The sequence below is a fragment of the Poeciliopsis prolifica genome, unplaced genomic scaffold, assembly GCF_027474105.1.
Source record: "Poeciliopsis prolifica strain line A6 unplaced genomic scaffold, Auburn_PproV2 SCAFFOLD114, whole genome shotgun sequence".
Classification (NCBI taxonomy): Eukaryota; Metazoa; Chordata; class Actinopteri; order Cyprinodontiformes; family Poeciliidae; genus Poeciliopsis; species Poeciliopsis prolifica.
In genome coordinates, this window is record NW_026562489.1 from 627,470 (window position 1) to 893,373 (window position 265,904).

Genomic DNA, 265,904 nt, shown 5'->3' on the forward strand with positions numbered 1-265,904 from the left:
ATACAAATCAAGTTGCTTATACAATTAAGAATGTTTTTCATTTCTCTTTCATTTTCTAGTAAAGTAGAAACACTTCTGGCCAGAGATTTTTACTCAAACTCCGACTTTCGTGCATTTAAATCTGCTTTTAGTAATTTATTGTATAAATACAGGAAACCATGCAAAATCTTTTTTTAAGTTGTGCTTCAAAGACCCCTTACAACTAAAATAATATGACAATTTCATTTGCTTAATTACTGTGACATGCTCAGTTTATTTCATGGTTAGTCTATTTCAGGGTAGCCTACCTTTGCTGCCAGGAGGTTTGCTGCCAACATCTTTAAAAGCAGAATGTCCAGTAACAGTTAGAGGCTGACAGCTCAAAACGCAGGCTCCTCTTGCTCCGAAGTGCAGCTGTTGTCCTTCCTTTCACTGGTATTTTCAAAAGCTTTGCTCTGACCAGAAAAAGTTGATTGTTCTGGTAACAAACTGAAATCTGTTGCTAACTTTATGCAACTTCTGGGTCAGTAAAGGGATGTTTGTGCATCTTTCAAGTTGATTTCAGTTGCGTCCTGCAGGTTACAAAACAGCCAGGAGGTCTGAAATAAGTAAATAGATTCCCTTTTTTATCGAGTTCTTCTGTTTCCATTGTTCACTCAAAGGAAAAGATGCTTCACCATCAGCATGGTGTAAGTTTGGTTAAGTTTAGGATCAGATGACCGCTTGTCTTCGTGAGGTTTTATGTAACTCAAAAATAGAAAGAAGTCATTAGTGTATGGAGCAATGCCTTGACTCTTTTCTGTTACAGCCGTCATGATTCTCTGTGTGTTTCTGTCACATTGATTGTAGAATAACTTTTGTGCTTAACTCAGTAGCTGCAAACTGCTCTGGTTATTCTGGTCCTGTGTTGTTTGTGCTGTTTTGACTGAACTGATGTTCTGACTGAACACACTCGCTGTCCTACAAATCGTTCTTTTCAAAACTTGTTTCTAAGTGTTTTTTTCTTGAACTTTAACATTCAAGAACTGAAACTCTTAAATGTTTACCATTTAAGAAAAAATATATGTTATATTTCAAACCTCAATGCTCCAGTGTTAATAAAGCATATCTAATTAACGGGACCATATTCCTTCCTAAACCCAATGAACCTCTTGCTGAGGCGTACTTGATGTGTATTCATCACAAACGATTGCGTCAGGCATTTTAGGAACTAATTCAACAGTTGTGTTGCAGTCAGCAGACACCTTCCACATGGCTAACATGCTGAGTGACTTATCCATTCATCTTGCAACAGCTTTTGTTTGAAACCAGAGAACCTATTTTCACTGCATGAATTACTACCAGATGTGTCATATTATATGTATAGATTTCCACTCTTAGCACAATGATAGTGTATGAATAAATCAACCTAATGTTTTGATTCTGCTTCCCAAAGGAACATCAAACAAAATGATATGTGATGTTGAAGGATGGAATGTAATTGGAGGATCAATGACTCTGGACTTCACTTTTTTGATTGCTGTATTAAAATTAAATTAATTAAAATACTGAGAATGGACTGAGCTACCCAGACCAAACAATAACTAAGGAAAAAAAGAAATGACAAAACTACAAATTTGGACTCTGACATGAATTGTATTTCTATCTCACAAGAAAATTTTAAACAATGCAAAATCTTAAAAGTAATATCATCTTTTCCTGGCTGAATAGGTTAACTATCTCAAATTATAAAGACATTAAGCTCATTATGCAAACAGAATTTCTTAAATGAAAAAACATACATGAAGTCATCTTAATAATAATCTGCTGGTGGTGTGAAGAATGGCCAGTGGAGCAGAACAAATGGATGTGAAACAAGGTTTAAAAAGTGAAATCTGTAATTAACCGAGTGGTTAAATTTATAAATGGTTTGGAATATTTCCACGGAGGTGCAGGTTTTGTTCAAATAAATGGAGCTCTTTTTCTGATCTAGTGTGGTTCATTTATCCCAGTCTGAGATCTGCGACCTGGTGGGAGTTCAATCGTTTGTTTGGGTGACTTTCTAATATGTCTTTTCTGTGATTTGGTTAACAGGTCATTTAGTAACAAAATGATATTTCTTACAGGAACATCCCTGACTTGGACTAAAAGAAAAACACTGGCAGTAGAAACTCAAAGCCTGAGACTGCCTCCACTTTGACTGGCAGATGGTTCCTGGTAAAGGCAGACCAATGACAGCAGGCCGAACCTGTAATGAGCACTTAACAGCACAAGGCAAGAACACACACCCCACCTCCTTAAAAAATGGACAAAAAAGAATTCTGGGAGATAATCACTTTCAAGGTTTCCAGTCCAGCTTCCAGATTTGGACTCTCTCAGGAGCAGGGCTCATTAAAACATGCCAGCTGCTGTCATAGGAGAAAATACCTGATATAAACCTCACCCTGTGACCCACTTCCTTACACATGCCTTCTGTGGATGGAAAAATTCCCATATTCACATCTGTCATGGAAGTGACACAAACACATCAGTATGTGCACAACTTTTGTCCTTTCAACTCTTCCATGAACAAACAGTGACAACATATTTTTACCTTAATTCTCTTCTCTTTGTTGCTCTTACTGTCCCAGACATAAACACACACATGTACATTGTGTAGACAGTTTTTGCTAAGATTCAGAAGAGGCCTGGTAGCTGTCATAGAACAGTACGACTGGATGATTCGTTGTCGCACAGAAGTGTGACTGGCTGACGGATCGATTGACAGATTTATGACAAGCCTGCAAGACATCCTGGGAGAGAAAGAGAAGAAGTGACAGAAAGAAAGAGACTGGGGTGATGGAAGACAAAAAAGAAATGAGCCGAGGAAAGGAAACTGTTGGGTTAGCAAAATAATGTTTCAGAAAAGAAATAAAGATAGAAAAAGAGAGGAAGACTGAGAAACAAATGACTGAAAAGAAAGAGGGAAGTCTTTGAACAAAGTTTAAAGAAGCATCTTCTGATTAAATTTGCTTTATTACATCCGTCTGTGCTAATTTCAGTATCGTTAGAATTGGCCATTAAAAGCTCATTTTTGAGCACACTGAAGAACTAATTATCTCAAATGGATGTTGACAACTTTAGATCATTCGTTAAGCTCTTCAAATCAATGGTCCATTTAAAATGACACCAGTTACTGTTGTTGTTATCCTGATTGCTCTTCCACTTGCATCAGTACCTCCAGATAATTGATTTGAAATAAGTTGATCTAAATTTAATGCTTCTTATCTTTTTTCTTTTCTTTTGCATTTTAAAACCATTAGTTTGTGAAAATAAACAGAAAGACCTTATTCTTGACTTAAATGTCTAAAAAACATGTTTTTAATGAACTGATCACATTTAATAGCAGTTACTATTGGGAGTGTATGTTTGCATGGTCGTCTGTCTTGTGTCAGATTCTAAATAATTTGTAGAGATTGTTCTTTTATTATAGTACATCAGGGTTAAATCCATGCATTTCTAGTAAAATTATCTTTATTGGCATAATTTATCATAACCTTAGTTGTGACAACAGTGGTACAGGCATAGCATTGTTTCTGTGTGGGGACAATAATTTCAAAAGCATTATGTTAAAGGGGAAGTATTATGTACTGTCCAAGCACATTTCATAATTTTATAGCACAGTCAAGCAAATATGACCTTCAGTCGTTTATATCAAACAAAATTTACTGGACGTTTGACTTTCCTATTTGACACTGTGAAATTGGTCTCTTTCCAACATCCTGACTGCAGCACATCATCACAACTACGTTCATCCATTTCGCCGTTTTCAATGTTCTCAGTTCTCACTGAAAGGGGTGTGTCTGAAGGAATTTGGGTTTTTAAGTGACATTTATCCAAATACATGAAGTCATTCAGTGGGAAATCAGAAGACTTTATGCTGCAGCAGAGCTGATTTTCACACAAACACTCTGAACACAAGAGGGTCAAGTGGGCAGAGTGGATGACAGAACAGATGAGATCAGAACCATAAAAATATATTATTACTGTGAATTGGTGACTGAGTGGATCTAAGTCAATGTGAATTGAAATTACATGTGCAGAGTTCAGGCAAAATAGGGCTCTGTGTGTGTGGCTACTGAGGGAAACAGTGCCAATAAAGTGTGTGTGTGTGTGCGTGCATGTGTGTGTGTGTAATTACAAATGTGAATTTGTGAAATATTGCTCTCATGTGCTCAAACGCCTAATAACTAATGCTGCCGGCTCGATGGGTGGAGAGCAAAGCAGCGATCGGAGTCATTCTTCACCTCAAGGTTGGCGCTGCGGACACACACAAACACACACATACATCAAAGATGGACAGATTATTCTGTCATGGTTGAACTGTATTAAGTCAAAGTCTTCATCAGCTCCATCAGCTGGATCACTGTCATGGATGCATCAGTCCTGGACACGCAGATCCCTTCGTCTGCATTCCCCCAAACATTGGCATCTTCAAGAAAATAAAGAATCTTAAGAAATGAATCATTCAAATATACAAAGTCTTTCTTTTATATCTATTTTGACTAAATTCTTCCTTCAAGTCTATGAAAGTTACAATTTATAATTAATTCCTTCCAAGAAGCCCCATCTTCTAAAACCAATGATCTTTGACATGCAGCGTCAGGAAGCCACTGGTTCAACACAGTTGGTGCCCAAACCTTTACAGAAAAAAATTTAAAATAAAAAAAAACACTTTCTAACAAAAAATGTTTGATAAAACAACATCAGAGGAATTATTGTAAATCAAAAATAGGTTTTGTGTGTAAACTTTAGTGAAGAAGTCCTAATGTTAATGTTTTGGCCCAGAATTTCTTTGCATTCCAAGATATATGTCACTCTATCAACGCTTTCTATATTAGCCAAGTTTGCCAATTAAAACTATGCAAGAAGTGTTTGACAAGAGAAATATTTAGTGTTTTTATGATTCTAGTATTCTAATACTCAGCATTGTTTTTTGAAAGGCCTGGCATCAATGAAAGTCTGGCCCAGTGACTCTGAACCGGCTGCAGGCACAGAAAATTAATTCAAGGTCCCACAGTGAGCATCCCTGCTATGGAGCCTATTGAAATAAATATGTCTGGTGAAGGAAAATATTGTTTGGGATTAGTATTAACATATCTAGTTGTCTTTTTTTCTGCATACTTCGGCCATTTTCATCGCATCGGATTAAGAAAAAAATATCATTTGACACTCATTTTTATGAATGCTGCAAAGTAACCATACTGCTGCTCATAATGTCAAATTAACTTGCACCAATTATGACTCTGAAACACAACAGCAAGAATTCACTGATCACTTCCTGTTTTAATTTGTGCAGCATTTTCCCTTCCTGTGATTAGAACAGCTGTTGCCTGGTTTGTCCCTCCTGCGTCAGATCCAGGCCTTCTTCCTGGTTCTTACAGTTTTCCTGGCTGCTTCCTGGTTTCTTTTCACACTCCAGCTGATTTCCCCTGCTTGTGCTGCAAACATCATCTTATATTGAGTAAGTAACTTTTTTCTCCATAATCTGTTTCTAACCGTGCTTCCTGTGATTCAGACCAGTTCCACTAGCTTCCCACTTAGTTGTGTTTTTGCAAAAGCCAATTTTCTCTCATTTACCTTTCAGCAGCCAGAATTTAGATTTATTTCATAAGTTTCTTGTCACATTTTTTTATGCTTTCAAATATCTCTAGAGCCTTAATTTTGTAAGCTATATGTCCCAAAAATGATACAAAATAGAGCTCTGCATATCACACCCAGGCTGTGTATTTTCTCTCAACACACTTTAAAAGCTGCCGCTGTTTCTCTCTTGGAGGTACTACAGACTTGATATGCTGAGTTTGTGCATATCTTGTGTGCTGTTGCAGAGGTGGTGTGCACTGCATTGATAATTGTGAACATGGAGTGTTTGTGCTGCAGGTATTGATGGGATTTTTCTGAGAAAGGTGAGACTGGAGTATCTGGAGTTGGCTCTTGTTTGGAGTTGGCTCTTCTAGTTTAAGAAGCTATGCTTCTTAAACTACAAGTTTCAAAGTGAGGCTTTTTCATGAAGACTCATTTTGATGGAATTTGGGATCATATGTTGAACACTAATATTGAATGAATGCGTGCAAAAGGTTTCGTTGCATTTAAATATTTAATAATCCATTCAATTCATGAAAACAAAAAGTGTTTTCATGAATTGATGAGTCATTGAATGTAAATTGTTTAAGCTGCAGGATGTAAGGAATGAAACACGACTGCAAGCTGACGCAGTTTAAACTCAAAGTATGGATCTTTCTTTTCTACTACTCTGGTGAAATACATAAATATGCCTTAATTTGGTGACTTCTTTGCATCGGTGATCGTTCTGAATTGCTGTTATTTTGCTTTTTATGAGGACTGATTTTTTATTTTTATTTTTTTGCACTAGAATCCTGCTCTGAAAGTCTTTGTTTCTGGAGTTGTGTTTAAAACGTCCTTTTAGATCCAAGTTTTGTCTTCCTGTCTGTCCTGATGGTTAATTTTAAAGCCGGCAGCGTGTGAACACTGTGTCCTGCTTGTGCATCCATTAAATTAAATTACTGGTGTCATTTTGTAGCAGCCTGTGTGTATCAGCTCCTGTGCAGTGACCCCTAATGTCACCTGTATGCACAAACTCTTGCATCCATAAACAAACATGTAAGCTCATTATAAATTAATCAATGTGTCCACATTCTTGTCAGTACAGTGACCTTAGTTCATATCCAGGCTTTTTATCTTGAACAGATGTAAGAAAGTGTGAGCTTTATTGGGTGTTTAATTATTCATTAGTTTTTCCGAAAGTGTGGAAACTGATTACCTGCCTGTAAGCCACCAGTTGCAGCTACTAACACAAGAACCATGCGAAAGTATTAATAGACAAAATATGAAGGTGTGTCTGAATATTTATATGATCCCTGATGTAGTGAAACTAATAGTTATATATAATATATTAAAGTCCAGCTGCATGACAAAGGGTAGAACCTTATACAGGCTTTGATTGTACTGTCATTAGGCTAAGATCTTTTTCTTTTTCTACTTTTTGTTTTATAGTTCATGTTTTGCTTTTCTGCCATCATTTTGATCTCAAAACGACCTTTTTATAGGGCGAAGTAATGAAAATGTAAGAATTAATAGGATGAAAATCTGACATTAGTATTCTCATCCCAACAATATGTCAAGATTGAACCACAAATCCTTACCAAGTGATTTGGTCTAGCATCTAGTGCAAGGCAGCCGTCCTCATTTTTAGGAAAAAAATACTTAATGAAGGTTTGAGTGACTAGAGAGTATTTGTCTCGTTTCTTTATGGCAAAGCAGAACTTGTCTTCTTTTTGCCTAGTTGCAGGTGTGAAACAGCCGTCCTGTTTTCTTCAGAACCAACATTAAGTAGAAAAGGTCAGAGAAAAGAGCTGACATGGATCTGTTGTCAGCATGGGGCGGTGCTCTCCTCCATGCTCGCCTGGATATTGGCCATGTTTGATCATTATTCTGCTTATTCCACTTTGAAAAACAATGATTCTTGGACTATTTAAAGAGATTTGTATTTTTAAAGGACTGAGTTTTTGAAACACTGAGATGGCTTCCCAGGCTGTTTGTTTCCAAAAGTATTCATCAGTAAATAATCAGTTTAAATTTTGTGAAAATTTGTCAACACCAATGAAACAATCACCTCATACGAACCCACATGACTAAGATCTTGGTAATCAGGTTCACTGCATGAGATTCTCCGGCCTTGTAAGCAGCTTGGGAAGCAAACCTGCAACCTTCCTGTTTGTGTGTCTGATATTTACAGCTGCAACCCTTTATGTGTCCTGACAACAGTATTAATGTTTTCTTTATTGCTTCCTGCTAAATTTCTGTATAAATCCTGTTGGTATTTATTAATCAATCTGGATGTTCTATCACTCCTCGATATATTGACAGCAGAAATCCAGCATCCTACCTCAGAGCGAGAGTGGCTGTCAAAGAACTGAAAGATTTCCCATAAATAAACAGAATCAGGTTTGAGGAATTTAGTTAACAGATTTTTCATCTGACCTGCCAGTAAATCCTGGGAACCAATCAAGAAAAATATAGATACTTGGCTTGCTTACAAAAGCACTAAGAATCACAAAATGTTGTGAAATTTAACTTGATTAAATACATCTGATGCAAAACGCAGCTGACAGAATAATTGTTGTAATGTAAAGTAAAAAATGACATTTTTATGGTGACAAAATTTCGCGATCTCAGACCCAAAAGTTAATTGTGTGATGTTCGGCTCATGGCCGCATGATGAGGATCACTGCAGCCAGACGTCCTTTTACGCCTCACAATGCTGCCTGGTTTGTATCTGCACAAAGGTGCTCTACATATTTTAAGATGTACTTGTCATTTTTGTCAAAATACATAGTAATTTTGACAAAAATTACTATGTAATTTTGTAAAAATTACTTTGAAATATGAAACTTTCATATTTCAAAGTTTCATGGATAAGTACCATGAATGCACTGTGGTAATTATCCCTGTTGAGTAAAAACATATTTTCTTTTTTCTATACTTCCCATCAGACTGAAGGACTTCTTTCAAATGAAAGCAGACATTGTCGAGTGCTGGGTTGAGGTCACACCTGCTGGTTGGTTTCAAACAAGCAGTCCATCTGAACAATCTGAGAGGAAAGAAACCATTATTAAAAAGCAGCTATTATTGCATTAAATTCCCCTCAGAGATTTAACATGCCACTTAAAGGACAAAACAGAATAATTCTCCACAAATTACATCCTTACCAGGCATTCATGTATCCCAGAAAGGATTTAATGTAAGACAAACCAAATCTAAGCATCTTGAATGTGGCTTTGGCCTTTTAACTCTGAGAGAGTCAGATAATATCTACATGAAATAAACCACAAACAAGACTTATTTTAATTATAAAAGATGTGATAATGGAACTCGAACCTCAGTTGTAGTAATTGATGTCAGTTCAGTGTTATAAGACTAGATGTGTGAGGGGGGAAGGTGGGGATGACACTTGCCGCTGGACTCTAACATGATTAGAAAGGTACATGCTATTATTACGTTCACAGCAGGATCTGCAGGGGAGTGGGATCTGACTATGCTAATCACTGCTTGATTGGATTTCACAGAGAAAGTAGGAGGTCAAATATTTCAGGAGTAAAACAATATTATTCCTCAGGTGTGAAACTGCTAATCTGAACAATGTTGTTATAGAAATCGAGTCAAAATCAAAATACTTTGTGCAAATCTGTTATTTTGTTACACAGCAGTTACTAATTTTAACTTGCACCCTCAAAGAATTAGTATGAACTGTACAAGAACAGCAGTAACTGAAGATTAAATCGGCTTTTTAAAAAAGGCAGCAAAATGTGATTTTACATCCTTACTAAGACATATTCATCAAACCACGTTGCTATGTGGAAGTCAGTGGTTTAAATTTGAATGTGCAGGTCAGGAGTTGTAGCAATGATGCAATCTCAAGCACTCAGCTGCCATGTTTCCATTCTCCTGGTATAAGATCATTTTAAGCATTTTGAGAAAGTCCATGAAATATCCACAAAACGTACATTTCATCAGTGACTATGCAGAATTATATAAAACCTTATTGCAAAGCCCATCAATTTTCTCCATAGTTCTATTCGGTTCATTGTTAATGCAGGTAAACAGATAATTGGCAGGTTCATTATAAACATATAAAGCATTCAGTGGTATGTAGCCTACTTATCGACCTCCTGACTAATCCTATCTATCATCAAATTTCTAAAATACTGCAAGACCTGGAAAGGCACAGCTCCCACCTGCTGGCCTTTACCTCGAGGTACGACTAACATAGCTTATTTTAAAGAAGTCCATGCCAAAAGATAAAGTGCATATGTTTCTTCATGTGTTTGCAAGCTCTCATGAAGAGTCCTTTTATGGACTTCTGGCTCATTTGCAGTGGTTCTTGTGTTGGAAAGTCTGATTCTTTAAACTATCCATTCCAGCAGATCTTTGATTTGAGTTTTTCAGTTAAAGAGTTTTCTTGTAAAATGGAGTAGAACATTTCTGCATTTCCAGCTTCTTAACAATTATAGGCCTCATTCCACCATATTGGCATATTTTCGTTGTTTCAATCATCCTTGATGACACGTTCAGTTGGTAAAATATTTCAATCTTATGCTAACAAGAAATAAAATAGCATAGTAAATACTAGTCATTTTCTCCAAGGAATCCAAATGTAACATCAGAAGGACAATCTTTTACAAAGAAAATATGTATATACTTCAGTTAGGAGCAAATTGAATGTCTCCAGGAATGAGAAAAGTTGAGTTTCTTAAAAAGCTTGGTCTTTGGTTTGTCTCAAGTGAAACAGATTTTCAGCGTGTCCTGGGATTTATGTGTAACACCGTTTAGTTTAGTTATATAGAACTGGTTCACACCACAGTGTCACCTCAGGGCACTTACTTAAAAGCAACTCATGATGGACAAAAAGGGACTCACTTGTGCCAAACTCCAGGCAGCACTTATTGTCATTCATGTGTGCAAACCTTTCTGCTTTGAGTGTCTCAAAGAGCGTTGATCGACATAAATTTTAATGCAAATGTCTGCACTGAGGAAAGCTTGGAACACCCATGACATACCCAATAGCTTTCTCCAAAAACTAAAGATGCTCTTTGTTGTGGATTGAGGAATCCCATTAACCTTTGGGAGCTTTGTACTTTTAAACTGAAGTCTTTGTGTTGCCGGGTGACGGTTTGATGATAATCGCTCCGGCTTTGGAGACTTATCAATATGTCAAGCCGGTTGACAGAATTTTCATGCCAATTACGTCTTTTGGTTTATTTTTGACATATTTTTTGTGTTTATATTTGCATGTGCTTTTCTGAATGTATCCGTTGGAAATGTCACAGACTTGGGACTGTCTGTATGTTGATGATCAGAAAATCTCATTGGTTGCATTTCCTCATTTAGCCTCAATGGCAGTAATTAAAATGCATTATCAGAAACATTAATCTTTTAATAACAAATACCTGAGAAATTTCAAAAATATGAATGCATTTTAGTATGTGGTAGTTTAGTTTAAAGGGATTCTTTAAATCTTGACAACTCCAAATGTTGATGAGACGTTTTGTCTTGTCCATTTCCGATCAGTGGAACAGAGATTCATGTAGTTTTCAGTCTCTCTCCTCCTCTGGGTTGTACTTTTCTGTGAAAGCAGCTCATCTTTATTGGAGGCTGTAAATGTGATTGATCTTACAGGCTTGGTGGTGATTGATTGGCTGACTTGTATTCATAATTCAGCTTGAGGAAAGATGAAGTACATTTTAACAAAAGCTATTGGACGAAGTCTGAATGAGATTGTATTATCCCACTGACATTTCAAGTCTTAATATTTTATCCCAGTAATTACCTGAACATACTATTTGGTTTAATTTTGCCAGTTTCTGACAGGTGAGTCCACAGTTATTCCCTTTAAATGCACACATGCACAAAAGCAGCATCTACTGATCCCTGCAGAGATTTCTGTTGTTGACACAGCGCTAAAGTCTTTGTGAAGCCTATATCCCCTTTCACCTTCAGTCCCAAATCAAAGATAAATAATTCCCTTTCAAAGATGCTTTTTATTCCACAACCTTTTCTTTTCTCTGGAGCTGGGCTCAAACATGACGCGTTTCTTTAGATCTTGTACTGACTAAAATGTCCAACTCGCCCTTCTTCTGCTTCCTCTGTGCTTCTTGGCATTGCTGGTACAACAATGGGCTACAAAACTGACAGTCGCCAAGGGTACGACGACAACAGCTTCCCAGTGTCACCTTGGTGACGGCTGCTCAGTGATGGAGGAGGTTGTTAAGTAGAGGCGACGTGTGATACTGACACAGCAGGGAGAACAGTACCGGATGCCAGCTTCCTCACTGTTGACATTGAGCCCTTTAATGCCAGGTGGAAAAGCCCGTCTGCCATTCGGTTCCATTTTGAAGCCATCTTAGTTAATTCTAAATGAAACGTGTGTGTGACAGCCCAGAGTCTTTTTTCTGTCCTGTTTTTGGCAGTTCAGTGTAGATGCAGGTTGTCTGCATCTACAGGGCTGATCTCTTCTCTGAAGATTGTATCCGGATTGACTTTATTAAATCAACACAGCATCAAAGTGAGCAGGCCACAGTGAAGGAACTGTAACCCGTGTTTCTAGGCCGTGTTTCGACCATTTGGACTATGTGTGTGTGTGTAGGTGTGTGTGTGTAGGTGTGTGTGTGTGCGTGTATGTGTGTGTGTGTAGGTGTGTGTGTGTGTGTGGGTGTGTGTATCTGCACCATGTTTCCTGTGCAAACCTCTGGCATTTGTAGTGACTTACCGTGAACGCTGCAGTCAGGGGTGATCAATTACACAGTCACTCATAATAAAAAGGGAGAAATGCCAATAGCAATGAATTGACCTTGGCCACAAATACATTAAATTCAAAAGTCGATAAGTTTTGCTGACACAATACAACTTACAGCTCTTGTCACTGGTTCAATTGTCCAAGCATTAAAGTTGCAGGATGTTTATTTTACAAAACTGTTTTTTAAATATTTATTCGAAACTGTTACGATGTTGGAACAGTTTTAAACAGTATGAGACTGATAATGTGTTCTCCCAGTGCTCCTGCTGCCATCTGCAGAAATACACTGCTCAATCCGGAACAACCAATCAGAGCCAGCAGGAAGCTTTTATTCTGTCATTCAAGTGTGTTAATGCACTGCTCAATGTAATAATGGTGAAAAACAATGTACTTTTCCAGCAAAACTCCATCTGCCATCAACAATGGCCAACCACTAGCAGCACATACACAAACATGATTGACAGTCCTAAGACCTTTCTCTCATTGGCTGTTGGATCACAGGGAGAATCAGAGGAGCTTAATTCTTTTCTTTTTATAATTATCTGTCTCATAGTATATCGTCCCAATATAGCAACAGCTTGAAAAAACATGGAGAAAACATAATTCATGCAAAAGTAAATGGTTCATGCATAATAATTAGTATTGGAAAGGTTTTCACTTTTATTAACATTTTGAAAGAAGAAATTTAAAATTACAAACAATTGTTGAAATGTATTGTTTGGAATTTCAATATGCTTTACAGTATTACCACACACACACACACACCCACACACACACACACACACCCCCCCACACACACATACACACACACACACACACACACACATTCATACACTGATTCACAAAGTGACCAGCAACTTAAACCAAAGTGTTAACCTCTAAATGACGTCTGTAACCTGGAGATCTTGAGAGGAAGGGATACCTTTCAAATTAAAGGTACGCTCTAAAGTTTGTAAAAAGCCTTTAAACCTTTCAGATTTCAGCGTTGCTAAATTGACCAACTAGCACTAACTAAGTAAAGTAATTAGATGAAGAATCATGCATCTAAATGGTTCTTGCTTTCATGTACTTTCATTGCATTATGCACAGTGTGATGCAGCAGGACATATTTTTACCTCTCTTCACTCTGACGTCTCCATCGTTCTTTCATCCCGTTTGGAGGGAAATGTTTTGATAAACATAAAGTTGTGAAGTACATTTTTTGCAGTGGTTGTGTTGGAAAGTCTGATTCTTTAAACTATCCATTCTTACACTTCTTATTTCCGCTCTAATTAAAGAAATCAGATTTTCATCACAGCCTTTATTTTCAGCAAATTCTGCATCTTACTCATCCTCCTCGATCTCTCGTTTATATTCATCCTCTTCATTGCTCTTAAGACTCTGCAGTACCACTCAACCATCTTATCCCACTTTATGACACCTTTCATTTGAAAAGAAATGACCAAGAGTAGAGAGATGAAAAGTGCCCCATAGTATCATTTTAACCCATCATTCCTGTCATGTTTGTTCTCTAAGTGTAGTTTGTCCTAACCTTACCCCTTAACAGTTTGGTCTGTCCATATTACATTGATCCAATCATCTGTTGATCCATTAAATCATCCACTCAATCCCTTTCCTCTCAGCGCAGCGGTTCCTCTTGAGCCATTAGTAGCGATGTGGGAAACAAAGCTCTGCCTCTAGCCTGGTTGATGTCCTTCTTGTACTCTAAGTGAAAAATATTCAGCAATTTCTGAATAGAAATTGGCCAATGGAGCTAATGGGAGAGCACAATCCACTCAACAACAATAAAACAGGGGAAAAAAGCTCCCAGATATCAGCAGTTATCTTGATGAGTCATCATAAGTCTGGCAAAATACAAAGATGAGGATTTGCATTTTTTATTTACTTTATGCTGTTGGAGGAGAAGCTCTTTGTCTCCCCAAAAGCTTTATTTTTCTTGTTTCAGTTTAGACCTGGCTTGTTCAGACCCTTCGTGATGCAACCCTCTCTTGTCCATTTCTTTGTCCAGCTTTTATAAATCACAGTTTATCCACAGGATGATTTCTCCTACCACTTATTTCCATCCGTCTCCTCCCTACGGGCATTTTTCTGCTGCAGAGGGCCCACTGTTGCTAATCACTCTTGCTCAGCCTTGCCTCCAGCAACGATTAATGGGTTTCATTTATGCTCATTTGGAAAAACACCTGCGACCAATCAGAGAAAAGCTATGAGTAATTACGCCCATGCTTGAGATGGTGTGAGGTGCTGAAGACATAACTGTAACTTCACTTGTTTATCTGTCTGCGTTTCCATGTGACTCCCATTCGAGCTGCAAGTAATTACACTGATTCTTCACTTAAATATTTAATGTGTGTGTGAGAGAGAGAGAGAGAGAGAGAGAGAGAGAGAGAGAGAGAGAGAGAGAGAGAGAGAGAGAGAGAGATGTGTTTGAGAGAAAACTGAAGAACGAGGGAAATAAAGGGCTGCACTTCTGGGCTTGATGGTGCATCTAATCACTCAGGTTCATCACAGGAGCTCTGTGTGTGAGAGTGTGTGTGTAATTACTCTGATACATCACCTGGACTAGAAATGAACGTGGCTGCAGTCCCAGTGGGGCCGTTATAGTTTGTGTCTCTGCACACTCGTATGGAAACAGACGGAGTGGATTTGGGAACAAATGTGGATCTGTTTGTGAACTTTTATTTCTCTTCATCTATTTGTCCTTGTGTTGTCAGCATACTAGTTCAATGGCACCTAAAACGAACCAGTTCAAGAGAGAGAGTTCTTCCACTGGAAAAGGCCTACTACTGAGTCTTTCTGGACTTATCCCAATTTAAATGTTTTATCTTTGTGCCCTTCAGCAACGTATGTCTAATGTGCGTTAAATGTGGCAACAGTTGTTGAGTAATGGATGAGGCACATCATGACATTCAGGTGTGCGTTCCACTTGAGGAGCTTCCAACATTATTCAAATGCCCGTTTTTGGAGCGGAACAGATCCTGGACGAAGGAACACCCAGTGGAAAATGTCGGCTCTTTTCACCATCCTCTGCTGGGACCTGTTGTCTGCTATGTTGCTGCTTGACTCCCAGTCTGTCAGGGGCATATCAACACGCTCTCCAATGCAGCTCAATAGAAGGCTGTGAGGATGCATGCAGGCGGAGACGTTTCAGTTTCTGCAGAAAGGGCCGTCTCTGCTGGACTTGTTTTGTGCAGCAGCAATTAGCAAACATCTGGTTTGCTAATTGCAAACGAGTCCTAAGTGCAAACTACTTCGAAGTCCAACACTCCAGTTGTAAATGGCATAATGGACAATCACTGTTGTCATGACGTGGTGTAGGCAGAAAGCTGGAAAGAGTAGGAGCATTTTAAAGAAACAGAGACCCCATTTTAGTTATTTTTGACACGTGCAGCATTGTTATGATTTACAGTATCATAGTTACTTGGTAGTGCTGAGAAACGGCACTATATGCCTGGAAAATGCGTACTATGACCCCTTTAACTACACAAGTGGCTTCTTACAACTGATGCACAGAAAACCAAGAAAACTTTGTCTGAACAAAGAACCCAACTTAAATATGTGACTGCATGAAATGAAAAAAGTACATCTTCCTCAAAGCGTTGCCCTGGAGCAACTCTCCAAGCTGAGCTGCAGGAGTGTGCAGGCTCCTTCTCAGAGTCCACAACTTTATGTTTAGAGATGAATTAAAACCACAACATATTGGCCTGTTGGTTTATTCTCCCCACTTCTTCCTCACTTTCCCTACTGTGAAAGCTTTGTAGTGAAGACAAACTCCTTCTGCAGCCAGCAGAGAGGCAGGCGAGAGTCTCTGAGGATTTAAGTAAAGAGCAGCTGAATCAAAATCAGCCCCTGGCTCTGAGGTGTACCGCTGCAGGCTCAGTCCTGCAGGGATTTGGAGTGTGTGTTTTCCTTGCGGAGCCCGTCATGTTGAATGATTGAACTCCCAAACCTCCTTGGAGTTGCTCTCATGAGACTGAGAACGTGTGCGCCTCACCACTGAGACAGATGGATGTTTGTGTGGAAATTTTTGGGGAAAAAAGTCTGACTTAAGAAAAATATTTTGTCTGTGCACACAGAAAAAAGAAACTGCCAGAAAATATTCAAAGGACTTAATTTCATGCAATGTATTAATATTTAATAACCAAACAAAGCTTTTGGTTTCCTATGAAGGACTTTTCATCTCATGCAGCAACGTCTTGGTATTTTTATGCATGAGCCTCACAGTATTGTCCTTGTTTTGACTTTCAGACTCGAAGCACCTAAAAAACTTTTTATAAACAGATTTCCAAATGGACAAACATTTATTCACGCTGCTTAAATGTATGTTGAGGATGACAAAGAAAAACTCTACTTGTATTTGAAGGTTTTCCTAAGTTGTAAAAATAGGCTAATGTTGGATTCTTTCAGGAAAAGGTGAAATGAGGCTTTGCTTTAAGGTTTTTTTTTTTATTCCGTTTACATATCAAATGGATAAATAATTGGATATGTATCTGCAGTTTCTGATTGTAGTACAGATGAAACTGGGCTGAAAGGAGAAGCTCTCAATTTATTGTGCAACGTCAAATTTATTTTTCTTATAAATATAATATGGATTACGTCTAAAAGAAAGAAACAGGCTTCCTTTATGCCATCATATTATAATATGATGATTTGATACAATTAATTTCATGTCCTTTTTTTAAATCACAATATCTATAAAAATATTATTTAAGCTTGCAAATCATGAAACATATTTCTTCGCAAAATTAGTTTAAAATTTTGCGAAATTAAAAACCTTTCATTAAATGGGAAATGAAATGTTTTTAAACTTCAGGTGAAATAAATGTTAAAAATATGCTAAATAAAGGATTTTTAAAATCCCTTTTTGTAATCACTCTGCTGCTTTCTGCCATTTTCCACTTCTGATTCTTCAGCTTCTGATTGCAAATACAATTTATGCTAAATGATTTACATTCATGAAAGTGAGCCAAACTTCCTCTAAATGGATATTTAGAAAGCTTGTTGTTAGTCTGTGTCAAGCTTATTTGATTTTAAAATGAACAATGAAAACAAATATGGGAATATCCTTTCTGCATTACATTTTGAATAGTTTTCCCACATCATAACATCTCTGACAAAAAGATAAAATTAGAATCAAATGAAGCTGTTTTTGGTCCTTCCTGGGATTTTCACATGATTTGCAGACATGTTGAAATCAAGATACCATATAGAATCACCATTGACTCGCGTATTAATTTGGTGTAAACTAATGATTTTAATGTTTTGCTCAGTGGAATCAGAGTGTATTATTTCTTCAGAGTGTATTATTTTCTCCAACCTGCAGGATTATATGTTCTATATCTGTTATTCTGTGGTTTGATGGATGGGAGACTAAACAGTTTTATCATTTTTCCTCCGCTGCCACGCATTTCTTCAGTCTTTTCTTTTATATCCTGAGTTATTTCCATAAAAGCACCAATTTCTGGTAGTAAATCAAAGTAAATGAAGGAAAAAAATTACAGGAAAGCGGTCTAATTTGTTTTGCTTGGTCAGTGGAAAAAATCTTCCACACGCTTTAAAAACATTCCACTCCTGCCCTCTTCTATGTGAGAAAATGGGTGGACTGCTGCCACAGGGACAATCTAGTCCTAAGTGCTCACAAAAATGGCTTTCTACAGGATCTACTCTCCTGAATTTCTAAATCGATGTGGAAGGGGAAAAGTCAATTTTCACCTGAGGTGGCCAAGCAAAGCTTTTACTGGAAGTAAAGTTCACATTCCCTTCATTGAGTTTTCCTTCAGAGCAATTCCCATGAACATCTGCTCAGTGATGTTGTGTTCTAGCAGATCTCTGCAGGCTCATCTTCCAAACAAAGCGTAGAGGTGTGAAATGACGCCTCAAACACGTCTCTGTCACTCAGGGCTACAGAGTCAAACATCACACCTGGACGGAGCTGCAGCAGGTCATGTGGTCCAGCATATTTTGACATTCTAGTACATTTAAAAGGAAAATAACTTCAACATTTTCTCTAGAATATAATAAAAAGCACAAGTTTAACTTCCATGGGAGGCTTACAAGGAGAAAACCTTTGCTCTCTGAGAAAAAGAGAAAGTTTGCCAGAGAAATATGGAGGATATGCCGAAGCAGCTCACAATCATAGCTCTTAAAGAGCCGAATATTTAATGAGGGCTCCACGTTTTTTAAAAAAAAGACTTTATATTGAAGTTTTTCAGAATAACCTTCCACAGTGGACTGCACCTTCTTGTATTTGCAATCAGTTAAAAGCACTAAAACATTTTGGTAAGGTCAGTAGATGTAAACATTTATATTCCTGCGTTTGCAGCAGGAATTATCAATGGTGCCAAAATTCTTAACCCTGGGAAAAATTTCTAAGGATGAGCAGATATGCCAGCACATATTTAAAATGGCAAAGTTAGCAAAAAATGTGTAAATCAGCAGAGTTGAAAATGGGTGTACAATCTAGTCCTAAGTGCTCACAAAAATGGCTTTCTACAGGATTTACTCTCCTGAATTGAAACCTTTATTTCAGTCAATTGCAACCCCTGAAGATATGGAAGTTGTCATTTCAAGTCAGGAATCTGTTTGTTCAGAAGATGAACATCAATATTTTCCATCATTCATGGGTTTTAAAACAAGAACATTCCATCTTCTTTAACACCTCAAGATGTTTCTGGAAACCTTTAAGATTGTATGAGACAAAGTTTTACTGTTTTGAAAACAGAAATATTTGCTTGGGAAATATTTCCTACTGGACATTTTGCTGCTTGTGAAATATTTCGGTTAAAGTCCATTTCATACTTTTTGAGTCATCATCAGTGGTTTATGAGGGCTACACTTGGAATTAGTCCAATTTTTATCTGCCATTTCAAAGGTGAAACTTTTCTTTTTATAGTTTTTACCTAAAATTTCTACTTTCTCTCCCAGCTAGAAAATGTTTGGAATGCTTTATGTTTGCTTTGATCAGCTCTTATTTTTCCCCGCAGTAGAAAATCCACTGAGCGAAAGCTTCCAAGTTTTCTTTTTTATTACAGGTGTACAGTATAATACTTGTCCATTAGTTATGATAGATGTCTTGGATGCTTAGTCGGGGCAGAGAAAGACAAGAAATGAGAGCATTCACCTCCAATTACTGTCATCCAGATAAAGTGCTCACAGAGAACAAAGTCGGCGCTGTGCCCTTTCAACAAGCTTAAATCAATTAAGACAGAATGATCAATTTACTTCAGTAATTAGCCTGCACATTAGTGGTTATTACCATGAAACATATTTATTCGATAGTTCTCCTGCTCTCATTCTCAAAAGTTATCACCTTCTGTATCAAGAACAGTAGTTCATGTTAAATGGGAAGTGTGCAATCCGCTAAATTAATTTAATTTATTAATTAATTAGACAGCTTTAAATGAGTCAATTAATGAGTCAATTATAGGAGAACATGCTGGTGTGGGGGTAGAGAGTGTCTCATGGGTTTCAGGGGTTTATTAATAACAGGGATTTTTACGTTGTGGCTCAAAGGAAACCTAATCCCTCGCTGTCTCTGTAACCCAGAAACGCTTCACTCCAAGGAGACGCTTGGAAAACTCAAATCACTGGTAAAAAAGAAAAAGCATCACATCGTTTGTGTTTTTTTAAAATAATTTCTCATTCTCTGAACAATCAGATACACGGTATATTGTTAGAATTGACATGTATTTATTTTTAAATCTGCAAAAACCTGTGAAATGCCTTCAAACTTTTCTCAGTGAGGGAACCAACGATGCATGATGTCACAATATGTTCTGCTTCTTATCATTGTAAGGTCTGTTTTATTGACAGTCATATTGTTCCAAGTCTCTGAAGTTGAGCAAACTTCTAGTTCACACATTGCTCTGTTTCAGTTATAATACTGGAACATTATCTGCAGAACATGCACAATGATCAGGTTTTCTTTTTACTCCAATCAGAAACCAAGCTAAAGAAATAACCAATAATCATCACACTGGACACAACTATTGATTCCAAAGACAACTTTTGACAAATTCACATCAATATATGAAGAAAAGCAGCATCTACACAACACCATTGTTGCTACTAGAAACACACAATTCACACAACATCTAAAACTGCATTGAAAAGCTGAACTCTCACCTGGGCTTCAGGTTGTATGGTAAAACCAAACATTCTGATCTTTGTGAATGATAAAACATCACTTCTAATAACTCAAGATGTTTTCACCACATTGATACTTTGACACTTTTTCTAGAACAACGCCGATCTCTGTCTGGTCTCTGATGATCAGCTCCAGTAACGACGCCTCAAGATTTACAGTTTTTCCCTTTAGTGACAAGTGTAAAATATGGAGGACGCACTCAGTCAGTCGCTCATATGGACTGCTGTGTCGGTTTGAATAACTGCACAGCGATGGGTGAGTGTGAGAGGCTGGCAGCAGTGATGGCAGCTGATATTTGACGTGTCGGGGTTCAGGCCTGCTGCTCTCTATGTGCACAACAAGATAAAGTTAAGAAAAGTTCACAGATTTTTGTGGAGCCCAATAATTTTCTCTTCACTTTTTGGTGACTTGCTTTAAGAAAATCTTGTTTTGAAAAACCAATGTTTCTCTGCTGGGAGATCCAGGTGTCGATTCTTTGTCTCTTATTTCCATTTATATTACACATATTACACTAGAGTTACTTCTGCATTTAACCTAAAATTACATGTACTCTGGAATGTTATCCTCCATATTGTTTATCTCCTTGTTTTTTATTTTAATTTCTAAAAATTATTTTATAGATTTAATTAGGTGCCTTTCTTACAGCTGTAAGAATAGCATCATCATTGCTGCAAGTAAATCCTAAATGCACATGAAAATGATAACAGAGGTTTGTTTTCTGCTTTATGTCTTGGATCTGCTCTTGTGGAAGCAAACATGTTGGATACTAACAGGAAATATTTTGGAATCGTCCTGAAGTTCAGGATTCTTGTCTTAACGGTTGGCACATATTTCCAAATGTCAGAAGATTTTACCTCTGCTTTCAGAACTGATTGGACTAAATCTGTTGCACTTATGCACAGCACTTGTATTGTTTTAAAACCTTGTTGCTCAGTGATCTTTCTTTGTGTGTTTGTGTGTGTTGGCTTTGTGAGAGATCCTAAATTACGGCTCATTTGTGGAGGTGGAATCTTTTGATCTGCTGCGGTGCAATACAGAGAGGTTTGCAGTCAAAGTCATTTTACGACAAAGTGTTTATTCCCCTAATATTTTCTAACAGCACATGTGAACACACAGATACAATTTTATGTCTTGTAAACACAAACACAGGAGCACAGCAGTCTTCCCTGCCACCAGGGGTTGAGTCGGTGTTTGATGTGAGAGGAGGCGAGTTATTACGGTTTGAAATGTCAGTGGTGCTGGCAGGTACAGGCTTGTGTGTGTAAATAATTCTAAACATGACTCTTATAAGCTGACTGTGTGTTAGGTGGGAGCAACTTCATCTCTGCCTCCTGTTTTAAGATGGGAACTGCACAAACAACTTGGAGTTTCTGATAAAAAACTAAAAACAAAAACAGATTTTTGACTTCTGGGGACAAAAAAAGCAGAAATCATCCAAGATTCATGACATAAACATTTGAAAAGCTTAAACAATAACAGTTTTTTCCAGGTACAACATATTCACAATCTTCTTCCACTTCTAAACTTGAAAGATGCCTGTCAGTATTTCCACCTGCAACCACCAAATTCTTCTTTCTTGTAGCCACAGAAAGTCATTTCTGCCTGTTGCCATCAGGCTTCACAGTGCCAAAGTCTGTGCTAATGATTCAAATGGTTTCTGAGCTCATTTATAGTTTATTAAATTAATTAATTCAACATGGGAGTTTACATCACTGTGCATGGACAATAGTGTGTATTGTCAAGCAATTGCATGCGATTGCTTAATTATTTGTTTAGATCTGGTCAATTTATAGATATTGTACAAACTTTATTTATAACCTAAGATGAAGTAGCTTTCAACAAATAAGTAATTTCCCCTTGGGGATCAATAAAGTATATGCTATTCTATTTTAAGTCATAACTCTACATTTGGGAGAGCGGGACCGCCACAAGAAGTGCAAAAGCTGTGAACTTTTTTTTTTTTTCCTGAAGTTTGTTGCAGCAAAAAAATTGAGTTCATATAAAGTGATTTGTTGGATGTCAAGGAAATATCAAGCAAGAGCAGCTTCACAGTAAATGGTTAAATATTAATGAGTGAAGTGGTTTGATTTAAAGCATTAGAGCAAAGTGAGCATCACTTCTAAAAGTCTCCATTTTGTAGAGTTTGTCAAACTGTTTCTGTCAAATTTGAACCCCTCAGAAAACTTCCCTTTTAACATCTACTGAAGGCTTTTCTTACTGTTACTGATCAGGCTTCTTCACCCATCTCCATAAATCTCAATGCAGCCGAACGAGAAGCGTAGCGACACGTTCACACACTAACGCTTGGCCACAGATGGCCAATCTTTCTATTTTTTTATTCCATAAAAAAAGGATATTGATGAGCTTTTCATTTGCATAATACATTAAAAATTAAATGTAATGGCTTCTGAACCAGCAGTCAAACACTTCATTTTAAAAACCGGGGAATAAATTATGCTTTTAATGCGTTCAGCATTTACAATCCTGCCATACCTTCTTTAATGGGAAAGTTGACTTGGGGAAACTTCTGGGGAAAGTTAAGTGGAACTTTTTTTAAAAGACTTTTGTTCAGATATTAAATACAAAACATTACATTTTATTAATGGGAAAAAGAAATGTGGGAAAATGATTTCTCAATTTTTTTAGAAATTACTTGAAAAACATGTGAAAAAGCCCTTTGACAGCGACGCCTGATTGGAATGAAATTCAGGATAAAAATCTGATAAATGAGCTCATGCAGTTCAAGATGCAGCAACATGTAGATGTTACTGTTACATCTGCTACTGTGTGTTTTTACATTATTATTGCATCTTGAATAATAAACAAAACAATGGCACCTTCAGTACCCTTCATCTTAAACAGTCTGTGGTATTTACTAAGATGAACTCAAAGAAATTTGTATCAGGAAGCTGAAAAATTAATGAGTATTTTGCAATGTGTTCATTTTTAATTAGGTTTATTAGCAATATGTATTGACAGAATAGTCTTCTGTTTGATGGTTGGCCTTTTTCCACAAGGTACTGGGAAAAACCTTTTACATAAAGTCCAATGTTTGAAGTTGGAATATTGATCCATCAAAAAAATGTTTTGCATTTTGGAAAAAATGAGTCACAAGGATCCATGAAGCATAATGAATAGAAAAGGATAAAAATGTCAAACTCTGTGAAAGGGATTGAAAAAGTAGAAGTGGAGCAAATGATGGAAAATAGGTTAATTGGTTTAAGGAAAACGGCTCAGATTCCTGTGTTTTCCTGTTTCTGGAGCATTTCTTTGAGTCTAATGTTTTGCCTTTTCCTCCCTTGGTGACACCTGTTTCATGTTTGTCTCATCTTTCTGTTTTGGCACCTTTCTGTCTCTCGTCATCTCTTAATGAATGCAAGCCTCAGTAACACAGACTCACTGGAGACCTGCAACGGGCAGACATGCAGCGCTGCACATCCACTCATGCTTACACACGTCAAACATTTGCTGCAAAGAAAAGCGAAGACTAACGTCTTTGCAAAGATGAATGAAGGTGTTGAAAGCAAATGGACGGTTGTGAGAGCAATGGCAGGGCCGGCCAAGGCCACGCCCCAAGGCCACTAAGGGCCCCTCAGTGGAGCTGATTATTTATTTGTTTTTCCCTTTTTAGTAATAATTTCTGTTATTATAATATCAAAAACACACAATTTCACCATAAAGTGATTTGTTTTTACAATAATAGATATTTGATTATGTTTGTAGAAATGATTACTTTATTGATAAAATAAATAAATTGCTCTTGGGGGCCCCTGGAGGCCGCTGTAGGTACCGCATGCTTCGGTATCATGAGCTGCATCCAAAATTAAAGCTCCGGTCAGAAGTTAAGTTAGCAAAACTATGTCTCAAAAAAGGACTTAAACTTCAGGGAGGGAGAAAAGAAAGAGGAAAACAGAAAAAAAATTCATTTGAAGACCCAGAACCAACCTGGTACCGGTACCGATCCACATTTTCAGGGGAGAAAGACTCACTTGCTATAAGTTACATCTTTAGCTATTGGCCTAATGCTAAAGAGAAATGCATTTAATTAAAGAACGTCATGAATGTGTGTGTAGAGCTGCACCGATGCAACAAGTTTACAGCAGGAGTGTGAAAGATCCAATGATGGGGCTGCTGATTGCAGCCGCTCCACATTGTTAGCAGAACTGCAGGCCCCAAAACCACATTTCACTTTCCTGTTCAACATGGGAGTTTACATCACTGTGCATGGACAATAGTGTGTATTGTCAATGTGCAGGTTTTTGTGCTTTGGCATCACAAAAATAATACCAAGGTTCTTTATTTTATCACCTTTAGCCAATTTGATGCCAAATGATTTACGAGGCAATTTATTTTTAAAAGAATGGTCCAAAGACGACTTCTGTCTAGAGCCACCCAGAGTTTTGTCTTAAAGAATCTGAAGTTTCCTTTGCTGACTGGATTCACCAGGATTTATAAATAAATGAAGTTGAGTATCATCAGTAAAGTAGAGGAAATTTATCCTTTGTTGTCTGATGAATTAATGTATTGGGTTGGTCCGACTGATTACTGTAGGCTTATGGGTTTTTTATTCAGACAAATGTTCTAGTAAGTTAAATTATTTCGACAACTACCCTCTGAGCTTAGCTTGTTTTTATGTCTTTATCTTCCACTGAATCTCAATTTAATCATCGTTCAGTCCCAGGAGCGAGTGTGTCAGTGGTTTAATGTAGCATGGAGGCAACGCTTGGAACAGTTTAACACAGATTTAATGCAAAGTGTTTTGTAGTGTATGGGGAAGAGCCTGGGTCGATGGCACACACTGTTTCTTTAAACATCATTTAACCCAAGACTCCTGATGCTGCTCTCAGACCTGAAATTGTTTCTCTTGGGATTGGCCAAAAAATCAATCAAGCAATGATTGGATCCCATTCAAGTGTCTTCGCCTTGTAAAGGTCTCGTCATGCTCCGAGTGACATTCTCTATCCACGCATGTTTGTCAAGTTGTCCCTTTCCCCTTTTGGTATTCAGAATCCACAGTGACTCCAGGTCCTGATATCTCTGGATTCAGAACGGTTGTGCTGAGAGTCTCAGTTTAGATCATAGTTATTAAAATTTCAAGCAGCATAAAACATCTTTAGCAAAGAAAGCAACGCACATGCGGGAAGGTACAAGTTGCACAATGTGTTTTTTAACAGCATAAGTTGCATTGAATGTTTGTTTCTTTGGAACAACAATTAACTAAACCTATTAAGTCCAGAGGCGTAAAGGTGTAACTTCAAATGAAATGCATGAGGTACAACAAAGAGCAGAACTCTTCATTTATATTCCTGAGTCTTGAAGTCGTGTTTCGGCCTGGTAAGTCTTTAAAGTCATTTATTTTTGTCCTTGCACATTTTCAGGAATGTTTGTTGTGGCTAAAGCCAATTACAGCCACTTAATGAGTTTTGTTTCGGTATAAAAAGCCATTTTAATCAGAGATCAACTTGTAAAAAACATGGCAAAAACCAAAATAAAAATGCTGGGCACTTTAATGCTAAAAGCCTCTTTTTTTCCCAAATGCTGAGTCCTAATATATGCTGATGTTTTTAGAAAATCTTTTCCTCTCTCTACTGTATCTTAGAATAAAACAAATCGCTCAATTTCCTCTGCCACTCAACTGAAAAAAACTTTGTTCGGCCTCTCAATTTGTGATTTTCTGCCAGCTTTGAAAGCAGGTCTGGGTCTTTTATAGACGTTTTAATGCAAACTTCTCAAATATTGAATGCAGAATAACTTATTTTTTTATTCTAAGGTTTCTTTTGAGCGTGCAACTGAGAGTGAGTCTGCTATTGAAGTGGGACTGAATGATGCTTTTTGGGACTGTATGATGCACACAGCCAAAAATATGCAGTTTTGAAAAGCTTGATTTAGGTGTTTTTGTGAATATAAAAAGAATGTGCTCAATATTTTTCTGTTTTTCACGCAGCTAAAATTGACACTCAGAAAGCATGGGGCCACAAAATTGACCACAATTCTGGCTCCTCATTTAAAAAGAACAAAATTTGAAAGTGGAACAGTTTTCCTCTTTCCAGTAGTGTTGATGGTGTTTATATTCAATATCTGGTGCTTGTAATCTCTAAAGTATCATTTCTGCATCTATTTTCTGCACTTAAAGAGCTCAGCATTCCCAAAACTATACTTTGTTATAGATTTTGCTTTGGTGAGAAAGATGTGATTCAAACTGAGACTAATGGTGATTATTTATAAGGAAAGTCTTTTTTTTTCTAAGAAACATTGAGTTTAATTTAGACGAGACCTGTAATAATGAGCCAAAACGACAGGGTGGTGTTAGAAAAAAGATAAAAAGGCCAAGGAGACATTAAGTGAGGAATGTGGAGGTGAAAAAAGGTGAGCTGCATCAGGGATGGAGGAGATGAAACAGACGATGGACAGAACATCAGATAACATGGAATAAATCAGTCATAAAAGACGACGGGAAGATAAAAGAGGAGATGAACACGGCTCAGGCGTCTTGTTGGTGATTTGCTCTGTCAGTCAAACTCATCTCAGAGTCGAGGCCTTTGAAATCGTTCCAAACGGATCAAGGTCCCTAACTGGCTAACACTCTCAGCTTTTAAAATCACACATCCTTTTATATTTCTGCTTTTTATACTGGACATTTTATTTTCTCCACAGTGTTGCCGATAAACAAATGAATGACCTGTAAGATGAGCAATCAGACTTGTTAACTGAGTACATTTAGGTTAGAACTAGTCCGCTTTCATTTCTGTTTTCTCTTTTATTTAGAGTGCCAAACAACACAGTGATCTCTCTTTACATTTAGTTTCATTCCAGTTTCCTTATTTCCAAGTTTTTATTATAACTCAATTTTTAATTTGGAGGACCACAACTGTAAGTAATTGCTTTTTTAAAAACATTACAACCAGGTAAAGAGAGCATAAAACATATTACTGGAAACATTTATTGTTTCATGTTTTTCCTTTTGAAATTGCATCTATTAACCCTGGAATTTCAACCATTTCAGCCAAAAGAAGTAGAAATCTTAGCAATGACTTAAATCTTTGAAAGTATTTTTTTCTGTCTTTTTATTTATTAATGTCTTGGTGTCTTTCTTACTTTTTCATAATTGTATCCATTAATAGCAGATAGATGGAGAGCAGCATAATGGAATTTTTAAGGATTTCAGGCATTTTGGCTCATTTCTTTGATTTTCTCCATTCTGTGCCCTCAAAAAACCTTTTAATATTAAAATATAGTTTTTCTATAATATTGCTGTTTGTAAGTGTTCTGGAAGCTGAGCTTGCACCGATCCATCTTTTAACTGAGGATCTTTACTATTCCTGAAAGCTTTAAGTCCAAATTGAATGGTCTTAATTACTAACTAACTTCACGTCTCTGAAAGATCCATGACTGAACTGCAAACTGCAAAGTGTGGCTGATTCGATGTAAAATTCTGGACTGAGATTCTTGCACTTTATGAAACGAGCAGTGTGTGAAAAATCTGTTTTATTCCAGTCACTCACTTACTTGACTGCAGAAAATTTATTTTAGTGACACAGCAAGCAAAATATTTATATTTTCACTCAACAGTGAAAGAAACCCTTTTTTTGAGTGATGCACTGAGAACCATGTATTCAAACAACCAGCCTGCCCACACAGGTGCTTCACCTCCCGGGGCATTTTGAGGCTTTCGTGGGACTGAAGGCGTCCAGTTCAGGTTAACTGGCCGCCTTTTTACTCTGTACGCCGAGTAAAAAGGCTGAATTCAGTTGTTCAGCCTCAACATGGGCAAAGCAGCTGAGAGGAACAGAAATGCAGTAACATCTGCTGCCAAAAATAGATGGTTTTGATTTTACCTTTTTAAAAAGAAAGCATCCTTTTCCCATCCAATGTTACTTTTGACTTTAAAAATTAAATTATCTACAAATCTATAATGCACCTTTTTTAGATGTCTGAATATATTTTTAACCTTGTGTTTTCCAAATCTTTTACATTTTTTTTCTTGACTGTCTCTTCCTGTTTTTCTTTTAACTCTGACTGCTGCTGTTTTTTGTATGCCACATTTTTTCTTTGACATACAGATTTTATACATGATTCACTCTGAAAGATACGCACAACTAAAAGGCTGAAATCTTCTGTATTTCAGGTTCTAGTTCTAGTTATTTTATTTATTCCTCTTTATTCTCGATTTTGGAGCTGAACTTGTTCGTAAAATGTTCGTTTTTATTTCCTCAGTCAGATTCCACCAATTTATTTAAAATGTAATCTCTTTCTTCCTTCTCCATTGCAAATGTTCTCTCTCCGATGACCTGCCATTCAGAGCTCGACCACAATAGTTTCAGCCTTTGGATTACTATAGTGGGGCTTGCAATGCCGTCATATGATCAGCCATCTGGGGCTAGCTGCCTTTTAGCTCCGAGTTAGTAACTTCCCAACAGGTTTGGTTCAGAATGCTAAGCTGCAAAAAATACTAATCCCCAACACTGGCCATTGTTTTAGTCTGACTGCATCGGCGCTAAAAGCGGCTAATTGATGTTGCCGCCTGCTTGTCAAAGCTCCCTGAGGAGGATGACCATCATCTGTCTGTGTGCAGAACTTGCCAAAATGTTTCCAGGTCTAAAACGATCCACTCCTGGAAGATCTAAAGTAAAAAGGCACCAAAGCCAATGACGCTTTATGCATTTGAAGCCACGTTTAACCTGCGTTTGTGTTTGTTTCTGAGCCGCAGATTAACATGATACCATCTCTAATGGTTTTACTCATAATACCATGAATTTTTCAGTTCCATTCAGCAGTGGCATGGATTGAGGACATTGAAATTGAACGTTGAAATAAATGAGTGACTGTTTTCTTATGTCAGCCTGCAGCTCAGACAAAAGCACTGATAACTGCATTCAGACAAACGATGAAGGCAGATCTGAGATGCAAACACAATCCCTTAACTTAACACTAGCTGCAGATAAATGGCTCCCAAATGAAGGCAACTTGACGGTGTGATAATTAAACACGAGAATTATTTTCACCCGCATCAGCAAACAACGTTTGTGTAAGGATTTCTTTGTGTGTGTGTGCGTGTTTGCGTAGGTGTGTGTGTGCGTGTTTGCGTAGGTGTGTGTGTGCGTGTGTGTGTGTGTGTGTGTGTGCGTGTTTGCGTAGGTGTGTGTGTGCGTGTTTGCGTAGGTGTGTGTGTGTGTGTTTGCGTAGGTGTGTGTGTGTGTGTGTGCGTGTTTGCGTAGGTGTGTGTGTGCGTGTTTGCGTAGGTGTGTGTGTGCGTGTTTGCGTAGGTGTGTGTGTGTGTGTGTGTGTGTGTGTGTGTGTGTGTGTGTGTGTGTGTGTTTGCGTGTGTGTGTGTGTGTGTGTGTGTGTGTGTGTGCGTGTGTGTGTGTGTGTGTGTGTGTGTGTGTGTTTGCGTGTGTGTGTGTGTGTGTGTGTGTGTGTGTGTGTGTGTGTGTGTGCATACCAGCATGTATGAGAGTTTAGTTTGTTAATCAGGTCATAACTCGGATATTTCTGCTGTTTTTGCTGCAGACATTGTTTGTGTCTAAAAGACGGTGAGTCGTAGGCAGAGATGATTTGGTCTTGGACAGATTTAACCCCTGAAACAGTTTTTGGTTTGTTTTGATGATGAGCTTTAGATAAAACTGAAACTGTTTGTGAATAATCATTGATCAGCGCAGAAAACTGACTGGATTCTGCTTTGTGTCACGTAAGAAATGAATAAATTATCCCACAGTCATTTCTCTTCCACAACAAAATAATGTCTAAAACAAATTTATAACTGGGATCTTTTCAGAATTTGGGAAAAAAAAGGATCAAAATCTGATGTTGAAAAATGATGAGATGAAGGACATAAAATGTGGGCAGGATCTCACCATTTGACTGGTGTCCAAAACTCCAACATTTGTTACATTTTCAGCTGCTGCTGTTTATCACACTGCACTGTATCAAACCCTGTGAGCAGCCTGTTCCCCTCCTCGCCTGGGGGCGCTGCAACAAATGAAGGAACCAGTCTGTTCACACACAGAGCTTAAATAAAAGTTAGTTAAATATGAATGAGATATTTGCTACCTTTGACAAAAAAGCTCAAGTCTGAATTGGTGTAGCAGTTTTGCTAATGATGCAACTGATAGGATTCAGTTCATGTGGGCGGAGCTGCTGTTGCTCCGCCCACATTTTGGACCGAACCATTGTTCTAACAATGCTAGGGGAACCTAAACATTTAGTCTTTTCTTTTTTTCTGAAATAAATGGCAGATTTATTTCAATTTCTTTTGTCTTTTAATGTTATTATTTTAATTCAAATGTTTATTCAATGATTTTTTTAAGGGGAGAGACGATTCTAGACTTTTCCTAGATTGGGGGTCCAGACCCCCCGGCCCTCCCCACCCCGGGATTTACGCCTCTGAACCAGAGCCAGAGTTCACTTCAACCAGACTGAGGTGTGCAGGCAGAGCAGAGTTAAATTACACATTCACACCTCCCTAAATGAACTGGACTTCCTTGGTAAACAAGCTATAGAGTTCAGTTAATGGGACTAAACACTAACATCATGTGAATAACTTCACTTCTTAAAGCCAGTGTTTTCAGGTGGATTCTGGAATTTCATCAGAAAGCTGAATATCCCTGACTTTCTGTGAACAGTGTCCTGCAATGTGTTGCATCTGATTTCAGCAGCAAGAGATTTAGTCCTTTTTTCTTTCTTCAAATATCATATTTGATGGAATTACAGCAAGACAGCAGAAAAGCTTTTATGTGATATCAGATGGTGTTTGTATTTGAGCATACAGTTATACTGTGAGCTTAAAAATGACTAAAGTTTGATGTGCAAGTTTGCTCGCACAGAGATGGGAGATAATATGATAAAATTTCTTCCTGAAGCATCTTGTTTCTGACACTTTGACTGTGTGAAGATCCCACAAAGCTAATCAGGACCAAGAGTCACCTGGCGAAAACGTTCTGCATGTGTGTCTGTGGAAAAAAACCAGAGTGTAACTAATAGAGTTAGGATGTTTGAAGAAAATCATATTCAGAGTGGAAGATTTAATCCAAACCTGACACAATATGCTTTCTAAGACACCGACACACACTTGCATACTTGCAGTATGCAAATGGCAGACAGACTTCTAAAATGGCAAATGTTTACCAAGATGAAAGGTTTGGCTTATTTTCCCCCTTCTAAGAGGATCCGAGCCAAAATGAGCGACTGCCAGCAAATTTCTATATAAGCTTTTGCATGTGTGAGGCAGGAGATCTGACTTCTTTGTACCTTTACACTTACTTGGCAGGTCTTCAGATGGTAGTGTGCATTTCTGGTCCATGTCATTGCTGTGACAAGGACAACTTTGCACTCGCATCCAAACCAAAAAGTAAACATAATTTTCCATGTTTATTTCTCCTCACCTTGCTGCCTTAGGTTTAGCCTTAAGATGCTTTTCTCTCTCTCCTATTTACCCTGACTAAGAGGCCCGTGAACTCAATTTGGAAAGGATTTCTTTCTTGAAATCTTACCAACTTGAAATCAATTGAAACTTAGCCCGGCCGGATGTTTCCTAACACACGACACAGAGAAGAAGAGTTAAGAAGGTGGACGTTCTGTTTGGTCATCAGGTGTGGCCATCAGTCTTTATGGGAATACTTTGTTAGAAATCAATGAAAACTGGCTCAACACAGCGTTGCACCTTCATTGCATCATGTATGATTGAAGCGTTAAAATGAAAAATGAATGGCTGCTCGGAGAATTTGTCCTTAACCTGCACAAATGATGAGAAAAATCTCTATCAAATTTACTTTTTCACCCTTTAAAAAATTATAGATGCTCTTGAACAGTAAAATGTATACTTTACTAGGAAATTCAGCCCAACTTTTAATTTCTTTACAATTTTGAACATATATTGGCACAAAGCTAAAAGACATCGTTCATGTTAACACTAGCTGCAGATAAATGTCTAGATTTAAGGTTTTAAATAAAAGAAGAAAAATCTGGTATTTCCAGCTTTTAAAATGCATTGTGCATGTTGAAAAACCGTGCAGCTCCTAGTTTCATCATCTAATTTGACTTGATAATGAACAAATATTAATTTGTATTGCACATTTCAGCAACAAGGCAGTTAATGAATGCAGCTGAAATTGCCAAAATTCATCTCTTCAAACAATTCGGTGCAAGGGTCGGTGTGATGGGGAAAGTCCAGTCAGTCATCTCACCGCTCAGGTTCTGTGTCCCAAACATCCTGATCCAAAATGTGCAAACTAATACTGGGTTACTGTCACAGTGAGATGTTTGCTGTCAGATCACTCAGTAAGGAGGAAGTCAATGCTCCAGAAATAAAAAAATAGAAAAAAAACTGTGCATAAATTATATTAATGCATAATATATCTTAAGTTGATCTGCTTGTGTAGGAAAAGGAATTTAAGTTTTCCTGAAAAAGATGACAAGGGAAATCCAAATTCTCATGGAAAGAAGTGATTTTCTTTATTTATTTTAGTTGTTTTAGTTAGTTAGCAGCTTTCCTGTGGCAAAGTATGGGCAACCAACTGATTCTTAAATTGTAAAGTGGAAAAGAAAATGAATGCACATAAACACAATAAAATAAGTAAACTGGAGAACAGTGAATACACAATGTCAGATGAAAAATCTTCAAAATACACTTCAGAATGCAGTCTGTTAGATTACACAAACAAACAAACAAAACATTAAATGCAAATTAGAGCTCGGATCTAAGGAAGCGCACACAGAAACGAAGACAAGCGGTACAAATGTTCCTCCCCCAACCCAAAAAGGAAACCATTGTTAGGCAGACAAAAGTCAGAGCCTTTGAGGATGGCTTAAGGACAACAGCACATGAACGCGCACACACACACAACACACACACACACCCACACACACACACACACACACACGCCAACCCACTTTAACCCGTGGAGGATAAATGCAGCTTAGCGCAGTCAGAGTGTCAGGGGGTCTGCCGTCCTTAGCGCGCTGGACAGACGCTTCGCTGACACAATATCCCTTCGATGACATCATGTAATGGATGCTGCAGGCACACTTTACAGCTTAGAGCTGCCTTATTTAACCGCTCACACTAAGCTCCTTTGTGGTGATCAAAAAGAGCAGTATAGGGTAAAACCAGCAGGAAACGTCCTGTTTCGATGATAGCCCAACAATAGCCCTATGCTTAAAAGATTAGACGGCCATGATGCACTGCAGACAAATCTAAGTGGAGAATTTTCTTTCTTTCTCCCCGCCGCAATCCCCGTTCACTCTTTTTGTTCTAACAATTATCCTTTTTGAGATTTAGCTCCTCTAAATGCATACATGTTCCAATACTTGGGCTTTACTGCAAGATCTTGCGCTATGAGCTAAGCTAAAATCATTGAGGGGGCTGTGGCAAGAAATGTCACTGTTTTCCCTCAACGGTTTTTGGCCTTTTTAAAAAAAAAAAAAGCACACAAAAGAGACGACTTGGACCATTGTGTTACCTCTGTGAGCTCATGAGGCTTAAACTCCAGCTGTGCATGAGAAGCGTGGAAGCCGAGAAGTGATGACTCTTCGTGTTTATAAGATGCCTATTGTTGGCGTAAGCCTTCCCGTTCTTGTTGGGGTGTAGCTGGACTAAAGGAAGGTCTGTGGTGAGACTTTAAAATCGACACACTGCCTCAAAGCTCAGTGAACTTCAGCTACTTTGTTAAATGATGGGCATAAATTTAACTCTGCAGATATGCAAATGTGGCACCTGAAAGGCCTTGTAGATGTAATTGCAGTGAAAGTTGTGGACCCAGAGGGACTGAATGCAAATGCACTTTTCAGATTTTCATCTGGAAGAAATTGTGAAAAACACTTGTCATTTGCTTAGCCTTTGCAGTTATTTTCATTTTTGATCTATCAAGTAAAATCCCAATAAAATTTGTGTTGCCCAAAATGTTTTTGCCTTGTGATTGTCATAGTCTCTGAAAAATATATCATTTAATCTTCTCTAAACATGTTTGAGTGAAAATTAAACCAAAAATAGTAACTAGTAATAGTAAAGTGAGTCAAAATGGGCAACATCTTAAAATGAAATTTGTTTTGAGGGGACAAAATCTATTTGAAAAACCAAATATCCTAGGGGTATAAAAGCTTTTGCAAACTGCTGATCATCTTGCAAAATGTTTGTGAATATATACTTGGTCAAATTTAGCAGTCAGAACTCCACCATTTATAAATGCACATTGGCAATGCGCTGCCATAATTAAACATTTTCAAACATGGCCGTTAACGAGTTCTGGGGTTTGCAGGATTTCTTTGCCAAACAATAAATATTCAAATGTGGCAGAGAAGTTAGAAGAAAAAAGATATGAAAAAAATGCTAAACAAATGTCTGTCTACAGAGCATCATGATGGATCAGGCTGCCTGGTGGTTTTGTTTTCATATCATTAACACAGATTAGAGAACATCCAACGTATGGAGACTATATGTCACCAGAAAGCCTAAGATTATTTTCTTGGGACGTTGTTGTGGACTTGCTGTTATTTATCTGAAGGCCTTAATAAGTAAATGTCATCTTCTACAGGTTTGGTCCAAACTCTGATACACTGCAGCTTTAAATGTATTAAATATTGTCACTCAAAATTCTGATGTAAGAAGTCTGCGAGCAGGTTTCTTGAATGTGAGACTTTGTTAATTGTTGTGTAAGTGCTGATTGAAGCAGTTGTGTTTTTGTTGCTAGCATGTCTGCTGCAGGCTGCAGAACTCGTTCTGTTGCTTGTCTAAACTCTGCCAGGCTCTTGGAGTGGAACCAAATATCAAATTCTCACTCATAATAAGAAAATGAGGCTAGTGCTGTGAAGACGAGCTCTCAGTGGAGCTGTCCTCATCAACATCATATTTAGGAAAGCTGCCATGTTTATTTACCAGAGCAGAAAGAAACCAGTTGGTTTCAGTCGTCCTTAATTCTGTTTGGTTTTAAACGTGTGAAATAGAGCGACAAACTTCAACATTAAATATTTGCCAAACTTATTTCATATTACAGACAGGAACACATATTAGCAGCCACTATCACAAACCACAATTACACCAGATACACATTACACCTGATTCATTGTAAGGCCAAGCTTTTAAACAATATTCATGGGATTAAAGACGAATACTGAGCAGAAAAGAGCTTAAGACTTCAACTATACACGAGAAGGATTTATTTCATTTAATCAGAGAAAATAATATGCCATTATAGGCCTGACATTTGACTCAGGTCACATGGTTTACTCCTCATGCAGCAGGAGAACCGAGCCGCTTTGCCTAAAGACGACTTTTCAGGTCTGACTTCAAATCTGGAATGAGATCAGATCTTAGTCAAAGACACTGACTTCATGGTCTTTGAGTCATTTGGTTAATTATTTGTCTGGCATGTTGCTTTGATACGCGCACATATTTATCATCATCAATGTCTGAAAGTGCAACAAACGGCCCTGCAGCAGCTGTTGTCACCTTTCTACTGTGCAGATTGTTTTTATGTTGTGAAAGAATCTGGGGATGTGCATTGTATACTTAATACTTGTCCCCGTTCCAATACACAGGAAAGGACTGTGTTTGCAGGCTTGAATTTTTCTTCCAAATGAAACATGATCATTGTGTGAAATATAAATATAACATTAGAAATGAAGACATGTTGTATAACTTATTTAGGAAATGTAAAGCTAGAGGAGAGATGCTTTTTCTCCTGCAGCCTTAACAGATGAACTGTACTTCTGCCTGCACAGACACACAAACACATCAGTTGTTAAGTCTTTTCTTTGGAGGTGAGATGAATGTTACAGAAAACATCAAAAGTTTTAAAAACACAGGTTTCATCTATTTGTATGTTTAAGATGCAAGAATGAGCAGCGATCAATTCATTTGAAAGAACTGCATCAATCAGATTGAGCCTCTGGATTAAGAAGCACAAAATCCAGACAAAACATAATCTGGGAAATGTCAACATAATGCAAACAATTTAGGTTTTTGAACAGTAATGTATGAATATTTTTCGCTTTTTTATTAAACTTTCAGATTCAATGACATCTTGTTTGTTTACAGCAGAAGATGAAAATCTTTTGTGCAGCAGTAGATGCAAAAGTTTCAATAAGGGACATTGTATGTAAATTTAGTCCTTATAATGAGCATCGCCACGTCTGTTCATAGCTGGGCCTCCTGGCTGTTGTGCATTGGTTCCTGTTATTGGCATCCTGGATGTATAAAAAATCCTATTTACATTTCAGTCAACACTGAGATGATCAGGGAACCGCACCAGAAATAAAAATAATGAATATTTTTTATAATTATGGAATGTTTCTGTTCCTTGTTTAATTGGCACAGTAAATTAAATGGTTGCTTGTTGGGAACCTGAGAGATGCAGAAAGCCGGGGGCAAAATGAGGGCGTGACTCCTTCAGTTTGAAGATGCAGGGACAGAGTGAAGGTTGAGCAAAGCGTAACGATAAGCGAGTCATGGACAATGATCCCAGAGTCACAGAAAGGCTCTTAACTGTGACTCCATTTTATCCCGTCTGAAGTGAAGCACCAGCATCGGCTCTGCGATGTGTACAAACTGTATTTTTATTCTCAGTGATTGAGTTTCTGTTCACTGGTCAATAAAATGTAATCCAAACTGTTGAAGTAAATGACAAGCAGGTTTGATTTTCCCCACAAACTGGGTAGAAATAAATGAACATGGTGGCCACTCGGTTGCACTGACCTGCGCTGCTTTCATAGAGAAACATGAACAGATTTCTGATTGTTTTGCTTGTTTCTGTTCATCTGCAAATGAAAACAGAAAATATTGTTCTACCAAAACCTGGGTTGTTTGAGAAAGGGACAACATTAGAGCCTTGTGAAGGGATGAATGATTTTATTGTTGACTGATAAACATATTGATCAGTTACTGCTAGAAAGGCCTAACAGTGTTACCTATTATGCTAGAATGTGTCCACTGGCCTCATGAAACATTAAATGAGATTTTGTTCTGGTCAGTTCCTTTCAGACTGAGACGTTTTAGATTCTCCGTCACTTTAAATCCAAACAAGATTAAAATAAATGGTCAAATTCCCACTTGTCTCCTTTCTGTAGCCAGAGATCATTTCTTGCAATGAGCTTCCTGATATTTTTTAACATTGTGCAATAAACAAAACAAAAAATAATATTTCCATTTATGAACATCTAAACTCTGCATCAACTTTCCAATTTTTAAAAAACTGCAGATAAACTGCTTATTGATTCTGAATATTGATGGAAAAAAGTTTTAGCTTCCAAGAAGTGAGGAGACTCACAGTGATTATAAATAAACTATTTTATCCATCTTCATATAGATACAACAGTTTCAAGTCAAACTGTAATATGTACTCATGTTGAAATGCGATATGCTGCCATGCATGTAGACAAACACCACATGCAACCTCAGCTCTCCTGACTCCCTCTTCCAGTTTTCAGTCAGCTTGGCAGCATTTGGATAAATCACTTATTGCAGCACAAACAAGCGATTTAGCTGTTCTACCAATTATTTTAATGAGAACATAAGCTCACCCAATTCATCTGAGCCGTGTTCAGAGGAACCCACAAAGGGAAGGAAAAATACTGACGCTTATAGAGTTTGTTGGCTCTTTTGTTTCGCCTCAGAAAACTGGCTGTGAAACAAAAAGCTGTTTTGTTTACATGTCAGATTTATTGGAATGAAAAGTGCTGCTGAAAAAAACTTCTGGATGTAAACAGGAGCTGGAAAATGTTGCTTATGATAGTCGACTTTTCTAAATAACTCAGAATATAAATGTCACAGCAGGAACATAAATTCACAGAGTTTTAGCATTTTCTCAAACTGAAACTGAGACTTTGAGTTTTGATACCTGAAGAAATAAAATCTCAATTTAGAGTCTTGAAAGCATAATTTAGTTTTGTTGTCAAACTCTGGACAACACTTAGCATCTTTAGCTTGAAATTGAACTGCCAGGCTAACAGTCATTAAAAAATCTTTAAGCATATTCTGTTCCAGTTTGAAAAAAATAAAAATGAAAAGATAAATGCAGCCTCTCGTGTTCACGCATCGTGAGAGAATAATTATCTGATGAGTTGTTCACACAAAGTGCATAAAATGTTTGACACAAAACTCTCCAGAATGAATGGACCTGGAAACATGAAGCCATAAGTGAACATACACTGAATAAAAACATTCACTTCTTTTTTATGATATTTATAATCAAACCTTATTCTGGCTCAAAGTATTGCATTCACTAAGAAAACCCCTTTCTCTATTCCTGGACTTCTTTTACTCAGGATATCAAAATGCACCTTTTTTATTTATTTATTTATTTTTTACATTGGAGTCCATATTTCACACAACCACGAAATCAGAAACACACATGCAGACACCTTGATCCACCACGCCGGAGTGTCTCTGAGAGAATCGAAGATTAAACCAGTGCAGAGGCAGGAGACTGAGAGGGCTGTCTGTAAAACTGAGAAATATTAAAATCCTTGAATACTCCCTTCTTCCTGTTCCTCACAGAAAAAGAAGCAAATATAGGAGGCAGAGAAGCAGATGGCCTGAGAAGAAAGTATAAATTTAGACAGAAACATTGAGAAAGTGAAGGGAAAAGGGCCGACTGGAGTGATGAGGCAATAAAGGCAGAAACACGAGATTAATCTGCAAAACACACATCGGAAAAAACAGAATATTCAAAGAGGAAGATCATTCAACAGAGAGGCAGGAATGAAGTCTGAAGATTGAGCTCTCTCCTGCTGTTACTAGTGGAGGCCTGAGAGATAATTAAGAAGGCAATCTGTGGAACGGCTCATCATTAAACTCAAGATATTTTAGCACGTATTAAGTAATCTCTGACCTTTTCTGACCCTGAACTGATAAGAAATGTAAGTGAACAAACCTTCCAGTATTTCTCATATCCAGATTTTATTTTTTCTTCTCCGTACTTCTGGTATCATTCATGACCCAAAGGGTTTCCTTCCTCTGCTTTATTTATCATCAGCTGTTCTCTTCTTATCCTCTTCTCAGGTTTAGTTTAATATTCTCTTTTCCTCCATCACGTGTCCTTTCTGTTCATCCTTTCCGTGTTTGTCTGCATCCCAGTTTTAACCTCGGCCCTCACCTTCTCTGGAGCCGCTCTAATCCACGAGGATTTTCATAATGACAGCCAGCAGACTCCCAAGGCCTTGCGGGCTTCACGCTGAATTAGCCTGTTAACCACGCACACGCATATTTGAATAAATGAACACACACTGAGATGCCAGCTAACGAGGGAAATCCATCAGCCACTAACAGGGAGCGATGCACCGACGAGACCTTGTGGCGAAATGACGTCTGCTAATCGGGAATGAATGCTGCGAACACAGGAACGGCTCTGAGGAGTTACGACTCCTTTTGATTTGAGACGGTCATGAGGGGCGTCACTCAGGATGACTGGGAGAGACAAACTGGGAGAGACAAACTGGGAGAGACAAAAGAGACAGACCGAACTGGTCTCCATGAGGCTGTGTGACATCGAAATGAACCTGAAGCATGAAAAACAAAAATATCTTCTAGACCTTGGGGTGATTTTTAAATGCAGGTAAATTAATCATCTCATTAAAAAGGATCTATGTTTTTGTTTATTTAGCTTTTCCATTCTCATTTCTAACGTGAATGAAAACTGTCAAGTGCAGGTGGAAGAAACGACGCTTCGTATTTTGGTCAAATTGCTCGTCATGAGACAGTAGTCTGTGCTGTACATTCATTTGTGTCAATGGATCATATTTGTGTGAAGGAGTTGGTTTGTGTGTGTGTGTGTGTGTGTGTGTGTGTGTGTGTGTGTGTGTGTGTGTGTGTGTGTGTGGTGTGTGTGTGTGTGTGTGTGTGTGTGTGTGTGTGTGTGTGTGTGTGTGTGTGAAACCTCTATCTCCTCAGTGCAGCTGGATAGTACCAGATTGCAGCAGAACTATAAATAGTCTCTGAGACACACAAGGAAGGAACACACACCATAAATAAACGTTGATGTTGAGCTTGAACTCAGTTCGCTCTGCCAAACCTGATTAAACTAGAAATAAATCACTCCAACACACATCTGAATGCGTGAACACGTACACACTTTGTGTGTTCAGGTGTTGTTGGCCTTTCCTGTGGCTTTTGGATGTTTGGAGGTGGAAACAATTTGACCAGTGGCATTTGATCTCGACACCTGAAGGCAAACATCTGATTCCAAGTTAAGTAAATGTCAACAGTCCTGTAAGACCTGTTCAATCATTTCACCTGTCTTTCTAACGTAACGTTAGTTTCACATTATGAGGTTTAACAGTTTTACTTTGTAAAGGAAAAAAGGCCCAATTTTTATGGATATTGGATCCAGTTATTTCTTGTTTCTTGATTTAATCTCTTCCAGGACCGGCATTAAATATATATATATTTCCAGATTTTATTCTGTCTTTCATTCTCTAAAGGATGAAACTGTCCACATTTTTTCACAGTAAATAAATAAATCGTAGTCACATCTGTAACAAAGATTTTCAGATTTCCCTGTCTTGATTTGCCTCATCCACAACTCTGAGGAGATCAGATTTTAATATGAAGGTTGCACAATTTCCCACATGTCATGAGGAGGTTTGTCTTCTAACAAGTTGTAGAGTTTTGGGTTTTGCATCGTTTATGAAGTAAACAAACTTCAATTTAGAAATGTAACATTTTAGCTGGGAAAAATAATCATTTTGAAAATAGAAAATCTGTGGGAAAATGTCATTTGAAATTGAGGAAAACATTAAACTTTGTAACTGCTTCGTGCTGATGGAGAGGAAACATACCAGGGTCTTAAACAGGAATTCCTGCATTAATGAGGAGGAAATAATGAGTTCCTGTTTCAATGTCTGAATTTCATTAAGCCGAGTAAATCGGTGCTGCCCTGGTGTTTAATAAAGATGTTGTGGAATATATGCAGAAAGTTCACATTAATCTGATAAACATAATGACATTCAATCCATTAGGCAAACAGCATGAAGGGCTGAACTGGGATGCCTCTGTTGGGGTTTGGTTTGTCTGTTAACTTAAGTCAACACATTGTTTACTGGTGGGACTGTTTTAACCTCATTAGCCTCAGACTGGCCGATTAACATTTTGCTCCTGGGTACAGAGAAACAACAATTACCGATCGTTATCAGCATTTATTTAAATAAGGAAGCAGTAAGTGCTTTGTGTTAGCAAACAAAAGGTCAGAAATTAGCAGAGAGAAAAGCTGCGTGTCTGTGTGTTTGGCCTGTGTACAAGACACTGCGTAGTAATCGGTATAATTACATAAAAGACTATTTATATATTCTATTCTTTTTGCTGTTTAGTTTTAATAAAACTTGCATTGTTATGGTTGTAAGCAATAATAAACGGTTTAATTTAATGAGATGGGGTTTTTCATTATAACTGCATGATTCAATGAGTGAATAATCAGTGATTTTAGTGAGCAATAACACTCTGTGTGTCCTTACAGGTATTATCGTGTAATTGAACATAAATGAAGATAATTAAAAAATGAACAAGATGTCAGAAAAAATCTCTTTTATATAAAAATTTACATTTGTAACAAAATATCTCTAACAAAAGTTTGACTGCGTATCAAAACAAAGCTCTTGCACTGGACTGACGAGGACTGACCAGATTTCCCACCCAGATAACCCAGATACCCCGGCTTGCCCACCCAGATACCCCGGCTTGCCCACCCAGATACCCCGGCTTGCCTCCAGCAGCCCCAGAAAATATGTCACAACACATTACTGTAGATTATGATCCACAAAGCAGAACATAGACGGGAAAAGCCCATCCTCAGCATTGATGAAGCATTGCTGATATTTATACAGTTCACTGGTCGCTCCTATTTGAGCTTTTAAAACATTTACAAGTCTTATTTTATTTTTGCAAAAAAGAGTTAGAATTAAAAGCAGAAAACGCAACGGAGATCCAACAAATCCATCGCTGTATAAATGAATGAAATTTTCATGACTTGGTGTATTGCTCTATTCTGCAAGTTATGCAAAAAGTACATAGCAGTAAATCACCAGCACATTTACAAAAACTATTTATTAAAAGAGAGAGCATTTATAAATAGTTCAGAGATGAAAAGGAATTGGAACTAAACCAACTGAACGTTTTTCTGTTTATGGAAAAATAAAGAAACCAAAAAGAGACAAATATTTACATTTTATAAATATAACTATCAAGGTATTGGGTCAGTAGAAAGCTGATTATATGCCCTGCTTTGTGTTTGAATATGTAACTATATGAATAGTTTAGCTCTTTATGTTGAAGCTAATTGGCTTTTGAGGGAAGGACGAGACTCAGACGTTTTTTCTTCAACCTCCTTTTCATAACTTTGTGACTTGTTCATTTTAAAGCCTATATGGATGAACTAAAGAAAACCTGGTGGAGGTTTGGCTGACTGCAGTACAGGATGGAAAACATTTTATTCAACTCCCAGGAAATCTGAAAAAAAAAACACAAAATCAAACTTCTAGGCAACAAACTGGAACACTTAAAAATAATAGAAAAAAAATGAATCTTCATGCATGTCAACAATTTCCATGAAAGAAGTGTACCCAAAGCTCAGCTCAGCTAATTAACAACAAAAAGGAGGCAGTGATGTGGCAGGATTTCACTGACAGATCCCTGTTTGTGTTGGAGTGTGCGCCGCTGATTGGACCTCAGCGCTCACTTGCTGCGCCGCTCCTGTTGTGCTGAATCACAGTGTTTCTGTGTGATAAGGGAACAACAAGCTGAATGCTAACAGGATGATTGAAGATGGTGGTAATTAGTGTCTCACGTTCGCTTTGGAACGAGATCTGTTAGCATGTGGCATGCAATTGTCTGCACCCGTTGTTGGTGGGCAACATGTTGTGTTAAAGTATACATACGTAAGTGTGCTTCAGCTTTTGCATTCATTTCCCCGACTGCATGTGCTTGTGAAGAAAAAACTGAGCCGTGCTCCCTTTTGAATTCTACAGATGTTATCTGGGTGTGCATGTGGGAGGATGAAATGTAAAGACAAGCGGCAGCAAATTTATCTCTGTCACCGTTGTGCATCTTTCAGATTGTTTGCTGATTTTAGTTATTTATCTCTGTCTCCTTTTCTGTCTCTCTTGTACTGTCTGTGAGGCAGGCTAATCTCTTTTCACATTAAGACACAGCATGTTAAAGCGTGGAGCTGCACCGTGTGCCAAGATTTGAATTAAGTTGTGAATTTGGTAATGAGCAGAAATGCTTCCTGCTGTAAGCGGTCGTACGTTTTCCTTTGAGAGGTAAGAAACAAGCAACTTTTGGAAGGTAGCTTCGCACAAATTGAATTTCAAATTCTTGACAATGTAGAGAGTTGCAAGCTTTCGCTTTTTTATGGAATCTGGTCTTTGGTTGCAGGAAATGTGCAGAAGCTCTTTTCTTTTTAACTAAAAACACACATTTGCTGCCAACTGTGCCTTTAATTCACGTAGCTGTTTTCTTCCCTTACTTGATCTATGGGTATCATGTTAGGGGTTGTATTTGTACACAATTACAGAATAAAATCTTATTTTTGCTCATTTCAGTCCAATATCTTATTGTTTTGTGTTTTTTTAAGAAACTTGAGTCATATCTCCAAAACTCAGAGGAGAAACCGATGCTGTTTCTACATAAGAATCAACTCAGCAAACAACCAAATAATGATCATTTTTTAAACTTTCTGTTTTATTTTGGCAGTTTTAGAGCTACACATTCTCCAACTAACTTTTTAATGCATAACAGGAGAAGGAATTCAGCGGTTCTCCAGTATTTGAGGGGGTTCAGACTCACAAATGCTTGACTCCAGCAGAACTTCTTATTTTGATATTTCAAACACCAAGTGCATCTTATTAAGCACTAATATGTGCATAATTAACACTACCGCACTATCACAATGTTATTACATTTAAATTTGATTCACTTTTTGAATAAATAGGTCCTGTCATGATTTTATATGTCATGTTCTGGCTCTCTGAGAACATTTACATCGTAGCATCAGTTACTCTGATTCTGCTCTGTAACATCACGGCTCCATCCGCCAAACCAGCCGGATATAATGCTGGCAATCTTCATGAGACAGAAATCTATTATAGGGCAAATTGCATCTTATGTACTAAACACAACAGGACATAAAGTTGCTTTGCTGTAAAAATGGAAAAGCCTCGTTATAAACGGCAGTGGTTTCGTGGAACAGAGGAAACATTTAATACCAACAGTGAGAAACTGATCTGGAAAAAGCAAATTACAAAAATCAGTTTGCATTAATTCTTGTCCCAGAAGGTTTTATTATTTTACCCAGGAATTATTAAATTATTATTCTGGAAAACCCCAGAATAAAAATGACTTTTTAAATAAATGTAATTTGTAGAAGTTTGGAAAGAGTCTTTTTCCACATTCAGAGACGATTTGCCTTTTATCATCTTTTCCTTTCTGGATGTCATTGTTCATGTTTTCATTTTGAACTCTAGTCCAATAACTGCTCCTCTCTATCAGAAGATCTTGGTAAAAGTTGATCAGCTAATGAACTTAAAATTAATTGAAACATGATTTTTTTCATCATTAGATTGAAATTTCAATTATTCTGGTTTCCAATAAAAACCCAAACTTGTATGCATCAGAACATTTTCATGTTAAATAAGATTGTTAAAAAACAATATGGAAAGAGGAATATGCTCTTGATATTTGGTTTGACCTCCGTATGCATGAATTACTGCATCAATGCAGCGTAGCATGGAAGAAATCAGTCTGTTTTGTGTTCAGGAAGCCCTGGTTTCTGTGACACCTGCCTACAATATCAGATTGAGGTGAAATAATCCTTAGATCTTTAACTTGGACGTATTTTCATTGCTCCTAGTTTGGTGACTTGGCAGTCTGTCTCCTGCCCTTTGCTCCTCGGGTCCATCATTAATGCAGAGCTCAGCTGAAGCAACAGCTGTATAAAAAGCTCCAGACAATGAAGACGTGTGTTGGGCTCAGAAGTGGACCTGGCTCCTGTGAGAGGAGTGATAGTGATGGTTTTAGCTCTGAACGTTGGCCTCTTGTGAGCGAACGCTGCCCATATCAGAGGATGGAGTTTGGTTATGTGTTTACTCTGAAAATCTCATCTCCTCTGAATCAATACTCCATTTACCAAAAGCTCACAAGACTCAAGCTGAGTAAGGAGTGCCGTACTGCTGTCTCTCGCTCCCGCCTCTTCCACGCCTGGTTCTGTGCACTTTTCTTTCATGTTCTTTGTTTTTTCTTCTTTTTTTGTCTTGTCTTTCATTGTGAGACTTTTTTCTGAAACTCAGTTGTTTAGATTTTTGTCATTGTTATTGCACCGCTTTCCTTTTTCAATTGTACATTTTCCTCGCTGTTTGTTCTCTTCATCTGCTCTTTGGCCTGCATCCTGATTTATTTCTGCTCTTTAATCTCTATTCATTACTTCCTGTGTTTGATTGGTTTCGTCTGTCTTTCCCTCCCCCACTTTGTCACTTTTCTCACCTTCTTATCTTTCATTTTTCATCAGGTTTACATCAGGATCACATCTTTTTCTTTGTTTTAGCCTCTTGTCATCCTTTTCACATTTCCTTCGCACTCCTTCATAATCCCTCCATCCACTCCTCATGTTTTTCTCTCTGAAAACCAATTTCCCCACAGGTCGGGTGGGTCTTAGTGCACACATGTGTTTGTGCGAGTAAAGAGCCAGCTGTATTAAACACTTAGCCTCTTTCCCCTCTTGAGTCGAGACAATTTGCCCGTTGCTCAAGGCGAGAGGAGCGAAATGGCTAAATGACATTGTGCCATTAATTTAATTAGCTTGTAATTGACATTTTAAATGCTTCAGATTTAAATTAGCTGGTCTCGGCATCGCAATGGAAGTCACAGCAACTGTGGAATTGATTAAACCTCTGCACAGCAGCAGCGAGAACAAGACCTGACAGGGAAAAAGAGAGCACATACTGTACTGTGACAGAGTTAGAGATGTGAGCGCAGTGGTGAAGGAGAGTCAGGAAAAAAAAACAAGTGCAGCTTTTGAAACAGAAGAACAGTTGTGAGATGCAAGCAGGAGGTGAAATAAAGAGGTGAGAATGAATGGGAGATGGAGAGGAAACATCGTCTTTCCTTTACCAGATGTTACGAGTTCAGAGGTCATTTGGCTCCAGAGGCCAACCGGTTCTTACTGCTGTAGGACCACATCTTAAAAATACCAGTAATCAAATGTTTGATTTTGTTTTAGATTTGATCTGTTAGGTTTTACTTGCTGCAACTTTTGTCATTCAAAACGTTTAAGGTCCAAAATGTATTTCTGTCATTATGAAAACATATCAAGAACAGGAAGTGTTTGTTTCACATTAGTTCCTTAGTCATTGTTTTTCAGCTGTAAAGTTTTAAATTCAAGCTTCAGATTTCTTTTGTGCTAATACACAAATTATTTTTTATTTAATATAAAGTGATAAAATAAAATATTATATGTATAAAACTGTAAGAACATATCTGTGGAAGGAGCACATGCACATCCCAAGGGCATGTTTGATTTGCAACTGGCTGTGTTTACTTTTCCTCACATGTACAATGTGCATGAAGGTCTGACTGAAATTGCTGATCTGAAAATATTGGTGCAGGAGCTCTGTTATTGAATGACACACGGCTGAACAAGGTTTTGAGCGCTCTGCAAAAAAAGCTGAGCTGCAACAAACTTTAGCCTCAGGTAATTTGAATGCTACAGTTACTGCAGCCGTCAGTGCAACTCAGGAATGTCATTCACCGTTAAGAGGATCTTTCTGCTGAGCGTGCAGGAAGGAACATTCCCAAACAACTCCAAGATGCTGGACAAGCTCTCTAATTTAACCAGTAGCTTTGTGCTACCATCTAAGTCTAGGCTTAACCTTTCAAAATGCAACCCAGCGCAAATTATTTAGTTGTAAGTAGAATTACATTTTGTTATTTCTAATATTTCTTTATTTTTAGAGAGGAGTTGCATCCACAGAGGTTGTGGATGTCAGAGTTAGAAGTTGTTTGGTGCAGCTCACCAGATCACATGACTAAAACATGACTGTGCAAAGCGTCAAATGGTGTCGGCTTCAAACTGATATTCAAAAGGGTTTTAAAAACTATTCAATTATAGTTCAGAAAAAGTGATTGATCAATGGTGCGAAATGGAAACCAGATACTCCTGTGAGCCTCCATGAGACAACGAGGAGGCAGGAGGGAGCGACGCATTGGGAGTCAGAGTGTGTATCAGCAATGCATATTTAACTGTGTGTAGAGGAGTGTAGTGTGCCAGAATGACTGTCGATGTCAGCACTTTCATCTATTTTTTAAGAGAGCTCTTCAGATATGGAGACACACACACACACACACACGCAGGCAGGTGTATCAGTGTGGCGCCTGTTCTCTCTCCTGCACTCTTTTAATATTCTTTCAGCTGCACTTTTTCAAAGGAAGGTCCATCATGAAGACAATCTGTTTGATCTGCTCACTGCCATCATCATGTTGCGGACAGATTAGAGAAAAAATATTCGTAGGCCTTTCAAGGCTTTCACAGGCACTTACAACTGAAATTTTGGATTGTTGATTGGTTGAAAAATCATAATTTGCTTTTTCTATAACAGTAAAATAGTTTTGAGAGAAGCATTTTAATTTCTAATGTGTTTTAATTGCGATTTAATAAAAATCATTTGTAAAATAAGTGTAAACATTCATTCTTCTTTTTCTGTCAATCATTCTGTTGTAGAGTAGCCGCCATGTTTTACGTGCTGCACCGTCGACCTCCTATCACTTGTTGCTAATCACAACTTGTATGATGCAAATAAATTTTATTATAGTTTTGTAAAACATAAAATTTCAATGAAGCCAAAAATGACTTCAGCCAAACAAAAACTTATCAAGAAACTTCAGTGCTTTTAAAAATTGGTTTGGTTCCATTTTGTGAATTTATTTTCATGATTCCAATTTACTTAATTTTACGGTGAGTGGGAAAGCAGCTTTCTGGTTCCATGAAGATGTAGCACCAAGAAGCTCAGCTGCAGCGTCTCCCTGGCGGAAAAACAAACAGGTGGAGACAGAACCACAGTGTTCACAATCCTCACCCATCAGCCCTTTTCTTAAGCGCCCAAATGTCGAACCCTCAAACTGTGGGCTGAAAGATGGCCGTCTTTTGGCCCGCAGGGTGTGAGAAAACAAAAACAGCTTAAAAACATAATATAGTAGAAACAGAAAATGACAGACAGATCACAATAAACCAGACCGTTATGTTTAATCCTTGATTCATCTTCATCAGTGTGAAGTAACATCACACTGATGTGAAGTCAACACATCAATCAAAAAATGCATCATGAAGAGGAAAGAAACATGTAAGTCACAGGACCTGGAAAAAAGAGTAACTGTTTTGTCTTTTCTAACCAGACTCACTATAAGGTCCATAGAGTCTCAGCTTTAACTGTTGGGCTGCAGCATGTTTGGGCTGCAGCATGTTTGAGCTGCAGCATGTTTGGGCTGCAGCATGTTTGGGCTGCAGCATGCAGCATGTTGGGCTGCAGCATGTTTGGGCTGCAGCATGTTTGGGCTGCAGCATTTGGGCTGCAGCTTGCAGCATGTTTGGGCTGCAGCATGGGCTGCAGCATGTTTGGGCTGCAGCATGTTTGGGCTGCAGCTTGCAGCATGTTTGGGCTGCAGCATGTTGGGCTGCAGCTTGCAGCATGTTTGGGCTGCAGCATGTTTGAGCTGCAGCATGTTTGGGCTGCAGCATGTTTGGGCTGCAGCATGTTTGAGCTGCAGCATGTTTGGGCTGCAGCATGTTTGAGCTGCAGCATGTTTGGGCTGCAGCATGTTTGAGCTGCAGCATATTTGGGCTGCAGCATGTTTGAGCTGCAGCATGTTTGGCTGCAGCATGTTTGGGCTGCTCCAGCAACTTCTGAATCTCTCTCTCAGTGAAATAAGGGATTTCAGATAATTTGTCAATTGTTTTATGATCTTTCTCAGTTTGTTGAGCAGAAACGATTGCTTCTTTAAGATGTCTTTCATTGTGTTTAAGCACAACTGTGCGCAACAGAGCAGCAAACTGCCATAACTGCAATTTCTTTTATGGGTGGTCAAGCTGATGATGATCAGTTTCATCAGCAGCGAAGAATTGGTACTTTTCCTATTTAAACCTTACAAAATATAAGCTATAATGAATTATAAAGACATTTGAGTTGTGTTCATGCAAATGCATTATGTAAATGCATCTAGTTTTGTGCAGAAAGTCCTTGAACAGATTTTTCTTGTTGTGGATGTTTAAGTTCCAACATGGCGGCACGCCGAGCCAAGCCAATTAAACGTGTCGTTCCTAATACTCACAGATTGAGCTGCAAATTGGTTGTAAATGGCTTTTGCGTCTGTCTGCTGTCATCACCTACTGTTTAATGTATGGGACCAAACTGCAGCTACAGCTGTGGAGTGCATTGATTGTGCCAAAGTCTAAATAGGCAAATCGAAGTGCAGCAGCTGATGAGCAAATCACCAACGTGAGACGAGATGAAGAGATAAACAGGCTGAACATGATTTACACCAGCGGCAGCAGAAACAACAAGAGTTTGTCCAGAATGAACTGGACATTCTCCAAAAGGTTTGCAACCATGTGCTCGGCTGTGGGATCAGAACTGATTTAACATCAGAATGTCTCACCGAGCGCCAACGACTTGCGGTGTTTTGTCACTTTCATTATATTGTTTGAACCTCTTTCAAGTCTACTCTAAATTATTGCAAGAGACCACAGAGAGACAGTTTATCTACACAGAGCAGTGCTTGTTTTATTTTTTGCTGCAAAGCTGGCTCTTTATCTCCAGTTCAACAGCTCTCCTTGAGAGAGGGTTTGTATGTTTGCAGGAACCTGCTGCGGTTCTCAGCGATGATGTATCCATAACTGAGCCAGAAGGATGTGAAAAATGTGCATCACTCTGTCCTCAGCAACGCGACTGTCGACCTTCTGTTCTGAAAAAACAACACAAGTTTTCTCTTACTGCAGTTTAGGAACTCTGACTTAGATAAACATGTCCAGAAATAAAATCAGAGAACATATGTGGCCTGAAACAGAAGTCTGTGCTTTACTATGACAGTTCTTGGATTCAAGAACAACTCCAGCCAGATAGAAGAGAAAATGTGAGAAGGCAGTGATGCTGCACGAAGCCGAGGTTGGCAGGGATGCTGTCTCTCCAAATTCTGTTCAATATGCTCAGAAAAATAATGTTTTCTCTGTTTAAGTGTTTGAAATACAGCATTAAGTGTTTTTATCTTCTGGGCTTTTCATTTTATATATATCTGATTGTCCGAATAATTCTTGGAATATTCCAGAATAATGCTCCACTCAGAAAACCCCAATGTTGTTGCGTATTTTCCAGGCACTGGTGCCATTTATAGCATTGTTAGACCATGTTATAACCATCACCACTTTCTTCACATTCTTAAATTGACCTCTGTCTCTTTAAGAACCTCCTACCCTTTCTGACACCCCCTTTCAGCACTTTGTCACAACAATGCTCCTCCATGCTGACGTTTGATGCTGTTTGTCAAATGATAAGACCAGCAGATGCAGTTCAATCAATTGCTGCTGCCGCTAGTCTAGAGGAACTGAGTGGTTCTCTGTGGAGCAGATGCTCAGCTTGGAGACGGCGGCTCCCAGGTGGAGTTTTATGGAAACCGGCGATGCGTTGCCAAAGCTGACGTTTGGCTTCCCTGAATGGTTGCCATGGGAGATTAAAGGATTTATCAAACATGTATGAAAGATTCAACGCTCCTCTGCAGGTGTGTGTTTAATGAGGGAATGTTGATTTTGCATAATACCCCCTCCTACCCGTTATCATGCTGCGCTCAGAGTGCAGCCTGAGAAAAGGAAAAAAAAACACTTTCCTTAGCGATCACAGTTTGCCCTTTTCTCCCAAACTTTGATCCGTTACTTTTGTACGTGTCGCACGATAACGGGTCAGGACTGGGTTGTTCAAAGCTTCCTGACACACGGAGTCCAGCTCAGCCTTCAGCTTGGTGCTTTGTTTTAGAATAAAGTCCATTTAATCTTGAGCAGAACTGTCTGTGCCGGGTTTCGTGCATCAGAATCACCCATCCTCTCACAGGAAACGAGCCCGACTTACTGCCGGCAATACGGACCAGACTCTGACACCGCTCATACAGGAACCTGACAGCCTGTACCAAAGGCCCGGTACCCCACACTCCCAGAACCTCCCCACTGGGCTCCGTGAGGGGCCCTCCATGAACACGATCATCAATACTTTAACAAAGGTTCAGTTATTCTTTCAGTGGTTTAGTCAGCTTTTTATTCCTTTAATAAATCAATCATTTGAACACTGCTTCATGTATTTGCTTGTCTTTAACTACAAAATGAAGTTTATCTGAACGTTTTAGGTGTGATAAAAAAGCAAAAACAATCAATTTGCAATTAGACAAAAATTTGCAGTTTCACCCTGAAGATGAGCAAAAACTGGAGCAATTCCTACCAAAAACACGGTCGTTCATGCTCTTCAATTTCATAAACACAGACAGAAAAATGAGACATTTTCTAACAGGCACAGAAATAGTTCACAGTTTTTAAAGGGATTCTGTAAATCTGGATTACAGTGCTGATAACGAGGCTCCTGTTTTTCGTTCACCTTTGCGGTCGAAGCCGGACCTTTCCACGTATCTGTCAAGTGTTTGAGACAAAACGTGAATGTTGGGATGCAAACCTGCTTGAGCATCTGTTGATTGCAGTGGGATGGAAAAGCAATTGCAGATGTCTTTCTAGATGATAGATCCGTGTAATCAGCGTCTACAAAGGAGCAGCATTCAGAATAACAATGTCTTAGCTCCACAGCTTGTTATCATATAGATAGGACAAACACATGCCACCTTCATTGCTGTAAATTTGTCTGACAGAATGCAATCAGCGCCCCGCATCTGTTCGAGGACATCAACCTCTTCAGCAGGTCTCGGTTATGGACCAGCAATAACGTGAAGCTGCAATCCAAACATGAATGTTAAAGGATGAAAATGGTTTTATCAAGTCACAGAGTACAACTGTCTTATTCAGCTTAAAGTCCTTCAGATTTTCCAAGAGATCCATCTCTGGTACCTGTAGGAGATATTTAGAAAGCTACTTGGTTTTCCATTGGCTGGAAAGCAGCCAATTCAGAAGCAGCATTTATTTTTAATAATTGGGTAATTAGGATGACTGTGGATATGGGCCTCTGCACATTATGGTGTGTTTGTTGACTGAACAAGATGGGCAGTTATAGGTACTTTTAAAAACTACGTTGAAAAAATAAACCCCGAGTGTCTCACAACCCGCATTAGAGTACAAGTCGGTAACACCAGTATTTTAACAAAGTACTAAAGTAACATCCACTGACCTGCATGTCCTAATACTTCTGATAATGCAGAAGAATTGTAAATTGTTTTTTTATTCTTATTTAAAAAGTAGTTTATTATGAGCTTGTTTCTGCTGTCATGGCAACCTGACAATAATTTAGGGTAAATTCAGAGGATGGAGAATTTGGAGACTTTATCCTCAAACCTCAGTGATGCTGCCAGGTAAACAGGCTGTGATCCGTCAGGGACCCTCACTGGTCTTTTCTCCATCTGTCCCATTTTTCTATTACCAGCAGCTGCAGGAGGCCTTAAGAGGGAGACCGGGAGGTCACCGGGAGGTCACCGGGAGGTCACCGCGATGTCGCGTCCCGTCTGCACTGCTGAGTGGACCCTAATGTGGATGGGAGAGACTGAATAAGGCAGGAAGAGGAGCTGAGTAAAAAAACAGTAGGACAGTAGTAAGAGCATTATCTCCCCAAACAAGCCAAAGAAAACAGTTCTGGAAGGATGTTGCTTTCCTAAAGACATCACTGCAGCAGGAAAGGTCAGGGGTCATTCCTTTTTTATCTCCCTCTGTGTGTTTGTTTGTGTGTGTGTTCACCTTTTGCAGAATTGAGTAATCATCTGTGTAGCGACATCTGGGCATATGTGAAGGATTATGCATATATTAGCATATTTGTGTTGGGCATGTGTGCTGTGATTCACGCAGCAGGACGAGGGGTCATGTTTCCACCTGCCGCCATGATGCTGAGGGCATATTTGTGCAGCAGGGTGTGTGCGCACATTAGTATGGGCCGGAAAGCACCTAGCGGGGGACCATAAGGTGATAAGTCAGGCTTCTACTCTGAATTATAATGATGCTGTCCTCGTCCAGCTCCCTGCTGGACACCGTCCGTCCTCCAGCAGCCGCAGCCCTACTGTACAGCTCACCACCTCGATCCATTTCTGTGACCTTCCAATATTACACATGGCTTTAGCAACAGGTTTGGTGTACTGTGCTGCTGTTGCTTCTAGAAAACATGAAGCAACCTTTAGCTGATGGACACGACTAACTTACTGGTACTTAGTAAACTGAAAGTTGTTGTCTACATTGAACAGTGTTTGTGAAAACATTTCAACACGACCGACATTCTGATTTACTTTATTTGTTTTTTAAACATGTTGAGAGAAGCTGCTCCTCTAACCTCCCAAATCTATATTTTTAGAAAAGGCTACATTTGAGGGGAAAAAAGGTCTTATTGTTCTGCTCTCAGCTGCAGAGCAGAACTCAGTTTGATTCGGTAACCATTTAAATGTTCATCAGATCGGCGGCTTGATGGTTGTTCAGGAGGCTCCACTTCAAGATGTCTGGTTGCAGCCATTTTCTTTTGTCTGAGCCGCTAATGCAAACAATAAGTTGGGGGGGCGGGGCCAGCAGCAACTCATTTGCATAATAGAAACAGGGCTCTAAACAGCGCATTCCTTAATAAGCTCAAAATAGCCACTGATCAAAATTTGAGAATGATTTTATGTGTTAAATGTAGTAAACATGTTTTAGAGCAGTGGGTCTTTAAAAACATGGTAGTATAAATTGTGTTTTTGTCATGACTCTATGTTTTATCATGAACAACTCCAGGACACATTTCTTTGAAGAATACCAGCGCATAAAAACTGTTTGACTTTTTACAGTTTTAGAGAAAGCAGAGTTGAAGGCTTATCAATCCTCCACAATTTTACTGAATAAATCAGTGAAGTCCATTCACATCCAGAATGAATCGACACAAATCATAGACATACATGGTTTCTGTCTGTCTTTTATTGTTGTTACCTCCCTGGTGAATTGCTTTGGGAGAATTAAAAACTCAATTTTCAAGATAAAATCTTTGTGGTTTAATCTCCTCCAAGTTTCAGCCATCCCAACTCCACAGAACAGTGATATAAATTGCGAACTCACACATTGATTTTAACATTAAAGTGTCTTTTAATGTTACTATAGACTCTACAGAGAATCAGCATCTGGATCTGATGAATCAGACTCTGGCCTGAACTTTTATCAACATTTATCTCATCTTTTCAAATCTTGCCCTTTTCCCTAACGCTTTTCATCTTGCATGTAGAAATAATCATTTTGAACTGATGCTTTCCAGTGACCCAGCTGTGGCACCGTGTTCCTAAATCACACCAACCATCACATCCAGAAATAAGGAGGAAATTCTTCCTCTATGGAGGAAAAACTGAATCTCTATTTAGTCTTGCAATAAACCCAAGAACGTCTCTCCTCTTCCTCAACCAGAAATTGCATCCATTCTATTTATTTATATATCTGCTTCATTCTGCATTAAACTAAATATTTAAGATCCATTGAAAAAATATTTTTCTTAAATGGATCAATTCTTCTTGAAATTATTTATTTATGGAATCTCATTTTAAAACATTTTAAAACATTTTGTCTTACATTACAAAGTGTTGATATTAACAATGGGCTCAAACTGGAATAACTAAACTAATTATTTAACCAATTAAAACATGGATCTGTTTGATATGCATCCAGTGTAGATTTGTTTGTTCCAGTAGTTTAGCACACAGGCTAATTATTCTGGTCAGACAATTAGCCTGTTAAGCTTAGCATAGCTGAACTACATACAACTCCATTTTAGCATCGTTATGCTAACTCTAATGAACTGTTAGTTTACAAAATGTAAACAACTATTTTTTGTGCAGTAGTCTGAGGAAGCTGCTGTTTCTTATGATTAAACATTTTGCAGTACATCAGTCAGGATCTGGTGGAGCGAGGCGGTTAGTTAACCGCTAACCTGCCACCGCGTGGTCCGTGTTTGTGATGCTACAGTTCCCTCTGTGGTTGATGCTCCTGCACAGTCTGAAGTGAAGCAGTGAGATCCCAGAATGCTTTTTCCTCTATGCTGTGATGAAAGCATCCAGTGTCGGATGTTCTTTTCCCCGCGTTTCTTACAGGATTACAGGATTTCCTGACAGTGATGGTAAAGACAGATTGAGGCAGGTTTAGAGTTGGCCCATTGCTGTTCTGCGCCTGCTTCACACGTTGTGATTTCCAAATCATGATGGCTGCTCTTGCACTTCTGGATTTCTGTAAACAAACAGGATGAGCTGCTGGTGGACTGGTCTTCTGCCTGCTTTTCTGTCATGGTGCTACTTTGCACCATTTGTGGTGTAGGTGAAGAGGCAGTCCTTAATTTATTATTTAAAGCCTTTTTACAGATGTAGCGGGTTATACTCACTGACTTCAGTCATCATCAGTGAAAGACCTTTAGTTTGCGTTCAGGTGTAGCCGTGTGAAATTAGTTTTAAAACCTAATTCCAATCGCAGCACCGCTGGAGCACGACAAAAAACCTTGCAGCAGTAATAACAGACTGAATGTCTTTTACCTTTGCCATTAGGAACACAAGACAGCATTATTGACCAGGGCTTCTTTCAGCAGGACAACACTATTATTTCAGAAAATGACATGAAAGCCAGATAACAGCAGGGCGCTCATGTGTCTCGTGTTTTGGATGATCTGGCTGTGACAGGTGCATCATCTGCCTCCTGTAGAGTCTGAACTGTTCTGAATGTCTCGGCTCCTTCCAGTCCTTCTTCACAACAACAGTAACTTCAAGGCCAAGAAAAGAATTTTGGAGGAATTTTTTGGATTATTTGCAGAAAAGAGACATAATGTTGATTAGTTAAATGCTCCTTTCCCTCAATGAAGTTTCCAGGTTTTGATACAAACTCCTCTGTGTCTCAGTAAAAAGCTTTTCTTACCAAACTTGACGCCTGTGACCTAAAGGACGTCTTCCTGGACAATTAAGGCTCCTCTTTTGGGCCACTGTGTATTTTCTGGCTTCAACATGAATTCAGAGCAAAGGAATTTATCAAAGTGAAATTCATCTCCACTACATCAAGAAACTTTTATTCATTTAATTAAAGTTTATTTAGGAAAATAAACTTACAACCATGAAGCAGAAAGGGAGAAACAATCAAGTTATGTGTCAGTTTATAGCTTTACATCCACAAACCCGACCAATCACACTGCACCATGCTGGCCCTAATAATCAGCAAGGAAGAAATGTTTTTGTATAATTCATCTTTCAAACAAAATTAACAGAATAAACCCTCATGCATGGAAGATGAAAAAACAAACAAAACACACATCCAACTAAAGTCTAAAATGCATGGAGTGTTTTGCAGAAGCACACAGGGAGGCAGAGTGAGGGCAGGTTGATCTGACTGGAGAGGGAATCATTTCACCCCATACTCATCTCCGTCTCCATGATTATGCCTGTCAGTAGAAATGGCAAATAATGGTGGCAATGTGCTGTGAAATGAACCCCTATTATGTGTGTGTGTGTGTGTGTGTGTGTGAATCTGAACCAGAGAAAAGGACCAACTGGGCTGTGATGGTGTCTCTAAAAGAGGGGAGGAGGACGACAGTCCAGAGATGTGATTGCTGGCAATCATCCTCTACAGGTCATCAGAATGTCAATCTCAAACACTGAAGCCCAGGATACCCACGAATAAAAAACACACACACACACACACACACACACACACACACACACGCACACACAACACACACACACACACACACACACACACACACACACACACACACACACACACACCCATACTAAAACCCCTTTTTGATCATGTCAAAGATCATGTCTTAATGTTAAACTGGGCCAGTGTGACATTATTGGACATGAAATCTCAGCAATGCCAGGATCTCCTCGTAAAGCTGACCTATCTTGACCTTATTCAGGGCTCATGTTGAGTGTGACTTTCATACTTGATGCATACATTGGTGCAGTTTTCTCCAAAAAGAGCCCTCATCGAGTGATTGTATAAATGATGGCACAAACAAACCTGCTCTGCAGAGATCACCTTCCAAAGTGTCCATTTTGAGTTAATGGTGGCTCATGCGATCTGTGCCACGTTAGAAAAACGTTAGAAAAACGTTAGAAAAACGTCATCCTCTCACCCAGTTCATAGCCTCAAGTATAAACGTAGCTTTACAGGTTGATGCATCAAAATCCATCTGAATTTTTACTGGTAATGCATACAGTTATTTAAAGGTCGCTCCTTTGAATAATCCCAGTTCAGAGCATGAATCATACAATACTTGTTGACGTTTCCCACAAACCATTTTGAATCAAAGCTGCCAGAAAAATTGTTGGCAAGTTGATACAAGAAGTGAAAACATTTAGATCAACTGCTCACAGACCACTTTCAAGCCTTTATTTCTATAAATTATGATGATTTTCCACTTTCTACGCCAAAAATGAAACATTTTCATGTTTAATACCTGCTTTAAGGTTCCATCCATTGTTTCCTGGTTCTTTGGGATGGGATGGCGGGGGCAGCAGGTTTAGGAGGGAACATCCCTGTCCCTCCACTGCTTCCTGGGGATCCCACAGTGTTCCCACAGTGTTCCCACGGTGTTCCCATCCCGGTCGGGATGCCTTTTCCCTCCAGTGAGTTCTGGATGGTCTCTGGCCTGTCTTCCCAACGGGACGTGCTGGAGGCGCTCTGCGGTATCCTGACCAGATTGTAAACATATAATACAGAGTCTGACATTTACTTTACTTCAGATGTTGACATTTAGTTCTGTTTCAGAACGTATTGTTTACTGACTGCAGTTTATTCTGCATTTTATGGCCAGTGCCATTAAATGCTGAGTAAATGTGACTTTTTCTTGTATCTCTCATCTATTTTTTGTTCCAGTCCATTCTATCTTATTTTCCTAAACCTCTTTGTCTCAGAGACTCACTCCTGTCCACACAAATCCACACACACAATCATTCTGAACAACAATTACTATTGAAGGGTTCCTATAGGCCAATACGCTCCGTTAAGCTCAGCACGCCTAAGTAATCTCTCTGAAATTAGCGCTGGATGCTCACTCGCGTACACACACCAACACACACGTACAAAGGCTTTACTGTCAGCTCTCTGACTGAAAATGTCTGGCTGCACGCGCTCTGTGATACTGAGCTCTGTAATGGGAGTCAGTAAACTATGCACAAAGCCCCGTCAAGGAGCTGCATTTCCAGACAGTCTGCCTGAGTAATAATCATCATGGCTGTCAGTCTCTAACAAAGCAGATAACTGCAGAGGGAGACAATTAGGCTGATTTCAGTGGCGCAAACGTTAACTTCAATTCAGCACACCGGCACTCTGACTGTAACTCAATTAGTACATCATTATATTTACCTTTTCCATCTCTCCAACTTCCTCAGCCTTAAATGTTTGATTCTCCACACCGTTTGTCAATCAGATGTTCAGCTGACCAAAGTTGGTGATTCAAAAAATTAATCTAAAGTAGAAATGCAAACTCATAGTTTCAGATATTATATAGTTCACTGATTTTATGGAAACTCCGAAATGCTGTTGCGTCGTTTCTTTGACAGTCAGAGAGAACAGCATCAACATCCTGATGTTATACTTAAACTGTTTCTGTTACTCTAATATCATCTAATATTTAATGCAAATTCTGCTAAAGGTTTAAACACTGATTGAGTTTTTTGCAGTCAGTCTGCAGGGATTACCAGGTTTTATGCAAAGTAGGGTTTTTTTAAACCATAATTTTATAAAACATTTATTTAGTTTTAGAATAAGCTGAATTTTAGTGTTTTTAGCAACTGGTTAATTTTGCAGATAAATGTTCTTCAAGTAGATTTATTATTCTTATTCACCAAAAGTTTAGCAGAGTAATGTTTCTTAAATATATCAACTGGGTGAAATATCTAAGAGTTCTCTCAGAAATATGTCGAAACACAACGACACATCTGGCTGTTCTTCATTTCATAGCTTAGCTGTTTTGTAATTATCCTAAAGATGAGGAAACCCTGCAGTTTTTTTCTTGTTTCCAAACATCCACGGCGCCGTCAGCACAACCTTTTGCACGAAGCGTCTGGTAATTACTCCTCTGTGTTCATTTTGACAGCATTCATACTTTAATTAATGGCCGTCCTGGAGAGAATGAAAAAGGGACTGGATTTGACCAGAGCAGCTGTTCTGTTCGTTCACAACCACATCCGGTGTCACAAGCGTGAGCAGTCAAAACATCAGATGCTGCAGCTGCCGTCTAATTAGAGTTATTCTCTTAACAAGTTTGGTGTTTTGTTGGTGCCTGGAGGCAGCAAGAAAACAAAGCAAAAGTCAAGTGAAAATAATTCACAAAGCTGTCAGCTGAGATGCAGAGGCATGGATTCTACTCCAAAATTGTAATTAAGTCACTTTCCTAAAACAACCATTAAATTATTGTTAATCCATAAAATCTACCTTTGTCAGACAAACGTTCAGTCTGTTGCATATTTTCAGTAGTTTTTGATTAAACACTTGTTTTTGTAACTGAACTGAAACTCTTTGAATTCCACAACACATCTACATGTTAACGTCGTCAAAGTCAAGCTAGCATAACTGACCTACTTCCCTCTGACTCGGACATAAACAACAACATCCACCGTTTCTTAAAGCTGTAACACAGCAAAAGGTTGTTCTACAAAGTGTTGATCTGAAAATAGTGCAGAATTTAGCTCAGATTTCCTAGCACTACTGTGTGTTTATCTATCACATAAAATCTAACTGAAGTTTACACTTTTCCAATGACAGGGTTGGGTTAGGATGCCCCACTCTGCACGCCGCAGACAGACATGTTCTAAAAGGAGATCCCAAAGAATCCAGAAGTTTGCATAGGTCTCCCTGAAATCTGCTCAAATGTTCCCAACACGCCTGGAGGGGACGTGTCTGCAGCTGAGGGAGCACAAAGATTCAGAATAAGAAGTGCATAAGAGCGTCAGGCACATTAGAGGAATCAAATTTTCGCAATGAGTCTAAAACCGACAGAGGGATATGAATTGGATGTGCTGCAGACTTCCAATAACCTTGTTACACATTTCCAGGGTAGAGGAAATATTAATAACCCTGTTTGAGTGGAACAAATATATTATAGTAGCAGTGTGGACCCCTCCCTCTCAGACCCAGATAATGACATTTCAGTGAGAGCAAATGAAATGGGCCAATTTTCAAACTCATTACAAAGTCGGCTCAGAAAACAGGAAAGTGAGTAAAGAATGGGAGCTGATAGACGGTGACAGAGAGACGTTGTGGGTTTCTGTGAGCCGTTCGTGGCCCGGGTGAGGTGTGTGTCTGTGTGCTTTGAGGATACCTTTATTTGATGTGCGTGTGAGCATCAACTGAGCCCAAAGCCGAACTGACAGACAGCTCCCTCTGTGGGGCCCCTCGGTGTTTCTGATTGATCGTCATAATGCCGAGGTACAGGCCCCGTCCTTGGTGCCTATGCTAATCGCAGCCTCATGCATATTTATGAGCTCCTTGGGAATCAAGCAGCTAAATAAAGGATGAGGCTGTTGGCTTGGCGCTGCGGTGATCACCGACTGATTGATTAGAAAAGCAAAAAAATCACCCTGGAAAGACCAAAGGTTTTATTTTTATCTTAGGGAAACATAATGGGAGTGAGTGCATGATGGTGGGATGCTAAGCAAACTCCTGATGAAGTCCAGTTGGTTCGACACGACCTTTCCTTCAGTTTCTTTCTTCATTGTGTTTGACTGTGTCCCCCTGATTGAACCCAGTGAGTGATGAAATATTCCTTAACCTGGTTTATTTTTCATGACCAAACTTTTCATTTTTTTTCTGTTTGACAGTCCTGCTGATCCGGAAGCGAGTTGCTGAATATAAAACATGAAATTGTGCAGATTGACTTTCTTCTATGGGAGCTCAGACCTCAGGTAGGTTCTTGTATTTTTAATCACAATAACGCTGCTTCTTAAAAGCAAATGCACTTTATAATTTGTCATGTCATTTTGAGTTTGACTGATTTAAATACTTTGGATAATTCTAATGAATTATCACTTTAAAAAGTTTGATTGTGTAAAAGGATGAATAATTTTTAAGTGGGCTTGAAGAACGTATTAAAAGCAGGTAATATAACTCACAGTTGGTTAGTTTGATGGCAACAGTGGGAAATAGCTCAAGTTTGATCATTTACTGTTATTATTGCCAAACTTGTTGACATGTTAAAATCTCCTGGTATCACCTCAAGGTAGCGGCATGGCAAGATCCCTTAATCTTGTGATCGAGCCGGGAATCGAACCCAGGACCTTCTTGCTGTTACCAACTGCACCACTGTGCAGCCATATAAATTTGAATCCATTCTTGATATTTTATTAATACATCAAATAATTTGGGTTAAAGTTAGTTTTATTTAGCTTCAGTTCAAACTAAATGGCAACTTTACAAGTTGGGTTAATTTGTAGTCAAATTCAACCCAGGCTACATTTGCCTAAATACAATCTAATCTTATATTTCCAATCTCCTGTAGTCAGTTAGCTGACATCGTCGCTCCTTTGGTAATGATTCATGATTAAAGTTAATCTGGAAAAAACATGAAAATATTATAATACACTGTTAATGAAACTAAAAAGGAACACAAGCAAGATTCCATTCAGTGTTTTGGTCCCTTTATTTACTGTTAACCACATTTCAAACAACTAAACAACCAATGAAAATGGCATCACCAGATCTAAACAGCACTTTGCTTGACAAATAATCATCAGAGTAAGAATTTTACAAAAGAAATGTACAAATTCAGGACAAAACCTCACAATGAATGGATCAGAAACAAAATATAGTACAAGAGTCGTGAATCAAGCACATAAAGTAAAATAAAGCTTCTGTAAAAATAAAAATGGGAAAAGATTTCTGTCATTCCCGCTGTCTTCAGTATAGAACTGTTATAATCTGTCTCAATAGGTCCATAATAAGTCCAGATGGACTCAAGCTGGGGGGGAAGGAGAACGGAAACAAAGACTGTCATATTCTTTTACATGCTTTGCAGAGTGAGCTTTGCTGCTTTTTTGATTATGAATATTTTTGTTGATCAAATCATTCAATTATGAGAAATTTCTGAATAAAATAACCAACACAGGAGTGAATTATATACTTTCTGGTTCTAAAAAGCTTAAGGTAAAGTTGGGTTAGGAGGAAAATCCCCGTTTCAGTGTTAATGTTTTAGATTTCAGGAAACAAGAAAAACAAATACAGAAATCTGACCTCAAATGTATAAAAACGCCTTAAAACCACCACAATTAGTAAAACAAATATGCCAAAATGAAGAAGTTATACGTAGATCCAGTCATTTCAGTAATCACAAAGTGTTGTGAAGGAAATTCTCAGCTACTCTTCCTTACAAAGTTGCTTCTGTTTAAATGTTTGCAGACATTTGTTTCTCCTAGGTTTTTTTTTAATTCAAGTTGATCAAGTCGTTCACTTGTACTCAAAACTTCTCGCACTCACAATTAGTCTCTGCTTGGACTTTGTTCGCTTACAAAACAAGGAACTGCCTTTTGGCACAGTCACCTGGCAACTTCTCAGCCAATAGAATGACAGTGTTGTACCATTTGTTTCCAGTAGAAGGAAACAAAAGCACCCAGCCACACTGAGTAGCCATAGTGTGGCTACTATTGGTTGTAGCAACCTGCGCCACCCATTGGATGTAGGGAGAAACAACGGCCTCACCTTTCTGTTCCATGTTATACGAAACATCCACTAGCAGTATGCTACTGATCGTTAACAGCCTACTGATATTAGGCAGGAGTTTGTTCACTTAGCTAACTCCCTACATCCAGTGGGTGGCGCAGGTTGCCACAATCAATAGTCACCACACAGGCAAACCCGCTAGAAGGAAACAAACGCACCCAGCATGGTTCCAAAGTCAAGCAGACAATGTTTCTTAAGCGAGCAGAGAGTTCAAAGGTTTGGGTAAATGTTCCAAGATTTAAGAAAGACATGAAGTCCTGCTTTCAAAATGAAAACGTAAGCAAAAGTTTTGAGAACAAAAAACGTGTAATCCTGCTTTCAGACTGAAAACGTGTGCTTTATAGTTAGCACAACTACGGTAGCTAAAATGTTAGTTGTGCTAACCTGATGCTAAAGCGCTAACTAGATTTGTATATGCTCTGGAAGAATTACAATTCCTGAGCACAAATTTAATGTTTTCATGATTTGCATGTTGTATAATCCTCTTGAAGTAACATTACTTTATTATGTTTCTAATTTGAAATAGTTTTTAGGGGGGAAAAAGAACGTGGGAGAGAAAACCGAACCATCTGCAACGTAAACCGTCTGTGTTCACTTCAAAATGAGAGCATGAATACAAACATCTACCAACCTGAAGAATTTGTAACAGTCGGTAACCTAAACTTCATTCAACTGAAGGTTGGAAAGTAAATTAGCTTTAGAATTTATCAAAAAAAATCAAATTGCACTAAATGTTTTCATAGTTAGATAAAAAGCTTGAGGAAATATTAGCTCTGCTATTAGCGCATTAGCAGACGTGAGCGTGTCACTGCTGTCCCCTTTCAGCAGATGGTTGACTTCTGCATATTTTTGAATCATCTTAGATCCTGGTAAAGACGGACATTTTTATTGTGTCCTGGTATGTAAAGTCTGTTAACGCCAACAGGGGGCATCTGTTCCCCCTGACTAAGTGGGAGGGAACAGACACCTGCGGTCTCTGTTCTTGTTAGCTCCACATTTCCCTCATGTAGGTTCTCTGTTGATAGGCTGAAATGATTTTCTACCCAATAAAGTCTGTTTTAAACCAGCTCTCCGTGTTGCAGAGTAAAAATAAATGTGAACCATATCTTTGTCATTTTGATGATTAGAAAGTGGAGGGTTGAAACGGAAACTTCACCTCTAACCTCAGAGCATGGCTTAATAATCGGATGGAAATCAAGGACACTTAACAGAGTAAATTCTTTCTGATCAGACTTGGTGAGCACATATCTTGAATGGATCAAATCCATTCATTGCAAAAAAATAGTGCGAAAAAGGTTTCCTCTCTCCATTTACACCTTTCCACTAAGCTCAAAGTGTCACACATGCAAATGCATCACTGATAGCTGGATAGAAGAAAGACTCTTTCCAAAACAGATACTTTTTTTTTTATCATAACAATCAAGCACCCGCATCCTGTTCCAGCAGCTGAAAAAGCAAAATATAAAAAAATCTTATTTTCACACATGTACAGGCTGTAGAAAAGAAAACACCAAATTATAAATGAATGAAAATGACAAACAGCTTTTCAGAGCTGCAGTGAAATAATTTGTTCTGTTGTTTGTTTGACTGTGGTTGCCTTATCTTATTTACAGAAAGAGAGGACGCACACTGGAAGACTCGCTCTTCATCATGTACCCAGAAAGAGAAGAAATTCAGTTGCTTTGGCCTTCAAACGTAGGACATGTTGATCCATGTTCTGCAGTTATCGTTTTCTGACCTGGTAAAACTAATTTTGTTGCATTAGTAACAGTTTGTCTCAGTCAAAGAGCAAAGGTGCTCTAAAAAATGTGATTTCTTTTATTTTAAGCTGACGTTCATTCTGTAAAACCTTCCAGTGTGCTTCGAGCCTTCAGAGGGAGACAACATTCAAGGCGTAGAATATATCTAAAAAGGAAATACTGTACATTAGTCACATCACAGCCTGGCAGAGAGGAAAGAGAAAGAAAACAAGGGGAAAAAATTGGCTTTTTTTTTTTTAAACATCTCAATGTTTTAACATAATTTTTCTTTATACAAGCATGTAAAGTCCATTGTCTTGCTGAAGCAAATGCACACACAAAACATTGAGTGTTTGTTGGCGGCTTTCCCCCCATCCTCTGTACAGGTCACAGGCACACCAAAAGGATGCACACACACGCTCTCCCAGGTTGAGCTCAGCTCAACAAGAAGCTGTTTTTCACTCCGTGGGTCTCCGGGAGGAGGCGTCTGCAGCGGAGACGCGTCGGATCAGAAGGAGTTTCAGAGCCTCTAAAGCCACTTCATAGCAGAACTTGTACTGTTCCTGAGGAGAAGACAAACCAAAGGAGAATCAGACGTTATTTAATCTGAACATTTCAGAAATTCAACTTGAATCGCAGAAGTTAAGAAAGTGTTAAGCGGGTGGCCCATTAAAACAAGCTCTAAACAACATCAGAGCAGTTTTTACCATCAATGTTGTTAAATCATTGTTTTTGTCTTTTAGGAGGCATCTGTGTTATTTAATATTAGAAAAGAAAACTTCTTGGCTGCAAAAGAACAAGTCTAATCTAAACATGCCAGGGGTATGGATAATTTTGTTCTCTCTCGACTATTAAAAAATAAGAATGAAAATAACAATGAAATATGCATGTTATGTTTCTGGAGTAAAAAATTGGCCTTTGAGGCATAAGTAAGGAGATAAACCATAAAATAACAATTATTGTTTATAAGGGCACAAATGGTCAGTGTAATACCTTGACCAATCAATTGCTCTATCCATGAACTCATGACCTTTTACAAAGTATTGAAAAGTAACTTTTTCACATAAAAATAAAAGCTAATTTAGTGAAGCTCTTATAAGAGTCATTACCTTGGATGTGAACATCCTGACTTCACAGCTCTGCTCTGATTTTTCATTGAAGCTCATTTTCCTGCGGTGACCTATAACTCCGTTTTGTTTATGTTCGACCTTGGCGTTGCTGTATTGGCGAGTTTCGCTCGACCTCTTTCAGCTTCATTTTGTGCTAAAAGCATTTGGTGAGAATGTAAAAAGTTATTTGACTAATTAAATTTGTAGTGTCTCTTTGCCGATAATTCAAGGTTTGGATTGTACAACCATCGGGGATCATAATAATTTAAACATCTTTCATCTGTCTCAATTTGCAAATTAGCTTAAATGTAACACCATCTCTAAATACTAAAGTTTATTCTGATTCTCACCATCGTCTCCACCATGTTGGTCTTGTTGTTCCTCAGTGTCTTGACTGTATGGAAAACGTCCACAATGTTCTGCTGCTGGATCATCTCATTGATGCTGCAGATGGCACAAAACGTTCCAGAACGTCCTCCACCGGTGCTGCAGAGCAGAAGGATGAGACCGAAGATCAGCAACACTTAGAAACCAACCGGAGGCGCCTGTAAGGACTCTGGAAATCATCACATGTCACAGACAGAACAATTTGTGCAAATCATAAGACGATGAAATGAAAAATAGATCTCAATTTTTTTTATACTGAACAAAAATAGAAACGGCCCATGTGTTGTTGCCATTCGGCGTTGGCAACTGTAAATGAAAATGTTGTTGTACAAAAGTAATATTTCTCTTGATTTGTGTATAATTTGTAATCCAACCTGCTGTCAGTAAGCATTACTCAGTGAGTTGGTTTTTGAAGCTACTTTCTGTTAAAATATTAAAGCCAGGAGTGACTCAGCTCCTGTATCCTTAGCTTTGATAGTGTCAAACCAACACAAGCTTTAAAGAATTATTTTTTATTGTGAGGTATGTGTAATATTCCAGTTTTGTTTCAGAAAGCATTGCAGCACCTCAGGTCCTCTGTACTTTGAGACCAGATTTGCAAAGCTCTTCCTTTAGAAATTCTTTGTCTATTCTTGTTATGTTTTTTTTTCCTGCTTTGGGATAAAAATTAACATGAAGGTGCGGGAGAAATAATATTTTAAATACATTGCAAGTGCTTTAGGTTATATCTTGGGGCTAAAAGACATTAATATGATGAACCTAATTACTGAAGAACAAGAAGCAGGAAAGCTGATTTGATTTAAAACGGGTCAGGACTCGAGTGGCCAGTAGGGTCAAGACAACTGAATAACTTTCACACTATAATCAGATATGTATGAGAAAAGTCCAGTACTGTGCATATCTAAAAGTTGCTGCTCTAGAAATCTAATTAAAGCCACAGAGAACGGTTCCTTGCATCTGAATTAGTATTTATACTGGTAATTAGGTCCCAGAAATCAAAAGTTATGAATATTTCAGTTTCCTGGCTGTTGTTTTAGGTGGTGCTTTAATCCACATTGATGTTTTTGGATTACTGATGCTGCTCAGTGAAATTAGCAGAGATAAAGACCAGACTTCCTCTGACTGCTGTTGGGAAAATGAACTGATAGAAACATATAATGCATTTCTAATTTGAACCTCATTCTCTGTGAGGTTTTACAAAATGTTAGTTTAAATACTGGACCAAAAAATAGCTCAAATCACTCAGGGGTCACCGACCTCTGACTTTCACCTTTCTACTATATTTAAGATTAAGTAGCAGGTAGCAAACGCTCTGTAACTTTTTTAAACATATTTTTACCAGCAGCAGGTGGTGGGATCATGGAGATAAAAATGGTGATTATTGTGGCGTTAACGCATCCAGTAAATATAGATTTTGATATTTAATATGGAAACTAAACATCATCAGGCAGCAGAGTAATCAATGAGACTCAACAGGAATTAGTGGTTCACATATTTCATGGTGGTTGAAGTCAATTGGCATCAATACTCTGCAAATGTTTACCTTGAAACCATCACAAATAAAGCAAAAGATCATTTTCAAAGTCATATTAGCAGTGAAATGTTTCTGCTTGTGATGCAGTTTCTACTCTGAATGTCAAAGCTTCTTATAAATCCAGTCATTTTTATACATATTCTATGCAACCAGGATCATGACTTCAAGAGGGTCTTAACTTGTGAAGTTAGTTTCAAACATTAAGCCTTTATTTATTGGAACAAAACAGAATCATATTTTTGTACCTCTGCTTTATCCAACATATTCTTTGGAGACTGAATAATAGCACAAACACAGTGCTACCTTCTGCTATTCTCCAAAGTTATTTGCTTCAATTGAAACATGAAGATCAGTGGGGGAAGAGGAATCGATGTTCCTGCTGCTAATTGAATCATCCTCTTTTATCATTATTACTGATGTTACAGAGGAGCAAAATCAATCGCTTTGTTTGATTAGTCAGTGTCTACACAGAAGCAATTCATTTTTCTGTGTTAAGCTTAAAAATATTTCTGGATTGAACTTTTAGCTGAAAGTGAAACTCTAGCCAAGTGACCTTAACTGTTATTTAAAAATGAATCATTTCTAGATTTATACCTAATTTTATGGACATTATTGACTAATTTGACCTGCAGGACCTGACGGCAGTTTCTGCAGTTGGATCTTATTCCTGCAGCAGTTTGAAGTGGGAGACGTCGCCTGGAAGAGAACATCTTTGGATGGGTGTATTCCTGTTAGGTTTTTTTACATCTGCTGTTTTACTTCCTCATTTGTTCTGCACAGATGGATTTTTTATGGAGCTCGGCAGAGTTTGTGAATTTGAGTGTGTGTAATCAGCCTGTTACCGACAGTGTTATAAATTTGAAAAGTGGACATTGAAGGATTGTTTTACTGCATGAGATGTAGCACAACAACAGAAGCACCTCCAAACAGTAAAGATAAATGATCTGTGTAATTTGTTGCAGTGTTGGCGCAGAAGATTAGTTTTTTTTTTTTTTTTTTTTTTTTGAAGCTGTGCATAAGGATGAAATTGCTATTAAATGAATCAGAACCAAGTTTGTATTTCTGAGCTGATATTTAAAGGGAAACTTACAGTTTTAGAAATATAATAGTGTGGAGCACTTGTTGGCCGAAGAAACTTTTTTTTGCCACAATGAGCTTAGAGAAAATGAATTTAATACATCAGAAAGTAAAAGTTAATGTTTCCACACAAAATAACTTGTTTGATTGTGATTCTGTTTGTTGCATCAGTCCGCCTGGGTTGAGCCTCTTCGTTCTGCTGGGATAACCAGCAGAGGATCTGCACCGTTTGATGTTCATGCTTTGTTTTTCCAATACGTTTTTGGAAACTTAACTAATCCAAATAGAAGTTTCCTATTCTATTAGGTTTATATGTTGTTTTCTAAGGCGAAAGCTGCTTTTCGGGCCCAGACGTCAGAATCCCAGCTGCAGAAATGGTATTGACTACTGATGACTACTTCATAGAATCTGATCATAAATTTTTCCTTTAAATCGTTGGACAACTCCAGCTGCGGCAGTCAACAAACTGCATGTTTTAGACTTTTTCCTGCCTTGGGTGCCTCAACAGGGGAATAATGAATTGTTCTGGTCTGTCCATACAGAAATACCGTTTGAAAACTCAGAAATTAAACTTTTAAAAATGATGAAATTGTAGCTTTACTTTGCTTTGTTAACAGTCTTTTCAATGTTATCAGATGATTCTGAACCCATCCAAGCACTGAACAAATGCTTAGAACAGATAGATGTGTGGAGGTGCCTTAATTTTCTACAGCTGAACAGAAACAGAATTGTTTGGGTTAGAAAACTGTCCAGTTTAATCTGAATAACATTTAAAATCTCTTTAAGTGCTTAAGGAGCTTTGTGTCTTTGTTTCGTCTCCTGTACTCACAGGCAGTGCACCACAGTCCTCCCGTCTCCGCCGTCGTACTGCTCCTGCCACTTGGCCAACCTCCGGACCAACTGGAGGATGGAGCGCTTCGAAAGAGGCGTGTCCTGTAGGCGGGCCAGCCAATGAACTGGAAGTGCTGCACCAGGCGGTAACCGTCCTGTGGCTGAGAAGAAAGGTGGGAATTTAAAAGATTGTTAAAGCAGCAATGACGTGTGTTTCTGTTTAAAACAAAAACACACATTTTTGTTCTAGGAAGCAGCTAAAATATCTAAATCTGTAAAAGTTGAAAAATCAATAAAAAAATATACTAGAAGAGGTCACAAAAGATGCTTGTTTTATCTTTGCTTTGTGATCAAATGTACTTCAAAGAAAATTTAATTTGATTCAATTTATATGTGAATTAAATTGTCTGTTCATCCACCACTGTCAGAAAGCCAGTGGCACAATTAGACATTATTACCCAGTATGGGGGAGGATGTATGATGCTGTGGGCTGTTTTCTCTTCCAAAAATCAGAGCAGTTTAACCTAATACTTGGTGTTTTTGTCAGTAAATGAAAAATATGCTGAGTGCAAAGCAGGATGCCTGAATAGCATATAACTGATAATTTCTCTAAAACAGCTGCTTACTGTAGAATTCATTTCTGCTGAGTCAATCTAGTCAATCTAACAAAAAGTCATCAGTGAAAGACAATAACATGTATTTATTTTATTCCTACACATCCAGACCTGCTGGTTTACTTCTCTCACCTTTTGTCTGTCTTCTCTCTTCCCCACTAATTTGTAAATTTTATATCTTTTTCCTCTTTTTCCCTCTTTCACAGTTTCCCTCATTTGATGGCTTAGTGGTTGGTGCTTCAGACTCTAGCAGAGTGAGATGTGCTGTTACGGCAATGATATGAGCCATTTCACACTACACTGGTGATGTGTTTGAGAGAGAGAGAGAGAGAGAAAAAGAGAGAGAGACAGAGAGAGAGAGAGGAAGAGACAGAGAGAGGAGGTGGAGGAGAGTTCACTAAGCGCTATAGGAGCTCATAGACGAGAGGGCAGCACTGGAGTTGTACCGTCATGGATGAGATGAGAAGGGAGTAACAAAAGGAAGTGAGGCAGATGGAAAGCAGGGAAAGGTGAGGAAAAAGTCTCATCCTAAAGAACGCCCTTTCAAAAGTCGATCAAGGAGAACAACGATCTGAACCAGCTCCACTGCAAACTAGGGCTGCATTTAAAAAATTGCAATAGTAGAACAGAAATATGCGAGAAAGTGAGTAATTTAATTCCTATTTGAAATGAGAAAATTACAATTTTCTTTCCTTACATGTACGTTTGATTATTTGATCAGCAAAGATTGTATCTGCAGCTAAAAGAAATACTTTTAAAAAAACTCAGCCATTTTTATTTTTGGTATTTATTTAAATGCTATATATATATATATATATATATATATATATATATATATATATATATATATATATATATATATATATAATTACTGATCTGTTCTGTTCTTTCATAATTCAGTTAACTATTATGCAGTTGATGAAAAGAATCGATTAATCCGATTAATCATTTCAGCAATATCTCAAATGATGTATAAAATACCTCAGTTTCTTTTCAAATAGAATCATTTTTTTTTCACCTTTGGCATCAATTCTGCATTAAACTGATCTGCCTGAAGCTCAGTTGACTTCCAGGTCAGAACATTTTACCGTATCTCATATCAATAAATTGTGCAGCATCTTTAAACCACATGTGGCGAAGTGAAGTGTGCAGGAGCTGCAGTCAAATGTTCCAGCAGTAACATTGTGGATTAAGAAAAAGAAACAGTGGATACCCGAGCCATGTTGCAGATCCTGAAGATTCGGTTGATGATGTCTTCATCGATGTCCGCTGATATGAACTCCACTTGAATCGGGCCGTAACAGCATGAGTTCTTCTCCGGCCAGTACTGCATACATAACTATAACATCAGAAGAGACGGGCTCTACACTTTCAATGCCTTCAGAACATTATTTATTTAATCTGACATTTTCCGCCAGTAGATGGCAGCACTCCTAAAAGAGTTGTGCATGTTGTACCTGTGCTGCATCCATCTCGTTGAGCATGACAATGGAGGAGCAGTTGTAGTCAAACACCAGCCTCCAGAAGTCCCCCATGGTGTTTGGCAAAGGATGCTGGGTAACGATGAAGGCTGCTGGCTGCTTGTGGCTCTGGAAGGTTAACATGGTCTTTGGGTAAATGGTAACCAGAGCACTGAAGTTATGAAGAACATCAGAAGTCTGTTTAAACTTACATCCATTAATGCAGCGTTGATGTAGTTGGAGCTCTCGCCATCAACAGATATGAGAAAAGGCAGACATCGGTCAGCAGACAGAACGTCCATACTGCGGTTCTTATCGTGGTTCCGGGGCAGTAAGCCCACGCTGCAGTCTTCTGGACGAACTCTAGGTGTCACTATATTCAGCGTCTATCAAATCCATAAACAATAAATTAAATAGTTTCGATCCAGCTAAAAACAACACATTCTTAAATTTAAGGGAAAAGACTTTTACGCCTTTTGTCTTGAAACAAAACCTTTTCCATGGATTTACCTGGAACTCATCTTTAATCTGGCTGGAGTTGGTCTGTGGATCCAGTCTGCTGATATTGTAGTAAACCGCCCTGAACTCACACACTGGAATCGCTGTGTTCCCACATAGACATGCTTCCAAGATGGCGTCATGAACAAACACATACTGCTCCTGCAACACCAATAAGACAGTCTGAGGGTGTCTGTGTTTTTCTGTCTCCTGAGTTGGTGAGCAAACAGCTGCTCAGCTTGAACTCTGTTCCACTTGCTTAGAGCAGCAACAAATGTCACCTGTTGAGTAAACGATGCATTTTTTGGCCCAGCAGCATTTTCAACACTCGATCAAAAGTAAGCAAACCAGGAACTCAGTTTCTGTTTGTTTATGCATATAAATACAGAATTTGCATTCTACTGCTGTTACGGCAGACTAAGACAGAGTTGATGGAGCAGGGAGTGTTGCAGTGCATTGGTCCTTTATGGTGAAGTTTGGTCTTTCTTGTCTGAACCCCTAAACCCTCAGGTGAGAGCTGCAGCAGCCAAAGTGCATACTAATTCACAGCCGGCTGCTTTATCTTGTGTCAGCTCAGTTTTTTGTCCGTGTCCCACACGTGTTTGTCTGCAGCTTCTCGCATTTTCAATTTGCCTCCTATGTTATCGCTCAGCTTCCGTCTCTGCTGAATTTTGATTTGTTGCCCTTCGAGTGGCGAGGCGAGTTTAAAAGCATTATCAAAGTGACCTCTGTTGGTCATTACCTACTTTAGTGGCATTCAAATACACATTCACATGCAGAGACGCACGCGCAAACAGATGAGTGATACACACACACTTTTCTCTGTGCCTTTTAAAAGATTAATTGCTTTGTGTTGTGCGGAGCAGGATTATAATAGAGGCGAACTGCTTCTACGCTGACACAAATTGCTCCCACACATTTAAACAGGCAGGGCAGGATGCATTTAGCTTGGTTTCAAGAGGCGCACACACAAAAAGCTAGCAGTAACAGCACTATTGTCATCATAACAGAGAAACCGCCATGTGATGCTCTGGGTGGCTTTCATGAACCAAACACATTCAAAAGTCATTTAGTCTTTAAGCATAAAGCAAGTCTTCTTTTTCTAATGGTGGAAAGGTTCATTTTTCTGGAAGCACTATTTTCATTAAAGGCACAAATGGAGAGCCGGGGCGGGATGGATTAGATGGGCTTAGAGTAGCTTAGAAAGAAAATGAATACCTCTGTTCCAAAATGACATGGCCAACAGTTGCAACCCGTCTCACTAATCATGACTGATCAGGCTCATTGAGAGCTGCTGAATAAACAGTGGAGAACAATGACTAACTGTGGATGTCGGCTCACAAAAACAACTCTTGAGGAAATCTGTGGAGGCTTTGTGTAGGTTTTTAACAACTTTTTTATTTTCCTCCTACCTCTGTCTGGACCATGTTGACCCGTTGGGATCTTAGTTCACGGATGCAGTTGAAAATATCCACCACTCCTTCATTCTCTGCCATGTCCAGCATGATGTCCACAGCGATGAAGCAACCTGTCCTCCCTGCACCAGCGCTGCAGAGACACATGGAAAAGTTTCAACTCGCTTGTGAGCAACTCATCTAGTTTTATGAAAGATTAAAAAATGTATTTGCTCAAAACTGACAAGTCAATAAACAAGAAATCTTGATCATCGTTACAGCTGGGCAATAAAACAATTACATCTATCATCACTGACACTAACCTTACATTAATCTTTACAAGTTTGGAAAACAACATTCAATTTAAAACTACAAGGAAGTCTAAATGCCAAAGGAAAAGTGTAACATTGTTTGTTATTGGTTTTAATAGTGGTTGGTATTTCTGAAGTATGACAGAGCTGTGGCGCTCCAAAGACGAATTAAGTTTTCCACTTCTTTTACCAAAATCTCATTAAAGTCTACGGGGAAAAGTTCCCTCCTTTGTACAGCTCTTGGGGCAAAACACAAACTTAACAAAGGCTCAAACACAAATACTGTTTTCCTCTGTCATCCACACACAAAGACACTTTAGTATCTCATGCTTTGTGTTAAAGTGACAGAACTGAATAGCAGCACCTGGTCAGAAGAGATGGGAGGCGAGGCAGACCAACAAATGAAAAGATGGAGCGAATGAGTCGAGGAGAGAAGGAAGCAGAACCATGGAACGATGTGAAGATGTTACTGTGAGCGATAGACGCGATCATAACAGCGAGGAAAAGAGGGACAGGTGAAGGGATGGAGAGGAAACCAAAGAAAAGAGGCATGGAGGGACAGGGAAGTGGAGGAAAGAGACCCATCTTTCATCCTGCAATCCTTATGACAGTTTTCAGAGACAGCTGGAGAGAAAACAAGGAGAGAAGAGGGAGAGAGAGAGAAGGAGAGATAGAAAGCGCCTCAGCAGATTACCTGTCAGCGTCTGTGATTAATGTAGAGACCAGAATACTGTTGGGTTTGTGTGTGTGTGTTTGAAAGCTTTGTGACAGGCCAACAGCGTTAGAGTGCCCCCGGAAATTGGAAGTGACTGCCATAACTTCCTGCCTGTCTGTCCACATACTTCCACCACGCTGGTGTGTTTACGCGTCGGCTCTCTTCATTTGTCTGTCTGATGTTTTCTTCCCTTCTCTGGTTATGTTGCACTTTTTCTGCTTCTTCTTACTTCTTTAAGGTGGATGAGGTGCACAAGTGTACATTTGAAATATTGTATATTTGTGTAAGTGAGACATTAACAGGGGAGAAACAAACTTTGAGTAAATAAAAGGCCAAGAAAACATTTAATAAAATTTGCAGAATGGGTTGTTCTGATTACAAGGTCTCTCAAAATTGTGATTTAACAAAACTGTCTTGTCAAATATGTTTGGAGTTGAAAGACTTAAGGTTATCAAAAATAGCTATCTGAGTTTTAACAAACTGCTTTGTGTTTCAAAATTTATATAAAAGTGATTTGCCAACTGCTTGGTCAGGTTTTCTGAGAGGTTTGTTATTTTAAATGCTTGAAGAAAAGGAATCTGCACACTGTGCCCCAATTTCACAACAGTCTGAACTTTCAACAATCCTACTTTGCAGCACATGTTTGCCTTTTTATTTTATATAATAGATGCAACCACTGCTTCACAGCCAAATGCAAAAGAAAATGGGTCAGTGTGGAAAAAATACCAAAAAAGGAAAAATAGGTCGGGAAGAAAAACACAAAAACATTCGATAAGTGAATGAGAATTTGGAAAATAGGCGCCTCTTATAGTATTTTGCTTCCATTATTTACTAATAATGGCTGGGTGTTAACATTTATTTTGTTTAATTCCCTGCTGAGATCTACACTTTGCATTAATACAAGTTTCAATTATTTCAAATGAATTGAGAAATTCAGACCAAACTTCATGTCTGGCAGAGGATTTACTAACTAAGGATTTACTAATAGTCGCCTTTTTGGCGACTATTCTGAAACGAACAAAAAAATATTTTCCCAATGACGATAATTCAATAGTATGTTTGTGTGGGCCAGGATGGAGCACACTGACATGTCCACAAATGTGTTTTTGTTGTTTCTTTTTTTGTCAGTTAAAACATTTTATCTGTGGCCTGCATTACCAGCTCCTACAACAAACCAGTAAAAGTTACGTCTTTGTTTCTATCTGAGAAGAACAGCTTCTATTTTGTCCCTTTGTCTGGAAAAAAGTAGAATTAGTACATGGTTCTTAATCTGCTATTTAGCTCATCTCAGAGTGTTGTGTTACCTGCAGTGTACCGCTATGGGTCCAGCGTCCGGTGGATTGAGGAACTTGACCTGCCGTATGAAGCCCAGCAGTCCCGTGGCGTAACAGGGAACGCCGTGATCCGGCCAGCTGGTGAAGTGAAACTGACGAAGTTCACGGATCTCATGGTGGCCCTTCTGAAAAACATGACGACACGCTGGGCTCAGTCGCAGGCGTTTGCAATGAAAACCTCAGGAAGGATTTCAGCTCCTTGTGAAAAGTGTTGGCCATTTTCTCTCCTGATCATGATAAATGCAGGAATGTCACAAAGCTTTTTTCCTCTTTTGGGGCAAACTGACAAGAAGACGCATCACAGTTCAGGACCCTAATTTACAGCAGGGATTTTCAGGAATACAAGAGCCTTGATGTGTCTTTGGTTTCACATGGAAAATAAATCAATCTAGTGCATGTCGAGATGGCGCTCGGGGCCACTTCTGGGACTGAGCGGCAGGAAGACTTATTGTGGCTCATTTGCTTAATTTACAGGGGAGATTTGGGGAAACTGAAGGCCACTCAAGCTCCATAAAAAAGATTAATTGATTTCACAAATCTCATGATGGTTCTTTAGGGAGAAACTTACAGAAAGAAATGCCATCATCCAGTTCAGCTTCCCAGTTTGCTGCCAAGGAGACTAGCATCCCTCTAAGTCCTTTGGGTGGACAGTACATCAATGTAAAAGTACCTATCTAAATATAACTTAGTCAAGAGGAAAAGACAGTAACTGTGAGGCAAATTTAAAAGCATGCTACCTACAGTGGAGGCACAGTTTTGCGTAAAGCACTGCATGAATACTGGAAATACGATGAAAATTCTGTGACTGAGGATGAAACTCTAAACTACATTTCTGGAGACAAAATAGCTGAATGAAAGAAACGTTTCCCTATGCCTACATATCGGCATTGATTCTCTGTGAATTTCAATATTAATGTCAACATTTAATTTTTTAATAAAATAAAAATCAGAAAAACTTCAAATTATCAGGAAAAAACAAAGTCATAAATTGTTGAAAAGAAATTACAGGAAAAATGTGCTGTTTTTATTCTGATCAAGGAACGGAGGTCAGATGAACAAAGGCTGCAGCCACAGAAGAAACCAGGAGAGGATTAGTGAGCAGGTGTGAAGTGGAAGACTGCCTGAAATGCAAAACTCCTGACAGTCTTCCAGAAAATGACTTAATGAGTTATTGCTGCAAACATGGTGGTCGTAGAATCTCTTAAATTAATGAACTAATCAATTACTTACTGACCCAGTTTTTCCATTTTGGCTTCTTCTTGGTATAATAAATGATAGTATACAATCTGATGTGTTTTTGTTCACTTAAAAAATGAAATAGAACCCAGAAAAGACTAAATTGCTTTTATGAAAGTGTCAGCAGGTGTACTTTCATTTTATTATGATATGGCAACCTAAATCTCTTCGTTTTTATTTTGGAAATACATCTGCGTCACACTTTGGGATTCTATTTCCTTTTCCTCTCGTTCCCTTACAACACTGTGTGCTCTTTCTTTAATTATTCAGAACAATCGATTTCCTTTTATGCTTCTAAACTGAGAGTGGTTTAAAACGGAGAGAGTCATGATCTCCCAAGTTCAGTTTACGCTCTAAGAATAGAAACTGAAATGAAACTGTTGTTATTGCATCCCTCATCCTGGGCCAAGGTAGGACGGGCTGCAGTGGATTTTTTTAGCATAATGATGGCTTGAGAAGAAGCACTGGCACAGTGAAAAGAGAATAAAAGTCAAGAAAATGAGTGCAAAAGTGTAAAGTTCAAGGGATAAATGATTAGATTGAGCGACAGGAAGAAGAGCGGAGACGGTAAAAGGAGGGATAAAAGACAGACTGCAAAGGAAAGAAACGGAAGTAAAAGAAAAGTGAAGAGCGCAGAGGGAGAGGAAGGACAAAAGGCAGCGTAAACCCAGAAAAACCACAAGGTAATTTGATTAGTTGACTTTGCATCGATCGACTCTTCTCTATGATGTTGAAATTACTTCTCTAAATCAATAGGCGGCATAAAAACATGGCCTCAGATTCACAATACTTGGGTTAGAAAAATAAAATAAAAACATTAAAATGTTCGAAGGAAATGAGAATCTAGAATTGCCCCTCGCAGTGAAAAATGAGAACAATTCCTTCAAACATCTGCACACTTATTTTAACTGTTCCTGTCAGCAAATAAAGTAATGAAGTGAATCCATAGTTTTATGAGATTCTATACAACTTTTCAGCGCATTTCTCTTTTTGCATAAACATTTTAATCTTCCGTCCTGTTACAGCTAGACAAGTGCTCTGACTGCCTTGTGAGAGCAACTCAACCTGCCCTTTATAGTCTGAGTATCCTGAATCCTGGGGCAACAGGATGAGAAAGTTGCAACAACCATTAAGTTGTTACTTACACGTTCAGCCTGACATCGAGGAGATTGTTCTGTAACCAATTACGCCTTATGCTATTTCCCTTTCATTTCTCTGCTAGTTGTTTGAAATAGGAGTTTGAAATAGGATAACAATTGTTCAAAAAACACAGAGGGAGCATTTACCTGAAAAAACCCCATCAGAATAGATGTCATGATGGAAAACAACAGATTTGTTGTGTTTATTTTCTTGAGCTGAAACACTGGAAGCTTCACCGGTTTTTCTAATACAAGAATAGAAAAATGCTTAAGCATTCAAAAATAACAACCTTGTAAAACTAAAGTGTTTTATTTCTGGGAAAAACATGAATTGCTCTGTGCTTCATGAAAAGCAAAATGTTCTTCAGTCCTTCGTTCCATGAGACCTTCCTGGTTGTAACAATGCAGACTGCAGCTGCACCTCAGAGCGTTTCCAAACATATTCAAGAACCATTTATTGTTCAACTGACGTCTGATTAAATTTAAAATTAAAACAGACAAATTAAAACCACTGCGCTGCATAGCTCCAGTCAGCTTTCATCAGTGCTGTTTATTTTTAGATTTTTTTCTTTTGATTTCATGGAGAATTTCCTTACTATTTATTAATAAGGTTTAATTAATTTTGATTGAAACGGCTCTCCATTTACAGATTTTTCAAAGACATAATGAATGACTCAGATGTTATAATCTAAAATGTCACTGTAACCACTCCAAAGAAACAAAGCACACCTGCTTGTTGTCAGAATAACAAAGCTCAGTTCTGAAAAAATGAAGATTTGTATTTATTTTTTTTATTTCCTTTATTTAACCAGGTAAAGCCGTTGAGATCTGGATCTTATTTTCAAGAGGGACTTGGGCCAAAGTCTGGTAAAAAATGGAGATGATGATAAAATGTGTTCAGTCTGAACTGCCTGAAGTGTTGAGGTTTTAAATCCTCTCATTTGTGCTCAATGAGAGTTAAAATTCTGCACACCAGGGTTAAAGTTGACAAAATAAAATTGAGGACAGATTTTTGTTAACTGAAATGAATAACTATATTGAGCGTTCTAACTAAAACATACAGAAATCATATTTTTTGTTTCAGTTTTTATGAATCCATCTATTAGTGAAATATTAGTTTTTCCCTCACATAAGCAAATTAGCAAATTAAGGCACAATACTTTCGCCAGTCTGCAAAATGGCAACAGCAAAAGTTGGAAGGAAACCTGAGAATCAATTGTTCAACAATAACTGAACACATTTTGTGAAAATCGTAAATTCTGGAAAATTATTATTTTTTAGAAAAGGAAAATTCTGCTAAGCTAAACTTAAAGGAAATGACACGTGAGGAAATGAGAGCCTTGCTTAGAGGAAATGACACACTGGGGAACTCTTTGGCGCGCAGCATAGATGGAGGCCAACAAAGGAGATCACAAACTCATCTGGGCGCCATGTTGTCTGTTACCTCCTAAAGGAGACATGGACCAGCTGTATGTTGGTATTAATAAATGCTATTCATGAATTCAACTCACTGATTCTTTAACCTCATACATTGAGACCTCAGCATGCAGAACGGATGATTCTCCACACCTCTGTTGAGTATTGATTATCTAATCAATATATACATCATGACAATACTTTATTCTTTTTGAATTCTGCACTTAGAAATTACTCAGTGTGAAAAAACTACTATAATTAATAAAAACTAAACTAAAACTAAACAACATGTGGCTAATAATAAGTAATAAAAACTATCACACACACTAAAAACGAATTAAAACTAGCGAGACAAACAAAGAGTCAAATAAAACTAAACTGTAATAAAAAACCCAAAATTACTATAATCCTGCTGCACTCCCAAATCTTTGGCTTCACAAAAATATTTTATTTCCACACTTCAAAAGTGTTGTTTACTAGATAAATCCCATTTTAATGGATTCTGTGTGATGGTCTGCAACAACAAATGCTTCATGAAAGAAATTGTCTTCAGCTACACATGCAAGACTACAAGGTGACATCTGTTTTGCAGTGAGAAAGAGACACGGTGAAACTAAAGTTGCAATCTTCGTTTCTGCATGTTTTGTGAAAATTCCACTTTCACAGATGAAATGAACTCTTTGAAAATAATGTCTGGCAATCCGTGGAACAGAAATGTTCCTCCCTCACCCACAGCTTTTCTTTACAACTGATCCTGACTCTCAAACACAAGCTACCTTTTGTGATCTTTTCTCCCTCCATCTATTCTGCTCTCTCTCTTGCAGATGCATTTGCATATTTTCTCTTTCTTTGAGACCCTGTCGGCCTTCCTTACTCTCTGCTCAGTTAATCTCTTTGGATGTGCCATTAATAAATGTTTTCATTAAGATCCTGTTCTCATTATTCACTGCAAGTGAAGCAATTTAATTGTTGCCTCGAACCTGTTCACTCTCTCTCTCTGCCTTTGTCTTCTCTTTGCTTTGTTCTTCACATTCAGGCAGTAACAGGAGCTTCTTCAGAGCAGAGATGGAATATTCTGGGTCTGAGTTTCTGCATTCGCATGTTTCATTGCATGCTGAAATAAATGACAGGCATTTCGAAATCAGCTTTCCTTTGAAACTCACACACACCCATCCTACACCCACACACTGAGGTGCTTTGGATTAATGGCTTGCTAAATGCGCTGATGGCAAGGGCTTGAGGACTTGTCTTGATAAGCTGCTTTCGCATGAGTGAAAGAAGGAAGGGAATATGGGATGGGGAAGAAACTGGATAAAGTGCAGAAAACCAAAAAAAAAAAAAAGTGACAAAAGTAAAAAAATATGTTTCACGATGCAGGTATTTAAAAATGTGATTTTGTGGCAATTTTGGTCAGAGAAACATGAAGTTGTCCTGCTTATGATGAACTATTTTTCTGTTTCCTCAAACAGAAAGCTCTATACAGATTTAATCAGGACTTTTAAAAATAACCTTCTTAATTTACCTGCATACAAAGCAAAAAATATTATTACATGTAGAAGCTTTGCTGCAGCGTCTCACCAACTCAAATTTAAGACTTTTAAAGACCATTATAAATAAAACATAAGATCTTTTAAGACCAGTATGAATGAAATTTAAGACTTTCTCGAACCATGAGGAATGAGTAAATTGCAGACATTTTGAGGCCAAAAAGAATAATATTTAAGACATAACTAATGTACAAAATAAAATATGCATTTGTATGAATGAAGAACTTTTGAGAAAGAAATACTACTACTTGTGAGATTAACAATAGATACTGGAACACCTTTATTCAAATAAAACTCCTAAATGGTTAGTACCAAATGTTCTTGGATAAGTTGTAGCAGAAGCAGCAACAACCATTTTCAGAGGAGCTGTAGCCGCACCAGATTATCAAAACTGACATTTCTGAAGTCTGTTTATGGCTCTTGGCAGAAGCTTTGTGCTTCTCACGCTGCATTTGGCTTCCTGCATCCTTAATCCCAACAGGGCCGAGCTTTTTTTGCACAGAATGCATGTAGCATCATATAGGTTGGCAATAAAAGTGAACCATTGGCGAAGGCAAACATCATCCAGCCAACTGGTGATAAATTTGCACTTACCCATGATAGACACAAATAAAGCTAGCTAGTTAGCTAGCAAGGCCACATGCTACCTGAAGTGCCTTGAGTCACAAAATGCAATAAAGATGTCTATCTCTGGCCTGACAGAAAATAACGTAACTCTACATATAACTCAATATTACAAAGTTCTGACACGACAAAATTCAACACCTGTAATTAACGAATTTATGGAAAAAAATATATTTTAAAATGAATTTAAGAAATTTTAAAGCTTTAATTTTAAATACATTAAATTAAGACTTTCAAGACACCCTGCATATAAAAAAGAAGAAATTCAGGATTTAAAAAAATATGTAACATAGAAAAAACTTCCTTTCCTTGTTTTGTCCTCAATCTGAACACATTACCATCAAATCTTCATATTATGTAAACACAGACAGTCAGGGGAAGGAGCAGCTTCACAATCCCAATCGAGTTGGTGAAACCTGCCAGATGAAGGAAGTCTTGTTACCTTTTGGACAGTGAATGTCCGGATGACGTATTCAGCCAGAGGCTCAGTTTCTATCAGGGTCACCTTGATGTCTCCATAGACCTCTGTCTCATCAGGCCAGTAACGAACACATTTCACCTGAAAAAACACAATTTACACAAACACACAGATTTAAGCAGAGCGCCTGGTAATAATCACAAAGCCGAAGGTCCGGCTGCACAGGTACTCTCAGGACACCATCATTTTTAACAGCGCTGAGGATGAACTCACCCGTCCCACCTCCACCAGATTTGTAACCATGACAATAGAGGCCGAGTTTTCCTGCCAAACCATCCTCCAGAAATCCCTCACCGTTTCCTGCATGGGCCCTGACAGACAAAACACACAAAATCAGTGCCGACAGGTGTCTGTCTGTGTGTGTGCGAGTGTGCATGTGCATGCAGATGGGTGCAAACTCATGTTAGAAAAGAAAATATCAGCAGTGATAATACACTGTTACAAACACACAAGCACAACACAACTGAAGGCGCGCGCACACACACTAAACACACACACACACACACACACGCACACACACACACACACACACACACACACACTAAACACACGCACGCACGCACGCACACACACACACACACACACACACACACACACACACACACACACACACACCACACACACACACACACACACACACACACACACACACACACACCCCATCAATCCCACATAGCAGTTTTGGGGGGTTGAGGTAATGGGGTCTTAAATTTGTCAGGGGGATTTTATACAGCAGTTTAGATTTAGGAGGCTGCCGTAACAGCCTTCCACTCCGAAGTGACGCCATGCTGGTGGCAGCAACACACACTTCAACACGCGCACACACACCACCCTTCATCTTGTCATATGCTTACTGCACCAGTTTAATTACCTTGTGTTGCGATGTAATGTCTGGGTCTGTGATAGCCCTGTGAGTCAGAGGGAACAAGGCATTAAAAAGCTTCCTTACCTTCTGGTTACATTTTTGCTTAGAATACAGTAAAACTGATAACAGCTGTGAAGCACAGAGGTGGAGGGCTCATAGTTTGGCTTGAGCAGCTTGCAGTCACTGAATAATCCATGATCACACTTTATAAAAAGCTTCCTGCAGGTCAGTGTGAGCCAAACAACGGGTGAAACAGGAAGAAATCAAAGCTTTGCATTGCTCAGTCAAAGTTCGAACCTCCAACTGACTAAAATGTAGGTATGAAACTTTAAAAGATCAAAACATTTCTGCAAACTTTATTGAAGTGGAGTAACTTAAAAAAACCTTGGGAAACATTCCTACAATATAACAATATCTGAATTTCCAATAAAAGTGTGTGCAAAACTTTTTAATGTCATGCTAATGTCAAAAAATACAATTTCACAATTGTCGTGTTTCTATTCAATAACAAATTCTATTAAAATCAATAGTTTGCTCACACAATAAGTCATTAAAAATCAACCTGGTGATAGAAGTAAACATTTACATGGGATATATTCATATTTCTTGGCACGAGCACCATCAGCTGAAAGAAGATGTCTTATTCAGTCCCTTATTCCTGGGAGTGTCTAAGTTCGCAGCGTTTCAGGAAGTAATAGTCAGCAGTTTTACAGAAGATCTGTGGATTCAACACTTGAACAACAAACTGGTGAACTCTGTGTTGCTGCAAGAAGTCTCTATCCGTGGATATAAAGTGTTTCCATCACAGGCTTTGCAAAATAAACCAATTTCAATACGTCTGAAAAACCACCTCATCCATTCACAAAACACTTATCAAAAAAATTAACTTGTTTCAAAACTGCCATTTATCCTTCCAGTAAACTTTCTGAATTCCAAAGTGCACAAAACATGGCCAATAGAAACGCAGCTTCAGTTACAGGAGGAGGAAACAGTTTCAGATGCTTCATTGCTTAAGACTATTTTGAATCGTGGTTGTTTTATTGATATTTTTATAATTAAAGCATAAAAGTCTCTGTCATGCATTTTGTGGTTTACATTTTTCTTTAGGGTGTTCTTCCTTTTTTTCTATTTTCAAGTATAATTAAATTTGCCTAACTGAAGTGTTAGTTTCTTCTTCCTTTCAATCTTTCATTAAATATGTTTAAATATTGATATCACTTGATTTTTTAAAATTATTTTCTTTTGCTGAGACACTTATGAATTCAAAAGTCTGACTTCAGAAGCTCAAATCAAGAAGCTCAAATTTACCATTTTATTTTCCTGCCTAATTCATTTTCTTCACCACCTACTTGTGCATTTCCCTTTATTCCAGTTCTATTTGTCCTGTTTTGTCCTCCAAACTATCCGCTTCTCTCTGAATAAACCAAGGTTGTTTTTCAAATAATCAACGGTTTATAAAAAAGGATTATTTTTTTCTGTCAGTAATTTTCTAAACACCAATTATTCCATTGATGTTATCCACTGCTCCTCGTTAGACAGATAACTGGACTGAGATTTAATACTTTAATCAATTTTTGCTGCTATTAAAATCCTCCTTGCATTTCTTAATTGAGACAATGTAATGCTCAGATTTCTGTTTTCCACATCCCTCCTTCCTTACATCTTAATAAAAAGGCATTCAGACTCATTGAATGAGAGATTTTCTCCAACAAGTTCATTAGAGCAGTCAATACAATCATGTTGTGCTGTAAAGAGATAACAATGAATAAAATTGTTTAAAGTGAGGGGAATAAAACACGCAATAAAATCAATGATAGCACTGAGGAGGGAATAGAAATGAAGAAAAACATCTAATGGATTTCTAAATGTTACCAAGTTGGTTAAAATGAATCTTTTAGGGGATCATTTAACGCTATGATGAGAGTTTAGGAAGCGGCCAAAGTTTGGATTTTAAGTCTTTGTGGCAGGTTGTCATTAACTGATCCAGACCTGAATCTAAATGGAGGATTTGTTGGTGTGAGCAGATCTTCAGATTCTTACAATAAGATATTAAAACACCAACCTTGCTTAGCTAGTCGTGAGGGATTAAAGTCTTTCTTCCGCCTAAATTTCCCACAATTCTGTGCAATTCTGAATTGAATGTATTATGTATCGATATTACATTCAATATCTGTACATAAAATATTGCCCTATTGTAGCTTGTGTGTGTGTGTGTGTGTGTTAACTCACATCAATATAGTTGGCGTTGATGTAGTCGGAGTGAGGGTCTCCATCCAGCAGCTGCAGTCGGACTCTGGTGTGATCGTCTGTGGGATCAGATAGCACAAAAATACAACAAGCCTAAAGTTACTTTTACCCACAGATCGGAGAAGCTAACTGTGCAGGTGGGGATCTGGCTACCAGGGGGCAAAATCATGACATTACAGGCAAAATCAGTCCTCTTTAAGAAGACGTATGCACTGGAGACAATCTCTACAAAATGCGTCAAAATAATTTAAAATAAATTGAAAAACACAGTAATAGAATGCGACATGAAAATGAAACAAAAGCTGGCGACAGAGCAGGAATCTGCATGGTTTGGTTCAGATGGTTTCATTTAGAACTGTTGTTTCCTCACATCTTTCAGTCCCAGAGCAGTTTCTCTCTGATGAACTCAATAGATTTGTTAGAAGCAACATAAAAGAACTCCCCGATGCAATTCAAAACAAACATTATTTGGATGCGTCAGAAATGCTGTTTCCATTACAAACCGCTGCTCTCAGCAAACACTTTTATTTGCTGCCAAATAACCATCAAGAGAAAGATTGTTTTACAAGAGGCGACTCTTAATGCTGGGAAACACTTTTCCCAATCTACCATAAATGTATTCAGAGATTTACTTCATTAAGTCAGTAGCAGTTTATAAAAAAACATTACAAGGTCATTGAAATTTAGGAGAGAACAATTTTCTCTCTCACTAAAATGTAAATACTTCCATGATACTTTTCGGTGCCGAAGGCATAACAGATGATGGACATGAACATAAACTAGTTTTATATTCCAAAATTTACATTTTATGTCACAATAGCAATCTTCACCGTGTTTTAAAGATATTTTAGAATTTCAATTCTTTTGTCTTTGTGCAAGAAAGTCCAACAGATGTTTTGCATAACATTATTTTCCAAACAGCAGTAAAAACAATACATGCTTTTCATAGTTAAAAACACATCTGACCAGTGCTCAGCGCTTTCTTTCTACCACTATTTACTCTAATTATCTTACAATAAAATCCAGTGCAACCAAGAAAAACTGGTTTGAGTTCATCTGTTTGCGTTTTAACAGAGAACATCAGAAAGCAAACATGATGAGAAGCAGCTCAGTGATAAACCTTTGCAGAGGTTTAAAGCACGGTTAGGTGATGTAACCTGTTCAGTTCTTCATCTGAAAATGCAAGCAGTGGAGATCAGGTTCAGTTGTTCTGCTTTGATAAGAGGTGGCAGCAACATGGTGTGGAGTTCCTTCTCTTCGGCTGGACAGGGAAGCTAATAGCTGCAAAATGGAGCCAACTAGTTCAGACCAGAGAATATTCATGAGTTATTCATGAGGAAAAGGCTCAATTAATATCTTTTCAGACCGTTGTGTGTAATTCAATCATCTGTCTGTGTAATTAATCTATATAGTGTGATTATTGACAAAATTCCTAAAATAAATTGACTTTTCAATCATATTTTAATTTATTGAATGGGTCTGTTTCAATTTTTCCACTATGACCAAAAAAATTAAACACTAACTTCACCTTCACACTCAAACTTCATCCCCATTACATGTCACCACAAATAAATCAGTTTTTTTTTTTTTCCGCTTCTGAAAGTCATTATTTTGTTCTGGGCCCAGTAATAGCTTCTATAATATTCGGATGCACATGAGAGTGATTACATATAATGGGAGGCAGTCATTTGGCTTAGTCGTGTCATAGCAACAGGAGGTAATTGCAGATGAGGTGGGCTTAATTCAGACTGATTATCTCTGGTTTATTCCTCCTCACCTACGGACTTTGGCTGCTTTCTTAACACTGTTTTTTTTTTTACCGCCCCCACTGTGAGGTAATACGAACATGTGAGAATAACAAGAAGAAGAGAACTAAAATAAAGCATAGAAGAAGAAACTGGTAAGTATAAATTACTGACTGTCATCAAGTTAACAGGTTGAAAAACGAGGAACTGCTTTACTAATGTGTATCCTACTGAAAACCTGAACCTTGTTTTAAGTAGTTGAGTCAACAAAACTGACCCTGTATGTAATAGATTTATAAAAAACAGAATCACACGTTATCGATTTAAAGTCAAGCGTAGCTTTTCACAACTCTGGAAGTTTCTTCGTCAACAGCGGCTTTTAGAGGAGAATCTATTGTTCAGCCGATGACTCAGACGTTCAGCCGAGACCATTTCCTCTTCGCTCGCTGCGGGAACATGGGCGCAATTATTTTGTCAAGTAGGCGTCGACATTTTGGGAGTTTGAGTGAACATCTTGGAGTAGATGTGGATTGTAATTCAGAAATTGAAGGGATGCTGTTTTGTTTTTTTTAACCAAGGGGTTTTATTTAGAAGTCACCAAAAAAAAAACTGAGACAAACTTGGAGGCGTGTTTGAAAGGGATCGTTGGTTCTGCCATGGCTGGTGCTGCTGGTCTTCTGTCAGACCTTGGATAACTTCCAGGTCTGTTTGGGTTTCATGTTCTCACTACGCGAAGAAATTCAAATGCAAAACTTTACGACAAAACCTTCAGCACTCTGGATCAGTGGCAGATTGGATCGTTACAGACCTTTGCTTTATCTGGTCTGTCCTGATGGTGTTTGCAGGGTTTTTACCTTTCACCTCTGCAGAGGAAGCATTTTATCCTGCAAACAGAATCTCACTGCAAAAACACAAAATCATACCAAGTATTTTTGTTATTCCAAATATCTCACTACACTTGAAATAAGACACAACTAACCTTCAAGTAACTTTCAGCAAGATGAGGGAGTTTGTGCCTCTTGCAGAGTGACACTTATAATAAGACATTTTTCCATGTTATAGGTGAAATAATCAGCCAGTGGAAATAGTACATTTTTACTTCTAAGTTAGTTTTGTCTTTTTTCAAGTGTATCAATATGTTTGCACTATAAACTAGACCAAAAATACTTGGAAAGATTTTGTGTTTTTGCAGTGTATAATTCATTTGAAACATTGTGCAGAAAAAAAAAAAACTTTAATTATCGTCGGATCGCCTGGAGAATAATCTGTCTTGTGTTTTTCTAATGACAGAAATCTTGCTGCTCCGGCTGAGTGGCCACCGGGACAGCAGCATGAATCCACTCTACTGGTACTAGATACTGTCATCAGCTATCAGCTCACTCACACTTTGTAACTCTTCTTTCCTCACACTGCATGTACAAACAACCAGCAGGAGGTCGTCTGCCAGCCGTCTGCTCACTCTCTCCTTCTCCCGACTTCTACGCGTCCGCTTTTTCCTCTTTTCCCGAGCCGATCCTGTCCACACATCTCTCCTCTTCCTCTGTGCTTTCCCTCTGCTGCATCCCTTCCTCCCTTCCCTCTGTCTTGCCCCATACTGTCTTGCTCCTTCAGGCAGCAGTAATTACACAGACCTCGTGTCAGAGGCTGTCATAACAGGAGAGCAACAGATATAAGGCTGGAAGGAAGGAGGGGCCCTTTCTGCTCCTCTCTGCCCAGGAAGGGGAGCTTCTAATTGGGCTGAAATGGCAGGAGGTACTGGCTCGCAAACACTGCAAATCTGGACACAGGCCACAGGTTTGAAGAGGCTGACAGAGGGTTGGATCTTTCTGTAGTCTGTGTACAGTATATCAGCAGCTAAAAACGTCTTTTGAGACAAAGAGAAATTATTGTCTTTTCACTAATGAATAAATATTTGTGCTTAGATGTACAAACAGTATACAAAAGAAAATTACCTCAACATATAATGAAACAATATGCATATTGCTATGTTTGAGAGGAAATAGTTATATTAAGTGCAAAGCAAGACAAAAATACTGATGTGTCACTAAGTCTTCCTGGCTCAAGCCCTGAACCGGTTTTGGTTCTGCTGGAAGTTTGTTCCTGTTAAAGGGGAGTTTTTCCTCCCACTGTCGCTACATGCGCTCTCTGCTTTGTGCGACTGTAGTAAACTCAACGACACAATACAAGCGATTGTCTACTGCCGCCACATTCTCACCCAGCAACATCATCGACTTGCAGCATTCAACTCGATGCAATCTGCTGTGAAATTGCTCAACATAAACTGGATTGCATTTTTTAGAAGAGACTCACACAAACAGGCCACACCCCCCAAAAAACTTGATCATCTTCTTGCAATTAATCACACTGAAAAAGACAAGGTCATGATCATCTTTAGCGTGGGCAAATGAATATCATGTTCACAACAATCATGACTGCATGTAAAGCTTTCACTGGCACAATATAAGTGGGGTGAGATGTTTAAACCAAATATCCATAGTTCAGTGTTGAATCCGTTTATCTGTCGCCAGGAACTGAGCCTGGAACCGGATATAGGCACCCAGAGTGCACACAGTCTCACGCTGGCATCTGTGGCACTGGACTGGAGTAACAACAAAGCCATCAGAAGCTGAGGTGTCCAAGGGCAAAGAGTCACCAAGCCATTACTCATTAATGAGCTCCACTCCTTGGCAGAGTCTCCCTCTCTTTATAACCTTGCAACTCCTCTCTTTCCTCTTTTGGCCCCTCGACTCTCTCCTTTTCATTTGCCTCCATCATCTTTGAAATTCTTGTCATTACCCCTGCAGCCGCTGCAAGAAAGTTTTTGTAGTGGAGAACTTAACTTGAGGGGTCCCGAAAAGGCCAAATAAAATAGTTTCTTTTTTGTATCATGGACAGACTCACAGAGTCAGTGAATGTAGCAGAAAGCTGCAATTTGGAGACGTCAGATCAGATTTTAGCCGAGTGAGAGCCTGCAGACCGCTGCTGAACACAAATGAGAGGGAGTAACCAGAGTCTGATTGTTTGGTGTGTACAGCAAAAAGGAGAGGGTTGTTTTCAACATCAGAGGTCATATAGCTTCATATAGCATAACACAAAGCTCGACCAATTTAATACAGAAATACAGCTAAAATTACATATTTACACAAGCCGTATGAAAGACAAAATTGTTTTCTCACATCAAATTAAAGGGGATGTATCCTGTTTACAGTCAGGACGACCAAAATGATCTCCATTTTGTGAATGCCAGAATCACCACAGAAAACAGAAATGGAGGTTTCTACTGCAAACTGAATGAGGATTTGTTCAGATAGGACTCTTGACATTTTATACAACTCTTAGAGTCAGAATGCCCATAAGAAAGCAATCTTTCATCTTTTTTTAGGGAAACAAACATCACTTGCTCCAAAACACAAGTTATACATGGCCTGTGTGGTTTGGGACGAAGACTTGGCAGCTATTTCTGCAACATTTGATCTTCTTCCTGTCAAGGCTGCTGGATAAAGTCTCCGTCGTATTACCGATACTGGACAAAACCTTATCAAGCTCCTGCAGATTTTATGCTCTTTTGAGCTGCAAGGCAATAAGCAAAAACATCGACTTACAGCCTCTTTTGTTTACTATTGTCTTTGTTGCAGCTTGAAAAATGCCAGAAAGAGAAAACAGCTTTTCTGCTTGAGGAGGAGGATTTCATGCATCGGTCCATTGGGTTAAGATTTATAGTGGTGGAAAAATAAAGTGACTCAAACACATTCTAGATAGTTTATGGTTCAATTTAACCAAAAATACACATTCAACTGTCATTGAGTGATTGAGTTTCAGAGCAGTGAAAGAAGCTGCTGTTGTTTGACAATTTCGATTAATTTAGAACTCAATTAAAAAATCATTACCTCATCCAGAGCAATTAAAAGTGCTTTATTTGTGTAAACGAATTTTAACGCTGCTTTTGACTGACTTTAAATGCCTCCAGAAACAGATGGAGCTGCTGTTTAAGACAGGTGATTAAAGGACGGTCACAAAGTGAGATGAACATACTGAACAAGGCGTTTTATGTCCCATCCTCTCCTTTCATTCTCATCTCTTCTCCACTTACTCCTCTCGCCTCGTTTTTCAGTAGCCACTAAGCAGGGATCGTGTCTGTCACAGATATACTTAATCAGTTAACTCCCTTCAGAGCTGGACTCACACATGGCACGCGCTCCGCTGTCAGCTCGGCTCAAGGCGTTGGGAAATTTAATGGTGTCTGTGATTGAGGGAGGGAAGAATGTAAGAGACTGAGTGGTGTGTTAGCATGTTCCCACTTAAAGATCTTCTTCAGGGTGTGACAGATTTGTTTGCATTTTCTTTGAAGTATTCCAGCTGTTTCTGGTTCTCCAATAATGTATGTGCATTAGCGTGGAAGTGTGAGAGTGAAGGGTGGTTTGGTGTGTAATAGCCTATTTAGTCCAGCGCTGCCTGCAGCTGATGTGTCAAACATCCCAGGAATGATGTCGGCTTACACATGCACAGGCACACAGAAACACGTCTCCAGCTGTTTGAAGGCTGTCGGGACGACAAGGAAGCAAACGACAGATGAAAGAGGTTGAGGAGAGAGAGATGGAGAGCAGAAAGAACAGCAGCTTCAGCTCAATGACACGGCGCCCTGCAGAGCTGTTGGTCCATTCAGGGCGCCGCTAAAGTAAAGTGCAGCTTAGGGCCATAAAATGAACACAGAAAAAGAAAAGTGACCAACAACAATAAGATCCAATAAAGATGCCAATGAGTTTAAGCCCGATTTACTATTTACTTCAAGTACATAATATGAAGATGGTGACTCACCTGTAGCTGCTGTAATGGAACTAAATGTTTAGAATAACACAAATATGTGTGAGAATGAACTTATCTGGATTTCAGCATTTATATAAAACACATAATGACTAACTTAGTTTAGGTGAATTAATGAGATGAACCTGAATCTCATCCTCCTGATTAAAGCGCAGAAATGCATGAAGTTATCACAGGAGCAACCTGATTAAGTTGGGCTTCATCTGCAGAACAGTCACTGAGACAAATTAAATGTGAAGTGAGGCTCAAGAGTTTAAATCCTAGCAGGTTGCGTGTGGTAGTGAGTATAATTGTTCTTATAGCAATGCATCTCATTAATACAGATTCATTCATCTGTTAATCATCCCACACTATCCATGATGACACATCAACTCCCTGAGGTTTTAGCACAATGACCTTTGACCACTTGTCCTACACTCTCCAAAATTAAATCAAACCAAATTCTTATGGATCATTTAAAAAACTTAAAGTGAACGGATCTATGTGGATCTTTTCACACAGCCAGTTACAACCTGCTGTCTCAACGATTAACAGCAATCATCATCAAGAGTATCAACGATGCCACTGCTGCTAAAACCAGAATAATTAACAGCATTTACAGTGAGCATCCCCCACAGGGAGCTGCAGCAGAAATCATTTCATCATCATCCATAGAGGAACGTCTTACTTTACAATCACCACTTCCTGACATGCAATCAAGTATAAAAAGGATAAATTAAAGGCAGAAAAAACCCCCAGGAAGAACTATTGATGAGAGTTAAAAAGTGAAAAATGTTCAGGAATCTTTCTGATACCAAAAACCGTCCAGAAAAAAAAAAAAAATCTTATTTTGAACATAAAGTTTCCACAAGATGTCGTCTTTTAAGAACTGGTTGGATGTTGGCATATGTGTAGTAAATGTTATTTAATTTCAGTAATCAGCCAGATTTTCTCATGTTTTAGGTTTTCAGTTTTTATGAGTTCAAAATTGTTTGCAATAAATCACAATAAATCACAACTTTTTTCCGTCTATGTAAAACAGAAACATCTAAAATTCAGACAAAAAAGTGCCGAATCAAGAGTTTTTATTTGTGCAAAATACTTCCTGACTCCGTTTAAACATGTTGCCGAACAAAATCACATCTTATGTGATTTAAAGACAAACTGTGCTAGTTTAGGACGAGACGACAAGGATAAAAAAACGTATCACATTATAAATGCTCCATATTTGTCTATAGAGACAGTTGATTGGTTTTTGTCTTAAATATCTGAAATACTGCATGGAGTGAAATCTGTTCTTAAATTGCTGCTGCAATCAACTCAAGTTGTTGCTGAGTTTTCTGTCTTAATTTACAAGAAAGGTAGAAGCATTTCTTAATAATGGTTCTGTGTAGCCAAACCATATTGCATAGCAGATTATGCAAATTATGAAAATGTGTAGACTTCTTTCAATAAAGAATTTGCAGTATTACTGACTGCTCTTTATTTAATTACACACAACTTAACTTTATAGGCTTAGATGTAAATACTTAATTACAGAGGGCACACATTGGTCACCAGGAAAACTCAGCTAATGCACAACATGGATCACTGAGCTAATCAGAGGCAGTGATGGTTCAAAATGTAGCATTAAAGTAAAGCTGCTGGGCCATGAGATGTGAAGCAGCAGTCGGCATATTATTGGTAATAAGACCAATATTTTTGACAAGGATCATAAGCTACAGATTTGTTTAAGTTTTATAGCGGTTCTTAAAAAAGGAATTTCAGTTGAGTAAAATCAGTGGTTAAAAACATAAATATTTGGATTTGAACAGGAAGTCAGTTTCAGGAGCAGAAAAATTTCATCTTTCATGGTTTCATGGAGAAGGTGCAAAATCTGTGTGCATAATCCTTTAAATCCTGCAGTTTCTATCCAACATCACGGACCGTGCAAATACAATGTAATAAGATTTAAATGTTATTAGAATAATCCATAAAGTTACAAAGCATCAGATGTTACTAAACATACAACCGAAGGTGAGGCAGATGCAGCGGACCCAGGTTGTAGAGAATGAATGATGAATTTAATGAATATGTCAGAGATACAAAAGTCCAGGCAGCACAGATGAGCGGGAGGCTCAATACTGGTAACAACTGGTAACTTAATAGACATCTGACAACAGACTTGATGCGACAAGATAAGGACCCGACGAAGAACAAGGAACAGGTGGGTTTAAATACACAGGGAGACAAAGAGGGGAAACAAGGAACGGGGTAGACGGAACAAAACAGACTCAACAGACACAGAAACCTAAACGAATACACAGAAAAACTCAAAGCCTCACACTTAAAGATTTCAAAGTCTCATATGAGCCACTAAATAAACGAGGGTCAGGGTAAATGTTGATGATTCAGAAAATATTTCAAGTGGGAAACTTTTGTTTCATGTGAAGCGATGCCAAAAAAAGTTGTCAAATATTTAATTGTGAATGCTGTTGTCACGCATAAAACAAATATACATTATGATATTACAACATCTTGGGAGATTCACATATTCACACACAAGAAAACGGTGTTTCCAGTGTGGTACCAACATGAAAGAGGCTACTTTAATATTCATGCAGCAGCTTTGGGATAAACTAACGCCAACGATGAGCCAGGGCATAATGTCCGTTATTAGTGGGCGGTCTCGATGACAAATCCGCCGGAGCCAAGTTAGAAAATCTAGAAGAAAATCCTCTGGGATAAGTGGAGGCTGTTATTAAGCAGGATATTAATTCCCACGGTTATTATTGGCATGGAAATGGGACATTGTAAAAGATCCCACTAGATTTACACAAAGCTGTTGAGGTCTTTCGCACCCTTACAGAAAACGTCATTGTTAATAACTGCTAGTTATTTATGTTAACTGTGTTGGTTATATGGAGAAAGGAAGAAGTCTAAGTGTGTTTAAATGTGAAGACAGATATGACATCGCTGGAGCGCTCATGTTTATATGGAGTGCAGAGTGTGTAGGTGTGTGTGCGTGTGTGTGTGTCCGCTCAGGATGTTCATATTTGTTGTGGCTCTTTGGTCAAACACTTCAGAGAAGATGTTGGCATCAGGACTTCAGAGCAGCTCAGCAGACGTGTTGCGAATTGAAGCCAGAGACGATAAGAAAAGAGGAAGAAAAAGCGCCGTCTGCTGCTGCAAGTAATATTAGCACACATCTACAAAAACTGATGCATTTTTATTGACAGACACTTTCACACATCCTTTTATTTGCTCTTATTTCTGCAGCAAACAATGATTCATGTAACCTTAGCTGTAATGAGAAGCAACAAGATGCGAGAGAGGAATCTGATTACGGCGCCGATGCTCTGGACTGGGACAGCTGAAGCTTGGGAGTGCGCCAAGAGGTGCTGCTTAGCAAAAACTGACCCTTTAATGAATGTCACCGACCAGAACACTTTGGGAAATCAGTGAACAGCAAAAGGAGCAAGTTTGTGTTTGTATGTGAAAGAGAGGAGGTGAAGAACAAAAGGGAGTAATGGGAGGTCAAGAAACTGGGGAATGGTGGATGACAGGAGAATCACACGTGAAAGAAAGAATGAAGAGGAAAGTCAAATTGCATAACAGGAAAGCAGAATGAATCATTTTCACACTGAGCCTTTGTGTGCATTTTTTAGCAGTTATTTTTTCTCTAACCCTCCACCTGGCATGTTGAAGAAACATCACAGGGAGCTTGGAAAGTCAGGAACATTTATATAGAATTAAAATAATTTGAACTTGTACATCCTTGCCTCCTGTGTCAAAGTTTATAGCAGCTTGGTTAACTTCAATCTGTGCTATTTTTTTGCTGTAAACACTGGCTGGAGAACAGAAGCAGAGGGCAACAAAGGAACGACTGACATGAAGAAAAACAAAGTTTTGACAGTAAAATTCAGAGGAATTCAGTCTGAGTTCTAATGAGTTTGATCCAAGTTATTTCTTCAAGTGCATATTTTATTTCTGAATATACATTCAGCTCTTCTAGGAATGAGAAAAAGTACAGTGGAATAAATATGAGGATGGATATCCATAACCGGGAGGAGACGCTGCTTTTGAAGGAGCCTTTGAAACAAGGAAATCAAAGTTTAGCGCATTCAATCGACTTTGAGCCATTAAAACAAACTGCATGCTTGGTGGAAATATATTCTGCTCAATAACAGAAAGGTTTGATGTTTCTGAGCTTTATTGTGCAATATTTGCTGAGATGGATATAAGAGTAAGGAATGAGAAAGTCAATGATCTGATCAATGATCATTATAAATGTGCAGGTTAAACAGATTGTTTCTGAATTTTTATTAATTTCCATCAAACAGGAGAATGAGAGCGAGGAGATGTTATTCCATCATATGCAGCTGCAGAGAATTTAATTGTGTTTTACAGAACAACACATTTCAACAACATAACAGCTATATTATAAATGTTAGGCAATCATACAAATCACCAAGAGATTTTACAAAACACACTTTGTTGTTCATGTTTAGATCCAAGTAAAAGCCTGCAGCATAATCTCACCAGCATCTATCCTACAGAAAATGTTGAGCACAACAGAAAACCCAGCATTAAAGACACCATGTAAACAGGAACGGTGAAATATTCCTATATGTAAACCATACACTGAATAAACTGACTCAAATCAAAGTTCATTTTGATTATTTCAAAGGTTTTAGGACATTTTTCTTGCTATGTGTGACAAAACAAGCAGCAGTGTTACAGTAGATGCTGATTTTTATTTTTCAACTTAAGCCTGAGAGCTGACATGAAGAAAGCATTATGTTGCAGATCTGAGATGAAGAGAATAGACATATACTTTATTGTTCCACACATCGGAAGTTAAGTGAAGGTGCAATGGAGTAGCATAATGTAAAGATGTACAAGATGTGCATGATATTGTCCAAAATTAGAAAATTATGCCAGTAACAACAAGGATGTGAACAACTGTCAAGAGTAAGGATTTACAGCAATGCTTCTTTCTGCACATAGGATGCTGCAGTCTGCCACTGAAGGAGTTCTGCAGTTCAGTGTCAAGCATCTGCTGGGAGACATTGTCCTATTTTAGCCCAAATTCCTCCGTCTCTCACCTGCAGATGAACTGCTGGTCCAACAAAAAAAAACAGACGATGGCTGCAGCAAGAAAAGGAGACATCATATAACACAAAGCTACAAATGTTATGATTCTATTGGGAATTATGTAAGCAACATCACCAACTGACTCCTAATTAAGTAAGCCAGGATCATCCTCTTTGTTTAATGGCTAAAACCAATCGTAGTGCATTCCAATAAGTACAACAGTCTTTTTCTTAAGCAAACTTTGATTCTGAAGCAAAACTCCCAAAAATTGTTCACAGTCAAAGATTTGTCTCAGTCTCAGTCAAAACTTTATGCAAGTAAAAACACTCAGGAAACCAGAAGCACTCAACTTTTTTCTGTTATACATAAATGTAAATAGCAAAAATTTAATTTATTTCCAAAGAAAAGCCTCTGCTGAATTATAAATGAGCATATGGGAATGAATGCTTGAAGAACTAAGAGCAGAGCAGAAAAAGAACCAAGAAAAAAGGAGAGGAAGGAGGAGCAGAAGGAGAAAATCAAGGCAGACAGATGCCTGAGACGAGGAAACACTAGTGCGCTTTGCCTCAACCCAAAACTGTCAGAGGCAGTAGGAGAGCATGAACAGATGGAGGGAAGAAGTGAAAGGAAAGAAGAAAAGAAAAGGTGTCAGCCATGAATAAAAGCAGGAGATGTAAGGGTAACAAAGCAGTTTCATAAAAAAAAAACTTAAAACCAAGAAGAGGAAAAAGAAAGCAGATCAAAAAGAAGAAAAGAACAAAGGAAATGGGAATGAGATGAAAAGAAGAGCAACATTTGAGGAGGGAGAGAAAAGAGTTGGACGGAAAAGAATGGAGGACAGGAGGCTGGTAGATTAACATTTATTCAGTGTGCTGAGGGGATCTCAAACATGGCATCAAGCGTGTTTGGCAGATGGCCGGAGGAAGAGTGTGTTAACACTTCAACTCAAATCAGCCCTTTCCAAACTGTTCCAAAGAGAGCCAGAGGGAGGGAGAGCGGGAGAGAGAGAGGTGGCACAAGTTTGCATTAGCGTGTATGAGAAGCGTTGCAGAGAAATGGCAGGATGTGAAATACCCTCACACGGAGGGAACAGTCAGTCCAAATGAGGGAGGGTCACTTTCTGAGAGTTTAAAATCTCACAGAGCCAGGCCAAACATTTATGTCCGTTTGCAGCTCTCTGCTTGGGCTCACTCAACGTTTGCCTGGCTTAGAGGTGATGTGGATACATGGAGACCAAATTTACCCAAGATGCAACAACATCAGACTTCATCCAACATCACTAGAGTCTCTTCTTGTCCCAAGCAGACAGATTTCCTAACTGCTTCTAGATATTTTGACAATATTATACAAAATGTTCTAAAAGCCCCCAGTAAAGAGATTTAAGTGGAAAATGCTAGGTCAATTTTATTCAATATGTTTCATCACAAGTGGCGTTAAAAAAGAACAATAATGTCCTAAAAAATAATTTGATGCCCATGTCTGGATGGAAGCTCCAGATGTCAAGAAATTATCTTATGCTTGGAAATAAAACTCAACAAACCTCCCTGGGAGGAAACGAGAATATTAAGAGCCTTGTGAGAAGTCTTCATGGATCCATTGGTCTTTCATAGAAACCCAAACATGATGCCTATCAAATTGCATTAATTCCTGTTATTGCTGCCAAAAGCATAAACAAGCATTTTCTGTGTCTGGTTTTCCATAAACGTTGGATTCCACACCACCTGTCGCTGCGTTTCCATTGACCATATCTTTTCATAATTTGGGATTTCAAGGGTAAATCTGTTAAATGGAAACATGCCAATTTCAAATGAAACTTTCATTTTTCAATAAATTTACAAATCTTTGAAAATTGTTTTATTTCAGAAAACAATGAAAACAGTTTTACACATCACGAGTCACATGATCAACAACTGGAAGCTGCTGCAAGCGCAAACCCAAAAGACAAAGATGACAGGAAGTAGTTGGAAGAAACACAATTAGGCCTGTCACGATAATAGATTTTGCTGGGCGATAAATTGTCTAAAAATTATTGCAATAAACAATAATATTGTTTGAAGACCTTTTTACATTGATTTAATGGAAATTACGTAATAATACATGTGATTTCCAGCCAAAGATAGATACACTTTACTTTCAAAAGACACTTAACACTGGGACTGATACACAAAATAAATAAAATAACCAAAATCAAAAATAAAATTGATTCTCAGTCTCCATTAACAATAAATGTACTTGAATAAAAACTGAACAACATAAAGCCAAAGTGGAAATAAATACTGCATTTAACCAAAAGAGTGCAGATTATGAAGTCTGTATAGTATATTGCCCTTCAGTAATAATTAGATTTAAATAGAGAAGAATCCGACTGCCTGATGCAATAGTTCAAACTACAGGATTTTTTACCCCGAACGACAATCTGAGAACGTTCTTCGTTCTAAGATTGTCACTTGTGTGTTATGGTAGATCGTCGTGGCCGCTCCGATCTAAATCAAGGATTTATCCAGACTGGGAAACTGATGCAACCTGTTGAATGTGACCAGTAGCCAATCAGAAAGCGCGGATTCTCCTTGTGCTTTCTGAGGGGAAACACGGAGGGAATCCCGAACAGCTGACACGATGCAACCCGAAGTCCAGCAGACATCGGAAACATCAGGAACGTTTATTCAACAGTTCGTGCAAAGAAAATATAAATAACTAGGGGAGGAGTTGGATCGAAATTTCTACCAGAAAACCCGGAAACTTTTCAGCTGTTCTTCGTTAACGTGACATAAATAGTTTATAATGATTTTCATTCAGTCAGACTGACACTAGCCACATGCATTGCAGGCAGATTGATTGATTGATTATTATTACACAGACTCAAAGTCCAAAATACAAAAAAGAAAAGAAAAACAATAAAAGAATAAAAAGTGAATTAAAAAATGGCAACTAACCCGTCAGTAGGCAATCATACCAATGTCTCCAGAGTGCAGATGAATATTTTACGGCACTATATTTAACATTCGTCAACAATAGAATAATTCTATTATTAGACTCGTTTAAACGACAAATAAATTGATACATAAGCTTCCTTAAAACAGCCATCAAAGTGCTAACGTGAGCAGATACAAACAGTTCACTGGCACTGGTCCATCTGGGCTTATTTAACAAAAGCCTTAAAACATCATTAAAAGCCACCTTCAATCTTTGAAGACTGGTTTTTTTTAATTGTACCACAAATGTGCTGAATACAATGATGTACAATATGATCGAAACAAATGCAGTTTCACTTCATCAGTACAGAAGCCAAACTTACGGACCAGGATATTTGCCTGAGCATATAGCATTCGAACCTGTCGGTAAATGTCCGCATCATCAGACAAAGTGTCTGTCAACACATGACCAAGATATTTTACTTCATTAGAGACATTCAATTGAGTCCCAGACAATTTGAAATTTGCTATATTTGTCCTCCTTGGTGCGACAGATCAAGATGATGCTTTTGATGGATTAAATTTAACATCATGTCTGTTCACCATATGCTGAACAGACATTAAGCAGCTTCTGCAGACCAGCTGAACTTGGACTAAAAATACTATGTCATCAGCATACATTAAATGATTAATAATGGTATCGCCAACCATGCAGCCAGTTCTACACAAGTTGAGCTGCTTAGAGAGATCATTCATATAAAAGTTCAATAACATGGTGATAAAGTAATACCTTGTCTGACTCCATTGCTGACACGAAAGGATGCAGATATACAATTGTCCCATTTGACCTGCATGTTTGATTGGTATACCAATATGTCAGACATCTTACTATATATTTGGGCACACCAGCTTGGCACAATTTTTAAAATAATTTTCTATGATTTACACGATCAAAAGCCTTTGTGGTGTCTAAAAAGCACAAAAAGACTGTAGAGTTTTTGCTGGTATAATTATTCAGTAATTCTTTTAGGCCATATATACACATATCAGTGCCATGTTTAGACTTAAACCCAAATTGATTATCAGTAGACAAAACTATCTTTTCAAATTTAGGCAAAAGAATTAGTTCAAAGAATTTGGACAGTGTACTAGCAATGGCTATAGGTCTACAGTTATCAGAGCTGCCAATTCTACCAGCTTTGTTTTTAATCACAGGAAGCAGAAGAACATTCATTCACACGGTGGGTGAGAAGGAAATTTTTTTCTGTCTGTACACACGCACACACACACACACACACACACACAAATGCTAACAGATTTATTTTAGAGGAATCAATTAACCTAACAATCATGCTTTTGGACTTTGGGAGGAAGCCGGAGTACCCGGAGAGAACCCACACAAGCTTGGGGGGAACATGCAAACTTGGTGCAGAAAGACTCAGCACAAAGCCCTGACGGTCAACCCGGAGAGTGTCTGATGACCTGGCGACAAATGGGATTAGAGTCTGATGGTCTGGGAACTCGAGGCCTCAATTCCCATGGCACCGCAGTCCTGCGGGCCGCAAAAACTCTCCTGCCAACATCTTCCGCCATCAGACCCTAAGTGTCAAGCTCCCTTGACACCGCAGTCCTTTTGTTGTAAAACTTTTCTGCCGCCAATAATCAAGCCTGAAGCAATTATCTGGACACTTTTTAAATTACAGTTCAGTCCAGTAGCTCAGAGTACCATTTTCGCTCATTTTCTGATATGTTTTGCAGATACCTCTGACCACACGTACGATTACTGATGGCTGGTCTGAAACCGACTGGCTGTCTTGGGTTTCCTCTGTAGGTGGCTGCTGGTTCTGCTGTTCTACTCTATCTCCCTTCTTTTTGTTCTGCTTTTTCTCTTCCAAGACATCTCCGGTATTTTGCAGCTTCAGGGCGGTGTTTTCCAGTTCAAAGGCGGTGTTCATTTCCTCTAAAGCACTGGTTATCTCTTCCAGGTTCTTGCTTTTCAACTCCAGGTTGGTGCTATATTTCATCAAGGCATCGATTTCCAGCTTCAGGGTGGAGTTTTCCTCCTCCAGGGAGCTTTTTTCCTCCTCTAAAGCGGTGATTTTCTGCCCGGTCGGTGACTGCATGCATGAGGATGGCTTTTATTTCCTCCAAGGCTGTGGATTTCCTCTTCAAGATGGTTTTATTCTTCTCCAAGACGGTTATTTTCTTCTCCAGGGTGGTGCTTCTCAGCTTCAGGGTGGAGTTTCCTTCTCCAGGGAGCTTTTTTCCTCCTCTAAAGCGGTGATTTTCTGTCCCTGGGCAGTGACTTCCTGTTTGAGGATAGCATTTATTTGCTCCAAGGCCGTGGTTTTCCTCTCCAAGGTGGTTCTTTTCTTCTCCAGAGTGTGCTTTCAGGGTCAGGGCATTATTTTCCTCCTCTAAGGCGGTCTTTCCCTTATTCAGGGCGGTGTTTTCATGCTTAAGGTTGGTATTCATATGCGCCAAGGCGGTGTTTGTCTGCTCCAAGATGGCACTTTTCTGCTCCAGAGTGGTGTTTTTGACCTTGAGAGGTGTTTTCCTCTTTCAAGGCATTAATTTCTAGCTCAAGGGTGGTGTTTATTTCCGCCAAGGTTGTGTTTTTCTGCTCCAAGACGTCACTTTTCTGGTCCAGAGTTGCGCTTCTTACCTTCAGAGTGGTGTTTTCCTCCTGCAAGGCAGTCTTTTCCTGCTCGAGGGTGGAGTTTATGTGTGCCAAGGCCGTGTTTGTCTTCTCCAAGACGTCACTATTCTGCTCCAGAGCGGTGTTTTTCACCTTCAGAGAGGTGTTTTCCTCCTCCAAGGCCGTGTTTGTCTCCAAGGCGGCACTTTTCTGCTCCAGAGCGGTGTTTTTGACCTTGAGAGTGGTGTTTTCCTCTTTCAAGGCAGTCTTTTCTTGCTCGAGGTGGGTTATTTCCGCCAAGGTTGTGTTTGTCTGCTCCAAGAAGTCACTTTTCTGCTCCAGAGCTGCGCTTCTCATCTTCAGAGCGGTGTTTTCCTCTATTAAGACAGTGTTTATTTGCTCCAAGGAGTCACTTTTCTGCTCCACAGCTGTGCTTTTCACCTTCAGAGTGGTGTTTTCCTCCTGCAAGGCAGTCTTCCTGCTCGAGGGTGGAGTTTATGTGAGCCAAGGCGGCGTTTGTCTTCTCCAAGACGTCACTATTCTCCTCCAGAGCGGTGTTTTTCACCTTCAGAGAGGTGTTTTCCTCCTCCAAGGCCGTGTTTGTCTTCTCCAAGGTGGCACTTTTCTGCTCCAGAGCGGTGATTTTGACCTTGAGAGTGGTGTTTTCCTCTTTCAAGGCAGTCTTTTCTTGCTCAAGGGTGGTGTTTATTTCTGCCAAGGTTGTGTTTGTCTGCTCCAAGACGTCACTTTTCAGCTTCAGGGCGGTGTTTTCTCTTCCCAGATCATGTTTGTGTGATCATTTATGGTGATTTTCTCCTCCAAGGCCGTTTTTTTCATGCTCCAAGTTTATGCTTCTCTCTTCCAAGGCGGTCTTTTCATTCTCCAAGGCGGTCTTTTCTATCTCTAACGCGGTCTTTTCTATCTCCAAGGCGGTCTTTTCTATCTCTAAGGCCATCTTTTCGCTCTTCAAGGTGGTCTTTTCGTGCTCCAGAGTGGTGATATTTTTCTTTAAAGCTTCGTTTGCCTCCAGCTGTTCTTTTAATTCCCTGTCTTTCTCGCGAAGCAGAGTGTCTACTTCAAACGCAGCTTTTTTCACATTTAGAACTTGGACGTTCAGCTCCTCATTTGCTTTAAGCAAAGACTTTCGCTCGATGGACATCATGCTCACTTTTTTCACAATTTCATTGAGCTGCTGCGTCTGTCTCGCTATGGTTTGTTGCATTTCTTTGTCTTTTAAATCAAAAGACTTGTTTTTCTTGCTGGTCTTATTCATTTTTAATTCTTTCTCTCTAAAAAAATCTGAAAATTGATCAGAAAATGGACTATTTGCTTGTCAGTGCGATGAGTACAATACTTGTGCTCTCTCTCCAACTGCTGCAATAGCTATGACCGTAGATTCAGAAGTGATACATTCTCATTCCAAAAAGGGTGCATCACTCTTTGTGACATCAAATTGCGTGATGTCACAAATTGATGTCACTACCTCAGAAGGACAACTAGAAAACTGCTGAAGTTTGAATAAAAACAAACTTTACAGCTGAAGCTGATGGCCACTGGAGACAGTTCAGCTGGTAATATCACCAAGGCTGAAGTCCACACTTGGGAGACAGCGGCTTGAGGACAATGGACTGGCACGGCAGGGTGCGAGGACCAACGGTCAAATGGTGCCCGAAAACAGAAAAAGGGGAAATCTAGCTGATGCCTTGGAAGCCACCATTTCCAACTGTCTTTCTGGCCGGTGTCCATTCACTGGATAAGAAAGTGGATTTGTTGCATCTGAGGAGGGTTTCTGCAGAGATGAAGGTCTGTGCCGTTCTTTGCCAAACGTAATCCCGGCTTAACAGCAACAAGCTGGTATTCAGTTATTGTTACCTAGCAACTCAGTCATTCCTTGGTTACCTAGCAACAGCCCGTTGCGTCACTTGCGCAGCAGCAGTTTCTGGTTTGGATTCGACATTCAACGGGGAGCTGAATATCACAGTGTTTGCAGTAATTTTTCTGTTCACCATTGGAGAAAATTTATCAGAGATTGTCTGAACAGAAAACCTGGATCACAGAGCCGTTAGCGGTTGGGAGCCATTGGCTGCTAACGGTCTGATCTCACTGCCAGGACAAAGACAGCTGAAAGACAATCAAGATAAGTTTCTTTCTGACTTGAATATTTGAACACAACAAGAAGTCAGCAAGATTCTGGTTTGAGAACAGTGCCGGATGTTTGTTCTGTGATTGTTGCTGTAATTGGCAGCAACGGGGAGCGAGGGGATTCTGGAAAGAACCAACCGTTAAACTGGTGTCTCAATATGTAAAAAAATTCCCTTCTCACCCACCGTGGGTGGTTCTTATCCTCTGAGCTCGGGTCCTCTACCAGAGGCCTGGGAGCTTGAGGGTTCTGCAGTATCTTGGCTGTGCCAAGGACTGCACATTTCTGGACTGAGATGTCTGATGTTGTTCCTGGGATCTGTTGTAGCCACTGCTCCAGTTTGGGGGTTACTGCCCCGAGGGCCCCGATGACCACAGGCACCACTGTGGTCTTCACCTTCCAGGCCCTCTCCAGTTCTTCCCTGAGGACTTGGTATTTCTCCAGTTTCTCCTTTTTCCTGATGTTGCAATCGCTTGGTATTGCTACATCTACCACAACGGCTTTCCTCTGATGTTTATCCACTACGACAATGTCCGTTGGTTCGCCATTACCATTTTGTCTGTCTGGATCTGGAAGTCCCACAGGATCTTAGATCCTGGTGGTGTGGATCAGTGAGTCGATGTCTCGCTCACTCTTGGCATACAGCTTGATGTCACAATAATAGATTTTGCTGGGCGATAAATTGTCTAAAAATTATTGCAATAAACAATAATATTGTTTGAAGACCTTTTTACATTGATTACGTAATAATACATGTGATTTCCAGCCAAAGATAGATACACTTTACTTTCAAAAGACACTTAACACTGGGACTGATACACAAAATAAATAAAATAACCAAAATCAAAAATAAAATTGATTCTCAGTCTCCATTAACAATAAATGTACTTGAATAAAAAACTGAACAACATAAAGCCAAAGTGGAAATAAATACTGCATTTAACCAAAAGAGTGCAGATTATGAAGTCTGTATAGTATATTGCCCTTCAGTAATAATTAGATTTAAATAGAGAAGAATCCGACTGCCTGATGCAATAGTTCAAACTACAGGATTTTTTACCCCGAACGACAATCTGAGAACGTTATTCGTTCTAAGATTGTCACTTGTGTGTTATGGTAGATCGTCGTGGCCGCTCCGATCTAAATCAAGGATTTAACCAGACTGGGAAACTGATGCAACCTGTTGAATGTGACCAGTAGCCAATCAGAAGCGCGGATTCTCCTTGTGCTTTCTGAGGGGAAACATGGAGGGAATCCCGAACAGCTGACACGATGCAACCCGAAGTCCAGCAGACATCGAAAACATCAGGAACGTTTATTCAACAGTTCGTGCAAAGAAAATATAAATAACTAGGGGAGGAGTTGGATCGAAATTTCTACCAGAAAACCCGGAAACTTTCAGCTGTTCTTCGTTAACGTGACATAAATAGTTTATAATGATTTTCATTCAGTCAGACTGACACTAGCCACATGCATTGCAGGTAGATTGTAGTAAGGAATTGATTAATACCTGGTTTCAAAATTAGTGAACTGGACTTAATATTTTGTGTCCATTGTTGGACACAACACGGTTCGATCAAACCGTTATAGCTAGGCTTTCTGTCGGCTAATGTGTCTCTCAGGTTTTGATAATGAGTCAAAAATCCGCGACATAAGATTGTGCAGCGCACGCTGGGCATTACACTAAGGAAATAAGGAAGGGAGGGTCAGCGGAGAGCACCGGAGTTGAGCCTTTTTTCATTCAGTGTCATCAACAGTAAGAGAAAAAAGCAGGAAGAAATGATTTGACGATAATTAAAATGAGGTTGATAGTTTTAATGTATCGTGCGATTAATTGACTTATCAAATATTGCGACAGGCCTAAACACAATGTGGCATAATTTTACTGGTTTATTACATGAACAAACTTTGTAACATGTTTTAATTGCATTTCTTATTTAATGAAAGCGCAAAAATCTAGTGTTTTCAGCATTAGCAAAAAAATTGACACCGTTTTGCACACATTAGAAACACCATCACTCCACTCCAAATCCAATCATTTATGAACCTCTCAAAGTTGTGCGTGTGGATTCATCAACATATTTTCATTTTGCATTACCATGTTTTTGTCAAATCAGATGTAGGACGCTCCTAAACTACACTAAAACAGAGAAAACTGGCTTGAATACTCAGGAGCATGAAAACAAGAGCAAGTTCTCCAGTGTTTCCGACACTGACTTGGATATGAATTTGGTGTTTGACTATAAATTTAAACAAAACAGACGTCTCTTTTCTCTGCAGTTTCTGAACAGTTGAGACGCAACATGTATTCATACCAAACTGTCACGGCTCATTCTGTCAGAGTTTGTGTTAGTCGGTGCTCATTCTCATCCTAAAGACTTTTTACACAAAATGAAAATCCTTTAGAGAGGCTGAATTTACCATGCATTTTCCAGCCATATAGTATCATTTCATAGCACAATCAAGAAATTATGCCAACGTCTGCTGTTACAAAAATGTTGCATATTAAACATAACTTTGCATTTTGATCCCTTGAAATTGGACCTTTGTCTCTTGAAGCTCCTGTTCTTTCCTACACTCTGCCTCATGTTGACGTCCTCTCATCAACATTCCTTCATCTGAGCTCTGGGCTGAGAAATAGTTCATATAGTGAGCACAGTTCCACTAGGTACATGCTAACTGCTGCTGCTAGTTTGACGGAGCTGAGTGGAAGAGGCAGAGTTTGGAGGCAGCACTTAGTTCCCCAGAGCTTTTTACAAACCCAAACAGAAGATTCAAATATTTCTTAAACATGCATGAAATAATCAAACCAACTCTAAAGGTATGCCTTTTGGTGAGGGAAATAATATTACAACATGAAATAAAGCTACAAAAAATTAAATTATTTTACACAATACTGCCCCTTTAAAAAATAGAAAAACTCTTGTATAATTTTAACTATAGATATGAATGGTGACATTGGATTCTGATCACAAATCACATATACAATACACAAGTTAAAGCTTCAGTCAAATCTGTTTGCAACACTTTATGATGCATCCACAGCAGAAACATTTAATCAAATCTACTCTTCTTCCTCACCCTTAAACTGTAATGATGTAGATCAGTTGTTAGATGATTTTCAGTCTAAAGTTTCATATATCATTGATTCCATTGCCCCAATTAAAGTAAAGGTTTTGACTGGTAGAAAGAAATCTCCATGGAGAGATGCACAAATAGTTCGGTCTGCAAGACAACTCTGCCGCAGGGCAGAACGACAATGGCGTAAAACTCAACTTCACGTTCATCACGACATCTACAAAGAAAAACTACGTAACTATCACTTAACACTAAAACATGGAATGGGAGGCTTTCTTTGCAGATGTCATAAACAAAAACATCAATAATGCTCGAAACTTTATTTGCAACAGTTGACAGGCTCACAAACCCTCCTGTGACGTTTCCACCTGAATTCCAATCTAATGCAGCCTGTAATACGTTTTCTGATTTCTTTTCAGAGAAAATCCAAAAAAATCAGAGGATTAATCTGCACATCAACTTCAAAGCCAGAACCATTGCTGTACCAAAACAAAAAAAAATACAGAAAAAATGACCCATTTTCAACTACTTAATTATAAAACTCTAAAAGAAATTATAAGTCAATTAAGTTCAAGCTCCTGCTGTCTGGATGTTCTTCCCACACATTTCTTTAAGAAAGTCCTGCCTGTTATTGCTACTGATCTGATCCAAATCGTAAACTCATCGCTTACATGAGGTGTTTTTCCCCAGGCCTTGAAAACAGCAGTCATCAAACCACTGTTAAAAAAGAACAACCTGGACAAATCACTATTGCAGAATTACAGGCCAATCTCAAACCTCCCATTCATCAGCAAAGTTATTGAAAAAACTGTGTGTAAACAATTAAATAGTTTCCTCATGATGACCAACTGCTTTGACACTTTCCCAGTCTGGTTTTCGTGCTCACAGCACGGAGACTGCCCTCGTAAAAGTATTCAATGATATCCATATAAATACGGACTGTGGGAGAACCACGGTGCTGGTTCTGTTGGACCTCAGAGCACTTTGACATATTACTGAATCGACTGAGAGTTGGGTTGGACTCTCTGGTTCGGTGCTCGACTGGTTTGAATCCTACCTAAAGAACAGGGATTTCTTTGTTTCAATTGGAAACTTCTCATCAAAGAGGTCAAAGGTCACATGTGGGTACCCCAAGGTTCAATCTTAGGACCCCTTATTAATATTTATATTCTTAGCTCAGGTCATAACAGGAAATAATATTAGCTACCACAACTATGCGGATGACACACAGCTCTACATTACGATGTCACCAGGTGACCTTTGACCCCATCCAATCACTGAATAAATGCTTAGAGCAGATAAATGTGTGGATGTGCCAAAACTTTCTCCAACTGAACAAAAAAAAAACTGAAGTCATTATTTTTGGACCTAAAGAGGAACGATCTAGAGTCAATGCACAGCTTCAGTTATTACAACTAAAACCTAGCGATCAGGCCCGAAACCTGGGAGTAGTGATGGACTCGGACTTGAACCTCCAGAGCCACATAAAGACAGTAACAAATCGGCCTTCTATCACCTGAAGAACATCTCCAGGATTAGAGGTCTAATGTCTCAGCCAGATCTAGAGAAACTCATTCATGCATTTATTAAGTCGCATTGATTATTGCAACAGCATCTTCACAGGCCTGTCCAACAAATCAATCAAACAGCTGCAGTTGATCCAGAATGCTGCTGCTCGCGTTCTCACTAGAACCAGGAAGATAGAGCACATAACACCAGTTTTAAAGTCCCTCCACTGGCTCCCTGTAGCTCAAAGAATAGATTTTAAAATACTGTTGTTAGTTTACAAATCACTGAATGGTTTAGCACCACAATACATCAAAGATCTGCTGTTGTTGTATCAACCTTCCAGACCTCTCAGGTCTTCTGGTTCTGGTCTGCTCTGCATCCCCAGAACCAGAACCAAAAGAGGAGAAACAGCTTTCAGCATCTATGGACCAAAAATTTGGAACAAACTTCCAGAAAACTGTAAAACAGCGGAAACCCTGACTTCCTTCAAATCTCAAGTAAAAACGCACCTGTTTAGAGTTGCATTTGAAATGTAATGTATGGATTTGATTTTGTGGATATGTATGTAATTATTTTATTTATTTATTTTTTTTCCTGTTGTGGGCAACGGGGCCCGGCGAATACCCGTGGTTAAACGGACGGCGGAGTCCGGCGGTAACAGGCGCTCAAATTCCGTGTCAAAGGGAAGGGGAAGAAAGGGAAAGAAGAGGAAAAAAAAAAAAAAACTTGGTATTTATTCTATGTTGCATGCCTTTGTGTTTTGTGTTTATGATGTAAAGCACTTTGAAATGCCTTGTAGCTGAAATGTGCTATACAAAAAAATTTGATTGATTGATTGATTGATCCTGCACATACAAGTCTCTGATTGACCTCAATGTGGAATCAAAGAGCCTACTAACTATTTCATCACACAAGGTTTGAGGAATGTTTTTATGTACTTTTCATGTGAAAATAGGACACTTCACCTCTAAAAGCATAATACCAGACATGGAGAGGTGAGTTTGGCCTTGCATAACAGGGAAAAAGCTTGCATCTATTCTGAGAGCTGGAGACAGTCAATCCGCCTGTCTCACCACATTTACATGTTCTAATAAAGACACGGCACAAACTCGTTTCCCCCAGGGCCTTTTAAAACATTTTCTCAAGAAAATTAGCCTTTGTACAATCACAGCAAGCAAGATGGACAGTTTCCATTACTAGGCCCTTGTAATTAAAGGATTTGTACTAATAGCAAATTTATCATAATTCCTGTTGGCTATCAAGTCTTTGACAGGCTATTTCATTACAGCGCTAAGTTTCATATTAAAGCCTTCAGGTTAGTGCAGTGTCTTTGCTGTGACATCTAAACCCTCATAATGAAATATGTACACAGTCCCAGGCCTGTGGACACTAATACACACTAACCGTAAAATATGAAGCCTAAAATGCTATGCATATGGATCATGCTGCTCCTGATGGCAAACAAGTAAACCATAAAACCTTTCAAAACTTAAATCAAACAATCCGTTGTTGTTCCAGCAAAATAGAGACATGAGGTTTCCTTCTGCAAGATAACAGACAACGATTGAACGTTCAATCTGACGGACATCGCTGTTGCACGGAATAGGACACACCGTTATATTCAAATGCTAATGCACACCAACAAACAACACACACACACACACACCGATCCTACATGCAGTCCCTCACTCCGAATATCATTACTGCAGACCGTCTTTGCACTGAAATGAAGGCTCATTTTGACAAAAGTCTCTGTGAATAAAATAGCAGCTGCAGCCTTTGATCATCAGGCAGGATTGAAAGAAAATCCCTCTGCAAACTGAAAGCAATTTCTTACTAGGTTTCCTGTATTAGACTTACACAAGTATGAAATCCAAGTATCAGTGGTGTTTAAAAGTGCATTAAGGCAGAAGGTAGGCAGCAAAGCCAGAAAATCAGGTTTTTCTAATGAACAGTTTCAGTTCTTTCTTGCATATACAAACATAAAACATTCATATTGTTGTAGATATAATAGAATATAATATAAATTTAAGTTATTGTACGCGTCACAATTTATCTGTGAATATTCAAATTTAAAAGTGATGAAAAGTAGCATGAATAAAATATATTTGAGCAGATAAAGAAAGGACGGATCTCCAATAATGCTTCTTCAAGCAATCCAGACATTGCAGATTAGAATATAAATTATTTTCAGGGTCTGTAATAATTTTAATTAGAACAATCAATTCAAGAAGACTTTTTGCAAAAAAATTATTGAAAAAACATAAAAAATAAATAAATGTAGTTTTTAATCTGTTTAGATGATTGAACCATCAGATTGATGTAAAGTTGAATTTACCCATCCAGCTTTTCAGTGTTACAGAAACTCCTGATCGCTCAAGAAAAAAACGTGGACGCTGACATTAGATGCTTTTTCAGTCTCGATCTGCTCTGCTGATAGGCCAACTCATTCTACCACAACTTCAACACAACAATGTTCTTTCCCAGAATCCCATCAGATCTTATATTGAAGAGAAGCGGCTTCATCATTTGTAGGTTGTTTACAGATGCATCAGATTCACTGGGGTACCAGAAACACAACACAAAGGTTCCAGGTCAAGACATTTGCATGCAAGAAAAATAAAATGGAATTAGCTTCTGTTGAAATTTATGCCATCAGTAGCTTAAAATTCATGTGTCAAAGAAACAGCCCTATAATTTATGAGTAAATTAAAAGTATCGATGTGCTCATTGTAGGATAATGAAAACAATATTCTCACAAAACAATGTTTCACTGTCAGAATAAGTGGCAGCAATAACAGACTTTGCTTTTGAATTGAGATTACCCCAATCGGTTTAATATTGCTTCTTTCAAGGAGTGTTGCAGTTTAGATTTTTAGCTTTGTTACTCAAAAAACGTTTAACCAAATGAGAAGAACTGCTCTTTCTGCAGGCCAGGAGTCAGTTCTACAATTTACCACCAACATTTCTACTTAAATGCATCAAACAGACAACAGGTCCAGGAAGAAAAATCAAATCTTCACAAAGGCCTTCAGAAGATAACAAAAGCATCCTCTGTGTCTTAGTAAGTGAGAATATATTCCCCTTCAAAGGAATATATTCCTTTGGGGAATATATTCCCCTTCAGAATGCCTCATGGATTCTCTTTGGGTTCTGGTTGGATCCATTAGCTGCCAATGACACCATGATCACTGGACCAGCTTTCACAGTGTTTGGCATTGTGGTCGGTACAAAGTCCTGCTGGAAAACAAAATCAGCATCTCCATAAAGCCTGTCAGCAGAAGGAAACTTGTAGTGCTCTAAAAAGTCCTGGCAGATGGCTGTGTTGACTGTGGAGTCCAGAAAACCCAGTGGACCAGAACCAGCAGACGACATGGCACTTCAAATCACCACTGACTGTGCAAACTTCACGCTGGACTTCAAAAGCCTTTCCACTCTCACTCCAGACTCTGGGAGCTTGATTAGATGCAACTTTTACTAGACAGCTATTGTAAATCACAGTGGATTCACTGTCAAATGATATTACAAGCAAGAGAAGCTTTAATACCTACAGGTATTTGATAAATAACGTCTGAGAGGCTTGTCCCAAAAGAGCCAGCACCACACACAGCAGCACAAAACCCAAGGGAGTTTTTACTTGTTTTGCCGAAAGAAATTGTTCAAAAGCCTTGAATATTTTTTTAATAATTTTTTTTCCTTTAAGTAATTTTTAGTCCCTTTTTTGCTCTTTCGCAGAAAACAGCTGTGATGATTTGAACTCTGCTACAGTTAAAAGAACAAAATTAACTATTGAAATAAAACCAAATTAAACCACAATGAAACCTTAACATAATTTTAAAAAAAAATGTAAGTACTCACATGCGATGATGTTGCCGTAGCGGTTCTTGTTGCGATTCTCGTCCTTCTTGGCCGTCTCCCACGGTGCTGTCTGACCCTCCGCCAAAGCCTGAGGAGACACATGTAGACATGCATGGGCTCATGTGCGCACAAACACAAACTGTCATGAAACCGAGAAGGAGAGCACAATAATATGCATGCACATATGGTGGGAACCCCGGAGCTCATGGAGCAACACTTTGGTTGGCGTGAGTTGAAATAGCAACATGAATATTCAGAGCTTTGCAGAGGCATCACTCTAATACATGAGACACCAAAGATGGGGCTTAAACTCTCACTACAATTGCAATCTGATTAATCTTATAACAACATTTCATTCAGAGGTAAATTAGGAATAGTACAAAGAAATCAGGTATCTTCTGGGATGTTTTGAACTAAAAAAAGAGAACAGGACCAGTTCCCTATTCCAGCTTGGGGAGTGGTAACCTGCTAAAGCTCCCACTTTTTGCCAAAAACCAAACAAGAGTCTGCAGAAAAAAATCTTCCCAAGCATCGTGGTTTAGTTTCTATCGCAAATATCCTATTACACTTGAATTTAGACTAAACAGGTAACTTTCTCACAAGATATAGGAGATTGTTTTAGGTCAATATTAAGTAAATATGTCACTTATAACAAGAAATTTTTCCTTTCTAATATAAAATAATCTGCTAGTGGAACATTTTTATTAATGTTAAGCAATTATTGATGTAAAACAAGCTCATAGATCTTGTTGAAAAGTTGTTTGTTAGTTTTGTTTGAGTCATTTGCCCCAGAAACTAAACCAAAAATATTTGGTAAGATTTTGTGTTTTCAATCATACAGTGTTTTGAAAGAAAAAAAAAAGTACAAAAAAACAAGAGGACAAAGATTGTATTTTGTTCTCCTGGGTTCCAGTTCAAGAATATTTACTTATTCCTTTGTTAGAGGAGAAAGGACAGATTGTCCGCGCTCCCTGCTGAGGCCTGTGTGACGAGCATTTCAGACGTAGGAAGGACAAAACATGCATGAGCCGCTCTGATGTGGGTTTCTACTTTATGCATTCTTCATTATGCATTTTGTGAACAAATTACTGAACTAACACCTATTGAATGCATGTGTGATCATATACCCATTTTTTTTTTTTTGTTGAATGCACTTTGAGTGGAAGAGAATATGACAAAAACGTCCTTTGCGAGCGTCTGTGGAGCAACTAAACCCCAACTCTCAAAGGCTGCCATATGGAGGCTGAACTATTTTAGAGCAACTCCTCCAACGCTCTCAGGTCACTCATATGCTCAAAATCTCCCAGTAGGGACGAGTGAACAGCCCCGTTTTTGAGTCCATTAAGGGCTTAAGAAGGCCAGACAACAGCTTTCACTTTCAGACAGTGATCTGACCTACATGCACACACAAAATAAATGCAATGAGACAGAAAAATAGACACCTAAACATATCGCTTAGTCAAGCAGAAAATTGATTCTGGTGCCTGGAATTTGGAGTTTGAATGTTTTTGTGTGTAAAAGCAGCATTAGTCAGTCCAGTGTTAAATACTGTAGATTTATTTCGATGCCAATACAAAAATAGGCAGAAAATGTTAAAAGTCTGTGTGTTTTTAACCATGTGAATGCTTAACCTAACTAGACATGTCACAATGACAAATTTAACTGGACTATAAACTGCAATTATTGTAATAAACAACAATGTTGTCGTTCTGAGACAGCATGTAATTAATATAAGAATGCCAGCACACCCTCTCAAAGATCAGTAAGTATTTTTGTAAATATCACCTTATGCTGAACTGGAGGATATTTCAACACAGCCCACATGCAATGCAATTCATTAAACGGAAAGAGAAATGTTACTTTGTGATGTAACACCGTGAACCTGGGTGTCTGTCTCTTTAAAATCTACTCTTTCTTAAACTCTGCCTCCTGGAAGTCATCACATCACTCCTTGATTAACCCTTTAACAATTTTTTTTTACCAGTGTTGCACTCAGACGTAACTCATAGAATAAGCTCAACGAATGCGCCGTTCCACCAGGTGTTTGCTAATTGCTCTCGGCTAGTCTTTAGGAGCTGAGTGGGGCGGTCGCAGGGGAAGGCTGCTCTGGGGTGGACGCTTGGAAACTACATCTCTGAGGTGGACGCTTTGTCCTTGAAAGCAGAGCTAGGTCCACTCTGGTGTTTTTTCACAGCTGAATGGTTGCCATGGAGATTGAGTGATTTCTCAAACATGCATGAAATAATCAAGGCAACACGCCAGGCATGTTTTGATGGGGGAATAGCATGATAGCATAATGGGAAGCTCCAAGAAAGTAAATGTCACATAATGCTGCTCCTGAGTTTTGGGTTGAAAATAATCAAAATAATGAAGAAACTACATTTAGAGATGGAAATATGGAAAATGTCCTTCTACCAAATGTCATAGAGCACTATCAAGCTACACATTTTGACATGTCTTCCAACTCTAAGAGGTGGAAAACTGGACATTTAGACAAAAAAGAATACAAAAAAAAAAAAAAAAAAGAAAGAAATGTACCAAAAAGTTGAATCTGCAGCTCATGCAAAGAGCACATTGCAATAACCTAATGGCTGCTTGATACGTTTCAGGTGCCACATTTAAAAAATAAGTTGGTTTTTACTTGAAATGGAAGAAGTGTACTCCCACTGGGGAGCACAATGTTGACAATGTGGCTGCCATCAATGTTAGTGAGGTTAATCGGTTTCAACACAGTAGGTCACATCGCACACAGAGACGGGGACAAAAAGACGCCATATGGGGTGTGCAAGCAGACAGAGGCTCACTGAGGCAGCCACTGCACTGGGGACCCAAATGTGACCATATGCATAAATACATAAGTGAAGCACTGCCGCGGTGCTGTGATGTGGGCTACATTTATGAGGCAAAAGGACATTTCATTTCCCCTCATGGTCATTTATTCACATCTGAGTCAGTTCACTTGCTGTTTCTTGCCCTAAAGTTCAGAAGGAAAGATTTGGTCTAAAAGCCTCAAACCCCTTTATTTCTTTATATTCTACATCTGAGCAGCCAAAGTCACTTGAATCTTTTAAAGACAGACGAAAAGTTTAACTTCCCAAGATCTATTTTCATGGAAATATTGTTGTCTTGTTAATTCTGGCAGTGACGGGAGTAAAACGAAAAACTACTAAAATTACTTCCAGGTGACCAGTGGCACAGAATTCACTCCATCAGAGGTCAACGGCCTTCATGCTAAGCTTCGTACCAACTGAACAGTTCAGGATGTTTTTGGAGTCTCTTCTGACAAACACAGACTTTCTACTCTGACACTGGCTGTTGTAAAAGTTTGAACAACAAATATACCTCAACATGCATTAGTATCACAGTGGAGACCATCTTATTTATGGTCTTTTTTACTTCAGTTGTTTGGGTTTTAGTCAAGCAGCATTACTGAACTTCTTGATTGACTGGTGTGAAAACTGACATTTCTTAACATTTTCTTTCACATATTTAGATATTCTCTACAAAAAGATTGGGAATAGTTGGAGGTAATAGCCTAAATCACAACCAGGATCAACTGTAATTTTATAGTAGTCTCAACGGAGCCGTACCGCCCCTTTGGCAGCGCCCCATAGGGGGGGTTCAGAGGACAGCAGGGGGCGCTGGCAGATATTTTTACAAAAGGGGGGCGCTGGGATTCCTTGGGGGGCATTTGCTCGATGAACTTTACTTCTTAAATGCTCAACAATGCCATTTTAGACTTGAGTAACTTGCTAACACTGTATTGTGCAGCATTAAAACATGCTTTGCTGCAACCGCATCAATGGCAGCTCTGCTTCTCTTCAGTGTTTGTTCGCTTATTAGCGAAGCTCCGTTCTCCGGCTGATGACGTTGCTGTGATTCACTTGTCTGGCGTCTGATTTTCAAATGTTTGTGTTTTAGTAAGGATTTTTATACATATGGTTTGGAAGTGCTGTGATCATGTCAAACTTATATCAAAAAGTTTTATTGTCCGTCTGGATGTTGTAGTTTTCATAAGTATTTCTCCTTTTGTTGTTGCTGTTAGGGCCATTTATAATTGTAATATTTATTATACATCTAACGATATATTATGAAATATTAAACCAAAAACAGAAATTTTGACTTTTAGATGTGAGAAATTCAACTACAACCCAGAAAAAAAACATTTTTAGAACATGTTATTTCCAACACAGTGTCTGTATGCTGACATTGAAAAAGACTCAGTAAAAGCTGTTCATAGCAGCCGTTGTAGTGGACGCTAATTCATCACACAGAAGCTTTATAAGTGAAGAAATAAGCCTGGATGTACATTTCCAGCAAGTAGAGCAAACAGTATATTGAAACAAAGTGTTGTGAAGATAAACTTCCAAAGTCTTCTAATGTGCATCAAATCAGTTGCTGCTGGAGACAAGTGGAATCATGAAAAAAGAAGTCCCACTCTGCGTGTGTCCCTCGTTACACACAGATCCACACTCAAGAATAAATCACATTTTCTCTCCCCCTGAAACGTATCAGTGGGTTTGAAGCGAAATGACAGGAAGCAAATGAAAATATAAGTCGCAGTATCACGGAGGGACAATTTTCAACACGCATGCAGAGTCGGTAATAGAAAATATTCATTCTTCAGAGAATGGGAGGCTGAAGGAGACGAAAACAGACTCTTCCTGGTGCCTTTCCTAACATTTATCTCCAGAGACAAAGAAATAAATCTTTCAGATTTTAAAGGACAGAGGCAGGGGGGATAGCCAAGCAGAATAATAAATTAGAGGAAAGAAGAAACATAAATAAGTTAAATAAGACAATGCAATAATTTGAGAAATGTTCCATAATAAATGATGCATTAAATTAATTAATTAAATGTTGATGACACTAAAAAAAGAGGAAGGAAAAACTGAAAATGAAGCTCACAATTAATTTGTTCTCTATCAGCGTGGTTATATATAATAAATATGACCCGTTTGTCTCTCATGGCAGCTTTCACCTTCATGAAAGTGTCTAATCAACTCAGAATAATCCAGCCGCTTAAATGTACAGAAGGACTAAATACTGCAAAATGTTGACAAAATAAAGGAACCCAATTCCTAAGCTCTTGATTGAAAAACTTTTAGAATTTTATTTTAAAGTAATTGATTGAATGCTTCTAATTAAAGCAGAAAAAAGTAAAACTTCTTATTTGTACATTGTACACTTCAGCTTTTCATCCACTTGACAGAACATTTGTTTCATTCAGTACATTTGTTTACCTCCATTTCTGTCATAATTTTTCCCATAAACTTATTAACACGTTACATAAAATGTGTAGCTTATTGTGGATGATGTGCTGATTTCTGCTATCAACTTTTCCCTGTCAACACAAGATATTTGGTAGAAGTGGTGAAAACACCTGAACTTATTTAAAGCTCTTTAACTGCTGACTGCAGTAAAAGTCATTCAGGTTTTACAGTCTGAGATTAAATGTTTCTTGCTTTATTTTAGCTACACCCACAGTTTCATCTCCAAATGATGAGTTCATCTTGTTTCTTTTCCTCTGGGTTTCTTACTGCTGTAGGACTTTAGATTTTCTGTCTATCACCCAAACTTTAAATGCCCTGTTGTATTTTTGCTTTAGACTCTTCCTTAATGACACAAAAGGGCCACATGTCAAATAAAGATACTGCAGAGGCACAAATTCATAAGTCACAATTTGTTAACCTGCACATCTTTTTTAAGGCTTAAGTTCTGTCTGACTTTTTGATGGACAGTGAGTTTCCAGGAACGGTTCTGAATATCTGCTCCTTTTTTGACACAGGACAGAGGGAAGGAGTAGTTTTCTACAAATGTGAACTCCATATTTATCAGGTCAAACCATACAGTGCAATACCATATCACTGGTCAATTTATCCACCAAATTCCTATATTTTCTTTGTATTTAATTTGTATTTTTTTGTATTCTTTGCGTATGCTTACTGTGTGCCACTTTTGCCTGTTAGCTGCTGGTAACTTTAATTTCCTGAGGAAGTCTTCCCAAAGGATCAATAAAGTTCAAGTCTAAGTCTAAGTCAATTGCATCATCACTGATTAAAACATGTTCAGTTGAGAACTTAGTGCGAGTCTGTGAATAATGAGTATTTCAAGCTTTATAAAACTAAAGGATAAATAAAAGCATAAGTTCTAACACGGCTGTAACTTTGTGCTTCAAAGCGAGGGGATACGTCTTTGCTAGCCTCGAGTTTTGTCCCAGTTTCTAATGAAAGAAGAAAGTTGAAGTAGAATTTTCTGGCTGTAACTAGCACTGTTCAAACTCAACATTTTTATAGTTTATGTTTATTATTTTCCCTTAACAATGAAGCACGTAAAAACTTTACAATATTGAAGAATAAAGGCAGAAATAGACAAAAACAATCCTTAATGTGGTGCAACTACACCAAGAGTGAGCTAATGCTTCTTAAAACATAAAAAAACATTTGACCTGATGTATCTGGATTCATATGACCAAAAGAAATCATAAAAAGCTTTTTGCTTTTAAAATTGTGTTTTACCTCATCTACATGCTTTGTTTTGTGTGACAGTTTGTTTGTATTATTTACTGAGAGTGTGTTTACCTCATATTCTTCCTTAAAGCCATATCCTTGTCCACATTTCATCTGTGTGATGTGCTGCAGGAGATCTGCAACTCGAATAGCTGGCTGAAACTGGCCCGCCTGGAACTGACCTATGAGAGCAAAGCCGTTTTTCACAGAAACTGTTAAAATAATCTGGATGGAATTCATTGAACAAAATGTGAAAAACAAAGTTGCTTCTTTTGGATCGACTCCTTTGGCTTTAAATGACCCTAATTAGCCTGTCAAGGGTTTCTTAGAAGCAGTCAAAGTACATATCAAATTAAATGTGGACAAACATTTAGGTAAAAACTACTTCCTGGTTGGAAATGCAACAAAAATAATAGTCGAAACCTGAATTTTGACCGCTAAGCTTTGAGCTCACCAAGAAACCCAAAGTTCAGTTCCAATATGGCTGCCATTCCTCACCAAAAAGCACCAGTTGCATGTGGAGATGACGTACAATTATATGACTTATACCTCAGGTCAGATTCAAAACAAATGTCTCAAGAAACTTAATAAGGTGAAAGATCCAGTTGACGTACCGCTCTGGTAGGAGAGCTCCACAGACTCACAGCCTCCGTAAGGAAAACTGTAAAGTCAGGGACGGCTGCGCCAGAGACGGCTGGCTTCCATCTGTTGACACAAAGACAGACAAGCAGACAAGGAGAGTATTGTTTTATTTTGAGACGTAAAACATGAACTGCAAATAAACATTACAGTAATAGACAAAAGCAGAAAGGAGAAATGGAAGAAAACCAACACAAAGTTCAGAAACAGCAGATAAATGAGTCTCTATTAGAGGTGTCAGAATCCCAGTGTGTTTAATAAATAAAACAAAATTCTGAGGTATTATGGTGACTGACAACCAGTCAGCTCAATAGATTGGATAAATGCTTAGTGTGACGTTGTTTTTGTCTCAAGAAGGAAAAAAGATGTGATATGAACATGCATGACTCCATGATTCCTTAATAGATCTAATTGCATGTTAATAACTTCTGCCAGTTTATTGGTGGCCTGAGGTAGCTTCTACAATTAGTCAATGTAAACACCAGTTTCCTGCGATAAATTAAGGATAATTTGGCTTAAACAGGAGAATCCAGAAAATTGTGTTCTGTTAGAAGGGAGGCGATAAAGCAAACAATATCTAAAATAAATCTAGAAATGACAGAAGCAGTTCGTGACACATGATAGTAGTGATAAGGTAGCTATGAGAAAAATTACAAGAGCAAGAAGAGAGATGAGGGAGGGGATGTAACATCCAGGGGGGAAGAGAGTCACTGCAGAGAAAAGAGCAGGAAGCTTAAAAAAGGTCAGTTTGCTCACTGGAGGAAAAGTTCTCCTCTGATTAAAATCTTCTGAACTTTTTTCATTATATTTGGCACCAAAGCAGGAGTTTGTGTCCAGTGCTGTGTCAGCAGGTTTGTACTCCATAGGATCCAAATGACTTCAATAAAACCATTAAAACAGCAACTTTATTGTTTTGTCTCAGGGCTTTAACTCAGAAGAAGTCTACATCGTTATGAAATGTCTTCAAATTGAAGTTAACTAGTTATAAATGGATATGCTTCTGTGGTGACCTCTCTTTGACCCTTTTGATCAAAGCAATATTAGTTGATTCTCAATTATACTGTGTGTTTGTCCCATATGCACAGTTTCAGCTTCTCTGTATTATTAAACTTTTTCTGAGTTATGTTTCCAGAGCAGCCAGGTCGATCCTCCTGAGGTAAGACTGCTGCTTTTTTAATTCATTTTCAAGAATCATCTTATCACACCTTCCCTTAGAGTCACACTTTTTATGCCTTTTTTCTTTAGTTTTCTCTTCTCTTTCATAAACATCATGTGGCTATTTTCTCTTTAATGAATGTGTTTGTGTTTTCAACTAAGAAAATATGTGTGATAGAAAGTTAATTAAATGATTAAAACAGTCGATCCAGAGGTCGGTGTTATACACAACAACTAAGAGATATTGGGTTGTCATACAACATGATGTTCCTATTCAACAATCTGCTGCGTTCAGTGAAGGAAATAAGCATGAGGCCATGCTAGTTAGCCTTAGCATTGGTGGCAGGCTGTGCTGAACCAGTTGTAGTGCAGCAGAGCGTGATGGGGGGTGGGAACGGGGTTTACACTATAACCATTGACACTGGGAGCACTGGGAGAAGCCAGAGGAACTCTATATTTTTCACACATCATCTGTCTTGTATTATCACCACATCTTGGAAAATTTGAACAAATATGTAAAAAACTATTTTTACAAAGGTCACATGCTGCAGCTTGAATTAAATCAACATAGACCTTACGAGCTTCTCGAAGGCGTTTCACCTCCTGAGTTATAAAAGTGCTGTGAGATCCAGGCTAGCGATGGTATCCTAAACTCATGGTGCAGAAAGATCCAGGGTGCGGCTTCAGACTTCACCTGGAACCTTTGCAGCACAACCTTAGGTTCGTTACATCTTCAATCCGAATGTTGCATCCCCACAGTTCTGGTGCATTGCCAAACTGCTAGACCTAAAGCAACAGCGGCTGTGGGTCAGTTTCCAATGACAGCGGATGCAACATCCACCAAACTGCCTAAAAGACTCAACAGCCTGCTGACCATCATCATTTGTTAGACAGTATGCTTCATGAACTGGAAATGCATATTTTTTTCTTCACCTAAATTGAGACGTGTTGCTGTGCTGACCTTATTGTGACGTTTAGGGCGTTTGAAAACACATGATAAGCTCACCAAGGTCAAATATGCATTAAGCCAGGCATGAAATGAATTCATAGCAGCAGCTCCACAGCAGTGACTATGATGGAGAACATCTCAATGCTAATGGGTGGATTTATTGACCTCCAGAGGCACAAATATGTGTGTGTGTGCATGTCGGTCTGTGTGCGACAAGACAACACTATCATGCATGAAAATGTGTGAGTTTGACTATGCAAGTAAGAGAAAATGGTATACAGAGCTACCTGTACACCATTGTGGTGTGTGTGTGTGTGTGTGTGTGTGTGTGTGTGGTGTGTGTGTGTGTGTGCGCGCGCGTGGAGTTTGTGCACATGTATGAAGGTCATTGTGCTGTCATTGTGTGTATGTTAATGCAGTCCTTCATGCTCAGTAGTGTGTGTATTATAAAGTTCCTACTTCCTTCCCTCTGACTTTATTAAGACTTAGTTATGGATGACTTGGGCTTCTAGTGTTCCTTTACTGTTTCTTAATTCCTTCCTCAACACTCCACCCCTATTTCTACCATGGCAGTACAGTAAAGTGTGTATTATAAATTGTCAGGTGCGTATGTGTGTGCTTTCTGGCATGTGAACACAAATGAAGATGATTTATGAAACTGATGGTTGAGTCTTGATCAGATTTGTTTGCACTGGAGTTCCACTGAATTACACTGGAGAAATCATGCATCACCCTGGTGCCTGACTCCAACTTCTGACAGAGGACACAAATGAATAACCAACGCCGTAGTCCAAGGTCCGAGAACCACAGAGAGTCAGAAACGCCTGGAAATAGCAGGTGCCATTTTTACCATGAAAACAATCAGCAATGCATGCAATCACAATGGCCACTATGCACACACTCCGCAAAAGACTCCACTTCCAGTAAGCCAAAGATGAAAATGTAGAGGAACCCACGATAACCTTACACATTTTACTCAAGTTTACTACAAGATCCAACCAAACAACATAATTATAGAAGCCATTGGATGTCTGTAAGGAACATGTTTTACCAGAACATCAGCAATTAGTCCTGAGGAGTCAAACAGTTATTGCAACTGAAATATAAATTATGTTAAACACCATAACCCTACAGTACTAAGTTATGTATTAAATTACAAGTGGATGGTTGAAACATGCTCAAACTCAAAGCAATTAGTACAAAAAAAAAATCTTACACAGCTTTTACCGTTAAGCTTTGGAAACCCAATAATACCCAATGAAACCCAAAGAAATGTCTGTGAACAAGGAATTTCTATGTAAATGCAATGGGTCAAGATGCAAATAGCATGCTTTGCAATCCTTTGAACATTAAAGGTTAAGAGCTGGATGCACTCATGATGCTTGGAGTTAGAAATCTCTGCCGGCAGCATTTAGAAACAAAGTGGAAACCGCTTTGGATGATAAGTTCATCTTTGCATCTCCTTTTTCTGTCTGTGAAGCATGAGGTCAAGTTCAACTTCATTTCACTGCTGGAGAGCCAGGCCAATGAATTCTCTCTGGTCTGAATAAAAATCCCTTCCGATGTACGAGACATTACATTTTCTAGCAGAGCAACAACGCACCGACATGAAAAATGGAAACTACAAGTTCAGCTGAGCTGAAAAAACAACAACAAAGGAGTGCAGATGGAGATCTGAGGATGACAAGACGGAGATTAAACATATTAGCCCAACATGTAGAGCAAACAATACAGATTAAGGAAGCATGGGGAGATTTAGGGTTTTACTAAAGAAATTTCAGTGACTAAGCTAGCAAGTTGCTTGTTTTTGCAAATTATCATGCAGAATACAATAGATATGTTAGATTGGTGGGGTGGAGTGTGTCATAATTCTGCAGTGTATTCTAAATGGGTGAGTCAAACATTGAAGTGACTATAAACACAGGTTTCATGCAAACATGCAAGTATGGTCAAAACCTAAAATAATATACCCATAGAGACCAAGAATATTAACAATAAATGTTTTTCACAACCTTCGTGTGCTCAGAAATCTGGTTTAAATGAAATAGCTCATCTTGCATATGGATAGAGGTTTTAGCCAATTTTACATAATCAATATTATTTGTTTCTAGATTGAGTTTTATGATTGGCCATTTTGACATGTTTGCAGTGTAGCTTATCTGCTGATTGTGATACAGTGAGCCAGCCAGCTAACAGATCGAAGTGCACAGAGAGGAGCTCTGGAACGTCAGCCAGCATTCGAGATGAGCCGGGAAAAAAACAGCACAGAGGTTCAATCCTGCCTCCGAACATAAAGGTTAAAAATGACTCTCTCTGCTGCACTCACCTTCAATTACCCAGCAGTGCCACATTACGGCCAAACAAAATGACTACTATTAGCCATAATCACCTTACATGCAGCCTAATGTTATGCTGAACTGGACGAGGAAAATAATTGCTTTTCTGTGAAGCTGTGGAAAAACTACTTCCAAAACAGGAAGTGCTGTGTGTAGAAATTAAACATCCTATCGCCATCTTCCACTGCAGAGGTTTGGTACAAAAACCCTTCAGGTGCAGCAAAAATCCTCCAGAAACAAACTGTTGCCTCCCAGATGGCTGCTGGGGAACACTGACTTTTCACTTTAAAGGACTACAAAAAAAAAAAAAAAAACATCATTTTCCACTCCCTTCAAAATGGATAAAGACCTTTCTATGTTCCCAATGTTGTTTGTGAAAAAAGAAAATGAAAGCCCATAACTCCCAGAATAAGCACAGAACACCAGAGCATGTACGGCTGAACAATGACTCAATAACAACATGTACTGCAATAGACACATGATCAATATCCATAGATTTTATGTCTGAATATTCAATAATTTCACCAAACTCCGATCCAGAACCGCACAGCATTATGGGGAATGTAGGCAGAAAAAAAGAGTTTAGTCTCTCAACCTGCTAAATCCGGATTAGCAAGACTGGTGGAATCGACTAATTCACTCATTTTTTGGTTACCTAGCAACTCACTCACTCTTTGGTTGCCTAGCAACAACCTTAGTGCCGTGAGCAGCAGCAGTTTAAGGTTTTGCCACTGCGGCTCATTGCTATTGAAAAGAAAAGCAACGGCATTGAGTGGAAACAATGGGAATGAATGTGTCTAATTGGCAGTACTTCAGATATTTAAAACAAAAAATTAATAATTATCATGACTTGATATGAGACACTTATAATGTGATATGATTTTCAGATTGATAACTCAGTTTCCATCCTTCTAGTTAAACATAGTATTTTGTAATATTTACCTTATTGGCCAGGAAACAATTTGACTCTTGACATACTGAAATAAGACTGACAGGAACTTTTTTAGAAGGTAAGAAAATACTGAAGCAAAAGATTAAACTGGAAAAAAACCATCCAAACAGAAACAGCTAACCGTGCTCTCTACCCGGCACAGTGGATTTACCCTACTTGTCCCTCTCTTTGATCCTTCAATCCGAAAGTCTCCATCAGCATCATCCTAATAACTTTCTCTCCCAGGTCTCTGTCTCCCATTAAGCCACTGAAATACGATGCTCCCCGGCGCCATTCAGCTTGCTGGTGCTATTATCCATTTTCACTAAGCTAAAGAGGTGTCAGAGCGAGCGCAAAGGTAGGACTGTTACTTTCAAAATGAAACCATTTTCATCCAATTATTGGATGTGGAAATTCTGCTTGTTTTAGAGGCCAGCTAGAAAATGGCGGACCTAATGGACTCGACAAAAAAATGTGTTAAGTGTTAAATTGACAATGTGTAAGGATCAATAAAGCTTTCTGTGTAGATAAAAGGGGATTTATCGTGACCAACTATGTTTATTCATTTCTACATGTTTAAATCATTTATTAGCATATGGGGAAAAACATATCTTTTCTTTCCTGAGGGCAAAAATCAGGCTGTTTTGTTTATTTCTGTAATTTATGGGAAATTTCAGAGACGATGTCAACTTAGTGTGCTTCCTTTTTATAATGAACGTCAGAATGAAAGTAATTAAAGTGGCAGAATTAATTAACTCACAAAAACACCTGAATGTTAATAAATGAAAGTTTCATTTGATGCTGTAATTATAATTTTGCCACTTTAATTTCAGAGCTTGTTCAGTTATCTCCATTACAACTCAACCTGAAAGGAACATTATTTTTTATTTATTTTTCAGTTTTATTTTCAGATTTTCACCTGTTGTTTTGCTGGTGCTACTATATTTGTTGCTCCAGCGTATAAGCTGAATCAGACAAACATTGTTATAAAAACAAAAAGACATATATAAGTCGCACTGAACTAGACGTGACATTCATTTAGAACTTGTTAAATGTACCTTTAATAAACTTTGACCACCTTGTTTTTAGCCAGCAAAAAAAACTTCCTGCTTCATGTCAGTCTGTATGAAACAATATTCAATGTCTGAGTCTAAAAAAGGACCATGAAGACATAATAAACAGATGTAAGTCACAGGCCCTGGTAATCTATGACAAAAGTGCAACTTCCAGAAAATAGAGTATCTGTAACTTCCATCATGATGTAGCAGCAGATAACAAGGTGAACATGAGTCAAAAAAAGTAACGGTTGAGATTTTGGATCTGCGTTCAGGAAGTGTAAGATCATAATTCTGTTAGCATCTGAACTCAGTTCAGAAAAAGCAGACGGGTTAAAGACTCGCTGATAACTGTGATTCACTAAAAGGACAAGAACGGGTCACCAACCAGAACATGACCCAAAAGTTTATACCAGAGTCACCAAAGTCATAAGGCAGCAGGATCTGATGACAAATTGGTACAGTTTTCTATTTTTGTTAAGAATTTATTGACAGGGAGAAAATAGTCTTTTGTCTTGTATTCTTCCTGCTAAAGCATGCGTTTGTTCCAGTTTGAGTTCAGTTTCCATCATTTTACACTTTTGTTGCAAACAGCTGATTTTTTTGTTGCTGTAAAAAAAAAAAGAAAAGCTCTGTTTTTTATCTCTTAATTTTCAGACTAATTGTAAAGAGAACAGATGGCTCCATTAAAACCTAATGTCATTGTATGAAGATGTATGGCACCAAATTTGTGCCAGTGCATAAATCACTCAAGCATCTTTTTGCATTCTGCTTCATCATTCCTGATGTGCATCAGCAAATGACAGAAACCTGCACAGGTAGGTGTGGAATATCGCAGTAATCAGCTGAAAATATGAGATCCTCACATTGAGTTGTTAATGATCCATTTTCCTCCTTTTGCTCATTTAGTCTAGTAGGTTGTAATCAGGTTGACAACACATAAAGTTGGTTTATGTCACCGATATCTGGAGAAGAATATTTCAGCTCATCAACAGTATTGTTAGAGGCTAAATAGGCACTCCAACCAACATGAGGGAAAAACAAAAAAGAGGACAAAAACCAGACTTCCAGACACCAAGTTTTAGCCAAAAAAGACATTATGGAAAAAGGGCAGAATAGAAAAAATGACAGTCACTGGTTAGGTTTATATCTCCTGCTGGTTTCTGTGTGTGAAACTGGGTGAAGTGGTATTCTTGTGTAAAAACCTGGCTAAAGACACATAAAACATGTCACACACTATTAAAGGCCAGAGCCTAGCCTTTTGGCAAGAAATTGATCAATCTGTTCAACAGAAGGGAAAGGCAAGATAAAGTGAGCAGAAAGAAAGAAGATGTCAGAGAATGGCAAAAATATTTTAAAGGGGCCACATGTATGACTGTAATATTACCTTTACACGTCTCATTATTCAGACTTTTCTGTGGACCAGATTTATTTACAAAAAAGAAAAAAAATCACCTGTTTGTGGATTTTCTTGAGCACATATAAAAATGTCAAAGATGAGGCAACTTGGGAAGATGCAATTCTAGCTGGCATTTCCAAAGAAGCTAATGAAGGAGCGTTATATTCCCTGAAGTTGATTGGCTGTAAACCCAAGAGTGAAAATAAGGATTATTGAATGTGTTGGGTTCTCTGGAAGTTTCCACTGGAGGTATTAATGTATATAAATGACTATTTAGTGTTTGAACTATTAAAATAGGCAGTTATAAAGTAATCCAGGACTTGAGTTAGTCGTTGTCCCTCATCACTGTAAATACCAGGGCTTCACTGGAAACACAGAAGCACTGACTGTTGTTTGTGTGATGTCAGAATGAACACAGACGCTGATGAGCTAAAAACTGACCACTGATTTTGATTGGTTTTTAATCATGGTTCAAAAACAAGTTGTTTCTCTTACCTATTGAAGTTGTAGCTGGAACAGGCTCTTTGGATACTGCAAAAAAAAAAAAAGACAGAGGGGAAACATGAATACTTGATGTTAAACACTATTCACATCTATCTGCTGCCAGAATTCTCAATTTGAACATTTCAACGACAGTCAAATCTTTAAAACACTTTTTGAGACTGAGATCTGGAAAAATTCAAAGTTCATTATACTTGTTTTTTGTTCAGATTGGTAAAAAGTAGAATTACTTTTCTAATAAAAAATGTACAAACAAATGCCATTAATTTTGGGCTTTAAATCACAAGCTGTCATATATTGCAAATGCAAAGATATTGCATGGTTTTCTATAAATTCCACATACAGGCTAAAATATGTATACAAAATTAATATGATTTTTTTATGTTTTCAAGAGTTGAATATGTTTTGTCATTCATTTAGATAGTGAAAGTCACATGCACATCCATTATAAATAGTGACAATTTTAAAGAAACATGGATTACAGATATATGAAAACCCAAAGTTCAATGACTCACACAATCAAATATTACATAAGATCAGATTTCAAAAGCCAGAAATGTTAGGCTTCTGAAGAGTGACAGAAACTATTGAACTTTCCTTACATTTACATTTTCTGAAACGTACCTGTAAAAATAGTCACTGAATTTTTTATAAGTGCAAAAAGGTTTGCTTTACAAAACGTATTTTGTAAAGCTAAAACATGTTTTAGCTCAACAAGAACAAAATTAATATTCATAATTAACTACAGCTGGTAGTTTCTCTTTGCCAGCTTTAGAAGGATTTCTGCAACAGCGCTTATTCTCATTCAAGTTGAGCTGAAATGTGCAGCTGCCCACATGTACAAGCCAAAAGCCTTTTGGAGAAAGGTTTTATATTCTCCAAAAGGCTTCAGAAAAACTCTTCGGAGTGTTTGTACAAGTTAAGGTGAATATGCCACATAATATATGAAATATGATTGTTTGTGAGCAGGGTGCATCTAAATCTACTTGGACATAATTGGTACAGATTTTGTGCAAAATACAATTATGTGAAGGTAGCTTTTAAATGTCACTGTATTTGTATTTGACTCCTCCCTCCTCCAACTTGCATTAAAAAACAACAAATCAACACATAAATTGTTGCCTAAGGATCTACAAAGATTAGAACTATGCAAAAATAAAACGTCTGAGTTTACCTGAGTAGTAGGAATTCAGCAAGGATTTGCTCTGCAGTGTTTTGCTTCCCTGCACAGAGAAGGAGCAGGGGGAGGGGGAGGCTGTGGAGAAGAGAGGTAAGAGTAAATATGTCAGTGAGGACGATGAAAATTATTTTAAAAAGTGGGGAAAAGCAGAGATGGGGGTGAACGATGTGCAGCAGAGGCCAAAATAAAGACATGAAAGAAGACGGAAAATTTAAGATGAGGTAGAAATAGAAAAAAGGAGAGAATCAGTTGAAAAAGTCCCAGAAAAGAGTTTCATACCAGAGTGACCTTATGTAAAAATCAACAGTCGATTTTCAGAGACAATTAACAATAAAAACATCAACAAAAGCAGATCAATTTTCAGCAGCAAGTGGAGCAGTTCGATAGCATTAATGGCATCTATGATGCAACCAGTATTGAATTTGGAAGCACAACAGTGATTACAGGCCAATGGGCGTACGCTTAAATCTGATGTGTTTCTCAGTGTGGGTCAATAATTTTAACTCGTCAAAGAATGAATGAGAGTAAAACTGTAAAATCGGGAATGTTAAACATATATTTTAAAAATTGGATTTGAATACAAGGAGCCAGAACTTCAGTTTGGTGAAACTTGAATAATTTACACATCTATGAAAAGCAACATATGGGGTGTGGATCAACCTTTGATTAGTTCTAAAAAAGAAAATGAAATCAAACCACAAGTACAAAAATCATTATTAAGTGTCACATTGTTCAGTAAAAGATACCAGAAAAATATCCAAGAAGGTCAACGCCATGACTCAATCTGTTACCCAAAGAGACATGCAGCGTGTTAAAGGTCAAGTGACAAATCTCCCAAAGAGCTGCAGTAATAATGACAGAGCGGTTGAGGCGACACCATCATTAAATCGGTGGACTTTTCCAGAAGCTTGTTAACACCATGCATTGCAGTTATCCCTAAAGACATTAGATCCCTCATTAGGGATCATTGATGCAGCTCAAGTACCAGATAACTTGTCAATAGCAAAACCTCCCAAAGCTGTTAGTCACTGTGAAAGTCAGTCTGCATAGAGCTCTGCTTTTATTAGCTTACTTGCTTAAGAAACATTTGTAACTTGCATTTATGGCCAGGTATATTATGCTTTAAATGAGAACAAAATAGTATCCATTATACGTTATTTACAATGTTCTCTATTTATTCACAAAATAGTGACTTGTAAAATAACAGGCTGAAGAAAATGAAAATCCATGCCTGTCCCAAACAAAGTGATTGTCACTAAAACTCAAAAGAAAATAAGCTGCAAAGACATAAACTCTTTGGGTGTAGTCTCCAGCGCAAATATATTATTACACTGAAATTAAGACAAAACTAACTGACAACAAATGTTTCTACAAGATACAGCAGCTTGTTGCAAGTCAATATCTCCTTAATATTGATTTCAAAACCATTAGTTCTACTGACAGATTATTTCAACAAGACACACAATTTTGACTTAAACTCCTGGACTTCAGAAAGCCATCATTTAGCAAATATTTAGAAAAACAGCAAACGGTGAGTGACTCACTTTAACAATCTTCCATTTTGATCAGTACAGGAGCCAACGTTGCTTTGGGGGGAAAACAATAAGTAGCTTGAAGCGAACATTTGCACAAGTTCATCCCAATGGAAGACAGTTTTCAGAGCGAAGTGGGGACCTTTAGGTGGACACAACACATTTATATATGTGGTTCATTATGAGAAATTCCTTCCTTTAACTGTGACCAATGATACCTTATTCCTGCACATACACAATCTCTTCTAGACACCCAGAAACTACTGTAGGGCTCTATAAATAAATAATATCAGACAGACACAGGCACATGTTCAATAAGTTAAAATGAGTAGTGGTGGGAGACTAACTGGAGCATATTACACACTAAATAAACTTAATAAGCTCTGACAGCTAGCAGTTTACACATTTATCCTTCATACCTGCTATTTCAGATATACTTAGATATACTAGTTAATTAGATCAATGGTTCTCAATTTTAGCCACAGTTGGGGTTTTTCATACTTGTCTTACTCGTGCTTTTATTCTATTCAAATCGTTACAGAACATATTTGACTGAAGTACCTCTTAATAATCAGTCAGAGCAGTTTAACCGTTTTTTTTACAAATAAAATTGAATTTCATTAAGATAGACTTTTCATGTAAATCTAATTTGATCTGACCGTGTCTGACACTGTGGTCAGCAGCACAGGAGCCCCTCAGGGCACAGTGCTGGCCCCTCTTCTCTTCACCCTGTACTCCTCTGACTTCCACTACAACTCGGAGCTGTGTCACATACAGAAGTATGCTGATGACACAGCCATAGTCGGATGTATCAGGGACGACGGAGAGGAGGAATATCGCTGTCTGGTGAGGGACTTTGCTCTCTGGTGCCACACAAACCACCTGGAACTCAACACCTCTAAGACGAAGGAGCTGGTTATAGACTTTGGGAGGTCCAGACCAAAGCCGAGACCAGTCGTACTAGAGGGAACGGAGGTTGAGGTCGTGGGGCTCCTACAAGTACCTCGGGCTGTGGCTGGACAGTAAACTGGATTGGTCAAAACACACCAGCCACCTGTACGGGAAGGTGCAGAGCAGGATGTACTTCCTGAGGAGACTGCGGTCCTTTAACATCTGCAGCAAACTGCTGTGGATGTTCTACCAGTCAGTGATCGCCAGTGTCCTCTTCTACACCGTGGTGTGCTGGGGAGGCAGCACATCCAAGAAGGACACGTCCAGACTGGACAAACTGATCAGGCGTGCCGGCTCTGTGGTCGGCATGAAGCTGGACTCTCTGGTGACGGTGGCAGAGGCGAGGACACTGAACAAACTGCTGGACATCATGGACGATAGCAGCCACCCTCTACACGCCGTCATCAGCAGCCAGAGGAGCCTGTTCAGTGACAGACTGCTGCTTCCCAAGTGCCGGACCAATAGATTCAAGAACTCCTTTGTCCCCCACGCCTTCAGACTGTACAACTCCTCACTGGGGGGGTCGGAGGTGACACAGGACAGAGGGAAGAAGGAGTAGTTTTTCTACAAATGTGAACTCCATATTTATCAGGCCAAACCATACAGTGCAATACCATATCACTGGTCAATCTATCCACCAAATTGCTATAATTTCCTTTTGTGTTGTATTTATATTCTTTGTTTTGTATTTATATTCTTATTATATTTACTGTGTACCTTGTATTTAATTTGTATTTTTTTGTATTCTTTTGCGTATGCTTACTGTGTGCCACATTTTTGCCTGTGAGCTGCTGGCAACTATAATTTCCTGAGGGAGTCTTCCCAAGGGATCAATAAAGTCAAGTCTAAGTCTAAGTCTAATTAAGTGGAGTGGATTTCATTATAATTCTTTTTTTAAATAATGTTTTTGTAGACAGCTGTGCAGAAAGACGTTGATTCCAGCTGCTATCAGTCACCAGATCCTCCGTCTCATCATTTCATCCTTTACTTTAGAGTCAACTCATTATATTTTGTTCATTTATTTTTAAATAAATGTCCCTCTTAATATCAACATTCTGTCCCTGTTACAGCCGTAGATGCAAAATGAGTTTATTTGATGAAAATAGTGGAACAAAATGTTTCAATTAATCAGCGTTTACTGTAAATGAAGCATTTTGCTGTAAAACAGCAACTTGAACAGAAAGTTTTTTTTCTTCCTGCTCATGGATGTGGTTATGTAAATCAGTCGTTTAGATCTAAAGCTGGTGATCTACTGCTGGTCTTCAACTAATAAGTTACAATGAAATTTTCATCTGAGGCTTTAAAGGTTTAAATGTCTCAATTCACCATCACGTTTCATTGCTACAGAAGCCTGAAAATATAATATAAAGCAGTAAGCCGCAAACATTTGTCTTAGAACAAATATTCATCTCTTTTATTCATTTCTACCTTTATAAAGGTGGATATTTAGCTTCTTTGAAATTTTCTCTCAGATTTATTTTTCTGAATGCATCAATGCGAAAATAATTAAGTTCTTGGAAAAATAAAATAATATTTGAAGTTTTGGGACGTTGATATTCTCAAGTACACTCAGTCCTGGTTGCACCTTTGGATCTCATAACTCACCGTTCAGCTGTTCTTGCCAAGCACACAGAAATGTACCGGTGTTTTTTTAGGTTTTACAAACTGACAGATCTGCTTTTCTTAGAAGCAGATTCTGTGAATCTTTTCTACCTGAATGCCTCTTATTTTGTTTTCTTTGGTGAACAACACTTTGTGCTCATTTGGCAGCTGAATTTCTGTTCTTGTAACCAGTCCATGTTTTTTTTCTCCTTAAAATTAAAGATCCACAAACTGTTGCATGTTCTAAGCAAGCCAAGATCAAAACCATAAATTAATATACTTAAACATTTTATTTTTGAGATGGACTTTTTGCACAAAAAAATGCAACATCTGTTTAAAAAAATGTTTCCCTCAAAAAAATCGAATTAGTAATAAAAATGTTCAGCTTATTACTTAATTAGTGCATATAGAATATTAAGTTACAAATAATTCTTTGAAATCACTTTAAAGAACTAAAGACAGAATATGAGCAAAAAAATCTCCTTGGCATATTAAGAAATTTTAACAAGCTTTCTTAATTAGCTATATTTGCGTATTATTTGACTGACTACCCAGAAATGTCTTCTACTAACAAACCTTTTACAACGAACAGTGAATCCCACTGTGGGGATGCAACTGGTCAGTTGTAAAAATGTTGGGATGTAAGTTTAAAATGTAGGACGTAAGCGACAACATGGCTGGCTAAAACTATTGTTCTTTTTTATTTAGCATTTCATAATGGTTTGCAAAATTCTCAAAGCTGCAAGTCTCTTCTTCTGTCCACTGAAATTCAACAACAAAAATCAAGCCCAATGGAAGAAACACAGACAGAAGACTGAAGGGCGATGAGAATCAAGCAGGATTGTGTAGGAAAGCGGTGGGTCGGCACCCTGCTGTCATTTATTTTCCATTTTCTGTACATATGATGACATCACTTCCCCGCTGTGGGTTGTGTTTCCTCTCTGTATTATCCTCCCTTTCCTCCATCACTTCTTGCATTCTTCATCTCTGTCCCACACTTCTAATACATCCAAACAAACATATTTTCTCCTGCTTGGTGATAAAATTCCTCTCGCCTTATGCAAACTACCACTGTATGCTAATGTTCACCAAAAAGCAGTCAGGCTTTACTCGAGTCAGGAGTGTACCTGCATACCAAGAGAAATCTGCTTTGACAGCAATGTCCTGTGAAGATAGCTGGTGACTGGGTGAGAATGCAATAACACAAAAAGGTTATTTGCCCTGTGAGACTCCTTGCAGAAATATTACTGGGTCCCCTCTCTGTGTCAGCGCTTTCAGTCTCATTAGGACCGAGCCTGGCAGAGTATGCTGCATGCAAGTAAATGTTTGTCCATTTCAGAAAAAATACTACCAAAGCTGAATTACAGATAGGAGGTCACTAATTTGTGACATTGTTATGGGTAACTTTTAACTTCATGCAGTTGCCGTATTTTTTTATTTTGTGATTGACCAATAAGTAGTTCTTATGGTACAAAATTTCCTAACATTTCACAAACAGTAATGCGCTGAGTACATTATGCATTTGTATTTAGTACAGCACACCAAATTCCTTCAAACGTCACATAATAATTAAACTTAATTTAATGTGGGGGTGTTTTCACAGTCGGGAGGCTCAGTTTGAGAATCAAACAGTAACGATTTCAGCTGCTGCAGTTTTCTTTCACACTGCATTGTGTCAAACAATCTTCCCCGTCCGCCTTTGATGGCGCTGCACCAACAACAACACACAGTGCAGGAACAATTTTTGTACATCAGTAGGGAGAGTTAAGAAGAAGAGTGCAGGCAGTTATGACCAGCATTAAATTGAACCTGTAGCTCTCAAAAGCCAAGTTCCCCTAAAGGCCAGCGTGACATTTACAAGAGAAAAATGCCCACCTGAGACCAACTGTCTAATTATACCAGACACACAAATATGAGTAATTTTAAGAAGAAAAATAAAAAAATGCAGTTCGTTCTTTTACAAGATGCGATCTGCGAGAGGGAGGGTCAGTTATCCCCAAAAGAAGCACAAGGTAAGATGGAAGATTGACGAAAGTTACAGTTTTATTTTCAGTCAAAACGTCTGTCATTTGAAGCAGCCAATAGAGGGACATGAACATAGGAAGCTCTGCTTTTTTCTTTGATTAATATTGATCTGATATTAATATCTCTATTGGTCTTAATACTGAAAAAAATCAGTTTCAGATGAATAAAGGCAGATCTATTCAGTCTAATTCTATGCCTAGTCCTCTAAGTAATGAAATGCTTCAATGTTTATTTTACATTATATTTAGAACTAATTTTGTGATTAATTAATTATACTTTCAGGACCATTTGGAAGAAGATCTCTATATTTTACATTCACCAACGTTGTGAAGCTGTTATTTTTGGCTGTCAATTTCACTGATTGAGGAAATTAAATTTGGGTTATTTTTCCATGACCAAGCTTGAGACGCTATTGGTGTAAGTAAGAGTACTGTACTGGCCAAATGAATTTGTAATTCAATACATTTGTGTCTGTGTTTAAAAACATAAATATGTTAATTCAGTGCTGCTTCTCTGTATCGGATCGACTGATGCTTTCTCTCAGATATCTGTACTGGAAGTGCATTCCTTTTCTTCTTAAGGTTTCTGGAATAATTTACGGATAAAGTTCTCCAGACGTTGACAATGCTGCCAGGAAGTGTGAATCTTGATCAATTTCATCTAGAGCAGAAGTGCAGATGAGTTTTACTCACTGAAGCCGTTGAGGTCTGGGCTGGACGTGGAGAACGGGTCGTCTTTGTGCAAGGTGCTCACTTTAGTGGTGCTCTTATCAGCCGTGGTGACCGGACCCATCTCCCTCTGCTGGGTGGAGCTGCTCGCAGTTTCCTTCTGCTTTTTGGCCAACTTCCTAAAAGCCAAACAAACATGGAAAACATCTAACCAAAGACATGAATACAAGTTTGTGAATTATGGTAAGTTATATTTATACACAAAGTTTTGATAATTTGACGAGTGAATTGAGCACAGAATGAATCCATAAGATATGGATACTGCCATGCATTTAATAAAGGATCCGTCGACTTGAATAGGCCATCTTTAAATTCAACAGCATGTAAACAGGTGCCAGAGTTTAACTGTCAGAGTTAAACTGCAAGAGTTTGGAAAAAAAAAATTGAGAAGCAAAATGTCGTTATAACGCGAGTTTCTCGATGAACGACAAAATCTCTTTATAATCTCTTTGTAAAAATGAGAGTTTCTTGTTATAAGGAGATATTATTTTATGTTCCTCTGATTAAGACTCGTTAAAGGGCATAAAGAGACTCACTATGATCCTCCTTCTCACGCTGTTTCTTCTAGATGACATTTAAAAATCCCAAGAAGTATTGATGTTTTACTGTTCCAACCTCTCTTATTTAAAAGAGAATATATTTTGGATTTAATGAGATTTAAATATCATTTTAGCAGGCTTTACATCTCGTTATAATGACAAAGTTTTAGGGTTTAAATGAGATGCCACTCCTAAATTTACTTTGAAGTTGAACGCTTACACCTGTCATCTCGTCCCCACCAGATTTTCACATCACAGAGATTAACACACGTTTTGTTTATTCCTGACAAAAATAAAGTCTAATTTCAGAAGCTGTGACAAATCCCTCGAGTTCCTTTCACATTGCATGTGGAAACGCTCTGACTTTCAGTAATAAACACAGCTTTGGGTTCTGCTTTGGCCATCTTCCATTTGAATTCACCAAACTTTTCCGTGACTATTTAGAATTATTTTCCCACCACATTTCTTCCTCAAACGTGATGATTCCCCATCTTTCCTCCAGTTTTAGTCGCTAACGATTTAAATCCCGTTATATAGATTAAATTATGGAACCACGATTACATAAATTGTTGATGGTTTTGCTTACATAAATCTTGTTTGCAAACAAACAATCCCATTGTTGGGTCTCATAATTAGTCATGAAAGCAGTGATTATTTTGCGTTCTTTAAGGCAATTAGCACAAAAATGGAAAGACGATGTGATTTACTGCTGAAAGGTGACCACAGTAAAACTATTGTTCTTTGAAGCTGAAAAACAATAAACGTCTTTAAGTAAATATGTTCCAGGTTCTCTAAACACATGATCAGTCATACTTGGATAGGACACCAAGCCTGAAATTGCCAAATGATAGTATTACTATGAGAATGAGATTTTTTAGGTAAAAACACTGACTGGTCGGTATGACATTCATATTGTATTTAGTACAGCATCTAAACCTAGATATTGCTTTCCCCTCAATGCTTGCTTGTCCCATCTGTTAGCTGCTTACTGATGAACATGTTACAGAGTCTGATGATGCTTCAGGTTTAGAAACCACGAAGGAAATCAGACATCAAAGTTGAACCCTGCAAACTGGACTCACAACAAAATTCATCTCGTCTTGTGTGAATTTTCTTGAAAAGTCAGAAATACTTTGAGTCTAAAAATGCTGGAAGTGATAATTAGTGCACTTCATCTTAAAAGAACGTTGCTTCTTCAGAAAGCTCTGAGCCAGCCATGTAAATGAACTGCCTGTCCTGTTTTGTTCTGCAGTTTGACTCATCGCTTGGACTCAAATCTTTTGCACATTTCCAAACTTACGACGCCATGAGAAACCCGCATGGCCATCAGTAAAATACGTTTGGCAGGTTTTCTTTGTAATTTGTGTGTTGATGAAATAAAGTTATGTGGAATGCAATGTAAAATCTTTAACTCGTGACAAAACTTCAGTGCCGTCATGAAGTAATTAGCTGGTTTCTTTGCCATGAGTGAGGCTGTGGAAAAAATAAAAACTGATCTCAGTGAGTTTATTGAGTATTCTTTGACCAGCATGAACTATTTTTTACCCAAATCCTCCTTCAAATTGCACATCATGTCTTGCAAAAGGCAAACTTTTAAAAATCTAATCATAAACATGGAGATAGAAATGCAGTTTGGCCTTTGCTGTGAGTTAATTTGAAATGTGAAACCAATGAATAGGAAGCCAATATAATATTTCTTCATCTTTTCACCTTTCAATAAATCATTTACTAACCAGTACTGCGGTGAAGTGCGACCCAACAGAAGCTCTTTATAAGTTTAATTTCAAGGGAGTGACATGATTAGCTTCTTTTAGTCTTGTTGAATAGCTCTTTATACTTTCTGAAGTCATTTCAAAGTTTTTCTTTGGAGTTTGCATGATGTTTTACTCAATACTCAAATATTAAATGACGACTAACAGTGGAAAAATTGGGAAAAAAAACCTACAAGCCCAAAAGAAGCTTGAACCCTGAAAAAATGGAAGCAGTTAATATGATAGAGACGAACGTTCAGACGCTCAGCTTCCCTGTCCCATTGTTCACCAAGTCATCATTCTGAAGAACATGTGAAACTTTAGTTTCTGTTTGCAATGAACCAGAAAGAAAAGCTTTACAGGTCTGTGACTGAATTCTGATGTGCAGACAATCTGTGTAGCTAACGGACTAATTGACCTTAAACTAGCTTAGTGTAACTGGTATATTTGTGCACAAACAATCTATAACATTTTGTTCAAGTTGTTCTAAAAGGAGTTACTTTATCAGCGAACATATTCAAGTCTAAATTAGCATCTCAATGCTAAACATGTGGCAGCAGCACAGATGGCACCGATGCTAATGTGAGAGTCCACAGTCCACATTTTTTTAAAGAAAAGTATGTTTTCAAATTCACATTAAAGAAACATTTGAAAGCACTTTGAACCAATCTGATGGCTGAAAATCCTAACAGATTTAAACAATAAATATCTCTATTTATTCAATAATTTAGCAGCAAAATTAGATTTTTAGTTGAAAAAAAAACAAACATTTTAAGCAGAAAATTTAGGAATCAATAAAAATAAAATATAATCTGTCCTCTGTCTACGAAAAAGCCTAGCTGCTCCGAACTAATCCAACAAATAGCTAAACTTTATTTTTATCAGCACATCAACACATTTTTCTGACGTTAAGGGTGAAAGAGTCACAAATGACAAACAGTGGACTGAGTTTTTGCATAAGCATTGATTCTTGTGTGCTTCTGGAGGCAAATATTTGAGCTCCTCAGAGCTGTGTGTACTGGACATTCAGTCTTTTCGCCTCTGAGTGTTGCACGTGTCGGCTGTGTCGGGCTGCTGGTCCACGCTGGGCAGTGAGTTGGCGTGTTCCTCTGTGACTTATCACGATGCCGCCTCGTTGCATGTGTTTCTGATGGAATGAGCCGTCTCTGCAAAGCCAGTTCAAAAAGGCCAATGCAAGACAAATGCATTTTGCACTGCATGGCATGATTGAGACATAAGACCTTCCTTTTCAAGAGCAGCCTCTGCTAACTTTAGTAATATGAAGGTTCACAGCCACTCTACAAGTTATTCAGTGAATACTAGAAGCTTAATAGTTAAAACAAAGCACAGACAGAATTTTGTCTTGTGTTTTCTTTCTGGCTTCCCTTAGAGATTGAGAAGGTGAATGAAAGATTACAGTGGCTGTATTTTAAACCGGAATGGATGTGTATTGTCAAAACCCTTTGGTAATTTCAATAACATGTATCACTCAATAATATTCTGAGTTTCCTGGGTTATTAGGTTTTTCTAATAACCCCTGCATGCTCACAGATCAGTATCCACAGATTTAACTATTCCCAGATTTTTCTTTTCTCTGCGTAAGTCCACATTTTTGCCAAAAATTCACATATCTACTGTATTTGGAATTAATTTATTCGGCGCTGATTGGCAGAAACCCCAAATCCGGAGAGAAGGAAGACTTCCTCTGCAGCCAGCTAAAGAACAATAAACCAAATCTTAGTGGAGGTGTGTGCGCATTAAAGGGGATGCATTATGCACATTCACTCCAAACAGTTAGTCGCCAATATTTCTCCAACTTTTGTCCAAAACATCATAAACTGATCTGGTTGTTTCTATCAGTTCATTACTAATATCTTTAATTTTGCTGAACAAACAATTAAACTTTTGCCACATCATGAGCTGCAGAATCATCCATGGTGGGCGTGTGTATTCTTGTTTACTTGCAGATGTTTATATGGTGTGTGTATTTTTGTGTGTGCGTGCGTGGGTGGGTGTGTGTGTGCGTGTGTGTCTGAACAGCGAGATTGCTCGCACGCTGATGCTTTTCTCTGTATTATGAGAGAATATAATAATCTGTGCTTGCAGCGCACTTTTTCCATTGCTGATCTTTTTGGTTTTATGAGGTGCTTGTTCTGCTTAAATGATTGTGAACGCTGGTGTGTGTGTGTGTGTGTGTGTGTGTGTGTGTGTGTGTGTGTGTGTGTGTGTGTGTGTGTGTGTGTGTGTGCGTGTCTGTGTGCATGCAAGCGCAATATTGTTGATCCCTCCGAAGGTCAGAAAGCAATAAACGAGAGGTCAGCTTTGGAAGAAACATCTCCTTTATCCCTATCAATCCGTCGGCCCTCTGTCTACTGGCAATAATGTCTGTGTAGGACCAAAGCAATATTCATTAAATGTATGACTGTGCAAAAGTCTTAAACCACCTTCATTTTCTTTGAATTTTCCTACAGAACACTCTTATGATAGTCTAACTTGAGCTGTTACATTCTCCACTCTTTGAACACATTATGAAGTATGGCACAAATCTGATCAACTTAGAAATTGGGCCGTACGATGAAAAAATGAATATAGGTTTTGAAAAAAGTGGATTTGTGTCACATTTGACTCGTATTTTTGCCGGCTGCGTGAATGTAGTCAGAGTCAACCTGAAGAAAGTCTGAAAACTAATCAATCAATTCTACTTAAGATTTAATATAAACTTTTACACAAAAATACTGAATATTTCATTGACAGAATGAAAACAAACCTTCCAAAATATCTTCCTTCTAATAAAATCAGGTTAATCTCAATATTTGAGAACCGTAAAACCTACTCTATGATTGGGGCCAAACCTACTCACTGGACTATTCCTGCCTATCGACTGCACTTTCATTAAAAAAGTAGGGAGAAGAAGAAAGGCAAATTGGCCAGAAAGAGAATAAAGAACGTAAAAAACTGAAGAATGTATATAATCAGTGAAGTGGTAAAAGCAACAGGCAACGTCTCAGAACTTTTATGGGAAAGACTTTCTCATTATCGTTCCCATTCTTTCCCTGCACTTCTATATCACATTTATCCCAATAATGGGCTCGTTTAAATGACAAATCCCTCGTATTGTAATTTGCAATGAACGGGACATAATCCTTCTTTAATGAATATCACAGCGGCAGTTCATTAACTGCTCAGGTTACCCCACCGGGCGCCGGCCCTACCGAGAGTCATGAGTTACTTGTGCGCCCCCGGCGACGCTAATTGCAGGCTGTTTGATGTGTCGATAATGAGAGATGTGTGATGAGGGAACGTTCAAAACCATGAGGGAAAGCTGCACCGTTCCTCCGGTGGCTTTAAGAGCAGTTTTGGTCCCCAGAGACACGAGATGGGAGGGAATGAAGTGAAGCAGAGCAGAAGTACTCATGAAACGGGTAAAAAAAAAAATCAGCTTTTTAATTGTTTCTTATGTGATGTATGAGACGTCAGGAGCACTTGAGGGGTTCATTTCCCAAAAGCTGTGTTTCCATTAAAAAAAGACTCATTACTGAAGGTTATTCATTTTACAGAATGAAGAGACTTCCTTATTTTATGCTTAATTGTATAGGGTGAAATGACGTAGGATGAACCGCAACGATTCGGGATTGTTTAATTTGAAGCGAGTTCTTTTTAGAATAATGCATCAATATTAAACCAATGGAGCAGTCTGCAGCTTCCTGACCCAGCTGCTGCATCAACAGTTCACACTGATAAAACTCACATTAACCAGCAGGGCAAACATGGCAACATCAGAAACAACAAGGTGGATTTAACTTACCCTCTGAATGCATAATGGCAGACAAAGAGTGTGCATTTTTTTGTCAACAAGATTCTAAAATGGAAAACTTGGTTCAGAGACAAGTGTAAGGAAAACTAATGATTTTGGTTGTCTGGCAGCACAGGACATCAGAAAAATTTTAAACCATCATAAGTTGATTGATAATACAGAAGTCTATATTTTTTCTAATTTACAGTGAAGATATAAAGAAATACATATTTTATTTTCCCCATTTAATTTTAGCTAATATTATTTTTTTTAACAAAGTGCCATTTGCTTTCCATGGCTCTTATTGGAAGTAACTCTAAGAACGGTGATAAGAAAAACCATGGATGTTTGCCGTAAAATCCAAACCGGTTTCTAATGTGCTAAATAATGCATATCAGGATATTGATGATGTTATCTATTAAACAGTTTTAAGCATTTCATGAACTGCAGTTGTCCCTGTATACAATTATGCAACGATTCTGGAAAAATCTTTAGACTTCTAGAAAGTAACCAATTTAAAACTTAATCCAGTTATACTGCTATAAACTCTAACATTTATGTTTGAGAGCTACATGATTGATCTTTGCTCAATTAAAGCCAACAGTCTTGAATTTGGTGACCAATCAGAAGAGAACAGGTGAGACGCCGAAGTCTCAGTGCAGATATTTGGTTTGGAAATAAAATAATCAAATCCTTTGTGTCAGTCCTACTAGTAAATATTAAGTTGTCGTTCTTGTCCAGGTCAAGTCAGAACAAAGTGATGGTTGAAAACCCATCAAGAGATTAATAAGCTATCAATACTCATCAATTACTTTTATGTTCACACAGCAGGTCTTGATGCTCGGCACATGTCAACCATACGAGTGGCAACAAACGTTAGTCCCAGAAGCTTGGCCATTGAAATCTGTGTCTATTGTTCTGTTTCTACTTTATTATCAGCAAAACAAAATCTCTTGGTTGTTAACTTTACTCAAAATATTCAAAGCTAATCAGAGAAATCATGACTTGACAGGACAGATTTCATTTGAAGTCCTTTATGTTAATTTTATTTAATGGTGGCAACCAAGTTACTTTGTCCTGAATACAGAAGCACCAAGGATAAATATCTTTTCTTTGTGAGTAATGTGGGATGAGCTGTTATTCCTCTCAGAGCAAATTCTGTCTCTTTTGGAGTTTCTTAGAAATGTGGGGGTTCTTTCACCAGATCTTCATCAAAAAGTGAAAGTATTTCACCTGCAGCTGACCATCTCTGTTTCTTCAAAAGAGAAAATATGATTCTGAACAGGGGATTGCATTCATTTCAGTCGGTGCTCCGCGGATCCACAGGCCGACCCGGAGGTGTCCAGTAAAACAAGCGGAGCAACATTTGTTTCACTTGTCAAGGAATTGGCAGAAACTCCTGTATTATGCTGGGGCTGGCCTCAGCCAGTCGGCTGGCAGCTGGATAACTCAATAACCTGGATCCCCTGCTAGAGTCTGCAGTCAGACAGGCAGTCAGTCACCTCAAGATGACAGCGGTAGCTCCAGAGGAGGCTGCAGGCGAAACCCAAACAAACTTTCATCTGAGTATCACAACCCAGACAAGGGAGGGCGAGATGGAGAGCTACACACAGACACACACGCACACGCACACACACACACACACACACTGCAGGCATGCATCAGCCTGACACATTTAAATTCCCCCCCTCATATGATGGCTCCTCAGGCTACCCTTGTAGATGTGAATGGAAGTTTCTTCACCTGCATGTAGATTTATTTAACAGCATAATAAATTAATTTTGCTTTATTTAACTTGACAATGGATTCCTAGAAGTGTTTTTGCTATGCAATTAGTTTGATGGTGTAACAGCTGCTTTTAATAAATGAGCTGAACTTATTTACAAATTGACTTCTTGTTAAAATATGATGAATAAAAATAAAAGAAAAGTAAACACTGCAGCATGATTATCTTCTGTTGCAGTGGTAAGAATTTGCTTGAAGACATGATATTTCTTTCATGATATCATGTGTTTTTTTCCCCCACATACAGTCATATTCTGTAAATTTAAATATTTGTTCTGATGAGACTCATTTGTCTGACTAAAAATTGACATCCTTTAAGCAGGTATTAAACATACTTTTCTTTAAGCTCGCTTTTCTGATGTAATCCAGTTTCATTTTCACCATAATTACTGGGATAAAAACCTTTATGAGTTATTGAATGGATCTGTATACATAGCCAGATTTTCCTTTTGTGAATTACACTAAACTTATTAAATTTATTGATTTTTTTCTTTTTGCACAACTTAGAGTTTTGAAGATATATTTACTGTAGTTTTAATCCTATATTTGAGTAAAAGCAGTTATATCCTCCTGTGTTGCTTAAAACAATAAACTATTGATGAATACAGCAAAACCAAGTTATCCATAAGACTTTTGGGGTGAAGCTGATAATAGTAATAGTTTTGGTTGAAATGATCCTCCCTGTTGAAACTTGCTTTGCATTACAAGTTGTTATCACCTGCCATATGTTTGCCAAACGTAGTTAAAGTTAAATCTGAGCGTCAAAATCCTAAATTAAAAACAATCTGTTGAATGCTGTCACTCCAGATGCATCAGTTTCTCTCTATAAAGGAGCAGCTTTAGCTGCTGTCAAAGAGCCTTAGGGGAGCCGTTTTAGGAGAAAGTTTGGCCAGGCAATGATTTTTCCACTTAGTTAGGACTCACACCAGATTTAAAGAGTTTTCCAGACCTTTGAAGATGCTTTGAGAAGCAGAGATTCTCTGCAGGGATTTTCAGATGAGCTCAGGGCAGAAGAGTGCAGACGTGCACGCAGGTAGAGCGTGAAAGTGTGTATGCGTGCGTGTATGTGAGTGTGTCATTATGTGCTTGTGCATGCCTTAAGACAGCTATAATAGCTCTTCATTAGAAGTGGTTAATAAGCAGGAAATGGCCACTTGGTGAAGAAGATAAGAGTGAATTACATCGACCTTTTAGGGTCAGACTCTTTAAGAGGCAGGGCATGCAGGCGATCCAGAGGAAGCTGAACTCAAATGTTTCCTTATGCATCAGCATGGGTGGAAATTATCACAATATTTTACATATAATAAACAAATTATTGGACAAACAAAAAAAGTAAAATACATTAGCCTGCAACAAAAATACAGTTTGTACTAAAAACGTTTCAGGTTTTTAACGTAGTCCTGAATTTAGATCAAAGAATTTTAGAAAACTGATGTTGAAGTATTTCTCAAATATTATGGGAAATGGAAACTTCGTGTCGTTATTTCCTTATATTTTCATCAAAGCTGACAAATATTGTTTAAAGTGGTCTAAAATCCCTTTTCAAGCAACATAAATGAAAGTGCTCCTGAAAATACTGGGCAGCTAAATATTCCTGATATCTATGCCTATGCATGCCCTTGATTCTTGGAGGAAATAAATGAGCACGCAGTGATTTAAGTGCATAGCCAAAATAATACAGTGCTGAATTGGTGAGAGGGAAATTGACCATAGTTTTTCTCTGTGCCCTGACCCACTTGGTTCAGTGTTTTCTGTGAGAATTCAAGGTTAGTTTCAAGGAAAGAGCATTGTGTTTGGTTCCCAGGGGGGATTGGTCCATCCAAAAGTCTCTAGAGTATTTTTACTGAAGCAAATACCTTTACAGGCCAATGGGGTTTTCTTTACCAGTGCACAGTAAAGAAAGCTGCAGTATGTAACTTTTATAAATAAATACATTTTTAAATATTTGTTGAAACAGTCACTATGCCAAGACAGTATGGGAGGAGAAAGTAGTGAAAAATATGAAGACCCTCTGCCTTCTCCCAGTACTAACTAGAAACAACCAGTCAGAGCCAGGAGGTGGGTTTTAATGCTGTCAATAACCCTCCATGTGGCGCTGCTCATTCCCTCTGTCTCTCTCCTGTTGCTCTGTGGTGTGATGCAGTGAAGGCTCACTACACCAACGATGGTGGAAAAACGGTTGTTTCTCCACCAGTAGCACATACTTGAGTGATTGACAGCGCTAAAACCCTCCTCCTGGCTCTGATTGGTTGTCTTTGAGTCTGGAGCAGACAGTAGCTCAGGGAGGAGGTGGAGGTGTCTCATATGTGTTAACACCGTCACTGCATGGTGACAATTTAGACAAATAATTTGTTTTAATATATATGTAAAATGTGCTTTACATGCTGCAACTTTAAGCTAAAGGCAGGTTCTGTAAAAATAAAAATACATGCAAAATGCAGAAATCTTCAGTGAAAATGTCAGCAAGTGGATGTGATTTTTTTGATCTGACGATACTTGAGTTTTTTCTCCCCCTAAAGTGGGAAAGTATATTTTCTCACACAGATTCCCTCCAAAAAATGGAAATATGCATTTGATCTTACTTTTGCACAAACTTGCAAAATTGTAAACTGTGCAAACTAAATACCCTGACATACTGAGAATAAACTTCTCGATTTCTACAACAAATACATAGATTTTGAGACATTAAACTAAATATGAGATGTAAAACTAAATGATAGTTTTACTGATGTTCAAAGGTGATTTTGCAATAAAGATGTTTGTCCTAAAATCTGAGAATCTTTTAACCATGCTCTCAATTATTATTATTTTAAAAGTTAAGTGTGGTGAAAGCTAAACAGGACAAACATTTCAATGAAAAGAACGAAGTACGATGGGCTGAGAAAGCAGTAGTTCCTCTACTTACAGGTAATAAGAGTAGGAATAAGCATGTCTTCTGAAGCATGGTGAGGTGAGGCCGATGATGACAGAGCAAAAACCCAGAAGAAGACAAACACATTGGATTAGTTCATGATTTGAGTGAAAAATAAATCTGTCAACCTACACAAGCTAGAAATTTAGTTTCTTTGTGTCCTCATATTTACTTACTTTATTTAAATAAATATTTTTTGCAGGCCCTGTTCAATTATCTGGAATATTTTGTATTTATGGTAATTTGAGTCGTACAACAAGGTTAATATCTGAAATGATTTGCATTGCGTTAGGTTTTTTTGTATTGCTGAAATGCAAAACAAAAACTAAATTTTCATTTTGTTTATCTTTGAAAAGTCTTTTCTGTTGTTAAACTTAAGAAAAGCTGTGATGAGCTTAGAGACAGGAGAGTTGTTGGCCAACAATCTTGGAAGGGTTTGACGGCCATTTTGAAACTTTTTAAAGTGCTGCTGCCCAATGATGTGATGAAACCACTACATCATTGTTGTAGTTGGATTTTTACACACTTTATCTTAATCTTTAAGACATAATGAATGCCTCTAAACACTTAAGGTTATATTTAAAGAATTTAAATTGCATATCTTAAGTGCTTAAGAAGAAAGCAACTCAAATATTTGGTTCTTCAAGATATTTTATGTCTCATCCTAAAAACTTCTTCAGAACTGAAGATTTTATATTGCTTCAAAAAGCAAAAGAAAACAACTAATTACCTTAAGCTTAAACTCTTGTTTGACCGATAATCTACACTGGCATTTAAAAAGGTATCTCATTTTAAGAACTGCATATCTAGTAGTGTGTATGCTTTAGTTATGCAAGTAAAAGGCCTTTGCAGGCACAGCTGTGGCCTCCATCACCAACTGGCTGATTTGTTCAGACAGGGATGAGAGAAAGGCTGGGTGGAGATAGACAGGAGAGAAATGGATGCAGAGAACAAATGGAAATGAGGAGGATTTATCAGTGACAGGTTTAAGTCGTTGCTGTACTGATGCTGTAGGTTTGGTTTAAGAACTGCTCCGCACAAAATTAGTCTCAAGCAAAAATGTGCCGGTATTTTGGCTTCTTTTAATGGCTTCCCCACCCCAACATGCACCGTCCGTCCAATGAGATGCCAACGCCTGGAACACACACACACACAAACTCACACTTCACAGATTCTGGATGGTGGAGGGACTAAAAGGATCAGTATCTGCGTTCTTGCTTAATGCGACGGTAACCGTCTACGACTACAGGTTGTTCTTTCTCTCTTTGGAAAGGAAAAAAAAATAGTTGAAACTTAAGAAAATGGCCAAAGAAGAAAGTAAAAGAAAAGGCTGACGCATTTAAATTCCTACAGCCTTTACACACACTAACACACACAATGTAACAGACGTGCACTTAAACACATTTGCAACCCACCCACTGTTCACACTGCACTCTTTTCAAATGGCAGATGCACACACAGTCATAACCATAACCCTTTTAGGGCCTCTGCTGACATTGTCCTTATGATATTAATAAAATGCAGCGCGCTTGGAGCCGGGCTGTAAAAGCCACAGCAGTTAAAACTGCCCATAAATATTAATAAAGTGTAAAAAAAATAAAATAAAATATCAGCTCGGCAGAGAGACAGTAGCAACGTGTTTGTTTCTGTGTGATATTTTACTAAGTATATAAAATCAGATGGTGTACATCTTCGTTTCAAGATGTGTGAGTTAGGTTGCTCCTATGGGCGAAACTGTGCTCAAGTTTGTATCACAAATTTTCAGTGGCAAAAAAAAAACTTTGTACCACAAATCTTCCTTCAATTTTTGTATTACTTTTCAGCCATTATGCAGGAGACTTGGTGCTCTGCTGTGGATCATTGTCCAGCTTAAGGCAAAGGTCACACACTGATGACGGACGTCGACTGAGTCCAAAAGAGCAGGAACCGAGGATTCATCAACCTGTCCAGGCATCATCTGGCATCATTTTGAAATGCTCTCTTAGTTGCATAGCAGACGGAACGGGACACACCTTCCCTAAAGATCCGCTCTTGTCTCATGAGTCCACAGAAAAATACTTCAGCCGTTGTCCTCATTTTCTAAGATTTGTCTTTGTGTTCTTGATGGTCGAGATTTTAGTCATTAATCTCCCATAAAAGCTGTTTTTTCCAATCCTTTTTGCATTAAAGAATCATATGTGCTGACCTTAAATGAAGCAAGCGAGGGCTCCAGTGTATCTGATGCTAGTCTTGGTTCTTTTGAGAGACAGGTCAAAGAGCCAGAATGTCTCCTTTCTCAAGTTGCCTTGGCTATTTTTTTCCTTTAATGAATCAGATCCTTTTTCTAACGATGCAATTATTCTCTTTAGTGCTCCATCATACACTTTGCACATGAATAAAGTTTTTTTTTCTTACTGCAACTTTAGCATCAATTTGCAGAATAAAGAGAGGTACATAAACTATTGTAGGCCATTGCAGAGAAATAAAGGTAATTATTGCCCAAAAAGTTCAAATATTTTGAGAATAACTTCACACATTTACTATGAAAAAAATTCTGATACTCCCTGTTGTAGAAAAGTCAAATTTCACAATCAAAGGGAATAAATTGTGATATTATAACTCATATTTTCTCTAATATTCCAATGTGTATTTCTAATTTTTTCACTTCAGTCCGAGAAGACTTCCATAATTTTTGTTAAAAATGTCTGATTAATAATTGTTGACGGACTTCTTGTTCTTTTTACAAATTTCTGACTTTATATCATCAGAGAACATTAGGTTTATTAATAAATTAAGAAAAAATTGGGAGAATTTTTTGTGAAATATGTTGAATGTTGAGATCAAAGAATATAAATCTCAAAAATGTATGTCTTCATTGTCAGTTATTTTAATCCTCCTATCTGAAATGGACCCAGTAGTTTGTTGTATCCGTCTGTGCATAAGTACACAAGAAAAATACGATAAAATCAGCCAAACCACATGAATGATCTTAGCAGGGTCATGGTGAGTTTGTCATGTGTCCATTAGGAATGCAGTGGATTCCTCATTAGACTGAGCAGAGCGTGACGGTTTCCTGACGGCCTCCAGGATGAACAAAACCTCCAGAACCTCTGAACCATCTCAGGGCTCCTGGGTGGAACATGAAGGCATCTATAAGCTGCCGTCGTTACAAATGTGAAGCACAGCTGACCATCCCAACCTCATGTCAGGACTGCAATCCAGTACCAGCAGTAGTGTGACCTTTGAACTAATTCCTGCATCCTGGTAGAGTTCAAGCACATCGGGATGTGCTGAGAATCTGGGCTGTGTTGGGATCGTTATGGGATGCAGCACCTTTTGAGATTCGCATAAAATGCCAAGAAAATCTATGTGCATGAATATCAGCATCGTAATTTTCTTCTAATTTAGCTAAATATATCGTAAATATTTACTGTAAGATGGGAAATAATCTGGAGAGATGCAGCAGAACACAGAGGGCCACCATTGTTGCTGTTGCTGAAAACTGGGAAATGTGTGGTTTCCATTTACATGGACGTGATTTACATTGTGTCTAATATCTCTGAAGTCCGTTATTTAACCTTTGCATTTTTGTCCGACCAAAATGCTGTTGCCATGTAAACAAAAAGCCAAAAGGCAACAAAATGTTTATGCTTTCCTGTTCCAGCGTTCTGTGAAGAGGCCCTGAATTATTTTCTTTTCTAACTGCAGTGTCAGGATGTTGGACACAAACTTTCACTAACAGCCATCCATAAATCGGTGGGTCTATTCAAAGCCCACAGACTGAAGCAGAAACAGAAACAGCAGAGCTGTGACAGACATATGGAAATCACTCCATCTACATACAGCATTCTATGTTTTTCTTGCTATGATGATTTCATTTAAACACACTTCGTCCCTCTTGCTGACTCCAGTTCTTTTCTTATATATGGATGACTTCTGTTGCAAACAAATTTCCACACTGATAGGATGGCTGCAGTTTATCATGGGCTTATATGAATACTATATGAATACTATCAGCTGAAAAACATGTAAACACAAACATCATGTGCAGATTGCAGATGTTTCACCTGTTATATTCAGGCTACATGAATATGTCAAGAATGTCTTGGAAAAATATGAAGGAAACTTCAATGACTAAACTGAATGTGAAATATTTTACCTACTAGATAAGAATATGCTTTCAATACAAATAGTTCTGCTCCAATATTGGCAGATTTAACATCACGTTATGTGAAGAGTCAACACTTCCAACGTTGATTCTTCTTCTATTCGATCAGCTTTTTAAGAACTGACCACAGGTTCTCCATCGGGTTCAAATCTGGGGAGATTCCTGATTCCTCCGCTCGTCTGATATATGAGTCAGTTTTGTTATCGCATTAGCCTTGTGACATGGTGCTATATTATGCTGGAAAACCCAAAGATCAGCAAATTGTTCCTGGGTTGTGGGAATGTGTTGGTCTTTTGATCCCATCTGGATTCTAGGCTCTGGTCTTGGATTAAACCCCAATCCTGCTGATAAGAAATAAATCCACACATGGATTATTTGGATGCTTGCTGTTGGCACCAACTGGATCTCATGATATTTCTCACCATTTCTTCACTGGAAAAATTGCTTTCTAGATGTTTCTATAGGGAGCATCAATTTGTAGTATTTCTGTAGATTTCCTAAAATGTATTTTTAGACAGAAAACATTTTTCTGCTGTGTAATGTGATGCCTTCAAACCTTTCTGCTTCCAATATTCGGGAAGTTCTGCAATTCTATATCGTTTCATTCTAATGTTAGATATTTTAGCGCTTGATGGAGACTTCCATGTTCTAAAGGCACATTTACTGCAAATGAATCTGTCCTGAAGTTATGGACAATCCAGAAAAAGTAGGTGATAAAACATTACACCGCAAAGCGTTGATGGAAACACAAGTAACTTCTGCTAACACCAGAAAATAATTTCTCCCAAACGCATCAGATCTCTGTACATTGAAGCTCAAGTTAAATAAGAACATTTTAGGCAAAAACTGGATTTTGTTTGTTACAAAAATAATGTTTGAAGTTATTAAGTTAAGCTTTTTGTCATGAATTGGGAAGGTTGTAAGTTTGGAAAACACAACTAAGACTTTTGACTATGATTTAGTAGCTTCCAACAAGCATTTTTGGATCAGACACCATTTAAATGGCCTAGTTAAAGTAAAGTGTAGTTGTACAAATCAGACAACATTGACAGGCAACCACTACAAACTGAAAACTCAAGACTCAGACCTTTATAAAGGACTGTGCATATTTCAGCTTTAGCGATAACGTAAAACCAAAAGAAAATTGTATTTCTTAAACCAACAGATATTAAAAATTAAATGTTTATAATTTCAAAGAAAATCTCAAAAGGCAACTTAAATTTCATTGCATCACTTTGTTAGCTGAATGACATGTTAAGTAAAATTTGTAATTAATTTTAATGCCAACAATTATGGTTCCTTTTCCAAACATCCAATGATCAAAATGTTTGTCAGTGGAGGAACTTGGGTTCAATGTCCACACACTTCTGGAAATTGAAAAATGGGTAAAAAAAAAAAGGTTCTGGGCGCTCAAAGCATTTTGAATAACTTTGAGAAAAAGTATTTCTTAACTAGAAATAAAAGGACTAAATGAGAAAGGTGTACAAAAATGTGAATATTTGTGGCAAGCCCTCAGCTATTTTAAAAGTGCTTTAAGTGCACGATGAAGCATTTATCTCAGCAAGCTGCAGAGTGCATTATTCAGCCATGTGTCACATCCAGAATGGGGGTCAAGCCCAGCTCAGCAGTGCTAATGTGCCCAATTTATCTAGGAAAAAAAATACAAATTCAGCATAAAATCCCTAAGACTTAAACTAAGACTGAGTATTTTTGTTATCTTAACTCAGAGACCAAATTCATTGAACAGCGAAGTTAGAAAAAAAAGTTTAATGATGTACTTATTGTAGCTGCCACATTGATGATTATTTCAATCTTAAACCTGTCTCTCTGATCTCTTGGGTGAAAGAATCTGGATATGATTGTATTTTTCTTAACGCTAGATGTTGACTTAATTGCTGAGCCACTAAATTTGAATCTAAGCATCATTGAAAAAGATGTTTCTAAAGTTTGGAGCTTCCCATTTGTTCTTCTATTGCTAATAGGAGGCAAACCCTCACTCATGAATAATTAAAGGCCCATGATTACGTATTCTGGTGAAACTATTTCAAAAACTGGACAAGGATCAACATAAGAGACTTTTCAGAATAAAACAACATGCTAAGCTCTTCATTCAGGCTTTAAAAAGCAAAACATCACTGTTACTGCTGCTCTGAAACTTTTTAATGGTGTTTAAGGCCTTGGATTTACAATATTTTTAATTATTCTATTTATTTTTAGAAATACTTCTCAAGATTGGAATCTCTGAACAAGCTGCCTATTGGTTTGCAGATTACATGGCAAGTAAACACAATGTGTGCTGATGAATTGTTCTGTCTTTCTCCAGAATGTGTCCTAAAATGTGTCGTAGCACTCATTTTAGTCACAATTTACATTTCTGATCTGTGTGCACACCTATCAGCTGCTTGAAAAAAATCCTTTAGAAATGTGAACACAGACATTATCATTGGTGCAACATGTTTAGCATTGAGATGCTATTTTGAGCTTCAATAGTTTTGCTGGTAGGCGATAGTGTTTTCCAGTGTCCAATAAAATTGTTTTTGAGGCAAAAACAAACCTAATCTAAACTTAGTCATTAACGGGAATATCATCTCAGGTATTCTAGAAAAGTCTAGTGTTACAATGTGAGCCAGGCCCAGTCAAAGGTCAGACATCAAACTGAAAACCTGAAAATGTTCAACCCTTAATAAACTCACACTAAAGTTGTAAAGGGCAGCAGAATAAAAAATTTTTTCCTACATTTTAGAGAGCAGAACATCTAGATAAAACCAAAACAAGCCGTTCAAGAAGCTTCATTTTTCTCCCATTTTGGACCAACAGCTGTGGAAACAAGTTTTTCTAATGTCTATGTTTCTGTCTGTAATATTTAGAAAGCAAGGCTCAGTATCCAGTAGTGAAGCTGAAGTAAGGAGGTGTATGTAAATTTAAATGTAAAGTAGGATTATATCAGAGGAAGACAAATCCACAGCGGTAAACTGCTTGCTCAGAGTGGATTGTCTCAGAGCCCAGAACAGTGTGGGTGGAGATATTTAAGAAGCATCACTTTCATTTGGAAAGATATTACCACATATCCCCCTGCTTAATCATCCATCTATATCTTATTTGTTAGAGCCAAACACAATTTCTAACCTACAAACTTTCACTAATTATTTAACCTCTTTTTTTCCCCTAATACTGGAGGCGGTTGGCTGGCTTGTGTTTCAGTTCCTACATAATTGTTTACTCTGATCTACAATTCAATTACACCAACCTGCTCCCACAACAGCCTGCACCATGCCGCGCAAAACTTTATCGTTTCTCTCATAAAATTTATGATGGTGGATGACACATGTACAAACATGTTTGTACACGCAGGATGGTGATGTTAGTTTTACAAGACATCAAAGAAAATTACTAAAAAGTATTGCACATGAAATCTGGTGCACAAAAAAACAATATCAGTAGAAATTGACTGTGTAGTAGGACTATCTGTTCACTAAAAGCATTTCATGTTAGTTAGCCTGGATCTCCACTAAATAGTGAAAGCCAAATGTCACATGTAGCCATTTTAAAGCTAAATGTGCAGCTAAAAAGATGCACTTTTTAGCAAGGAAAACAAAGAACATGTGCAGGAGCCTAAATGAGGACTTGGGTAACGGCATGCATTAAAGTTCTCAGAGGAATAGAGAAGCCTGCATTTTAAGCTGCGAAGTGACACAGATATGGCTGTGTAATGGTGCTGAGTGGAGCTTAAACTCCTTGTGGCTTCCCAGCCCTCAAACAGCCAAGAGAAAATTACACACATGTCACTCAGACTAATATATTAGGTGTTTCATGTTTCACACTCTCGTCTGTAAGTGTTGCTTAGGACAGCACATTCTCTGAGTCTTTTCAACAGAATGGGGATTTGTAACCGCAGCAATTAATATTTGAATGTGAACTGTGTCAGCACAACATTAATGCCAAAAGTTGTAGGAGGTAAACAGCAGCTCTGCTGCTCCAAGCTGGAACTGTGAGTCGTGTTTAACAAGGATATCTGTTTCTTCAAATACGTCATCTCTCAATCTGTTAGGAAATTAACTGTTTCTCTGTTTTTTAAAGTTAGTAGGAAGAATCCATGAGCATCTGCACCAAGTGGTAGAAGGAGCAACCTGGATGAAGAATCAGGATTCTCATTGAGGACTCGGGTCAACTGCTACTCAGAGCCATTACAAATAACTTTTCCAGCAGTTAAATCAGTTTAATGAGTCAGTTTGTCTGTATTTATTTTAAGCAGCCAGATTTGTAAATCTTCTTACTGCCTTAAATTAGTTACACTCTACAGTTTATGTCAAATGCCAAACACGGACAAAACCATTTTACTGAGGGATTTGTGCTTTTCTCCAGGGTGGAATGAGAATACACTGAGCCCGAGGCTATGTCTAAACTGTTGATTATTCATTATACACACTATTTGATGGCTAAAAGTGTCATTTTTTTCTCCTCCTTGTAAACCATTGGAAATTAATTCCTTGGTATCATGTGATCTACACGTTGCAGGAAAATTACGATTCATTGATGATTGTTTAGATTGTAGGTTTTTTCAGAATCGTTGAAGCTACTTATATATTTTGATCATAATTATCAACCCACATCTTATCAGATTATAAATGCTATGTGTGGTGTAACTGTTTCAAAACTTCGGTTTCCTGTCAAAGCAATAAACATGTCAAAACTGTTTGTAAGTTACAACTAAAAAGTAATATTTGTCAACTTTATAGCGAAGAATGCCTCCCAACAAGGGTCTTTGGTAGACCATATCAACATTTTCTTGTTGTATATAAATAACTTTGTTACAACCTCGTTATTGGAATGAGATTAATATAGTCAATATATAAAACTCTGAATTTAACAACAATTTTGTATCCATATTTATTAAGGCAGCCAAGAACATTTCATGCGTAGTTATCTATAACAGAAGGAGTGAATGGTGGAAATCAGAGAGTTGATGGTTTCATTCGATGGAAAACTTTTAACCAATTTGAATAATTAATTGAAATTGACTGAACTGATCAAAACCGAGGATCAGTTGGAACATGTGTGACTGGATTAAATGAATTATTTGTAAAAATGCTTTTACATGCATGTTGAGAATTGGCATTATATATAAATAAACTAAACAGCATTTTAAAAATAATCATCAAATTGCTGTAAGTTGTATGTAATGAATGAGAAAACATGTCAAACACAACTTAAGATATTACAGCAGAATGGCAACAAACCTTAAGCAACATGGTGAGTAAATATAAACTTCCAGTAAAGATCTAAATTTTCCGTTTTTAAATTGATCCTGCTTTCATTATACTTGAAATAATTTTTGATTTGCAGGTAAAATACTGACTACTCCTGATTACTTTCTACAACTCTGTTTGGCAAAAACATGTGAGAAAGTAGGAACAACGATACGTTAGGAAAATGAAAAATGTCAGCAAAGCAGCAGTGAGAGTCACAGTGAGCAACGGAGTGGATGTGTTCATGTCTAAAAGTAAAACATACAATACCCCACGCTCAGAGTTCTCCATGTGTGAATCTCTCTATTGGAGCAAGGGCAAGGCAGGTACAGGACGGAACAGGAAGGGTGGAGCCAAAGACAGGAAACAGGAAGATAGAGAGAAACATAAAGGGAGTGAGACTCCAGTCAGAGATGTTGTGAAAAAGACATCTATTTCATCTGCATGTTTTCATTACTTCCATTCCGTCACATTTTTATTCTGTTTCTCTTGACAGTGAGAGAAAAAAAGAAACAAAATCAAAACTTCATTCAGACTCTGACAGAATGTTTTCCACTCTAATTATAATTTCCTGCAGAGCTTCAGCAGGATTTCTGAACACACGATTGTCTTGAGGTTCTGGCAGTGATCTGAATACTGAAAAACCCATTTATTTGACTTCACCTCTTTGGAGAAGTTGCACATAGCATCAAATATAAACATGGCTCAGCACTGAAAACAATAAACTGATTGATATAAAGTATGACAGTGTGGACATTTAATGGATCTTCAGTTATGTGGGACATAAAAATTAGAGGATTCATCTGGGTGGCAAGTTTTAAAGTTGAATTCTTACAGGTTGATATCCCAGAGCTTCATGAACAATTTATAAAATGGGTCAAAATAAAGATAAAAACTCTGCAGCCAGGTAAAACCTCTTCAATCCCTGAGCTGTCGCGTGAAGAGAAAACGTGAACATGAAGCCAGATTGTTCAGGGAGAAATCTCATTCAACACGTTCCGTCAGCTAGTGGAGGTCAAAACTTCTGTCTCAATTTTTAAAATATTCATTGTTAGCAGAACAAACAAATTATTGAACTACTAGAACTAGTTTGAAAAAGCTAAGTTTTATCATTTTAGACGTACTGCAAACAGCCTCCAGGATTGTTCATATTTCACACAATTAACTGAATGGCATAAACCTGTATTATTTAAAACTGCCTCAGTCGGGTATAATGTCAAAATGTGGACAGAAGAGTATTTCTGTTGTGATGGAAAGAGCAAGAAGAGAGGACGATGAATGGAAGCTGGAATGCACAAAACGATGGATGCAACAAAGCAACTAGTATCCATGTAAAAATCTTTATAAATCAGATTTTATTTCATGTTTTGATGTTTGAATTGGTTAAAATGATTAGAGGAATGAAGAGGGAGCAACTAATTACACCCACGGCAATAAAAACGCCAAAACAACACCTTAGCAAAAAAATTGGTTGCAAATATATAGAAATATATAAAATATGTAAATATTGCTCCTGTATCCTCATTTTATTTAGCTTGAAGTTTATATGGTTGTACTTTGTGTGCTGTGAGCACTTAAAAACCAAAGACAAAAATCTTGATTCGTTCACAGTCTGATTCTAATCAGTTGAAACCGAATGTTTTCTGCATCTGTTAGTTTTCGGCATTTCAGGAACATTTAAATACCAAAGTAGTTTTTTTCTTGGTTTTTGTTTTATGTGTTAAAATAAAATGTTGAACATTTAAACTCTTACCTGCTGCAGACATCTCATCAACTTCTCCTAGCATATATTAAATCAATTAAACATTATAAATTTCGGCTTTTGGTTCGTGCCAAACAAACTCTTGATAAAAAAACAGTCAATCCAGCTACTGGGGAAAATAAAATGTATCTGTATTTCTAAATCAAAAACATGGTTTTGTTTCTGACCACTTCTTTTCTGAACACATCATTATTTAAACTAATAATTATCAAAAATGTATTCCAGTCCACACAGTGCAAGTTATTCACGTTGTATGAAACTATATTGCAATAGCAAAGCAGCAGCACTAATTTAAAGCAGTTTGGTCATTAAATGTTGACATAAATTATGCATATTCACTAAAAACTATTCCCTCCACTATCTGAGCATGACACGTCCAACATATGGCTGTCCACCTAAACTAGCATCCAGGAGAAGGAAATAATTAATCAAAGAAGTTGCCAAGAAGCACATGGTAACTCTGGAGGAGCTGCACAGAATCAGAGCTCAGGTGGGAGAATTGTTTGACGGAACAACTATTAATTCCTGGCAAACCAGAGATGTTAACTTAAAGGAAAAGTTGCCAGAAGAAAGGCATTGTTGACAGCAAGTCATAGGAAGTCCTATTTACAAGTTGAACACAAAGAAAATGGCTTTCTGCGCCGTGAGCAATTATTTGTGTCAACATGAAAAACAGTGTGTGCTGTGGAGAACGAGCATCCTGAATACATAACACATTTCTTGATTCGTGCTTTGATAACATTTTCCTATCTCTGATATTTGTGGTCAGAAAATAGAAATAAACTTCTGGGTTTATTGAATATGTGATAATAGATCATTAGTCAGTATTTTACCTGCTATGGAAAACAGATCAAAGTTCAAGTGTTATTAACTCTCTGAATTAAATGATAAATATGCAGGCCACTAAATTCTAATTTACTAAAAGTATTTTCTCTTTCACTTTAATATGATGCACTACGTTGAATTTGTTTGCCATATAAAACCAAAATAAGATAGATGGGACTTTTTGTTATAATACAGCAAAACGTTTGAGGTATAAATACTTTGAAGGTGTTGTACGTGAACATAATTGAGTTTTTCTGAGTTGTGTAAATCTTTTCCAAAGTGTTTATGTACCTCCAGTCAGATTTCTGCAGGAACGTTTGCAGATTTCTGCGGCTGAAGCAGTCGAAGGCACCATTTAGCCAGAGGAAACACTTGTATTGTTTACTTCCTGCTTTGTGTATTTGGCTTCACGTTTTCCTTGAAGTTTATAATTTGGAACAGAAACTTGTGTGTTTATGTTCCAAATCAAATCAAAGTTAATTTTCTTTATAGGGTGATGAAGCATTTCAGGTATGTGGAAACTAGATACAAATACGCATACATAGATAACATTAAAATCCCCAGAAAGATGCAGATTCTCTCATTAATTTGCAGTTCCAGATTTGTCACCTTTCCTCAGTTTCTCAGCTCAGGTCTGCTGTTCAGGCATTGTACACTAAAATCCCCCCTTGTTTAGGGAATAGCAGAAACATTAATTATTCATCAATTCTGCTTTCAACATTTCAATAAAAAGTGTATCTTGTGGTTGTTTGAGTCCTGAGGCTGTAGAAACACCAGATCCCCATTAAGTCTTCAGCTGTGTCCACCGATGTTGAAGTTTACATTAAATTATCAGCAGCATCCCCCTCCAGCTTTGTTCAAATCCCCTCTGAAACACATGTAACAATTTCTGAAAAGAATGATCGGACAATTGGACATGCTCCCTTCCTGAAAAGTTCTGTCGCAGAATAATTTATGGGGAGTAAAAAGTGCGTAAAGCACTTTCCATTAAAAAACAACCTTGTCTATCCCACAGGGACAACTGGCTGAAGCGTACAGGTTTAAAATATAAATGACCAGAGAAAATGGTCTCCGACATTGTAAATGTTCTTTTGTCAGAATGCATTTCCATCTTCATTTATCTCTTCTTCTTAAATATTCTCACAAACTCGTTGTCTTATCTCTTTTTAAACCTACATAAAGTTGGAGCTTTACTTTCATGCTTCCTGTTTGCAACTTTCTTTAAAGTTTTTTTATTACCTCTGTTCCCTCCACCACTCCTGTGTTTATTCAACCAGAGTCTGACTCTAATCCCACCTCGGAGTACGGATTAATTTAAATCAGATCACCTGGACAACTTGTCAGCTGCATCCTTTTGAGTACAGCTGTGTTGGCCTTCTAATTGGCTTTTTAATGCACACCAGGCCCTGTTATCCCGGTTAGCAATTACTAGCATGTCTACTTGAACCTAGAGTCGAGAAGAGCAGATTTGCTATCAATTTTTATATTTTTTGATCTCCCTTCTCTGAAGTCACAACATATATTCATCTCTGTGCATCCTCTTCTCTCTGACTCCGAGTGTTTGAGATGTTCTCCGATCAGCCAGAGTTTGACTCTGATGAGGTTTTCTACTGACCCCATGTCAAGACTTCTGCTTTTCTTCCATTTGTCCTGTCACTTTATCTGAAAGTCTGGCATATAAAATGCACATTTGTTTCACCTTTACACACTGTTTTGACTAAAAGGTTAACTTCGGGCTGTTAATCGATTAATAAAATAACCTAATTAATAGCAAATCTGTTCAAATTAATCACACTTAATTAGTATTGATCACTTTTCAAGGAAACGTGATAAAGATAGATTGAGTCAATTACGTCGCAAATATAACAATATTGACAATAAAAGTCAAGGTTGTTGACTTTTATTGCTTATTTTGTTTTTTAGTCTAATGCTATTTAAAAGTGGTGAAATTGATTTGCATGTAAAAAATGCACAATATAACTTTATTAAAACCATGACAAAACCATGACTTAAAAAAAACGCAGCAATTGTTATAAACTGCAACGTTTTTGCTTTGTTTTGAAAGCAGATCTAATCTCCTCCTGAATCACATCCCTCCGGCTTCAACAATATTTACAGGTCGGCATTTTTTAGCTACCGTCTCTGTATTTGCGGTGAGTTTCCCTCGGCAGTGGCCCGCCTCTCGCTCCAAACAGCTGGAACAGTCGCAGACCCTCCTCCCTCCCTGCCACACCAGGTTGTTTCGCCTTCAGCTGATATGTAAATGACAAACTGCTTCAGCGGTAATTAAATTCACCTTTGCTAAGAACTCAAATTACTTTGGTTTTATCCAAAATACCATCTGGTCAAAGCTTAAAGCAAAATGGATCATTTAATAGCGTGTCTTTCTTTTTATCCATTGCTAGATTTACTGAGCAAACAGAAGAGACGTATGGCAACAATGAGGCAACACTTGCTAACACTTACTGCTAATTGTGCTAATGGGGGAGAAGCAACGTACTGTTTATCCGCCATCATGAGTGGCTATGCTAACTAGCCTGAGCATTTGTGACAGGCTGTGCTAGCTGCAGCGTAGCAGAGAGAAGGAGAGAGGGGCGAGCAGCGCCACACAGAGGGGTGACTGACAGCGCTGAGACCCTCCTCCAGGCTCTGATTGTTTCTAGTTAGCACTTGGAGAAAGAAGAGGAGCTTAATTTTTTCAAAGACTATTTGTCTCATACCACACTGTCACAACTTAGTGACAGTTTCAACAAAAAAAAAAAAAAATTCCCTTCCCACCCACTGCGGGTGGTTCTTATCCTCTGAGCTCGGGTCCTGGCCTGGAAGCTTGAGGGTCCTGCAGTATCTTGGCTGTGCCAAGGACTGCACATTTCTGGACTGAGATGTCTGATGTTGTTCCTGGGATCTGTTGTAGCCACTGCCCCAGTTTGGGGGTTACTGCCCCGAGGGCCCCGATGACCACAGGCACCACTGTGGTCTTCACCTTCCAGGCCCTCTCCAGTTCCTCCCTGAGGCCCTGGTATTTCTCCAGTTTCTCCTTTTTCCTGATGTTGCAGTCGCTTGGTATTGCTACATCTACCACAACGGCTTTCCTCTGATGTTTATCCACTACGACAATGTCTGGTTGGTTCACCATTACCATTTATATCTATATATATATATAGATATATATATATATATATATATATAGATATAGATATATATATATAGATATAGATATATATTTAAATAACAGCTACATACTGCAGCTTAACTCATCCCACAATGTTCAAAAAACAGAAATGCCAGAAAAAAAAAAAAAAAAAGAATAGACAACCTTCTTTCCTAGACTCTGAAAATGGTTTGTCGCCTTGTTTGTCAAAGTCGGGGTTAAGATGAACATCAGGTTTATAGAGCAAACTAGCAACTGTTGAAACCCCAATCCTTTTTTTAAAAATTTGTGAAAAACATTGAGTGTCCAAGAGGGAGCAAAAAAAGGATTTACAATTTCTGTACAGACAAGTTGGTTGAAATTCCTGCTGAGACGTGTGCAAACCTCAAGACCAGACAAGAAGCATCACAACATTGTCTTCGATAATAAGGATTCTCCCACCCAATGAACTTTTTACTTATTTGCTGACAAATATCTGAAAATTTGTCGGTTAGTCTGTACATTCATACCAAGGCCATTACAAATGCTATGCCCAGTGAAGACCAATATGAAGAAAGAGACACATTTGCACCAACTTAACAATAAAATCTTACACATCAGTTAATCTCTTCATCTGTCTGTATTCATGTCTTTGGGTTCACCCAAAGTTCTGCTTGGACCCGGAATGTCTTATCGTGTGGTTTGAGACATTTGTTGAGCAAAAAAATGTAAATAAACCAGATTAAACAGAATTTAAATTCCATTTATTCTAGAAAAAAAATAGAAGATTTTGCCAATATATTGTTGAAAATGTTACATTTAACATTTGATTTGCATTTCTGTGCTGATTTTGCACCGATTTAGTTGGACATTTAAAACTATGTTCCAAGTAGTTTTAAATGTGCAGTAGTTGGCGAGTTGTGAAATGTTTAGTGTGATATCGTTCCGTCAAGTGAGAAAATCTCCAGAAACCACGACAATAATGTTAAACATCGAACAGAAATGGGTCCAAGTAAAACAAACTGCATAAACAGAATGAGGAAAAGGGGATGAAGGGATGCAGAAAAGAGAAAGAGAGAATGTAAAGGGCAGGAAGAAGGTGATGGAGATCAGCCAGTGTGCATGTTCACCAAGACTCAGCTCCGTATTTTAATCCTGTAGCAAATTGTTGAAAATTGCATCATATTGGTTTCATATAAATTTACCACTTTTATATTTATTTTTTATTTGATATTTTCATCAGAAAAGTGACTACATTTATATTTTTGCTCTGCCTGACAAGAAAACAGTTTTTAAGCTTTTAAAGTTTCAATAATCCCTTTTCATAAAAATGTATCCACAATTTTTTTTATTTTTATTTTTATTTTTAAGAATAAGCACATTTACTTTTCAACATTGATAACGCTTCAATTAATAACTGGTAGTAATGAGGACACTTTCAGATTTATAATGTCTCTCCCTAACTGAACTGTAATCAACATGATTTAATCAACATGATTTAATCAATATTATTTAACGGCATCGAGATTGTTGGTAGACTCTGATGTCCAACAGATGTCCAAATGTTCAGTTGAAAGGTCCGGTCAAACAGTCTAAAGAAATTTACTTTTTTTACTTTTTTGTCTTGACTTCTGTAAAAAAGAAGAAATAAAAATGGAAACCTTGCATTGTTTCATCTTTCATACATACTGAGCCAATCTTACATTTTTAAGAAAGTTTCTCCAGAAAGACAATTTGACAGGACCTTTAAATCTTGCTTACTCCCAAAATGATGCATCATGATCACAAAGTGGCCCAGAGAGGCTACCAACCATCTTGTTAATTGAGAACAAAGCTAAAGAGCTTTCAAAATCTTACACAAGCAGCTTTAGGTCTCTTGCACATAGGAAGCTATGGCTACAACTGTTTCAAACATGTTTCTTATGTAAGGCCCCGTCCACTTGAAGATTATTTTAGTTGTTATCCATAAATATTTTTTGTGGTTTAGGCAGTACATCCACGCAGATTCTGCATCTTTTACACCAGAAAGTCATTTTTGACACCAGGTTCCATAGTGGATGAATTTCTGAACGTGGGTTTCGTGACACTTGATTGACCAAGTCCTACAAATTAATGACATTTAAAAATAAAGAAATAAATTGTGCCAAGGAAACCCGTCTAATCTGGCAACACTGCACTGAATTCTTAATGTGCCTGGAAAGACCTTAAATCCAACCTGGATTATTCAAGCTGTGGTCTCCTTAAAAGCAGCACTGGGTTTGGTGAGGTTATTTATCTCTTTTTATTTTTGTCTTTTACAGACAGACTCCTCCTTTCCTGAAAACCAACCACTTCCTGTGTGCACGGGCCCTGCAGCTGCTGCCTGGCGCTGTTTGGTTCAGTGCATACCTGCGCTTGAAGGTCAGGATGACCCCGAGGAGGATGATGATGATCATAAGACTCCCTGCGATCATGCCAGCCATTTTCACCGTGCTGTCCACCTGCTTCTCCGGCTCCATGGCGTCCGAATCCTGGGTGGATGCACCTGAGCATCCACACACACACACGCAAACACACACACAGAACGTCATATCGATAGGCAGAATCCCACAAATACAGTCTCAAAGAAACAAACTTACTTTTTACGTACAAAAACAACAGACACAGTCCATGCTGCATTAATTTACACAAAGGATCAAGTTCATGCACAAACATACAGCATACATTAGTCAGCTACAAGGGAAGGCAACATGATTAGTCCCAATGTGAGGAGATGACTAAACATTCCTTCAAAAAAAGAGTTAAATAAGAGCAATAAAAGTTATGCAGCAGGATAAAATATGAAAGAGAGACAATATAGAGTGGAACCCCTCCTAATTCAGCAAAAGCTTCCCTGTTTTCAGATTATTGTTTTATGTATTTATTTTTGTGGAGGATTTCTAAAATGTGCAGCGTGGGAAACTGAAACACGCAGGTGTTGTGCTGCTTGACATGGTATTGGCAACCAATCCATTTTCCTCTGCTTAGCTGTACATAAGGAAGACTGTAGACGTAAGCTACAACAGAGCAGCCAAGATGGTTTCTACAACGTGAATTAAGATTAATCTATCAAAATAAACAGTTGTGACCATTTTCAGATGGGAGTCAGAACTTGCAGACAGTTGTTCTTTCTAACCCTTTTATTTAAACAAGATAACTAAATAAGGTCCACTTTGTTAGTGTTGAAGTAGCAAAACAATATTCAGAATGTTATAATCAGCCGAGGCAACACAATGAACCAAGAATTTACTAAATTAAATAAAATATTTCAGAATGCAAAAAAAAAAAAAATTCCAAAGACAGAAAGAAAACTGTAAATGCAAAACACAAGTTGGATGATCAAACAGCCCTAAATATCAATGCAGATCATTCTGGCCTCAGAAAATAGATTTTCCTGGATGGATCTACACCAATATGTATTTACAGAGATGCGCCTGAACTGAAATATGAACAGAACATCTGACAGGATTAAATGCTCTGAAAAACAACATCTAACTCAGAAAGGTCTTCCTCTGTTGGACATTTTAGGATTGTATTTTACAAAGATTTTACTGGCAGGCCAGCAAGAGACAAGGAGAAAAAAAGTTGAGAGCAACAAAGTTGAACGACTATAAATCAAGATTTTATAGGCCTCTTATTTAAAAGCCTGTGATTGTGCACATGAATGCTCCCGTTCACACTGAGCAGACTCTTGTTATAACCTTGATAGACAAAGACAGGCGATTAATAGAGTAATGCTGGTGTGTTGGAGTTCAGTTAATCTCTTGTCTCTCTCTTTTTCACCCACTCTGCAATAACAACACAAGGTTGGCAGCAGTTACACCGAACTCGCAGCTTAAGCACCTAACCTTGGCACACTTGGTAATAGCTGCCGCAGTCCTCAATGGCTGATGAGATGTTCTTATGAAATCCCTGAACGCCCTCAATGACAGACCATTCACGCACGGCCTCTCCATCCTTACACGTGTTTGAAAAAAAATACGTATATAAGACAAATTCTTCTGTCACTCTCAATCCCACGCTTCAACGCTGAAAAAGAAATGTCACTTTACTCTGAATGTTTTTTAAAAGGGATCACAGAGACATTTCAATCGCGGGTTTGATGTATTTCTCTGAAAGCGCAAATAGTGTTTAGTGCTAATTAGAACAAACAATGATTCTGCTAATTATCAGCAGGCTTGAAGAAACTGGGGAAATGTGTCTATTAACTTTAATATAGTTCAGATCTGAAGTATAAATACACCGAAATGTCAGAGATACTCGATTTCAGACTGAAATTTCAAGGTTTCAAGGTTGAACCTAAAATGTACAATGACCATTAAGGTGAACTTAATGTGATGTTCAATACATTTACTGCACAAAATCATTCTTGGATGATAAGATTTTAGTCTGCTACGTTTTGCCTGCTCCCTTCAGAATGAGCAGTTTTAAGGCGCTGTCGCTTTAAATCAAATAAGCTGTTGCTGGCCACACCAGATGTGCAATTATATAACTGTACATTTTTGAAAAGCACAAGTGGCGCCTCCTGCACAACCAACAAGAATAAAGCAAATAGTTGGATAATAAATTGACAACAAAACACCTGGTTTTTCCAGGGTCACCAACTTATTTACATGTGATTTTAGTTGCGTTTCTTAAACGATGAAAAAAACCACAATTCCCAAATTGTGTTTTTTCGACATTGGTGGAATATTGATAAAGCACATTTGCAATGTAAATGTAGCGACTGTTACCAGATAAATGCACATTAAGATATTCTCAATATGCATTTTGAATCCCATGTCTATGTTCAACGCTAAATATGTTTTAGATTATGGTGGGTCATAATAAAGCAACAATTAATTCTCAGATGCTCTATAAACTGCAGTTCTCTGCATTTTTGCTCTTGTACCTTCTTTAAATCCCTTCATAATTGAATAACCTGATTTGTTGCTTTGCAATTTAAATGAGTCCTAAATAAGAACATTCCACTGATTTGGCATATAAAGACAGTCAATATTACAATTCAGAACAAATCTGCTTCATTACATGTGTTGCAAAAGTACATGCCTTACATTTATCTTAGCCTCCAAAAGCAAACAACGTGGAAATCTCAAACCTAAAGTTTGCATTTTGTCTGCTTTAAACCGGCTTCAGAGAAGCAGCAGGGACACAAATGTGAATCTTTTGCTTTCCACCCATTCCCACTTCATGTTGCCCTCTCTGTAATCAGAGACCAGAAGTTCCTAGTTGTCCATCAAGCACATTATGGTTACATGAGAGCCTTGGGCGATCATGCAGGAGACGAACGCTCACATTTCCATGTCAGCCTGTGCCCCAGTAATCACCTCACAGGTGTATTAAAGCTCAATTTCCCCCCTGAGTGATCCACATTATGTATCAGCTGGCACGTTTCACTGTGACCCCCCTTTGTTCACACTTCACAGCCTCACGTGCTGATTGGGTTCAACAGTTCACAATGCAACAGCAGAGAACCCCATCTGGCAACGGGTTCAGCTCCATTTGACATTGCAATTGACCAGGTTGGGAGCTGTTCAGCCAATCAGGTGAACTCAGACGGCGCTCTGACCAGGACAGGAGAGATGGGAGCTAATACAAGCGTGTCCATTACAAAGGGGCGAGACCTGAGTTGAAGCAAAATACCACGGCTAAATGGGATTGATTCACAGCTGGTGGAGGAGCATCATGGAGGCTGGGGCAGTCTCATTTATAGCTGTATTGTTATAATGAGCTAACAGGTGGCATATGACATTTTATGGATAATTCTGCCTTTCTTACCACCAGTGGCTTTAAACGGAGTCTATAAAAGGAACCGCCATACCATTTATACACCATACAAATTTAGATTTTATATTAGCATTCCTTCCTGAAAGAGTAATTTATACAAGGAGACAAGAAATAAATGCAAATTACTCATTTGCATTTATTTATATAAATATATATAAAGTAGTTATATTGTCTTCCTCTTCTGCTTCCAATATTGTGATGTTTAGTATTTTGGGTAATGTGCCAAAATAGAAGGAAATGTCCAGCTGGCTAAATGTAGAGTTAGCATGGAAAATTCAAGTTCATAAAACTATTAGCAAACAATCATTGTGCTCCAAACAATCCTTTGCAACATGACCATTGTACACAGATATTGAAATGACCAGTAGTGGGCGCACTTGTGCAAATGCATGAATAGTGGAGCTAGCTTTTCATTTAGCGCTTTAGCATTTTTGCTAATTTGAAAATGTTTACTGCATTTAGCCTTCCATAAATATTTTTTTGGGATAAAATCTAAAGCGCTAGTTTATTAGGCTGCTGTGTAAACTTTCCTTTAAATATATTTCAATATCTGTGTTGATGCTGATGTTGTTTATGTTCATTAGAGCAATACTCAACAACTAACAAGCTGAAAATATAAACGAAAGTATATTCCAAAAAAAATCCCTTTCCATACAGGTAGGTGTGCAATAACCAAGTTGATCATGTTGTAGCACTTTAGCATTAGCTTCCACCAAGTACTGTGTTGGTATAGCACTTTAGTGTTAGCAGAACTAATTATTAGGATTAGCGCAGGTAAACATCTGGTTAGCGCTGCCCACCACTGTCCACGGCAGCATATTAGCAACATATTGTTTTGCCTTAGTGTAAGCTGTGCACTTTAGCCTTATTCTCTTTAGAAATACCAAAGCCAGGGAGAAGAGTCATTTTTTACATAAATGTATCATTTCTGAGTAGTTTTTGTTTCTTAAATCTTGGAAAGTAACATTTCCAATTACTTCATTAATTGATAGATATTCAGCTTTTCCCACAAGGTTTAGTATTTTCAGATAAATTGTAAAATTCCAGTTGAGATCATCACTTTAAAAGGTGACCAATAAACATGGTTCAAGTCTTTTTATTTCTACTACTTATTTATTATAAATTGTTTTTTTTTGTAATTACTGCAAGAGCCACAGAAAAGAGGCAAGACTCTTAATGCCTGAAAGAGTCTTGAAACTATTTCTTCTGGAGAGAAGATGAAATGTGGAAGTGAGAGGCTGAAGCGCTCCGGCTGTCTCTGTGGACCCTAGACTGTCTGTTTCGGACGCTTGGCCTTCCCAGTGACTGTCTGCTGGTGTGCTGACACCAGGGGAAAACTGTACACACTGCAGGACTTACTGCAGGAAAACAGAAACTGCTACACAAATTAAACACTAATGTAGTTGAAGTGAATCTGCAGTGGTTTACAGAAGAGTCTTGTTTGTTTCAGCTTGTTGAACACCAACAGTGCATCCGAAAAGCATTCAAATTGCTTCATTTATATCTGTTTCCTTAAACTTATTCACACAATAAGCCCATTTTGAAAATATTTTATACGAGTAAAATATTTGATCTTTTTCTCCACATAAATATTCTTTAAACAATAGCACTATGCAGCTTGATGGATATTTTATTTCTGGACACTAATAATGCAACATATAAATTAATATCTCCATTTGATAATACTGGCTGCCTATTTAGAGTAATCCTGTGAAACATCTCCACCTGTGAACATTTGCCTAATATCATTTCAACTTATACATTTCTTTTCTTGCATTTTTTTTCATCCCGTTTTTATTTCGCTCACTTCGTGAGCACAATAAAATTACTTGGGAGGAATTAGGGGTAAAGCCAGAGATATTAAAAACATAATCTGATCCAAATAGAGAGAAGATTGATTCTCCCAGCTAGCGATGCTCTGCAGCACCACAGGATAGCATATTAAAATGGGAGTTCTCTTGCTGTGTGTGATTTTGTGCATGCCTGTGTCTGTGTTGGACGATGAGACGTTTGAGACCATCTTATAAGTTTTAGTGAAATTATGAGGTGAAATTAAAGTTTATTTTAAGAATTTGTGCAGTTTTTTGTGTGAAGACGGAGTCAATCTTTACCTGAATGTAAGCTATAAGTTGCAGATGTATGTTTTTTTCTTCCTGCTGTGACCTGGATGAGTCTGATTTGAATGTTTGGTTTGGGGCTTTGTTTTTTGACCAGCTGTGGGTGGCTTCCTCTGTGGATTAGTGTTGGTATGGCTTAGCATGTTTAACAAGATTATTCATCTGAAATAAACCACACTGCTCTATCTGATCTATAATATGCACTTCTTGTGTTTATTTGACCAAACAACTATTGACCACCAGAGCTACATATGGCCTGCGAGCTTTAGCCTATATGGAGATCCTAAAGGGAGAGTATTCTTATCTTGGCCTCTAGTAAAAGCATAAAATACACAACATTATTCACCTGAATCTTTTTTAAGGCCCTGGTCACACAGAGCTGGTCCTCAGTGAAACCTTAACATGCTTTGTAATGCTGCCGCTTCCTTGCACGTCGCCGTTGATCGGACACAGAACAGCAGATCTGAAAGCGAAACTTTTCGGAAACACTCCTGCAGAAGGTGTGAATTACTCTGCAGGTATGAAACCCCACATGCAGGATTGATTCTACTCATGCACAGTAAAAATGGCAGATAGAACTGTATTGTGTGCTACTTAACCTGTCCAGTTTACCATGTCTTCTGATAACGAATAAATATATTTTTAAAAGGAGGTTAAGGGTCAAAGCACATGTGCGTTTCAACGGCATCCACTCCATATGATGCCCAGACTACAGCAGATTGAAGGTGTTTTGTTGGTCTGGTCTAAGTAATAACACCATGTCAAAATGTGAAATGTCCCCCTAAAAATATCTGAAAATATCAGCAGTTTCCACATTGTGGTCTTGTGTAAAAAAAATCTAAATCACGTTACTTTTGAATTGTGACTATGCTGAGATGCAGTAAATAGTTTTAGATTATGGATGTTGCTGCAAAACCCCAAACGCCTCCTGGACTAACAGGAGGCTGTATTTACGCTAAACCAATGTAATAATTCATGACTAGTGAATAAAAGTGAGAATTCTCAAATTTGATGTTTCTGTGCATCTCTTTGCAGGACTGTGAGAGAACATTTGTAGAACTTATATGCAGTACTTTGAATGTCCTGTTCTGGTCCAAACATTTAAAGACATTTTTCACTTTTCATTGTGTTTCTATTTTCCCGGTCATGTATTTTTTGGTGTATAAGATTTCACAATCACGTTTTTAAGATTCACGGGACTCTTGTGAAGTCGAGCAGATGAATGATTCACCAATCTGTCTGGTGGAATAATGCAATGCATTTGTTTGAACACAAAAATAGGAAAAAAACAATAATTCATGGGCGGGAGTTTGATCTGTGCTGGCGTCTTTTCTCTTATTTTGAACTTTGATGTTGGTTTCTTCCAGTCTGTCTTTGTTGTGAAACCGTTTCTCATTCCGTCTCTTCTTCCCTTAAGAATTTAGTGACTGTGTCTTTCTTGTTTGTCTTTCTCTTAATCTATTTCATGTGTCAACTCTAAACTCGGTTGAATGTTGCTTGCTGACTGTGCAGCTACTTAAAAAGCACTTCATCCTTTGTTTGTTGGTAGTGTGCCCTTAAAATGTCATATCCTCCCCAGACATTCACCTACAAACATCTTCTCCCCTTTTCAGAGTCTGACTCAATCTGCTGCAAATTTTGAGGGCAACCTGACTTACTAGGGAAGAAGCAGGAAGTACATTGTCATTACATATGAAAAAAGAAAGATGAGAATAAGGCGTACTGTGAGTCAAACCAAACAAATCAGACATCAGTCAAATTGCAGGTTTAAACTGCAGTCACATCTCCGAGTCGACCTTAAACAAATGCTCATGGCAAGCAGCCTGTTGCATCAGTATTGCAGAGCAGTGGAGCAGTTACAACATGACTCTGTACAGAACCAATTAGAACCGACCTCGGGACTAATGGTAACAGCAATTGAAGCTGACACAAAACACCAATGTGTTTATAAGAAGTGGGTTTGAGGCATCAAAAGGTCATACGATCACATCGACGTAGAAATCCTATTCCTCATTCAGCATGCCGATGCTGGAGCGCTGAAGCACTCTAATGGCATTTCTTTTTATCTTTTCATTTCAGTCAGTTTTTACTTTGCTTCTCCTCCCACAGTGTTGAAAGCAACCATATGGAAAATACTTCAAAACAAATGGCTGTCAGAAACAATGTGCCATGGCTTGTCCTTGCAATACTTCACACACTGTTGATGAAATTTGCATAACACTTCATGCAGACAATCCTATAGAGTGCAATGGGCTCGGTTCACTTTGGCGCTCCAGAGATCAGCCGTACCTTACAGCAGTGGTCCGACCTTTTATTTCTGCACACCACTGCCTTACAGCACTAAGCATAAAATATACCACTGAATTTTAAAACTGAACTGACATGTTTTAAAAATCACAGATTCCACTTTAATGGTGGAGACTGATCACACTAAAGGTGTTTCATGTTAGTCAGTATTAATAATTGATCAATTGTTTTGTTTCTAATGTCTAAAATAACCAGATGCCATGGCACTTTTCACTCGACACTATTAAATAATAATAACCAATAAAGCTAAATATGAAGCTAATGCAGCAGCAGTATTTAACAAAGTTAAATAACACAATTTTAACTAACATTACTAACCATTCAAATGTCTTTTGGTAAAATGTTGAGTTGCCTGTGATGTCAGTGGAGTCCAGCAGCTTTTATAGACATTCTGACGTTCAGTTAAATGTTTCTTTCAAAGGACATAAACACCAGTTTTATTTCAGTGTTTATACAATCATTCTGCACTTTCATTTTCTACATATTTTAATGTCTAGACTTGACCTGCAGCAGAAAAAACAGGTATTTAGCATTCATAAAGAGCCCGGGAAAAGGTCTAAGAGTAAAACAAATGCAGGGAACTAACAATGAGCTGAATGGAACTGTGAAAGAAAGGTTTCCATTTTTATGTAAATGAGCTGCCATCATCCTTTGCTGTTTCATCAAGTATTCAGTTGGCCTTAGTTGAATTCGGACACAAAATACAGGCAAGTAGGCTGCGGAGGGTTGTTTAAATTGTGCACTTTCATTATAGAGTTGAATCTTTTATGGAGGCGACCTTTGGTGTTTGCTCACTTTCAAATGAATTTTTTTTTATTAGACGAAACAAATACCAACACTTCTGTGATTCCATCGCAATCAGTGGACTGTCATCTGTGTAGCAGCTTCACTGGAGTATGTGGGCTTACATGCAAGACTGAGTTGAGGTTCAACCACAGCCAGCAACATCCGAAGCAGAGCAGACATGCAAACGAATGCAGTAAGATGAAGATGAGGAGGAACAACAACCAAGGAGCCCCAAAAAATGGAAAACCAAGACAAATCAGGAAACAGAGGGATAAAGTGGAGGAGGTGTAGGGCAGGAAATAACCAAAATGAATTATTGTTTTGTGTCGTGTTTATGGTTGTGCTGTGACATAACATAGGGAAGAAGATATTCTGCCTATAAAGAAATAATCACCTTCGCTTGGGATGACTAGAATGTACGGCGTTGTTATTTGTCCCCTACCTATTACCACTAAGGCCAAGGGCCGCACGTCCCCGCCGGAAAGCATGAGAGAGAGGGAAGAGAGAAAAACAAACAACAACAAAAAAAAGGAAAAAAGAAGAAAAAAGTCTAAGAAAAAAGATATTTCGTTTTATTTATCAGTTTCATTAGATCTCCCTGCTTTGATCTGTCTAAGGAGAGAAACTGCAGCGGTGGAGATGGTACTAGCACAATGAAATCAATAGCATTTAGCTGGGATATGACTGGTCTGTTTGCCAAAACAAAAAACTGTCAATGAGCAACCTGAGTGGCTTTTACCAGGAGGCGGCCTGACAGATGTGTCGAATATGCCTATTTAGTAAAGAGCTGGCAGCGAATGCAGATGTGGTATTAGGAGTCGGTCAAGAGTCGACCCGGCCTGACGGGTTAATAGGAACAAAGGGACAAGAAATGAAGGAAAGAAAGAGATGGTAAAAAAATAAAAATAAAAAAAAAACACTTTGTGGCTAATTAGAGAAAAAAAATCTGATTTCTGCTGGGAAACAGGTTTCACTTTTACAGAAGAGATAATCTATTCAAATTCAAATCGCAAATTGTTTCAACGATATGTATTGTATGTTTCCCTTAATTTTTATGTTTTTAAATAATACTGTAAATTCTAAGGACTTTCTTTTTTACTTAATTCCCAGTTCAAATTAAAATGAATCAGTCATGTTTCTTAGATATTTGTTCCTTATGAAGCTGAAACCTCCGTTTCTTCACTTGGATTTGCTGTCAGAAAATGTTTGTCTATTTCCATAAAAATGACAACTTTCTATTTCTCTCAAATGCATTTTAAAAATGCAAAAGAAAGATTGAAATTCAGACTCTCTATGGGCTGATGAGGGGGAAGTAAAACTCTGAGTCACGTCATCTCTCAGAGAGAGAAACAGGACAGCTGTTCAGAGACAGTTTCCCTACATGATAAATATCAAGCACACAAATTTCTGTGCCTCTTTTGCTGATGCATATTAATTTCACATCAAATTATGGATCAGTCCTCTTCTAAAGCAAGGTCAGATTTATAACATCAAAAAGGATCTGATGCAGCCAGATGCTGACGATTTCTTCAAGGTTTTTGGTTCCCATTTAAGTAAATCCCTGCAAATATGTAGCAGGATAAACTGAGAAAATCAATCGAAAACTAACCGACAGGATAAAGTTTACAGTTTGTGATGTTGAGTTATTCTGTCTTTAAAGTTAATATTACCTGCAGTTCGATTGTTATTAGTTTCTGTTTTCAGTTGAACTGGTGTCTAATGAACTGACCATTTATTTTACTACAGACAAATCCAAAGTTTTTAAACCGTAAGATAGTTTGTCTAATGATCGAAAAATTCTTTTAACTTTCAAAAATCTGCTTAGTTAGTAAGAAAAAAATATCTCAAGGTTCAACTCAGCCTCAGGCCAGACAGACAAAACATGTTTTGATAATGTGAGTACAGCAAATCCAAGCCCACTGAATCCCAGACCTAATAACCAGACAGCAGATGTGCTTCATCTAAAGTTTTACAGTCAGAGGCCTTGATTTGTGATGATTTTCATTAAAGTTTGAAATGCTCCTGCAAGTAAAGTGATGCTACTTTTAAAGAAATTCAGTTTTAAAGCTTCTGAATATTGGATTTCTTATATGCCCACTAATTTCAAAAGCATCTCCAGCTTATAAAATGTGCGTCTGCTGCAGTGAAATGAACTTATTTCCATATCTGACTCATCTCGTCCACAGCAGACTGTTCAACTGAAACACTAGTGGGTGAATGTTTCAACAAAACTCAAAGAAAATGTCTGTTATAGAGAAGTAAAATTTTGTAGAGATCAATATATTGGACTAATACAGGCCTGGACAGAGGGAACAGATGAGGGTTTTAGAGAAAAACTTAATATTATCAGCACTTTTCTCAAGGTTGAAGAACATTTTGCTAGAAGGCCAAGATGGCGGCCAGCTGTGATAAAAGGAGTGGCTCTGGACAAGCAACAGCTGAAACCTCAAACGTTCTTTGAAAAGATCCTGAACACAAACTTCCTGTTAGAGGAACAAAAACAGAAATGTGGGAATAAAGAGGCGCTTTCAGTTCTTTATGGTAGAAAACGTTGAGTTCAAACGCAGCTGCTGGGAATCTCAAGCATCTGTTGTGTTCCTTGTCACAGCAGTTATTACAGACGCTGTCTGTCATCAAGACCCTGAATATTTATCCAGCTTTTTTACAGCAGGACAAATAAAGCAGAATTTCTGTTCAGCTCCAAACTGTTCAGTCCCAGAATGCCTCACAAACAAATGTTCCTGTATGTAGTACTTTTAACTGCTGTTGTTTGGTCATAAACATGTTTAAACATATTCTTTAAAACATTTTATCTCATCATGCAGCAAGAGTTTTGATGAAAATTAGAAGAAGACTTCAACCTCTCTTCACTGGTTTTCTGTTAAATCACCAAATTATCCTGAAGAAAAAAACTTTTCTATTTTGCTGCAGGTTTACAGGGTTGGTAGTTGTTTCTCTTCACTGTCATGACTTTGCTGCTAAAGAATTTCTCTGACACTGCATACAGTTTTCTGATTTCTTTACAGCTGGGGTGTCCAAAGTGTGGTCCGAGGGCCATTTGTGATTCTTGGCCTGTTTTTTGTGCAGCCCCCAATTGCAGTTAAAGAATGATACCAGTTTGGCCCGTCCAGCTCAGGTGACTGATGCAGACAGAGACGTTTTACCTGTGATCCAGGTAAAGATTTTTTTTCTTACAATGGAAAATGTTAAGTAAAAATCATTCAGTTTTTATAATATAAACCAAACATGTTTTACAGCAAAGTGAACTTTTTTCTGAAAATCTCACTTTGCTGCACCAAAATCAGTTTTCATTTAATTTATTAAAGTTTGATAAGCACAGCAAACGTTTCTGCTCTTAAAGCTGAACATAAATTTGTTCACTCAAGTCCAAAAGAATTTGAAGATATATTTTTATATTACAGTAAATAATTTTAAAGTTTTGAATAACATCCCTTTCATACAACAGAAGAAAAAAAAACTATGTGCTTGATTGTAGTTTTTTTTGTTTTTTGGTACGCATCTACTTTTGACTCTATAATTTTGGCCCATGTGTCAGAGATCCATGTTTGAGAAAGTTGGAACTGCATATTTCACATAATATGAACTGCATTACATTAATTTGTACTGGAATAAGCTGAATGAATATGGACCGATCTGGATTGCAAATTACTGGAAATAAATTTGATCTGTTTGGCGAAAGTGCCTTCACATCATTTGTGGAGGAATTTTTCTCTATATAAATAAAACTGAATGAAACTGTCAAATAAACGTCATTTATTCTAAAAAGCGTGAGAAATAATTCCAACCAAAATTGCTGCTTGTAATTTTTTCCTCATCTTGATTGGAGTAAAAAGACAGACTCCATTTTTCACTGAACAGCTCTAAGCTTCCTCAAAATTATCCATCTGCACTGCCACTCACTGCCCACTTTAAAACTTTCAAGTCCTTTTAAATTAGATGTAACTTGAATTTTTGAAAATTAACTATTTTAAAAAGTAAAGTTTGCCATTTGTGTTTTGAAGAGAGCCACAAAGTGAAAAGCATGTCTTATCTGATACACACAAACATGCAGACAGTCAGTGTCCACATACCCATTATATTCCCTATAACCTAACCAAACACACAAAAAAACATTTGGTATGATAGATGAAGAAAAAAGCTATAAGAGAAAGAAATGTGCACAAATGAGTGATAAAGCCTTGATGTACTGTGGATGAGACAGAAACAGAGATTGAAAATGTGGAAAAATCAAACCAATGCTTGATGCAGATAAAAAATGGGATAGAAAAAAAAAAAAACAGAAGGTGAGAAAAATCAATAGCAAGCTAAAAAGCTTCCAAAGCACACTGCCCAGCACACAAATGGGTGTATCTGCAAAAGATGAGCAGCAAATAAAGATCTGAGACACGGAGAGAGCCAGGCAGAATGAGGTGGAATCAGAAACACTTTAGCATCCGTCCACTGGGTCTAATGAAGCTGATCCAACAGTCTACTGCGACTCTGATCTTTAAACACTGGTGAACAGCACGGATGTGGCATGAGGTGACAGGAGGAGAGCCGGATACAGGAAAAGGAGCAGAGTGTGAGAAACATTGAAGCAGAAGAGATGGACAGAGATGCTGCGGAAGAAAAGCATGCAGGATTACATGGTTGTGAATAGTTGGCCTTTTTCTGCAGTGTGTGAGTGTTTGTCTCTTCTAACTAACTCCTACAGGTTGACGTGATAACAAAACTACAACATGATCACTGGAATAATACTAATACTAGTGTAGTGTTGCTCCGTATCAATGGAAGGGTGCTCATACCTTTGCGAGCCAGACGGACGCAGTTGATTTTGGTTTCCTGTGAAGAGAAAAACACACAAGTTGAGATCCATCACACAGAAAAACTCAAATATTCCCATAAGTCCAGAAATTAACACATTGACGTTTCCAACAAGATCATTTTTGCATGCTGAATAAACTTTCCATTCATCTACTTTGCTCCTTTTAAAGGCACATTTCAGAAATGTTCACTCTTGTTCTACTACAGATAGATGAAGGATGCCTCAAGGTCTTCCTTCATACCACTGCTGTTTCCAGTCCAATGTGGTTCAAATATTCGAGTTTGGTCTCATAGTTCATTCATTTCTGCTGCAAAGTAACTATGAACCTTCCTGTCAACTAATCTGGGAATTATTATAGAAAAGCTCTGGAAAAGCTTTATGTTGGTTATCAGTATTATAATTACTACTATTGAATATTCTTAAGTTTAAATGTTTTACTGGCAAACGTTTCAGAAACCAGACTATATGTAGGAAATAAACTTTTATTCTTTCACTGAAACTCCAATTCTGGTGACTTTCTTTTCTTTTTGGAACAGAACATCTTTAAACCATTTAATAACAACTATGGGAATCTTGCAGAGAAAAATTTTGCCAAATGGTTTCCCTGTGGAGTTGAATCCAAATACCTGCTGTTCGGACCTTGGCTTGTTATTTTTGTAGTTCTGTTAATTTGCCTTAGTTTTACCCATTATATTTAGATCAGCCTTATTTCTGTTTTCGTTCAGATCAATCTGTTCTTCCTTTATTCCACCTCCTGTCACACAGTGAGGCTGTTCCAGCATGCCTTATATTTGCAAACATCTGTTATTGTAAATCAAATGATAGTCTTTCAAATTTGAAGCCTAAACGTGCAGCATGGAAAAAATGCCTGCATGGCAGGTTTAGCATCTGGTTTTCTTCAAAATGTAATCTTTTGACAGTTCTTTATGAAAGAAGGGAAGAGAAACAGAAAGTGGAACATCCTTCAGATGTTCAGTTTTTACATGTTTTATTTGGCCATTAAATATTTTAGTTAAGTCAAAAATAATCAGACTTTAATGTGAGATGATGTTTAGTTGGATAGTGAAACATTATGCAGGTCAATGTTATTTTAATCAAAAGAAGCAACATTTCTAGAACTAGAATATTATTTTATCTATATTTTAAAAAACGCATTAGATTTTTGTTATCAACTTAATTGTAATTTAACGGCTGAAATAAGTTAGAATATGACCTTTGCTTCAGTAAATTTAAGGTTTTAAAATTGGTTAAAATTTTATCTTTTAATTTAAATGACTTTAGAGGAGATAATTTTAACTAAAAAACTATTAGAAATGAATAATTCAAAACGACTTGTTTCTTTTTTGAGCAGATTATATTCAGACATTGTGAATATAGCTTAATTTGTTTAAAAAATGTTTCTATTAATGGTTGCAAAGAGAAAAGGATCAGTTCAAACACTGATGTGTAAATTTGGGCCGATAACATCCGACAATATTTGCTTTGGTTGCCAAACAATATTTACCAGTACGAAGAACATATTTTACTAGTATTAGAGACAAAAGACACAGTGCATGTTTCAGGATGGAGTGACTTTTTCAAGCATAAGACTAAAGTTGTTTTGGAGATGCAGCTCAATATTTCCGTCTTCCTCATATTGTTTAGATTTCCACTTTTGCCTGACAATCATGAGGATTTATCCAATAAGAGACCAGAGATCCACTGATGGTGACTTTATGCAACCAAAGTCAGGAATGTAACCGTCTTCATTTGCATTTCATCGGTTCTGAACAAAGGATTTAATTGAAATCAATTATATCAGAAATTTGAAAAAAACTCATTCAAGCTCATTAAAATTCATAAAAGGTCCAGAGTTTGTTTTTTTTTTTACAGCAATGTTCGCTGCTTGAATGTAACAAAAGCCTCTGAGCTCTACAAAGAGAATGCTCCTCTCCTGTCAACAGACAAAGAATAAAAGTGCATTTAGAGATTTTGGAGTCTGAGTGCATCTTGATTGACAGCGACTGTCAGAAGGTAAAATCTCTCTCCTGGAAACTCCAAAACTGGCACTCTGAAGCTTGTTTAGTGTGTGTGTGTGTGTGTGTGTGTGTGTGTGTGTGTGTGTGTGTGTGTGTGTGTGTGTGTGTGTGTGTGTGTGTGTGTGTGTGTGCGTGCGTGTGTGTGTGTGTGGCGCGGGGGTGAGTGACATTGATTGTCGGAGTAGCCTGGCCAACCCCTGAGGCTTTTTACTCGTCAAGGAAGGTGTCTGGCTTCGCGGCGAGGAGGAGCATGTTTCTCCATGCATGTCACAGTTCCCTTTTGTTTTCTGCCATTTCTTGCCCAATTTCTTTGTCCTCTTCCTCCTCCGCAATCCTTCCTCTTCAACAATTCCAACTTTGCAGTATTTTTCCCCCAAATACCTCTTCATCTACCGCTGAAATTCACTTTCCGTGTTTTGTCCATTTAATCGACGCTTTGGTCTGGTTTGAAATTTACTGATTGTGCACAAGTGGCTCAAAGAAAACGCTTGACGTTTCCATGAATTTTATTTTATTTTTATGAATCACAGCATTAAAGTACAACTATTACCGTCCTTTGAACTGTGTTGTGCAGTGTTGGAGTAATCTCATTCATGTGTGGTGTTATTTTGGGGAGATGTTGAGTCTAACCACATTTGTAACTTGGTGACTGTGGATTTTGACAACATTAAACTGTTCTTTTGGAACATAAGTGGCTGTTGCAAGAGTGGTTGGGTTTTTAAGACTTTTTCACTTCCATTTCACACTGAAAACAGTCAGACAAACTAAAAATCATTTGTAAAATATTTTGTGAACTATTTAGGCCTAAATGTTTTGGAGATTGTGCATCTTTTTTGTTATATACAAACTGAAGGTCTTTGCCTTAAACAAGCTGCCAAAAATCAAAGTTCACACACAATAAAGCAACATCACAGTGAGTTTTTAAATCATTTAACAGTAAATACTTGAAAATAAGATTGGATTTTCAAGCAACAACTTCCAGAAAAACAAAGCAGCACTGATCATTCAGACTGAATAAGAAATTGCAGAGTCAGATTTTAGTGGTCAGACTTCTCTTCCTACCACTGGTCTGTTGGTATTTACCCAGAATGCCCTCCACTGTTTTTAAAAAGGTTAGTTTGTTTCTAACTTTATCATTTTTACATTGTAGTTTTACTGTGAATTTACTGTGGATGCTTTCAAGCTCACTTGAAAGCATTGCTTGAATTTACAAATTACATTAAGGTGACTTATTCTCACTAGTTTAAAATAAATCACTATTGTATTTTACCTTTATTTCTTCATTTCAGGGAATTAAAAGAGAATAATTGAAAACTATAATATCTAAAATTGTTGCAAAGCAATTTTCATTTGCATTACAATAAGTGAATTAATTTTATCCTTTTTTCATTTCTTTTATTCTTCTTATCTGATGTCATCTCATTTAATTGTTGATTCTGTGACAATATTTCTCATACTAAATGGAAGAAGAGTGGAATTGGTAGATTTTTAACAAGCTGAATGGCACATAAATTATTTTATTTGCCTTTGTTTTGAATTTCTTTGAAAGGCTGATTGACTAACAACAACAATTATTATTATTATTTTGTGTGTCTGAGTGTTTTATTTTGAATAAACTAGAAACAATAAATGAGGAGACTCAGTCTCCTGGAAAAGGTAAAGTTAAACACTCCACACAAGTCCTGGGTAAATTTTGCTGGGAGGAAAGTCAACCTAGGAAAGAGACTGAAGTTTTAAGGTTGCATCAGTGCAACGGGGAGCTGCTCTGCCTGGGAGGGAAGAATAAAAAGCAACAAAGACACATGTTTCAACTTCTGTCTCAGCTTATGTTTAAGCAGAAAACATACATTTTGTGAAAGAATTTTGCTTTTCAGTTTACAAGACAGCCTCACAATATTTTTCCACCTGCACTTTCCCCTCTGCATTTCCTCCCATTTTAACCCTGACTTGCTTCTATTATTGCCTCAAGTGATAAACTCTTCACTTGTTATCGTTTCACCCCTCCCACATCTCTCCTCATCCCAGAGTCCCAAATCCTTCCACTTGTTTTCCTCACAGCCCGAGGCAAACCGTTCCTCTGCGTGTTTGTGAGACACTGCATGACACTGAGACATGGAGACTGCCGTCGGAAGGCTGTTATTTGTTCAGATGAGAAACTGGCTTTCAGCTGACTATATTTGTATTTTTCCTTGTAAAAACACAAATATATCAAACATTTAAATCCAAACTTTCTGATCCGTTACAATATATTATGGCTTAGAGTCGTACTTTTTCCATTAAGACCCGATAAGTAAAATATTTATGAGTTCAAAACCAGGAACAGATTTACAAGTTTTGAGTGAAATTTAACTTTCTTTATGTTTCCTTAAACTAAAGATTTGACTGAGTCTTTATGATGAAATGTAGAAATAATTTATCATTTCTAAGTGACTCTAACAACTGTAAAAAAAAAAAAAAAAAGATTTATTCAAAGTTAAGTAATTGGTGTAAACTAGGTTTAGATGAGATAAGTGATAAGTAAATATTAGCCAACTAATTTTTTTACGTATTTGAAATGGTGTTAACTTTCAAAGTAGATAAACCCTTTATAAACTTTGCTTTGTGTACAGTTAGATAAATGTTACAATTAGCTATTTTTATGGAATATAATTTGAGTATTTTATTTTGAGTTAAAATCACAAACTGTATTGTAACATCTAAAATGAAATTTAAACCAAAACCAAAAATGTTTAAACTATTCAGCTGATATTTCAGAGGTTTTCAGTTTAAAATTTAAGTCATTTTTACTGAAAGGTATTTAAATGTTACATTTAGACGAACCTGAACAAATTCCCAGAATTAAACTCATTGTTTGAGCCGCCTAAATTCTGAAAAATCAAGTTATTGCAGGATTTTTTCTGGTACCAACAAAAAGGATTGTTTATGTTTGATTCAACGTGGTGACAAGATAAAAGGGGGTATTATTAGCAGGACAGAATTGAAAGGGAACACAATGTGAGCAAAGGTGATGACAAAAGAAAAAACAAAGTGGGAGGACATTCGTGGGAGGATAAGAAAAAGGTGCAGTCCAGGAGGGATTTAAAGAACTGAAACAAAAAAAAATATACACCCACAAAGAATACAGAAAGAAGGAGCGGATAAAAAAAGAGGATGAAGAAATAATTGAGAAAAGAGTCAAACATTTTACTGGTTTGAAGGTGGAGAATGGTAAAATATTACACATAAAAACCGTAATGATGTTTTTCTGTCAGAAGCAGCAGCGCTGCAGAGCTTGAGAGTGGGCGGATTGAGGGAACGATTCTTCCTAAATGTTCTCCTGAGAGGTGGTGACAGAAAATGAAAGACAGAGGAAGGTGTGGCGCTTGCTTTGATGGACAGGTGGATGTCAGAGGAGGGGAAAAATAAAATAGCAGGATTATCCGAGACTGGCAGGGAACGAGAAGCAGTTTCATCCATAGGATCAAACACCAACATCACCTTGTTAGATGCAAATGAGGAAAATAAGAAAACATCTGCAGCTGCAGGGAAAAGTGACACCGACTCCTGCGGATGTGACTGACAGAACAAGAAATGAAATAAATGCACTTTGTGAGCGGAGCGGATAAGGTAAATCCTTGATTGACAAATATCACCTCTCACCTTTCTGGAGCTATAATGAAGAGTCTACAGCTTTAGGCTAAAGAATTTAAACACACTCAGCGTCACGCCCATAGGAGGCCCAGCAGATGGGAAACGGAAAATAAAACCTGATCAGAGTTGTTTCTCTGAGTTCAGGAAAATAACAGCAACAGTTCCAATCTGGAAAGAGAACGTGGCCAGAATACATAAATACAGTCATGAATAATCCAACTATTTTTGTTGAAGTCTGACTTCCCCATCAAATCATCTGGGTTATGGTGGCTGAACAGGTCCATTTATATTTCTATTTACTTTTTCCACTACTACCCTCCCAGCACACCCACAATTTTCCACTCCATGATCCGGACAAATCTAACGCTGATTGGATTGACTGCGATCCAATCAAATATGGAACCCCAAAGTGACCGGATTTAAGGTCTGAACAGCAGCAGAAGCACTCAGCGCCTAAATGCATCCGCTCACAGTGGCTCAGTCAAGCAGGAACCAACACATTCTCTCCCACATTGTCCGTCTCTGTTTGAGTGCATTGTGGGAACTCTGCCGTCTGAAGGAGGATATTGCGCCACGGCGCTGGCCAACTCACCGGGCATTGCTCTCCGCGCACCGAGTTACCGTGGTTACGGCGGTGGAAAATTAAAACGGGTCTCACAGGGGTTTAAATTATGATGGAAATTCAAAAAGCCAAGTTAGAGCCTTGACATACTTCTGAGGAGACAGGTGGGGGAGTTAGTGTCAGTAGATGGTGAATTAATGGATTAAAAAAGAGGCAGCACAAGAAAAATTAAAGTTTTTTTCCTTAAAACTGAAGTTTTAGAGAAGTATAATTATTTTCTAATTATATTTGTCAAATAACATCATATGGCAAAGATGCTCCAAAAAAACTGATATGACAACTTGTTTGATGTATTTTTTTCTTATTTTATTAAAAACATTTATTGCCAATTACACTACTTTTAGATATACAATTGCCATAAATCATTCTTTATAATTCTTGTTAATTCTTTCCATCTGGGATACTTACTTCCTTATAAAACAAATAAATTCTTATTTTTCTGTAGATATAAATATTCTTTTAATGTCTTTTTAACGTATTGCATGTATCGGGGTTTTTTTTGTTGTTTTTTTGTTTTTATTTTTGTTATTTTCAAGTCTATAAAATAATTTTAAAAAATGTTTCTTTAAGTTGTTTTTTCATTTAAACCAATAAAATAGAAAAAATCATACTCACTATGAGGCATTGCTGCAGAGTTAATTAATCAATTTAATCAGCTGTCCAATGCTGCTGGATGCTCAATAAGGAGGAGTGATTGTTGCAAAGTTAATGACTTGATAACATCAGATGGATTTCCTTTGAAAACTTTTTTCAACTTGAATAATAAACTGACTTCAGCTGCAGATTTTTTGTAGGATTTAATCAGAATGTATGTAATCGACAGTGAATCTATCAATGGGATTTGATTGAAATAACTACCTGTTTACAAATTGGATGTTTTAAAAAGTGTTTTGAGACTAAATTTTACTGCAAATCATCAATGTATGAGGAATCTCAACTGATTTGAAACTGAAGGATTTCTCATTTTGTATCTTATTCATAAAAGACTAAAGAAAAAGAGCAACTATGAAAGTTATTTTTCAGTCTTGACCATTTTACATTTTGCACAACAATATATTGAGAGTAACACTTACACAATTTTCTAAACATTGAGAGATAATATCCATTCCCCTCTTGGGAAATTATTTGATAATTGGCTAATATCAGAAAATATATCGGTCTGAAATGTTTTGACACAGCATGTGTGGAAATCCTGCTGGTTAAAATGTAAACTCTAAAGCAGTAAACATGAACATTAGTTCTGCTAATGCTTAAAAATTATTATTCAACCATAGTATTTATCTGGAGCTAATGCTGAAGGACTAAACTCATCAATGTTGGAGTTCATTTAGAGGAAGCTAATTGTGCTAAATGTTTTCAAAGTTTGCAGCAATGCTAAAGAACTACACAGAAAAAAATAACCTGCTATTAGGTTAGCAGGTTATAAATGTGCTGAACTCAAGTTCTACACATTTTTATGTTTTGGTCTGAATTATAGACACAATTTTCCAATTAAATGTCAAATTTGTTTCAAATCTTGCAAGGAAAAATAGGGCCTCAATTGTCGGCTCACTGATGACTCCAACAGGTCCAGACTCACCCCATTGGCTCTGCTCATAGCCTGGAAGTAGATGCTGTAGCTCTTGGCCGGTGACAGCGGAGGGTTCCAGAAGCCACCGTAGCTTTTGTTGTCTCCCACTGTGAATGGCTGAACCACCGTGAGACTGGAAGGCGGAAGATCAGCAGCCATGTAGTACCCAGAGTTGAGGATGGAGGCGTTGCGGAAGCTGAACGGGCAGAAAAGCACTCTGGAGCTTCAGAGGCGGCACGCCGACTTTTAGACTTCCTCTCTTCCTTCACAACAAGCTGGTAGGAGCTGGAATAATAAAGAAACGGTTTTTCAACAAATCAATCAGCAAATCATTACTCCAATGTATTAGTAATGTACAAAACTACTCATGCAGTCAGAATTTCTTCATATTTTCATCTCTAAGCAGTTATTTTGTCATTCCTTAAAGGGAGGTAATAACTCAGTCATTAAGATCTTCTAAAAGGTCTTTCAATTGTTGAACTTTTCTTCATTTTTTGAGAGGTTTCTATTTTGAGAGGGATGTGTTTTTGTGTTGGACCTTAAGAGTGACCTGTTATGGTTAGATTATATCTATATTTTTGAGATTCAAGTCTGGTCAGTTCTTCCTATTTTTAAATCCTTCCAGAATGAGCTGTTTTAGGGCCTCTGTCACTTTAAATCCAAATAAGCTGCTCAACATTTACATTCATACACGGAAATTATTTCAAACAGGTGTTTAATTATATACCTCTGCATCTTTGAAAAGCAGACGTGGGGCCTCCTGCACAACCAACAAGAATGCAAAAAGTGATTTATGGATGTTAATATAGATATTCATTGAATTTGAAGCTCTGCTTTGAATTTCCTAATAAAAAATTAGGTCTAACATGCATTTTAGAGATTGAGAAACTTATGGATGGATAGCAGGTTTGGTCAGCTAATGAACAGTAATGGATGTGTGCATGCATGTACTTGTATGTGCTTCAGCAGGTGTGATTGTGTGTATATGAACAGTTGTAGTGATGTTTCTTCTCTTAGATGTGCTTCAGTGTGTGTGTGTGTGTGTGTGTGTGTGTGTGTGTGTGTGTGTGTGTGTGTGTGTGTGTTTCCACTGAGCTCTGAGAGGCCCCTATGAATGGTTGAGGGGCTCCTTCAGCGGTCAGGACAAATGCAGCGGCCCTCTGCAATTACCTCCATCCTCCATGCCAAGAACTCACTTCACAATTATACACAATTAGGAAAATGTATGTTCCTGTGAACGGGCCGCGGCCAATTATCCCCAGCTCCCGTTTGGCAGCTTTCATAAAAATAATTGCTGATGACCAAAGATGAGTCTCTCCCGATGTCACGTTCTGTACCCTTTTTACCGTTCTGGCTGAATATCCATTTCAAATTAAAGCCTTTTAGGGGCTGCACAAAATATGAAGGACAGAAGAGGAAGCAGGTAGTTAATTCACTCAGAGAGAGGAAAGAGAGAGAAATTTTCATGTTGCTTTAGTCGCAGATTTCTTTTTTTGTTGGAAAGTAACTTCAGATTATTTGTCTAAAATTTGCCTAATCACTTTTTTTTTTTTAATTCTCAAGAAACTTAACTCAGTTGCTGTGCTAATTAAGCAAATAACGTATATTACAATATGCACTTATGAATGTTTTTTTTTTTATAAATCTCAAGTATTTGTGTTAATATCAGAGGTCCACTCTATTAAATTTCATGGACTGTAAGTGGAGTTTGCAAATTTCATATGCTTCAATCATTTTGGAAAAATATAATTTTGTTTATTTGAGCAATAAACAAAAACATTAAACCGTCTATATTGTGTATGAGGAATATTTGCTGTGTGAAAAATCATGAAATATGGCATAAGGTTCATAAGTTTCAACAACTAGTCGCTCTTTTTTTCTTTTCATTCAGTCGAAATTTTTTACCTGTGTTGATCCTCGAAGACATCAAACATAACTTTCTGAAGCAAGTAAATTAAGTAAAATTTGATTCTCCAACTGAGCCTCAAATGAAAATATGTTTGTAAGAATATGAGATGCAAGACATAACACTTTAACTGTGACCCTCCAAAGACATTTAACTTAATAAGTCCTTATCCTACTCAGTAGTTTATTATGTTTAATAATAGTAAAGTATATTTTTCTCTTATTCTGCAACAGTGTACTTACTTTTTGTTTTTACATTTTACCTTTTCGTCCATCACTTTGCTGTAAATTCAGCTGGATTTTTCCCCTGAGGAGCAATAAAGGATATCTACTTTCTATTCAGCTTTCCAAATAATTAATTGTTTCCAAATTAAGATCACATTTATTATTCATTTGAATCAATGTGTTACTTTAACAATGAGGTTTATTTCTTTAGACAAGTTGTGGGTGAAAGCTTGAAAATTAAAACTTGAAATAATGATCATGTTTTGAATTCTGTCATGTTTTCTCTGAGTTATGCCTTCATATAGTGGAGAGTAAAAGGTTTAAGGCCAGAAGTGACTAATGATCATTTCTCCTTCTCTGGGTTCTTTTGCATACAAATTGGACTTATATGTGTAGAATACTTTAATGACTGTAAAAAATGCCCTTGAGGAAGAAGAAAGTAGAGCAGGATGAAAAGAGAGCTTGGAGCAGAAAATACGGAGGAGAAGAGCAGGAAGGTAGGAAGTGGACTGTAAAATAGAGAGGATATTCCTTCATGCTGCTCGTCTCTCAGCAGCATGAAGGAAAGAAACGGAGACATACAGGCAGAGCTTCAGACATTTACCTGATTGGTGCTCCTCTGGACTGGGCAGGCTTCAGCAGGATGGTGATGGTTGTCTCCGTCTCATTGAGAGCCATTTCTGATTCATATTCCGGCATCATGGGAGCTGAAATGAAACATTTCACACAACGAAAACAGGGATTAGTTCATGAACAATGACCAAACCAAGTCTAAATTATTTAAATTTGGCCAATAAACACAATAAACATGACCAAATGTAACCTAATTTTAAAACTGCCATATTGTTGCACAATAAATTTCAAATGAAAACTTCCAGAAAGAGGTAACTTAGTGACATCAGCAGCTTTATGCCTCAGAGAAGAAGGATCTCAGCTCTGTCTCTTTAATTCTCTCATATCTCAGCAGCAGAACCTAAACATTTTTGTTTGTCACCTTTCACTGGTGTAGCCACTCCCAAGACAGGGCTTGTCACTCCAACACCTGAATAAAACACGGACGTCTCCTCTGATTGGCTGGTAGCGCCGTGGCTGAATTATAACCACATATTGCTGTTTAATTTCTCGCTGCCGTAATTTTGAGTACCTTATTTTGTGAACAAGCTTATTTGTTGTAATTTTAATTTAATTTCTTAATTAATGGAAACACCGCAATTGTACGTTTGTGTTTTTTCGACATTAGCAGAAAATCAACAAAGATCAGTATTTGTTGGTTATGGAAACACGACTAGATTCATGTAATGGAACATTTAGTGTAAAAATATCTGGCGATGAAAAGCTGAAGGGACCAATTCATCCAACCTCTTCTGTTCTGACTGAAGGAATCTCAAACAATTCATTTGGTTTCAGACATTTTGGAAGAAGAAAACCGTTTAATGCGTCTCCCTGTTACAGTCTCAAACTTTGGATTACTTTGTGATGCCGTTCCAGTTTCATATCGGGACCACAATAATCTCATCAGGTGCTGAAAAATGCAATGAAAAGACAGATGAATGTTTCACTGTGAGAGACTTTAAGGCACGGCCTGGTTTTAATTTCACATCTGCCACAGCCTTACTCTGAAGGTGAGTGTAAAATATCTGAGTGAAACAGCAACACTTGGGATTGTTACGACACGGAGGTTATTAACACAAATCCACCCCCTCTGCCTCTTTCTCATCTGTCCATCCATCTTCATCCATCTGCAGCTTTTAATTTAAAATCTCGCTGTTCTTTGGACCCCGAATGAGAGATAATGAAGATTAAGGATGGCGTGACATTTGGAAGGAGACATATCTTTTATGTGTGGATGGCACATGTTTTTTTTTTCTTCTTATATCAAGATGTTGTTAAGATTAGTAGGAATGATTGAAGGAAGGATGCTCAGTGGAAAGGTCACGCTAAAAATCCCTGCGGGTGTTGACAGAAAGGACAATGTTTGGAACAAGCCGATGACGCGTGGGACTAAACTCAGCTTATCTGTGGAAGAACTGAAGACTCCACTTACTATCGACAGGAAGGTTTAATACAATAACTCAATTTAAGCATTTTTGTCCAGTTTCAAGCAAAAAAAATAAAGCCCTTTATAACATTTTCAGAAGGAATTACTGGTAAGGACTGCTTTTATGTTCTCACAAATTTTACATCTGAATATCTGTGAAAACTAAGCAGGATTTCTAATCACTAGAAGATCTGCAAATGCGCTAACAGCAGAGCTAAGTTTTTTTGTTTAGCAGTTTAGCGATTTTGCTCGTTGTAAAAACGTTTAGCTTCCCTTAAATTATTTTATGGTAATAAATTCTGAAGTGCAGATTTACTCTGGCTGTTTGTAAACTTTCCGTTGATTAAAATTCATCACTTGTGCTCAAGAACAAGCTGCTATTTTGAAACAGGTGGTGACACAGCACTTCTGTTTCCTTTCGACATACACCCATCATTTGGAGTAGCAAATTATGTTTACTCTGTACCCAGAATGCATCATGAAATAGCTTAAAAGCTACTGATGCCTTGCATGCTTTCTGGACGAATCCCAATGAGCAATAGAGTTAGCAAATCTCAACAACTATAGAAAACCTGAAACCCGAGTTAAAATTCTGTTCCAAAGAATCACAAGTAGATGTGCAACAAATAAACTGACCTTGTTGAGGAGGATTATTTGTGTTATGTAATCGACACAAGGTGGCTATGAACACGAATAAGTTTAGTGCTTTATCATTAGCTTCTGCTAATGCTTCAGCTATAGTAGAACTAATGCTAATTTTTAGTGCTTTAGAGTTAATCCCCACCACTGTTTAATCATTTCTCACACTTGGGATATGAGAGGTAACTAACTCTGCACAAAAACACAGTAAATTAATTAAAATCCATTGTACCTTTTTCAGTTATGTCAATTTAGTATACTTGCTAAACAGCAACAAAGCAGCAACTGACAGAGCAACAGTGAAAGGTTGAGTACAATAAAAGAGTAAAACAGACAGAAATAAGAAAAAGAAATAAAAACAAGAAAGCGAATGCAAATCTAAAAACAATGAGTAGAATGAGAAGGACTGAGTCAGATATAAAAGGCAAAGAGATTCACAAACAAAAGAGCTTTTATGGTGTTATCAGTCACTCTCCCATTAAAATCACAAAGGACAACCTTCTACAAACAGCATGAGGAAAAATGGAGAAGCTCTGTGATTCTTATGTGGAAATGTCGTATTATGGTTTGGTTTGTTTTGTTCTGCTTCTTTGTGACGCCACTGACATTTTACGTGGACTGATGCGTGTTGATACAAACAGGATTACAAATGGAGAGAAAATGTCATAAAGCTGCCAGTCAGTCAACCAAAAACAGAGACAGACTCGTTGAGAGACAAAGAGGCTGAAGCGTTGGCTCAACGGTGGCTGGAAATATTAGGCTGCAGTGAGGAGCACAGAAGAAGAAAAATCAACCCAAAGGGAACAAAGACGGAAATAAAAGTTTACCTGCGATCTTTGTGGTTATGCGGGTGGTGACGGGGGGCCCGAAGCCCTTGTTGGTGGAGGCTTTCAGGGTGAAGAAGTAGGTGGTTCCGGGGTAAAGGCCGACAAACAGATGGTGGGTCTCGTTCCTCAGCTTGAACACTCGTCCCCTCTGGGTCGTCAGGTCAGCACTGGGATCCAGGGAACTCAGGGCCTTGTATGTGATCTAAAGACAGAAACACTGACTTTTCTTTTATTGTGTTTGCAGTTAGTTTCTCGTTATTTTTACACTAGATCTAAGATAGCATCTTAGGATGCTGAAAGAGTTTGGTCGTATTGAAGGAAAGATGCAATATTCCACATCAAATTTTCTGGAAATCAGATATTTAATAAATTATTTGTTAAATAAAATATACTGCTCAAAAAAATAAAGGGAACACTCAAACAACACAATATAACTCCAAGTAAATCAAACTTCTGTGAAATCAAACTGTCCACTTAGAAACTGATTGACAATCAATATCACCTGCTGTTGTGCAAATGGAATAGACAACAGGTGGAAATTATTTTCATATTTATTTCATTCATTCAGATCTAGGATGTGCTATTTGAGTGTTCCCTTTATTTTTTCGAGCAATGTACATAAAAATGTACAACTCTTTAGAACTGGAATGATTCTAACAAATCTGTTCTAGCCGCACTTCATAGTTATTTTTAAAGTTAGCCCCAGAATTAGAATAAAAATATTTGTTTTTGTTCAGATTCTGACAAAATAATTCACTTTTAACAACCCATATTTTATTCTTTAAAACATCAAAAGAAAGTAGGACCTTAGATACATATTTGATTTTCTTCATGTTTGATTCCCTGCTGAAAACAATCAGCAACCATCACGGTTTAATGTCCAGCCACCTCTAAGTGTCACGTCAAAGCAAACCCACTAAATCAATCTTGAGGTATTAAATTGGCTGTTAAACATCGCACTGATCAATTTTGGAGTTAAAGTGGTGTTAGCTGTTTACAGCAGGTCACTGTGTCTCCACATGATCTCCACTCTGACAATGAAGCCGATTGAACAAATCGATCCTATCGACTAAACCATCAGAAATGCTTCAGCAGTACTTTTAAAAGAACCGTCAATGTCGCTGCTTTTTGCGACTTTCCACACATCAATGATTCCACGCATAGACATGGTCAAACATGCATGTGTAACACCAGAGGACAGCTGCTGCTGTGCATGGCAGTCAACACCAGAACCTCTGACTGGGGGGTAAAAGAGCGTTTCAACACATTTCAACAAAGTGCATGTGTCAGTATGAGAGCATTTCAGGCTGACTTGCAGATCTAGATAAATGGAGCAATTAGGTGGCAGCAGGACGAACTAAATAAACCCTTTCAATGAAAAACATTCTCCAACAATCTGAGCAAAATACATTAAACTTTAGACATTAAACAAATGAACTAAACCTTGTGTCCTTTATAGTTTGAAGCTTTCTATCTGAAATGCCTGTCATGCTTTTGATTATGGGATGTTTACGACACAAAGTTAGAAATATGTAAGTGTATTTTCATCAAAACAGCAACATTTGTTCCCTCTCCAGCTGCTGTGGTTCTCTTTCTCACTGCACTGAATCAAACCAGCGAAACCGTTTGGCCATCTGTTCCCCTCCTCGCCTCAGGGGGCGCTGCACCAAGAACTACTGAAGGAAACAACACAAAAACCTCTAAAGAAGAAGCTGAGCCAACTTCCTTCTTCACCAAAAGGAGGCGGCAGATTTATTTTTTTGTTTACATGTCGAATCAAAAAACTGAACTGCTACAGAAGATTTCAATCCGACTTGAATTAGCTCAAAACAGGAAATATAAATATCAATAAGTAGTAAACGACACAACAACAGCATTATTATGTGTTTGTACATTTTAAGTTGAATGACATTGCAATGAGTTTGGGTTAGAGATATTAACAACCATATGCAAATAAGTTCAATATTCATTTCTATTATACCAACTTCACCAAACTTACGGGATTGGAGTTTAATTTTATTACATTTTAGTCCATAATGCCACCCATAAAATATTTCTTTTGCATGTGCCTGATACTTTACATTAAATAAACAAGAATTGGGACAGGTTTGGCCAAAGTAACTAATAAGTCAAAACATGAAGATTACAGTGACTGAGCAGAGACTCCATAATCCCAAGTTACATCATTTACAATATCATATAAATGCACAAAATGACACCAAAAAGTTCATGAAAGGATGACGAAATCATTGCAGAAGGTTCAGGAATGGACTGAAAGTTACGCTGAAAGCTTGAAAGAGCAAAATGAAAAGTGGCAACAAGTGATGTAGATGGATGTTGTGCTGTAAACGGGTAGCTGGGAGGCTGGAAATGTGTGTGTGGTGTTTGGTGGAGCGAGGCAGCAGCAGGACCATCTCAGCACTTCACACCCTTGGACGTCAGACGGGCCCTTGTCACTCCATTAACAGAGCCGAATCAAAAGCACCGACAGCTGGCTGCCTCACTTCAGCTGAGCCTGCGGGCTGGAACGGTGATGTGTGAACGTGTGACTGTTTGCATGGATGTGATTCAGGACAGAGGAGAACCGGACAGAACAAAAAAATACAAAGAAAAAAATTATATATATGCATATTCATATATTTAATAACTTGCATATAGCTCAGTTTTATAATATAAAAGATATCGTACTAAAAGCATTGAGAAACATTTCAACAGTCTTGCTTCAGTCGTGATTTCTGTACCACAAAAACACAAAATCGTAAGTATTTTTGATACAGTTTCAAATTCAAAAATACTGCTCGTTTTGTTTTCAGTCAATATTTTTAAAGCACTAGACAGATTATTTCACTAATAAGAGATTCTTCCAATGTTGAATGAAAGTCAGTTTTGTCTTATTTCGACTCTACTAAGATAATTACAACACAAACTAAACCAGAAATACTGGGAAAGATTTTGTGTTTTAGAGTCTTACAGTAAAGTTTCAAGTCTGAGTTTTTATTTGAATGAAAATAAGCAGAACTTTATGGAGCTTCAGATCTCGGCCACCAAATAAATTAAAACTGAAATAGACGAGTTGCATTTCCAGATGAAACAATATCTGGTCACTTTTGCTGGTTTCTCCTCCAGGGAAAGTCTAGGTAGAATGTAATAATAAACATTTAAATATATTTAATAATAATAAATTTTTTTGGCAAAGCTTTGTGTCTGCATTTCCTGTTTATACCTCCAAATGTGATCTTTTTTTATTTTGGCCCTGTGTCTCCCTCTGTGGTATTGAAGTTGCAGTTTTTTTAAACGCTTCATATTTGTTTCAGATTTCAGGTCTAAATTTATACTTTATAAGTGTATTTAAAGATCATGTAAAGATCTCTATTGATGGATGATATGGTTTTCTTATGCTTCAATTCAGATTAAACTATGTTCTAAAACTTAAAGCGTAAAGTATAGAATTCACTTAAGATTTAGTCTGATTTCCAAGCAAAGATTGGAAAGATTGTGTCTGTATAAAATATACTGAAATTACTTCAGAGCTCTTTTGATTTTCAACAACTAAGTGTCCCAGCTGTACCTGAATGCAGCTGTTGAGAAAATTCCCTCTCCAACAGATATTCCTCTGACTTGCACATTATATGATGGATGGAGTTTGGGCTGCTTAGATAGATTTGGATGTCAGCTGATTTTTCCGTGATCTTTATATTCAAGCTTGACGTTTCAGGTGAGTAACTCAGTTAAGGGCAGAACAAGATGAAAAATGCTGCCATAGAGTTCTGCTTCGCTCCATCTTTCTTTCTCCATCTGCATGAGAAACCTTCAAGGGACGGTAATATTAGGTACATTTTACAGCACAATGAAGTAACTACTGTATGTTACCTTCAGTTGTTATAAAATACAAAATATAATCAAACATAACTTAAGATAAATTCAACTTTGTAATTTGATGTGCTGAAATTGGGCCGCTTTCTCTTTGAGAAGCTCCTGCTCTTTCCTTCGACTTCAGGACATAATCACTACAGTGCTTCTCATTATGCCGTTTACAGCCAATTCTTATGAGTGTTGGACTGAGACTGAGCTCAGCAGAGATGCATTTCCACCAGGTATTTGCTAATAGCTGCTGCTCTTACCAGGATTTAATATATTAAGAGCTTTTTATGACATAGCATTTACAGGCCAATCCAAAAGCATTTTAAACCTGCATTTGGTAAATTATTAAAATATTACTGTCTGAAGAAATGCAGCACTGCTGACCACAAACAACAAAACAACCAATCAGAGCCAGGAGGAGGGTCTCAGTGATGTCAATCACTCCCGTGTACTCACTGCTCAATGTGCTAATGATGGAGAAACAACTTGTTACAGGAAAATCCTTCTCTGTCATTAGTGCCAGCAATAAGACCCGCCTCCTGGCTCTGATTGGTTGTTTCTAGTTAGCATTGGAAGAAGGGAGAGGAACTCCCTTCTTCCAATGTTGCTGAATCTAACGTATTTCACTGATTTTCTGTCTCATACCATCCTAAACCGTCACGACACAGTGACAGTTTTAACAAAAATGTAACAAATTCCTGAAATTTAACTGAATAGAGTAAAACAAACAAAATATTTCAACTTCTTTTCTCTGACGCAAAACCATTCAAGTCCAAAATTCTTGCTAACCATTTAACCAATAGATGACAAAAGTGTAAATGGAGCAGAGAGACTGACAGAGCAGGAGCCCTGACTTCCACAGGCATCTGACGTCTCTCCGGCTTTAAAGTTCGCTGGCTGAATAATACATGGAGGATCAATAGCTATTTATACAGGCAGGGACTTAGGGGCTGGAACAATAAAATATCATCTATTTCATCTATGCTGCAGTTTTGGTTTGCACATCAATGGCCCTTATTTTATAAGTCATGAATGGCTCTATATTTTTATGGGCTTTGCTCTCTCCCTCTGTCTACAGTTTGCTCTTACCCTTCTCACTTTTTCCATCTTTTTCCAGGCTTAGTAAGAGGACAATCTTTCTTCATTTTATTACCCCTAATGGCATTTCTCTCCCCATGTCTTTTCTCACACCATTTTCAATTCCTCCGCCTGCCCATTCTCTGCTATCTCTCCATCTTTCCACCATTTTTCTCCTCCTCCCTTTCTTCCTCTCTCCCTGGCTCCCTGTGGTTGATGTACTTCGAATCGGTAGAGCTGTAAAGCTCAGGTTGTTTTATTGGCCAATGAAAAGGCCGGCGTGCAATGGGATAGTGCATCTTGGGTAATAGAGTGTGCGTCTGTGGGGGATAACTCACCAGAGGGAAGGTGTGCTTATGTGAAGGTGTGTGTGATTGAATTAGAGGGCAGAAACGGAGGAGGAGAGGAACATAAATAGAGAATATGGAGGAAAAAATGGAAAAGAGTGGAGATAGTGAGCCAGATTTAAAAAAAACACCTGAAAAGACTAAATGTCCTTACGAAGTGACAATACCAGTACGCTGGATAAAAAGTTTATAGGTACCATCAACAGAGTCACATAGTTGGACTGGACGATTTTCAAACGATTTATTGAATGCATTGTTAATAAGGTTTTCCAGGAAAAAAAATAAATCCTGTTGCCGTTAAAGGGACATTTAAAAGCCTTGTAAGCCTAAACTTATTTATGCATTCAAAACACAATAATGATGTTTTCACACCTGGTAGTTTGGTAGAAAATTAGTTCAATTAGGGACCAAAACGGCAACATTTGTAGCTGCTGTAGTTCTCTTTCACACAACAGAGAAAAACCAACCAAACACTTTAAGCAACTGGTTGCCCTTCTCGCCTTTGGGGGCTGCAACAAAAACTCCTGAAGGAAACGACACAAAAACCTCTGAAGACACAGAGCGCAACTTCCTACTTAAACAAGTATAACCAATAGGGAAGATTTTAGCAGTTGGGGTATTTCTCTCATTTTTGGCTACAGATCATGAGCCATTTCTCCTGCTAGCACTAAGCTAGCACATTTGTTTTGGTTGTATTTACCCAGAATGCCATGTGCTATCGTTTTGTAGGCAGACTAGAGTTTGATTGAATTGGCATTCACTCCTCTCCAAATGAACTGGACTTAATAGACAAATGAACTAGAGTTTCTGCACAATAACAGTAAACCAAAGGTTCATGCAAAAGGTTTATTAGCATGAACCTTTGGTTGCCTGTGACCCTAAATGACCCCTCTGCCAAATAAACCATAACACCGTTATGGACATCCAGTAAAACTGTTCATATTTCACAGATGATGACATCAGTGATCAAAAAATTTCATATTGTAATGCATAAGAAGACAAATACTGAGATTTAAGGTGTGACTCATCACTGGTACTGTACAGCAACACTCAACTCTGCATGGAAAGCTTTTATCATTAATAAGCTCATCTTTTGCCTTTTGAGTGTTCTTTGCCTACCTGCAGTTTTCTGTCTCTACATAATGTTTTATCGGTCCTGCTGAATGCTCTGTAATATGCAGTGGAGAAGCAGTTTCTATATTGTTTGCATTTTATTTTACGCATATGCTGTAAAAACAGCCAAAGAAAACCTACTCCTTAGAAGAAAACAGGTTTATGCAAAATATAATAATAATAATACATAAATAAATAATGCACTTAATTCAGCTTTTCAAACCTAGTATTTTTCATTGCTAAAGCAAAACCTCTGTTTAAGGTGATGATCAGAAAAAGAAATCAGAACGTTCATTGATCTACAATGACAATCATCTTGTAAGATCATATTCATAATAAGCGTGCTTTAAGTACTTTAACATTTTCTGTAAAGGATAACTGCTAAAAGCTAGAAAAAGATTGTGTGAATGCTTAGTCAATCTGACACTTTGCTAAATAATGATTTTAAAATCCACAGCTTGAAAAAACAGCCAAAAACATAAAACATCATGCAGTTTCAAAAACTGCATGATCCTGTCCGGATTTGGAAACTCCTCCATCTGTAGCATCGTAACGTATGCTTCAGAATTAGCATGCAGTCCTTATGTTGCAACGCTGCTTTAAAGCTCAGAATACTTTGTTTCAGGTGGAGTATATATAACCTCCTGAACGTCCTGTCTTCCTGTCCTCACCGCTGTGTGTGCGCTGACACTTCCTGCCTCGCTCTCTAAGCTGCCAGCCATCTATTGTTTTAACTTGCTGCCGCCTTTAGAGGTTTCCATTTGGGGCAGGCTGTTCCCAACAATCCCCAACAACTTCTCAAATGTTGAGACATTCTGGAGAAGATGAGTAAGGAGGCAACAAAAAAGAGACAATTTCCCCCAAAAAATGTCTTTCTTGTCCTCCAACAGATACCGAGAATATATAGTTTTTTTAAAAAAAGATAGCGCTGTCAATTGATTCAAAAATGTAACCATATTGATCACACTTTTCATGCATGGGAAACTTCACATAGATATGAACATGCAGGCAAACAACGCAACATAGGAAAGTTGAAAAATGTTGTTACTGTCTTCTTGCACTTTTCACTCTTGTTCATTGAGCACGTAGCTGAACTACAGGGAAGACTCTTGTCTTTCTTGACAAGAGTTACTCCTCCGAAGGAGAGAGGCTTTTAGGTCAAACCAGTGGCTCAATTAATCTGATTTTATGTAATAACTTGTTAAAGTTTTCAGATTAACTGCATGCATCAATGCGTCAACAGCCCTTAGACAAAGACAACATACAAGATTCCAGAAAAGCTTTTGTATCTTGTCACTGGAAACCAAAGGGCTTCCATCAATATCAATAACCAACCATGAAGAAATCAAAGAACAGAAGCAGAGCTCACCCTGGAGAAGATGATCAGAGTTGCTGCTGACAGTTTGACAGGAATCGGCCTAAATCATTGTCCCAGCAACGATTGCTTGACATCCACACTGCAACTTCCTGCCAACTAAGTTAAGACAAGTGACAGCAGAGACGGGCGCTCGCCTCCTTGAAGCTGATGTAGGAACGTGAGCTCCTCTCGTCGCTCATTCCCACATTAAAGACGCGGCTGACGAGCTCCTCGTCACAGATCGACACGTCAGCTGAAGCGTGAAGCATTTTCTGTCGAATGCGTTACACTTAGGGGAAAGAAAACAGGCGCAATGCTGACATATCAATCATCTGTTTTCTGTTCCTGTGTTTACTGATGAGTTGAGTCGTATAAGATCCCTCAATATCACTTGATGACTGGAAGATTATTGCGTGATCTTTGGCCATTAGAAATCTCCCTCTTTAAAACATCCGGCCTTTTAAAAAATGCATTTAAAACATTTTTAACATTCATTTAATTAGAAATGGTATAATTTAAATATTAAGAGCAATTTATTTCTCCTCATGAAACGTCTCCTCTGGAGCAGACAGATGTGAAAAAGATCAACACCCTGCAGGAGCCATGTCAAAAGACAATATTGCTGAAAAATGTATTATGATGTAACCATTTCATATCAGAAGATAATTTAGTTCTTTGTTTTAAATATTCTGGATACTGCCATGTTGTGACATGACGTGTTTCTTTTATCCACAGTTATTATTAATCAAGTACAAGGCACAGCGGCAAAACTATAAACTGCTGCTGCGCAAGTTACTCAACAATTTGTTGCTAGGTAACCAAAGAGAGGGATTATTTTAGATATTATTATTGATTTACTATCTAGTCCTATTTAGATGAAATCCTGGAAGTTTTTCAGTTGCTCTACTTTTTAGACAGAAGCAGTTAACTCTTAAATTCTGTCTTCCTTGACAAGAGGAAAGAAGAATTTAAATATAATCTACAATGTTTTCACATGGCATTGCGTCCTGTTCCCGACCTGTTTTCTCCCCCGTCACCTCTAGGGGCGCTGCACCAGGAACTCCTGAAGAAAACAACATAAAAACCGCTAAAGACGACACTGAACGCATCTTCCTTCTTCACAAAATGTAAACAAAGATGGAGAGGTGTCAGATTGTAATGGTTCTAGGATTCCTCTTTGGACCATTTCTTCCACTAGCGCTACCAAAAAAGAATTTGCTTTGGTTGCATCTACCCAGAATCCCCTGCACTACAGTTCACTTCCATATGGGCATTCAACCCGAACCAGAGTTCACTTTAATAGAAAAGAGGCCAAGGTTTTTAAGTGGATCAGGGGTGATTTTGGTTTGCATTAGACTTTGATTGCACATTAACATTTTACCAAACAAACCGAACTTTCTAGAAAAATCAGCTCCAGTTTGATTAAAGCAGGGCTGGTGTGAATGCAGCCTTACACTGAGACACTCAGGGGCCAAAAACAAAGCATGAATCTCTGGAAAGAGCATGTTTTGTACAAAAAGACTAAAGTAGGTCTGTGTTTTAGTGCTGCGTAAACACAAATGTAAAGAATACTGCCTCCTCCTCATGCAAGAAGACACCATGTGTGTAATGGAGTAAAAAAGGTCAAGGACCAAAACAGCAACTCTAAATATAGTTCATTGACTAAAATGGAACACAATACACAGAAAGAAAGTACAGACAGCAACAAAGGACAAAATTAGAGTTTTGTGCTCCTCTTGAGTGTTATCCTGATGTTTATCCATAGCATATTTTGATTGGTTACTTTATTTGGTGTTTAGGCTTGTTATAAAACTGCACTAACTTAATAAGTTTATGTAACCAATTAAATGCATCCATGAAAAAGAAAATGCAATAAAAATGTCTTTGGAAATGGTGGGAAGAAAAGAGCTGGTAACTTTTAAATCAGAAGACCTCAGTTTTACAGCAGACAAATAAATAAAATCCTTTACTATGAACTGTTGAGCTGCCATTAAAATGCATTTATTATAATAATCATGCTTTGTTGAGCTGTTGAGTAATATATTTGTATTTCTGCAGCCTGTTGATGTGTATTTCTTAGATGTCTTTACTGGTTTGTGTGTAAAAGTCAAGCTCATATTTTTGTTGTCATTAATCTTTGTTCTTGGTGGGTCAGTAGGAAGTGATACGACCTTTAAAAGTTTCTGACAGGATTGAGCATTTGAACAATTTCCAAATCTCAAATGAAAAAATTATTTACATGGAGATCAAATTTTGTAGTGAAATGCGAAAACAACATTTTCTTAGAATTGTTTTGAAGTATTAATAGTTTCTTTAAAAAAAAAACATTTTTAGAGTTGTTTTTTTCTTCTAAAAATACTTTTTTAAGAATAAATGTCCATAAGCTTGGTAAAGTAAAGTAAGGTCTATACAATTTATAAAATTTATTAAAAAAAAAAAAAAAAAACAATAAAGAGCTTTCATTAAAGCAGAATCATGTACAGTAATCTGAGTCAGCTAACTTTTTGCTTAATAATGAGGTTGATCAGGTAGCCATAAATTAATACTATTAATTCAGAAGAATAATATTCAACCAGAGTTTAAAAGTAATCCTTAGAAAAGTTTTTAATTATGTGAAATATTTTGGGTGAAATAGTACTCAAGTAAAAATCATAGTGCTGGATTTAATTTTTGTCATTTGCTTTTTTTATTAAATACGTCAAAATTCACTTTAAAATGTCAAAAAGAAAATGTATCACAAATAAACTACTCTTACAGATACATATTTAAATGCTTAAATTTTCAGTCTGTCTGATGATCACTTACTTTGACTTCTTCAAGTCACTGTTTCATTTCATTTTCCATTTTCCGTTTTGCATGTCACCCTGGCGTCCGCTGCAGCTTTACAAGTCAGTATTGAGATCGTCTCACAAATCCTGCTCTCCTGAAGAAAAGCCAACTGTTTCATTCCCAGGAAAGAGCGATAAGGAGGGAGACTGACTTCACTAAATGTCTGCAGCTGCTACAGAAATCAACAGTTTGGAACAGAGAAACAGAAATAAATGTCAGGCTGGCTGCCGGTATTGATCTCCTTGATTGATTAAAGACTACTTGAGGAGAGAGGAATGGGAGAGCAAAGTTATTCACACACCGGATCAGGCAGCAACAGCTACTCACCGGACTAGTTTCCTGTTGCTTTACTGTGGTGGATTAAACGGTTTAAAGGTTTGTCAGCTAAATGTTCCCATTTTTCTTATCCAGCCATTGTTTTAGACTTAATTTAGACCAGATAAAAATGATTAAAAATTTCAATCTACTCAATCATTTATGGTTGTCAACATTTCTTACTGTCTCAGATGTGGTTAAAAAGTTTACCTGCTTGCTGTTTAGAGAGAGAAAGCAACAGATTTTTAATTTTCTGTGACTATCTGGATATTTAAACCTTCCACCATATAGCAAGAAAGATATGGTGCCTGCATTGTTTTTGGAGGCTGCAAACATAAAGAATTTGAAACTTGATTATGGAGTAATATCAGAAAGAAAATACTGTAGAGAAATTGAAGTTTCAGGAAATGCCGAGTCACTGGTTCTCTTGGCGGTTCCTCCTATTCTGAGGATCACTGGTTTAATCAGACAAGCAGATGGGAATAGAGAAAAATACATGGTGGCCACATGTTCATTCATATCTACATAAATATTCAATTAAATTCAAATATTTTGTTTCAAAGGGAAATTAAATATTATCTTAGTTTATATCATCCAAATCTTCTGAGGCTCTGTGGTGATGATGTGGCCAGAAAGTCAGGCACCAAATTTGAAAAAGCCTCAGGTTCTGCATTTTGGTTCCACTGGGTTTTGGGCTCATAGTTCAGGTTTTATTTAGCTTTTCAGATGCTAATCTGAAAAGCTAATCATACGCAACGTTTTCTGGGTTACGTATGATGACTGTCTAAAACCAAAGGACATGCAATGTCTAAACCTGCAGAACGATGAGCCGTCTATAAAAAGAACCAAGCAGAACTAAAGTAGCAGAGCTACTTCAAATGAGAAGCACAATCCTAAACACAATAATATTATTTTTGTTTTTGAAGTTCAAACAATGTCTTGTCACAGTGGTGGAAACACAAGGCAGAAAACAATCCCACCTCTTCAATGTACAAAACTTACAAATGGAAATGAAACTATAAAGGAATAAATATTTTAATCAATATGCCTGTGTGTATTTCACAGGGTCAAAAGTTGGAATCATGTTACTTGTTGAATGTTCTCCAGTGAAGTTCCAGGAAAAATCATCAAACCCAAACTGTGTGCATAAAACCTGCAACTATCTGTGACCCGTTTAGGTTCAGATGAGAACTTTTTTAAGTTCAATGAGAACTTTCTCGACGCGTTCACTATAACTCACTTTTATTAAATAATTTGTGCAGCTATATTGAGTTTCTCCAGTGCTGTGGGAGCGCTAGCTAATATAGAGAATAAATAGAAAACAACGTGTCAAATCCCATCAATGGGGTTTAAATGCTTTGCATACGTGACATAATAAGGAAAATGACCCACTACAGATTTACCTCCAATAAAATGTAAACATTTTTAATGGCCTGGCTTCTCTTGATCAATTCAGAAGAAACACCAGAGTCCCTAAGCAAGTGGTACCTTCTAAATTAAGATGAAAACAAAACAAAGACAGAAAGAAAAAATCTTCCACTGGTCAAAACAAATCAGCAGAGCCATGATCTAATGATGCGCTTCACTGCTTTTTTTCCTAATCAATGTCAGCAGCAGCAGCAGCAGCGTCTGTTACGCAAGCAGGGGTTCAGAAATAACTCTGCAGACAGCAGCAGGGAGGTAAGCGTTAGCAAGGGGAACCTGGGATGCTTCAGTGGTTTGATGCTGCAATCAGAGAAGGGATTGACAGGGTCATGATCTGAGCCAAGTGTGCTTCTGAGTGCTTCTCCGCTCTCAGTTCAGAAACTGGAGCTATCTGAGTATTAACTGAAAGGTCAGAGAGGGCAGGGGAAGACTGCAAAGACTCAGTTTAACCAGCGAGCTAAAGGCTCTTACTGCAGCTGTCAAAGTTGACGCATTATAAGCATGTCATTAATATGAACATTTAAATGCGTTAATATTGCATAATGTATAATTATAGGTTTGACACAGAGGGAAGAATGACAGCGAAAGATTTATCTTTACACAACAGCAGACAACAAAACTTAAAAAATTTATATCATTAGCCTGAATATGCAAATCACCTGCATGAATTACGCCGGTCAGTTAGCTGGATGAGGACAAGCAGCGTTCATGTCAACGTACAACTTCTATGTGAAATAAATGCAGACGGACGATTCTAAATTATCGTTTAAAACAAAGTGGCTTCCTTTAAAAAACATGGAAAACTGATCGTCAGACATGTCCGGTTTGAGACAACAAAACATTTTCTTTAGCGTCATTAGAAAACATGCTTACAGAAATAGTTTTTCATAGAGGGCTTATGGGCAGTTGCCCAGGGCGACATCAGAAAGGGGCAGAGTCAGTTGTCCCCTGAATGACTTTTCTGCTACTTGCATTCTGGTGTAGTGGAGCAAGTTTCCTTTAGCTGCTGTTGAGTCCTGGGAGGCTACACCACCTGCTTTCTGCCACAAAAATAATAAATAAATCTAATTGCTCGTATTTTAATGTGTGGGAGTGTGGCAATCTTACAAAGTTAAGCAGAGTGATTAATCACAACAACAGTGATTAATCTGATAAATTGTATCAATCCATCAACAACACTAGTTTTTACTTTATCCATCTAACAAATCTCACCTTTTTAAAACATATTAAATATTGATATTGAGTTCTGAGAATTAATCATGTTTCTCCACTCTCCAGTCCTCAAAGGCACTCCCTCCATTATCTGCTCCCCAGACATTAAGCCCATTTTGAGCCGGGCAGAGGAGCAGAGGGAGTCTGGACGGGAGGAGGGCGGCCCTTCAGATCTCCCCCAGATGTGTCCTTTAATCCTGTAATTAGCCGCAATTATAGTAACAGATCCAGGAGATGAAGTGATCATATTTGCACACTGATTTATTCCTCCAATCACGAGACACCATGCTTCTTTTCCTCGCCTCCTGTTTTATCGCCCCGTTCTGTCCTGTGACTCCTCCTTCCCCCTTATCTCTCCTTACCACTCTCCACCTCCACCAATCCATCCAACCCACCCCATCTCCTCCCGCTCCTCCTTTTTGTCCCAGGTGTAATTCATCAGGTTTTCAGTCTGAAAAGCGAGGGACACTGAGCAGGTTGAAAAAATGAAAAAAATAAATAAGACAACAGAGCAGGATGGGACACAACAAGAGCCCCTTCAGATGTTGCAGATGATGCCTTTAATCCTGTCAATAGCTGCAATTATAGTAATTATCTCTAATAGCGGAGCATTGTGTTCAGCCTCTGATATGTTTAACAGATGATGCAGAGTTGTGCCGCCTCTGTTCGCCGCGGCGGGAGCTTAGATTGATATTAATGAAATCAACAGAAAACAAGACGAATTGATTATGGTCCCAGGAGGTTTAGAGGATTTTTTCAGCTCTCAGTCGAGGTCTAATGGAGGCCTCAGAAATGATGCCGAGCGGTCTCTGTGCTGCACAGAATGAGACGAGAGACAGATGATGCTAAGAGGCAGAAAAGACTCACGGGATGAAGGAAAAAATATGTATTGCAAAGACCAGCGAGGAAAAGACACTGCGCTCCGACGAGACGCTACAATCCACACAGGTTTCAAATTACTACCCCGAAAATGACTGTTCGCTCTGTTTTCCATTTGGAAACTTGTTCAGAAAGATGCATTTATCAATAAGATTTCTATGTTGTTTTATCGACTTCATCAGGCCATGACCTTCAGCGCACAGCAGCTCTGAGATCAGTGGAAAGCAGAAAAGATGCAGAGAAAATTGAACTATAGTTATATTTGCAGTTACATGAGTAACTTAATGGAATGAAAAAATATTTTAGGGGTAGTTTTACTACATTGTACTTTTTGCCTTTACTCTTGTTCCTGGACTCTTTTTGTCCTGATGCTAATTTTATCTGCTGAGCCATTCTGAGATCAATAAAACACAATAGATAAACAATAGATATCAACACTAGAAGTATTTTACTAACTTGCAATATCCACTCCAAATATTTGTTGCATTTTGGAAGAATGTATTTTCTGCCTGAATTTAGTATTTTCTAATTATATTATTTGTATTTTTTTATTTAGTCATTATACAACCATAGTTTGCACAGAACTTTATAATTTTATCTGTTTGATTAGTTTAAATATTAAAACATCTTATGAAAGGTTACATCCAACATAGGTAGGCTAGCACACTAGCTAATAGCAAAGCTAAATTTTAAATTTGCGTTTTTGCTCATTTTGAAAACATTTAGTACTAAAATAGTCTTATTACACTTCTTTAAAATATAGTAAAGTAGTCCTACTACAGAGTATAATTTGTGGCAACTACACACCTATAAGTGTGTGGTCACAGTGAACTGATCCCACAATCAGACATAAATCTCTTTATGAACCAGAAAAGTGGAAATATCTCCAAGTTTAGTCCTGAAACGAGAAACGTCTCTTGTCGTTGTTCATTTGTTTCAATGTGTTTTAGATCATTTCCTGTTGGAGCAACTAGGTATGTTAAAGTTTCCTTGTTTATGAATCTGGCATTGATCTGTACACCTGGTACGCTGCATGAACAAGCATGATACTGCCACCACCATGCTTCACAGTTGGTACGTACATTGTTGTCATGTTTGTTGTCAATTTGTCGCCTCCATACTTTGATGTCTGTGTGTTCAAATAACTCGATCTCTGAGACCAGCACCGTCAGTCTATGTTGATTTAAAACTTACAATGATGTTTCCCCTTCATGCCAAAAAACCTGTTATTCCATAATCCTTTCTTCTAAGGCCAAAGGTTCAGGTCATGTTTGATACTTGCACAGGATAAGGAGGCAAAGATCACATCAAAACTGTTTTTGTGTTAAACAGGCTGAGGTCGGCTCTACTGATATTTTATGAGCGCCGCTGTGTCAGTACCTGGAACTAAACCAACGCCAATGAACTCAACTATTTCTGTTTGAAAAGAGTCGTTGAATATTCAGCTGCAACTACACCAGGAAACTCCTGAGGAACTCTAAAACGAGAGAGACTGGCAGTTTTCACTGCTACTTAAAATTAAAAACAAAGTTTATATAATACAATGTTAATGCCAATATGTCATGTGTTTATGCATATGCAGTTCTAAATCTAATAAATATCAGACTCAACTGATTCCATCCAGATATTTTATACCTGACATTTTAAGAAAATTAGTAAGAAGACGTCAAACGGCTGAAAGACAAACTTTTAATGTTCTTCAGAAAGACCTGAGAAGTATTGATTAGGACCACTTTAAAAAATCAGAGGAAGTCTGGTTGCTTGGAGGGCACACTGGAGCGATGCATCTCTGACCACACACAGCAGCTTCTCTAAGTCTTGAAGAGGCAGGTTCTTGATGCAGTGATATCACAAGCAGACAGAGGAGAGCCGGTCAATAATTCATTAGGTAGGGGGTTAAACTCAAGTTCAACCTGAATAAACACCCTACAACTACATTCTTAGGAATTCACCAGAGTCATCCTCACACACTCAAACTCACACTCTTAAGACCTTAAACAATCTCTCAACGTTTAAAACTTTAAACTTAAACTTACGCTTGAATTTCTCCCATCTATTGAATGCATTTTACATTTGATGAATCATGAACTCACAATGACTTTGCTTTCACAGCACAGCTCCGGTTTCTAAGCCTGTGTCTGTCCCAGCTGACAGGGTGGTTTCACATGTTCATGTGAAGAGAATATGTCTGACACATCAGTCTGTGGTTCAGGATGAGCTTTGAAAGCGTCTTCCATCTCCCTCCACAGGCAGAGGTGTGCAGAACTGCAACCCGATGCAGCAAAATTACAAATAAAAAAACACACCCAGCCATATTTTGGCAATATGCCGTTAAGTTACTGTTTTTTGGTGTCTGCAAAAATTACAACCAATGCTCTTCACCTAGCAACCTCAGCGAATCCCAACCCAAGCTGAGCTCCAGCAGCTCAGCTTGCTCAACTGGTTTTCCCGTTGTATACGCTGTACAATGGCTGCTGGAGAAGTGTTCTTATTGGCTCATCATCCATAAACCTCTTGCTGCATTCTTGATTGTGCAGGAGGCTCTACTTCTGCTTTTGAAAGATGTACGGTTGCATAATCTTTTTGCAGCCATTTTTACATAAGAGTGTAAACGTTGAGTTTGGGGTGTGTGGCCTAAGACTGATTTTGTCCAAAAAATTATAATGAACATGTTTTGTTCACCCTCAAACTTATTTTAACTTGTTCAAGGAACCTTAATAGGTCACATTTAAAATCTCCCAGAATTCATTCAAACTGATTAGCTTACCTCATACAGAGTGATGACCCCGTTGGTCTCATTGGGAGCTTTCCACTGCATGAAGATCTTCTCTTCGTATGGCGTATTCTGCAGCGACTCCATCGGCACAGACCCGGGCACTGCAAAATAAATCATTTTATTTTCCATTCCTTTTGTATTTCACCGTATTTCATACACTTTCACAGATAGCTGCAGCCAGGGTATCTTGCCGTTGTTGTAACTGTGAACTTGTGTGTGAATGTTGTCCCTCTTAACACTTTGCCAGACTGAAGATTTCTGGTACCTTCAATTCACAACAGTTAGCAGATCAATTCTGTTCCATAAAACTTCATTGAAATATAGTGAAACTTGTTTCTTTCGTTTCGAGCTTCGGTGTCATCGCCGATGCAGATTGGCGATTCATTGCTGAATATAACTCGTCTCAAACCCCTGCAGATTATTGCTTCTTTTTATTCCACAACAACAGAAATGTCATGTGTAAGGACATTTCCTTAGTATTACATTGCTACATTTTAGGTTTTTGGATTACTGGCTGCATTTTAAAAATGCTGTTCTCAAAGTCTTCGGGATGAAAACCATCTTTTGGTGAAATTTGTAACTTTCTGATTAAATCTAAGAGAAAAGTTGAGAACGTTTGTTCTTAATAGGGTTTTTGATGAAATGTGGCAGACGTTGGGATACGTTCAGTACGAGCCCAGCTATTATTTGTAAAAAGTAAAGCTAAAGGAAGACAGGCAGGCTGTAATGAGGGCATGCAGGAAATAATCCTGAGGTAACCCTGCAGACAGAATAATGGAACGACTGCTGAGACAAAAAGACAGCCGGCACGCTGATTTCCACAAACTGCAGGCGGATTTTTGACTCACCACTGGGAAACAATTTTGCATTTGCTTAAGGAAAAAAGCAAATAAAAAAAATGTGTGAAATTACCAAGTCAATTACAGATTCAATTCAAATAACTAATCAGATTGAAACGTTCACTTTTGTGTTTTTATTTCAATTACTCAAAGCTTTTGTTTTCTTAACATCCAGCTCAGTGAGTTTACATCGTTAGCCGTCCAAAACAATTTAAGGGCAGCAGGTTCAACGCTGTAACACAGCAAACGCTACCTCGTAAGAGAGCATGGAGTGTACAGGTTTATGTCTTTTCAGGAAAACAAAATATTTCACTCTACCAAAGTGAATAGACGAGGAGGGGAGTGTCAGACACCTTGTCTGGGAGAAGTAACAGCATGTTAAACATGCACAACCAAAACTACACCCATAAACTGAGACAAAAACACACTGACAGGCGTGAACTGTATGAAATGTTGCCAGGAGGAAGAAAAGACTTGTTTTTTTCTGCTTAAGGTGCTACTCAGGCTGAAGTGAAAAAAGGTTGCGTCTCATTTTTGAGCCCTTCTAATGTTAATCACTGAACTGCAAAGCGGGTATTAAATGTGCAGGTTTTTACGATAGGCTGGTCAAAAGGCTGATCATCGTGTTCATTGTGTCTGTGAATTTCTGATTTCTACTTTATGATATTTAATCAACAACAAAAACATTTTCAGTTTAGCTAAATGAGAGTCTTCCATGTAGTTAATGTTTGGAAAGAAAAGCCTATTTCATGCACACTGCTTTCCAAGCACATCATTTCAAACATCAACAAAAAGCAGCAAATAAAAGTTAGAAACTCCAAACATCAACAAAGACAAGACAGAAAGAAAGACTTAAAAAAATGTAGGTAAAAATGATGTGTGTTTATTAAACAGGAAGTTAAAAGGTGCTTTAATCAAACTGATTTTGATAGGTCAATATGATCCATAAACTAAAATGTATGGCTTTTCTGTTCATTTGAGGTGTTGAAAACTTAAGAGTCTCTTTGCATAAAGGTTATTAAGCAATATAAACAAGGTTTAATTTGTGTCTAATTTCTTTCAAACACTTTATGGAGAACTCTGGTTTATGGTTTAAAGCTGCGCGCCAAAATTTTTAATTTGGACAACCAGTTTGATAGTTTCAGACTCTGATCCCATAATGGATTCTAATTCAAAGATATTTCTATGAAACCAAGAACTTAAGTTCATACAGGAAGTGATAAAACAGTGGAAATGACCAACAAACTCAAATCCTAGAGTGTTTTTGTACTAAAATTAGAAAACAACACATTTTAAGCTTTCTTGGGAAAAACATGAAATAATAGGCATAAATATGTTTTTGAATTATGCTGGGATGAGCTGAACTAAGGGTTATGCAATTTTTAAATGAGGTTTCACGTTTTCCTGGTCGTCCAGAGTTGGAGGAAGCAGTTGCAGTAAAATCTCCTCTGTTTTATCAACCATTACAAACTGCAAACTCATTACAAAAGAGACAAGTGTTTTATGAGAACAGAGAGATGACCTTGCATGTTTCTGAGCTGCTTCATAGGAAGCTGAAAACAAATTTTCAGAGGAATCACGAGAAAAAGTTTTAGAGTACAAGAGATATTTATGTCCTCTGGTTATTCGATCATGTCAGCAGCTGTTTTGGTAAGAAGAGGCCGGCTTGGAAAAAAGAACATCTGTTTTTGGCATAGACACTATTTGCTCTGACATTTGAGAGACATTTGACATTTTGTGGCGTCGTCACTGTTTTGGAGCGAACGGTGAGTGAGTGAGATCCGATTCCTCGAATAATTGTAAAAATATTCTATAGAGTACTTGATCACTAAAATATTATTTTACAACAGGACAGCAGTCGATCACATAGTTCATATTTCTACCCAACATCTGCTTACTCGAGCTGATCAGGGAAGTCAAGATGGACTCCGCCGTAGGAAAAATACACGCCAGGCAGAGCCAAACAAGACAATCTCAATGTTCCTTATGACATTAGAAAACTTTTCCATGATGCTCAGATGTCCGCATTTGGTTGCACATCATAAAATTTATTATTTTTTTAAATCATAAAACACAGAATAGAAAAGTAAAGCGCTCTGAGTCAGATGTGGGCGATGTGCACATGAATACACAAACATTTAAGGAAACTGTCAGAAGATTTTGATAAGTAATTCCAAGGTGTTGATTAAGGGCCCAGCCCATGGAGTGCATCAAATTACCCTAACAAAGAAATGCAATTACAAACTGCTATTTCATTCAACACCTTATCATTGGAGCGTGTGTCTGACGCCTGTGCTCGCTCTTATCTTCTCTGAAACAATGTCTGTCTTAATGTCGGCGAATATCTGGTGTTTGTGTGCAGCCTGAGCCGCCCTGGACACCTGTGAGTCTGAACGGCTCTGGCTCCATCTTAACTATTGAAAACAGAGTATGTAAGGAACACACACGTTCACACGTTTTGTGTGAACGTGTGTGTTCCTTTGCTCCTCGGAGGCAGAGACGGAGAAAAACAGTCTTCATTGAAAAGATAACAGCAGCTGAACACATTAATCATAACTTGATTAACTTCCATCGTGCCACACATTGAATCGTCTGCTTCATTATGCTGGCAGCTCTGTTTTCTATGTGTGATTTTCTCCTTTGTTTTGGTTATTTTCTCTAAATCCTTTCTTCTATCCTGAGCTGAACTCAAAGTGTCATTACTGGCAAGTAATGAATCTGTTTTCTCTTTTGTCCAAATCCCGTTACAGGGTTTATTCCTTCTTAGCTCTTAATTCTAGCAGAAGCTAATGCTAAAGTGCTAACTTCAGCCATGTTCATTTCTATACTTTAAAGACCCAGCAGCATAAATAAGCAAGTATTTTTTTATGCTGATTTCTACCATACAGTGAGTTATGTTTTTTTTTTTTATGTTTTAACATTTGACATTTTAACATATCGATCCAATAGTATTTGTAATTCATGTGGTTCAAGATGCCACAATAATCAAAGGTTAATCCTCTGAGAAAAATAATGAACAAACATCATCATATGGCAAAGACACTCCTAAAAAACTGATAATATGACAACTACAGGTTCTTAAGCCCTTAATGGCAGGAGTTTATGACAAAAACATTTCTAACCAAAGTAATTGTTTTTGTTCTACTAGTCTGATCTTGACCTTCTATGATAAAAGGATTATAAACTGTCAGTCATTATGGGAGAAGATCATGTTTCAGTACTTCAGTAGTGATATATGAGGGCATAAAGTCAAAGATTTGAGATCAGTGTATTTAATATCTGCTTTTTGTTATTTAGAGGTATTTGAGCATGATATTGGATATCTACAGATAAACAACCAAAGCTTTAACATCTAAAAATATTATTTCTTTACCAACAAATACTCACACAGCCTCAGTGTTCTCTTACATGATAAATAAAGTAGGTAAAAATGTTACATCCGGTTCTGTTACTTTACTCTTTTATTTTTTTACATATTTATGAAGCATTGGACCAGGACAAAATCAAAGGACTAGGAAGCAAAAACCATCTCTAATAGAAAGGACAAACATTCAATGCAAAAAAAGAGTTAATTATTTAGATTTTCACAGCCGTTTGGTCACAATGACAAAAAGATGAAGCTTTGAACGCAAGTTTGGGAGCAGAGTAGCTAATGAGGGATGTAGAGATGAGCTGGAGGATATGAGCTGCTTTAGAACTGGGCGGTTCTGGACACTAAACTCTCCAACCTTGTGTTAGCAGGGCGGGAAGGATGTTTGATCACCTTCAGATTAGTGTAAAGAAGGCGGATGTTTTACAAGTCTTTACTGCTGGGGATTTCCAGCCCAGTAAGTTTAGATGCTTCTCTTACAACCATATTGATTCCTGCTTCATCCGCAGCCAAACTGTAGAAACAGATTATCAGCGCTCTGTTGAAAACACCTTAAACGTCCTGGCATTACTTAAAAAGAAAAAAAAAAGATAAAACTCTGAAAAAAAGTCACAATTCAGATTTTTCTCTTCAGAATTTTGAATTGAATTTTCTGAGATCAAAAGTCAAATTTCACTGTTTTTTTAAGTGATCCTCTTCTGTAGTTTGAAGTGGCATTCAAACTACAAACTACTATTTCGTTCATTAGTGGCAATGAATATTTCAGTCAATGTGGCAATAAATTCAAAGTTCTCATTCAAACAACATTTTGGAAACAATAATTTCCATCTTAAAAACAATTAAATGTCTAATTTAAATAAACTATTGAAAGCAGAGTATGTAAACTTGTGACTGTGAAGGTGAATCTACATGAAGAGAAAAAATATTAAGTCTTAATTAAAACCTGAAAGGCAGTTATTAGTATTATAATCTAAGGACAATGAGTCATGGGAAAGAAAAAAACAATAATTCATTTCTTATTTGCAAATCCTTCATTTAGACTCTAAACACGGGTTAAAGATAATTTCTATGAAATCAGCTAGACTGGAAAGTAATAGAAAAAATTCTTTATATTTATGTGCATAAATATGTATATCTGTGTGAGAGAGATGGAAGCCGATTCATTTGCAGGAGCCATTACCGTACAAACAATAATTAGCCTCCGTATGAACAATTGCTCTTCTGTTCCGTAATTACTGAGCTACAGCCAGGAGATTAACGGCGGTTAAACAAAAAGCAATTAAGAACAAAACAATTATCTTTTTTTTTAACCCCTTAAAGCTATTTCCTCTACACAGATGTGTTTGCTTCACTTTTCGGGAACATGCAGTTTGTGCGTGCTCAGCTGATGAAGGTTCAACGTTCAGGCTGAGAGCTGATGTTCCCCAGAAGCTAAATTCAAAACATATTAGCTACAAGATGAGCTAAAGAACAGGCAGCCCTGCGTATCAGAGGCTACGCTATTCCAGTTTATCACAGGCAGGGTGCTGGGAGAAATGTAAGACATAAATGAATTATTAGCAGTGGTGGAGGCGCTTGCATTCAGTTCAGTGCAGCATGAGGCCCTCTGGACAGAAAGCAGGAGGCTTAAAAAGTCTGTTCTGATATTTTCTGAATTGCTGGACAACGCATACACTCAGGGCGCTAATAATTTATGCTTGTAAGTTGTCCTGCCGAGGGGCGCAGCAGTATAAACAGAAATGTTGATTAGTGCAATTTGTGAAGGTTGCAGGCATCAGTGTGAAACTTCTGCTACTTTAGAAGCTCCAGATGTCGTCTGAGAGGTGAACATGTGAATAAACGGTTAAAACGAAGACGGCTGCATCTGGACTCGTATCTATGGCTGAGTGTTTGGACCATTGTGGTTTAAGAAGATAAAATATGTGGCCACAAAATTTTATTTCACTAATGTAAAAGACAAAATGTAGATGTTCCAAATGTCCAAACAGTATTAAGTAAAAGGCAGAGATTTTCACAATGTTACAACGACAATATTTTATGACAACATAAAGTCAGACATCTGCGTCACAAAATGGCACAAAAAGTCGCGAGTAGCTTCTCTTTTTCTTTTAAGTTGCTAACAGATTACCTGGCCATTGAAAAAAAAGTTAATTCAACAACCTTTTGATTGATCTCAGAAATTTTCTAGAAAAAAAAAAGAAATTTCTGAGTTTGAAAAATCAAAAAATTGCAAGAAAAAAAATCTGAAATTTTAAGATTAATCTGATTTCTATAAATACATTTCAAAGTTTGAAAAGTGAAAAGCTTTTTTCTGGAAAATTTCTGAAATTTTACCTTAATTTGAAAATCTAATCTAAAACAATTTTGTGTTTTCTTGGATTATTTTTTTACTTTTAAAACTCAAACTACAAAACAAATCTAGAATTTTTTTAGATTGAACCACAAATTTCAGATTTTTTTTTCCCATCAAATTTTAAATTTTTCAACCTCAGAAATGTATACTTTTTTTGACAAAAATGTACTCCCTTTTTCTATCTACACCACTTTAAATGCCAAACATATTTAAAACATGACAGTATGTGAAAAGTTCGAGAGGTGTAGATAGATCAGCTGACTGATCTATCAGTCAGCTGATAGATGACCTGCATCAATAATTAGTAAACTTGTAAACAAGCTTCCTTGCTGTGTCTGTCTGCGCTCTACATTCCTTAAAATAAAATGCAGGTTGTTCAGATTGGAGTTAAAAGCCCCTAACTGCTGGAAGCATTTTCCGTTTTTTCTATGGTCTCCGCAGAACATAGAAGCACTTTTTGCTTTTATGTCTGCAGGTGAGCAAAACCCGCCTGTCAGACACCCAGTGTGGGTTAGACAGCGACATCTCTCATCCTGTCCCTCCTGTTCGAGCAGTCTGCGTTCGGAGCAGGTAGGCGGCTGGTTCAGCTGTTTATTTTCAACTAACCGCCGACGGCTGTTGCAAGGTGTTTATAATGACTCATTTTTTGGGGAGCCGGAGGGTTTCTCCAGGGAGAGCCTGATCGCATACCGAGCTGCTGAAATGCCTCGAGACTCAACTAACCTGCTTATATTCTGGATCAATAGAGTATTATGAAGTTTGATGCCACACGTGTCAAAAGCATTTATTGTTGCCCACCGTCCTCCTCCGTCTGTTTGACGATCTCCTCGCTCTCTTTGCTGCCCTCGGGGTTGGCCAGAACGAGGCGCAGCCTGACCGTGACGAAGGGCCTCAGTCCCCTCAGCGTGTAATGAGACGACGTCTGGATCAACTCCTCAGCTGCAAACTCTTGCTGATTGAACACATACTGGTACTGAACCTGCAAAAAATATGAAAAATAAAATGTTTAGATCACTTCAGGCTGACTGAAACGATTCCAGCTGGAATACAAGATCAGAGAAAGTATAAATTAAAGGTTAAACAACTCTGTCTAGAAAAATATATTAAAATACATTTATTAGCAGTCAGACTTTCTTAAGCCGTTCTCTCCAGGTGTGCAGCTTTTTTTTTCTGACTCATTTTCTGTCCCTTTTTATTGACATGAAGGCAGTCTCCAGCATGTGCTTAAAAGTTGGTTAATAAGTAAGCTAAGGGCAAAAAGAGAGAAAGAAAATCTAAAAAAATGTCAAACTTTCAGCTAACCGCCTTTAGAAAACAACTAGTTGGTCTTTTCTCTTGGTTGAACTGTTATATTTGGCATAATTCAAAAGTAAGTTGAAAATGTCTTATATGTGATATATTTTACATGAAATTGGAAATAAAAGCTTGAATATGAAAAAAATGTACTAATATTTAGATGTATTATATGTGTATAGCATATATAATGCTCAATTATTTTGCTCATCAAACTCTGTGGGAAAGAGTAAAAACTTTATCAGCAAGGATGATAGTTCAGTTGAGATGTATGCAGATTAACCAATCAGATTACAAAGAAAATTGCAGAACGTAAAAAAAAAAAAAAAAAAACTTTTGATCAATGTATTTAAAACATTATAAGAAAGCCGGCTGTTCAAAAGGGAAATATTTGGAGAAACAGATCAGAGATTCATCCTCCCAGCAGCTGCTGGACTTTGTCTCCATCACTAATTAGTTGCACATTTCTTTATGTCAGAGTATCCCATTTTTAATAATTGCATAGTATTATGTAAATTTGTCATTAATGTACAATATGTTGCTCTTTTTTTGCCATCGAGGGAAGATAAAGTTTTTTCTTTTCTATTCAACTAAAAATTTCAGTAAGATTGAATTAATTTTTGACACATGCTTAAAGCAAGTTGGTAGAAAATCTTTTCTTTGGCCCAAAATACTTTATTGGTGGAGAATAGTGATTGTATTGTATTGTGACGCGCTTACAGTCAGATTGTAGCTGTGGCATCGCGTCACGGCATATCCAAACGTTTCCCACTGGATGGTCAGCTGGCGGGCGCGGACGTCCACCACATTGACGTTCTGGGGTCCGTGGACGGGATCTGAAGTGACAGCAGACGGAGAAACAGTCAGCAGTCGGATCAGAGCAGGAATCGATCCACTGAGTCCTCGCTTAATCTGGCTGCAGTCTGAAACAAGCGGCTAATCCCTAATCAGTGGCTGAATCTGATGGATTAAATGTCTGCAAATTAACTTAATGTTAATTCACTTAATGTAAATGATATCTTACATTCCTTAAGAATGTAAGATATCATTTAGGAAGCTTTAGAGTAAGATTGTTAAACTGAGGAAGCTATCAATAAAAAAAATGCACATTTTAGATTGCCAGAACAAAGAAAAAAAAAAATCAAAATAGAAAACTGCACTCAGAAATACATGCATTTTTTTCTAACATGTTCAATGCGTAAAGACACAACCAAACAAAAAAAAAGAAGAAGAAGAAGAAGAAGTGGGATGGTATTTCTCAAAATGTAGATTAAATTGATTCACTGGCAAAAACAGAAAGTCTCAATGTAAAACATCCAGAACTGCAGAACTGGAGGCACTGAGCAGAAAACAAGAGCATAATGAGGAAACCAACGACTTCATCATGAGCAGGTGTGACAGACAGGAAACGAAACAAGAACAACAAAATAAAACAGGAAGTCAACCAATCCAGAGATATCCGATCACCAGGGGGCGCCGCAGTGTAAACAGGACAGACCCCACAAGGACCAAAAACTGAGGTCTTTCCTGGATTTAGGATTTTATTAGAAATGCCACAGATGTTCTTCTTTGTTTTTTCCTCTTTACAAATTATTAGCGTCACAGTTTGCTGTCAGACGGTTTTTGGCACAAAACAGAAAAAATTATTGAAAATCTTCCCAGTTCCATAGAAAAACTTAGAAAGAGAAATATATATCCAAATCAGCAGAAATATTAATCAGATCCATTTAAGGGTTAAAGAAAAGTTTGACTGGTCTGGAGTTAGAAACGGAAACTGCACTGCCAGTTTCCGTATCTTGTCTGCAGCTACATTTAGATCCCAAACTTTAAAATCTCAGAAATATGAGATCACCTCGAACCAAAGTCAGACCTTTAAAACTGCTGTGGTTGAAATGTTGGACAAACTGGTATGATGGCATCTAAAAAACAACCTTCACTCAAATATTTTCATGTTTCATAAAATAATAAATAGAATTGGATTTTTTGAGTAGTTTTGACTCTGGCTGCAACAGTCAACCTGTCCTACTTCCACTCACACACACACCCACACACCCATACACACGCATACACCCACTCACACGCACACACCCTCCATGCACTGTCCCAGCCATATGTTGGCCCCTCATCCGCTGCTTTCTCTAACCACAACTGACTCTCCTCTAACGAGCTTGTTGAAACTCATCTTCCTGTGTGCCTAATTAGCTCCTATCAGCTAACGACGGCAACCAAAGCAGGTCACTGCATAATTTAGAGGCTGTACTAGCTGTACTTTATGAAGGAAAATTAACATTTTATTAATGGTGGAGGTGGATCTCCCTCTTCACACCCCCCCAAAAAAACGTGCAGTAGAAATGATTCCTGGCCGTAAAGCGGACCTTGGTTGATATGTTGGATAAACAACTCACAACCCAGCCAATAAATCCTTCTCTGGATCTTCACATTGATTCACAAACAAAAGTTTTTTTATCAGCACTTGGGGATTTTTTTTATTTTAATTTTAGTTTTTCACCAAAACTTGTGGACAAGAGATGCAAAAACATCTAAATGTGGTCAGAAAATCTTCAGAGTGTCGGGTTGAAATGTAAACTGAACTAATACAAGCATATTTGACAAACTTCTCATTGCATTTTTGTTTTTAATTAAATACTGGATTGATCAATGGGAACTTTTTGCAATGAATCCAACCCGTATCACTAATAGCATTTATGAATGCAGTCGAGTGCTTGAAAAGATTATTCCCCCAAGCTACTTAAATACGATGTCAGTTGAGCCAAATAAGACAAAGATTAGACAACGGGATCCTGGATAAGCCAAGACCATCTGAGCTGAATGTTTCTGCTGGTTGTGTTCACATACATCCAGTCTTGTGCTTTTATTTCCATCAGTTTAACTCCAGAGGTCTGGAAAATGTTTACCTGAGCTCATGTTCTTCCTTTGCATGGCTGGTATTAAATATCTTAGAGAGCAGCTGGTCTGCGGATTTGAACTGTTGCTGGATCCTCTGTCTTATTGTTTAATCCCGGGTCAGGGCTTAGTGAGGGTGGATCATTTCTGAGGGTTTTGTTACAGTATGGGGGAGGTTACCATCTGCTGCAGGTCTTTTGGTGACCAAAGACAAGCTTCCTAAACAAAGCTTCCAATAAGTAGCTCTATTTTGTTCCTGTGAAACTTTTTGTTTTGAGAAAGTCCAATAACTCAATTGAAATTGTTTATTGGCAACCAATTCTGGTTTTACAGACTCACAATCCATTTCTACCTCCAGCTTGACATTTAACAGTGATTGAGACAAATGTCAGAATAGTATTCAATTAATCTGGACAACCTCACACCCAAACAAAACTTCCTACTTTTCTCAGGAACAGGAGCTACCAAGTGTCACAACATGACATTACAGTAAAATGTCTCCAACAAGCTGTTGCTTTGTTGAAACACACACACACACAATAAAATTCCTCAATTACAGAGACATAATCCCCATCACTGAGTCATGGAGTGAATAGAAACAGGTTTTCACAAAAAAACTGCGATACATCAAAGCTTATCTGGCCGTTGATTTAAAGAACAGCTTCAACCCGAGGTTACTACATCATAAATTTGCTGAGTTCTGGGATAAAACCAACAACAGCATATAGACATTTATTTAATCCTGTAGCTTTTTAGTTTGGTTTTGAAGAATCCTAATCTTTTAGTAAATCTAACTAATGCCAACATGAACCCTCACTAATCGGAGATGGAAGAAGCTTTAGCAGAGTTAATCACCAGATTAAAAACAAAGTTTGAATCATTTCTAAGTGTTTGTTTAAATAGAGCCATCTCCCTCCAGTGTCAGGGGGATTGAAGTTCATCTCCATCTCATTTTCTGCTAAATCGAAGGTCATCTGAGAACCGATTTCTAAAATGTTTGCTGAGAAAACAACCAGTTGCAGACAGATGGAGTGATATGGAGAGCAGGAGAGCTTAAGTTTGAATTATAACTTTGTTTACATCGTTACAGTGATGAGACCTCCCCAGATGACCTTGGTCATGACAAATGCCAGATTTTCTATATCATTCATTTCCTGCTCCACTCCTTCCTCACGCCACATTAATTATTCCTTTCCGCATCCATTTCAGTCGTTTCTTCACACCCACTCTGGACCTGGCTGAACCTCTAACATTTGTCGAGATCAACAGAATGACAGACGAACGTGCTGAGAAATATAGGATCATTAGGTGTCTAAAACAAGACTTAATAATCAATAATAAGAAAGGAGAGGCTGGGTTTGGAGTGAGAACATGCCAACTGACAGATGGGATAAAATATGTATGCATGGAGGAAGAACAATATGGCTCCACAGGGATATGGTCCCAACAGTGGCTGCTGGCCTCATTAATCAGGAACGGTCAAGGGTTGGCATGTTAGCTTTCACAAGCTGTGAAAGGCCAGAGTAGATGGCACAGCTACAGCACAGTGAGACAGTGAGGCATGCAGCAGCGAGATTACAACACCCCTTTCTCTTCACCATCATCAATACCTGAAGCACAAAAGAGCCACAATGAAAACAAACCACAGAAACCAAATCACTGGACGAAAACTCCTGCTAATATAAACTACAGTACATTTGCAACCAAAGGTTTACAAAAAAAGACATGGAGATTTTTTTCTCTAAGTAGTTGTGTTTCCTTTGACCATGTAACTGGGCAATTTGACATTTCAGAAAAAATAAAAAATAAATAAAAAGTTTTGATGTTATGATTTTTTTTTTTTTTTTTTTTGCCCGTTTCAAAATTGGCTTATCAAGCAAAACTGTAATGGAAACAATTTTTACACACATGTCAAGGCCTATAATGATAACAAATGATAAACAATTATGTTTCAATATTATTTCAATTTATCATTTTAGTAATATTTTCCTGGGATATTCATCAAACTAATCTGGGCTCTTTAAGATGGGATGCCTGCAATGAAGACTTTTTTTAAATAAATAAAAAGTTTTGATGTTATGATTTTTTTTTTTTTTTTTTTATCCGAATGAATATTTAAAACTTGAACTTGACATTTTAAATATCCAAAATAAATAAATAAATAAAGGAGCAAACAAAAGAATTAAATCAATTAAAAAATCTCTGTAGACAAAATTGTCCTTCGAAGTTGAGACCGAAGCACAAGACTGGAAACTTTTGTCCGTCAGTTGTTGGTGGTGAGAGAGAAAAGAGAAAAACAAAAAATAATGAAAATGGAAATTATTGAGTGAGTTTGAATTTAACATAAGCGTCATTAATTTACTGCTTATTGTGACCACAAGTCACATGATCAACGGCCGAGTGTTGCTGCTGGAGCAAAACATCGGCCGATATTAGTCATTTTTCACAAATAGCATCGGATCAATAAATAAAACTGTGCAAATATTAACAACCAATATTTATATTCACCTTTACCATTTTTTTCTGGAAATGGCAGGAGGAGGCTGGTTATGTCTAGTCCAGAATATTCTTCTTGAGTTTACAAGTTACTTTTTGGAAAAATACAAGGTAATTTAAAGAAAACACTTAGCATACTTTAAACCAAACAACTAAGTTTTGCATTCCCAAAACTTTCTGAAAGTTCTAACTTAGTTCGCCTGACATCTCAGCATTTTATGTGAAATATTGTGTGTTCTCTTTACCTTTCAGGTGTGGTTTAAAAATTATACGTTACTTTTCCAGAAATGTCCTGATGACATCTTTTTTGCATAAAAGCTCATTTTTAATAATCAGCTGGAATTACAGGTTACTTTCACACAAGCTTCAGGATGCCAACAGGTTGCACAACTAAAATGCACAAGTTTTTCTTTAAAGCTATTCATTTTATTTCATATCCATGTTTTAATGTTTACCCCTAGAGACAGTGTTACATGCTAAAGCTAAAGATGAAGGAGTTCCTAGATCAGATTTATCACATTTTCTGTCTATTTTAGAGTATAATCGGCTAGTTTAGATTTAGTTTTCTAAGTATTACCTACCAGTTATCAACACAATGAAGGCTAACAATCACATATTCTGACAGACAATCTGTTGTTTGACCTGAAGCGACGTTGTTCTGTCTGTCTTTGAAAGCACCTCAGAGCCTACAGGATGTTCCGGCAGGTAGGTATCTGGTTCAGGAGAGGGCCTAGTGAGGGATTGTGTTGTGGGATGCTTTCCTGAATCTGATGAATGAGCAGCAGAAATGGAGCCATTAATCCAGAGACTTTAGGGAGCTGTTCCAGTGAGAAGAGAATGAGGGGAAGAGGACGAGCGGAAATCAATCTTTCTGCCTCTTTTCACTCCTTGGCCTCTGCTTTGTAGCTCCCCAGTTATTTTTCTTTTAATCTGAAAGCCTTTTCCATCTTTAATTTTATTTCTCATTGCATATTGGACATTGTGCTTTTTATTTTTTACTCTTTTGTACTCATGTTTTATTTTTCCTGCATCGTATTTAAGTTTCTTCCGGTTAAGTTGCTGTTGCCATATTTTTTTGATGGTTTTTCTCATCGTATCCAGCACCTGCAGATGACTTGTTAGCCACATTTCCTTCTTCCTGGATCTCTTATAAAGTTACCTTGTTAAAATGTGTTTTAATGCGAAGCGATAGATGTAAAATTTTGTCTTTGGAAATGAGTGGAGAGTCTATATTCTTGCTGAACAATGTGCATAGAGGCTGATAAGACTGAGTTTTTTCACCGATTGGGTAAAAATATTAAATTCTCTACTTTTATGCTTTCGTAAATAAGAATTATATATATTTAAACACCAACTCCTCACACTGCAAAACCCGACACACAAACCTGTGCATGTCTAGGATTGATTACAAGAAAGCCTATGACTCAATGCCGTACATTTAGTTGGATCATTTAATGCTTAGAGATGTATAACATCAACAGGACTCTGAGAGCCTTCATCGCAAACTCGATGAGGCTGTGGAAAACCACCCTTGAAGCCACTGCAAACCACTTGCAAAAGTGTCCATCAAATGTGGCATATACCAAGGAGACGCTCTGTCCCTCCTACTGTTCTGCATAGGCCTGAACCCCCTCAGCCAAATTATCAACAAGACTGGCTACGGATACCGACTCAAAAATGGGGCCAATATCAGTCACCTACTCTACATGGATGACATCAAGCTGTATGCCAAGAGTGAGCGAGACATCGACTCACTGATCCACACCACCAGGATGTACAGCACGTGTAACACTCACAATGTGTTTACAGTCAAAACAACAAAAATAGGACCAATGCTAGGTTCGGCTACTGGAGTGGAATATGTGTAAGTATAGCAATGACCACAGACAAGGAAAAGTAAGTTTAACTGCCGGCTTATTATTTGTTGAGAAAGAGGAAAGTAAACAATATAATTACAAACAATTGACATACAATACATAAAATCAAATTCAAAATAGTTCCTTGTTCTTCCAGAATAATTTATTTTATCCCTGTTTTGAATTTTTTAAACCTAATGTTAGTTTTAAAGGACACTATTTTTTAAACCTAGGTTATACGTAATTTTCGGACTATAAGCCGCGACTTTTTTTCCCTTTTTCCGACCTGCGGCTTATATAACAGTGCGGCTTATCTATGGATTTTTACAGCTAACGGCCACTAGGGGGATACCTAAATCCATCCACCATGTTGACGTCACATTTGCTTCAACACACAAGTAGCTGCGCGCACGGGAACGCGGAGGTCCTCCGGAAGCAGACTTCTACTGCAAGTGGTACGAGACAGAACGACAGCGAGAGAAAGACGGACATTGCAAGCGCAAGACAGTTTGTGAGACACCCTCATTATGGAAAAAACGTAGAAATGCATATGATGCAGCTTTTTAAGTTAAAGGCAGTCAATTTGGCAGTAAACGAAGGAAATAGAACCGCTGCATGTAACTTTGGAATGCAACGAGTCAATGGTGAGACGTTGGAGACGCCAGCAGGAAAAATAAATAAATCGTTCACCAAAACGGGTCGCATGAGAAAAGCTACCGTTGCACAAGTTTGCGAGTGGATCCTGATGGCGTGGAGGAGTGTAAAAAAAATCCACAATCACCAACGGTTCAGAAAGGCTGGACTGCTGCGTGATTGAGAGGAGAACGCCGCCACACCTGAGGCCTTTCAGAGGCTGTTCGATTCTGACAGTGACGAAGAGGAGTTCGTTGGTTTTGAGAGCGACATTGAAAGAGAGGGGAGAGTGGCTGACGAAGCCCTGAACCTGTTTGTTTCCGACACTGAAGATGAGGACTTTTGTGGTTTTAGTACGGAGGAAGAAGATGAAGATGAGGATTAATGACTTGACTTTTCTGGTTACAGCCATGTACTTCACCAAAGATGAAGAGGAGGGTTACGGTAATAACTTTTCTGGTAGACTGATAACCGTATATTTTAAGCAGCAGTGTTACTGCAATTTAGACTTACTGTAGTGTCACAGGCACTTTATTTGTTGTTGTAGCTTTATAAGTTCTGTACCTTCTGTAGCTACTATTGCACTAAATGGTTGAAAATGTTATGCAAATATGCAACTTGTTTGTTCAAATGTTTATAAATAGGAGCTACTATTGCACTAAATTGTAACAGTTAACGTATGCAAATATGCAACTTGTGTTGAAATGATAATAAATAGGAGCTTCCCCAAACAGTTGCCTCTTTCCCAACATCCCCTCTGTGCATGAACCATATGGTAATTACGTAAACATAAAAAACCTGCGGCTTATAGTCCGGTGCGGCTTGTATATGTACAAATCATGCAATTTAGCTTCTGCGGCTTATATTCAGGTGCGGCTAATAGTCCGGAAAGTACGGTAGTTCTATTTAAGTTCAAGTAAATTCTGTTAATCTAATTGATTTTAATCTTTTAAAATCTATTTTAGTTATCTAGTTCTTTTTTAAGAAATTATGATTTTTTTTAATCTCCTATTTTAACTGTTTCTTGTTTCAATTATGACCCAACAGAAAATTTTACATTCCACACCACCAATGTATAGTGAATGCAGTTCAAAAGAAGAAGAAAATAAAACACAACAGAAAAATCCAGTAAAAACAACTGAATAACTTGTGCTTCAGACCAGTCTTTCTCTATGAGGATCCTGAAGGGTTATTTCCGTTTCTCTGAATCCGCTTTTCCTTAGCAGGAAACATGGGCAAGATCATACCAGTCTGGATGATTCGAAGTGTCCAGCAGAGGGCGTAGCTCCTGCTAGACGACAGTTACAGTGCTCCTGGGTTAACGGCTCGCCATCTCGTTTCTCGTTAGCAGAATCCAATTCGGCAATCGGTTTGGATTTTCCCGGTCCAGCTTCCAGCAGGACTTTAAAAAGGCCTGGTTCAATAACCACAAGCACAAAGAAAAGTCCCTTCAACTTTGCTCTGTGCTGAACAAAGCAACACACTCGCCAATTCGGCTAATCCGTTACTTCAACGGCTCTGAACATAGACCAACGGAAATGCGCTGCTTCAACTTTCCGCCTCAATTAAATAAAATAATTTTACAAATAATATTCTTCACAGAAAAATAAAATACAGTTTTTGACTCACCAAGACCAGTAGAAAACACTCTGAACGTAGTCAACAAAAGAATTTCAGAAGCTCCTCCTCCAAAAAATGAGGAAAAGTTCCCAACGGCTGGTAGCGTCACCAATCGGCGGTTTGCTCTTATCTCCCTTCACTCAGCACAACTCTTCGCTTCTTCGTTCTTTCTGGTTCTGCCTCGCGCTCTCCCCTTCTTCCCCAAGCCAGAGAATACAGCAATCCGATTGGCTGGAGCCAGTTACCTGGCCTACACATCAATGTGACCCTTCAGAATAAGAGATTTGTTTTCTCACACCTGACCGTTTTAACCGCTGACAAAATAAATATGTTTCACACACTTTCAAACCAAACAAAATATCATACATGAATATCAATTACACTGTGTAATTATCTTTTTTACGTATTTATTTATTTGAAACTATTTTAAACCTTATTTATTCTGTATATATTTGTTATTTATGCATTATATAACTATTTGTTATGAAAAGGCTTTTATTTAAGTGAAGGCTATTTTAACTTGGGATACACCCGGACATTGGGATGTCATTCGGACTGGAGAAGTGTGGTTGGCTGGTCACAAAGAGGGGGAAGGTCATCCGCACAGATGGCGTCTCACTCCCAGAAGGAACAATAGCAGACATAGAGGACGGTTACAAGTACCTAGGTATACCACAAGCAAATAGCAACCTCGATGAAGTCACAAGGAAAGGATCCACAGCTAAATACCTCCAACAAATAAGGCAAGTCCTGAGAATCCAGCTCAATGGCAAGAACAAAATCCGTGCGATAAACAGCTATGCCTTGCCAGTAATCAGATACCCTGCTGGAATAATTAGATGGCCAAAGGAGGAGATAAAAGTCACAGATATTAAGACTAGAAAACTACTAACCATGCATGGAGGGTTCCATCCCAAATCCAGCACCCTGAGACTGTACACGAGCCGCAAGGAAGGAGGCAGAGGACTAGTGAGTGTGAGAACCACTGTCCAGGACAAAACAACTAAGATCCATAAATACATCAGGGACAAAGCCTCAACAGACAATGTGCTCAGTGAATGTCTCAGACAACAGGGAATGGAGGTTGAGGTGCCAGAGATACCATCATGGGAGGACAAGCCCCTACATGGGATGTACCACCAGCAAATAACCCAAGTGGCTGATATCAGTAAATCCTACCAATGGCTGGAAAAAGCTGGACTCAAGGACAGCACAGAGGCCCTCATCCTGGCCGCCCAGGAACAGGCCCTAAACACCAGAGCAATAGAGGCCCAGATCTACCACACCAGACAAGACCCAACGTGTAGGTTGTGCAAGGAAGCCCAACCTGGATAGTAGACAGTCCAACACATAACAACAGGGTGAAGATACTGGCAGGGAAAGCGTACATGGAACGACATAACCAAGTGGCAGGCATAGTGTACAGAAACATCTGTGCAGAATATGGACTGGAAACCCCGAGATCAAAGTGGGGAACACCCCCAAAGGTGGTGGAGAACGCCAGAGCTAAGATCCTGTGGGACTTCCAGATCCAGACAGACAAAATGGTAATGGCGAACCAACCAGACATTGTCGTAGTGGATAAACAACAGAGGAAAGCCGTTGTGGTAGATGTAGCAATACCAAGCGATTGCAACATCAGGAAAAAGGAGAAACTGGAGAAATACCAAGTCCTCAGGGAAGAACTGGAGAGGGCCTGGAAGGTGAGGACCACAGTGGTGCCTGTGGTCATCGGGGCCCTCGGGGCAGTAACCCCAAACTGGAGCAGTGGCTACAACAGATCCCAGGAACAACATCAGACATCTCAGTCCAGAAATGTGCAGTCTTTGGCACAGCCAAGATACTGCGCAGAACCCTCAAGCTCCCAGGCCTCTGGTAGAGGACCCGAGCTCAGAGGATAAGAACCACCCGCGGTGGGTGAGAAGGAAATTTTTTTACATATTGAGACACCAGTTTAACGGTTGGTTCTTTCCAGAATCCCCTCGCTCCCCGTTGCTGCCAATTACAGCAACAATCACAGAACAAACATCCGGCACTGTTCTCAAACCAGAATCTTGCTGACTTCTTGTGTGTTCAAATATTCAAGTCAGAAAGAAACTTATCTTGATTGTCTTTCAGCTGTCTTTGTCCTGGCAGTGAGATCAGACCGTTAGCAGCCAATGGCTCCCAACCGCTAACGGCTCTGTGATCCAGGTTTCCTGTTCAGACAATCTCTGATAAATTTTCTCCAATGGTGAACAGAAAAATTACTGCAAACACTGTGATATTCAGCTAAGAATGAATGAAACTGCTGCTGCGCAAGTGACGCAACGGGCTGTTGCTAGGTAACCAAGGAATGACTGAGTTGCTAGGTAACAATAACTGAATACCAGCTTGTTGCTGTTAAGCCGGGATTACGTTTGGCAAAGAACGGCACAGACCTTCATCTCTGCAGAAACCCTCAGCCTCAGATGCAACAAATCCACTTTCTTATCCAGTGAATGGACACCGGCCAGAAAGACAGTTGGAAATGGTGGCTTCCAAGGCATCAGCTAGATTTCCCCTTTTTCTGTTTTCGGGCACCATTTGACCGTTGGTCCTCGCACCCTGCCGTGCCAGTCCATTGTCCTCAAGAGCCGCTGTCTCCCAAGTGTGGACTTCAGCCTTGGTGACATATTACCAGCTGAACTGTCTCCAGTGGCCATCAGCTTCAGCTGTAAAGTTTGTTTTTATTCAAACTTCAGCAGTTTTCTAGTTGTCCTTCTGAGGTAGTGACATCAATTTGTGACATCACGCAATTTGATGTCACAAAGAGTGATGCACCCTTTTTGGAATGAGAATGTATCACTTCTGAATCTACGGTCATAGCTATTGCAGCAGTTGGAGAGAGAGCACAAGTATTGTACTCATCGCACTGACAAGCAAATAGTCAATTTTCTGATCAATTTTCAGATTTTTTTAGAGAGAAAGAATTAAAATGAATAAGACCAGTAAGAAAAACAAGTCTTTTTATTTAAAAGACAAAGAAATGCAACAAACCATAGCGAGACAGACGCAGCAGCTCAATGAAATTATGAAAAAAGTGAGCATGATGTCCATCGACCGAAAGTCTTTGCTTAAAGCAAATGAGGAGCTGAACGCGCAAGTTCTAAATGCGAAAAAAGCTGCATTTGAAGTAGACACTCTGCTTCGCGAGAAAGACAGGGAATTAAAAGAACAGCTGGAGGCAAACGAAGCTTTAAAGAAAAATATCACCACTCTGGAGCACGAAAAGACCACCTTGAAGAGCGAAAAGATGGCCTTAGAGATAGAAAAGACCGCCTTGGAGATAGAAAAGACCGCCTTGGAGATGGAAAAGACCGTCTTGGAGAACGAAAAGACAGCCTTGGAGAGGAAAAAGATAGAAAAGACCGCCTTGGAGAATGAAAAGACGGCCTTGAAGAACGAAAAGACCGCCTTGGAGAACGAGAAGACGGCCTTGGAGAACAAAAAGACCGCCTTGGAAGAGAGAAGCATAAACTTGGAGCATGAAAAGACAGCCTTGGAGGAGAAAATCACCATCTATGATCACACAAACATGATCTGGAAAGAGGAAAACACCGCCCTCAAGCTGAAAAGAGACGTCTTGGAGCAGACAAACACCGCCTTGGCGCACATAAACTCCACCCTCGAGCAGGAAAAGACTGCCTTGGAGGAGGAAAACACTACTCTTAAGGTGAAAAACACCGCTCTGGAGCAGAAAAGTGACGAATTGGAGCAAATAAACACTGTATTGGAGGAGGAAAACACCTCTCTGAAGGTGAAAAACACCGCTCTGGAGCAGAATAGTGACATCTTGGAGCAAATAAACACTGTCTTGAAAGAGGAAAACACCACTCTGAAGATGAGAAGCGCAGCTCTGGAGCAGAAAAGTGACGTCTTGGAGCAGAAAAACACAACCTTGGCGGAAATAAACACCACCCTTGAGCTAGAAATTAATGCCTTGAAAGAGAAAAACACCACTCTGAAGGTCAAAAACACACTCTGGAGCAGAAAAGTGCCATCTTGGAGCAGACAAACACCGCCTTGGCGCATATAAATACCAACCTTAAGCATGAAAACACCGCCCTGAATAAGGGAAAGACCGCCTTAGAGGAGGAAAATAATGCCCTGACGCTGAAAAGCACCACTCTGGAGAAGAAAAGAACCACCTTGGAGAGGAAAACCACGGCCTTGGAGCAAATAAATGCTATCCTCAAACAGGAAGTCACTGCCCAGGGACAGAAAATCACCGCTTTAGAGGAGGAAAAAAGCTCCCTGGAAAAGGAAAACTCCACCCTGAAGATGAGAAGCACCACCCTGGAGAAGAAAATAACCATCTCGGAGAAGAATAAAACCATCTTGAAGAGGAAATCCACAGCCTTGGAGGAAATAAAAGCCATCCTCATGCATGCAGTCACCGACCGGGGGCAGAAAATCACCACTTTAGAGGAGGAAAAAAGCTCCCTGGAGGAGGAAAACTCCACCCTGAAGCTGGAAATCGATGCCTTGATGAAATATAGCACCAACCTGGAGTTGAAAAGCAAGACCCTGGAAGAGATAACCAGTGCTTTAGAGGAAATGAACACCGCCTTTGAACTGGAAAACACCGCCCTGAAGCTGCAAAATACCGGAGATGTCTTGGAAGAGATAAAGCAGAACAAAAAGAAGGGAGATAGAGTAGAACAGCAGAACCAGCAGCCACCTACAGAGGAAACCCACGAAGACAGCCAGTCGGTTTCAGACCAGCCATCAGTAATCGTACGTGTGGTCAGAGGTATCTGCAAAACATATCAGAAAATGAGCGAAAATGGTACTCTGAGCTACTGGACTGAACTGTAATTAAAAAAGTGTCCAGATAATTGCTTCAGGCTTGATTATTGGCGGCAGAAAAGTTTACAACAAAAGGACTGCGATGTCAAGGGAGCTTGACACTTAGGGTCTGATGGCGGAAGATGTTGGCAGGAGAGTTTGCGGCCCGCAGGACTGCGGTGCCATGGGAACTTGAGGCCTCGAGTTCCCAGACCATCAGACTCTAATCCCATTTGTCGTCAGGTCATCAGACACTCTCCGGGTTGACCGCCAGGGCTTCGTGCTGAGTCTTTCTGCACGAAGTTTGCATGTTCCCCCAAGCTTGTGTGGGTTCTCTCCGGGTACTCCGGCTTCCTCCCAAAGTAAAAAAGCATGACTGTTAGGTTAATTGATTCCTCTAAAATAAATCTGGTAGCATTCGTGTGTGTGTGTGTGTGTGTGTGCGTGTGTGCGTGTGTGTGTGTGTGTGTATGTATAAAAATTCCCTTCTCACCCACCGCGGGTGGTTCTTATCCTCTGAGCTCGGGTCCTCTACCAGAGGCCTGGGAGATTGAGGGTTCTGTGCAGTATCTTGGCTGTGCCAAGGACTGCACATTTCTGGACTGAGATGTCTGATGTTGTTCCTGGGATCTGTTGTAGCCACTGCTCCAGTTTGGGGGTTACTGCCCCGAGGGCCCCGATGACCACAGGCACCACTGTGGTCTTCACCTTCCAGGCCCTCTCCAGTTCTTCCCTGAGGCCCTGGTATTTCTCCAGTTTCTCCTTTTTCCTGATGTTGCAATCACTTGGTATTGCTACATCTACCACAACGGCTTTCCTCTGATGTTTATCCACTACGACAATGTCTGGTTGGTTCGCCATTACCATTTTGTCTGTCTGGATCTGGAAGTCCCACAGGATCTTAGCTCTGGCGTTCTCCACCACCTTTGGGGGTGTTTCCCACTTTGATCTCGGGGTTTCCAGTCCATATCTGCACAGATGTTTCTGTACACTATGCCTGCCACTTGGTTATGTCGCTCCATGTACGCTTTCCCTGCCAGTATCTTGCACCCTGCTATGATGTGCTGGACTGTCTCAGGGGCCTCCTTGCACAACCTACTTGGGTCTTGTCTGGTGTGTGGTAGATCTGGGCTCTATTGCTCTGGTGTTTAGGGCCTGTTCCTGGGCGGCCAGGATGAGGGCCTCTGTGCTGTCCTTGAGTCCAGCTTTTTCCAGCCATTGGTAGGATTTACTGATATCAGCCACTTGGGTTATTTGCTGGTGGTATCCCATGTAGGGGCTTGTCCTCCCATGATGGTATCTCTGGCACCTCAACCTCCATTCCCTGTTGTCTGAGACATTCACTGAGCACATTGTCTGTTGAGGCTTTGTCCCTGATGTATTTATGGATCTTAGTTGTTTCGTCCTGGACAGTGGTTCTCACACTCACTAGTCCTCTGCCTCCGTCCTTGCGGCTCGTGTACAGTCTCAGGGTGCTGGATTTGGGATGGAACCCTCCATGCATGGTTAGTAGCTTTCTAGTCTTAATATCTGTGGCTTTTATCTCCTCCTTTGGCCAGCTAATTATTCCAGCAGGGTATCTGATTACTGGCAGGGCATAGCTGTTTATCGCACGGATTTGTTCTTGCCTTTGAGCTGGCTTCTCAGGACTTGCCTTATTCGTTGGAGGTATTTAGCTGTGGCTCCTTTCCTTGTGGCCTCATCGAGGTTGCCATTTGCTTGTGGTATACCTAGGTACTTGTAACTGTCCTCTATGTCTGCTATTGTTCCTTGTCGGAGTGAGACTCCTTCTGTGCGGATCACCTTCCCCTCTTTGTGATCAGCCGACCACACTTCTCTAGTCCGAATGACATCCCAATGTCAGTGCTGTAGATCCTTGTGGTGTGGATCAGTGAGTCGATGTCTCGCTCACTCTTGGCGTACAGCTTGATGTCATCCATGTAGAGGAGGTGACTGATGTTGGCCCTATTTTTGAGTCGGTATCCGTAGCCAGTCTTGTTGATAATTTGGCTGAGGGGTTCAGGCCTATGCAGAACAGTAGCGGGGACAGAGCATCTCCTTGGTATATGCCACATTTGATGGACACTTGTGCAAGTGGTTTGCAGTTGGCTTCAAGGGTGGTTTTCCACAGCTTCATCGAGTTTGCAATGAAGGCTCTCAGAATCCTGTTGATGTTATACATCTCTAGGCATTCAATGATCCAAGTATGCGGCATTGAGTCATAGGCTTTCTTGTAATCGATCCAAGCCATGCACAGGTTGGTGTGTCGGGTTTTGCAGTCTCGGGCAACTGTGCGGTCTACGAGGAGTTGGTGTTTGGCTCTGGTATTTACACCGATACCCTTCTGTGCCGTGCTCATGTGTTTATCCATGTGTTTGCTTATCTTGGCCGCTATGATGCCTGACATGAGCTTCCAGGTTGTGGAGAGGCAGGTTATTGGTCGGTAGTTGGGTGGGACTGGACCCTTTGATGGATCCTTCTGGATTAGGATTGTCCGTCCTTCAGTTAACCATTCAGGGTGAGTCCCACTTTGTAGCAGCTGGTTCATTTGGGCTGCCAGTCGCTCATGGAGAGCAGTGAGTTTCTTTAGCCAGTAGGCATGGATCATGTCAGGCCCTGGTGCTGTCCAGTTTTTCATGCCTGAGACTCTTTCTTGAACATCTGTCGCAGTGATGGTTACCGGGGCTTGCTCAGGGAGGTTGCTGTGGTCCTCTCGTAGAGAGATCAGCCACTGTGCATTGCTGTTGTGGGACGCCTCCCTTTCCCATATGCCTTTCCAGTATTGTTCAGTCTCCAGCCTTGGTGGGTCTGCTCTGTTGTTATTACCCTGCCATTGAGAGTACACCTTAGCTGGTTGAGTGGAGAAGAGCCGGTTAATCCTTCTGGATTCATTCTCCCTTGTGATCTCTCTGGACAAGGCTTTGGAGGGCTTGGAGCCTCTGTTTGGCAGTTTCAAGTGCTTCAGGTATGGGCATCTGACTGTACTTTCTGGGTACTGGTCTTTTCATTGTACCCTTGTGGAGCTCTGACAGTTGGCTCACTTCCCTCCTTGTTACCTTGATTTTAGCCTCTAACCGTCTTTTCCATGGTGGGTATTGGGTCTCATGGTTGCTCTTATAGCCAAGTATCTCAAGGATCACTGATGCTGAGTTGTAGATCAGCTCATTGGGTTTCTGTTATGGTGTTGGTAGGGATCGTTCTCAATGCTGCATTCACATTCTCAATGAGACTTTCTGATGGTACTTCACTCAGCCCTTGTAATTGGCGCCGAGGAGGCCTGGTTGTCATTCGGGTCATGATTCTCTCTCTCAGGTCAGCAGCTGTCTCGTTCAGCTCTGTTTCGCTCATTGGGGCCGTGTATCCCCTCACTGGGTGGGGACTTGTAGTTAAGTCCCCACAGTCCTGACATCCGGGTTCCTCCCTTTTGCCGTAGCATTTGTGTTGTATCTCGTCAATCTCAAGTTGTGATAGCAGTTGCCGTTTGCGGATGTTGGAACACTGAGCTACTAGTTGTTTAGCACTTAGTGTTGACTGGGGATGTCGAAGTGACCATTTCCTTCCCCAGTCTTGCATGTAACCTCTCTCACTAGGGTTACTTGAGTAGTAGCATTCCAACAGATCCACATTTTCATCTCTCGCCATTTCCGTCTTGTTCCAGTAGCCCATTTGTCATCAAGGTGCTCTGGTTCCCCAACACCTGACGCACCTTTTTTGGCCGGGCGACGTCTGAGCCGGCATGTTACGCAACTTAGTATCTCTCATGGTATGAGGTAGGCAGTACTTGAAGGGTCTTGCCTAAGGACCCAGACTGGATTCGAACCCTGCCCTCTCGGGTGATATACTGATGCCTTATGTATTGAGCTATCCAGTCAGCTTGTGTGCGTGTGTGTGTGTGTGTGTGTGTGTGTGTGTGTGTGTGTGTGTGTGTGTGTGTGTGTGTGTATGTATAAAATTCCCTTCTCACCCACCGCGGGTGGTTCTTATCCTCTGAGCTCGGGTCCTCTACCAGAGGCCTGGGAGCTTGAGGGTTCTGCGCAGTATCTTGGCTGTGCCAAGGACTGCACATTTCTGGACTGAGATGTCTGATGTTGTTCCTGGGATCTGTTGTAGCCACTGCTCCAGTTTGGGGGTTACTGCCCCGAGGGCCCCGATGACCACAGGCACCACTGTGGTCCTCACCTTCCAGGCCCTCTCCAGTTCTTCCCTGAGGCCCTGGTATTTCTCCAGTTTCTCCTTTTTCCTGATGTTGCAGTCGCTTGGTATTGCTACATCTACCACAACGGCTTTCCTCTGATGTTTATCCACTACGACAATGTCTGGTTGGTTCGCCATTACCATTTTGTCTGTCTGGATCTGGAAGTCCCACAGGATCTTAGCTCTGGCGTTCTCCACCACCTTTGGGGGTGTTCCCCTCTTTGATCTCGGGGTTTCCAGTCCATATTCTGCACAGATGTTTCTGTACACTATGCCTGCCACTTGGTTATGTCGCTCCATGTACGCTTTCCCTGCCAGTATCTTGCACCCTGCTGTGATGTGCTGGACTGTTTCAGGGGCCTCCTTGCACAACCTACACCTTGGGTCTTGTCTGGTGTGGTAGATCTGGGCCTCTATTGCTCTGGTGTTTAGGGCCTGTTCCTGGGCGGCCAGGATGAGGGCCTCTGTGCTGTCCTTGAGTCCAGCTTTTTCCAGCCATTGGTAGGATTTACTGATATCAGCCACTTGGGTTATTTGCTGGTGGTACCTCCCATGTAGGGGCTTGTCCTCCCATGATGGTATCTCTGGCACCTCAACCTCCGTTCCCTTTTGTCTGAGACATTCACTGAGTACATTGTCTGTTGAGGCTTTGTCCCTGATGTATTTATGGATCTTAGTTTCGTCCTGGACAGTGGTTCTCACACTCACTAGTCCTTTGCCTCCTTCCAAGGCAAGAGTAGGAATTATGTTGCCATATTTCCTACATTAATCGTTGATTTGAAAAAGTCATTTACCACCAGATAAAGAGTCAGTTTCTTCCCAGAATCCAAGAAAATTGAAGTTTTACAGTAAAAGTACAAAAGGCAACAAAAAAAGGTCCAAATTTGGTCCAGTGAAGTAATAAAATTACTGCACTTCAGTTCTGGCTTTGCTTCCATGATTTAATTATTTGAAAATGGCCTTCTAAATTATGCTTTTAAAGAGAATATATCTTATTGGATTCTTATGCACTTGATTCACTTTTCTGCTTTCAGAGGAGACCCAAAAGGCAAAAACATAAAAAAAATGAGAATAGACAAAAAAAAGGGGGAGGCAGTGTCAGAGAAAACAGAGAGAAAAGCACAGAGAGTTTCTCTCTGGGAGAAACATGGCAGGGACAAGTTTTCATTCCTGCCTGCGTCTGCTTGTGTTTGGATGTCTGATATTTTATGTTGGTATGTACCGAAAGCGAAGGGGAAATTACTTATTACTGGAACTACTCTGGCCAATGGCTAGAAATCTAATAAACTCTGAAGATCCAAGCAAACTTCCACCAATACAACACACACTCACACTTCACCTGAGGCTTTACTGCTGCATCTTCAGCATTAGCTGTGCGACTGTTGATGTTTGCAAAGGCTGCACTTTTTATCTGCATTCTCCCTCCAAACCAATAACAGCCTAACCTCGATAAACACTCACACACACACACACACACACACACACACACACACACACACACACACACACACACACACACACACACACACACACACACACACACAGGCGAGTTCTCCCGTGAAGATGACCCTCAGAGGCAAACAAGCAACATCAGAAGAACTCCTAACAGGGATTTTCTCTCTCTTGAAGGATTTACCGTGTGTGTGTGTGTGTGTGTGTGTGTGTGTGTGTGTGTGTCTGTCTGTGTCTGTGTGTGTGTGTGTGTGTGCGTGCGTGTGTGTGTCTGTGTGTGTGTGTGTGTGTGTGTGCGTGTGTGTGTGTGTGTGTGTGTGTGCGTGTGTGTGTGTCTGTGTCTGTGTGTGTGTGTGTGTGTGTGCGTGCGTGTCAGAGTGTTTCACTGGTGTGTGTGGGTGGTAAGATGGCCTATTTCTGATTAAACCTTTATAAAATTATGCATCAATATTCTTGATCAGCACCCGACTTAAATTGTTCATAAGATTTTAATTATAAATGTAATTTTTGTGGATATTTAGAAATTTTTGTGGATTTTTACCCACTTTTATTACAACCTCAAAACTTTAATACATTTTATTGGGATTGTATCTAACGGACCAACTCAGAATAGTGAGTAATAGTGAGTATTAGAGTACTGGACATTGGCTTCAAACTAAATGTTTAATTTAGAGTTTAGCTATTCACCTAAAATGAAGGTTGAATTGCCAATAATCCAACATGTAATCCAACAGGTCCTTCTCTGTCCTGAGACGTTTTTTTATCAAGCAGAAGGCGTCCAAGAAAGTATGGCAAGATGATTTAACATTTAATCAAAAACACACATATCTAATTAGTATTTTACATGTAGTATCTGATACAGTCATTTATTTCAGCGATGATTTAATTTTATTGTTTTCTTCTACATAGGAAGAGAGAGTCTGTATCACCTATTTGATTTTCTGATGGTTTTTCTCAACAGGCTTCTTCATATTAAAGGCCTCTGAGACAGATTATCTCTCAGACAGAAAAGGATATTCCTTCACATTCAAAGCATGTCAGGACACTCATCAGTAGCAAAAAGAACCACAGTACCTACACAGTTATCAGCCTTCTAATCATGACAGCTTTAAGACTCAATAAACCGGTTCATCGCTCTGACGCACAGACTCATTCTTTAATGCTTCCGCTCCTCAGATGCGTATCTCTACACTTGTACCGTCAGATGTAGAGATTTAAAGCAGAACACAAGCAATCCGACACAATAAGACCCACACAGGAAGGCAGCAGCAGACAAAGCGACACCCCACAGCTTCACGTCTTTGGATAAATTGGATTAAATCGAGTCGGAGCAGATGCCTTTTAGTGGATTTTAATTACATCTCCCAGCATGGAGTCAACGACTGATAGTTAAACCATTACTTGGAGCGTCTGAATTAAACTTTGAAGCCAAGAAATCTTGTTCTAAAATGCAGTTTGAATCCATGATGAAGATTTTTCTGATCTCTAAAGTTAACCAGTGCAATTTGTATCGACCTTTCACAAGAAAATTATCCTTTTTTTTAAGCATTACTGCAAGAATGAACATTGGAAGTTACAACTATGAGGCAAAACTAAATCAATAACCAACTGAACTATATGTAGTTAGAAAAATATTAGATGGAGAAATTCCTCAATGAATTATAGGGATTCTATTGCTGAGAGTAATTTTAGTTAAATTACGCTTCTTCATGGAAATCAACAGATTATGACCGATTGGCACACCTTTAATACATACACACACATTTTTATTGTCAAGCAGAAGACAGATGCCTAATCTGCCTGATAATTACTTCTCAATCTCTAACCCATACACTGCTTTATTGATCGAAAGTCGAATGAAAGCATCATAGCATGCTGCAGCGGCAGACAGATTAGGGCACTGCAGCATCCTATGTTGCTGCGACTGCAATCCGTCAGCAGGACAGACACAGAATGAATGTATATTGTGTTATCAAGCCACAGGAAGAGGAATGCTTAGAGCCAAAACTACGCAGTAATGTAATTCAAAATGGAGCAGAAAGGAAATCTATTTCAAATCCAGCTTTATTAATACCATTGCTGCCTACAGGCAGGGAAAGGGACAATTGAGTTGTAGAATCTGCAGGAATATGGGGCTCAGAGATGGTGTATGAAACAGCCAGAAATGAGAAAGAAAGGAGCAAAAATACAATTTAGGAAAAAGACAATAAATTACAAAAAGGAAACGCAAATGAAGAAATTAATAAGATGTTTAGTCAAAGACGGAGTTCATAAAATAGGGTTCAGAGTCCGGGACAGAATCAGGCGCTGTAGGGAATGGTTTAAAGCAGTGACATAACGAGCCAATTGATAGCAAGGCCTGAGGTTAAACACCCGAAGCTAGCTACTAATTGGCTGAGAATGACGGAGTGACAGGCGCAGAGATGCAGGGTGCGACCTGGAAGGAGAGCTGCAGACACAATGGAGGGGGGTTAATGAATCCCTCGTTATAATAAAACAGAAAAAGTCATCGGCTGGGAAAAGATGGGAGACGCTGGAGGCCCCAGAAGAAGACGATGAATACAGCTGCTCGTTACAATAATGTCACTCAATTATATCTCTAACAGCCGGGATGGATTACAAAAGGAAACGTCTTCTACATTAACTCGAGGGAGTTTGATACGCTGTGTGATGATACCTGAGGTGTTTTACCTCGTCTTTGAAGACAGATCTGTATTTCAAACCCTTTCCCCTTGATCGCTCAAAGAGGGATCCCTCACAGGGTTTCCTTTTTAATATTTCTGCTCTATATTTCTCTTTCATGGAGACAAAACTTATCGGGATTCCCTGATGGTCGTTTGTTCTGTCTCTCTGCAGGAGCTGCCATCCAATAAGCTGCCAGAGTCGCATCATCTAAATCTTTAGATAACGATGAAAGTCTTCATAAAAACCAAATGTTTCTACACACCGTTTCCTTAGCAGCACAATGTGTTTAGTTAGAAAATGCTTTGCCCATGATGACAAATTAATCACCTGCTTCTTTCACAGAAGTTCCAGGAAATCCATGGTCTCTAGTGACTCTGAAAAATACCATAAACTCTATTTAATCACCTTGATTTAGCTCCACTGGTGTTGTAGTTAAAGGCCTATTCAGACCTGCTCTGACATAAAACCTCTGATCAAATCTGGTCAGACACTTGTTAGCACTAATTGGCATTTTGAAAAGCTGCAGAATTACTAGTTGGAGTCTCAAAATGTAAAAAATAGATTGAAGTTATAATGTGAGGACCATTTGGATCCCATATAACCAGGTAAATGCTATAATCAAACTGAAACTGCTGTATCGAACATTGTAAATGCTCTACTCTGTCCAAACCAAACCCTTTGGGTGTTTAATGCTAGTTAAACATCTCCTTTTCAGTGTTACTAAATTTAACAAAAGAAAAAACAAATGACGGTTTTGTTATTTCCCTCATATACAAGTTGTTATGATTGGATGAGGTTTAATACAAGTGCTGGAAGGTAACACCGTGACAGAGCGACTCCACCAGCAGCAATATATTAACCTCCAAAAAGGCTTCAACTCTGGCAGTAAACCAGTAAGACGTGACTGCAGGTGTTTTGTGCAGGATCATAATCCTGAATTCACAGCTTTTCATGTGCAGCTCCACTGCAGGCTCTTCAAAAACAATCTATGATATAACAGATTTATTTTTATTTTTGGTTCATAACACTCAGTTATTTTAGATGATTAAATATCATTAAAAACAAGTATTTCACATGAGGTGACAATGATAACTATTGATTAGATTTAAATTAAATACTGTATATGAAATAATGCCAAACTGGTGATGCTGCCATTTCTTGTTTTATCCTCGGTTTTAACTTCATACCATTTCTTCTTTTATTTTAAGCGGCTGTGAGACATGGCGGTGAAACATTAAACTGCTGCTGCGCAAGTCACTAACAGGTCATTGCTAGGTAATGACCTGTTGGTGGCCAAAAGAAGCCTTTCTATGCCTACATCCCCCAGAATGCTGTGCAGTTCTGGATCACAGTTTGATCGATTTTCATAGTGAATGTTGAAACGTTCTACCACATGTATTACCTCACAGGTGTTATTGATTGTCCAGCACTAATTTCCAGAAGAGTTTGAACTCATTTGATCTGTATAACTCAGAGGTTTAAATGTTTTTAAAGCCATACAGTATTTTACTTCACCAATTTGTTTTAGTCTACAGACATAAGAATGTGATTTTGAATGTTTATTAAAGACTAAAAGATTGAGAATCAACAGCTTCCCGTGTAAAATTAGATGTATTAGACTATGAAGTTAAGAAAGAGCAGAAAACTTTTTTAAAAATCCTTTCAAAAAGTTCAAGTCTTCTGTGATTTTTGGTGTAATGATTTATTTGTTTTGTGAAGATAATAGAGTACAAAGACAGGAGGGCTTGCTGGGCTTTATGCTGAGATGCTCCTTTCCAAATGTCACCACAGTGGGACCACATCGAGCGAGGAGCTGAATGCTCTCGGAGTCTGTGAATTTCTCTGTTTTCATGGAAGGTGTGTGTTTTACAGTCTCACAGTACAAACAGAGGCTTTCTGTTCTTATTTCCATTTCTTTTTAAGCGTGTAGATAACGTGTTAGTGGTTTTTTTTTTCTTCTCTCCACCAGCCTCAATGGAAATGTTGACTTTCTGGTTCCCGATCGGACCGAGTCTACCGGACCATTTCCCTGGGCCTGCTGATGATGGTTCACATGAATGAATGAACTGTTCATGACGCCATCAACAGAAGACAGAATTGGTAGAGGGCCAAAATATTTCCAGATCACAATTTAAAATCTTTCTACTTACATATTTCTAACTGGTATGTTCCTGCTGCTCCTTAATGCCAAACTTCAAAATTGTTCTCAGTTTTAAACCCGTCTGGATAAAAGGCAGTGATGACCTACGTTTACTCATCTCCACAACATTTTGTTTTCCATTATGTGTCACATTTAAACCAGATGTTGTGCATGTAGCAGAAGACAGAAAGTACTTAAAGGATGAATGCGACACGCTTCAACCATAACCTTTATGAGAGAGAACTGCTGATAACATCTACATCCATCAGACTTTTAAAATCTTCCAAGCGTTCTGCACCATATGCAAATTCCAAATTATGTTGCTGATAAATGAATATGGAGTGTTGATATTATTAAAATGCCTTCCTGTGGCAGCGGCGAGTTTTCATAGGAGCTCCATAAAGCTTTTATCAGCATGGCTTTTATCCCACGGAAAAGTTGGGCCCCCATCCATTGCTGTGGCCGCAGAAAGAATGGCAAGACTCAGTTTATCCGTCACCAATCTCAAATAAGAGACAAAAAAAAAAAACACGAAGGAAGATTGAGTTTTTGAGCTGGGAAAGAACTCAGCTGGCAGCTTTTAAATTTGTGCATTCATTTCTTCCAGGTCATTTGAAAAGGTACTTTACTGGCGAGGTATAAAGAAGTACTTAATGCCAAAGCAAACACAATTTGAGCAGACGCAGATAGCAGTGACTGCAATGAGGCAGTAATAATGTCAATTTTCCCCCGTCTCTATGTATTATTCTACTTATCTTCCTGCATTTCTTTTCATCTTCAGTCCTGTCTTCCTTCTCATTCAGCCGCAGTTCATTTATTTCACATTTCTTGTTTCTTTTCAGTTTCTGTTTCTGCCTACAAAGATGCTCCAGTTTAATCGCTCTCTCTTTCTGAACACAGGCAAACACTTTAATTTTCCTCATTTTGTTCTTCTCCATCACATCCTGCTTGCTTTTCCCACTAATCTGCATCCCTTCATCAGTAGTTAGGAACTGGTCAAAGAACAGAGTTCCCAGAAGTCTGCTGGTGTTTCCTAATGAGCCCGGAAACATAAATCTCCACAGCTTGCCATACTGTTTGCATGTTTTTGATTTTACTTACACAAAACACAAAGAGTTTTAATCTTTTCTATTCCAACGAATCAATTCCTTTGAAGGCCTTGCCCTTCAGTAAAACAGCAATTCAGGTGAAGGATGAAAGGAAACAAGAGAAACCATGGAAGAAAACCCAAACTGCTCATCCTCATGTGTCTTGAAAAGGTCAGCCTGTTGGTCAGTACAACACAGAGACCCCTGGGAAGAGTCTGGAGTGTATCACAGTCGAATCGATCCAAGAACCGGATGTACAGACACCCCAGGAGGCTGCAGTTCCTCGTATTGTGAGATCCAATTGAGACCGCAGCAACAGAAGAGGCTCAGAAAGCATCCAGGTACGCATTGAGGGAACTATTTATCAAACTATATGGATGAGATATCAAAGAATTTCTTCTTTAATCGGTTTAACTCATTCAGGGCATTTTCTGAAGCAAAGGCTGATTCATTTTACCTACGAATGAACAATTTGGCCTTTACGTTTTATCAGAATGAAACGAGTCTGTGCTGATAACTTCCTGCTGAATCTAAACTGAACTTACTTTCCAGTTTAAGCAGAAAAAAATATGCAATCACCATCAACTTCAACTGATGGAAAAACTTTCAGACCAGAGAAGCCTAGTTTGCCAGAAATACAGAACAAGGTTTCAGAAAATATTTTTTCGTAAGTATTTTTTGTGTCTTCATTTCTTCAATTTAATTCAAAAATACTTTATTTATCCCTGTTGTAATTCATATGATTAAAGTGACTTTGCAGGCAGTGATGCTGAGGGCAGGAACGATCTCCAGTAGGAGTCAGTCTCACAGCGTATCTAAAGAGGCCTCTGACTGAAGACTGTTGACACTGTCATGAATTGCTAACGGCTTGATATTCGATGGTAATGTCTCCATCAGTTGTTGGAAGGCGATGATAATCCACCTCTTTTGTTTTTGCTACTCCAACATTAGAGACGTCGGGGATAAAATCGTTGCTCATGGTTATGATGGATGCTGAGAAGAGATGATTTGAACTCCCTCCTCCTCTATGCTCTTTACTTCTGCTGTGCATCCATAAAACCTCCTTTTCAATTCCTCTTGGACTTGAGGTCGTAGTTCAGGTGCTATCTGAACTTTTGAGATGCTAATCAGCTGCTCCTAGTTGTGGAAACTATGCTTTGTTGCCACAGTTACACAACTATAAACTGAAAGAGTTAAAAAGTGAGAGCAAAAATGCTGCCGGCAGATTCCAGAGAGAATAATCAAAACATGCAATTACAGACATAATGAAGAAAAAAAAAGCAGAAACATAACAGAGTGACAGCGCAATTCTAGATTATCCAAGGAAAGTTTGGATGTAAAAAACCAAGAAACGATTGGTGACTAAAGACTTTCACCCAGCTCAACTCAGTTTGATGTTCTGAAAAGTGCAAAGCACAGCTAAGCTTGCACACACAGACGCGAAACAATGCTTACAGTGAAACTGTGAGAAACGGAGGACAGAAGAGGATCGGATGATTGGAGTACACACTCAAGCAAACACACAGGAAGCCAGTAAATCGCCAGTAATCAACACCGACTTCCCAAACAACAAACACTCCTCTATGTAGATTTCTAGGCTGTTATTATCAGCCCTTCTGATGCGACACGAGTGCTGAGAAAGCAATCAGCCTTTAGCCTTTGAACAAATCAAACACATAGAAAAACTGGAGCTGTGTAACTTTGTGTCTCCAGAGAAAGCAGGATGAAAACCACTTCGCAGAGCCGGATTCCAACACTCAGGATCAGACGAGCGACCGACTCCATCTCAGTATTTGCACAACGATGTGTGTGCGCTGGCAAACCCCTGTTGAGCACACATTTATTAACCCGGAGACTGAAGCTGTGGGTGTTCGAGGACACAACAGCAACCAAATCATTTTTCTCCATTATTTTTGATGTGCTTCTTATAGCCAGCTGTAATATACTGCAAACGACTTTGGCAATATAGTTAATTTGTTCGACAGTCATACAGATAAATCACAGTGTGGGAGAGTATTCTCTGTGGCGCGGAGAACGATCACTGGATGGAGAACAGTGGAACCACTTCACACTTCATTCCAGTGATCCAGGTTTAATATTAGACTTCATTTAAACTGAAGCAGAGAAACCTAAAGAAACCTGAACATTGGAAAGGAGGGGAGGAAAGTTCTCACATAAAGACTAGTTCAGCAAGTCGTTTAAATTACATTTCTTCTGGGACATTTACCAAATGCAGTGCACTACGAAAACAAACCTGGCCTCGCTTTTTTATTCTAGTTTATAGTGCAAATATCTTAGTACACTTTTAATGAGACAAAACTCACGAATAAGTATCTTTTCAATAAGATATAGGAGCTTGTTTTAAGTCAATAATTCCTTAATGATTATAAAAAAGTACTTTTTCTATTGGGATTATTCCACTTATAAAATGGGAAAATGTCTTGTTATAAGTGAAATAATCTGACAATAGAACAAGAACTTTTTAAAAATCTAAATTAAGGAATTATTTACAAGCTCCTGTACCTTGCTGAAAAGTTAGCGATAAGCGAGTTTTGTCTCTTTTCAAGTGTACTAAGATATTTATACCAGAAATTAGACAAAAATACTTTTGCAGTGTGGTGTACAAACTTTATACCACAAAAATTTGACTTTTTTTTCTAATATTTTTAAAACAAACTTTTAGTACCTTTTGTATTTTAGCTGCTCAATAATACAATAAACAATTACAATTTTATTAAAATGAACAAAATAGTAATTTTTTGTAGAAAATGGAAAATGATTGGAGATATTTATAAAACATAAAAAAGTTTAAGTTTTTTGGGTTGATTGTTATTTTTCTATACAAGTAAGATTTGCTTTTGTGAAAAAGTGGATCAATGTTTGTGGTGATTTGTCCAAATTAATATAAATGCAAAAACCTTGTTAATAAATAAAGGGGGATCTAATCGTTCCACCTAATACTTTTTAAGAATAAGTTATTTATCTGTAAAGAAAATGCTGAAAAATTGTCCATTGCATCAACTGATGATGCTTGCAAGCCAGATTTGCTCCTGTTGGGCTTCCCAGAATCTTTCAGTGTCACTTTGATCCCCCTGACCGGATTTAAGTCTAAACCTTTTACGTCTGGGCATCTATGGATAATATACCACACATAGTGAAGTGCTGGGTCAAACCAGGAGTTTTGCACAGCTGACTAGTTGTCATGGAGATTAAAGTATTTCTCAAATGTGTATGAAAAAATCAAAGTAACACTCCAGATATGTTTCTGATGAGGGAACAACATTATAACTTTAAGCTAAAAAAAGTTTATTTTACATGCTACTGTCCCTTTAAGACTGCACACTGCTGCTGAAATGCCCTCAATAAGAAGAAAATATACTTCTGATCTTCTTTTCTCCTTGCAGCTATTTTTCCTGCCTTCTTTCTCCCCCTACCTGCTGGGATTTCCAAGTATGATCCTGACCAGGGCTTGAACATGCCACCGGGACACAAGCAGGTTCAGAGGCAGCTGACTTTATTATGTACACAGCCCACTAATGCCGGAGTCGCAGAATTAAAGCAGCTTGAAATGGGCAATAATAGGTTAACTCAATGCACCAGGTTTGCCGAGTCGGGATTTCTTTCATTCCTTTTTCATTAAATTGGAGGCCCGAGGGAGAATCTGTAATAGGATATGAAAGAGAGAAGGATGCCTCATGGTGGTCCATAGATCAATCGCTTGACTGGTTGGAGAAAAGACGAGAGGAGAAAAGTCCCTTCTGCTAAAACTCACAAAAAAACTGAACAAATCTGTATAAAAATGACAAGATGAATTGATTTCACCTCAGCATGGACTGGCTATGTTTACAGTTATCACAGTTTAAAGATGTAGCTAAAGACACATTACATGTTATTGTTTACGTCTGAAAATTTGACCCATTTGCTAAACGCTGGAGGTCCATTGCTGCGCTGTAGAACAATTTAATTAACAAAACAAAACCTGGAGATGTAGGTATTAATAATTTAGTGCAGTGGGCCACAAAAAGGGAAAACATGGAAAAATCAATGAATTAAAATTCAAAGCCACTCATATTCTTTGTTTGTTGAATTATATGCTAAACCCGTTGTCATCACAACTGACTGACAAGTCCACTAATGTACCTGATTCAACACTAAAAATCATGTAAACATTTCACACACAAAAAAAACAAAACATCCAGTTTGTGTAGGTTTTATATTTTCAGGCTTGATATATTTTTTAGTTTATTAATAAGTGATCACTGCAGTAGTTTAGCTGCTGACGCTATTAGCGTTGGTTGATAACCTCATTCAAACACAGAATCTGTGTTTATGTTGCCTTTTTCTATTGTTTTTGAACTGGACAGAAACAAACCAAATTCTACATCTCATCTACATGCTTGTCAAAGTCAAGCTAGCACGACTGAACTACTTCCCTCTCTCAATTTGTTTTTTACTTCAAACTTTTTCCTGACCTTATCTTGTCGTCTTAGTGTTGACAATTAGAAGCAAAGCACCGCGTCCGTTTTTCTTTCATATATTACCAATATATCTAAGATTCAGCACATCATATCGATAACTGAACGGCTAAAACCGATGCTAGTCATCATTAGCCAGCAGCTTTTTGCCCTCCAGCACGAATCTTGTGCACATGACGTTAGTCTGCAACAGGTCTGAAGTTCTGACTTCAACATCGAGACCTAAATAACTTGCCATACTTTCCATCAACAACATAATGTATCTCTGCATTATTTTGTGGGAAAATGCTATAACCAACATTCACTTTTGTTTCTTTATGCTTTAAAAAGAAAGGCTAGAGTCTTAGCAATTTGACCTAAAAACTGCTCATATTGTTCCTGCTCACACAGTTTTCCTGCATTTTGTGTGAAAATATCTCAACCACAAACTGAGGCAAAGAGGAGAAGGATTTAACATTTGAGACATTTTGGTCGTTCTACCTGTTTTCACTTTACATCACGTTTCAGTAAAGCAATTGCTCATCAGTGGCAGTTCAAATTAGAAACAGCTCATGCGAAATTGCAAGACAATGGAAAGTGACCAGAGCTTTCACTACAACAGAAATAAAAACAATATGCCATCATTAACAAGCAACACAGTTCTATGTGTTTTTAGTTAAAACCTACTCCTGACTGATACCTTTGCACAGTTTTTAAGCTGAGTGTGTGATATTTTAGATACACTTTCAGTAAAATTTAAGGAAATGTTTTATGTTATTTTTAATCACACTGTAATGTGTGCTGCAACAGAAGCGCATCATCTTAATCCTGCGCTCAGCTCGGACCGAAGCCGCAGATAATGATGACATCAGCCTGTGGCTCTGCGGCGTCTTGGAGCTGCGAACAGACTGGATTGATTGTTGAGATGAGACACAGGAGAAGCTGACTGTGTGTGATGTGAAGTATGGCTCGAAGGCCACATCTATAAACCGAGTGATTTTAGGCCCAACAGCTCTGCCAGATGATTTCTGATCTCACAGCTCAAATACATCAAATCGTGACCCTGTGTTCATCACTTTCTGTCAAAGAGCAGAGGCAATGCAGTGCATCAAATCAGCTGAGAGGGGATGTATTTGTGGACTTATCTGTGCCACAGAGATACATCGCTTGTATAACTAGCTTCTCTCCATCTGCTCCCTGTCTTCATCTGCCTCGCCCGTGTGAACAGCTCCTCTCTCTGTAAAATCATCATCACTTCCTCTCTTCATCACGCTCTACAAACAGTCCTCAAACTTCTCTCCCTCATTGACACAATTAAGAAGGCTCTCATTAAGCTCCAATCAACATCACTGTTAACTCTCAATCACAGAAGCAAGTCATTATCACCTTGACCTGCCACCACAAGAAACAAACGTTCTCATTATTGTCAGCGTCACTGTTTGACTGTGTGCTTTATTCCCCCCATGCTATTCGTGGAGCCGCTGTGCTAATGAGACTTCTGTGTGTGAGTTGGGGTGACTGCAATCAGCTTGTTTTGAAGAAAGGTCACTCCTCAGGAGCCGGACGGCTGCTTGGCGCCGGCTGACAAACAATCATTGTCGCTCTGTCATTAACCTCTGTCTTCATTAGTCATCGACGTTGCTAAAGCCAGCTGATAAACTTTTACTTTCAAACACATTTTTACAAGTTGCACCATTCAGACCTGAAACTTCACATGAAGACAGTTACAAAGTCGCCTTTTAGCACCTGAAGAACATTTCTAGGATTGAAGAACTGATGTTTCAGCAAGATCTAGAGAAACTCATATATGCTATTATTTTTGGTACCGATTACTGCAACAGTGTCTAAGACCAATCCTGCAGCTGCAGCTGATCCAGAACGCTGCTGCTGGTGTTCTGACTAAAACCAGGAGGACCGAGCGCATCACCCAGTTCAGATCTACAGTCCTTCACTGAGAGGAGAGACTTTAACATATTATTGCTGGTTTATAAACTACTGAACGGCTTAAAGATCTGCTGCTGTTGTGCCAACCTTCCAGGCCTGTCAGGTCTCCTGGTTCTGGACTGCATCCAGAACCAGAACCAAACATGAAGAAGTAGCATTCTGCATCTACGTACCACAAATCTGGAAAAACTTCCAGGAAGCAGCAAAACACTGAGTTCCTCCAAATCTAAACAGTGAATGGAAAAGTGTTACGACTTATTGAGTAAAGAGTAAGTCTACCTTTCTCCAAAGTGCTAAAAGGTTAACGCAGCTGGACTGATCAAGATGCAGCAGAAGAGTCAAACAGCTCAGTTTGCCCTTTGATCACAAACTGAGAAACCTTCGATGTCAAAGGATTTTACAAATCATCTGGAGTCGAGGTCTCTTCTGCCTCAACAGCTCCTCCCGTTGGGTTTGAAGGTAGATTGTTTTTTTCGCTTTTAAAATCATCCAAACAGTTCAGGGAAACAGTGACCCTGCAAAAATAAAATAATAATAATAATAATAATAATAATAATAAAAACCCCTTCAACTGTTTTCTCAAGAATTTCAGAGGAATTTCTCTGAAAAATATAAGTAAAGAGAAGTTCTTTGAGTCAAAGTCTAATGCTTCAGGACTTATTTTCATAATTCCAGTGGGATCTCCATGTTTAAGTCAATTAGGAATTATGCTAAATAACTTAGTAACTTTACATCATATGTTGAAAATGAAATCTTAGAATTAAAAATAGATTAAATGGCTTGAAAAAATTTATTTTACATAACTAAACATTTTAATACCTTTTAGAGTCTGGTGTCAAACTCAAGGACCGCAGGCCAAATCCAGCCCATCACAGCTAGTGTATGGCCCTCTAGACTCACATACATCAGGATACATTGGTCTACTTAAATATTATTTTATCAATCACATCTGTTTTCATTTGTATATGATCAAAGGACATCGTTGTGAAAGATGCAAAATATTGTTACATTTTAATACCAATACGAAGAAAAATGTGTGTGCCAAAAAATAAATTCACATAAGGACTGTTAATTAAATTCAATTGTAATTTAATCGATTCAAAATATCTCAAAATTGGTTTCAAAAGATTTTTTAAAAATGACAAATCCTCTCGTCTCTTTAAATCCAAATAAACTGCTGCTGGCCACGCCCCTCGACTCAACGTTCACACTTTGCATATGAAAATGGCTGCAAACATATGCACAGTTGTAAAGCCGTACATCTTTGAAAGGGAGAATCAGAGCCTCCTGCACAGCTAACAAGAATACCAGTGGTTCCTGGATGAAAAGTCAACAACAGCAGCCATTGTACGGCGCATCTGGAACTCAGCATGGGTCGCTCAGTAACACGTTTTGTAACTTAACATCAAGGAGATTTTTCAAAAAGCTTGTTATCCAGATACCAGAAGACATGAACTTATTGCCAAAAGACAGTTGTATGTTTAAAAGACAGTTGTGTTTTTTAACTCTGGCTGTTCTAAGCAGTAGAAACCCAAATGAAAGCATAAAACATGCAAAAAGACAAATTTGCATGATACATCCTCTTAAACTGCTCTTGGAAAAAGCAATAGTTCCTCCTCAGAGGGCAGAACTTAGACAATCTTACTCTTCATCCAGTTCATCATATCTCTTCTTTCTGTCTGTCTGAGGAAAAAAGACAGACAGAATTCTAACTTCATCCCTTTCTGGTTCCCAAAAAAGGAAAGGAATCCCCAAAGCAAGCTCACTTGACTTTAACATAAGCCATTAAGTAGCTGATTCTTAATGAATATTAAAATATTATGGATTTTTTTTTACCATAAACTGCTTAAGCAGTCTTTAAAATCTCTTCTTTGTTGCAAATTTCAGTTTTAATGTATTGTTATTCTGCATCTATTCCAGGTTCCAATACTAGACAAGTTCAAGCTGAATCTGGTTCTTCTAATAATCTTTTCCTGTAGTGAGCTTTTTGCCTTCTTTCATATCAGCTTTAAAATGGTTTGTGCAAAGTGTTTTTTTTTATGTAAACACGAGCCAACCTTCTTCTCTGCACAGCAACACAAAGCGAAAATGAAACTTTCACACCAGGATAGGTGATGAAAATTGGCCCACTTTTCATCACTTGTCCAATTCGCCGAACCATGCTGTTGACTTCCTGTGTCAGAAAATACCGCTTTCAGCTTTAATCCACTCTGATCACCTCCGCTGCTTTTATACGAAGCGAGTCGCCAGAAAACTCAAAGTTGCTTCGAGCTTCCCTGGTCACTAAACGAGTAAAACCGACTTCCATTTATCTGTGCTTTTATCTGTCCTCCACCGCCTCGCCGTCTTTACCCTGTCAACTCGTTGCGAAGCTCAAGCTTTCAGACTCGCCCTCCTTACACCAGGTCTCTTCCTCCATCTGTTTTCTCACCTTCAGGTAATCGTTCTGAGGGACAAACATGTTACAGCTCCTGTAACGATTCATCACTGACAAAAATCCACAGGATAATTCATTCTTAATCAGGATGACAAACCTCTTGTGCCCATGCTTACAACATTACAGACCAATTGGCGTCTGTAATGTTGACAAATTTCATAACCTACTATGGTTTAATGAAGGCTTTGTTTAAAAATGTGTATTCTGTCAAAAACTCACTTTGCTTTATTGATATTTTAACCTCTAAGGTCCAGTGATGTGTGCATGATCTGATGTCTGTAAGAATCTATAAGGATTTCAACTTCTTCCACAATAAAATGTACTGAATTAGTAATATAGGTGGATTCACACCAACACTGTTGAATCTGCTTTCATTAAATTGTCGCTCGTTTACCCAGAAAGTCCAGTTCACCTGATGCGACCCAAAAAGTTGAACTCTGGGTTCGGTTGAAGTGATGTGGTTCGAATGCACATGTGAATGCCAAGTGGAAAGGAGACCGCTCAAAAACAGAAAGCAAACTACAAGCACAGAGCATTCTGGGTAAAAACAACAAAAACAAATGTGCTAGCCTAGCGCTAGCTCTGAAAGACAAAAGAGAAATCCTTCAATGGCTAAAATCTCCATTTTTGTTTCCATTTCATGAATAAGGAAGCTGCTCTCAGTAACTTCTTCAGAGGTTTTTGTTTCCTCCAGGTTCTGGGTGCAGCGCCCCCACAGGCAGGGAGGGTAACAGGTTGCAGCTGGAAATGTAACAAATGTTGCAACTTTAGTTCCCATTCAAACGGAGTCTACTGGTCTGTCCGATGTTAAAACACTGACTGAACTGATGTTTGTAAATCAGCTAAACCATCCCAGCTGTGCAGTATGAGGGTAGCAGCATCATGTTGTGAGGCTGACAAACCTGCACAAACCTGGAGGAACAGGCCAGACCTCCACTTAACTACTGTGAGCCGCTAAAGGAATGAAGCCCATCTAAAACGAGAAGCTTAGTCAAATTTAAGGAAATGTGTCTTTTTATTTAGTCTATATAACCTTCTGACTTCATCCTTCTGTATTATGGAAAAGCCGTCCAGAGTCTTAAATCCCCTTGGGGATGTGCTTACAATAAATTAGAGCACTGATTTTACATCTCAGAAAAAGCAAAGCAGACGAACTCTGGCTTTAATTAATGCTTTATGAAACTTTTTAATTAACAGTCTTTAAGTTGCCATAATATATCGTTTTCATAAATGCTTCCGATGCAACATTAATTTATTGTTTAGCCTTTGGTGAAGAAAGAATGTATTTAACTTGATCCTCTTTCCAGTTAATGCTGAGGAAAAATAAATCTGAGCTGACTGTTCACCGTTCAGTCCTTCAGAATATTTTTTACCAGAACTTCTCCTCTCCCTCTTGTCCTCTTTGACTTCTCCCGACACAAAACAACTCACTGACTCCACTCCCGCTTCCCTGACCTCCCGCTGCGTTCACTTATGGAGAAACAAGCTTGTTGCCATAGAAACAATGCAAATCAGCCCCGACGGGCCAATTACCAAAGAGCAGGAATTAAAGTCAGACCTCCTCCGTTTAATGGGCTTCATCCCGGCTGCCATTCGGCCACGCAGGCCGTACACTTCCATCCCTCTTGACCAACTACTGCAGGTTTTGACTCAGTGAAACTGCCTCTTGCAGGGCGCGTGTCTTGGTACGTCTACATTTCTCTTACTGCTGATGTGTGAACACCATCCACTCAGCAGCTGTTGGGAACTTCTAACATGCCAAAGTGATTGGCCTGATTCACTGGACACAGCGCAATTTCACCCAGCAGAGAAAGAGAGAGAGAGAGGGGGGAGTGTCTAAAAGGAGAGAGTGTTTGTTGTGTTTCCATCCATCATGTGCAGTAATAGATCAGGTCAATTAAAGACAAACTATGGATCTCTTTTCAGTGGCTGAGACCTTGTTATTTCTCCTCCAGAGGGACCTGGGAGTTTCATTACTGGACTCTGATTGCTATGTGTGTGTCCGCGGCTGTGGCCCTCTCATCTCGCATCTAAAAAATTATTCCTGAGTGTGCGGTCGTGTTTGTGTGTGTCAGCTGTGTTGTTACAGGGCTCTTATTGATGTTACAGCTTTGTGGGAAGATAACAGGCGTTTAGATTCTGTAACAGTGCGCGCGTGTGTGTGTGCACTCAGGGACGGCGGCAAGCCTGGCTACCTAGTGGCTGCATACTACCTCCTACCCGGGCCTAATGAAGGAGAAATTGGATTCTGATGGCTTCACAGCAAAAGGACAACCCTGCAGCATTCTGTTTGTGTGGGAATGGGAATCATTTTCTTCTAATAGAGCAAATCTTTCTCTGTTGTGCTCGCCTCACTTCCTCCTCAAACTTTACATCTTTAGCAGTGTGTCACATGGCGTCTGAGGCAAGGCTTTCTTTCATTTGCAACCTAAAACTTTTATCCGGCATTTATAATCACATGTCTACAAACTATTTAGAGCAGGGCATACGAAATGAGGCCCAAGTATCTTTAGACTGGTTTCTACTGCAAATACCTTAGTATACTTGAAATGAGACAAAGCTAACTTACAAGTTTATTTTCAGCTAGATATGTTATTTAGAGTCAATAATTCATTAACACTGGCAAAAAAATACTAGTTTCATGAGCAGATTATTTAACTTTCAGCATGGAAAATTTCCTGTCATAAGTAAAATAATCTGACAGTGAAACTTAGTTTTAAAATCAATATTCAGGAATTATTGACGTAAAATAAGCTCCTTTATCTTGTAAAGTTGCTTGTCGGTTAATTTTGTCTTCTTTCTTCCAGTGGCCTTTACTCTCTTCAGCACAAAGGCAACTGTAATTTCTATATTCATGAATGCAAACCAACATCACTTGCTGTGCCACTATTTAACAAGCACAGTTCAGAAGTGAGTTTTACTTCCTCCATATTCTCTAAATCATGTTGGGACTTTTTATTTTTAGAGGACAACAAGCAGGTTTAATGCTGAATATCTTTCTTTTTTGTTCTTCATGAAATCCATAAAACAAAAAAGCTACAAAGAGTAAAATCAAACCTTCTGTTCAACTTAACAGATTGGTCATACTGGAAAAAGCCTTATTGAAGCTTATTTTACCTTTTTTTTTACTTGAGTTGATTTTGTAAGTTCCTCTGACTTGCATCAACAACTCTTTCCAACACCAAAGCCACTTTCTCACACACACACCAAGTGATACTCATCCTCCATCCTCACAGTTTCCTCAAGTGTTGATTACAACCACGACTCTGCTGAGAAAGCAAAAGGAGTGAGGATGGATGTTAATGCACAAAAAGAGTCACACGGGTAAAGATCAACAGTTACATGCATTAAAAGGACATATGCTCATCTGAAGGGATTTAGTTTGTTTTTGTGAACCGATGTGTGATGCATCTTTGTGCTGAATAATCTCAGTTTCTTCAGAGATTTTAGTGTCTGGCGCTGGTTTTTAAGTAGTTCTCACTTCGTCTCTCAAACAGACTTCACACGTCTTTACTCCCCTCTGCTGCACCATGTCACGCATGTAACACCAATCTCAGAATAGAGGCCTGTTACTAGGAAGACTTTTAGAGTTGGTGGTGTATCCAGGTAGACTCTGAGTCGCGTTTGCACTTCTGTGGCATTCTGGGAAATTCATTCTGCTGATGTTAAAAGGAAATAATGTCACTGCAAAAACACAAAACCTTACCAAGTTTTTTGGTCAAGTTGCAAATATCTTAGCAAAATTTAAATAAACTTTAGTATTGATGTTTTTAAAAAGTGTTTTTATAGGTGAAATAATCTCCAAGCGAAACTACTACCTTTCTAATCAATATTTTCAAATAATTATGGAGCTATTGACTTAAAACAAGCTCTTATATCTTATGGAAAAGTTACTTGTAATTTTATTTGTCTTGTTTCTAATGTACTAAGATATTTTAACTAGAAACTGGACCAAACATACATGGCATGGTTTTGATTTTTTGGAGTGTGGTCAGCGAATTCACTGCAAAACACAAAATCTTAAGTATTTTTGTCTAAATTCCAGAACAAATATCTTAGTACGTTTAAGACTAAATTAACTTTCAAGTAACTTTTCCACAAGACCCAGGAGTTTATTTTAAGTCAACAATTCTTCAATAGTGATAAAAAAAATTCTAGTTTATCATTTCACTTATAAGACATTTCTCCCATGTTATAAGGGAAATAATCTGGCAGTGAAACCAATACATTTTTGTCAATATTAAGGAGTTATTCACTTAAACCAAGATCCTATGTCTTCCTGAAAAGCTACTTGTGAGTTACTGTGTCTTATTTCAGGTGTAATACGATATTTGCAATAGAAAATATACAAAGTAACTTTTTGCAGTGCTGAAACATCTGAAAACATATTTTGAAACCGTTTCTCTCCGACCTTTTCGACCTCTGTTTGAAGCTGGTTTGGACCTCAGAGCTCTGAACTGAAGAGTCGCCACAGGTTGAGTTTGGACTTAAACAGCCTCAGGAAAACAAGCGCACACACAAAACAGGGGTCATTACGCTGAGGTTAGATGCTCTGCTCAAGGGCATCTCAGCAGCTGATAATGAGGAACGGTGTTGCTGCATTTCCATGGCGATTCACCGCCTGTCCCGTCTCATTGATTTGATTGATCTCATGATGAAAAGATGAGAACTCGAAGATGAAAACATATTTTAAATTCCAGCAGTGAGTTTAACTTTGGAAAATCTTTGATTTGTGAATGAAGACCAACTTGTTTCCAGGAAGCCTACAATATATGAAGCATGCACAAACTTATTGATCTGGACAAATGTAGGACCAAAAATATAGGATGAGTGATCAAATGTCTTGGTTCTATGTTGCAGTGACGTGCAGATCAATACTGAAGTATCGATACTTCTGATACCAGATCTTTATGCTCTAAAATCAATTCCCAAATCCAAGTATCAATATTCTCAATACTTCAGTCATTTGAGACATTGTATCTTAACAAGAGCATGTTAGAAAGTATGAATTGGTACCGAACAGAACAACCTGCAGCTCTGCAGGGTAAAACCTGGCACAGGACAGCAGGACAGTCATTACATTTTGTAATTAAAGCCATTCAGCTTTCAGAATTACTGTTGGACCCGAGCGCCGTGAACGTTTTACTAAGTTTTCTGAATGATTCAGCAGAGCTTCAGACGGAAAAATCATTACTTTTTCTCATTCTTCCTCCTGAGTCTAAATGTCAGCCACGTCGGCACAAGAGCTGAATCGATAAATAGAGCTGTGGTGTCTGACCAGTGTTGGAAAAATATCTACTAGTTAACGGATGGCAGCCAGAAGTCTCAACCAGAAGCCAACACTACAAAAAAAGAAATAGTGAAAGCTCTTTTCTCTTGTAAAATACAAACCACAGAAAATTGCAAAATCATTTTGGTCCAGTTTCTATTGCAAATATCTTGATACACTTGAAATGAGAAAAAAATGACTTAAAAGTAACTTTTCTGCAAGAGATAGACGCTTGTTTTAAGTCAATAATTCCTTAATATTGATTTAATAAAAAGTAGTTCAACTGGGAGATAAGTCCACTTTTAAAGGGACATTATTTTCATATCAGAAATAAGAACTTTTTATTAGACTTCAATAATTAGAACAAGCCAGTAAAAATTGCTTTAAAAAAAGTACTTGAAACAAAAAAATTGTTTTAGTTATACTTGTTTTTTAGCAGCACTTTCACGATTTACAATTTCTTGTGCTTCTTATCACACTTGTTCAAAAATAAACTAAATGTGCTGGATATTATTAAAACTAACAAAATAGGCCTGTCTAGAAGCTGAATTTGTAAAATGTTGCAGATCCAAAGCATTTAAAGGGTTTTTGACAATTGTGTTTTGGCTTTATTGTTGGCTTGATTGTCATATTAAGGAATTATGGACTAAAAACAAGCATCTACATATTGCTGAAAATAGGTTTGTCTTATTCCAAGTCAACAAAATATTTGTGCTTTAAACAGGAAAACAAAATATTCTGCACTAACAGTAACTGAACCCAGAAAGTCCAGAAACGTCCATCAATCTGTGCACTGCATTAACAAAGTAAATTGAGAAGATTTGAATTTCTTCAGCTGCTAAGAAATCAGATGTGACAGAAGGCAGATGGATGATATTGTCTGGAGAGTATAAATCTAACAAAGGAAGTTTTTCTGCTGTTTTAGGAGGAATTTATGAACGAGGCACAGCTGTGCTTTTCTAATGTCGTTCCAGGATTGCTTTGTATTCACCTGATGTGGCACCGTCTGGGTGTGCAGACAAGGATTCACATCTGCAATAACTCAAGACCAAAAATATGGTGGAAGAACATGAATAGGGGCATCTTTAGAAATATACTGACGTCGGCTAAACGTGAAAAATATGATTCACATTCTGAAACCTGCAGACTTGGGTCAACAGAAATTGTTCAAAACATAAGATAATGGATGTTTGAAGCAGAATTGTGGGGTTTAGTTAAAGTGCAGTTCATGGTTTAGCACACATTGTTTTGAAGTTTTAGTTGTTTTTTCAAATACGCCCAAGTACAAAGTTAGCTGCGCTAACCCTGCAGCGCTAACATTAGTTGCACCAAAGCTAAAGCACTATACCACCACAGTATTTACACACAAGCTAATGCTTAAAAATTATATTTACCCTTAGAAGACTACAACCATCGAGCAACAATTATTTTAGTGGAAACTAAGTGCTCTAAATGTTTCAAAGTCAGCAAAAGTGCGAAACAGAAATAGCTCAAATATGAGCACTTTAGCAACAACGAGCCCACCACTGCCTTCCACTTATGATGGAATTAGTCCAGATATTTTAGTGATCTAACAAATTCTTAATATTACAAACGACAAATTGGTAAGACAAAACTTTCACCAACCCAAGATCAAATTGTCTGACCTAGAAATCAACACGTTGCCCTAAAATATAATTCATTTACTGCCATAAAAAGAGTGTGAAATTTAAGTCAAAAACTCTGAGATTACGTGAAGTTTTCTGGATCTTTGAGAACAATGTGTTTCAAGAAGTTAATTTGGAAGTTGTTTTCTGCCTGGAAGCCTCCAAACAATACCATGTCAAGTGTTTTGTCAATGAGCACGTGTCCATCAGTCTGACTTTAGCTGTTAAAGAAGAAGGTTTCAGCAGCTGCCACATGGAAAGCACACCGAGAGGGTGACAAGATTTCAGCAGATATTCCAAAGACGACTTCATGCTGGGTGTAAGGCACTCTGTGAGCGGTTGTTGGTTTTTACGTCTGAAAAGGGAAATGCTGATTTGTGAAAATTACAAAACATAAAATAACCTGAAGTGAAAACTGGAACTAAAATGAGAGGATTTCTTTGATCAACAAACATGGAAACTCAAAGGGCCGTAAGAAATCTGTACCAAGCAGTAAATAAAGTCAAGGCTACTTTACACAGCGAAAAGAAAAAAATAATAAAATGCTTCGCAGCAGTTCACAGTATACAGGCTGAAAACTGGGAAGCTAAAAATTAAATAGGGGTTTTGACTATGCAGCTAGAAAACAGCTCTTGAACTCACAACTCCAGGCTTTGGAAACGTTTTCACATAAGTGGTTGCTCTTAACATGTTTGAGTCAAACCTCCTGACCAATAAAGGACTTCTTCACACTAACCTCATTTACGTGATGAAAAGATGTTCTAGTTCAAGATGTTCAACTTCTGCTTTTTGTCAAAAAGCTGCAAACAGGTGAGAAGAAGCCCGAAGGAAGGGCAAGAAGACGGCAGCAGCACAGAAAACACATGATTTACAGGGTAACATTTTAACCTCAGCACTCTCATAAACTCAAGGACATGTTCCTTTTTTCTTTATTTTCAGCCAAAGAAGCTTGAATACAACAAAAGATAAAAATGGATTAACACGTTTTACAGATAATTAGATTGCTGGAAGTCTATCTTTCAGGGAATACAGCAGCTTATGCAATTTTTTCTTCATATAAAGCTAATCTACAAGAAGTCAACTCAGGGGATTTCACAAATAAAACAATCAAGTTCAGCTCAAGTTCAGTCAGACAAAAGACAATTCAGTGCAGCTTCTATTTAATACTATAAACATTAAATTGCACTGAACTGAGAAAAAGAAAACCTGCTGCAGATGAACTTCATTTTACCATGAAGAGAGAGGAGCAGATATGCAGAACTTAGTTTATTCAAAAAGTTTTTTATTCGATGCACAACCAGTTCATCTTTAGAACCGTCATCAATAACCAAAACTTCAATACACATGCTTAACTTTATTTGACTGAAAGTTTTACAAAGCAGACAAGTTAATGAGCATTTAGAATTTTATTTAGGGTTGCTAAGTGTGTTAAATGTTTTAAAAATAAGTAAAAGCGTTAAAGATAAATTAGCAGACATCAGCAAAAGCTTAACACCCAACGAAATTAGAAATAAAAAAAAAACGATTTTTGGAAATTACCACAAGTTTTCTACAATCAAAATGTACCTGGGAAAATTAATTTAGAGTAAGCTTTGTGTGCTAAACATTTCAACGTTTGCAAATGTACGAAATTAAAAATTTGCTTCGCTATTAGCATATTAGCAGAAAAGCAACCCCCACTAGAAATAACACTGGACTTTTGTAGAAATTATCACACATTTTCTACAATATATATTTATTAAAATGTATCTGGGAAAATTAATTTAGGGGAAATTCTGTATGCCAAACATTTTAATAGTTACCAAAAGTGTGAACTGAATAATTAGCTCTGGTATTGTTGTGTTGGTGTGAAGTGAGCGTACCTCTGCACAAAGCCAATCTGAAAGGCCCAAGAAGGTAAAGGTTGGACCTGCAAACCCCACTGGCAAATAGATGATTGTAATGGAGGTGGCAGTGACAAACACAGGAATTGTTAAGTGATAGCAATATCAGAAAGAAGGAAAAGAGAGAAACTGAAACAAACTCAAAAATCTTTGCCCAGAAAACAACAGTCCTTCCTCCAAATGAGCTCCCAGGCCTCCGATAGGCAACTTTACCCGGAACCATCCAGGAAGAAAATGCAGAGTATGTTGGCAATGTCTGAGTGATCTGAAAACAAACTGAAAGCGCATTTGTGCAAATGGTTGTGGAATCAATGTAGCAGTTTTACTGTTCGCATCCAGGAAATATACGCAATGTGCAAAGAAATGTTTTCTCCGAATTACAGCACGGCATCAACAGGTAGCTGCAATTTGCGGCTCGGACTTGTGACATTTGATTTTCAACCCCGCCAGCTTACTTACGGAAATATTTTATGGGCCCAGTCTTATTTAATGTGTCCCTACATAAACCAGCTCTGAACAGTTGAATGTGGAAAGGATGTACTCTCTTAAGTGCTTCCATCCTGCTTGGCTTGGCAGAATGACGAAGAAGTGGTGTCAGCCAAATCCGTATATACCCAGCAGGTGAATTAAAAATCCATTTTTATGGAGTAACGCATTAGCCAACACTCACATTACCATCCTTCACATAAAGATACTTTATAAGAAACGAGCCAGACGCAGAGAGATGGAAGATGCTGGAATGTAGTTTATAACCTCAGGTGAATTGAGTCTTAACAGAGTGGAGCATTAGCCAGCGCTCACATTAGCATCACCTTCCAATAACGAAGACAGGAAAATTCAGAGAAGAGATACTAAAGAAAGATTTACAGACTCCAGATGGATTTAAAGCTCATTTATATGGTAACATATTAGCCAACTGTTACATTATCACCCTCCACATAAAAATATTTAATTTATAAGGAGGAGAGGACGGTGGGAGGAAAGCGACGAAGGAAGTTGGATGAATGAAGATGCAGTTTGTGGAGGAATATTTAAAGAGAGATAGATGAAACCCAACTTTACAACGTTTTATACAATATATTTTACATAATATGAAAGATAGAAAACCTACGTCCAAACAGGCACTGAAGAAAACCCACTCCCAGTCAACATTCAGGTAAAAATAAAATAAAATTCAGCAAAAAAAAAAAAAAAAATTAGATACATTTTTAAAAAATGCATGTATGTAAATACAAATGGCTTAAAATGAGTTCCTTTAACTTAAGTCTAAAAACCCTCCTGTTCAGAGTTTCTTTTGAGCCACAGTAACTGGAACATGAATAAACACATTTCAGTTTGGTTATTATCCAAAAAACTGTACAAAGGTGTAAATAATTTACTGGTGTTTCCTCTAGAGCAAAGCTATTTCCTGTAGCCACATTAATACTTTTCAATCTCAAATCTCAAAACCAAGACTCGATTCATTATTAAAAACAATTCTGATCACCTTCCAATCGACTCGGTGAGATTGGCCTGAGTAGAGACAGAAATCAGAAGGTAGGGGACAAACACAAAATTCAAGCTTTTGAATTTTGTGCATTGATGAGATCTCTGGCGCCAAGCGTCGTGACTGATTAAGAGGTATGGATCTGCTGGGATGAACTGAGAAGACAGAGTCTCATTTAAACTCCAAGGCAGAGCCCAAATACTATGAAGGTCACACCGTGGTAAAAGAGCGAGGGAACAACTGGTCCACTGAGTGTCGTTTACAGGAAGAGAGAGAAATTATCCAAATCGAGGCAGGGTGACGAACTGTTGAAAGCCTTGAAAGGCAAGTAAAGAGTGATGAGTAGGAGGTTAGGAGCTAGAGAAACTGAGGAGGAGGGCGGCTGCACGATCAAATCCATCATTATCAAGGCCGCGTACTCTCAGCACCCCAAGCAAAAAAAAAAAAAAAGAGTTCATTTGGGCTTGCCTACTTGTTTTCCGAAATGTGCCACGGTAGAGGAGACATGCGGTTAAAGATGGCAGCGGACTCACTGGAGCATCCGCTTTTCTGATGAAATGACCTGAATCCTATTTCAACAACAGCTGCAGGATCAAACACAGCAAGAGCAAATTTTGTTCAAATCTGCAAGAATATCAGCGCACTGATGTCGTTCCCCACGCCAAGACTCTGGCAATCCCTCACTCTAATGGGTAATATCTGTGTGGATATGACTGAAAACACATGGTGCCTTTAGGACTGCTGTTGTAAAAACTCCTTAAGATGATTTATTTAGGTTGCACCAAAAACTATTCCCGATTACAGTGACTAAAATCTGCTACTATTTGAGAACACATGAAAGCAATTCTAACAATGAATCGACTTGTGATTAATTGTCAATTATTGGTTAATGTGATTAAAATTTGTTCCAACCAATTAATCCTCTGTTAAAGCTTCTTTCAGTGTTGTAGTTTGTCCACCATCCATTGGAGGGGCCACTGGTCATCCTTAAGCAACGCCAGTTGATACAGAAACAAAGATGGTGAAAATATCCAGAATATCCAAAAGTTTTACTCAAGTAAGTGCAGAACCACTTCAACCAAGAAGTTACTCAAGTAAGAGTGAAAAAGGTTTTGAAAAAAGGTTTTTTCAAGGACTGATCAAATTGTCAAACATGTTTTTTTTTTAATTACATCATCATACGGACAAAAATATAACGTTAAGTGGAAAGGTTAGTATCTTAAGAACAAAAATGACAATAATTTATATAACTACAAAAAAAATAAATAATAGGAAGAAGAAAATGTTTCCAAATCAGTTTTCTTTCAATATGAAACTTATGAAACTTTAATAAAAACTGCAGGTGAATTTTTGGCTAAACATGTTTGTTTTTCATTCAAATACAGAAATTTTACTCAAGTAAAAGTAGAGATACTTCAGAATAAAATTAAGTAAAAGTGAAAAATACAAAGTAATAAAAAAAATACTCCTAAAGAAACTTTTTCCACAAAAGTTACAAGTAAATAAAATTGAGTAAATGTAACGACTTACGACCGAACTCTGAAGATATCCCAGAAAGGGAAAGAGAAACGGTCTAAACAAAGTCCAGAGTGGGATGCAAAATGCACTTTATACCATTTGAAATACAAAAACTTGACAAACTCCTTAAGTTCCACCTGATTCTTGATGTATCAGCATCAACTGCTCCATCAGAAATGACTGACTTACTCCAAAGTTTAATAATGTAAGAAAATACTGTAAATATTTACATCCATGACTTTTAATGACTGATTAAAAATCATGTGTGAAAAGTTTATTTACACGTAATTTTAAGTGCCTTTCTTAGTTAATAGCAACAACGCAATTGTAAAACTATGTTGTTTTTTATGTTAGCAGAATGTCGAAACTTGGCTGTATTGGAAAAGCAGCTTGTGATTGTTGGGAAAGCAGACGACCTCCTGGTGGGACTTTGTGTAGAAATATGAATCCATGTGGTTAAATTCAGGTCATATGAACTGATTTTAGTGACTATTAGCATGAAGACATGCAGCAGAACCAGACAGATTAATAAGATTATATACCTGCAGACCTGCTTAATAATCAGGACAGCTGTAGCACGGAAATGAAAACAGCTGAAATGCAGAAGTCGTCGTATTTAACGTGATTACTGGGCTTGATGGGAGACCCGAGCTGGGCTGTAGATGTTAACTGGAACAGAAAGGTGAACACAGAAGGTGTGGAGACAAATGCACTGCAGCCCACACACAGCAGCTACGCCAGTAGCCAGCAGGCTCTTGAACATCTGTCATACCTGCCTGCTTCAATCCCATCACACACACACACACACACACACACACACACACACACACACACACACACACACACACACACACACACACACACACACACACACACACACACACACACACACACACCCTGTGAAGTGTGTGACAGCTCAACATCGAGCCACAAGCAGAGAAACACATGTTCCTCTCTGGTTCCCTTTCCACACAAACAGAAATGACCAGCATCTCTGTTCTGTTTCACTTCACATCAACCACATTTTCCACTCCTTGATTCTTCCTCCTTTTCCTCTCACACTTCTGTCCAAATGTTTCAACTTCGTATTTTATTTATTAGATTTTGCCTGTCTCACTTTATTTTGAAGGAGAGGAGTATTCAAGTTCAGACCTCATGTTCAGAAGGAGACATTTGCTCATCAGCTAAAAAATAAAAAACAAACTGCACCAACTGCACAACCTGCTCTGTGATTTGAGACTGAAGTTTTCCACATGCAAAGGGAAGTTTGAGTAGTTATCAAACAGGAGGCCGGGACCATAAAGTGTGTGTTGAATACTGAGGAAATTAATCTCACTGTCTTCATTTAGCAGTTAAAATAAGCTCTTAAATGTCCAATAAGTGAAGTCCTGCCACAATAAATCAATTATTTTATTTACTAAACGTGACAAATAAAACAAGCTCAATTATTCTCTTTTTCTCTCTCTACCATAAACTGGATGGAGAAAGTCTTCAGTCTGGTGTTTCGGTCTAAACTTCCCAATTTCTTGAAGGACAATTTTATTTACAAACTTGAAATTAACAATCTTATTGTTCATCTCAAAGATTTCAGGGTCAATTTCTTGTCCAGCAAAATTTGTTGTGACTATTTGGTGATGCTAAAAGATGTGAACAGAGTAGGAAAGACAAAAGATACTAAAAATGCTTTGTGAGTGAAAATAAATGCGAGATTTAAGGAAGTTTAGTTGGAAAAAATGAAACTGAAAAACTGATATGGCTGTAAAACAACATAAAAGTCAAGAAGAGATGTTTCATTTTCATACACACACCCAGTTACACTCAAACATCTATTTGAAAACTCACTTCTACCATAAAAGTACTTTTAAAAATGTATTATTTTATGTTTTTAGTAACCTTGCATGAACGCATAATAAAAGTGATCTTTGCAAAGGTCAGTGCAAAAAAGGATTTATTAGCCCAGCTTATTAAATAAGGCAAATGAGATTATTCTTCTGATGCTAAACATTTTATAGACCAAAGTGTTTTTATTTT

At 38.3% G+C, this 265,904-nt stretch overlaps 1 protein-coding gene and 1 pseudogene across 1 annotated transcript; one reads left to right on the plus strand and one right to left on the minus strand.

Annotated features, from left to right (window-relative positions):
- Positions 1–65,412: 65,412 nt before the first annotated feature.
- On the minus strand, positions 65,413–227,467 carry LOC129354640 (receptor-type tyrosine-protein phosphatase T-like; annotated as a pseudogene).
- A 2,468-nt stretch (positions 227,468–229,935) lies between these two features.
- On the plus strand, positions 229,936–231,493 carry LOC129354641 (flagellar attachment zone protein 1-like). Its single transcript, XM_055024085.1, has one exon. The coding sequence runs from the start codon at positions 229,936–229,938 to the stop codon at positions 230,923–230,925; it is 990 nt and encodes a 329-aa protein (XP_054880060.1). The 3' UTR covers positions 230,926–231,493.
- The last annotated feature ends 34,411 nt before the right edge of the window (positions 231,494–265,904 follow it).

Coding starts and splice junctions, on each gene's coding strand:
- LOC129354641 (XM_055024085.1), top strand. CDS start 229,936: ATGATGTCCATCGACCGAAAGTCTTTGCTTAAAGCAAATGAGGAGCTG.